General features: G+C 43.0%; 4 protein-coding genes across 6 annotated transcripts; 1 reads left to right on the top strand and 3 right to left on the bottom strand.

Annotated features, from left to right (window-relative positions):
• Positions 1-3,528: 3,528 nt before the first annotated feature.
• TLL2 (tolloid like 2) lies at positions 3,529-89,172 on the bottom strand. 2 transcript variants are annotated; one of them, XM_041461611.1, is made up of 21 exons: positions 88,996-89,172; positions 58,198-58,308; positions 42,406-42,477; positions 39,770-39,940; positions 38,872-38,989; positions 38,265-38,443; positions 37,853-37,958; positions 32,818-32,942; positions 28,911-29,026; positions 26,889-26,991; positions 23,669-23,785; positions 20,087-20,232; positions 18,977-19,172; positions 15,557-15,682; positions 13,636-13,796; positions 12,110-12,290; positions 10,691-10,816; positions 9,751-9,878; positions 8,764-8,977; positions 7,505-7,755; positions 3,529-6,339 (listed from the first exon to the last, which is right to left on the bottom strand). In XM_041461611.1, the coding sequence occupies exons 1-21, from the start codon at positions 89,144-89,146 to the stop codon at positions 6,205-6,207; spliced, it is 3,033 nt and encodes a 1,010-aa protein (XP_041317545.1). In that variant the 5' UTR covers positions 89,147-89,172; the 3' UTR covers positions 3,529-6,204. The 2 variants fall into 2 exon arrangements, with proteins under 2 accessions (XP_041317545.1, XP_041317546.1); XM_041461612.1 differs by lacking the exons at positions 3,529-6,339; positions 7,505-7,755; positions 9,751-9,878 and having other exon boundaries at positions 8,849-8,977.
• Positions 89,173-96,416: 7,244 nt separating this feature from the next.
• TM9SF3 (transmembrane 9 superfamily member 3) lies at positions 96,417-142,557 on the bottom strand. The gene is made up of 15 exons (XM_041460927.1): positions 142,420-142,557; positions 134,280-134,475; positions 127,823-127,945; positions 123,113-123,273; positions 120,873-120,950; positions 119,811-119,942; positions 119,111-119,277; positions 116,724-116,818; positions 114,713-114,843; positions 106,071-106,210; positions 104,464-104,532; positions 104,226-104,372; positions 103,985-104,068; positions 103,798-103,874; positions 96,417-99,349 (listed from the first exon to the last, which is right to left on the bottom strand). Exons 1-15 carry the CDS (start codon positions 142,495-142,497, stop codon positions 99,282-99,284), a joined length of 1,746 nt encoding a protein of 581 aa, XP_041316861.1. The 5' UTR covers positions 142,498-142,557; the 3' UTR covers positions 96,417-99,281.
• Positions 142,558-146,075: 3,518 nt separating this feature from the next.
• PIK3AP1 (phosphoinositide-3-kinase adaptor protein 1) lies at positions 146,076-180,442 on the bottom strand. The gene is made up of 17 exons (XM_041460925.1): positions 180,311-180,442; positions 174,235-174,651; positions 164,624-164,772; positions 163,607-163,751; positions 161,944-162,086; positions 160,687-160,819; positions 159,809-160,005; positions 157,402-157,591; positions 154,509-154,604; positions 153,771-153,950; positions 152,940-153,002; positions 152,063-152,268; positions 150,390-150,462; positions 149,897-150,052; positions 148,070-148,140; positions 147,775-147,884; positions 146,076-146,691 (listed from the first exon to the last, which is right to left on the bottom strand). Exons 1-17 carry the CDS (start codon positions 180,321-180,323, stop codon positions 146,637-146,639), a joined length of 2,397 nt encoding a protein of 798 aa, XP_041316859.1. The 5' UTR covers positions 180,324-180,442; the 3' UTR covers positions 146,076-146,636.
• A 3,904-nt stretch (positions 180,443-184,346) lies between these two features.
• NOLC1 (nucleolar and coiled-body phosphoprotein 1) lies at positions 184,347-195,346 on the top strand. Of its 2 annotated transcripts, XM_041461401.1 has the most exons (14): positions 184,347-184,485; positions 184,601-184,656; positions 184,728-184,849; positions 185,923-186,038; positions 186,825-186,966; positions 187,491-187,600; positions 188,295-188,445; positions 188,976-189,116; positions 189,509-189,598; positions 190,828-190,974; positions 191,188-191,748; positions 192,442-192,554; positions 192,938-193,018; positions 193,265-195,346. In XM_041461401.1, the coding sequence occupies exons 1-14, from the start codon at positions 184,375-184,377 to the stop codon at positions 193,421-193,423; spliced, it is 2,100 nt and encodes a 699-aa protein (XP_041317335.1). In that variant the 5' UTR covers positions 184,347-184,374; the 3' UTR covers positions 193,424-195,346. The 2 variants fall into 2 exon arrangements, with proteins under 2 accessions (XP_041317335.1, XP_041317336.1); XM_041461402.1 differs by lacking the exon at positions 192,442-192,554 and having other exon boundaries at positions 193,265-193,405.
• Positions 195,347-201,937: the final 6,591 nt, after the last annotated feature.

The following is a 201,937-nucleotide window of genomic DNA, read 5'->3' as shown; positions in this document are numbered from 1 at the left end:
ATTTGCTGCTTTCACTTCCAGGAAAACGAATTTGCCCAGGAGAGGGCCTGGCACGAATGGAGATATTCTTACTCATAGCCACCATCTTGCAGAACTTTACTTTGAAGTCTGTTGTCAACCCCCAGGAGCTCAGCATAACCCCGACTCTGAGTGGGACAAGCAATGTACCTCCTGACTTCCAGCTCTGTGCTTTCCCCCGCTGAAAAGCACTGAACCACTCTCCACTGGCCTGAAAATGGCCATTGCTTTACATGTTCTTTACTAAAATCAACAGCAGGAGCATTGGCCCACCTTTCCCAGGCCTTCAGGAAGGCAGTCCAAACACAGGAACAAAGTAGAGACCTTTGAAGCCTCCAGAACTCCACCAAACCGCAGGAGGCCCTGGGTGACATTGCAGCCTCTGGCACTGCTGCTCTGTCCCCGGATCATTGAGGACAGTGGCTGCATCAAACAGCCACTCTTGGTTTTCTCACCAACACAGCTCCCGTGGCAGCACCTGCAGCACGTGTCCCACCAAGACCTGGCTTTGCAGATGGACACTGCTGCACGTGTGTACAGTCATGTAAATATCCAATCCAATAAACACAAATCTGTTTATGACGATTTGAGCTGTTCTTTAATTTGGGTCAGGGCAGTGCCCACATCTGCTGCTGCACTGCAGAGTAGGTCTGCAGAGCCTGTGGCCAGCAGCCTGTGGGAAGGGCTGTCTCTCCTGGGCAAGGATCCTGCCTTTGTCATCCACTGTGCTCACTGCTGCTGCCTGCAAGGAGCTCCAGAGCAGCCACAGCACACCACCATTCGGGAAGGCTCATAGTGCTGGAGGAGAATGGTATCCTGCAGCCTGTCTGCCAAATGAAATGAATACATTCATGCTTTTTGCAGCCTGTTGCAAGGAGATCACTTACCTGAGCATTGGAGGCTGCAGCCAACTCTCTGTTGGCTATTTTCTACCATCAGTATCACTGATGGGATTTAGATGCTCTTAATTAAAATAAATGGAATCAGGAAAAGGGCAGAGTCTCTTATTTCCACCTCCAGCTACAATGTGGTGCCCTTCTTTCAGTAAAAGGCCTGATGGTTTTCATAAAAATATTCCACACCTGATTACTTTCTTCTGGGCTTCTTTGTTCCTGTGGTCTTTGGTTGTGTCTGGATGTTCAGTTTGTTCTGTTTGTCTTGATCTTCATTTGCATTGATACTTGTTACCTGCATCATGATCATATAAAAGTCCTAGTGGCAAAACATAATTTCTGTGATTGGTTGTCATGTGGTACTCAGAATCCATATGAGTACTGGAGAGAAAACAGTGTGCAAGAATTCCCACTGTGGCAGCAGCCCTCTGGTCACATTCCCACCTCCCTTTGGAAATATTTAGCATTTCTTTGATGGAAATATCACATTTGCCCACAGCTCAGGTCCATCCCTCTTTCTTCCTCCATTTGTTCCCATGAAGACTGCAGCTCTAATGCCTGTGTACTCTAAAACTATGGCAAACCATTGCTGACTGCTCATCTGGGATGGCATGAAATGGACAGGCGTGCATCAGAAACAGCAGCCATGTATGAGACCCAGGCACAATGGAGAGGAGATTGCCTTGAGGTTTCCCTTAGTCTAAGGCTGCCCTTGGAGCCAGTCCTGCAACCCAGCAGCATGGGTGCTTTGTTGAGAACAAGTTAAAAATGGCTTACATCTGGAGGTCTTGGAGGGGATGATTCATATTCCTGTCCTTCCTGCCCACTGGCATGCTGATTCATCTCAGGCTATGAACAAAACTGTGACAAACAACATCTTTCAACAATTCACAAACAACTGCATGAGAAGCACGGGGCAGTGAGAAAATGTTTCCTCAGTAAAGAGCACCAGAGCAGAGGACACACTCAGGGGATAAATAACCACACAGGGGATAACATTGGGCATAATATTCAACATCTCCTAAGCTGGATGCAATAATGCTGTGTCATTTGGAACAATGACAGCATCCTCTTGACACCTACCCATGAGAATGACCTTGCAGAGGTCCGTGCAATATCTAGGGCACCAACCTCCTCTTTGCTCCAACTGCCCTAAGACCCAACAACACCTCCAGGACAGAAATGCTAAAATCCAAGCAGGTATTTGAAACCATCTCTTGCACTGTAAGGAAAGGCAGAGCTTATGAAGGAGTTGAGTTTGGTTGATCTGGTTGGGGCAGAGAAAGGGAGGGTTAAACACCCCCATGGAGCTTTTCAACTAATCAATAGTTGGTGCAGTGCCTCACCTCTCCTGCTTTCTGACATCCCCCTGATACTCCCATCCAAAGACCCAACTCTCACTCACCATTTCATGCTTCTCCATGAAAAATCCCTGCATGCACTATCAGCAGACTGCCCAATGTCAGGGTTAGTGCTCCTTTTAGGATAAGATTCTCTTCCTGCTAATACATGCAGGGCCTGCAAAGCAGAAGAGATGATGGCATTTCTCTTGGGCTGACTCAGACAAACTGGCTGGGGCCCAGAACATCCAGGCTCTGGCACACACCTGGGAAGCTGGCCTTCAGGGCACTGGAGCTTCCATACCTTCTCTATCAGCTGCATGGCAAATAAGGCAGCTTCTGGCTCTAAGGCTGCACTTCAAACGAGGCACAGAGGGGAATCCTGCTTTTGCTTTCTAAGGCTACCACCTCATCTGCCAGAGCATTTGCTGGAAATGCCAGGACAAAGTGGAAGATTTCTACTGGCTTGATGCTGAGACCAAGGAGCCTGCCTGGTCTGAGGCATCATTCTTTGTCTGAAGTAAGTTGTGCCACTGGGTCACACTGTGCCATGGTACTCGGCTGCAGCAGGCTACATGGGGATGCTTATTCCTTTCTTCATCTCCGCTGCTGCGTTGCCTTTGGGAACAGCTGGGAGAAAATTCAGATACCATGAAGGTTTGGGTAGCTGTGACACACACCACAGAGCTGTTCTGGGTAGTGGAACACTCATCAATTAGGAGTGTGCTGGGGAAAGAACTCAGGCATGGTCCTTAGCAAGCAGGGTAGACATAAAGCACTGGACAGAAAGAGGAAGAAAAGCATTTGAGTTGCTGCCATAGCAGCATTTTGCTGCCAAGGATTGTGGACTAAAACTTTGCAGTAAGGAACATCTGCCTCAGCCTGCTGTCCTTCGCACAGGAGTTTCAAGTCTCTGGGTGTTTGGCACCTGCTGCTGAAGGCCATAGGCTGTCATGTAGCAAATGAGCTGGTCCTTTGAGAAACACTTGTAGACTAATTCCCAGACCCCTGACCTTTACCACTGCAGACTGGCTAGAGTCGGGGGATTTCACACTCGTTGGCATGGAACAATCTGCCCATTGGCTTGCCACCTTCTTTATCTGCCCCACTTTCTAAATGCTCCCTTGATTGCAAAAGCCATTGCCAACCTAAAGGCCCACAGGAAAGTTCCTTCCCGGTATTAGCAGTAGACCCAAACAACAGCTGGCAGAACAAGGTATATAGTAAGAAATTTCCTCCTCTTCAAGAAGTGGAAAATTCAAGCATACAACAGAATGTACAGCTGAATCCATGGTCTTTAATGAATGCCAAGATTTGTTCTGGACACAGATACATTTGTGATTGTCCCCACACCCCCGCCTTCTCCCCCTCTAAAAAGTATTTTAGTCAGTGAAATGTAAAACCACACAATGACTGGAATACATATTCACACATCAGAGGGTTTGATATTATTTTTCTTAAGAAAGTTTCACTCATTTAGAATTATTGACTGTAAAGTCCAGTCAGTACAGCAGAAATATTCTACATAGATCATTTGTTAGAATGCACAGTACAATATTTGTGAACACACTGTCACAAAAGACACCTGGATGAACACGAACAAGTGTCATAGATCTGTCAAACCACATTGCAAGCATCTGCATCAAACCAACCTGGGGTGTATGGGAAATTACCAGAACATGGAAAAAAGATTTTAAAGTACATGGGAACCTGCTACATTCACTTTTCTTTAGAGTCACTGCTACCACTAAAAGGTCAGGAAACTTGAACTGCTGTTTGTCACCTGAAACTTTGCTTCTGTTTCACAGGGGTTGATGTCACACTTTAATTTCCAGACCTGAGTTACTGTAATTTTGCTTGAACTGGAGCAAAGAAGAGAAGGATAAACGCACACCCCATCTAGTAGAGCTCACTTCCCCCGACTGCATGGTCAGATCAGAGGTCTTGCCGGTAAAAAGGCCACAAAATTTTAAAAAATAAACAAAGCAGAGCTAAAATAAAGCAAACGAAAAACCCCAAACAAAAATAGAGATAACATGATTTTATACAGCTTGCAATAAAGCTATAGTCAACGGTACAGTATTTTTCACATTACACTTTTTAAGGCTTTGACTACTGGTGCTCTACATGCACATTTTATATACATATAATCCTCTCTGTGTATGCATAAATTACTTTACTTTTCTTGATCTAAGCAAGAAAATATTTTCATGCATTTGCTTCTCCTAGTATTCACAATACTTGGCCCATATTCTAGTCAAGGATTTCTGGAGAGGGCTGGGTCTATTTATTATCCATCTGAAATACCCTTATCTCCAGGAATGTTGTTTGTGCCAGACAGTGGCACTGGCCCCACACTTCTCCACAGTCATACACAAGAGAGGAGGTTCCACTCCAAAGCCTGACAGCACAATGGTTATGTAAACATAGTAATCCTTGGATTATAAATACTTTATTAAAGCTAACATACCTCAGCTTTTAGCTCATAATTGCCCATGAGTGCCTTAATGCAACATTCAAAATGAAGTATTTTTTTCCTCCCATGTCAACTGCTCAGTTACAGTGCTTCCCCCAAAACACACTCTTCCTTTTTTGTTTTTGAAAGAAGCACCAAGCTACCTGTTAATTCTTCAAGCCTGTGGCTGTGTAGTTCTCACAGGCAAACAAGAACATGTCTGAGCCTCATAGCTCTAAGTGCTCTAAGTCAAAGTTACCATCTCACTTGCACCCTTGCCGTGAAGTTAAGAGACTGGGCCATGCACCAGTGACAAGTGGGGAGGAAGCAGAAATCAGAACTCCTCCATTCCTAGCCCCATGCCCGCAGCTTGCAAGTTTGACACATTCCCAGAGATCACCAAAGCTGACCTGTAGCGTGGTCTGTGTCCCTCTGCCTCAAAGGACACCCTGACTTCCCCTGCCCCAGCGATTCCTTCAGCAAGATGTTCTGGCCAGCTGAAGTTGCAGAGCACTCCCAGGTTGTGGTAGGGAGCCCTGGGGAGAGCAGCTCTGCTGTGAAAAGGAAGGGCTCACAGGGAAGTGGTAGTATGGAAAGGAATCAGTGTAAAGAAGGCTGAGAAAGCAGGCATGGGTGGAGTGAGAAGGAGAGATTCCTTATTTAAGACAGGGCCTGGACTGCTGCCACAGCCCTCTGAGCTGCCTCGCACGGTGGTGTAACCAGAGCATGTTGTCAATACTCCTGTTACTAAGCTTTGCCACCATCACACAGCTTTGCCTTGCATCCCACCACAACATTTCCGTGTCAGCCACCACTCTTACCTTGGGCACTGCAATGAAGTACTTCCATTCAACATATACCATGAGAATTACCACACACCAAATACTGGGTCGTCCTCATTCCCTGGAATCCAAGTAGCTAGAAGAGACTGTCCCTTTCCCCTGCCTTGCTCTCCACTCAACAAGAAGCAAGACAATAATAGAGAGGACAGAAAGAGTGATGCAGGCACAGCCATCTGGTTGTTCTCTTATTGCACAGAGTAGTTGGGACAGGTAGGGGAGAGTATGTGGCTCACAAAGTCCTTTGAAAAAATCCTACTGGATGTCTGTCCAAAACACTTGCTCCAGAAAATACGTTCAGATAGCTCATGTGGATGCTTGGGAAATGTCACCTAGAAACAAGATATGCAAGAGACGAAGGCTATTCTCAATTCAAGTTCAGTCTTCATTCAGCCCCATGGCAAGTTGTGCAAAATACAATGTTTATGCCCTGGCAGGTGTGATTAAAAGACAATTTTTTGATCCTGGGTAAGTTAACAAGAAAGGGTCATGCTAATAATTGCAGAGGCAAACGTTTGAGACTGGATTTAGTTTTAGTTACAGAAAATAATGTACACTGCTTTTGGCCAAGTGCACAGAAGCTTTTAAAAAAAAAAGACAAAGATCACAGTTAAATGTCTCAATCTTCAGATGGGGAATATCTGTGAGGAGCAGTCAAACTATTTTCTCATGTGCAATACATCCTGAAATTTGGTACTTATGTATTGGGCATGAAATCCTTTCTTGTTGATGGTGTCATCTGTATGGAATCGAATCATAATGGAATCCCCTGCAGAGTAAATTTCTTCCAGAGGCTGCAAAAAAGGAAAGAAGACAGTACACAGAGGTCATATATGGAGACTAAATAACTGTCTGCACCATGACACTAGAGTTTAAGCCCACAGTGAAGACAGACTGGCCAGTAAACATGAAGACTTGAATGCTCAGCATCTCCTGCCCTGATCTGCTTTCCTAAGCACATTCCTTTGCTCTTTATGTTGGAAGACTGAGGTCAGTCCACTCTACAACCCCAGCCCTTCCAGCCGCTTTCTTCACAGGCCTCGCTGAATATTCTCATTCCAGTCTTCAGGTTTATTCTAATTTGTCATTGTCTTTTCAGGAGAAAACTGGAACCTGTTTGGTAGCTGAGGCTCTCCCAGAGTTCAAATAACTCAGGTACTTATCTTACATGACAGTTCTGGTTATGTCCCACACTGTTGTGACCTGCTGCAATCCCCTCGTGCTTCCCTTTCCCAGCCATTCTTCATTCATCAGTGTGCAGGTAGGTAGATTACTACCCAGCTGCCCTGAGCTTCTTCACACCAAGCTGCTCTGCCTTTGTTTGCCTTGGTTTCCAGACCATTTCCTCAGTTTGTGAGGACTTCTTCCACACACCTGATCCCTGATTGTCTCTCTTTAAATTCAATAAGAAACATCTCCATTTAATTGCTGAAGGCCTAGAGAAATCAAACACAGACCCTCTGATTTCAAAAACCACATGCCATTACTCATGTTAGAATCACTCCTGGTAACGGGGATGCAGGTGACAGTTTAGGAGACAGCATGCCATCCATCCTAAAGGCAGCAAGCATCACACAGCTCTAAGGCCCTCCACCACTCACCCTTGCCATAGCATGGCCACAATAACTTGGCTTGAGCCATGAAACAGCACAGGATGAAACTGCCCTTTGGAAGCCATTTCCCACATTTACACAACACTGACAGCAGGGCTGGGGCACAGCAGCATGGCAGTCTCATGCTGCTGTACATGGCCCTGGGTTGAAACAGTCAGTCAGCAAGAATTTTCCAGCCAACACTGTGTAACAGAAAATGGCTGTGATCTCCTGAGGAAGGGAAAGAAGCAAAACCCACAAAGCATTCTCAGTACCAGTTGACAGCTGCCCCTCTCCAAACACGGTATGAGGATACTTCCTTGCCCCCCTGAGCGATCCCCCTGAAATCACCGCTGTCATGGCTTACCCCCGAGCCACAGAAGCGTCCCAGACGGGGTGCAGTGCTGTCGTAACCATCGTAAATCTCCATGTAGTCGTACCCACAGTCAGCCTCCTCCTCTATCTCGAATATCTGGAATATTAGCTCCACCCCATAACCATCTTCAGCTACAATCACCCATTCACAGTTGGCTTGACCTGGGTAGTTGTTGTCCCCAAACTGAGCATGGGAATACAGATCCTTAGCTTGTACTTCAGCCTTTAAAAGCCCACCACACTCTGAAGGGAGAAAAGGACACAAAACAGTCTCTCAAAGTTTTACTCACAACAAAGACTCATCCCACTTTTGGGTCAGACATGAGCAGAGAAGACCTCCAGTTTGAAGTGCAATAGGAAAGTAATTAAACACTGCACCAAACTACAATAAAACTCTGAATTCTACAGTCACCCAGGAATTCAAAGGCCCACAGAGCTTAGAGGAACTTGGGTTTTTTGGTATAGAACACATATGGAAAGAGGTGATCAGTTTAGGCTGGCAGCATAGGGTTCTTGACACATACACTGGGAAATTTTATTGTATTAGAAAGCAACCGCTTTGCTCTTTGCATTTGTCCTGTAGATAAAATCCTGACCCCAAGTATTTTTTCAGCAGGAAGCAGAAGCACATCAGAAAACTGGTGACCAAAACAATCCTTTCCTGCCCACACAATGCACAAAAGTAGCCCTGTGTTTGTGCAGAACTTGCATGCTTTAGCAGAGTTTTCCTGCAGCCAATGAGGAAGATGCTTCTTCACCAGTGTCAGGTGCACGGCTACTTTGAGCATGTTCCATCTATTTACAGTGACAGGGATTTCAAACAAATGAATGTTGGCACAACATACCCACCTCTGGGCTGCACAGATAGGAGGATCAAGTTGTGCCTGTCCACAGCACAGCTCTGCTTCTACCACAATCAGTCTAATGTGGGCGTGTTCTGAGGGTGGGCCAATACACAGGCTAAATTGCATCACCTCCTTTTCCAATGGTTGATGTGGAACAAAAAGGATTGTTGCTCAACCAAATACCTCCAATTCAACATAAGAGCCTGAACAGGAATGTGCAATACCAAGAGAATTCGAAGATGTTATGGGAGCTGCTATTTATGGTATGGCACTGGCAGCGGTCTGGGAACTGAATGTACACCACTTAAAATTTAGGAGAAAGGTGTGTCTGTTTATATCTAGTAAAAATTTAGTGAGACTTACTGAGATCTTTTGGCACTGGGGTATTGGCAGGCAACCAGCTTACCTGTGCTGTGCTTTGCCTGGAAACCTCTCCTTTGCACAGAAGCATCAGAGTAAAACCTGAGGAACATCTTGTTGGTAGAAGACACTACAGGGTCTGGTTTCTTGCTGCCACAGAAGCGGCCAAGGATAGGTGACTTGCTGTTGGGCCCATCATACATTTCCAAGTGGTCATAGGCACATTCTTGGTGCTGCTCAATCTCAAACTCATTGAAGGTCTAGAGCAAGAATATGGAGAATTAAGACAGTTGTAAATCTGACTATGCAATTTAGCATATGGTGAAATGCCAAGTGAGAAACAGATCAAATGGTACATCTGTCCCACTCTCCCCACACACTAAAACAGAATAATGTGCTTTCAGATAAGAGTCATCTCAAGGTAGCAAAGACCAGAACTCCATATCAGTGTGCTGTGTTGCCTCAGCCTTGCTGCCTCACATGGGTGCATGACAACAGTTATCAACTGCAAGCCTTATAACACTTATTTTTCTGGCTGGAAATTCTGCCCACCACACCAGAAGGGCAGTTCTGTAATATCACTTCCACTGAGCACAGGGATTTTTTCCCCCAATACATGGGCCATTTGCACAGCTTTGGGCATGTCCTGCCATTTGTAAAATGGGCCTGACACCTCTCCCTCAGAGGGGCTGGCTCAGCCACCACTTAATGCAGAAATGGCCCCAAGGGAGTGGTTCACAAGGAGGGGTAGGGGTGGGAGGGCATTTATGCCATCTGCTTACAGAGCACAATACTCTACAGCTGTCATCTGCTGGAGTCTCCTCCAAGCTGCCTCTCCTCTGTCTTGTATTCCTCTGAGACCTTCTGCCCTTTTGCAAGCCAGGGCAGCCTCCCAGAAAACTCTTCTCCAAGAGCCCCAAAGAGGATCCAAGGGCATCAGCCTCCCACTCACACAGTGGTAGTGGGAAGCCACTTCAGCTCCTCACAGCCCAGCCTGCTTCTTGCCTCACACGCCCGCTCTCTGGCTACTCACTACTTTCACTCGGTGGCCAGGTGTGGCAGAGATGTCCCAGGTGCACTCTTTCCGGCTGGGATACTTGTCAGGCCAGTTGGGACTGCTCATCATTCCCTCTGCACCATTCAGCTTGTGCTCACAACCAGCTTGGGAGAGAGAAATCGCATTGGGGCAAGTCTCACATGGCAACCCTGTAGTGTCCTACATGGTCCTCTCTGCCCACTGAGACCCTCTGCAGGGCAGAGATATGGAAGGCTTCAGTCACCAAACAAGACCTTTTAGTATTACTCCATAGTTCTGGTGGGTTTGTCCTATATTTATTTTGAGCTAACCTGGCAGATGGTGAAATGGACCATCTCACTCCCCTGGGCCTCATTAACCTAACCTATGTCCTCACACCCTAATCTATTCTCCTGCTCATTCACCTCATCTGCCCTGTTCTAGGGCCATGATGTCAACTCCTCCACAGTGTTAACTCTGGTGCTATCTCAGCCTTGCATTGTTTTGCCAATTTGGAGAGCTTTATCAGCTCATGCAGAGGTCAGACAAAGACCAGAGACTATATACAGGAAAGCCATGGGAGCACATAGCAGGGATAGGGGAGCAGGAAGAAAGGTAGTTTTGGCACCAGCAAGTGGTTAGATTTCTTTTCTGACTCAAACACAATAATTAAATGAAGCAGCAGTGACAAGTCTAATGATGATGTCCCACAACTGCTCCTTTTGCAAGTCAAATTTCTCATCCCCACCCTGTGCATCCCCTGTGGGCATATAGAGAGCAAGACTGGGGAATGGGAATGGTCCTATTTCTAGCCAGTTTTGCAGCTAGCTGGGGCTTTTTCACTGCCCTTGCCTGGTATGCTGTACAAACTTCCTTTCAGCTCAGGGCAGGAAGCGCCCTGAACCAAACAGTGTTTGAAGTACCTTGGCATTCCCGAGGGCAGGGGTGGGGACTTTACCTTCTTTACAGTCGTGGCTGTTTTCATGCAGCACAAAGCCATTTCTGCAGTGGCACATATAGCTCCCAAAGGTGTTGATACATTCATGCTGGCAACCACCATTGTCTTTGGAGCATTCATCCTTGTCTGGGCAGGATCAAACCAACAAATACTGAGTTAACAGTGACACAGGCTGCCACAGTCAGCAGCTGAGAGCCCCATACCCAGGCTGGCAGATAGCAATGCAAACCTCCAACTCTACTGCTGGATTAGTCCAGTAAGCATTTTAGCTCAGATCCTATTCTCTTCAACTGCCTCACATTCTATAAAATGTATCACAAATGTGTTCTATTTTATAATGTAAGTTTATTAGTTAAAGACTCCTGTCTAAACAAGACCTAGAGCAGCATCTCATTCTTTAAGAATAGAGTCCAGGAAAATCATCACACAAATTCACTAGCCGAGGTAAAAATCTACTTTATATTTTCAAGTTCTTATGTGCTCTAATGAGCCTCCATTTCTAAATAGCTCTGTCTGAGAACAAACAGCCAGGTGATTAAGAAGATCTAAGGTATGAGCTGCTCCCTGAAGCTGAAATATATCCCAGTGGATCTTGACTCCTGTGTGTTCAGGACTATGCATTCCTCAATCTCACCTTCTGAGCATAGGATCTGCTCATGGTTTCCAGTTCACTTTAATTTATGAGAAGTTTATATCTACTTTTTCTTGGGATAATGACCTCCCTAGATCTCATTAAATTCATCTGTTTCCTCACTCCCAAACATATTTCTAGGTGAATCATACCCACCTCATCCTTCCTCCTTTTTTATTTAATAAGTCAAACCCTTAGTCCTTATTCTACTCTGCACCTGTCCTAATTCAAGGCCGTTTTGCCTGATCATTCTCCTCAAAAGCATTAATACTCCTAGGCCTCTGCTGAAGAGACACAACGAAATTGAATTTCTGCTTCCAAATGCCAGACAGTTAACCTCCAGAACTGCCTGCCAGCAAGGTACATCACTGGCAAAGGATTGAGAACAGGATGAAAAACTTCCACTAGTACACGCTGCTTTGATGGGAATGATTACTATATAGAACACTACTGGAAATTTTCTACATCTTCTAGTTTCAGAGGAAAAAGCTTTCCTCTAATCTTCTAGAGACAGTAATAACTTCTAGGGTTAGGTTACACATTGCTTCCTGCTGTAGAAGGACTGGAGGTATTGATGGAACTCATGCATCTTGCTGACACCACACTATGAAACTGGACCACACACTGCACTGAGAACCCAAGATGAACGTAACACAGAACAGAGCAACCATGCTTTTAGATTTAATGAACCAGGTCAGGCTCTGGCAGGATGTTGAAGAAAGTTCACCAAAACCAAGAGGTTCAGTCAGAGGAGACAGGTAAGCAAGTGAAAGAACACAGTCACATACCAGAGAAGTAGTGGACTTTAAAGCCTTTCTTGGAGACCGTGTTGTCTGATTTGAACTCCAGCCTCATGTTGTTGCCATATGACGTGATTACCTCAGGCTTCTCTGAGCCGCAAAATTTGCCATGTAGCTTGGAATCAGAAGCCAGCTCACTACGAACCTCAACATAGTCATATTTACAGACCTGCCAAGAGAGGAAGACATTTCTCAGCTCTTGGTCTTGGAACAGAGCATTTCAGAGAAAGGGGACAGAGAAGGAACAGAAACAGCCTCAAATACACTACTCACTTGCCCAAAATCTTGTCTGTTAGTTTTCTCACCCCTTCGCTTCCTGCCCTGATCTTAAAGGATGGGTGTGTTTTTCAGAATAGCAAAGGTTCACTGAATTTAGCAAAAGTAATCATTTCCACCTTATCCAAGAACCTGACAGTGCTGAATGAACTTTAGCAGCCTCCTGAATTATGGAAGTGCCACTGCTCCCATTTACAGTGGGAAACTCAGACCTGAATGCTTTATTCAAACTCTACTGTGCATGGCAAAGAACAGACGCTTTTACTGTTACTTCCTTTACCATTGAAGAACTCTACTTCATTGTTCATTTCCAACTATTTTCCTGCAAAAGCAGCACTGGGGAGGTGGGAGGTAGGACACCTATTAGGGATGGAAAATACCTACAATTATGCAAAACTAATAGAGAAAAGAAGCCCATTGTGCTGGTTTTGGCTGGGGTAGATTAAATTTTCTTCACAGTGACTGGTACTAGGCTGTGTTTTGGGTTTGTGCTGAGAAAAGGCGTGATAATATCAAGACTTTTTGTTACTGCTAAGCAGGAGTTGCACAGAGCCAAGACCTTTTTTTGTTTCTTGTACTGCTCTACCAGTGAGGAGGTTCGGGGTGCTCAGGGAGCTAGGAGGGGACATGGCCAGGACAGCCAATCCTCACTGAAAAAATGGATATTCCATACCACAGGACATCATACCAGTATATAAAGTGGGCATGAGTAGAGGGAAGAAGGAGGAAGGGGAGACATTTGGAGTGACATTGTCTGTCTTCCCAAGTAACTACTATGTGTGATAGAGCCCGGCTCTCCTGGAGATGGCTGAACACCTGCCTGCCCATGGGAAACAGTGAACTAATTCCTCATTTTTCTTTGCTTGCATGCGTGGCTTTTGCTTTATCTATTAAACTGTCTTTATCTCAACCCATGGGTTTTTCTCACTTTTACCTTTCTGATTGTCTCCCCCATTCCACTGGGGGAAAGTGAGTGAGCAGGTGTGTAGCTGCCAGACTGGGTTAAACCATTGCACCCACTTATAACAGAACAGCTTTAATCCTTCCACTCCACAGAGAAAGCAAATGCAGACTTCAAGGAACAGTCACTGTTATTGGTGTAATTACACTGAGGGTGGGAAAACAACCAGGAGCTCCACCAGTAAGACAGAGCCTCTTCTTCCTTGTACCCCAAGGATTTATCCAGCTCTGATTTAGCCAGTAGTCCCACCTCAGAGATGCAGGGACTGGTTACGTACATCATTGCCTTCCAGCTCAAACACTTCGAACTGCAGAGAGATCCGGTACTGGGCTGGAGCTACCACCTGCCAGACGCAGTTTTTGTTAGTAGGATATTCCTTGGGCCATCCAGGGCTAGTAATGGTCCCATTGAGCTTGGTGATGAAGCCCCCACAGGCAGCTGGAGAGGCAATAAATGAACACAAGTTTTACTTGGGTCTGTTAGACACACAGATTGGGCTACAGTGTTAACTAGCAAATGAACCAGATCCTGGTAGGTGGCACATTTCAAATTCCAGCCTCCAGAACTGGCTTAAAATGCTGGGAAGTGTGAAGAAGACAGAAATTTCACCTGCAGTAAATCACGAGTCAAACACACCCAATGAGGCTACGGCCCTGAAAGCCACCATGTAAGATAATTTCCTTTTTAATCTCTGTCCTTGGGCTTACTGTGAATTAATTGACTTGACATGCACAACACAGTTGTAAAGCCCAGCTTGGTAAATTCACCTACACTCAGTGCCACAAACCTTACTATTTTAAGTTTATCAGTAATGGAATAATTACAAGATAATGGAATCATAAGGAAGACTTTCTTGTCAACTCTTCAGTGGTTTATTATATTTGGACTGCATGTTTTCTAGGGAAAGTTGAAGGCAAAGTCAAGACTTAGCTGTATTATCCCATATCCTTTAAAAATTTAAGACATCTCAGCTTCATCCTCTTGTGGGCGGGCAGGGCTATTACCTGAAATGAGTAAACCTCAACTTGCTGCAAAATTCTATTTGCAACAAAGCATTTTCTTTTATTTTTTTTCTTGCTGTTTCTTGAGAATAATGAGATCTAGCCACATCTTCAACACCCACAGGGATAAAAGCTTTCTGTGTCTTGTTCCCAGCATCATTTTGCATTAAGAGGACTAACCCTAACACAAGGGAGCAGCTTCAATATAAATAGAGTAGAAAGCAAGTGGTTTTGGAGAAAAAAAAGCAATTTACTCTGATGTATATTGCTACGGTTTCAAAGACTATCCTTTCCGTTTTGCCCACAAATGAAGTTTAAAATAGGAGGTTAAGAGTGAAGTTCAGAAAAAACCCTGCCAAATTATAACAACTTAGCAACTGGCTTGCTAAAATTGCAATAAATTATGAAAAAAAAAAAAACCAAAAAAAACCACAAAACTTTCAAAAGCCTTTTGCATACACCTGACTGCCCTCACCAAGTCGACAGCACTCTTACCCAAACAGTTTGACAAAAGCAGAAGTCAGGGCAAACCGGGTGATGTTGAGAGCACCACTGATAGCATGTGGAGCTCCCTAAATGTCCCTACAGACAGAGTTTTGAGACAAGAACAATGGATGGATTCTCAGCACACCAACAGCTGTATTGTTGGTAGAAGCAACACTTGTTGCATAAGATTAACTCTCTAGAAAGCTAACACAAACACCTTCTATTATAGACATGGAGTTTTTTTCCTTCATAAAAAAGGAAGGGAGGAAAATTCTCTTCAGTGCGAAAAAGCCTGTTTTGCATGCAGACAAAACACTGATATTTTATTATATGAAGTAAATTCCTTTATGAGAAACAAATCGAGTGTTAGATTTAAATATTTTTGGGCCACTCAATGGTTAGGTTGTAATGCCTACTTCCCTTATGTTGCGCTGTGGGAGATCTGGTCTGAACAGCAATCTCTGGCCATGAAGGACAACTGGCTTTAGGGATGATTAGCAGTATAAAGCTGAGAATTTTCAGGGTTTTTTGAATCAAAACTTGTTTTTCAATGGAAGATGTTAACAAAAACAAAAATATCAGTTGGGGGAAAATAAAGTGAAACTAAGAGGATGGAGGGGTAAGGAAAATCACTTCCAAGACTTGTTAAATTCCATTTATAGCTGTAGTACCTCTCCTAGAGTCAGATGGCTCAATCTATGGGTTACTTACCTTCACAGCTCTTTTTATCAGCTGTCAACTCATAGCCAGGCTCACAGGTGCATTTGTAACTGCCCAGTGTGTTCTCACAGTGCTGCTCACACCCACCATTGTCCGGCAGAGAACATTCATCCATCTCTGTCAGGAACAAAACAGAGCAAGTCGCACTTTCCTGACCACCCAAACACCCTGATATCCCTCATGCAGCCCTTCTGGACAGAAGGAACAGAGCCCTGACTGCTGAGCCAAGTGGAGCAGGCACTGCAGCAAAGCCCACAAGTGCTGAAACACTCCTAACACCAGACCATAAAGCACTACCATTACTGCTACTAGCCAACAGTGCTTTTTCTAGACACAGGCAGGAAAACAGTGTCTCCTGTAAAAAGACATCATTGTCTTTTGTTCTCATGTGCCATTTTTTTGCTGTGTTTGTTTTAAATTCCTCACACCCTTGAGTAACTTGAGCTACCAGGAACCAACCCATTATGGCAAACACAGTAATGGAGCTGAGGGAGGTGATACCCTGTGGAACAGGGTGCTGCAAAGGAGCTGGCAGGACACGCAAGTAGTTCTGCCTTTTCACAGGCACATGAACTCTTGCTGTCCTGGACTTTCAAGTCAGGTTCTTCAATCACGTCTCAACAACCTGAATTGATATTGTAATACAAAGTTAGCCACTGGCTTCTCACCCTGACCCCTGATTCCACATGCATCACTTAATAGATGGTTTTATTAACATGGCTGTGGTGGGTTAGCCTCAGCTAGCAGTCAAACTCCCACCTTGCAGTTGGTTCATTCCCTGGCCTGCAACTCCCGTGGAATGAGGAAGAAAACAGGAAGAATAAGAGCAAGAAAGTTTTGGGTTGAGACAGACAAAATATCCACCAATTACTGTTCTGTTCAAACAGACAATTTTGGGGAATTTAGCTTAATTTACTGCCAATTAAAATAAATATTTGAGTGCTGGTTTAGGCATGAGGAAACCAAAACTGAAAACGAATACATTAAAACACTTACAGAAAACATCTTTCTCCTTCCCTTTTCCTGGCTCAACTTCACTCCAAGCCCCTCTTCCCCTTCCTTGTGCCCCTACCAGTTACACTCAGCCCCTTCAGCAAAGCCACAGGAGTGCAAAGGCAGAAGGGGATGGGGAGCCACAGGCAGTACCTGACCCTGCTGCTTCTTCACATTCTTCTCCCCTGCTCCAGGTAGATGAACTAACATTTCAACCATATAAAAACAGGCTTCATTGATACAAATAATTTGTTGCCAAAATGAAGATAATTAACAAGAAAAATCCTGGAGGTATCCCATGAGCTATACCTGACTGGGTGGACATGAGGTAATTGCTCTCCAGATCTTCCTGGCAATGCACCTTGGGTGTGACCAATGGCTTACCCTCTAAGCTGGTTGCAGGTTTATTTTCTCTGAAAACCTAGACATTACCACTGCACGGTCTCACAAAGCATAGCATTCAATTCCATCCTTAACTCTAATTTTTTAGGCAAAGTTATTTTCTTTCAGTGTTGTAAGACATTTAAATGAAGCTCTATTCCTTTCGTAATTCATTAAGGCAAAGCTTTGCTCAATTGCTCAATCAGCTATGAGAAACATTCTGAAGAGTGCCTGCAGAGCTATCTAATTTGCTCATGGAGTGTCTGGTAGTCACAGTCCTACTGGATATGGAGGTAGAGACTGCAGACTTCAGATTCCAGCTTGAAACTCCACATGTAGCCTGCACCTGTGTCTGCACAGCTTTTGCACACAGACATCAGCTCTGCCCAAAATGCAAGCTGGCTAGAAATTGTGCAGCTATAACTACTGTGATGCTTGGTTCAAGCAAAACCACTTTCCTCCTCAGCTGAATTTCCTGTCATGGACTTAAAAATGCTCTAACCATCCACAAGCTACATGGTTTCTGATTCAAATATGAGAAATCCAAGCAGACACTGAAAGATCTAGTCTGCCAGCAAAAACTCCACAGAAAATACCCGTGTCTCCAATTGCACTAGTGTACAAGTTTACACACTTTTACATAAAAAGAAACAAATTTATTTTTGACTATCTGTATCAAAGAGAAAGCACTTCAGGTTCAGGTGTAGGTGTATAACCTTCTTCCCCTACAAACTTGTAGGTGAAACTCAGATTTTAGAGAATGACTTGCTGTGTCTCCATGTAATGCTAATCTTGAAAGACCTCTCTGCCACAGTCAGCCTACACTGTTCACTCCTGAAAAGGCCAAAATATCTTCAGGAAGAAGTATTCTCTGTGCCTTTATGGAATCTGAGAAACATAAACAAGGAAATATAGGTACTGTGAGACCTGTCCAGGGACTGAGATCAAATATGACAGTATTTGCCAGGGATCCTGCAATCACCCTTTGTCACAGTCCATTAAGACCTCTCAAATTTACAGGTGAATATAATCTGTGAATTAAACTTTATTTACCTTTTTTTTTCCACTTAAGTGCATGGTTTAAGCATTATGGATTATAAATTATGGCATTTTATGTCTTGAATGGTGAATAAGTGAATTCATAGGATAGACTAGTCTGAGCCAAGTGCATTGAGCCCTGACACATTTGTTTTAAGTCTTAAGTTCATGAAATAAAGTTTAATTCACAGAGTAAATTCTCCTGAAAATTTGAGAAACCTAAACGGACCATGACACTCTTAATACAAGACAAAAGTTAAGGTAGAAATAAATAAAGGGCTTATGCAATCCAAATATTGGCATTGCAACTATTATTTCTGTCCAAGTGCCAGTGAACCTAAGATAAACATGACTGTCTGACCCCCAGCAGCTCCACAGCTATTTTCCCAAGCAGTTAGATATTTGGTTCCTGCCTCTATCAAGTCACCAGGTTGCTGGTAAAGGACCATTTTTAGGGTCTAGCTCTTAAAAAAAAAAAAAAGAAAAAAAAGTTAAAATCTTAGTCTTACATCTTCCTGAAGAAAATCTCAATTTAGGAACACATTTGTCTCCTAAAGGTCTCAGTATTCTTTTACTGGTACTGTACTTGCATTTATATTTATCCTCTCTCCAGGGGTTTCTTTTGGAGTAGAACTTAAGCAGAGAGCTGTTTTTAACAGTCCTTGTGCAGTATTAGTACTTCTTTGAAAATGTCAGTGTCCTCTGGTATGGCTAAATGGAGGTGACATTCCATCCAGCTGTGCAACATTTGTGCTGACACCAGCCCAGCAGAATCAGGAGGAGGTGTTTCTGCCTAAGCATCAAACCCCTCTACAGTCTCAAAGCAATTTGTACATAAATTCTATATTTGCAAACAAATTGTTCAAAAAAATCCTAAGTACAAGTAGACAGAATGATAATGTGTGAATTGATAGATAGAATGAATTGGTTGGTGGGTGGCAGTATCTTAAGGGATGAATTGTCCCCATCTTTGACCGTGAGAGGTATTAGATCACACACCTTTAAAGAAATTTGCTGCAAAGCCTGCTTTATTGATGGTTGCATCAGATGCAAACTTCATCCACACTTTGTTTGAGCTGGATTTGATATCTTCTGGTTTCTCATAGCCACAGAAGTGGCCGATGAGCGGGCTCTGTTCAGTGAGGCCATCTCGGATCTCCAGGTAGTCGTAAGAGCACGCATCGTGCCATTCAATCTGCAACAGGAAAAGTGGGTGTCTGTACCTCACAGTAAGAGTTCTTCCAGCCAGGCCAGTGACACAGACTTGCCACAGACCAGCTCCCCATACAACTGGCTACAACTAAGTACTTGCTGTGGCTGCCACTGAGCTCTCCTGCAGCTCAAACTGCATTAGAGCCTAGACACATGTCAGTGCTGCCACCGCTTCACGGCTGCCCTGCAGTGAAACCCAGTCCCTGACCATCTACAAACCGCTTCTGCAAAAGAAGCTGTAAGAAATAGAGCAGAACAACTGCAAACAAAAAGGTTCAAGGCATAGCCACGGTGAGGTAGTGGTGTCGGCCTTTATAGGACAAGCATGGTGAGTGTACACAAACCACAGGAGCCTGTGGGATAGATGAGATTTATGCACCAGCCAAGGCCCTGCCCACTCCTGTCTGTGACTTAACATCAGCAATCAGAGACCGATCACTGGCATGTAGCTAAGAGTGTAAGACATCCTATAACCAGCAAAAGAAAACTTTTTGTGTCCTCTTCAAAGTCTGTCTGCCATCTGGGAACATCATGTTTCTTTGGGGAGTCACATCCTCCAATCTGACAAGACTCAGTTGACACCAACAAGAGTTTTTTTTGATTGTGACCATTTACTTCCATTTGTCCAGAGTGAAAATTTAAGGAGTCCCTACCTAACATCATCAACACTTTTGAGTCCCTTCTAATTCCTTCTGTCTAGAGTAACAGTTTTTGAAAACTCAGCATATTTTAAACTTCAAAAATCAAAATCTCTGAGCAAACATCTGGTAAGGTAAATGGTACTCTGAAGTAGTGAAACAATTTATTATTACTTATTAATATTATTTTCTTCTTAATTTTAAAGGGTCTGTAGAGGCAAAGTAATATCTGTAATATAATATCAATGATATTTCTCACCTCAAAGGCTTGGAATGTGATTCCTATGTGAAAACCCTCAGAAACTGTGATCTTCCAGATACACTCTTTGGAAGGTCTGTAGTCATCTGGGTAATTGGGAGATTGGATCTGGCCAGCATCTTTGTGTATTTCTCCACCACAAATAGCTGTGGAGAAATAAAAAAGAAACAGCAAACCCACGAGACTGCAAGTTTCTCTCTAGGTAAAGCCCGCTCCATATGCACCTTTCTCATCAAAACTGTTTCAGTATGGTTTGCTATACAAAGGTAACACACAAGTCATATATGTTTTTAACATTTTGTCTTATAACTGTGTCTTCTATCTTGCTGTCCTAATGTCCCCAGAAGGTGAGCTAACTGGGATAGAGGTTTTTATACATTTGTGTTATTCATACTCCTGCTCACCTTCATATCTGCTTGAAACCTGCTACCAGCACTAAGAACCAAGAAAAGCTGGGGGTGAGGGTGTGGGAGAGGGGAGAAGTTGCAAATCTAATCCAGCCACACGATGGCAATATTAACAAGCACAACCTGAGCTGCTCACCACCAGACCATCAGGCTGACTGCTGTGCATGAAAAATTAAGTTTTAGTGCCAAATATAAGAGTAAGTTTAAATACCAAAATAGAAAATTTAATGGAAATCTAGTTTAACACAAAACTAATGAATATCTTGAAGACAACAGCAGCTCAGCAAAATTGTCTGCAAGACTAAGTAAGAAATGAAAGTAAGATCACAGGCTAAAACCTGTGTTACCCACAATGCATGGCACACATCTACAAAACACGTGAATGTTTTGGCTGTGCCTGAAGTCAAGGAAACAAAAAGAACCCACAGAAAGTACAAGAGAGATGCTACTGCAATGACACCTGCCAGATATCAACCATCCTCACCCTTGGCTTCTCCCCACAAGGCACTGCATTAGCAGTTCAGATATGGGTCTCCATGTAGTGTCCTGCAGATTGCTTGCAGTGGGTAACACCGTCTCGGTCTGGCATTGTAAGCTGCTAGTGTAACCAAGTTAAAAGCACTGCTTCATTACTGCAGCTGACCTCTTTCTTACAGAATCAGCGCTAAAGCACCACCAAAAAGTTGCACCCAAAAATTCAGCTACAGAGCACAATTTAGATTGCAATCTGAGTTCATATATTCAGAGCTACAAGTGGTGCTTGAGAAAACCTCTGTTTTTTAAAGGGTCCTTCAGTCTCCCCCACCCAACCAAAAGAGGTTTTCAAGAGCAGAGGACTTTTCTAAGAGCCATAAAAATCTCAGCCAACAAATAATAGTTTCTCTATCCACTGCAGAAGTTCACACTGACATACAGCTGAGTGTCAACTATACTTAGAAGAGCCTTACTGCAAAATGGAAAGAACATCTAGGGATAGAGCCTGAGAAGATGATAATGATGGCACATTCGGGGCTGTCAGCAGTGCTGTAGGGCAAAACCACCAACATCTTCCCATCTTAAATCTCATGAAAGAAAGTGAACAGAATGACTGAACTAAGGGGACACTTTCAGTACATGAACTGTCATTTAGGATCAAGTAGTTCTACCATCATGTGGCTGCATGCTTCTGCCTCTTTCCTCCCATCTTCTGAAAACTTTAGGGTCAAGACTTGGAGAAATCCAAACCCAAAAATCAGTCCTCACCCACAGTTTCCAGAAACGTTCAGATGCATGAACATTCATATGCACTGTCACTCAAGCAGAAGACAGAGAAGCAGTGCTAAATTTGAGGGAGGAGTTCAAAAGAAAAAGAGGAACTAATGGCATCAGAGAAAGATTTTTGGACAAAAATTGATAGAAAATTAAACACTTATATGCAATCCATCCTGGAAATAAAAACTACCTTTATTGCCTAAGAACAGAAGTCACAAAACACCTGAGCAAGCCACTTTCCAAAGGGCAAAAAAAACCAGACATTATCAGAACTTGCTTAAGAGGGAAATAGGGTTTAAAGAAGATTTTTGGAAAATCTCCTATTTCAGCAAATAAATTATGGAGAGACATGTCAATAATCTCTCCACCTGCTGTTCTGATAAGAGGAGGTTGAGATATCCAATGATTAAGCACTCCCTTCATCATCCAGAGATAAGAATGAAACTGTGCAATGAGCCATCACTGTGTCTGTAGTACAAGCTGGTTTACACCACTCATATTCTGTGCTTGCTCTCAGGCAAAGCCATGGATTTGACAGTCTTACAATGGGAAATTTCTTGCAGGAAATGGTTATATAAAACGCCACTCTTGAAGAGCCAGGAAAATACGAACTTGGAATTTGTTTGACCACTAGATGTACATTCTACCTTCAGTTGTGCTATTTAAAAATCAAGTGAAGCAAGCTCATATTTCCTGAATCTTTAGGGATCACTTATTAATCAACAGGAAATATGAGAAATTGTCAAGGGAAAACAAAGTCACTTTGCAAAGTGACTTTGGAATGCAGCCAATGTAAATTTTTTTTTCTTCCAATACCATTTAGCAATATGAATATAAACACTAATTTGATCACTTCTAATTCCAACAAACTACCATAAAAGGGGTGTTACAAACCACATGGTCCAGGCAATAGCTGCTTTTTAGGAGAGATGTTTAAAAAAACTTAACATCAGGCAAGCTACTTCTGTCTCTGGGGCAACAATTCCTGCAGAAAGCAGACATCTCTCCTGTGAAACAGATTTGTTAGCCCCAAACTGCTGTGAAATCCTCATATGCTTTATTTGCACTTCCTCAACATTCCCATGTTTGCTTCACTTCCCTCTGTTAGCATCATTATTCATGAGTTTATGGGACACTTGGGCACTGGGCTTCCAGCATTATGCTTGTCCCTGTGGCTGAAGAAAGAAGATGATGCAATGTCGGTATCAATACAGTCAACCTCAATACTGTTGACAACACTGGTATTTCTAAGAAAAATGCCTGCTGCCCAGAAAACAATGAGGGCTTTAAATACATTTCAGAATCATTACCGCAAAAAAACCCCAAGCATATATGGAAAAGGGAAGTTACTGATTTTTAATGACTGTGGTAGTATTGTTCCTCCTCTGAAGTGGTTTCATCATCTCAGTGCTATGCAAGTTTCTAAAATACCTGAGCTGTAGAAGATCTGACATGCTAATTTTCAATTTTCTGAAAGTAAAAAATACAAAGGAGAAACAAAAGACTAATCTTTGAATTTGAGAAAAAAACCTCAACCAAACAAACAAAACCCAAGACAATCTGTATTAAGTGATATAAAATGTATCATCCCAAACAGAACTTTGCCTGTTAAAATACTGAAAGAAACTCTTGCTCCACGCACTTCTGCTTGTAGGGGCTGGTTAGACCAAACAGAACCTGGCCTAAGTATGGAAGCCATTGCTATGTGTTCCCATCTTGCTGTGCCCCCCAAAATGTGATAATACAGTTGGAAAATCCATGCCTTGTCTACTGAAACAAGCCACAAAATCTGCCAATTCCCATAAAAACAAGGGCACAGCTGTATCTAACCACACAGTGCAGCAGAACTTCTGCTGATCCCATAAACCCCTGCATCCTGCTCCATCTGCTCCATACAATGCAGACTTCTGGCTAAGGGTTGTACCTTCATAGACCACAAAGAAGCCTTTGCCCAGGATGTTACTGCTGCTCCGGAACTCGATCCACAGCCTGCTGTCCGTGGAGATTACTGGTTCAGGAATCTTGTCACCACAAAATCTACCTAGAAGGCAGGAAAGCAACAATAAAGATCTCTACAATCTCCTGAGGGACAGCACAGCATAACAGGCACCTGTGACTCTGGGAAGCAAGAGTCTTTGGTAAAGGAGTGTGCTTGTGTGAACACCCTTTCATTCCCATCAGTTGTGCTTTTGAAAAAGTTCCTGTGTCCCCTCTTCATTAATTCATATTCTTTTCCATTATTAAGTGAATTAAAGTTCTCTTCAGCTGGGAGCAGAATCCAGTTACAGATGAGGCCTCTATTGCCCTGGTAAATTCAAAAGGGCTCTTGTCTTGATCACGTAATTGAGCAAATGTGCTACCATGGTGGGGAAGAATCCCCCTGTCCTTCTAGAGATGTGGCATTAGGGAATGTCCTTTCCACCTGCTAAGCCTTGAAAACTCCTTCAGCACTTTGCACTCAGGAGCAAATATACCAAGTCAAATCAAGGCAGGACATGGCCTGCTATGAGAAAAAAAATCATTTATCTCATTTTCTGTTCAGCAAATCCCAGTTAAGCTTCTACAGTCATTTAATTTCTTTTAAGATAAAGAGACCAGGAGCCATTTTGCTCCATGATGCCCTAGCTTTGAGCTCTCTGGTATGTACCAGCACTGGTAAACTCCCAAATTTTGCCAGTAGGAATGAATCCTGAAACAGAACAGCTGCAGATAGCGTCTGCAGCCTGGACAACCTCAACAACCCCAATTTAGTGCTCCTCTATTAAGGCCAGAAGCTCCTCACAGAACCAGAGCAAGCACCAAGTATGCACTGATAGGCAGGCACCTGCACCTGGGTCAGGAGCTTGCACAGAGCAAACATGGTTTTTCACTTCAGCTGACACCAGTAGGGGTTGTACACTGAATCCAACATGGTCTTGGCACCCTGTCCAACCAAATCCCAGTTGGAATCTAACAGAGGCAAAGAGCAGTTCTTCAGCTTGAATTCATTCAGTTCAGCAGTGATAGGGATCCTGGCCTTCCAATGCCAGGTAAAGGCATCTTTGAACGACTTCCACAGGGTAAAAACCTGGTTAATGCCTTGCCTTCAAGACAGCATTGTATTTCCCATTAACTGGCTGGGAATGGCAGTTTCACTACCAGCTTTTTTTTCTTGTAGTGTCATCCATCCAAACATTATCTTGGACCCAGCTTCACTCAGCTACTATTGTGCCTCTAACCTGCCCAGTGCTGTTGGGACAGTGTGACAGCCCTCCAACATATCAATAGCATCCCCCATCTCCACTCCCAAAGGGGATGCTAAAAACAGCATCAGCACTGCAAAGCTTCTTCCTCTAGGGTCACTAAGCAACTTCCTCCTGGATTTAGGCTTGGAGTTTAACAAGGGTGTCAAGACAAGGAAACACAGATGAGAAATGAGAATGAGCAAGCTCCTCAGAGTGTGATAAAGGGCCCATTCATAAAAAGTTATACACCATTTAAAGGCTGGGTTTTCACACACTTCCCTGGGAAAATATGCAGCACACATGTATTTTTTCTCTCCACAAGAAGCCCGTGCTTTCACAATTCACACTAATCCCCCTCCTCACCCCCTGCTGAATTGCCGTCTGTCTGCCTCTCTGACCTAATTTCATGGGCTCAGCCCCATGCGGGAGCCATGGCCACTCATGCAGCGTCTCCTTCCAGATGGAAACACTCCCAAGTCCACCTGCACTAGGGGGACGGGGAGGTGCTTGGCTTCTGAAGTACCTTTAAATTACTCAGCAGAAAAAAAATAAAATAACGAGGAGCTAAGTTGCAGCTGCTGGAGCAATGTTACCTGACACATATGCAGCAGAGAAGAGCAGTATGTGCTGCCAACCCCAAAATAGGCAGTAAAGAGTAAAACCAGCTGCCAACTGCCCTGAAAGGGAGGCCCACTGAAACCTGGGAAGCAGCATGGCTTCAGCCTCAGCACCTCACCTGGTACCAGGGCTAGGATGTCCAGTGGGGCCAAGGAGAGCGCCCAAAGCTCTCTAAACCCTCCGACCCAGTGCTCGCTAGCCCAGTTCTGTTCCGCTAGCATGGGGTGCAGCCCCTCTAACACAGCTGGGGATGATGCCCAACCTGATTGCTTCTTTCCTTTTAGGCAGAAGGGGCTGTTGCAGCGCCACATTCTACATGTTTGGGACACGGAGCTTAGGGGATGAGGTCAGGATCAGAGGCAGTGGCAAAGCAGATGGGACTCTTGAACCCTTCAAGGTGACAGAAGACTTGCAGTTGTGATAGCAGGAGGCAGAGAAAAAGGGAGGATACAGAGGAGCTGTACTTCCTAGAGATCTGTGGGAGCAGAAGCAGAGTGGAGTCCTTGCACAACTTGACATGGCATGTGTTACTATAGGACACGAAAAAATATGACTCGAACATGCTGCTGTTCTCAAGGTAAAAAGGGTAAGTTTATTTTCTGACTCTAACATTTATAGCTTTCCAAAGGTGACAGTGGATTGGAGGGTGAAAGTGTCACCTCTCCAATTACACTGGATAAACTAAAGGTCCATCAAATTTCTCCTCTTTTATAAAATACTGCAAAACAATAAGTTATTTACAAAAAGTGCGTGAGAAAGTTTGTTACAAGAATATAAACATCAGAAGGTTTAGAAAATCTTAAAAAATCAGGGCGACAGGCATGGTCAAGCAAGTTCCCTGCTAGGACTACAGAGGCTCAAAGTACAGAGTACAGTGTATTTGTAAACACAAACTCATGAGAAATAATGGCAGGAGCTTGGGTCAGGAGCTGTGCAGCTGCTTCATTCTGACTGCCTGACAGCTCTTCCCTGGACTTAGGAAAGAGCAATAACAAAACTCCAGAGACTACATTTTTAGTCCCAGCCAGGGCCCTGGCTCACTTCCCTCTCTGCCTCATTTCTCAAGCTGGAAAAGGAAGGAATAAAGCCTTTGTGACCACAGGGCTTGGAGCAGAGATCACTGGGAATGAACACAGCACACCGACATCGCTGGATGGAGACACTAAAGGATGGCCAGTGCACTGGCAGAACCCAGGACCCTTCCAAGTAAAGGAAAGTTTGTTTCTGTTTGTTTTCCCCACCCACTCTCCAAAGCATCAAGAAGAATACAAAAAATGCAATTAAAATGAAATAGCTACTCACCCAACAATGGAGCCTTCCTCCAGTAGCCATCACGCACCTCCACATAATCGTACCAGCAAAGGCGACTTTTAAATAAGTCCATTGATGTGAAATTCAACATAATCTGAAAAGAGAAAGTGCACATTTCTCCTTGGGGAGAGAGTTACCTTAAAGAGAAGACTCTACAGATTGATTCATGTTTCATTTTCACTACCGTGCAGCCTAAGTGAGCATGCAAGGCAAAGACAGTTGGGCCCTTTGCAGGATTTGTACACCACCTTTTCTCAAAAAAGAAAGGCTTCTCAAGGTGTTTTAATGAAATCATAACAGCATATGACAGCAGAGACCCCTTTACTATCTATTCTGTAATTCAAATTCAATACTTCTCAGTTACTAAAATGTAACTTTAAAAAAAGCCCAGTTCAGATTTCTAAAATTAAACCCTTTGGTTTTGAGTAATGTGAAAATCATAGAGAAAGACATTGTCACAAACCACACATATTTGGAGTCTATACCTGAATATAAATGATACTTGTAAGAAATAACTAATTTTGCTAATTAGGTTCCACATTCTGACCACCAGACTCACACCATTACTGTGATGCAATTGCATTCAGTGGCTTTAACAAACAGAACTTGGCATTAAAAAGTTATTTTCGTCTCCTTCTTCTCTAAGATGGATCACTGGCCTTGGTCTGGAAGGTCACCTACAGAGGTCAGCATTGGCATGTACTTGTATTTTTTTTCTGGCAAGATTTAACCCATGTAATTAATTTACATCCAGAATCTGAACATAGTCACAGAAATGTCTTTACGTTAAAATGGATGCTCTCCCCCAAAGTACTGGCTGGGTGTGCAGAGCGCAGTCTGTAATGATGTCACTCACTTTTTTTACATTTTTGCAGTATTCTGACTTTGACAGGAAAAGGAGATTCATCTGTTTCTATGCAGATGAATGCTATAAGCCCAATATCTGTTCTGAACTAACACCTCAGTGCAACAATTAGCACCAACCACTGCATTGAATTAAACAGGTAAATTGAAGCATCTAATCTGAAATAAATTCTTTATTTCCTTTTTAAACATTAGCCGTTCAGCATTAATTAGATGCTGGGTCCTTCCTGACACAACTCTGAAGAGGCTGAGAAGCAAAGGGAGAGCTTATAGTGAGACTGACACCACGAAACTCTCAGCGCTACAGTTGTCAAACCTGGACGGCTCTTGGCCCTCTTGCCCCAGCGATGCTCTCCCTGCAGCTGCTGGCAGGAGCTCAGCATGGCATGGGACTGGGCTTGCAGGTGACAGAAACAGGTCCCGGAGCCAGGCAGCTGCTGCAAAACAAACGAGCTCTGCGCTTCTTTGTCCAAGTGTGAGTCTTAAGCGTGTCTTGAGGGTGATCCTCAGCAAAGTCACTCTGCCAAGGAGTGGGCTGCTCATTCTTGCAGCCTGGTATGGCGTGACAGGCCTGAAGGGCTGGTGTTGCTGGATTAAGGAAAGATTTCATTTCTACAGGAAGATCAATAAAACAAAAGGAGCTGGGAGGAAAGTGGACAGGGTGGGTGATTGATGTGCAGCGGGGCTTGGCGTTTCAAGGCGGGAAGTGGGAGTTCCCTGACAGGGACATTATGCCTGCATGACAAGGGCACGCCACAGATGTCACTCACGGCTCCTCAGCTCCCTTCAGGAGCCCAGACTGCAGCACATTTTATCCAACTCATCTGACTGGCTTTGGAATGTGTGCTTGCCAAAGCTAACAGGTGGCAGGAAATGTCCACACAGGGTTTAGTGTCAAACTGAGAGGGAGGATCAGAGATCAACACACAGCCCAGGTATGTAAGGGGCTCCAGCATCACCACTTCTCTCCTCAAAATCATGCATTCCTGACTCCATCTCTCTCCTGAGTGGTGCTCAGGAGCCTTTCCAGGATCCACTCCTGCACGCCAGGCATGCAGAGATCTTCTGGCAGGTTCTAACACTGTCATCACAGGCAAAACCTCACATGAGGGAAGTGCAGAATATACCTTGTGCTGCTGTGGCACCTACCTTCTCCCCTGGGGTCACCGAGATCCTCCAGACACAGTGGGAATAGGAGGGGTAGCCATTTGGAAAGCCAGGGGCTGAGAAATTACCTGTTGAATCTTGCAAGGTCTCTCCACAAGCTGGAGGAGAGGGGAAAAAATCCTGTCAAAAAGGAGTGACTCTGGAAGACATCAGGGTCTACCAAACTGACTGCTCATGGCTGCTGCGTGCAGGCTGGTGGCTGGTACTCCAACAGTGCTCATTCGTGGTACTGGCCAAAGGTCACTGACCTGAAGCCTTGCTAAAGGGGTGATGCGAAATTTGTCAGAATTTCTGGGATAGAAGATGATCAGTGCAAAGATATAGATGAAACAGCTACTAAAGAAGAATCCTTCTTCCTTCATCATCCTTACACATGCCAGCACTTTCACGTTTCAACTGAGGAATATCTCATTCATTAATCAAATGCAAAGTATTAACCCCACCCCACCTCACAACCCCACACTGCTGCCAGCAAATCTGTTTTCACTTCATTACAAGTTGCACAATGAAGTTCTCCTTAGTTACCATTGTAAATTGTCTTTTTTGGGCTTAAAACATCCTAACAAAAGCAGGGCAAGTCCCATCACCCTCAGCACGTTCTCAGCCACTACACTGCACAGGACAAAATATGAGCACAGCAGTCCATTGCTCTTCAACTTCCTGTTTTGTGGCCTGCTGCAGTTGATGAAATGTAGATCCCAGAGCGACTTTTGGGAAGCAAAGGATATGCACATGCATATGATCCTTTAGGGAACTGCAGCTTCCAGCATCTGGAAAAGCTGTGACTACTGTAGTTGTGCTCTTTGAGACAGGATGGCTGAGCTGGAACAAGGAGACCATCCACATCTGCAGAGCACCTGACTGGCTGGTGGGAGCACCACAAATATCAAGGCTCCTGTTTTCTTGGCAGTGCCCACTAGACACATCCAAATGCCAATTGCAAGGAGCAGGGACCTGGCTTGCCTGCTCCCCAGTTGTTTTTCCAATTTCATAACCAACTGATATTACAAAGCTCCACTGGACCTGCAACTCTGTTTCCTCAGAGACGGCAAGGCAGCCCCCAAAAATCCCTGACTGAGCAGCAGTGCTTTGAAAGACCTGACTGAGGCCTTCCCTTTCTCATGGAAATGCCAGGGGTTGTTCCTCTGCTTGATGCTATCACAGGGTAATTGTGCAGTCACGATTACATTTAGATGGGAGGGTTGGCAGTTGAGGTGAAAAGAGACTGGTTCCACTGAAAAAGTGTAATATGTTCAAGCAGGGGAGAAGGAGTCACCTAATCCAGAATTTCTTAATTTCCCTAAGGAAGTTTGATCCACAGGGTGACAGATCAGACTAGATGAAGAAATGTAGGGACACAGAAAGGAGCTTTTTAATATATATATTTTTAATAAATAGGGAATCCCAATCCACAACTCATCAGGATAAATAAATATTCTTTTTTTCTGCTCAAAAATCTATTTAAACAAACATGAAATGATAAAGGGAGCTCAAAATCACAGGAAACATGCACAATATGAACATAGTGATAGGAGATTATTGCCCTCGGATGAACCACAGTAAAGGTTTCCAAGAGGCCAGAGTTAATTCTCCAAGAGGGCAATTACACAGCAGCTGGCAAGACTCTGTAATTATGGAACAGGTACTAGTGTGTCTACTTGCAAAGACTACGTTGCTGAAATGTGAAAGCAGACCTAACTCTGTGAGCCCTGCAGAGGAAACTGCCCAGGCACTGTGACAGGCTGGCCTTGCAGCACGGAGCAAAGGGCAGGGCAGGGCAAGCACGACAGTGAGCAATGCATCTTTGTGGGGAGAGCTCAGCCTCTTGCAGAGCACCCTAAAAAGCAATATGACTGTACTCCACTTAGTAGCAAAGAACCCAAGAGGTCCAATAAAGCAACTTTTTGGTACTTCTGGGATCCAAGAAACTGAGAAGGTAGAAAGGAACAGAGGTGAAAAGCAAAGCAGTAAGGTGAATGTTTCAGAACTCATCTGTAAATGAAGCAGTTGGGTGACAGGCACTTACAGCTCATCAGCTGGTTACTGGTACACTGTATGTTTTTGAAAATGCCCAGAGAACTGGAGGAAATTATATAAGGCAGGGCCATTCTCAATTTACTGTTTAGCCATTCCTGCACAATTAGCACAGCTATACAAGCCTTTTTCCTTTAGCACAGCATAAGACAGCAGGCTGAGCTGTTTCAAAGCTTTTGTAGTCGCTGTAGTCATCAAATCCTCAACTGTGCAGCCATAGCAAATCTAGCATTAACTACTATGTAGCAGACTGCATCTTGCCTTCCAGAAATTCCTTCAGCAAATTTCATTTGATTTCACCTGGCTTGGCACTAACTTTAACCCAGCAGGTATAAGCTTTGAGGAATTAAGAGCAATTTAAACCAGCAGGGTTTTAGCATGGACAGGCTAAGCAAGCCCTGACTGCAGCAGGCACAGGAGCTCCAGTCTAATGAGTGGAGAGCCCTGTTTGTTACAACAGACACAGCAGTTGTTCTGGCTGATTCCACTGCATGCTTGTAACTCATCCTCCACCATACTAGCTCTTTTTTTTTTTGGAGATATTATTAGGTACTCTCAGATGGAGACTCTTTGTGAAAGAGAAGCCATCTGCCACTCAACTTCTGAATTATGTTGCTGCATTTTACCCTAAAATTCTTAGCTTGACTGCTGAACAAAGTGTCTTCATCCTAAAGTCTCATTCTGACCCTGCTTGAACACACAGATGAAGTCCTTTGGTTTTGAACTCCTTTGCTTTGTATTTTGCAGAGGAAGAAAACTTTTCAAGCTACAGATTCAAACAGCAGAAGAAGATGCTAATGCCATTAAATATATTGCACCTCTTCTCCTAAGACGCAACTTGTGTGCAAATTTTGATGCAAAGAAAAAAATACCAAAGCAGAACAACAGATATTTGGAAAAAAATGTTTAATAGGCTTAAATCTCTAATTATTTTGCTGCCTAATATGTTCTGAACTGCAATAACCTCTGGTAAAGCTTTGTGAAAAAAAAAAATTAGAAAAAGTTCTACTTCGCAAATGGAAAACTTGAGACTCAGAAGAGTCCTCATTTTAAAGAAAGTTGCTTTGTAGCTTTTAGTTAGTACCTCAGGCCAAAGTGGCTTTTCAGCTTGCCTTAAGAAATCTAAATCTGTAATTGATTCTTTCAGCAATGGGAATGAAAAGCCTGGTTGGATTAAGTCTGACTCCAACAAAAAACATAAAGTGCAAAACAAATGAACCCCTAAACTAATCCATGAGATAATTTTGCAAGAACAACATTTTATTCAACAAAAATCAATCAAGAGATGATGAGTGTAAAAAGAAAAACATAATGATGAGGTAAAAAGAAAAACAAAAAAAAGGTTAATTAGAACTAACAGACCTAAAAGTTATACCACCCATTATAAGGTAAAAGCAGTCATCTTCAAATGTAAACCCTGAAGCCCTCAGAATTCATTCTAGTCCCTTATGGACTCGTACTTTCTGACCTGCAGCTGGATACAGAAAAACAGTGGATTTGCACACCAGCTATTCACTGCTTTTTCCAGGGCCTCTTCAGTCTACCAGACATCTTTCCACCATTTTGCTAACTCCTAGTCCCCAGTCTGCCCGTAGCCATCTGTACATCTGTTTAATTTTCTACAAATAGAGCCTACACTGGACTAATCTGAAGCCCTAAACCCAACAAAAACACTGGCAAAGTACTAACAGGAGACACATCTTAGGCACGTTCACTTCTCCCCCACGGCTCCAGCCTAAAGCATTTGATAGTCTGTGTTTCCCTTTCCTCAAAGGGTGGTGCTCTTGAACTCCAATGCCTTCCACATAAACCATGTGTCTATAAAGCAGGACCCACCTCCCCAAGCCATATTTACCTGGGCATTTGTACAGCTTCCTTGCCTGAGCGATGTCGCCCTGGCTCAGGCGAATGCGCTGACCAATAGTTGGCCGGACCCCGTTGTCATCGCGACGGGGAAGGATGGTGTCGAGGAAAACTCCTCTAAAGGGAAGAGCAGAGACACACAGAGCAGTGAAGCAGGGAAAGTGACACAATGAACAGAAAGTAGAGCTGGCAGGCCTCCCACACCCCATCCCCCTGACCATATATCCCATGCTAACAAGCAGTAGTGGTTCAGCTTCTAATAACTGCTAACTATCTCAAGACAGCCTTCTCACTATAGCAGACAGCTTCCAAATGTACAAGCAAGTCTGCCAAGCCAAATTCCTCTTGGATATCTCAAAATTGCTGCTGCCTCTGTTTGAGGTAGCACATTCCTTGCCATAAATCAGAAAAAGCAATGAAATATTCCTGCAGACAGTTCATGGCACATCTGGCTCAGCAGGAGCACAGATCTGGCATTTAAGCCAAAGGAGCAGAGGAAGGGGAGTTTTCCCACTAGCAGATGGGGCTGGGCTAGCAGTGGTTGCCACAGACAAGAGGAAAAGATCATGTGCTCTACTTTGTTCTGTATGAATTTCCAAATAACTCCACTTGTCTCTGCCTCTCTTTACTTGCTACTATTTTTTCCATGTGCTTCACACTCAGGAGCTCTTTACTGCACTTCTGATCTCAGTCCAGTGAAGGATTTAAGCTCAGGCCTCACTTCTATCAAAATGCAGTCCATATAGCCAAGCAAGAGCTTGCACACAAAAAGAGACCCCAAGGGAGCATTAGGACTGTAGGGAAGGAGGGAGGGAATCAGAAACCTGAACTCCAGGTTGGCAAAATCCAGTATCTTGCAGCCAGGCTGTCCACTCCACAGGAACCTTTCATTGCAGCCCTGAATGCCAGACAGGCTTGGGGATGCCAAGGCTAACACCAAGCTTAGCCTTCAGCATCAGCTCAGTGAGGCAGACTGCTCTTTCTGAAGGACAGGATATAACTGTCCAGAGAGCCCAATGGGAAATCAGGGCAAAAGCAATAATTTTAGTGCTGCCTAGTCCAGAGGTGGAGAGGGAAGGGGAAAATTGTTTTGTAAATATTCAAAATGAAGAAAGAAATAGAGAGAAAGGAATTTAATCTGTTTTGAAAACTGGAATCAGCTGTTGCATGGGAGATGTTGGCATTTTTTCAGCAGTAGAAAAATTCCTGATCAGCACCAAAACCAATACTTACAAGATCTAAGATGAGTCCCTCAAATTTCAATTTATAAATTTAATTTGTTATTCCAAATGCCAACTGCATACCTTGGACTGAATTTAAGTTTATGTATTGAAAATAAATCGTCCAATTCCAGAAACACCACAAGCATAGAAACAGGTCAGTTTTCACACAGTAATTTTTCAAGCCTCCTCAGGAGTTCATAGAAGAACTCAGCATTTGGCAGGGACATACTTCTATGGCCTCTGAGATGCTTTCTGCAGATCTCCAGGCTCAACCAGGGAAGAATGACAGAGTTTAATAGAAAAAACACCACTTGCACATGCAAACTTTTTATTCTTTTTCCCATTCCAGCCCTCACAACTGTGCACTCACAGCCCTCAGCTTTCTGCACGTAGTGTATACCTCAGGCACTGCTCACACAATGCAAACAACCCATAACTTCAAACTACCCTTGCTACCTGCCAAACACATTTTCTTCTAGAAGGCTGCACTCTATGCTGAAGCAGTAAGATTTTTGGTTTTGCTTTTTCCTCCAGTTGAATTTTTTCTCCTTCCACATGCATTGCTGAATGTGACTCCCAACTACAGAGCAGTAGGTACAGTTTCTCTTATTTTGCCATCAAAGGAACAAAGAACAGGAGAGAATCTGTCTGGCCCAAACCACAAAAATCCCAGAAGTCCCATGCTGAAACCTCATTTGCTTAGAAACACTTGGAGTGTAAAGTTGCACATTTGGTGAGTGTCTCTAAAAGTGCAAATACCTTGACTCAAAAGTTAATAAACAATAAACAGACATCATTAAATAAAGCAGCTGAGGAAGTCTAACACTGGAACCATGCTTGAATAAAATACCTAAACTCTCCTCCCAGAAGTAGGAGCAGAACCCATGAATCCTGGATGGCCCATTCTCTTGCTGTCCAGGCACAGGCAGAACATGCATTAGCTGCCCAATGCAGTTGTAAGCCAAGCACAACACCCCACCATTCCTACCAGCTAAGAACAGAGTCTGACAACTCACACAAGTCACTAGCATCTGCAGGGCACCCTCAACATGCGAAGTGCCAGGCCAGTGCTATGAAATTATCAACTGATCTCAACAGATGCTAAACATTCATGTCCCAGGAGATAGGGTAACAAATACAGGTGCCTAAGCAACACTCAAGGAAGCAGATATTCAAGGCAGGTTAAGGACTCAGCCACAGGCAGCCACCTTGTATCTCCATGCGCAGAAGAGAGACAACATGACTCTTCATGCAGTAAAACCTGTGGAGGATCTATGTATGTCTTGTGCAGGATGAGGACAGTGCATTGCAAATACTCGATGTGCCTCCTGGGCATGGGGGCAGTGCTACCTACACCCTAATTTGAACAAGAACTTTGCAGAGGTCATGTTTTGTAACTCCAGACTGTGCTGTCACATCTACTAGCAAGTCACTTACTGAATTAAGGTAACCAGCTACTTGCTTAGGGCTTTGTGAGGGTTTAAACTTTCTTCTTTCTAAGTTGCCATTTATCGGTCTTGACAGCCGTAATAGAAATTGTTCCATGATACTGCAACGTTCAGTTTAGACTGCTGCCACGTTGTAAGGAATGCAGCAGGAAATAAAAGCCTGCAGCCACACTGCAAAACAGGCAAATTTCTGACATAGATGAGAACAGAAATTCCAATGGTAAAAACTTGTTCCGGATGTCATTACAGTCTCTTGTGCCATACTCCTATTTCTATTAGCCACAGACAAAAATGAGAGGCATATTTTGCTATGAAATGGAAAGGGGTGACTACACCAATCCTCAAAAGTATCACTGGGAACAATTTCCACTAGGACTCATCAAATCTCAGAAAAGCTATACCTTTCTGTCCTAGGTAAAAAGTTTAGAATAGAAAGGGCCCAGGATTTACTGCAGCATTTGACCATGGCAAGCACCATATGATTTACTAGCATCAATATTGAAGTTAAAAACAGGGTTGTACTAAGTGCCAGGTAAGAATTGCTACAAGAGAGTAAGTCACAGACATGACTGTGTCCTTCCCCTGCTCGCTCACACATCCCATCTCCACTGGTCAGGTGCTGACACCACCTTATGTTGATTTTCTGGTGTATGCTAATGTATTAACACACCCAATGCAGCCCTTCCCTGAGAGGAAGCAGGAACTCTCTCCCTTTCCTACCCACTGAGCTTAATGAAACTTGATGGAACTTATCTTCCTGGACTCTGTGCTTTTGTCAGTTTGGGTTGCAACTGGCCAGCACTGGCACACCTCAGTGAGGTGGGAAGGTTAGGTGCGTACACCCACCAGTCTCTCTGGCTGGTCAATGCACTGCTCCCCCAGGGGAGCAGATGTCAAGACAGGTCTTGGCAAAGTGGCTAAGTGCCTATTCCAGCACTGCTTATTTGTGGTGAGAGCACAATCAGCCTACAGAGGCGCTTAGGGCTCAGTTCAATTACTGCACAAAGACTGCAACTGGGGTAAGGGTGGGTCACAGAGACAAAGAGCTTAAAGAAAACAGACTTAAAAATCCTATCAAGCACCAATTTAAATCTAGCAGGACTCTTGCCATTTTTACCCATTTTGGCCCAGCAGTGCTCTGAAGGACCCTAGTTTTCAAGAGACACAGACTCAAAGGCATCCACAATATAAATGGCGGTAATAACTTAATCCTGCTTTTGTGCAAGACAATTCTAACCATTTAGAGGTTAGCAAATGCTGGGAGCATCCAGCAGATGCTTCAGGGGAAGAAAAATTGTTTGCTTTGGATATCTGATGCAAAGAAATCTCCCAAGTCTACAAAACACCCTTGCCCAGACACCATCTCCTCCTGCCACAAGCAGCAGGATTTCAGCATGTTTGACAATTTTCCACTGCTTGGTGTGAAGCTGTCAAAAGAAAAGCACAAAACAACAGCTTGGCCCTTCAATACAACAGGGGAGTAAGAAAATGTAAAAAGTCACATAGACATCTTTAATTTTTGCAACAAAAGTTTTCCCAGAGTGTGAATACTTCCACTGTATCTTCCAACCCCTTTACTCAGTCTGTAGTAACAGAAAGCTCTTGGGAAAGAGCAATAGTAGGATTTATGGAAGAAAGCTTCAAATAATGCAGCAAAATGAATCTGGTCATCCAGTAACTCCCATTCCAAATACAGGACACAACTATGTTTATATCACCTCTCTATCCAGCAGAGCAGTCTGATCAGAAAATGGGCTCCATCTGGAGGTATGAGATGGGAGTCAAGGACAAACAGCCTGTGCAGAAACTGGCACTTAGCTGGGGCAGGACTGATAACTCCTCCATGAAAAAACCCAAAACACAGAACCACATAACTGCAGAGGCCATGATCGAAAGCTCATGCATAAATGGGTAAAAAAACCACCCAAGCAATTAAAGATCATGATCTAGAGTTCAACCCTCCCTCAGCACAACCACTAGAGACTGATGGCTGCATTGTGACTCCAAAGCATAAGGTGGACAACCAAGAGATTCAAAGCTTGTTTTAGTATTACCCGACGTGCACATGGGCAGACATGCACACAGATACACATGTGCTGCCTGGGAAGGTTGCAAAGAATGTCAGCAAGGCTTTGGAAACTCTCTGAGATTGCCAGTATTACTACTGAGTAAATATAGTGGAAAGGGGAAAACAGGAGTACACCATACTACATCCCCCACCTTGGTTTTTCAAATATTTTTTGAGCCTTGCAATGCAGCAATAGATCAGAGGTCGCCTTCTGGGCTCTATATATCCCACAGAGTCAACCACAACTACCAAAAATGGTCCTAAGGACATGCAGCCTTAAATTATCACCTGGAGAAGGTGTTCCTAGCATAATGCATGATGCTGTCAAAGTCATAGGTCTCTCCAAGTGAGTTCACTTCCCCAGCTTCCATCTTTAAAAAGTTGTACTCCTGACCTGTGATGACAAACAAAAAGAAAAAGAAACAAACCACTCTTAGAGAATTTAAAAAAAAAAAAAAAAGAAGACTTTCACCTGTGGGAGCCTAGAATTAAATAGGTATGCTCCTCTGTTTCAATAATTCCAGCTGGACATCCAAAATTTCTATTCATATAGCTATTTTGACCCTTATTCTAGACAAGGACAGCAATATTTCTTCTTCTCCATCCCAACCCTCAGACCACCAGCATTTTCCACAAGTGTAGTAAGAAAGGTTTCTACCCAGCCAAAAGCCAGGTGGAATAATCTGAAGTGTGATTTTACCTTGCTGTATGTTCTCTCTGATGATAGTGACATGCTGGTCCCTGTCAGGCCGTGTGTGCTCATGCCAGAAACCCACCACATGACCCAGCTCATGAGCCACAATACCAAACTTGTCACAGTTCTTTCCAATGGATATTGCCTGAGGGCCCCCTCCTCGGCGACCCACGTAGGAGCAACACCTGGAAAAGAAAACCCCCAAACCCATGCAGCACATCAGGGACTTGAGGAACTCAAAAACATAAGAAGAGAACACGGCATCTGGCAGGGTTCAGGACAGGCCAGCAGCTGCATATCTACTTACTGTATATACTATGTCTACTTACATGTAAGTACAAAGTTAACATAAAGAAAAAAGTGTGTATCTATAAACATGCACACGTACACTTAAGTGTTATCCCAGGAAAACAAAATCCAGAAAGGCTTAGCACCTTCTGAGCAAATACTAAACTATCCTAGCAATCCTCACTGAAAGTGACCAGCTGCATCTCTGTGGCAGATTCTCCAAGTTAGCCATTGGTCTGTTCTGGGCTAGACTTACAAAGCCATGTAGTGTCACTGAAAGTGCTGTTTGCAATGGAGAGCTGCAGGGAATGTGTGCATCGCTTACCCACATGTCCTGTACGTGAACACAATGAAGCTCTCTTCATCAGTTCTCTCCACGAAGGTCACACAAGTGTGCTTCTCCCAGTGCCTCATTGCCTGCTTAAAGATAGCTCTTTGGGTTCCTGGAAAAGAAAGCAAGAGGAGCAAACAGTGAAGGCCTGGCTTTCAGGAAAACCTCTAAGGGATTTCATCTGGATATGGGAATAGTCAACCTTTCAAACAGCCAATCTTATGCCTGTAGACACCTCTTAGACTCTGGGGCCCACTTCCAGCTATAGCATCACCTTCCTGTATCATCTTTTCTCTCCTTGTGCCTGATTAATTTACTGCTCTAATTAAACAGGTAGAAAACTTTACAGATTAAGTACATCAGTATTTGTGAATATAAAATATGTCACCTTTCCAGGTACAGGCAATTCTGGCAGAGCTGCCAGGTGTTCTGATCTGAACACCAGCTACTAAGTGATGTGCCAAATTTGCTCTCATGACATGAAGTAATGACCACGCCCATCTTTCAAGACCCAGGAATCTCATGCTCCTCAAAACTAAGGCAAAGCTATTGTCAGGAACCCAGAGCACTTCTGCTCCTGCTCTTCCAACAGGAGAGAGAATTCTCTTCTGGAAAAACAGGGGGCAAGCACAGCTCACAGGTACTGGCCTCTAAAGAAAAGTGACTCAGTCACTCAAGCATTTCTTGGACTCCAAGAGAAGAATCTCAGTGCACACCTCAGCTTCAGGCTTCCACAGTGCACAACTCCTTGTGCAATGACATGCCCACCTTATCTCAGGAGACAGATTCCCAAGGAACCGAGTCATCAGAGGGAGAACTCTGCTCCAGAGATTTCCTGCACAGTTTGAGACACAAACCCTGGCAAACAGAAGGCAGTGTTTTCCCTACTGACCAGTGAAATTTCCTCCGATCACATAGGGGATGACCCCCCCTGGCCAGATCCTCTCAGCCCTGGACGTGGTTGCCCTGCGCGCTCTGGGAGAGGAGCGTGTATCCATCCCAGACTCATCTTTGGATTCCTTCCTCTTCAGGCTCCTTGCAAGCGTTGTGTTCTGCCTGCCGTCTGCAAGACAGAGTGGCAACACTGTTTAAATCCTCTTTAGTTCCACCTGCAGCCCTCAGGCAATACCCTGGAGCTTCAGAAAAAGATAAAAAGAAAAAGCAAGGTGTTAAAGCAAACCAGAAGTCATAGCCAGATTTGCCACTGATTTTTTTGGGACTTTGAGATTGCTAATCTATAGAAAACTGTCCCTTCATATGCACCATGCCAAAGCTGTTCTCCTATTAGGATGTAAAAGCACATCCTTCCCTGTCTATAGCCACTTCCTCTCTGCAACAGCAGCTTCACAGATGGGGACACATCTTATGGGGAACAGAAGGTGGGAATCAAGCCTAGATGTCTCTGTATATTCTCAACTTGCCCTACCTATCTACTCATCTGCAGAGAATGGTTTGTTCTATTAGGAATAGCTTCACAGCAACAACTACTTATTTGAGTTGGCCTTGGGAGAAGGTGACAGACTCTCAACTCTGAAATCTGTACTCAAGGCTGAAAAGTATTACTTTGGTTTCACATACCAGGTCTTGGGTGGTTTGGAAATCTATAAAGATTGGACAGCCTCTGTTGGAGGAGGGATGCTCAGGATGGGAAAAACAGAGAAGTGCAGATCTCCATCCATGCTGAATCTCTTCATTTTAATGAAAAGGAGCAAAAATACAAAAGGGAAAGCAGAACACATCTAATTTCTTTTTACAAAGGGTAGAGGAGCCCTAGCTGTGTGGTGTTCAGCACTGGCCTTGAAATCTGCAAGAGGATTCATACAAGCTTCTAGGCAGACCCTGTCCCTTGCCCTGCATTTGTGCTGCTGCAGCTCTGCTCAGATACTGGTTATGCCTAATGAGTTGCACTTTTAATGTGCTGGCACTTTTACTCACAAAATCCTTTACTCAAAGCTTCCTGGTTGTTCATCTCCTAACTGAGGTGCCATGGGCAACTCAAACCCTCAAAGCAGCCACAGTGCAGCTGAGCTTTACAAACATCTGTGTGCAGACACCACTTATTAGACAAGCTCCCTGTGTTGCACAGCCAACTCATCAGCTGGACTAGAGCAAGGGTACAGGGGTTGCTATGCCTTCAGAGAGTGCTGGCCTAAAGGGTCACACCAAGGTGAACATCCTTGTCGCTCTAAGGAGCAGTGCTACTGATGGTGGCTCACCAGCAGACTGCTGTGAAGCCCAAGAGGATGGCAATTTGTATGTAAATCAGCAAGACTGGCCACAGCTTTGCTTTCCAAGTCAGAGACATGGGCTGCTGGGTTATTAAAAAGCACAGGTCCTGCTAAGACCTTCCTCTAGTGACCAGGGGGGCTGCTGAGAGCCTTTTCCCCATTCATCCCTCCAGCTGAAGCACCAGTAAGCAAACCACTACTGTCAAGGCTGAGGGGATCAATACAATGGGAAGGAAATCCAGGCAGTGTAAGGGAATGAAAAGAATGAACTTTAAACCCTCCCTCCTGCTTCACCAGGTCAAGCCCTTCCTGCTGAAGACCTTGCTATGAGCTGCAGGACAAAAACAGGAATTTGCCTTTTGTTCCTCTTACTCCTAAAGCACTTTCCTGCCATTTCAGAAGCTGCCCCATCCCCAAGCCAGCTGCGGGATCCTGGAAGGCAGATGCTCTGAGGTTGGGGGCTCTCCCAAAAAAGGAAGAACCACCCTCCTGCATACACCTGGTACTACTGGTACCAGGCACCAGCATGGGCACTGGCATTAAAAGCGCCACAGCGAGAAGTGAGAAGGTCTCAAAATAAAAATAGTCTTGTCTTCTATTCACAAACTGCTCCTGGGCCTGCCCAAAATCTCTGTGGATTTGCACATGGAGAGCTCCTGATAGCAAACCCAAGTGAGGAGGTGTCTGCCCTGGGCTCTCCTGTGCCTGGCGCAGCAGCAGCTCTGCACAGGGGACTCTGGGTCCACACTTCTGTGCCACAAAGCTTCCATTCCTTGCCAGCAACACACACTCTTCGGCAAGTTCTCCTCACCAGTCCTGCAACATCTCTTGACTGCTCCTTAGTAGGTCATTTTCTGCCTTTAACAACTGATTTTTTTAAAATTCTCCTCCCTGAAGAGGCCTGACACATTCTTCTAGCAGGGGCTGCTTGTGGGTGATGGTGAGCTGTTGTTTTTATATCACTTTGGTTATTTTTTCCCCTTTCTTTCACTTATTAAACTGTCTTTATCTCAACCAATGGGTTTTCTCACTCTCGCTTTTCCTGCTTTTTCACCTCTCCTGCTGGAGGAGGGGAATAGTGACTGGGTGCTTGGCTTCTGGCTGAGGGCAATCCACCACGTTATACAAGGCAAACCCACCCCTTCAGAGAGTTCACCAACAACAAAGAATGCCTGGGCAGGGCTGATCTCCCAGGCATGGAGGCACACACGTGTACAAAACAGTACAAAAATATGTTTTTACAGAGGGTAAAAAAAGTAAATAAAAGATACCCAAAGGTCTGGGTGGGGTACCACATTACCCTTTTTAACTGCTTTGTCACTGTGGTTGGTTGAAGTGGCATTTTCACCTGACACCTCTTCTCCCAGGCCTCCTGCAAAGGAAAAAAGAGCAGAGACTCATCTCTGGTGAGCTGGCTGGCAGAGCTGTGATGTGGAAAGGACAGCAGCTATCAGTAATGCCAGTTGGGGGTCTGCTGGCCACAGAAACTGTCTGCTTTCCCTGTTCAGGGAGCAGGGACTAAACCCTTGATAAAGCTAGGCACTTTTCCTGGATTTGTTCCTAGCCTACAGTGACACCTTGCAACTGATTACCATACCATGCCTAAGTTTCTCCATATGCTGAATAAGCAGAAAGTCCCTTCTAGGGAAGGCTAATTTCATGGAGATTTAATGAGAGCAGGAGCTGAATAAGCTGATCTCTGTAGAAATACTGCAAGAGCAAGTTTCTGTAGTCTTGGTGGCAAGATAAAGCATGAAGAGCGTGGTAAACCACCACACGCAGAAAAGAATACACTGTTGGTCATACAGCACTGCTGGATGCAGTGTGGACACTTCCAAGAGGGATGTCTCACTTTCAAGACAGCTGGACATCTTCCAGTCACTGAAGCAGTCTTGCTTTGCCAGCTGGAAAACTTTCCTTTGCTCTGGAGCTGGCTTCTAGCAAATCCTTCTCCAGCCCATCCAACAGGTCAAGGACAGGGGAAAAGGGACATCTCCGGTAACTTGGAGAAGGACTGAGAGGATGGTAACAAATCTCCAACATTATACTACTATAACTGATATGAGTATCAGGAAAACTGTGATGAAAGATAGTTACAAAACAATTCAGAAGAAAATAAAATACCCAGACTTTCAGCTGGCTATAGGTTAGAGTTTCCTGGTCCAAGAGACACAGTAAATCAGGGGTTTGTCTCCCAAAGGAAGTGCCATAGTTTAACAGAGCTTGGCTGGACAAAAGCCATTAGATGTGTGAACAGGAACAAGCCTGATTCAACAAGATGGATTGCTCTGAACTCTATCACTCTTTTCCAGCTTCAGTGTCCCATCCTAAGATTTCCCTTTGTTTTCTTTCATGCCCAGTCCTCGTCACTTCCTTAAGCCCAAGCTCAACAAAAGTTCCTCTTCTCAGTTTTACATGCCCAAGACTTCTCCCACCCCCACCCCTGCAAAGTATGCTATTCTTCACACAATATCTCATTCCATTTAAAGGAAACCCCAACTAGCCATTCATCACCAGAATTATTAAGGCATGCAGTCTTTGCCGAGGCAAAGGATAATTTTGTATTTCTAAATAAATGCAGCTTGCTTCCAGTCACAAACAGATTGCTTCTTAATTGAACTTAGGAGGTGAATTATATGGTGAATTAGGGAAAAAGAACAACTCTGTATTTAGTGAATTGTTCTCCTAAGAGGGAGCTGCATGGGATTGAATTGCAAATGATGGCACCAAACCCTGGAGCCGGGCCCCTCTGCTGTGCCCGAGCTGCTGACCTCTGCCGTGCTGCGGTGCCGTTCGAGCACACGGCTCTTCCAAGCGCGAGCACATTCTTTCCCAGAGATCAGCACAGGCCTTGGTTTCTTATGCAAAGAAGAGGTTTGAATAAACTAGTGTGACTAATGAAATCTACAACATCTTTGCATATTTTGTCTTATAGTAGCCCGTGAAAAGGGAGAGCACTACACAAAGGCCAGATATGGGGGTGCACATATACCAGATATTTTCAAACTCTAATCTCGCTCATACAGACAGGGAGCACTCACAGCCTTGGGTGCTCCCACAAGGGTGCCCCACCTTGTGTCCCACAAGGGTGTTTGGAAACAAACATGACAATTTTAGAAGACTCTTTTCTGATTCACTTGAGTTTTTAGACATTTCCTATCATCATGATGCCTAAAGATATCCCAAAAATTAAGACAGACAGACATTTAGTCCTCTTCTGATTCTTTCCAAGAGAGGGTTAATGTAGGATCCCAGAATAAGGGATATGCCATTAACAATAAAGAAGGAAGCCAAGAAATGCACCTTGTATCTGGAAGCAGCTGCACACAGGTTGCAGATAATGTGTAGGTCCTGCTGTCCCCTCAACACATTCCTGAAGTGGTGCCTCTCTGTTGGACTACTCTGTCACATCCAGAAGCAGAACATATTCCAGTGTTACTGCTCCAGAGCATGAAATGCCTGTGTATGCACTGAAGCCCATTATCACTGGAAACACTGAAGAGAAGGGAGATTTCCAGTTCAACATTGTGCTTTGTGGAAAGCCAATAAAAGCAGGCTTGGTACCCCACAAAGACATGACATTGACTTTAATGGATTTCCAGCAGTTAACAAGCCCCCCAAGATCACTTTCTTCTTCAGTACTTTCCACCCACTGCTGTGCTAGACCAGCACTCATCCTTCTTCAGCCTGACTGAGTTTTGTCTGCTTCTCCCACACTCAGTTGAAGATACAGAATTTGTTAGGTCACGTCTCCACGCAGAGAACTGTACTAGATCTCCTAAACCTTCTTAGCCTCCACATTTTTGGAATTCAATTCTTCCTAATAATTTATCCTACTTAACAGCTGCAACCCCAGCAGAACACTGCTGGAGTCCCTGACTAGGTATCTTGACCTGGCAGAGACACAAAAGAGATTCTCTACCCAGGCTGGGGAATATTTCACCTTCTACCTACAGTGCACTTGTACAACTTGTTTTTCTGTTTCTCACAGACCAGCACTGCCAAGGAAGCTTGGCTAACTGAAGGAAATGTCCAGTAGCTTGAAAGAACCACAAATCTGAGATAAATCCACCATGTCCACAAGCATGGCTGAAGAGCAGGTGTATAAATTGTTTTCAGGAACTAGAAGCAGCCTGAGTAAGGGTCCAGTGAAGCAGAAAGCAGAAGGCTGGGGCACTGCTGTGAAGAAAGCAGTTTCTCTCACTCTCCCAGGAGAGGAAAATGAAAACCCAATTTTGTTAAACGAAGGCCATGTTGTTCAGCTGAAACCAAAATCAAGGACAAGATATTAAGAGAGAGAGAGTGCACAAAGCATGCCACCAAAGCTGTACTGTTTGTAGTTCCCTTGCACCACTAGCACAGGCAAAAGATGTGCAGCCTGAAGGAAGAGCAAGAAGCAAACTCCATTCAGAACCCTTACTTCCAGTAAGAGAGGGTGGGACTTGGAGAAATAGTAATATATCAGACCTGAAAATGTGTCTTCTACAGGATGCAATTTAGGATTGAAGGTATTTATGTACATGTTCTGGTTTGATTTTTTTTGTTTAAACCCAGGTAGTCTGAATCATCAAAGAGGGGACAATCAGATCTCTTGCCACCTAAAGCTTCTGTGCTTCTTCCATTTGTTTATGCACCAAGAAGGAGTTCTTGTCTGAAAAATGAAGAGGAAAGCCAGGCAAAGCAGTGAAGCAGCCTGGTGATGAATCAAAATGCATGTAATTGGCCCAGAAATACCTACCACCTTCCTACTGGGTTCATTTAAGACCTCAAAGCTGCTTGAGGGGCCACTGACTTCAAAACATTTCAGCACTATCGTCTTTCAGCTTGCACTGGAAAATGCTATTCTGAGGCAAGATGAGTTACCCAACTGAAAGCAAAGGAGAAACATCAGTCTATCCTGAGTCAAGCTCCATTTTCAAATGATGCCTATCTATAATGTTAGTCTAAAACCCAACAAGTGACAATAGGAATTGTAGTTGTCTGAAAAATTGCAATCTGAGAACACAGAATATTCTTACACAGGAAATTGGATGGGACGAAGCCTGCAACACCACCCTTTTTTTCCAAATTGTAAAAGTTCCCATTAAAGTCAAAACCACTTTCAGAATAGGTCCAAGCCAGGATAGTTTTTCCTTTCCAGGCCAGTGAAGAATCTCTTCATGTTCATAGAGTTTTCCTTTCCCTTTCCTGGTTGCTGTCTACACAGGGGAAGTGTTCCACAGCTGAACTTTGAAGATAGCTACCACCCATATGCTCATCACCTCTGCTGAGGACAAAGGAGTCCACAGTGAGCACTGAGGACTCTGACAGATTTTCCAATTTTTCTGATTTAGCAGAGAGTAACTTGGCTGTGCACATAATTATTTGCTCTCAGGTGAATCGAACCACAGCAAGAGTTTTTCTAATATATTTTACTGTGGAGAAAAGGCTATTTCAGAGCATCGTGATTAAAAAAAAAAAAACTTTTGAAAAATTATTAACGATTTAACCTCCCCTACCTTATGTGTTAGAACACCCTGCTTTCATAGCCTCACTCAATATACAGGCTATTCACATGCCATGGCTAGGAGACTGCATTTCAAATAGAGACGTGCAGGTGCAGTGAAGCACCAACAAAACCAGGTAGTGCAGTTAACATTAAACACCAGTCATGCTTTAGAGTTTCAGTTCTGGTGAGTTCTGTCATATTATGACCAACAGAGAAGCTCCTGGAAAAACACGATAAGTCAAACAATGTTACGTGCAGTTTTTAACTCCATTAACCAGTGGTCAACAACTGTTTAGAATAGGAAAAAACTATTTCACTGGGTTTTCTAAGCACAGAAAAAGTGATGATTTTATTAAAACAATTTCTGCTGGGAAAATGCATTCAGAATGCAGAACAGATGTTTCCCAGAGCTGGTGGAGAGTCTATAGCAAAAACCTTTCATAAACCCCCATACCCTGGAGATATGAGCAAATGATTTGAGATATATCCTTCAGCATTTCCTGTCAGTGGAATAGCTGAACCTCCCTCAATTTACTTAAAGAAAAATAAATTAAAGAAAGGAAGAATTCTGAGCCCCAAATTCCCTGCAGGAATCTGTTTTTCCTATTCAGAGTAAGCTGACTTGCTGCAATAACTCAGGAGAGTCCCAAGGTCCAGAGGTTTGACAGGCAGATGTGTCATCTCCACATCAGCTGTGAATGCTTGGGCAGGGAAGGGGGACACTGGCCTCACAGGGAAGTTCACGAGAGGAGGAAGGTGAGTACAGCTAAGCAAACCCAGGGCTGCCACAGACATCAGCTGCAAAGCACTTAATGGACCAAAATCTTCTGCTGGCCAGCTGTATTTGGAGTGGTATGGCAGGCAGAGCAGAAGTGCAGGCAGCACCATTCCCAAACACTCTGTATTTTCCCTGGATACTGCCTGCTCTTCTGGAAGTGGCAACATTGCTTTTATACTGTGATGCATCTTGTTTTTAAAGAAGACATTGTAAGAAAGGGGACAATCTGACCCAACCTCTCCACTGAGAGTTAATGCTTAAGGTGATCAACATTCTCCAGATAAAAGGAAGGACTGAAAAGACTGAAGGGGGTCTTTTCTGTAACAGTCACTTCTGTTCCCTAGGGTAAAAAGGCAGATAAATGAGAGATAAAAGAAAGAAAAAAGTTACCTACAACCTGTGTCATCTCGCTGGTTTCTTCCAGTGAGAAAGAACCCTGCAAGTACAGTGCTTTTACTGAGGCAAGCGAAAATCAAATATGAAAGAGGGTACATGAGTATTCCAGCCATGTGAGTGCCTCTGTTGTTTAGCCAGGTCCCCACACCTGGTGTAAGACTTCCCCCCTCCCAGCATACAAACTGAGTAATGCATAGTACCAACCGTTCCCATCCCCGGCACTTGATTTCTTGTCAATATGATGGATAAAGATCTACTCCTAACAGGTGTCTGCTTCACTATTACATTCCTCTCAATTAACAAAAATCACCTTCCCTCTCTGTCTCTCTTTTGGAAGAAAAGAGAAAGGAAAAGGAAGAAGGAAAGTGAACTTGCAGGCAAAAGGGAAACTGTAAGAGCTGGCTTGCGTTCACCCATTGCTGTCCTGGTAGACAATACCAACCTCACAGCCCCCCTTGGCTGATGTTCCTTTCCTTCTGACCTGCAGAGTCTAATTTCTTCAGCCTCATTGAAGCCCAGGCTGGGTTCTATGCACTATTCCCCATGCTGCCCTGCAGCAGCTCCCTGCCCTGCTCCAGGCTGGAGCTTCCAGGGAGAGCCTGCTTCTCCCAGCAACCCAGCCAGGCCACTCTCCCCTTCAGCCTTCCCAATCCTCTTGCTTTCCCCCCACCTTGTTTATACTGGACAAAAATTAACTCAAAACGAAAACACTTACATGGGAAGCTAAGTTATGTTTGAATGGAATTAAAACTCCTTCCATGAAGAATGTTTTGTGCCACTAGAGACCTTTCTTCCTGCCTAGACATTCAGACACTCACAGTGCTGGAGCTTCTTGGAGAGTGTTTGGTACCTCATGCCCTGGGAGCCTGAACCATGTTTAACAGGCAGCTGAGCAGCCTAAGCAGATATAGTTGGGACATTTCATCTGCTTGGTTACCTACCAACTCCACCACAGCTCATTTAAAGAGCACCTGAAACCAGCTGCCAAACCAGGGAAACTGAGGCAGGAGCCAGCACTGCAGCCAGACAAGCGAGACTTAAAACACTTTGGGAGCCCAGGCCCAATGTAGCCACTGTAAGGTAACCTTACACCATGTCCTTCCCCCAGGTCTTCCCTGGCTCCCCGGTGAACCAGGTGCCCAAATCACTTGCTGTCATTAGAGGAGCCGTGGGGAGCTGGGCACTAAGGGCAGAGGCCCTTTCCTCACGGAGCAAGCTGCCCCAGTGGGCGCTGGTGGAGCTGCCCTGTCCTTCCCAGGGACAGCTGCAGTTTGCAGGGGGAGCCAGCTCTCAAACCCACTCTAGCACAAACTGACTCCAGGATTCAGCAACAACTGAAGAAAAGGAGTGGCTAACCCCCTCCCTAACACAGCCTGATGCATCTCACACTCCCCTTTCCTCTCTAGGAAGTGGAACTGCAACATAATCTGAATATTTCCTTTTGCTTCTGATCTTTGCCCTGGAGAAACTTGTTACCCATTCCCTGGGGCTGTCCAAGTCACCATCTGGCCTCAGAAATACAACAGCAAACACAGTCCAGTGTTCCAGCCTAAAACTAATTTGCTTTCTTTTCCCACTTGACAGCTGAATAAATACTTTGTCCTCACCATTTGAAAAGGGGAGCTGCAGCAAAGGGGTTTTGTCCACTGCAGCTACAAGCATCAGCCTTGTCTCCAAATTAAGCCTGAACAAGTGGCTCAAAGTGAATGCATTTATTCCACAAATGTAACCCCTTTCTGCTCAGAATCAACCACGAGCAGTATACAACTTCTGATTTATTTGTAGTTTGCTATTGTCCAACAAGCCGTTTTGGCAATTCATTGCTCCCTGGACCTTCCAGACATTTTTCTGACCAGTGTAAGTGACTTTTATTTTGTGGACACAGATTCCTGCTTGAAAGTAAAGAGCCTGAGGGTCAAGACAACCCAGCCAGTCTTTCAGAGTGACCATCCTGTAATGACTGCTCTTAGAGCTTATTAGACCCTACTCTTTCATGGACTGCTTCTGCCTCCAAACTCATTTGCCTAAAACACTGTCAGAAATGATGAGGCAGCTTATGCAAGTGAGGCAAATACAATTTTTCATTTGAGCAAATATTCAAGAAAATTAGGCATTTGCCCAGTTCTGAAGCACAAATGCATGATTTAGTCAATGCCACAGTTATTGGCTAAGCACTGTTGAATTTTACAATTAGGGTAATGGATTTAACTTTCAATGTAATTTCCATATGGATAAACTGATTTCCTCAAGTACATTTGCCCATGTGTTCCCTTCATCACAGTTAATTAATATAAAACTATTTAATAACATCCACTTAAATACAAAAGACCATTCAGACTCTTCTGGCATCAGTAAAAGCAACAGCCTCCAAATGTGATACACCAGCTGTAGAGGAGAGCAAAAGAAAATTTAATTAAGAGCAATCAAGAGCACGACAGTTGCAAACAGAAATCAGATGTTCTAAATATTCCTACATTGTGATTATCCCAGCTCCTGAAAGGGTTAATTGTGACAACCAGTACCAACTTCTAGGTGCTTTAGATGTGCCCAAGAGACCTTTGAGGATGAGGAAAGTAGTGGGGCTGGGAGCCAAAACCTGGCATAGTTAAGCACAGAGCAGCAGCAATTTGGCATCATCTGTGCGGGAGCCCTGCAGCAGCTCTGCCCAAAGCTGATGGTGGCACCACGCTGAATAGGAAGAAACTACAGAAACAGGCTGTTTGGAACCATGGCATCAACAGATAGTTTCTGCAAATGTTTTCGGGTGCTTAAATAATGTTAATTGCTCATTAACAAAATCCATGCTATTTAATTTCTGAAGTGTGGCATTTGACAAGAGTGATACTGAGTTACTTGCCTTCCTGGATGATTTCTGAAAGAAGCATATGAATTGTGACTCACAAGAGAAGCACAACTAAAGTTTCCACTAAGAATGAGCAAGTGGCAGTGTTTGAAATAGGTGGGAATTTTTGTTACAACGGAGAAACCTTTATTGCTTGGATGGACTCATTTGAGCAATACTGCAGTGCTCATAAAACCACTAAAATAAAACTGTGTAAGGCTGAACACTGACTGCACAGCAGAAATCAAACCACTTATTTTGACAGGTGGAAGGCCACCATCCAGAAAACTTGATTTCAGGGAACACTGCATTCACAAAACAAGCTTTGTGGAGCATGTGACCAGCTGCCACTGGGAACTCACACAAGAGGAAAAAGAACATCTTAGTCCACAGGAAATGTGGAGCAAGGAACAGGGCTGTGTCATTGAGGTTGTGCTCTGCCCATTCAGGTGTACTCAGCACCTGTTGCTTGGGACTGTCTTTACCCTGCCCTGCAGAATCTTTATCAAAAGCAAAGTGGGGAAAAGGAGATAGATTTCATTTCTGTTTGTCACAAGTCTGGAACACCACAGCCAAGTGTGTAAAGGAATACTGCAAGCCCGCTACTCCCACCTGGTTTCAAAGCAATGTGCCATACTGGAAAGACCCTAGTTGAAAGAAAATCAGAGCCTCTATTATCTATTGGTGGGACAGGTGGAGTAAAGGCTCTAGAGCCTCTTGTGGCTTGCTACTCAGGCAGATCTCAAGCAGCACTCCCTGCACAGGAAGGCACTGGACAGTCCCTGAGAACAGGTAGAGGTGGCCAACAATCTGACTTCCCACTCATGACAGTCATGCTGTCCTGACTCAGGGCTTCTTCTCCAGCCTTACAAGGGAGATCTGTCCCCTTTGCACATATACACACTCCATGATTTGGCATCTTGACTTGATGACCTTCTCTCCTCTCCTACCATCACGCACCAGACTGGCAGATTCTAGTCCTGCGACTAGAAAAAGTGCATCCCTAAGATGAGAAAAATCCCTCTCGATAATTTCCAGAAAAGACTTCAAGCTGGTACTCAAACCCATAAAGAAAAGCATTTGGTGTGAAAATATCAAACCTAAAGATAGGCATTTTCTAGTGCAAGAGTGTTAACTACAAAGGGAATTAGAAGGTCCACCAGCTAAGGGTATGGGATTTCTAGACAATTATCTTTATGCTGGAGAAAATCAGGCAAGTCTGAGAAGGTTGCAATAGGACTGTAAGACTCTGGGTCGGGAAAAAAAAGCACAGTATCTGCATTTCTTCAAAGAGAAGATCACTGGCTTATTGCACAGAAGGGTAGATTTGGGACAGGTGATAACTCAGAAAAGCAGAGCAAACAAGAACACTCCTGGCCCTAGAGGACTTACTCAGCTCTTCCAAACTGGAGCTCCTGCTTTGCCTTAGCAAACCACAGAACTGTGGGAAATGCATTTCATGGTTGTCTGCTCTGGTAAAATCCCTGACTGAATCGACTCACAGAGGTAAACATTTGGACTAGTCACAGGAAAATCATCTGGCACAGCTAACCAAACCTCAGCATCAGGCCAGCTCTAGGCACCTACCTTTCCACTCTTGAGGCTCCTCTTCCTGTTAAAAATGTGCCTGGCTTGCAAAGAGACATCCCCAGAGTGCATGTCACGTGTTGTGGAAAACTGAAAGGAGGTATGCAGACAGCTGGACAGAGCCCTCAGACAGGTCTGTTGGAACAAAGATGCTCCTCTGCTCACACAGGAGGAAGCAACCTTCACTAAAGATTTCCCAGGGAAAGAGCAGACCCCTGCAGAGAGTTCACAGATGTGGGTTATGTTACAGCACGTACATAGTTACTTGCATTGCTCCTGGCCAATTATGACCAATACAGCTTAGGTTAAGTTAGCACAACCCATAGACTTGCTATAAGCCTAAATTAATTAAAAGTTGGGCTCCAAGCAGCCCTAAATGCAAGGATTCTGTGGTTCTGTGAAATCCAACAATGCTGAAGTCCACTCCTTCTACCCTGAACTGAGTGACATTACAGTAGAGCACCAAATATGAGTTACAATGGGAAAACCAGCTGAGGTGGCAAGCATGTGTCACATCAGCTGAATTTAAGAGTCTTGCTTTCAAATCCATAAATCAGATCTCCCCTGGAATCTCAGTTAGTCACTGTCTAAATCCCTGGATTTTGCAGTCTTCTAGAAGTATATTTTGCACTAAGTTAAATTTCACTAGAAACACATAAGTAGCATTCAAGAGGACTCTGATGTAATGTGCAGCACTACGACTGGCCACAGCCCCTACACTGAGGAAGCTCTCACAAAGTGAAACAGCAGAAACCCTACTTGTGACTGCCACCAGCACCTCAAGCATTCCACTGGAGAAGTCTTGCTCTCCACCCTGAAGTGAAGTAGCACAACTCTCAGCAGGAGAGCTGCACTCCAGCCACCTGTCCAGCAAGTAAATCCAGCTTACACAGGAATCAATGCCTTTCCTCAAGAATGCAACCAGAGACAGTGACCATGGGCATCTTAAAGCAAGAAAAAGCAAAGCATCCTGTTGCAGATAGCCCCATGTGCAGATGTGGTGAGGCAGCAGAGCAGCTGGCTGTATTTTCACAGCACACTCAAGAACAGCAGAGCTGCTGCCAATGAACCAGGTCCCTGCTCTTAAGACAAGGTCTAATGCAGAACTCCTGTCCGCCTCATTTGTCAGAGAATTACTTGCATGAATTTGCTGTCAGAGCCTCCAGTCACTGGCAGCAGCCTCTGTCTCCCCTGATTTCAGTAGAGAGCCTGGGTTCAAATATATCTCTCTCCCAGCTGCACTGTTACCTGAAGCATTACTCTAGCTAGAAAAGATGCTCTTTGAATTTCTTCTGCCAATCATTTGTGGCAGTGTGAAAGGCTCATCAAGGCCTTCAAGCAATGAGCCTCAAAACCTCCTAGGATGAGAGGTAAAGAAAACTTGTTTTGACTGTTCTTGAAAAGCATTCTTGGTGACAGTGGGATCTGGAGTCAGCTTCTCAGCAGTCAGTCCAGCACAGCATGGCATCAGCGAGGGCAGCCAGACACCCTCGGCTTCTGATCTGCTGCTGCCAAACCCTGAAGAGACAAACTTGCCCTTCTTACTCACAGAGGTGCCTTTCAGGACTAGAAACTGTCTCTATGATACAAAAATCAGGTAAAGGGGTAATGTATCAGAAAAGTCCTCATAATCCCTAAAATGCCCATCAAAACTTAAATCAAGCCAGTTAGTACTAAACAGTATTTAGTATTATATACCTCTAAGAGGCATGGCAAGAAATAAGGTTTTCTTCCCCTGTGGCTAATTCTTCAGCAGATAATCACCTTACACCAGTGGACTCATTTGGGCCCAAAAGAGATGCGACACTGTGCAATTTCCCAGCCTACCTCTGGATTCTCTTTTTTTCCACTGCAGCAGATGAATTCTCAAAGCTTTCAGTCAAATTTCTTGTAAACAAAATTATATCTTAAAAGCAAATATTTTCACTAGAGTTTAAAAAATACGAGAAACTTTTTCAAAAATCTTTCACTGAAGTGATTAGAAGTTGGTGATGCATGGGCTTCCGAGATAACACTCACTGGCAGATTTCCAGGTAACAGATTCATTTTATTATGTTCTGAACCATTACTGTCTCTCTACAGGTCCAAATCCTAAGGGTATTCATTTCAACCACGGCATGAGAAATTATTTTCATAGTAAACAAGACATTTAAACTTGATCCCACAGAAACAGAGATAGGGAGGCAGCTAAGACCTGCATTTTAACAATATGGCTCAATGTTTGTCCCTTCTTCTAGCAGCAAAACATTTTTAAGGAAGAGGAGAAATTCCTTGTTTGACAGATTTTATACAGTACTGCAGATGATGATAGCAGGATGAGCAGGTGATGTGGAGGACATGGTTTGATCTGCAAAATTTCTTAAAATATAAAGCAACAAACAAAAAGATCACAAGCAAGTCTCAGAGTTTAGGACTTAGGTTCAAAGGAGAACATCCAATGAGGGAAAAAACAAATCCTGGTTTAGAAAATTAGAAAAATCTTAAAGAAAGGTCAAATGTTCAATGTTAAACAGCTCTTTTGCCAGATCACTGATTAGAATAAAACTAGGTTTCAGGTAAAACAGAGCTGAGGTGAGACACCTGTAGAAAGGAGCCCAGAAGCCATGTAATGATCACAATCTAAAACTGGGTTGGAGGACAGCACTTTGGAAAAAACCTTCAGGGAAATCATGAAAAGGTCTTGACAAGACATTAACTAGTTGGTAGTTCTTGGTAGAGCACATCTCCTGGCATTCACTCACAATTAATCAGCCCTGCATGCAAACAGCCTCTATGAACTCACACAGCTCAGAGCTTCAACAAGTCAGTGCAGATCAACATGCAGACTTCTAACTACTTGGATTAAACAGGTTCCACTCAGCCACAGACCTTTCCCTCAGCAGGGCCTGAAGAAAACTCCACTTGTACAATGTAATCTAATGTAGGATGTTGCACACAAGATGCTATAGAAAACCTACTGCAGCTTTCAGAAGCTTTACCTGTACTCTTCCTGATAAATTTTTAGGAAGGAAGCTCCTTTGGAGCAAATGAGACTGCTCACATAAATAAGGACTATCAGGTCATACACTGCACTCCAGAAGGCTTTAAGTACCTAACAGAAGAGATGTAATTCCCTGTGTAATGTCAATTCCCAATGTCACCACTAACACAAAAGAATCTGGGTATACCGGACAGAGAAATCCAGACAAAGCCAAAGATGAACATCATTGCTGGAGCACTGAAGAAGGGTACCAAGGAGACAGCCACCCCTAAAATCCACGTGAGCAGTTTTTGAGGGGATTGCCAGAGAGCTCCGAGCCAGCATTCCTCAGAGGGAAGGAACCATGATTCTGCTCTGCGACTTTACCAAGGAGACAATGCTATTTAGTCCACTGCTTTCAGATACTAGGAATAAAACACTAACTGCAATATTTACTGAGAAAATGCTTGGAAACACTGAACTTCAAGGCATTCCCCTCTTAAGCAGGATCACAAATATTTAATTTCTGAAAAACTACCATGGCATTTCTGCAAGTAGGAAATTAATGGAGAAAACATGCCTGAAGCACACTCATGCTGTGAAATTAAGCTGAGGACAGAGATCCATAGCAAAATCCAGAGAGTTCTCTGATTCCCTGCCCCTCTCTCTCAAGGACCCAGAGAAGTACCTAGCTATTTTCTAGACAATGACTGGGTGAGGGTGAAGAAGGGGAAAACTTGAAACATCTGACAGTCCCTGTCTTTACCAGCCAAGGCAAAGCTTTCCCTCAAGCAGCACAATGCTGGATCCAGAGGACCATGTGTCCAATCACTCCTAAGTACCTGGAACCCCAATCCTCCTGCAGAGCCTGACAGCTGCAGATGCTCCACACCAGCTATGAGGGTGCACACCTATAAACAGCCCAGCAGTGCCAAATGGCACAGCTTTCCCTTCTCCTCCCAGCTGAACAGCATTTTCTGGGAACAAGGGAACAACACTGGGCAAGAAGAATGCCTGGCCTAATAACGTGGTCAGAGTGCAGCCCCCAGAAACGAAGAGCCTGGGTGTCTGTATATACCTACTAAGTACTTCCTCCACTGTACTGCTAATCCGATTAACAGCTTTAGGCAACTCTGAAATGTTATCATTCAAGGGGTTCCATTCATACAGGGTCTTAGGCTGCTTCTGTACAGAGGTTGCATTCTTCCCACTGGAAATAAAGCAGGGAGTAGGATTTTCTCCCAGGGAAGAATGGAGTCCAATCCCCCACCATGCTGAAGTAGGCCACCCTCTTACAATTCACATGAGTGTCAAACAAGCTTCACAAGAGAAAAATCAACCCTTCCTGCCCGTGCAAAGAGCTCCTCACAGCGCAGGTGAGCACAGAGATCCCTCTGTGTGTGCTCTGCAGAAAGCATCACAGTCACAGGGGCCGCCCATTTGTCAGCTGCACTCCCAGGGGTACAAATGAAACCTGCTAGAGATGAGGAAAAGGGAAATTGAGTGAGGTGACATCTCCATTCACCCAAGGCAAAGCACTGTATGATGCATCAGTAAAAAGTGCAAAGAAGAGACTGGTCCAAACATACCACACGAGCTATGGCTGTAAGAGACCCGTGCCAGCATTAAATGATACAGATGTGAGTTATAAAACTCAGCTCATTTTCCAGATGGCTCAGGTCTGGCACCAGTGCCAAGTGAAAGAAATGTGCTAGACATGACAACTAAAAAAGTTACAGGAGAAAACTGATACATTCAAACATATCTGATTTCGCTCTCCCAGTAATGTCTTCATCTAACTTCAGGAATCAACAAAGGGATGTGAAAGAGATTAATGCTGCCTGTCCCACCTAGCCCTCATTTTCTGATATATCTTCAGCTCCTAATAACCTACAACCTGAGAATGTGTGGCAGCCAAAAGCATGATGGGCTAAGTCACATGGCAATGCAGGAAAATGGCATTTCCAGGGAGCTACCCATAATCTGAAGAACTGGACAGCCCTTATTTATCCAGAATTTCAATTACATTGACAATTAAATATGCCTGTGTTGGATGTGTCATCTTTCACACTCATCCAAATAGGAAGCTGGATCTCATCCCCAGAACCAGACCTAGATGGTGCCTAGATGCTCAGAAGCCAAAGCTAGGCAGTTACAAGGAAAGAGAATGAGCCACCAGTGCTTTCTAACGATAGATGAGCTGAGTTGCACAGGGGTCAGGTGAACATGCAATTTCAGTGATTTTTGCCTCTACACACCCTCCCACCCCACGTGCTAACCTAGAGGCAGAACAGCAAAGAAAAACAGAAATTTCTTCTGACCTTCTTTGTCTCCAGTCCCTCTGGTACCTCTCAGAGCTCAGACTTCCAGCAATTTCGCTCTTGCACCATAAAGTGAACTAGAGGGAAAAACACTGTGGGGAGCCCTCTGAATCAGATGCAGTGTTTCAGAGACTGTTAGAGCTGAAGTCCAATCAGAGCTCCTGAGTCAAGAAACACCTTTGGTCTGGCATGAGACTGAGCATACATTAGAGTTGCACGGGGGCAAACTGAGCACATACTTTACAGAAAATCAACACAATTGTCAACCTATTTTGATTAGAATATAACTTCTAGGGCAGTCTGGATGCACAACTGCAATGGGTTTTACTAGGTAGAAAGCTGAAAAAGTGTGTTATTCCATTAAGATCATACAGTGAAAGAAAAAGGAGCACAATAAGAGTCAGAACTCCTGACAAACTGAGTGGCACAACTTCAAACACATCTCCTTCCAAACAAGGAAAAAGGTATTTCCTCGTAGAAAGAGACCAGTGCTTTAAATCAGAAAATATCCCTCAGACAAGATAGGATTTAGCTACATCAAATTGTGACTTGATTTTTATTTAACAAAGTTCAGAGCTGGATCCCACCCTCAGTGCCATAGCTAAGCTCTGCACACACCACCCTGGCTGTGGGAACAGCATCACGAGGGAAATGGGAACCCTCCTTCCCTAAGGACAAAACCAGGTGAAGGGAGGCATCCCCAGCCCAGGGCTGCCCTTACCTGAGGTGTGTCTTGCGTTGCCATCTGAGTGCTTTGTTAAGTCAACGCTTCTGTCTATTTGAAACAACTTCAGATCATCTTCATCTAAAGCGATATCTCCCCAAAAGGCAGCTGGAGAGAAACAAAGTGCAAGCAGTTTAGTTTTTATTTTGGAAGGAAGGCACAGTTTCCTGTTGGCTTGCATCACACATAAAAGGCAATGACTCCACAGACCAGAAAAGGGTCAAAGTGGCTGCAGGTCTAGAAGTACCAACAGTGGACATCAGTGGAGGCCAAGTGACAGCACTCACACTAAGTCCCAGCACACATCCACCAAAATGAGATGATTTCCTGGGGTTCCTTGTGCCACTCACTCACACAGGTGTGACTCTCAGCGAGGTGGTGTTCACTCCTCATTAAAGCCTGCATGAAGCAACCACCAGCATTGTCCTATTTCCTGTGAAGGAGCTAGGTAAGTCACAGCTCAGATCTCACCATCCCCAGGTGAACAATGTGTGTAAGACCGGAGAACACCAGTGAAGCACTTGAGCTCAGCAGTGTATATCTAAAAGCTATAGGCTTCAGGACCTCACACACCCAGATGCACTGCACTGGTCCCAGTCCAACCTGAGAGCCAGCCTACCATTTCCACTTAGCTAGAGAAACACCAGTTATTTGTCCCCTTGTGGGTTAGCTCCCTAGATTTAAGTTTGCAGAGTTTTCAATTTTGTAAAGATCTTCAAATTTCAGTCAGAAGGAAGCAAAATAAGGTAAACAAATGGATCAGCTGACATTCACAGCTCAGAGAAACAGAGTAGAAATCATTTGAGTGGAAAAAATTACACCCCTGGAGTATTCTGGCTGAGTTGATGCTGCACAGTACCAATAGGTACCATTTTGAGAATTCGAACAAAATAAACGCAGGCAATGAGACTGTTGACCAAGCCTAGAAGATATTTCAGAGATAAACAGATTACAAACAGATCTCTTAAAACTTATACAAGAAGCCTGTATAGGCTGATGAAAAATTAGAAAAAACAGAGCAAATTAATTATATAGTTGAACAGTCAGACAAGAAACAATGCTAAGGCACTATCTGCAACAATGATCAGATTTGATGAAATTTCTTTTTACTTCTATTGTTAAGTCAACATTTACACTACTTGAGGGGAAAAAACATCCCATTGCTACACTAGGAACATAACTGATTAAAGCATGTCAGGCCTGAGAAACCAATGTGCTTTACCAATCATCTCACTTTTACTGCAAAGACCAAATGGAACTGGACCTTTGCCTGAATATCAGAAACTTGCAACCAGATTTGTGGCAATTGAATTAAGAAAGGCTAACTCGGAGTTTTCTCTGACACAACATGGCTCTGATGTAGGACTTCATTCCTCTATTCTGCATCTCAGCACCTCAGCCAGTGCAATAGTATTTGCCAATGCCACTGGTCTGGGATGTGGGCATGGAAAGAAATCTTTGCTTGCTACTGCCTGCTACAAGCAGCAGAGCCCTGGCATGAGCAGAGGGGGACTCTACTGCTTCTCCCTTTCCCTGGGACAAAGCTGTCTCCCCTGTTTACCTGGCTGTGGCAGCCTCAAGAGACTGGTTCCAGCTTTTTGACTGGGTCTCCTTAAAATTGCTACCAAAACCCAGTTCCAGAAGAGGACATAGCTAATGCAGAGGAATCTGCATCAATATCATCAATAACTAGGGTAGACCCTCCATTTGGTACACAAACACAGAACTTGGGCTCTCCCCAACTTCTGGGCAATCCAAGCCATCACTCAGAACAGAGAAGAACACAAAACACTGGCAGATCCCCCCCAGGTAACAAGTCTACCAGTACAGCCAAAGATCCCAAGCTGATTGGGATGAAGGTGGAAAAGGAAGAAAGCAGTGACACAGGTTCCTGTGACTCCAGTTTGAGGAGAAGACATTTTATCCATCCACAGAAATTACTTGCCCAGAACAATGTGGCAGCCAAGAGGCAGAGATGCAAAGGGCATCCCACTGCCATGATCCAGTCACCTCCCCAGCCACGTTTGGGGTCATTACTGTACTGGCCACCTGCCACCAGCATTCCCTACCCTCTTGTCAAACCTACTGTCCCCAACTCATTGCCACCAGCCTGGGCTCCCAGTGGCTCTTTTCCACAGGTACCACACAGTCTGTCTCTCAAGCTAAGGCAGCCCAGGCCAAAACACAGCTTTCAGGGCAAGCCTGCAGCATGGATTTACACCCATGGAATTGTTATGTTTTCCTTCCCAATGGAAAGCAGCAGTTTACTCCCAGTTCTAGCAAAGGGATCTCTTTCTGTACAAAGTAATACATCATCCTGAAAGATAGCCCACTACAAGAGCAGAATTTCCCTAGCAATTATTTCCAGCTCTCTGTAGTCCCAGCGTGCTCCAGGGGAACAATGATTTATCCCAGTCCCCAGCCAGCTGAACAATTTTCCTTGCTGGAAGTCCCAGCTGAGAATGCTACACTGCAACTTCTCCTGTGCCATCAAAGGCCTCTTCCCAAAGACATGCAAGCCTGAAAGCCTGCCTCCACCAAGAGGGAGCTGTCCCACAGGAAAGCCCAAGTACTTTATTTTAAAGGGTCACAAGTTCAGAGACTGCTGGCAAACGAAGCATCTGAAACCATCCCTTCTGGTTTCTTTTACTAAGTTCTCCATTTTAATTTAATGTGGGAGGGTTTCCAACTAAAAAAAAAAAAAAAAAAAAAAAAAAGAAACAAACAAAAAAATACAAATTTCCAAACAGCAGGCTAACAAGCTTGGAAAGCAGAGTTTCTCTTGGCAGAGCTCTGTACAGCCAGGTGCAAACCCTTAACGCACAGTGCAACAGCATGCCAGCTTTTCTTTGAGAAAATGCATTAATCACTCTGGATAGTAAGAACAGAGCAGCTTTTACTGAGCCTGATAGAGCCAATACGAGAGACTCTGCTCCTCTACTGGACTGGTACCTGCACCAACCACCTGAATGCTGAACCTCACCAGCCCCCAGCATGTGCAACCAGACAGCATTTCTATCCTGGGCAAAGGGGGAGCATGACTGTGTTAAACAAACAAATTCAGCACCAAAACAAAAAAAAACAGCCTGGCAAACTGTCTGCATTCTCAGCACATTTCTCCCACAGGAAAACAGTCCACATGCTGACCACATCTGAATTGTGTGCTGAGCACAGAGGTGCCATGACACCAGGAAAGAATGGCAGGTGGCACTGGGAAGGAGAACACTTCCTTCTGGGCACAGGACAGGCTCAACTGTTTTTCCAGGTGCCTCCCCCACAGCCAGAGCCCAAAACCATCAATGTCTTCACAGTCCTCACTTTCCACAGTAACATTTTGGGGAGTCCCCAGCAATGTGACAGCACAAAGTGTCTTCTTTCCAAAAAGTTCACCACTCTTCTCTGCGACTCACCTCCAACTTGCTTTTTCCCCCCCTAACACCACCCTTCTCCTATTTCCCACTTGCATTTTCTCCTTTCCCTGGTTCTGAGTAGCACAATCTTATTTCAGGGGAGAAAAGTAATTGTCTCTCATGAGAATTCAATTCAGAAGTGATCACAACAGTTTAAAACTTTCATTTTCCATGAAAAGTGTGTTTCACACAGTTTTTTTTAATAAGAATCTTGTACTTTCTGGGTTTTTTTCTCTCCTTCAAAGACACATAAGGAAAAGTATAAGCCACCAAAAGAAGCTTATGGTATTCAGGCAGAAAACAAAATAATATTGCTCCTAAAAATACATCTCAATCCAAAATGCACTTTTGCAATTTGTTAAAACCAGACTTCTCTATAACACTTCAATACAAATTCCTGGGAATGGGTATCCTTCACTTCCCAAGCAGAGGTACCTCATGACTTGTGCCAGTACAAAATATACAAGGAAGAAGTGCCTGCACAATTAACTTGACATCTCCAATTCTGTGAGCATCAAAGGCAGGTGACTGACAGAGCCTGCCTGACACAGACTCAGCTGTGTCACCCAAGTGACGAGCCACACCCTCTGTTTGTGCCTCACAGTACAAAGTAGGATGTGCCCTGAACCCACCCATGAGATCTACTGCCATCTTATTGCAAAGGTTTCGTACCTTCTTGGTGATTTCTCATGGGCAGCTCCTCACAGCACTGACTCCTTCTCAGCACAGCAAACAAACTTCATCCAACTTCTAGACCAGCCAACCTACTCTTTTACAATACCCATCCTCGTTGGATCTGGCTGTGGCCTATTAAGGGCAGGCCTGTTCCTAATTCTTGATATTTAGAACAGCTGTAAATCCTTAGGGGTGAGATTACCTTCACCACTATCTCTATTCTCCTACATTCTATCTATCCACAGAGATCAATCAATCACAGGTGCATTTCTGAGGCACAGTCTCTATCCCCACCCACATCTCTGCTGTCCATCATGCACCTTATGGAAAGGTCCTAGGGCACCAATTAGTCCCTTTTGTTCCAGAGCTGACTGTACCACATCCAAATAATAGAAGAGAAAAACAATGTGCCCCCCAGCTGAGCAACAGGAGCACCTGGCAAGGGGTGCTGGGCAGATGCAGACATGGTAACACATCCCACCCCTGGCAAACAGCAGTGGAACTCCTCATGCACCGGCAAAAACGTGCCAAGTTCGTTTTGGGCATTTGCAGAATGCTTCCCAACCTGACAGGCCTGGCTGGTGGGAGATTTGATTTTCAGGGCTGGCCACGCTCTCGTTGGGGCTAACACTCTGCAGTCTAACAATAAGAAAATAAATCAACAGATCAAAGCACGTTCCCAGCACCTCCATATTTCTTTCCTCGCAGGAAGACAGGTCTGCTGCTGAACCTCCTGCTGGCACAGGAACCAGCAGAACAATGTTCTGAAGTATGCTAAGATTTATACCTTAGAGAAAAAACTCAACACATTCCTCAGGGCAAAGTAACAGCTGTGTCAGAGGGAAAAGCAAAGCCTCAAAATAAGGCAGAAATCAGTGAAAGACGAGAGAAAAAATCCCAGACCAGCAATCTCATCATGAGCATCAAACGCTCAAAACAAAGGAAGATGGGAAACAAGCAGCTAGTTAACAAAAAGCATTAACATTGCCACATTCAGCCATTGTGTTTTCATCCAGATCAATTTGTTTCCCCTCAGTAAGAACGAGCAGAAGTTTCCCACTGGCCAGCCTGGGGGATGAGCTGCCATGGAGGCTCTGGTGGTAACCAGCTCCCCTCAGCAAGGCTCTTTGGAGTCAGAGCTGGTGTCTGGCATCAGTGGGGCTTCCTGGCAATAGGGACTTGGTGATTCTGTCTTCACTGGGAAGTTCCCCTGTCCAGGGAGCACATTTTGTTTCAGAAATTGCTCTCAGTTTGTGTAGGAATGTCTATGAACACGGTCTGCTTCTAAACGGCAACAAATATTTCAAAAACATCAAAATCTCCTGGGAATCAGAGTCCAAATCCCTATTCACATTTCTGCAGAAAGCTAAACTGCCTAAAGTATGTGTAGTGCTCCCAAAGCACCCTCTCTTGGGAAGTGATCTGCAGAAGACCCAATTAGGCCAGAAATCCTGACTCATATTCGGTGGATTTCCTATCCTAGAAGGTAACAATGCAGGAACAAAGAAATTCTTTGGGCTTGAGTTTGTTCAAAACTGCAAACATGCATGTGAGCCTACACAATGCCCAGCTTTACTGTCCCTGGACTGAATACCATGTTATTTTAACTAAGAACCAAGCAATAGAGTTTGCCAGAATCAGGTTAGGAGAAAGGCATTTTCATTTTAAAATTCACAGCTCTCCTGCTGCTGCTTGCTTCCTCACTCAAGGTCTTCATCATTTCCACTTCAGCGTGGCAGTCACACCAATCCAGAAATCTATGCACCCATTCGCTGTAAAATGAGCAGTGCAGGAGGGCACGTGTGAGCGCACAGAGCTGGAACGCCATGCCAGGCAGCTGGAAATCCATGCCACAAGCAGCAAAGCAGCTCCCTCTACGGGCCCTGGAATGGTGGAACATGTGCACCTTCAAAAGAGAGCGCTGCCCGGCATGGGTGCCTGTGCCCAGCACTTCAGAGCCCCTCACAGCTTTAAGGAAGCTGCAATGTGGGGGCAAAACCCAAGCAACCTAACCCCTCATGCTTCCACAGGAAGTAAATTAAGCTGTGGGAGCCTCATAACACTCTGTTTTCTGCTCCAGGTGATGGTGCAAGTTCCATGGCAATGCTGACATGAGATCTGACATGGCTGTGCATCTCTGAATTTTTCTCCCTGAAAGCTGGACACACTCTGCAGAGTGCCTCTTGACCACATTTTTTGGTCTAGGCAGGAAACAGACTTTAGGGAGAAGCTATCATGGACTCACAAATGCATGCAGCTTGAGCTCTGCCCCAACACAGACAGACAAACATCCACAAAGCCACCCCAAGAGCAGGTAAATTCTCTTGGAGACCTCACTCCCTTTCAAGTGAAATCAAACTCAGCAACTGACTTGGTTTTCCTGACCAGGCAACTCTGGCCCCCTCCTGCTACCTGATGGACACAGGTATCCTTCCTGGACTCTGTCCATTCCAACAGCTTTTGTCACACCCTGCTCAAAGTTGTTTTGGTTAAATGAAGGCAGCAGACAGAGACAAGAGACCCAAGAACCAGCTGTCTCCACCCCTGCCAACACCTGCACTCCACAGTGCATACAGAAATGGGAACCAGGAAACAAAACCGTAACCAGAGAAAAGGATTTTGTGGTCTGATCCTAAATGATAAGACCCATAAATAACACAGTGGCACTATTTGACAGAAGAAGTCCTTTCTCCAGGTGCCTATGAAGTGACCCTTGTTAGCTCAACCTTCAAGGCAGCAGTGCTGTCTTGGAAATCCAGCATTGCTTCAGCTGCCCTTTAAGAGCAGGAAATGGCAAGGTTCTGGGTAATGAAATCCAAGAATGCTTTTGTCAATTAATTATGGAGAAAGCTGAACTACACAAGCCCCATCTCACCCCCTTCATCATTTTTGCTGCTCAATATAACTTTAATTAATCTTTCCTTTGGCAATTTGAAGGAAGGGTGAGCACGCAGCGAACACCCACTGAGTATTAAATTGATTTTCTGTTTTATAGTCTTCTTTCCCTCCCTATTGGCCAAGCTGTGATTTGTGCCCCTTCCCTTGGAGGCATTTTTTCCATGCTAATATAATCCAAAGCCCCAAGCAACAATAGCATCCAGAAAAGTAACACTTTGCACAGCCCATTGCTTCAGCACAGCCTCTGCCAGCACAGAGAAGATTCTCTCTTGCCCCCTTTTCCCCCACACCACAAAAATTCAAAGCAACCACCTCATTTCCATATCTTCATCATTTTTGCCTAAAAAACTGACAATGTTTTTGTCCTAAGTAACTAACACATCAGGTCCCTGTAGTTTCCTGCCTGCCATTTGCAGCAGAGCATCTCAATTGCCAAAGCACTAATGGAAAGTTCTGCTGGCAAACACGACCTCCTAGCTGAGGTACCAGACTGCTTTGGTACTGCAGCTCTCTGGACCTAAAACCAGAAGGCAGGAAAAAAGCTCAGCTGAGGTCCCTAACAACTTGACCTGCTCTCAGCAAGAGATAGCATCCCACCTCAGGCTTGTGGGGCTGAAATCAGGATCTTCAGCAGCAGGCACACCCCAGTACAAGGAAAACCAAGTGCAGCCCAGCTGGAATAAACTCTTTTCATGAGACACTCTCCTTTGCCTTGTAGTGACCCCAGGCCCCGACTGTCACCAGTCAACCATTTAAGGATGAGAGTAGTTAGGGAGCACCTTCTTACCCCAGCACACCTCAAGGACAGGCATGGAGACTGGCTGCCAGCTGTTTTTGTCTCAGGAATTCAGGCTCTTTTTCATCACTACTGGTTTTGGTACCATGAGTTAGGAGACCTTGACCTAAAATATTGCATGTCCCATAGCAGCTGTCCCACAAGACTTTCTGAGCCTTATGGCCACCAGTTCTAGTCTGCTGGGAGGAGACATCCAGGTCAGACCTTTTCCTCAGATAATTCCCACACCATGGGACTTGCCCTGGATTTATTCTTCAAAATTCAGATCAGAAACATAACCTTAGAGACGACAGAAGACAAATTTAAGACTAAAACTCTTCTAATTTCATTTAGAATGGTTCAGTGGCTAAGCACTGTCCCCACCACCCCCACCCCGAGCACATTTCATTTAAAATTACATCATTTGGGGGGGGATGTTTTTCCTTCAGGTGGCCAGACACACACAGGTGTCAAAACCTCACTGTTCTCACCCCAAGCACTGCAACAGGGGAATGGGTGACCCCAAACAGGCAGAAAATTCCCTGTCACCTGCCCACCCATGGAAGAAATTGGCTCATGGCAAAAACGAACAGAAAAGGAGCCATGAACTGAGCTGCATCCTTAAAAAAGGAAGGTGGCCTGATTGGAGCAAACTTTAAGGCAGGCTGACAGTTTAAAACCACATGGTCCTGGATGAAAGGAGGCAGTTCATGATAGATCACATCTATTCAAGGGCCAGACAAGGAAAGCAAACATAGGCTCATTTTACTCATTGTTCTTTATCCACCAACACCAGGAGAGCAGTGTTGCAGCGCCATTGGAAGAGAAAAAAGAAATGGACAGCAGGCAGGAAAGAAATGGGAGCTATTTATGGAGGATAGCTAATTTGAGCTGTTTACAGACTTTCCTTCTGAAAGCTCGGGGATGGGAGGGTGGGCAGGGAGGTGGTTTCAGCCATTAAAAATACAACGTGAGAATCCATTAATTTTCCATAGAAACAATGTCGTCACAGAAGCGAGACAAATCCGATCAGTCATGCAAATGTGCTGATGTTAAATTCTCAGGCCTGGGTGAGGAATTTGGGTTGCCAAAAACACCACAATGAAGAGATCAGAATGAGATTAGAAGCCAGAGTGGCTGCAGCACTGACAGCATGGTGGGTGCATGGGATGTAACCAAAGGCACCCCAGATTACAGCGGGGTTCGTGCCTTAAGCCAGGCAAAAAAGAAAAGAAAAAGTCATCCTTGCATGAGATCTCAGGAACCAGGCAAATGCCACATTGCTACTCTGCAAACCAGAATGGACCACAACTCACTCCAGGGAGTGAAGGTCTCAGCAACCCACGGGACTGGGGCCCTCACAAGCTGCAAAGTCACAGCTTCAGCAAAAAGCAAGAGGTGACAACAGAGGAAATGGGTGAGCACAACACAGCAAAGCACTAGGCAATTCCAGTTTTGGAGAGAACTGTCCCAAGTTGGCATCAGCACGGTCCCAGGCGCATGCTGAGCTGTGATGAAGTCTTAAACATAGCATTTATGTTCTGTTAATAAGGGGGGGGGCAAAAAAAAATATTTCCCTCTGATAAAACAAACAAACAACCAAAGACAAAATGAGACCAGCAGACTTTATCTCCTTTTTTCACTCTTCTCTATAAAAACCAAACTTTCCAAACACTCCCTGGAAGGAGACACTACATGTGAAAAATTACAGTGGCATTCTCGGCAGGAGGAGTGGAAACCACTCACCCTGGCAGGGAGCACAGCCCTTCCTTGCTGTCCAGTCACCATCCTGGACTGGCCTCACCAAAAATATTTAGAGGATAAAAATGACCTTGCAAAATGAAGCATTGCACCCCCTGTAATACATAGAACATTACTAGAGTAACACCTGGGACAAGGATGCTTCCCAGAGAGTCCCACCACCAGCAAAAACAGTCCAAAGAACCATATGAATAGAAACAAATGAGAGGTCAAAACACATCACAAGAGGTGTTCCACCCAGGTTCATCCATCAGTCAAATTATCAGTACTTGTTCTCGCAAACAGCTGCTTGGTTCACCTGTTCATTTTGAAGATGCCTTGGTTTTACATTTGAAACCTTTGGTGCTACAGCCATGGGAATCCCCTCCACACAAGGGCTGTTCATGCTCAGCAGGTGGCTGCTGGGGTCCACCAGCCTAGGAAAGGGCTCAGCCCACCAGTGTGTGAGAAGGGGCACTCACATCACACTGTGCACCTCAGGCAAACTCCCTGTACCACCAGCATGCCCAGAAACACATTTGCCAAGTAATTCACCGTGGTCACTGAAACCTGCCCTCTAGTGCCACGTGATTCAAAGACATGGCTCCCCCAGGAGGGGACAATCCTGCAGGAGACAGTGGTGCCCCAGATGGGTACTGTGCTGGCAGCTCAGTGTAACACAGCCCACAGCACGGGCTGCTGAAATACTCTTGGTTCAGAGAGACACTTGGTTCTAGAACCCCTAAAATGCCACATGTCCCTCTGGTCATTCCCTGTCTGTTTTAAACCCCTACAAGAAACCTGAAAAAAAAAAAAGGTGATTGCCTCATCATTTATACAGAGTAAACAGGATCTCCTGTGTCCCCGTCTGTGGCTGATAAGGCTTACCAGCATCGTGTTCAAATGCCTCTCTGGACTTGCACCTGTGGACACACAGCAGAGATGGAGCCAGCCTGCTCTGGCAGGCACTCTTCCAGTCTGCCTTGCAATGGCAAGCACAAGTCTGGCAGCAGCACACCCCTCTATAAATACTGCACTGTGCAGACATGCCTGTGCAGCACACAAAATCACAGTGCTGCCCTCACAGGAGAGGTCTGCATCCTGCCCTGGCTTTCCTTCAGATGGTTCTTTCTGATGTCCCAAAATGTTCATTGCCCCCTTCCCCTTTTCTGAGTACCCCTGCCATAAATGCTCTGTTCTTGCATTTCGGTGTTACTGTTCCATATCAGCTAAACTCAGTCACCCAAACATCTACAGCACCAATCACTGATTTCTCAGTGACTCCCACCTTGGTCTATCCCATCACAGTTGGCATGCATAAAGTCAAAGTTCTCAATACTCAAGGGTATTTTTATTGTCACAGCCATACACACCGCAGTGAGCACCTAGGGCTGTGTTTGTCCTCCCGCTGTGCAGAGCTCCACAGGGCTTCAGAGGCTGTTGTAGCTCCACTTACAGAAGCATTCGCTTTGGGTGCATTTTGGTACATTTCTCACCATACAAAACTGCTCTCAAGATTCACACCCAAAAGCCACAAGCAGCCAGTTTTCTGTTTTCTTCAGCAAGATCTCATTACGCTCTGTTTACTAAGATTGCTCAGAAAGGTGTAGAACTGTGCACTGATCAGACCCTGGAGTTTTAAAGTTGGTTGTTGACAGACCAGCATACAAGTGGAAGATGCTAGCAAGGAAGTCATGCACCTTGTCTTTTGACACAACTGATCCTGCTCCAGCTACGAGCAGCCACGAAAGCAGTGCAAGGTTAAGTCCTCCATTCACATTATTTATGCAGTAGGTACCCATAAGAAGTTGGTCTTTATTGATACATTCTTTAACATGCTAGTTCTGTTTCACTTCAAGCACTTAAGTACATCTGGGTGAGGACATGTTCTCACTTCCCAAGCGAGCCAGCTGCACCCTTCACTCGCTCAGACACCAACGATAAAAGCCTGCTCAAGAACATGCATCTGTTTCACGCATGGCTCACATGGCTAATTTAAACAGTTTCCATATGTTGCCAAAGAGCTGTGACCAAATGCCACTTGCAAATAAATGAGAAGATTGTCTGGTTTCCACAGAGAAAAGTTTCATCTTGAGCAACAGCTCCTTTGTTCCCAGGTCTGCCTGGGCTTCCCCAGCCCCTTCCACAGTCAGACGTTGCTGACCGGTCCAAACACTGCCTCCTCCTGGGATCGTGCCACTGCAGCAACACACTTTACAGACCAGAGCAGGCAGGCTTTGGAAAAGACCCGTGATGAACACCTCAACATGTGGAAATCACCGAATCATAGAAGGGTTTGGGTTGGAAAGAACCTGTAAAGGTCTAGTTCTAGTCTAGGTCTAGTTCACCTGCAACGAACAGGGACGCTCTGAACTAGATCTGGTTGCTCAGAGCCCCATCCAACCTGACCTTGGATGCTTTCAGGGATGGGGCAGCTGCCACCTCTCTGGGCAATCTGTTCCAGTGCTACATTAACCTCTATCAGGGTACCTTGCTCCTTGTTCCAGAAAAAGTTACTTACTCATAGAACAGCAATGATTTTTGCTCAGTCCTTATCCAGACATTTCCATTGGGCACCAGGCTGTAACTGTTGGAATTGTTCAAAGCATAAATGAAGCTCTGTGGCTGCATATAAGCTATAATTTCATGTTTCCACGTGTTGCTGTGACACCAGGAGCTACTATTTCACTTCTAAAGTACACACAGTGGCTTTCTTCTCTATTCCAGCCTGCCAAGAGGTCACCTGCCATATTACAGCTAGACCACATCCAAACTAATGGTCTGTAGATGTGTAGATGGGAGGACTGTCAGTAAGGCCTTCTCCCAGGGTTACTGCTCTCCAAGAGGCAGATCCAGTCAGGGAAGCATATAAGAAATATCTCTATTTGGAAATGGACAGGAAGCGAATAGAAGGATTTAAAACTTCAAAGGGGAAAGTAAATGGATGCCACTGTTTTCCTTGTCAATAATGGCACGTTGTACTTGCACCCCAGGGAAGTGCAGAGCCTATGCCTGCTGGAACTGGCCTTGCACAGTTAAATCCACATTGTCTCTTCAGACAGAGCTTGCTGGAGCAGGCACCAAACGGGTGCCTCAAAGAGCCATCCAAAGATACATTTCTCAGCCTGTCCTGAAGAAGTGATTATTTTATGGTTACAGAATCCAGGATAGAGCTGGATGTCCCAGACCTCCACCTCAGTGCTCCACTATTAGACAGAGCATCCACCGCTGACCAGCACCAATGTGCTGGAGCTCCCCTCCCTTTCTTGAGGGTGGAGAGCAGCAAGGTCTACTCCTTGCCACTTCACCAGGCAGAAAGGGCAGTCAGACCAAGGGGAATATGAGATCATGCAGCTCCACACTGCCTTGCACTGGGGGCTGTCTCCCATTGCTCAAGGGAAGGGGATCCACACTCACCAAAGCTATCCTACTCCTACATCTAGTGGCCACCTTGCAGCATCTCCTCCCTCTTAGGGGAAGTTGTTGGGGACCACAGACACAGTTAACAGAAAATATCCCTCAAATCTAATATTGGGTGAAGCACATGAAAAATTACTCATGCAATTGATTCACATGGTTTCTGTCATTCAGAAATTCCTGCGCATAAAGGGGAGATGTGGGATTTGCACATAACCGACTCAGACAGCTGCAGATTTCCATAGGCACTAAATGTCTGCAGGCAGAAGCCACTCCTCATGTAATCCCATTAAACAGCTGGAATGAATGAAAATGCTGTGCAATTCAGCATACTAACAGCAGCCACCCCTGCTTCCTCCACCATTAGGGCAGGGTCCTCTCCAGTTCAGCCTCTTCCCATGGGTCCAAATTACAGGAGTTATTTCATGCCCTAAACTTTGCAGGAAGCCTGGAGCACGTGTGAGCCTACAGTAATGGAGGACTGGTGTCACAAAGTGCTCAGAACATATCCAGGCTCCTCATCACCGTCTTCTTAGCTTTTGGGGATGTCACTGCAGAAAATACAAGTCTTCTCATGAACAGAAGTCAGCACACTGGAGACTGGGAATAGAATTAAAATCAACAAACCACCATGTCCAAAGGCAAGACAGTGGAACTCATACAAAATATAACTGCTAGTAGATTGTAGGTCCAGACTGGAATCAAAGGCTCTGGAACCAGGGGGATCTCGGGTGGAAGCTGTTTGCCATTTAGAGGCCTTTCATGGCACTTAGCACTGTATCACTGCAGCAGATGTGAAGAGCCAGCAAAGAAATATAGTGTTCAGCAATTTGAAGGCGGCATCATTAAACCTTCACCTCCCAGAGAAGGCCAGAGCTGAGCTCTGCTCCCTCAGGCATCCAGCAGAAGATGACATTCAACAAGGTTTATGCTTCATGCATATGCAAATATCATCTACCTTTCACACAGGAATTAACTGCTAACTCATCCTGAGTGCTTTCCAAACATATCTGATTGTCAATACATGAAATCTCCTGCAACTTCATGGAAACTGAAGGGTCTCAGGGAAAGTTAACTACAGCCATGACTCTCCAGACAAACAAGCAGGATGAGACAAGCACATGCACGACAGAAATACCATCAACTGTAGATGGTATGCAGCTTGCAGGATTGTTCATTTACTCTCCCAGAGGCAGCTGGGTTTGTCTCTTAACATCCCACCTCCCTTTCCAATCACTTGTTCCTATGGACTTTCTTGTGCTACCACAAGCATTCAGAAGACTGGAAAGTAAAAAACCTTTTGGTTCTGAGTAAAAACCAGACCAGTCTCTCTTTGTGCTCAGTTCCTACAGCTCACTGATACTGGGAGAAGGAGGATGAGAGGGAAGACCACCTTCCTCAACAGCAGCCCAGCTTTAAATTGGAATAAAGTGGCCACGACTGCAGCATCATGACTGGGCATGGCTGGCTCAGAGAGAAGTTGTTGGACCCTTAGGCAGTGGGTGAACTTCTACCTGAGTATGCCCACCCCTCACTTTCCAGCTTTGTCCTGAATACAAAGCATCAGTCAGAGATACTCATCCCACGCCTTCACAAACATTCATAAGCTTACATTGTAAATATTCAACTATATAAACATATAAATCATAAGTGTTTCTGCTGGCCATCCCCCTCTGAAACACCTCAGTGCATTAGCCCAGACTTTGTCAAAGCTCTGCTCCCCACTTTGTGACAGCAAGTACTTGGCACTTTTGCAAGTGATCCATATGCTCCAAACACCCAGTAAAGCACAAGGCTACCAAGGATCTTTGTTGCATCCTTGCTCTGTGTGTACTGCCCTGACTCTGCAAGAGAAGAGAAAGGATGTCTGTCCAAATCAGTGCCCTCTGCCCCACCGCTGGATCTATTCCTGAAGCAGCGCCATGCAATCACAGGATTGGCAACTATCACAACACGTGAGCAGGGTAGGGCTGGAAGTATGAAAGCAAACTTCAGTTTTGACACTTCTCAGGTTTAATAAAATATCATTACATGGATGAGTTATTCCCCTACCAAGCTGTTTGTGCCCTCTGGATAGCAAAGTCTTGTGTCGGGAGTGTGCCTGTCTTTGAAGGGGGAGACTGCAGTTTGACAAAAGCAGGGAGCAAAGGCGAGAGGGACCAGAGCTGCTGTGAGGCAGTTGCCAGAATTTAGCAGTGCCAGTACGGTCTCTGTGCTAGCCTTGCTCTGAGACAACGAAGCCCTTTTTTGGCTCAGGTTCTAAAAACACTTCCCATCCACAGGCAGACTAGTCAGAGAAAATTCCAACCCAAAACCCAGCAAAATAGAATCTAATTCCTGTCCCACAGCTTTAACCCTGAGCATCAGAAGCAGGCAGGGTCACCAGCCCTGCTGGAAAAAAAAAGAAGGCACCAAAATAGAAATTGGCTCATTTACTGCAGGACATTTGTCCTGGGTTAGAAAGAAGAGGTGGTGCTCGGGTGTTTGCTCCAGTGGCTGCTGGTTTTCAATCCCTCCTGCTCCTCCAGAAGATGCCATGGACAGAGGATTAGCTCAGCAGGACAGCCTGAGGAAGCAGTAGCAAACCCCTTTCTCTGCTGCCATAAGCACAAAGGATGAGGACAGAGATTTGCCTCTGGCTCACCCTCTCAGAGGCAGCTCTGGATCAGTGGAAAGCAAAATGCAGGCACTTTCCAGAAGTGCCCCCATCAAAAAACATTTCCATCTATTCAGCAGTTCTAACAACCTAGCAGCAGCAGATCTGCTCCCCCTTCTGTCAGTCATCCCTCTGCAGCCACATCAACACCCATCAAGTGCCAGTGCTCCCTGCATGGCACATACCTTGCACAAGATTAAAAACCACCATGAAGCAGCATGGCCTAACATGGAGCTTTTCAAGCTATGCTTTTCTTATTCCCCTCCAGATTTTGCACAGACCTGCAGTACTGTGGGGAGCAAACCTTTACACATCTAGGAGCAAGAGAGGATGGAACTCCCTCACCATCAGACGCTGAAGAGCTGAAAGCAGGCAAATCCACTGGTAAAAAGCTGTATTACCAGAGTCTAACAGTCTGAGGATGTTGAAAAAAGTAATATTCAAGGTAGCTCAGAAAACATAATTCCGTTTCCAATGTACCATATTCCTCAAACAAAGCAACTAATATGCTGGTTGGGCAGGATAAGCTCACAGTGTTCTTTAACATCAAAAGCGTCCCTGCTGCAGGACAGGGCATGACTGTCACACAGGAACTGGGTGTCATTGGGGACAACTGGGTGTCATTGGATGGGGAACCATTGTTTCCATGGCTGGTGATGGCTTCACACGCCTGGCTTTGTTTCCCTACCAGGTCTGACTACACAGAAAAGATTACAAGTGTGGTACAACAGGAGAGAGAGCAAGGGAAAGGGGGAACACATCAGTGCATTTCTCCAGGCTTGCTGGCAATACACCCTTTTACCCCCCCACACCTGATGATGAAAATCTGTCATGACTCTTGTGAAACCTCATCTGCTCCACTAGTGCTACACAGAGGACAAGCAGCCATTGGGAAAGTTTGGGGCAGAAAACCCAAGGAACTTCACAGATCTGAAGCAATAAATAAACTGCAAAATATTCCGCTGAATGCGCTACACTAAATGCACGTGCTGCTGCCATCAGCAGGGAATACTGAGCAGGAGCTACCAAGGACTTGCACTGCCACTTGATGCTCTCCAGGAGCCAACAGAATGAGGACAAGTTGTGAACTTCCACAAGCTAAGAAGTGCCCCTATCCATTGCTCTTTAAAACTGCTCTTCCTGGGTCACCCCTAGCTCCTCAGTAGCATCCCAACGCAGCTGAGAGCCAGCTATAAGCTTGTATGGTCTGCTGCAGTGTGCTGCAGGGAGGCACTAAACAGCTCCCACAAGGTGTGGAGCACAGCTGCCTGCTCCTGCCCTCAATGTTCCCTCCTTCTCCACAGCCAGTGCAACCTTAGACTTCTTAAAGAAAGGAATTTTCCTTCAACAGCAAAGGATGAGCATTTTCTGCTATTAAAAACAGCTGAGTTCCTCTGAATCTCCCCAAGACAAGAGCCAACACCTGGGAAGCTTTGGTGTAAAAGGAAACAAGGATGGAAACATGTAGGCAACACTAACTAAACCTCTGAGACACCAGATGCTCTGACTGCTTTACAGGTGAGTAAGAAAAGAGCATAGGGATGCTGCAGCTAAGCTCTGGCACTTCTTATTCCAGCAGGCTGTGGATGCTAAAAGCTTACACAGGTTCACAAAGAAAGCAGGTGGAAGACAAAGCTATCCAGTACCATTAAAGGCAATGAGCCATCCCTGGACAGGGGATTGTGGAGTCTGCAGCAGCCAGGGAGACTTTCTGGACATACCACTCTGTCTTACCCTGCTTTTCTACATCTCCTTTGGTGTTTACTGCTGCCCCAATGAAACAACTTACAGAGTTTGTTTTGAGGCTGATCAGTCATTCTTAAGTATTAACAGTACATTTCTAAGGGATCATTTTAGCTTTAACAAAGCTCCAAATATAAAAGAACAGATTAATAAAGGCCTTGAGAAAGTATTTTCCAAGTGCTTATTCATGCCTTTTGGCTCCCAACTAACTTTAAAATTCTGGTCTGAATGGTCTTGGTGGAAAAGGATAATTTTTCTAGAGGGTGTTTAACAAAATAGCAGGATGTAATCATCTCTCTGGGGTGATACTTCTCTTAGAGAGAAGTCACAGTAAAACATGCACTATGTTGGACACTGAATGACAGGGCAAATTCTGTAAGCAAGAAAGAATGCCACAGCCAGCAGCTGGGAAACCACTGAAGATGCAGAGGCACAGACCAGTCTTCATGGTTGGAAAGCCCCAGCTCCCACCACTTGCAGTTTTATTCCAGCCCAGCTCAGAGAGCACTAACAGGCTGAATAATTCCTGCTAGCCCCAGAGCACCACAACTGGTTCCACGAGTGGAAAGGTGTTCAAGGCAAAGTCCTTGCTTTGAGGGTCCAACTTTCAGGCAGCAAGAAAGGGAAAATGCAAGGCTGAAATCAGCTCAGACACATTCAGCTGGGCCCAAGCCTCCAGTAGTGGGATTTATTCAGAGCTTAAAGCATTTCTCTGGGACTCTTTGTCACAGGAGTGTAGGTACAAACAAACGGTAGTTGGGACAAAGGGAGGCAACACACATTTTATTAGTAAAAAGTTAATCGGCTTAAAGTGTGCAACTAAATAAGGAAAGCTTACATTAAAGTGATCCACCAATAAAAGATGCCATGGAAATAAAGTTATAGGAAATACAATATAGTCTCTATGTTCTTTTGTAATCCATCACGATAAATATTCATGATTCTGGGTTAATGGGGTATGCAGCTCTCAGCCACCACAATAGTTTTTTGTTTATTCTCAAGACCATGAACTTTGGAACCATGAACCTGAATTTCAGGACTCTGTATTCATGCATGTTAGCAAAATTCAGGGCAAGGCAGGGTGATGGAGACAAGGCCAGGACCTTGGCTTGTGACAACGTTAACAGAGTTTGCTGCAGTTTTTGACAATGAGTAACAAGAGCCACAGGATGCACAGAGCATCCAGTGTATCTGTCACCCTCCCTGCCTCCACACCAGCAAAAGGAGGAGAGAAGAGGCACAAACCTGTCCCTCACTTCCAGTCCATGGCTCATTCCAGAGTCTCCCCCTTCAGAAGACAACGGCATCCTCAGACCAGTCCTGGAGGAAGCAGAAGCTGCTGGCACGGCACAGCAGCAGCACAGAGCACAGCAAGGCCCCCTCCTCACAGAGCAAGGAAGACCTGCACGCCCCTGAACACAACCCTTTGAGCCTTCCACTGAAAGGACACTTCTGCTTTCTGAAAACAGTCCTGAAGGAAGAGCACACCAAGCTTCAGTCCTGCATTCAGCAGACAGAACACACCATTCCAAAGTGTGTTTTGAAGAGTCCCAAGCCTCCCTCGCCAGGCCCACATCCAGTTGTTCCTTTGATGGTGCCACCCTCTGCAGCATTACCAACCTTCCCTGCTGTGCCATGAGACTTCCAGCCTCTCTACTCCAACTTGAAGATTACAGTGCCCCTTCCAAGGTATGTTAGGAGCCTTTGGAGTTAGTGAAGGACATGTAGAAACTTAAAAGAAAAAAACCCAAAAACCAAAAAGCCAACCACTCAAAGTTCAAAGCCTTGAAAGCAATAAGAGGAAAACAACTTTAAAGGTTTGATCAAAGGCATTTTAAGACATTTTAGTTTGTTGGGTTTTTTCCTCTCAAGTGCTTACAACTAACAGCAAAGACTATGATCCAGTAAGGTCTTCAGCAGATTTCTAGTGTATTCCAATGAAGTATACACCCCCTTTCCCAGGAAAAACTTACAGTTCCCTTTTTCATCTTTCCCTACAATGTAGTGAACCATGAAAGCAAGGCTTCCAACAGCCTGGCACCAGAGTCAGGCCCCTGTTCTTCATGCACCTTTCTTCAGGACAATCTAGATGACAATCCTTGCCACACAGAGCTCTGTTCCTCTATTTGGGCAAAGCTGATCACCGTGATCAGCTGAGCGTGAGCAGCACTAGGACCAACCATGGCTTCAGAATGCCCTGCCTGGTAATAATGCAAAACTCCCTTCGATGTTAAGCTTTTGATGCTTCAATTGCAATAGTTAAGCAAAGGACCAGCACAGACCATTTATACATAAGGAAGAGGAATTTAGCAAGAACCATGGAAGCTGAGAAATTAACACAGAAGACAAAAGTGTACTTTTGGAAAGAAAACTATTTCTCCAACAACTGAAATATCTGCCTTGAATCACAGAAAGGCTCTGCCTAAAAATTAAGTACATCAGAAAACAACAACATCAGCCTTCTCAAAACCAAGATTTCTTGCTGAGACTGCATGTATTTAGCATTGTAATATCTGGAATATTTTATCTTTGCAATACCTGCAATAGCACAGAGATGGCTGTTCAGAGAGAGAAATACACAAATGTGCACAGGAGGAGGGGAACTGGTTGGGAAGCCAACACTTTGCCCATGCCCTGTGTGGAATTTTGCACTGAATGACACCCTTCTGAAACAGGGAACACCCCCAAGCCCTCCCACTCAGATCCAAGGAGAAACCTCTTCCCTGCACACTTGCCACAACCAATCTCTGTAACAACAAGCCTCTGGGACAAGCCCAAACCTGGCAGCTCCTTCCATTCACCACAAAGCACCAGGATCCAGCCACTGCCACGACCCAGGAGGACACAAAGAGCAGGCACACGTGATGGTTTGAGGTCTCCATTTCATGCATGCTTGCAAACCCCATGGCAAATGCATCACACCTCTGCCAAGAGATGAGGGATTGTACAATGGGCAAAGAGAGAAAAAGATGCTTTTCAACATCAAAAAAAAGAGGGCAGCCAGGAAGTTTTACTCCTCATGTCAATAACCTATTACCAACCAGCATTTGCCTTGACAACAAAGCTTTCCAAGAAAAGACAGAGATGTGGGCACTTGAGCAATGGCCTTAGGAGATGCCAGCTCTTTGACCAGGAAACAGAAAAAAAAACCAAACCAGCATATCACGTATCACCTTCCTACTGAAGCATGAAAAAAAGGAGAATATATGGCAAAAGAGGCCAACGAGGGGAAAAACAGAAATCAATAGGATCTAACAGAGCGTGACGGAAAATCACTCCCTCATAAAAAGAGGTTACTTACCAGGTTAATGAATCTTTTCTGTTCTGTACTTAGACACCCAGGAAATGGAAGGGGTCACAGGAGCAGTGTGGGTGGGTATGAAATCCCTAGAACATGCTTCCAAGAACAATCAAAGGTTAGAGATTAAATCCAGACAGCAGTCAAGCGCACAGCACATCAGCAGCTTGGTACAGGCTCCAGCTGCAGCTCTGAGTGTCACCAAGCAAAGCACCCTTCCAAAATCAACAGCACAGCAAAAACCAGAGTCCCCTTCCAGGGCAAAGCCAGCCTGACTGGCCACCCCTGCCCCTCAAATGGTCAGCCCCAAGAGCCAGAGCATCTCTGCCTGCTTGGGTCAGCAGTACCAGCATGGTCAAAATAAAATGGTCTGTGGGTCTCTGTGTGAGTAACTGCAACAGAACCATGGAAAGCACACTCCAGAAATCACACTGTGCAAATCACATAGACAGCTCTTGGTCCCCTGGCCAAAACTTCTCAAAACTCACTTTTATATAAAGTTCTGTTCCTTTCCTTTGTTGGAAATGCACAGGGGGAAAAAAAAAAAAAAAAAACCCAAAAAAAAAAAAAAAACCAAAAAAAACAACAAAAAAGCAAAAACCCAAACAAAAACAACAAAGAAGAATCATCTGGTGATAACAGAAGGCTGAATTAGACCTCTGGAATATCAAACACATCTGAAGCCAGAAGCATTCTGGAGCCCTACTGGCAGGCCCCTCAAATCAAGCACAGAGCCTTGCTGCTTTATCACTCCCCTGCCTGCATCTAGTTTGAGCTACTGACAAGTGACCCAAGGAACAGATCTGCTTAGGCACAGGGTACTCAGTGAGGGAAATGCAGGTGCAAGAGTTCCATCTTTTTCCAATGCCATTGAACTTGGAAACTCTATGCTGGGTTCCCCCACTGCCTGCAAGAATTATTTAGCAATGGATGTTTCTCAGTTTGGGCTGTCTTGACTCCAGTACAGCTCAAACCCCTCTGCCATGCAGCTGTACCAGCTTCTCCTGATGCAGCTGCCTTGTTTACTGCCCACTACCCAATTTCTGCAACAGAGACGTGGACAATGCAGCCAGAAATCCCCTTTGTTACTCGTATTAATGCAGTCTCAGGTTAGATTTGTTGCACAGGATAGCTGTTCAGGTAGGAGCTCCATGTCACATCATCTGCCTTCATGCCCAAGGAGCCACATCACAAGCTACAAAACAGACCTAACACTGGCATTTCTGTGAGTTTTGACTTTGCAAGTCTAGTGAGTTTAAGGATTTTTATATCTGAGGAAATTCAAAGCAAAACCAATGCCTTACTGAACCAATACCTTCATCACACACATCCTGCCAACACACAGCAGTGTGGACAATCCTCCACAGCAGATGTCTGTCCCTGGAGCTGGGACAAGCCCTTGTGGCAGGTACAGCCACTGCTAGCAGGTGAAGGGCACAGTTTGTAATTACAGCTGTCTCTTTCAAAGTCAGCTCTTTGAAATTAACAACCCCCAGCAGATCCCACCCGAAACCCGGCATGCAAAATGCCAAACAAACCAGACAATTTTGCCGAAGTTCTGAGCAAATGAAAGCGCTGCTGATTAGGCAATGCTGCTTGCAGACAATGCTAAGGTCAGCCACACCGATGGAGGAGTGTGAGACTGGCAACACCCACGGTGACAAGAAAAATGGACAAAGGTAATTCTCAGCACCCAGTGCTGTATCCATCAGTCTCTTCTAATAAGGAGGCAGAGGAACCCAGCTGTACTCCCAACAGCAACTCTCAAGAAGATAAAGCACTTAGCAGACTTAAATTTCCATCCTGTAACGTTGTAGCATGGTTTGCTGTGTGAATAGCATTGGGGTTTGTGGATGGAAAAATTAAACAGATGCTTTTTACTCAAGTGCTGACATTTACATGAACACAAAATGACTTGAAAGGACATGAATTTCCATTCAGGTCTACAGTCGAGCTGATTCATGGACCAGCAGCAGCTGTGGGTCTCTGACTATTTGTGCCACTCAAACCAGAGGCTTGAGAAACCATGACTTAACAGTTGCTGAGATTTCTTGGGGGCTTCCTTCTCAACATACAATTAGGGATTTCTCCATTGGAAGCTAGGCTGACACAAACTGGCCAAGAAGGGGCAATCAGTCATTGAGAGTTCTTTAATAAAGGGCTTCCTTGCACATTTTAGCAGTTTCAATTGACAGGGAACCTTCCCGTTCAGGAAGTGCTAGAACGGGAACATCAAAGAATGCTTGGAGATCAGCATTTCTGGAAGCTCAGCTGCAACAAAGGAGAAAAAACCCCGAAAACCAAACAAACCCAGAAGTCCTGGTAGCTGAATCAAAACAACAGCCAGTTTCTGCTTAGTCATCTATCTCTTCTGAGTACTGAAATCACATTTCAGCACTAGTTGAAAGTGGTTTTGTTGCAGCTTAATACCTGCAGTACTTGTGATCCAGAACAACAGAGTCATTCAGCGTCAGAGGTGCCTCCTCTCTGCCAAGCCTGCCCATCTCCAAGTCAGCATGCAGCCTGCCCTGCCAGGTCAGTGTCCCCCAGTGCCACTGTCACCCACCCAGCACAGACAGCTCTGCACTCTGAGTCACAGAAGCCAGCCCTGCACTCCCCTCCTGCTCCTCGAAGGGAGGGGAGCTGGGCAGAGCAGCCCTTTTATTCCAGCAAACAGCCCGCTGCTCGGAGCTGGCTGATCGAGGGCACAGCAGCTGATTCACACAGGGCTGCTCTTGGGGGAGCAAGGACGGAAGAAGCTGCTGACCTCGGGGAGTTCCTGCCAGGATGGCAGAGGAGATGTTGGGCGAAGGCATCGCAGAACACCTGAGGCAGGGAGCAGAGAAGGATCTGAGCAATTCTCCAGGCAGGGTTTGGAGAAGGCTTCAGCAAAAGGGAGACAGAGGAACATCTGAAATTAATCTGTAGGAAACACAGAGGGAAGCAGGCAGAGAGCACAGAGGTCTCTGCAGCGAAGGCCAGAGCAAAAAGAAGGAAATCAAAGTGTCAGGGGAAGCAGGTTAGAATGTATCAGACACGGCACTGGCAATTTCCCAAGGACTAAGGAGTGAGCCTCAGCAGGTTGCAGTGGGTACCCACGGCCACACAGCTCTTCCCCAGACTGGGCTGGGGGCCACTCACCCGGGAAACACCCACAGGCACAGTTTTAGCAGCAAGAAAGAGGTGGGTTACCAGAAAATGCAGCAAATTCTTGTGTTAATCACTGGCAAGGCACACTGCACAGGTTAGAGCAGGAAGAGAATAAAATCTCCAAGCACAACTGCAAAGCTATAATGTAATTACACAAATGCAACGTGCCTCCAACCAAAATCCTCAGCTTTGTGGACTTTTAAATCCTGGAAGACTTAAAGCACAGTTTCTAAATGGCTTTTTCTGGGACTCTGTGACTTACTAATCTTATGCTACAAAACAGCTGAAGAACAAGCATCATTCCTTGACCCCACCTGTGCAGGCTATGGTTGAGGGCAGACACCAGTGAACTGCACCCAGACTAGGAAGCTCAACAAAAGCTCTGGAGAAGCATCCATGACAACTGCAAGCACCTCTTCCCCATCCTACCAGGCTTTTTTAAGGAGGAAAAAAAAAAGTCCTCTGTCCTAAATCTGCCCATCTTCTGTCCCGTCCATTGCTAAATCCCAAGACTTAAGTATAGAACAGAGGGTTACATCTCCTACAGGCCAAGTAGATCCAACACACCCCAAGAACTGTCAAAGATCAGGCATGATTTAGTCAGATCCCAAGAAGACAGGTAAACACTGGAAGGACTTCAGACCCAGATCTCAAGTTGCAGTGATCATAAGGTTTTGCTCTCCAATTCCTCAGGCCATTGACTTCCCTACTGAGGAATCTCAGGTGCAATAAAAGGGGTGGTGGTTGTTATTTCTTTAAGCCAGAGCCATTAGCTTGTGCTTAGCTAGGATTATAATCAAAGTCACCTAAAACCTTCCCTTTGAGGAGGAAACTTCTGCTGCAGCTCTACCTCGTTGCAAAACACCTCCCCAATGGCAAACAGCTGCATCACTGAAGAGTGACTCCGGTAGTTTTCACCCACCTGTTTTCCGTTCTGTAACTGCTGTCATCTCCCCAAAGCAGGTAAATTAAAGACTGAACAGTCTGGTCTCTCACTCTTTCCCAGACCACCCAAAAAGAGTCAATTTCCTCCCTGAGTATTTAACCCTTCCTGCAATGTACCGGGGAAAAAATGCAAAGGGAATGATTGCCAGTGAGAGCTCTCTCCTTCCTCTATAAAAGTTTCCATCAGCTCAGCACTGAAGATTCCACAGACTGGTGATGTCCCAGACTCTTCTCTCAAAGCCCTCCCATAAGCATTGGTGGCAAGGGAAGAAAGCTCCCTTTTCTGGCAGGCCAGGAGACCAGGACTGAGCTCCCAGCACTGCCAGCACCACAGTGGCTGCCCCTGGGCCAGCACATGGCTCTGGTACAACTCAGACCCCACAGCAGAGGACTGGTACCTTCACCACAGCTGCACTGCCACCTCCCACACGAGCCCAGAGGCTGTATGGGAAACCTGTAAGATGGAAATGAGATTTCTTCACAGGAGTCTGTGATTCCCAAGCAAAGGGCAGGTTGGCACACACTCTGCCAGTGCTCCCACCACGGCCAAACTAAACAGGACCACTCGCAAGATTGCAGGAAAGCTCTTGTCAAGAAGTGAGTGGGCTGGATCCCTAGCACAGCCTGCAAAGAGCTTTCCGGTTGCCCTGCTAACATGATGGATCCATGCTTCCAACCGGGAAAACAGCATCAGCATCCTACTCAAAACCCAAACAACATTCAAATGACCCAGGCTTTGCAGATGCTGTCTCCCCTTTCTCATTTGATTACCCCCTCGAGGCTTTCAGCTCCTAAGAGCAAATTCCCCAGCTGCCCACAGAAATGTCTGCACCTGACTTCAGATGTTCGCACCACAGCCCGAATGAAATGTGCAGTCTCTAGGACAAAAGGCACTGTGCCTTTACAGAGGAAGAGCTGTGAGGAACAGAACAACAGTGAAGCACAATTTACAGCCCTCAGGACAGCACTGCGTGTGAGAACTCTGAATACATGGGGCATTAAAAAGTAGTGGATCAAATCAGCAAGTGGAGCAGGAACAAGGATGCACAGCAGTATCCTGTGATGGACAAGCAGCATCCACACTTCAAGGAGCCTTGGCTTGCAGGAAAAAATGATCTATCATTGCCAAAATTCTTCTCTAATAACTTTTCTAGTGATAAAGAAAGGAGATATGGAATTGCTGCTCAGTTGATGCTCCTTCCCACCTCTTGCCCCAGTTCTCCCCATTTTGAGCTCATATCCTGAGAACTCCACAAAGTCCATGGGAACCAATTCACTTCCTAGGTGCTATCTCCCTGCCAGAGCCCTGCTCTGTTTTGCAGCCTCCCCAGGCCAGGCTCTGCCTGCTCAGAGCACTGCAAGCAACAGCCCAGAGCAAAAGCCATGGAGAGATCAAAGTGTCATGGAAAGAAGCTGAGCTTGAATGCAAGGCTCATTTGTACCTACGGGCAACTCCTCCTTGGTCCAGCTCTCCTCAGCCACACAAACCCTCCTGAAGGGCTCCTGAGACACACAGAGGCAGCAGGAGCCCAAGGCCCCTTTGGCCTGTGCCTCAGGAGCACACGGCTGGGCAGGCAGCTCTGCCAATCCCCGAATGCAAACACCTGCACAGAGAAACACTGCCTTTGGCCTGGAAGTCCAGACTCGGTCAGCCTGTAGTCAGCACATGTCACATCAGGATGAACTGCCCAGAGCAGAGAGAAACAGGACTCCAGCACAGAACAGCCTCCCTGGAAGAGGAACTGCTGCACCTCCAGCTCACAAAAGGCAGGAAATACCACATGAGGAGCTGAAGTACCCAGGAATCAAGATGGTGAAACCAAACTGCAGCTTTTTCTCCCCACCTGGCAAGTGGAAAAGAGCCTCATGGCAGGCTTGAGCTGGAAGAAAGGGATCATCAAGCCAGAGGACACATCCAGAGGACAAGTTATTTAGTGCCCAGCTCTCCCTCCTATTTAAACCCACCTCCCCTTGCTGACATAAGTTGGATGATATTGTCCCCAGGGGTCACTTTGAACCTCAGAGATTCTGCTCTTCACCTCAAATTAAAGTTTGTACAAGCTTGCACCCAAATAACTACCAGAACAAATTACAGGCTATTTAATTCCTTTGGCTCCAGTTTGCCTGAGGAGTCTCAGAAGGACATGCTTGTTTTGTTTAGAAGGCATCCACAGTTCCTCCTGCTGCCTGCCTGTCACACAGCCTCACTCAGACCTGCACACCGGCCTGGGTGTCCTTAACTGGATCCTCTGAGCAGCAGATCCATCCAAAGCACATGTGAGGCTTATGACATTGTCCCATCTATTACAGAGCAGTTCTGGGCAGGAACCTTTGTACTATTCCCTTTGAAAAGCTCCAGTGAGCTGCGACAACACTCAGCAAAATCCACCCCACAGAGCCAGCACTGTCACCTTCCCTGGCAACTCAACCTGACAGTGAGCGCTGCCTCAGCTGCCCCTTGATCAGCCACTCAGGAAGCTCCTTGTTTCTTTCTGCCTTACAAAAAGGCAGGAAAGCAGCCCCATTAGGAAAAGAAAATGCTGGATGGGTGGAGTTAAGAGCTTGAGCAGCTGTGGAGTCATGGCCCATCATCTGAGCCCATGTGTTGACACCAGGAGCCCAGTGGCTGCAGTGCTTTAGGAGTTACTGCCCCGTGCTGCCCCTCCTGCCTTGCTGCAGGAGATTATTACATCCTCCACCAATGCAACACAGAGGAGCATGTGCCAGGCTTTCCACTCCCAGTCTAGCAGAACAACCACTGACAGCCTGCACTCAACCTCAGGGCATGAGCTGCAGGGGTGAGGAACTGCCAAGCTTTTACGTTGTAACCTGCCAGATTTAAACTCGTAACAGCTTCTGGGCCATAGCCATCAGCCCACAGGAAATTAGAAAAAATAAAAGATAATAAATAGAAATAAGTAAAGCACTATAGTTTCAGCAGCTTTGGTATTCATGTAAGAAGAGCAGCAGCTTGTCTTCACCACGGGCTAAGAGCCTGCACAATCTGCAGCCACAGGACTGTGCACAGGAGCCTGGGCCTACAGCAGTGATGGAAGCACCACCACAAGTCTCAGAGTGCTCATAGCCTCTGTTTCCCCTTGCAAAACATACCAGACACCTGAGCATTCCCAGCAGGTCTGCAGCCATTGCCCTCTCCAGTCATGCTTCTGCACAGATCCCGACTGTCCCACGAGAGGAGCTCAGGCCTAAGGAAGTTAAGAACACTTGTCACTGCTGCAGTTCATCAGGAACAGAGTGTGATAGACTCCCCACACAGGCACCAGACCACAGCCCAGACAGGCCCTCTTGGAGAGACAACTCTATTAACAGTGTCTTCACCTTGTTTCACTAATAGAAATAGATCACTTATTAATCTCAGCTCAGCTAACCCAGCAGAGAACACCTGCCTAGCTCCACTAGGTGCTGATGGCCTAGGACAGGACTAGGAAGAAGGCAATGCAAGGCAGGGTCTAACACAGATCCTTGTGGTACAAGCCTTGTTTGGTTTGTCTTGGGGCTAACTTTACAATTTGGAACTCTCCAGCACACTGAGAGAGGTACACAGCATGTAAGGAGTGCCCTGCTCTCTAAGTGCTGTGCACTTTAGGCGGACACAGCCACATGAAGAGAAACTGGATCAGAGAGCCTGGAAATACAGCCAGGCAGGACACACTGAAAGAACCAGAGTCTCTTTCTTCTACAAAACACAGGAGTGAAACTTGAGAAGGCTGGTAAGGTGCTCACCAGAGCAGGAGGCTGCGGCACAGCAGAAGGCACTGCGCTGCCCTCCACACGGGCACACGCTGGTGAGGAAGGCAGACTCAGACTGCAGCACCGGAGCCCCAGGTCAGGAGGCAGAGCAGTGCCGGGCTGGGCTGCCTGGCAGCCCCCACCACAGGCAGCTGTGTGCCAGCACCGCCAGAAACACCAGGCTGCTCCTGGCAGGAAAAGGAATCGCCTGTGTCACCTCCACAGGCCTTGTCCACTCCTCCCTTTCTATTGGAAAGAAGACATTGGAAAAGCATAAAAGGCAAACACTGAGAAGTCAGAAAATAAAGATAATTTCTGTGATTGATCCTGCCTGATTTGAATTAACAGGAATAACACACACAAAGTTTTTCATCACCACCACAAGAAGAGGTGCAGATATAAATGGAGGCTGTGCTTGGCAGTCCAAGCTCTTTTCTGTGTGCATGCAGAAGTGAGAGGGAGAGAATTTGGGATATTAGGGAGGAAAAACTAAAAGGTCCTGCAAGGAAGGCAGGCAAATGGAAGGCTGTGAAAATATTTTTCCCCTTTTCTGCCACAGGTTCCCTGTTAGATATAGAGAAGTCAAAGTAAATGTTCTCTGTGTGGTCCTTAAAGGAGCATTCCTCATCCTTCATGTTCTTGATGTGACATCAGCACCCAGCAGTCACAAGGGCAAGTGAGACAGCAGAGATGATGCTATAATTTTGAGGAGAAAGCAAGGATAATACATTTTCACATGGAAAGGCTGGAGCACTGTACCTGTAGCTCTCCAAGTCTAAACAATAGCTGTGTCACTAACAACTAGTTTCACCTGCAAGAGAGATCAATTCATTACCATTTAGAAGCAGACACAAATGCAGTAAAGCATATTTGGGCTGGATCCCATATTCATTACAAAGAATTAACCTCCACACACACCAAACTCTATATCAAATGACAGATGACTTGCTGATCAAGGGAATGTTTTGTGCAAAAAATACTCTCTGGAGAGGACTGAGCTGAATTTTGGAAGGAAACCCACCACACTCAGCCTACATACAAAGCCAGCTAAACTTGCTGTACCAGGCAGAGAAGCTCTGAAAGACATTACATTGACAGAGCTCGTCTATGTGAGCAGATACGGCTGCAAGGAGAGCAAAAGCAGGCAGGAGAGAGCTGATAACAGGAGGAGCTATCACCAAGGGACACTGAGTAACAGCGGGGAGCACATTCAGGGGCAAAGCCCCAACTCAAGAGACCAGGAACACCGCCCACGAATAAACACCTTGCTTTTTTCAACTCCTACATTATTAAGAAAACAAGATTTCCCACAAAATTATCTGTAAATGTAACACGACTAACAATGTATCAGTTGCCAATTTCTCAGCAGAGAAGCAATTTACAAGACTACAACATTCTCCAATAGCTGGAACTAAAACGAGTAACGCTCACATCAAGAGTACCTCCTAGTTTTCCAAAGACAAAATCTGGGTCTATATTCTCTTTAAATTAAGGCAATGCAACATTAGGGACGACAGCAGCTCTTTCAGAACTCAGGCAGATAAAAAGCAACGAGCTCAGTCTCAACGCGCTCAGCAGAGCGCAGTCTGACAAGGGAACGAACAAGTCCAAGAAAGGGACGGAGGGAGCAGCTGGAGGCTTCCTGGAGAGGAGGTGGGAACTCGCACCCGGGCAGCTGCGGAGTACCTGGAGAGCCCCGGGGAGCCCCGCCGCGCTCCCGCCGCTCCGGGGCACGCACCGCAACTTCGGGCCGGACAGAGCTCGGGGCAAGTTCGAACAGCTGCCAAAAGGCTACGAAAATGCACAGAAAAAGCCGAAATGGTTGAGGGCGCGGTGGGGAGAACCCCCCAACCCCAAAATGCAAAGCACGGCCGGGTTTCCCTGGCTTTGCAGAGGGGAATCTCGCGCGGGAGGGAGCGGCACAGGTGCGGGAGCGGCGCGGGAGCGTGGGGCGATTTACAAAAAACCCCGGGACAGCCTCCCACCCGGGACTACAGCCTCGGGCAGCGGGGCGCAGGCTGGAGGCGACCAGCACCCCCCCGCACCGGCCGGCCGGGACAGCGGGGCAGCTCGCCGGGCGCCCGCTGGCTTTGGGAAGGCGGCGGGATGCCGGGGACAGCGGGGCAGCTCGCCGGGCGCCCGCTGGCTTTGGGAAGGCGGCGGGATGCCGGGGACGCTCCCGGCCGGGCCGGGGGCTCCCGCCGCCACCGCCAGGTGAGCCTGGGCACGGTGCGGCCGGGCGGGCCCGGTGTACCGAGGAGCGCCTCGCAGGGACACCTGTCCACCGCCGCCGTGCTTCCAAACTTCTCCCAGAGTTGCAGCCAGCCCGCTTCCCTACCGGCTTTGCAAGGGTCGCGGTACTCCATCGGCTCCTCCGCCGTCTCCGGTTCCCCCAGCGTTAAGGAGGCTGCGGGCGCGGCCGTGCCGGCGGCAGGCAGCAGGAGCAGGGAGAGCAGCAGGCGGCGGAGCGGGGCGGCCCCGCGGCCCATGGCGGCGGCGCGGGCGGAGCGGCGGCGCGGCTNACTCACGGCGCCGCCAGCCAATCACGGCCGCGCCCGCGCCTCGGCCCCGCCCCGCCCGGGCGCAGCCGCCGCCCCCGCCGCGCTCGGAGCGAGAGCCCCGACGGCGATAAGAACGATAACGGCGACAACTGAGATAACAGCGATAACAGAGATAACAGCGATAACAGCACACGGCTAGAGCTAGGGGTTGTCAGCACTGCCAGCAGCCACTCCTAGCGTTATTTAGCGTTATTTTCCCTCAGTCGGTACTTCAGCGCAGCCAAAGAGAATTAGCCCGTCCGCCGCCGCGAGAATCAACTGTTCACACGGCAGCCGTAAAACCCCTGTGTAAGCGGAGTTGTTGGACCGCGGATGGAGAACGATGGCGAAAAAATCACTCCAAAATAAAGAATGGGAGAAATTAAGAAAGATGGGACTAAACATCAAGATGTGCATTTATCCCTCTTACCTGCATTTCACAGTTGTTTTCAGAGGCAACTAGGCTGTTTTACTGGAAATTTGGGCTTTGGGATGATCCATATACAGCAAAGCCTGGGAAATCAGGAAGATGGATCACATGCAAGATGCTCAATTGCATCAAAATCTACACCTTTGTATCTGATCTGGTGGCTGTCTGAGCCTGTACAATATCTTGGACAGCTCTAACAGCAGAGCATGGGGTAGCACACTGGAAAGCATCATACTTTTAGGGCTGCTAGCTTGTGATGGAGGTAGATCACACAGGCACGATGACACTGCTGCTTGCATAGTGACAGGGAAAGGGTAGATGCCCAAAGCCCAGCCATCTCACTAGGTGCTGAATCGTCTTACAAATAATCTCACAAAGGCCAGCCAGCTGGTTCCATATGAATTCAACACTGCCTAGCACAGCCTCTGCTCTGACAAGATGCTTGGCTGAGGCTGGAGCAATATTTACAGGTTGGTCATCTGTGCTTGTGCTGCTCAGCAGACGCAGCATCAGGCAGAGAGGGTACAGCTGCCATCCCCATGAGCAGGGCAGAGCTGACAAGGGTACGAGCTCAGCGGGGTGAATGTGAATACCACTATCTCCTGGTGCCAAAACTGCCCTTTCAGCTGTGTACTTCCCAGCTCCCACTGCAGGATCGTCAAGCAGCATTTCCCAATACAGCATGGGCTCCAAGCCCTCCCTTCACTCAGATAATAATTTACCATCCATAAATTTGTCCCTTCTCTTGCAGCCCACAGCAATGAATGATAACTCAGCACAAAAGGGCACAATGTGATTCAGGCATCTCCTCAGCAGCAATGCAGTCTACTGCAAACTGTTCCTGACTGTTGTCCCTGCCACTCATTTAATATTTAAAATTGTCTTCAAACCTTCACAGAAGCCAAAAAGGCTGCATCAAACTCCGACACGAAGATGATGGTGAACAGCTCTGCTAATCAAACAGTTTCTTACAGCTGGTGCTCAATGAACCAAGGATGATCTAGGTTTCAGGCAAGCTTTCCAGCAGTGAAGCAGGGGAGTCCTAGAGCAGATTGCCATGAAGAACCAGGGAGTTTCCATCATTGTAGGTTTTTAAAGAGTAGACAGCCAGCCATCAAGAATAAACTTAATAAGGTATTTCCTGAGTTTTATACTGCCCATTTACACACCATCTACTTTTACTTTTTCTGTACTAGGTTGCTACTTTCTCTGATTTTGTCAGATGAAAGAGCAATCGAATGGTTATTTTAAAAAGAAAAGCTGATCACCTCTCTTTTAACCACATGGAAACTGCTTGTTAACCTCTTCCAGCATGACAGCTTACACTGGGGAGCCTGGCCCCTTCTGCACGCAGAACCTCCATTATAGACGTGGATGGATGTAGAAGAGGACATCCTACACCTTTGAAGGAGGAAGAGAGCAAATTAAAATATGGATCCTTAATTGTGCAATTAGATTGAGCCTGTGAGGGAGTTCAGAGGAGTCTATCACTATTATGCACACCCCAAAAATAACATTGCCCTACGACGGGGAACTCTGGAAGTCTCTAACATGGGAACTGCTCAAACCTTCCAGAAACAGTTCTCAGTAACAATCATGGCATTTTGCAACTGGCAGCCAAAGCAGTGTACCCAGAGCAAAGACTGCTACCAGGTGTTTAGGAGATCAGCTCATGTCATCCTGACTGGCAGGGCCACATCAGTGCAACTAAGGAACACAGAAAGCCCTGTGAAAGGATCTTTTTCATCTGAGCTGTTAAAAAGTCAGTGGTCTCACAACAGCAGAGCAACTCGTGACACCAGTTAATTATCTGGAAAGAAAACAATCCATATCCATTGCTGTCAAAGGCAGTCTTTTCCTTTGCAGAACCCTCTCCTGCCCAACACACAGAGACAAAATCCACTGTCCTTTCAAGCCTCGCTGAGCAGGAATGCACACAGCTCTTTCTGAATAGCATCCATGAGCAAAGCTATGTATGAGCTACTTAGTGCTAATGGAATATCCCTGCACAGAATATGTCCTGAGGCCAAAACACACGCAAAGTTTGCTAGGTCTTCCACAAGACCTGCTTCTTCCCTCTTGCCAGCACTTGGGGTCCACCAGTTCTTCTAACAAAGTGACTGAGGCACCACTCCCTTGGAGCCTGTCCCACTGCTGATTCCACAGCTGCTGCCAAGGCTGCAAAAAAGCCAAACACACCGAGGTGTTTGCACCACCAGTACGAGGGCAGATAGAGTTCTGGAGAGATGGAGCATGACACTCTGAACCCAGAGCAGTCTCTTTCTTCTTCCCTCTGCATTTCTAGTGCCCCTCACTTCTCCTTAAGCTTCTTTCATTGCTTCTTTTCATGGTAGGAAAGAACTCCTGCTGCAGGTGTAGACCAGGGAGCTGCATCCCTGCCTACAGGCACCATGGAGTCCTCTGCAGAACCATCACCCTCCCTTTGCTTCACCCCTTCTAGCAGAGGCTCATTTACCCCTAGTACCATTACAGGCTTCCTACCCTGACAAAAGCTCTTCACTTCCCCCTCTCCCTTTTCCTCTGACTGGTTTATTTCTAGCAGTCTGTTGCTCTCAACTCCCTCATTACTCATAGAGTTGACCACTCTTGGGACGTCCCTTCTTCCCTGAGCAGTCACAGACAAATCCAGGTGATAAAGTATCAACTCCTGCTCTCTCTTCCTTCTATCACCCATTTGAGTTTCTTATGCAGTGGATTGGGGGTGGGTAATTTTTAATCAAATTTATTGCATTATCACCCAGGAAATACCTGCATAAGGTTAAATTATTTGCTACCTAAAATGAATCTTTCAAGATGCTGACACACACATGCTTAAATGTCCCAGGGGTTCTGAAATCCACTGTACGGAGATCACTGCAGTCACAGGCACATTCACCTGTGCATTAACTCAATGTATAATTAACAACAGCCTTGTCCTAACAGGCAGTGACACTTAGAGAAACTGGAAGTAAGCCACGGTTGGAAAATTCCTTTTCGTTCACCAAAGTAGCAGCAGGAAGGATTTGAAGTCACACCACATTAAAAAGCACCAAACATTTTCCCCATCATTAATGCAATCCTCAAACTATGTGAGAAAAACCAAGATACTTATGGGGTAATTTTGAGTTGTATAGGGACAAGCTGTGGGAGGCAGGGAGAGAAATCTGTCTTATCTGGAAGCATGAATTTTGGCTTGACCACTGTCTCCCAAATTGAGGCATGTCAAACTGATGTTTCATTACTTCACTTAAAATCCATTTTCAGGGTTCACACAGGAGTCAGTTATGCTTGGAAAGCATTGAGCAAAGCTGGTGGTTTTGGTGATCTCTGCTGCAAGGTTAAAAAGAAGGGCATGGGAACATCTTTGGAAAAGCATCTGCTGTTCAAAATTTGAAGAGCTGAATCCATTGGTTTTTCCGAAGTACTTTTTGCCATGGAAAAGTTTGGAGTTTTTTTCCCCTCCTCTTTATGCAGAGGAAAAAATCTGGGGATGTATAAACATATCTCCAATCCTCTGTTACGAGATGAAGATGGGATAGTTGCATTTCCCTGCTCACAGGCAGGCATCCTTTACAGAGGCTGGACCATATGCTACCTGAGTTAAGGCTGTTTGACAAGTGGGTAGAATTTAATTAATCTCTCAGAAAATATGTTACTCCATCAAAAATTCCCTTAGAGAATTTTCCCAGTTACAGCTTCTGCACAGGATTTCTGTACAGAGAATAACTATAGTAACATCTTCATCCAAATCACTGACAGAGAACATGCAGGTATTCATCTTCTTAGGTAAGCAACACTTTAAAATAGGTTCATCTTACAAGTCACTCTTTAGATCACTAAAAACAGGAACAGTAATTTCCTTTTTCATTATTTATTTCACTATACACATAATTAAAAATTACGGTAATTTCAGCTTCAGACAAAGGTGGGTGTTTGATCACTTTCTAGTAGTGAGAAAAACAGAAAAAAATCTTAACAAAAATCACCTTTTATCTTGCCAATTAAAATTACACAAAATTAATCCAAATGCAGAACTTAAGTAAAATACCATTAGGTATTTCTTCAACATTTTATTATACAGGTCTCCAATTCTTGCAGGTAAATGGGTGCCTGACTCTCTAAAACTGTCACATCTTTTTAAAGCAAACAGTAGGTAATGTTCACTATTCACCTGCTAATGTCTGGCCAGGCATTAAGAAAATAAGGCGAATATTTCCACCCCATTCTTGTAGTTACTCCTGCGTATCAGAGCAAGAGAAGCCTCACACTATGTTAATTACATAACCCACTTTTCTCAGCCCAATAAACTGATAAGTGATTTGGAATGAAAAAAACAGCATAAATTGAAATCTAAAGAATTACATGTCTAGCAGCACAGAAAACCACTGCGCCTTGCTTAGTGCTCTGAGTCTGAACTTCCTGATACAAACCTTTGGAAAATGAGAATGAGCAGCCACAAAAGCTTCCTCGAATTCAGCCTCGTATGATGTTCTCAGCCCTGTTTGGAAGCTGCTCAGAAAAAGTTAATACAGCTCTCAAAACATTTCAGAAACCAAATAAAAGCTTGTGACACACAGGGTTCAGAAAAAAAAAATAATTCACTGTGTGGTGTCTAACTGTAGCATGTTTTGCTAGGTCAGGCAGCTTGCTACATGGAACTGCTGGAGACTGGCCTTTCTCAGCCAGATCCAGCATTTCCAGTTTACAGGACTTAGGTCTAAGCTTTGGTGAACTGGAATCTATCTAGGTAACCATTGCATCATATGGGTAAGCACACCTCACAGTATTAGGAGAACCCTAAAAAAAACAGTTCTGTAAAATTAGGTATTTTGTTAATTGTACATCAACTCCCAATCCTACAAGTGCATGTGTTTTCTGGAATGCTGTAGTCATCCAATGCCAGCTGAAGGATAAGCACAAGCTTGTGAAGGAATGTTTTGGAGTGCTCCAAGCCCATGGTCCTGAAGGAGATCTATCTAGAACATAAGGAAAGTTCAAATGGGTTTGGTTTTCATCACAAAACGAGCCTCAGCACAGTTAAGACCTCCAGAGATATTTGACAAATTGTTCTGTATTGTATTATTAAGAGCTGGTGAGAAAATCAATACATACATCAATAAGCCAAAAATGCTGGTACCAGGCAATATCACCCCCTTGTTCATGGCAGATGAGTCCTTGGTTTTTTGCAAAACCATTGTACTGTTGGCAAATACACTGATGAAAATAAAAATGCTCTAACTGGTACAGGGCTGGGGGCAATGACATTGTTAACAGCGTATCTGTTTCAAGGTCTGCCTTTCAAATAGGTAGATCCACCAGATAAAAAAGCCATTTTCTTATCCTTTTCCCAAATGAATTCCTGCCCTTTAAAGTGATTCTCTCCAAGAACTACACAAAGCCTTCCAAATTCATGGGTCCTTCCATCACCTTTACAACTTCCCTGCACAAGACAAACCCCCAAAACTGGAAGAAAAATTTCAGAACCACTGAATGAAAATACTGAAAGTAAGGAAGAACCCCTTTCCTGAACTGAAAACACGCTCCTGGATAAAAGCACACTTCTTGCAGAATGCACACGCAGATGTCTCCTCTGCAAGTTTTGAGAATTTTCTCACTGATGCCATTTAGCAGAATGAAAATGTTCCCTTGAAAGGCTTTGGAAAACAAAGGGCACCAAAACTTTTTTTTTTTTTTTTTTTTTTTTAATGAGATCAAATGTTCCTGAAGAACACAAGCCATAAACACACTGCTCCAACACTTTGAAGTGTGGCTTTATTCCAACGGAAGTCCAACAACAGCAGTGGCTTTTGTGACTTCAGGGCTAACCCTGGTATCAGACACTGACTTTAGACGGCAGCAATGCTAACAGCTATTGCAGGGCTGCTCTGCCATAGTGCATCAGCCTGGAAAAGATCTAAGGAATCCAAAACTGGAATTCTTCATCAATCTACAGTTCCAACAGACTTGAAATGAACCATAAGCTGCAGAGTCAAGAATTCATTCAAGAAAACAGGAGCCCTAAACTCCAGCTCCAACCATTCAGTTTACTTGTCCACCTGGAGAAGAGACTTGTCTTTTCCTGAGCTGATGCTTTCCAGACACATTCCAGTGGAGAAATTCCTGAAGCACTCACAATTACAGAATTTTGCTGTCTTCAGTGAAACTGTGTATATATACTTCCTTGGGCAAATTTGGCTGGATACTGGTGATGTTGAAGTTAGAGCAAAATGTAATTTTCTCATTTGTGTTAGCTCTGCAGAAATGATAGTAATAAGATTGTGCTATCACCTCTACTGTTTTAGTACCAGAAATGTAAAAAGTGTTAGTGTTTTGGGTTTGTTTTTTAACCTGAAACTTGTGAAAGAAATACACCTAGGATATCCTACAAAAAACAATTTTTGTGCCCTTTATACACTTTGGAATGTAATTTTGGAGAGGAATTAATAGACACTGTGGCTTCAAAACATTCAGACATGAAAAAGAGCATAATGTAATGATTATTTACAGTCTCCATTCCCTCCAATCCAGCATTCATATATTTTCATGTATTAATTACAAGCGGCAGTTTCTATGTTGCACTCTGCCTCAACTGAAAATATTTACAATTTTATTTACCTAAAACATTTGGCCAAGGCTGGCTATTGCTTATGCAACTATTTACCCAAATCTCTGGCCCCTGTACCACCAAAAAGTGGGAAGAAAAGCACTGAGCAGCCAACTGAAGAGTTATCAAAAAGCCTGAATTCAAGAACCAGGAACTCTTAAGAAATAACCATGGTAAGAGAAGTATTGTCTGTAAGATCTTTATTTCTTCCATAAAAGAGGAAGGACTACATCATCTAAGCAGAGAGCTTCCAATTTCTATTAAGCAAGATGGTTCAAGCTATACCCACATTTTTGGGGAGGAGGGCAAGGAGGGGGAAGGGGAGCAAACAGCCTTGCCCCAAACAGCAACCATAAAGACAAGCTGTTGAAAACTGGTCACATTTTGCACTCCTTCAGAAACCAAAAGGGAGAAAACAAAGCAAACTCCCAACTTACGTGCTAGGGTGGTTGTATAAAAATCTCAATTATTTAAACAAACACAGTACTTCTCCAGAGGAACCTGCTTGCAGAAACAAAAGCAATGCCTGTGCAATAAGTATCTTTCCAATGTCACTTTGGAAGATATACAATCCTGTCTGGATATGCAAAAGCCAGTAATACCAGAGGACAGAAAAAGCAAGTAGGCAACCCACCATCCTGTGGCATTAAAAAGCGATTAAATTAAATTCACAAACGGTTTAGTGAAGTTTCTGATAGACTAATCACATAGCAGGGCTCTAAACAGAGAACCAGACCCATTATCATAACATTCCCTTTAAAAAAACTTTTATCTTGGCAGAGTACTTAATGTATTTATTATGTGGAGATAATGGCTTCTCACTTCAGATTTAGAAGGAAAAGAGGGCTTTCCACAGCTGTATGCACTAGCAAGCATTCGTACAAAATCCATTCTTTGCTTTAAGTCTCCATGTTTTGGAACAAAGATGAACTAACTGTTGACCTAGTTTATAAGCTCATCTTAAAAGTGGCCTGTACTTCAAAACAAAGCAAAATCTGTTTAGCAGCAGAGTGTTCACCTACAGACACCAATGATTCACTTGAAGCAAAACTTAATTATTTTCTGACAGACTGATTAAAATTGGCCAGGGAAAGCAGAGCTGAAAGCTCAAGTATTTTTCAGAAGCCATATGCAGCAAGGATGCACTGCTTCCTACCACTGCCTACCTGTACAGTTCACCCAAGCTAAATATGGATGTTTCTCATTGTGGCTACTGCATTATCCTTACTTTTTATATAGAAACAGTACAGTGCTAATCAATACAAATATTTGGCTCATTTTTTAAGTTCAGGAAGTTTCCTTATACATGGCAGGTGCTCTATTTCAGACAGCCACACTGATGAAAACATTTCTACATGGCAGATGTCTAAAAAAAATACCCATTAAAAAATCAAGCCCAGTGGCTCTCAAATCTGTCACAAACACATTCAGGATATTTCTTACTAAATACAGTGCATAATTAACAGTCATCTTACAAAGACTTAACCTTTATTTTCCCATTTATTTCAGTCCACACTTACCCCCACTTTTCCCAGTACACTGGCTGGATCACAAAACACTTCGTCACAGCCAAGAAGAATCTTTTTGGGTTGGTCATTCACTTTGGAGTTGTATTGTACAATACAGTTGTAAGCAAATTCTGAATTCAAAGCAGGGGGGTTTGATAGATGAAAACCACACTAATATTGTATACAGAAACTGGTGCTCAGCAGTATTGCCTTTTCAAACATTCTCAATTGCAAACTCATCTATTTTCACAATCAAAACATTTTGTCTGAAAAGTTTATTTTAGTTTTCTGAACACTCTAAAGCAACTGTGCTTTTGATGTTACAAAAGTGTTCAGATAGGATTAACAAAAATTAAAATGTTCTAAATTACAAATTTAATTCCTGTAAGAGCTTGAGAAATAGAACAGAAAAGCATGACATACACACATTGTGAAGAAACCCCAACTTTTCATGCAATGGCAGGCAAGATGTAAAAAGCCACCCAAATTCACACATTTTTACACCGAATCATCAGAAAAAGTACTCTGTAGTAAATCTGTACATCCAAATACATTTGGGATCTACACCTAAGTTACATTATTTAATGTTATATACACTTATTACCCCTTGTATGATGTTTAAAGAAAAATCTTCATTCAACCCAAACCCAAAGAAAAATATGCAAGACTAACTTGGAAAAAAGGAGAATCACTTTAGACATTCAATTAAAACGTTGGTTTTGTTTTAATCTAGACCTCAGAGTGTTTATTAAAAAACAAACAATCCTCTTCATTTAACATTTTGCTTTCTAACTGTACAGTAAATTGCATTGCAGAGAACACATCCCGTCTTCAGACTGTATTTTCTTTGGATGGATTTAAGATGTAGCTGGATATTACTTTAAAGATAAATAAAGGGAAATTGGTCCAACTAGAGCAATAGCTGATATATTACATGCATATGGGAGTTTTATATATGTTTAAATTATTTTTTGAACAAATGAGTGTAGGGTAGTTGATATTGCAAATAAACCAAAAAGCACCTGGAGTTGAAAATACAAAACATACCTCCTATTCTGGCAATGGCAGTAAAAATCAGAAGAGTAATCTTTCTGGAACAGCATTTTTACATAATTTAGAAATGTTGAGTACCAGGAAGACTACTAATCAAGTAGTTTTAGCAGCCAAGTTTCCCTCTTTGTATTGAATGGAACAAATGCTTTAAACAAACTGTTTGTCCTCTTCACTGAAGAGAGCTAGTCTATTCATCTTTAATGAGCTAGGTTTTTTATTTTTTGATGTTGGTTTTTTTGGGGGGAAAGATTAGCCACATACTGTAGTAATGCCTACTGCATATAATCCAAGCATTTGCTGTGAACAGTTGGAGAAAGCAGTCAGTAAGAACCTAGGATCAATGAAATAGATGTTACTTTAAGCCATCCACAAAATGGAGACCCATATAGTGCCCAGTGTTAAAACCCAAATCTCTTCTCGCGCTTTTTGCTGTGCAAATTCATCCCCAGGAAAACAGGAGCTGATCCATAGTTCAATTTTCTTATTTCCTTAGTCAATTTTCACATTAGTGTAGATTTTACGAACAAAGGCACTTGTTCCCATGTAACCAATAGCTCCTGCAGAAGAAACAAAAAACATTGAATATGTTAGAGAGCTGATCATCAGAACAAAGCAGTGGTATAAACCACACACACTTAAACAGAGAAAGTCACATAAAGCACATACTCTGCAGACAGAAACTTCTCTACCTGCAATACTTGTTCTCAAACTCTAATTATCCATGTTCCCCCCGAACAGCTGACAGGAACTTCCCCTGTCTGGCAATCTAAATCCATTAAGCCATCTTACCAAGAAGCCATGCTCACTTGCCCTTGATAAATATAGCAGCCCCCCTACTGCTGCCAATAACCAAGTCCATTTTTTCTGAGCAGAGGGTAAAAAACATACAATCACCCACTCTGCAGGGAAGGTGGATGGGAGGGCAGGTTTTTATTATAAGTTACATGCCTTCTGGATGAGTGTTTTATTGGCAGATGGCTTCTTCCCTCCCACAAAGCACAAATAATAATAGATCCCCATCCCAGGAGTCTTACACTCCAAGGAGGTCTGTACAAAGACATTAACAAGTAGCAGTTAGTAGTTCAAGAAATTGCAACCTGTGGTTTTCAAATTAGTAAGAGTCATGAGCAAAGTATGCATTGTCACAGCAGTAATAAAAGAACAGGTCACTGAGTTTTTGATAGGGGCAACAATTTATGCTAAGCCCAAAATACTGCAGTATTAAGGACATCCAGAAAAATTAAAGAGATGTACTGGACTAAGGCCTCTTTTCAGAAAGAGATTCAGCAACCCTCCTGGTCAAACCCAGAACCTCAGGTTTGCCAGGCTCAGTAAATACTGTGGTCTTACAACATCAGCAGGGAATGTCTTCATCTCTTCCAAGCAAAATGAGAGTAAGTCAATTTGGCTAATCGTCATGTTTGAAGTGAAGTTGAAAATCAGGCAAGAATTAAGAGACAACTGCTGTCTGACTGCCAACACAGTCATATTTTATAGAATGGATAGAGAAGTCAGGGTCTGTAAATCACTACAGAGAACTCCTAACATTAAATGCTTGGATGCTTGGTAAAGAACACTCTTAAGAGAAAAGATATTTTTCCTTCCTTGAAGGAGCGAAGAAAAGCCCAGAACAAAGCATTGCAGTGAACTAGGATGCACCAGAACTGCAGAAGACATGCTAAATAGAGAAGTCTAACCCATGCTAAAATTTTTAAGCCAGACTTTCCAGTAAAAATATAAAGCGGTTGTTTTGCCTTTACATATTAAGTCTGTACAGACCTGCAGCTGGCATTGCTGACTATGGAATTATTCAGATTCTGAAGACTTTAAATCCTGGAGACTGATGGGATAATTTATGAAGTCAGCCATTAAGCTGCCACAAAGTTTTGATTTTTAGACCCTCAAAAACCCAATATTTATACCCAATCAAGAAATCTGCACAAGGCAAAACTAAATAAATAATAATAAATCATTCCAATGTTTTTGGAGCAGCAAGGAGCTTGTGGATTCAGCTTCTGTACAGGACAGCATTCCAAGTTGTATAAATATCATGGCAACCATTCCACTGGCCAGCAAACAAGGGATTTGCATTACTAACAAAGTACAGTTCCATTAAAACAAGTACAGCACTCACAAGATCAAGTTGCTGCCTGCAAGCAAGCTGAGGAAGCAGCAGCAGGAAGGCCTGACTGTTCAAGGAGAGACCAGTGCAGCACTTGGACAGACTCAAGTGCAGGCTGTGAAGAGGTGATGAGAGCTTGGAGTTATAAAGAAGCACGTGCAGATTTTTCTGTAGCTTGTCAAGAAATTATTCTTCTGTCTTATGAAGTAAATGAACAAAATGGCGGCACTGGACTCCTGCTTTAAGACTTTTCCAAGTTTTTCCTGCTAAAGCAAACTGCCAACAGATCCAATGCCCATTTCCACTGCAAAACTGAGATACGTTCCAGAACTTGTTCTTTAAGAGTTCCTCTAGTGATGTGATGCCAGGTATCACAGAGATTTGAGAGAACAAAGCATTAACTGTGTCTCACTTGGGATCTAGAGAATGCATGAGGTGGAAGTGAGGGGGAGGAGTAGAGTAGCAGTCACATGAGACCACAAGCTCTCATAAACAAATCATAACCTATTCTGAATCAGAGAGGTGCCTTAGCCATGAAGGCCATTAATGACCAATACCCAAGGCAGGGGGTTAAGCCTCAAGGCTGCTTCACAGGCATTGAATAAAACATGGGGCAGGGAGGCAGAAATCCTGGGCAATAAGGACCAAAGAACGTCCTCCTGATTCAAACGCAAGGCAGCTGGCTCATCTGAATAAAAAAAAAACACAGTAAAGGGAAATATTTTTTTTTTTTTAATTTATTAAACACCTTACTAGATGATATTTATAACCTGGTTAGGCCTATTTAGGTTCAGCAGAAATAGACTGCAAGCGTATTGCAGCAGAACAATAAGCTTTTAAGAGAAAAATCCAAATACTGAGGAAGAACAAACACAAAGCAAAAAGAGATTAATTCCCATCTATTACTTCAAACCAATTACTACAGCTGTGACTTTATAAGCACCAAATTTTTTTAAAAGCTCTTCAAGTATACTTAAACACTGAAGTGTGGTATTGCAAGAGGCCATTCTATGTTATGTAGACCCTAAGCCTTCCACTAAGTTGGGAAAGGAGTCTTAACCTTTTCTGCCACTAAGAGGGAAACATGAGGAGCTCAAAAGGTTTGGAAATTCTCACGGGCTCCCTACTGTCGGCTCCCAGAACTGAGATGCTCTGCAGAGAGCAGCAAACTTTGTGGATCAAAGCATCCCACTACATGTGGGATTGAGTTCACTAGGCATTGTCAAGGGCATTAAACCCAGAGCTGGATGATCCATTCCTACAGAGAGTTTCCCTGTGGCTGCTTTGGGCCCTGACTAGTTCATCTCACATCCAACTGTGATACCCAACACGCCCACCCATGTGAGCCTCCAAAGAACAGCTCCACACACTTTTCACAGACCTACAGTCAGTAGCACACACACTGCACAATTCTTTAACACAAATGTTTTTGTTAGACCTCAATGGCTGCAAGTTCCCTACACAAATGCTTTTTGACAGGGGATTTTTTTTCTCCACTCCACATGCTGAAAATGGCACTTCTCAGTAAAAAGGAATCTCACGCCTTCTCTTCCAACACATTTAAAAAGACAAAAAGAAATCTCAATAGAGCTGTGGAAATCAAGTTTAGTGTGCTAAAGTATTTTCTGGTTTTGAAAAATTTGGATTTTATGCTAATATCCAATCAAATAGTGCCCTACCATGAGAAGAAATCATTTGACAATCTTCCTTTTTTGTGTTTTAAAACACATTTTAATTACAGATACTGGTGGACAAGCTTGGCTTCTGCATCACAGACATTTTAATCAATACTGGCCTGAGCACTTTTGAAAGAAAACATTAGAGCTGAAAAGTGTAAGCCTATTAAAGAAAAAAAATGGCTGCAAGACTACCAAAACAGCAGGGAAGTCTTGTAATGTGCCAAGAACCTGATGAAGCAAAATTACATTGTATGAGAGAAAAGGGGAACAGGTACTCATCTGTTAAATGATGAATTCCCTTCCCTTTTTATAAAGCATTCTGATATTACCCACCCTCTTGAGATACCAAAAAACATATACTTTACAGAAATAAGGTCCTGTAAGATATCTCGTGTCTCAAATATAACTAAGAAATCTTCCCACTAGCTATAGGACTATTCATTCACTGCTAAGAAGTATTAAATTAAGATCACTCACCAAAAAAACAACATTACAGAAAAATGCAAAAGAATCAAGAAGCACTTGCTGAAGGTCATAAAGGAAATGATAAAAACAAAGTTAACATGTGAACAAGTTTTTGGCTTTAACAGATATCCTCCCTGCCATGAACTTTGTTTTTGTCTATACATCTGTCAAAACAGTATCTCAAAAAGCAATGAAATCCAGCTGCACACAGGAGCACCCCGCACTCTCCTCACCTGTGAATACTGCAATACTTATTTCTCAAATGTTATCCTCAAGCTCTCAGTCCTCTGTTCTGCTCACCCTCATATATACATGCCAAAAGATACACATTATCCTGTCATCACTAGGGTGCCATCATTGATGCTTCAATGGGTGCACCTAGCTCCTTGTCTTGGGTTACAGTAAAAAATCCAAAGCAAAAGGCTAGCATGGTCTCAAATTAATTTGGAATTTATTTTGCAGGATTTCTTGCCAAATACTGAGTCTTTTAAGCTTGCACAGAGGGTGAAATTCCCTGCACAGTGCATAAATTTTCTTCCTATCAGAAGACACAATCCACAAGGATCTCCTATATAAGGTAGGAACCAAGTATAAGCAGAAAACTCTTCAGATTCTTCTTAAAGACTTTTTGAGCAGATCTTGCAGACATACACATTCCACCACCAAAACCACGAACTAAAGTCAGAAATATGAGTCTGAAAAAATTTGTCAGAAAACCTTCAAAATATCTGGAACTTACCACACATTATTCCCAGAGCTGTGCTAAATACTGCCATATAACCAAAGTAAAATGATGTTTGAAACAAGCCATACATCCTGAAAAAGAAAGACAGAAATTTATGCTAGGCATTTCCCCTGTTTTTTATCAACAAAACTGATTTGGCAATACAGTAATCTGATATTCAAGTAAGAAAACTATCACTTACTTTGTCTTGAAAAAGTAGTAGTAAAAGGAGTACATGTAAACATAAATCGCAGTTGATGCCGCAGAAAGAAAGCTTGTCCATTGCCTAAAAGTAAACACACATGTCCATCATACAACTAGCCAAAAGGCTTCCCAAGAAGATGCACAATGCACTTGGAAAAGACCCATCTAGACTGAAGAAACACTACTTTTCTACAAAAGTCTCACAATCTGGTTAACTATGAGATCAGTGCAACACTTACCACCTGTAATCCTCTGCATTTAGCAGGAAATACGTACAAACGATGGTCACACAAACTGTCACAATGCAGAGGATAACCAGAACCAGCATCATAAAGCCATAAACATAGTAGATCTTGTAAGCCCAGAATGAAGTAAAAATAAAGTACCTGAAGAGAGTAAACAAAATATGCAGATGATATTGTAATTTAACTTAAATTGCAATTTTTAATCCAAGTGGGAAACAGCTGAGGTACTCACATTTCAATAAAAATTGATCCAAAAGGGAGGATTCCACCTAGGCAAACAATAACAGCTGGTTCCATGAACCTGGAAGATATTAGGATTAGTTTAGGGACAACTGAAATTTTTCATTTATAAACACATTAAGACCAGATTATTAATATAGCACAAAAGATTGTTTAAAAGGCATGCTCACAAGAACATTTCTGTCTCATACCAGTAGATTAGAAAGATTCCCTAAAAAATGTCACATGTATGAATAAAACAAGAGGTTACTCTTGGGGAATGCTGAAACAAAACGTGAGGCTTGTGCCTATCACCTACAGCCATAAGGTTAGCCTTCTAACCAGCCTTAAGGCCACAGAAAGAATATTTCTTGACAAAAAGGGCCTAAGCAACCAAGATCCATGACATCCACTAGCCCTGCATGAAGGCAGTGAAAACACAGGCTACAGATACAGCAAAAAGTGCAAGCAAAATTTCACAGGATAATGGTTATAGAAATAAGAACCAGTGTTTATTTTTAATGCTACACTGAGTCATGAACATGTAGTTAAAAATGAATACCCAGCTACCTGTAGAAGACACTGTCACTAAAAGGTGACCTCTCTGTAGCGCTTGCAATGGTGCTGAATCCAGCTAGTAACCAGTGATTTCATTTGCAGCTTCTTTTATTATTTATAGGGAGACTTCTCTAAGCTGATGCTGTGTTACTCCATCATTGTCAAGAGAAGTATTTTTAACTGTCATGCTGATCCAGAAAAATCCATCAGATTTCCAAGATACCAGTCACAATATAAATTAAATTCTAACATCTGAGCTGCACAACCCACCACTAACAAGAGACTCAGTGTGCAGCACTTCTTGGACATTACAGGCTTCCATGTTTCAGTGCCCCTCTCACTTCGTCTGTTCCATTCCTCTGAACAGGGAAAGCAAGAAAAGTCTATTAAAAAAATCCTCTGAGGATATTTTAATTTCCGTAGCTTGCTGCTTTCACCTCAGAATTAAATTAATAGGAAAAAGTGCTTGCATTCATAATTTTCCAAAAACCTAAGTATACTTTTTGAGACTAAGCACCACTTTGCATTCACGTCAAAACTTATAAAGCCTTCTTCACAGTTCAAACCATATATCTGTAATATTTTAGGCTCTGTGCCATCAACAAAAGTACAGCATTGGGAACAGCACTGCAAGCTTCTCCCCACCATAACCCTGCAAATATGTCTCAGCTTGTGTTAGGAGACCATTAATCAGAATAGTTCTGCCTCCAAGGCACACTCAATCCTAAACCTGTAAGAGGCATTAACTGAAGTGGAGAGGTTTTAGTGTCAATATATCTATACAAGAACTGAGTTGGCACCACCCCCTTTCCACAGGGACTAAAGAGCATTTCAGGCAAAATGTGAATCAGTGATCCAGGAGTGTAAAATCTGCTACAACTATTAACCGTGGTGTTTTAATTCAAAAGAAAAATCATATTAGGAAAATGTCAGTTGAGTGGTTCTTCTAGGCATAACTCAATTTAAATTAAAAGGAATTATTCCATTAAAGCTGAAGACCAGAAAAGCCATTTTAAATGTATTGAAGTGAATATTTCTAGTTAACATTATGCTTGTCTTTACCATTTCTTCTCTGGTATAGGACGAGGCACTGCATTGACACGACATGGAAAATTAGGCTGTCCTGACAGATTTCGGCCAAGAATAGTCCCAACGAGGTTCAATGGAAGGATGACAAAGAAACAAATACAGCACACTGCCACCTGCAAGCAAAAATTTACAGTTGCAATTAAAAAAACAGGTCTAAGACAACAACAGAAGATAATCAACCAATATTAGTCCTTAGTAGTTATTGCTGTAGAATCATACTCCAACTTATGAAGCATTAGTCACCATATATTTTATCAAATAGAAGCATTTTTTCCCTGAGAAACTTTCTAATAAACATTATTAAGTATATTTTCATCCATCAGTTGAGAGAACAGAACAATTACAGACTGCTTTACTGTTTCCACCTAATCATTATACTCAATACATTGCACAAGAAATAAAAGGAAATCTTCATGGTAATTCATAAAAGAAAGCGTTGTCAGCATTTTTTTACAGGTTCGCAAAGAGAACAAGTGGGAATTTATCTGGGAATTAACACCTACCAGTTAGATAGTTGCACACAAAATTACAACTGTTGGGTGCAGAATTTTTTATCCAATTAAAAAAAAACAAAACCACTAAGCCAACCAATCAACCAACCAACCTAATAACAATCACAAAACTATGTAAGAATGCTACCGATTTTGATTCAATTTTGGGTTCACTGTTTTCCACTATGCACCAACCAGGCAATTAAGAACATCGACTGACAAAGAAACCAGTGACCACTGGTACAAAGATACATAATTTAGAAGCACAACATACCTACTTACATATTGAAATCAAGTTTATCCACTATACAGGAAAGATTAAGCCAATACTCCAGCTCTTTCCAGTGGAACAGCCTCTCTAAAATTCTGCCATGAATCTTTTTATGCCACTATACTTATGTAGCTCCATTTTTTCTATTCCTTAAAGGCAACATAATTTATCTCCCAAAAATAGGAAAATTTCAAGTGTTAAGCAAGACGTTCTCTACTCGTAACACTTTAGCACAAAAAAATAGCATTAGACAGTTAGGTAATTTTGATATTGATAATTAAAGACAGAACAGTTGCCCATAAAGCAATCACCACGGTACTGAATACTGACCCTGTGAACTTTTCTATGCAAACATATGAAAATACTGCCTTTTAATGGCTTTGTTGCCTGAGGCTCTGTGTACACCCTGGTGCCTCCTGAGCAAAGGAGCTACATTTGTCTTCACCCCAGCAGAATGCAAAGTCCATGGCAGCAGATTAATGCACAACAACAGAGAGCAGAACAGATCTAGGAGCACACATTGACTTAAGAACCAGTGACTCTGAGGATAAATAAAAGCTGCTCATGTATATTGTATCTAAAATCTACAGCAAGCAGCTGAAAATAAACAATGACATTAGTTCAATACAAACGTAGCATTAGGTAAAACACACAAATTTAAGGCAGCATTTGACTAAAGTCAATGGGTTATTCTTCTATTACTGGCTAGTTTAGGTCAGATGTGAAGGGAAAACATTGCCTGGGGTTGGATGGAGCAAGCCTTCATGCTTCACAGGAGGGGTACACCAAACTGGTGGGTCAACAAACAGAAGCACTTTCCAGACTGCTCTGTATATCTTTGAGAAGAGGGTATTAAAGAATTACTTCATGAGCCACTAAAATATGAAGCGTCACCGGTAAATAAGGAGACACTGAGTTGTACTTATACTTGAAGTATAAATAATATAATCACAATAAAGCAGTTTTTTACACAATTAATTTAGTATCTCCCATTTATCTTCTTCCATTACTCAAAAAACACAGGCAAGCAAGCACAATGATTTAAGTAGGATACTGAGGTTTCCTAAGAATAAATTTCAGGAGAAGCATTTAACTCCCTCAGCGGATAGAGGTTCTGCCCTTGAAAACTGCTCAGTCTAAACGAAGGAGCAGATGAGAACTTTCAGAGAAAAATGTCAAAAAGTATCAGAAACATCAAAGAACCTCATCTTGAGTGCTACATTTATTAAAATCCTCATCAAAATGTCTCAGTTTGTTTGAGGCACAGCGGGTAGAAGAGATTTTTCAAGAATTAAGGCTTGGATAGTATCCAAAATATTTCTGAGCTGAACATATTGAAACCACTTCCATTTTCAAGAAGAGTGTGCTCTGCATCCTGCAGCAAGGCGCTCCAGATGTGTCGGGTGGTCCATCCTGCTCAGTGGTGCTGCTCTGCCAGGTAGGTTTCACACCTGGCTGAGGCAGAAAGCTCAGATCCAGGCAGTGTGAAAGGGCATCTGTTCTGCTCATGCAGCCACAGCTGTCTTTTATAGTGCAGGTTTTAAGGTGCCTGTAGCTTAATTTTTTGATCTTAAAAATTTCACCTGACTGGGAACAGTGGTAGAAAGAGAATCCACTGCTTTACTGCATAAAGAAACGGTCCAGGAACTGCCTTGGGCTCTAAGCTCACCTGGAACAACACTTAGCATCTTGTATTTGCCATCTTGCAAAATGTGTCTATTTTACAGAATCCACACAGAGAGATTACAACCTTGGACAAGGAACCAAGCAAGGAACATCCAGGCCTAATTACTGATCAGCTGGCAAACTCCTGGATGAAACAAGGCTGTCAGTAGCATTTCATTTTAGTGACACCCTCTGAATGGCACAGCTGAATGGCTTCAAATCAGGTGGGAAAGGAAAGGGCTCAACTTGATCCAGCAGGGCTTGGCTGTTGTGTTATCCAGGAAATTGACTCAGCAGTAGCTTTGAAATCTAAAATGTTCATCTGCATAAAAAACGCTGAGACAGATCAAGGTTCCTTGAATAATGACTTCAGTAAGTATAGTCAAACTATCCCTAGTACACCTGTAATTGGCATCCATCAGAAAATCTGTGGGCTTCATTATCAGATCAGTCAAAGTATGACTGATAATGGTGTAACACCTTACATTCTGCTATCCATTTGGCTGAAAAATTAACTGATTTCAAACAGAACAGCCAGCATCTTCAGTGACACCTAGCAGCAGCATTAGATGAAGTCAACATTTTGTTAAACAGTGAAATGCCACCTGTCTTAATGCTATGCTATGTTCTGAGGACACCTGAAAGTGAAGCACATTTTTTTCCTTTTATCCTGGAGCCATTTCAGGAGTCTAAAAATTATCTGAGCTAAGTCTGGAGTGCAAAGGAGACCCAACTGAGCAAACAAGGATGAACCATAGCACAGACTCAGGAATGCCTCCTACTCCCACCTGGCTCTGATAAGCTGTCCAAAATGAAGAAGATGTGCATGTTCTTTTTACTGAGATAAGACCATTCTAGAAACAGCAACCTACTGGTCTTAGTAAGATGACCAACAAAACCTGTACTGGTTGTACACACCATGTTGAATTCAGCAGCATCTTCTTTCTTGCTTTTCACTCACTGACTCACAGGCAGTCTACCTGCTCAGATTGATGACTGGTAAAACAACTTTCTTCACTCTTGGCAATAATAAGCCTTCCCTGGATGGGAAAGAGGACTGGAGATAGCTGGTGGTTTTCAAGCATGTTCCTCTTAATTACAGGTCTGAGGTAAAACCAGTGTCCCTCGTCTCAAACTAAACAGGTAGTGCCTGTAGCCACAGATGGCAAGGACAATGTTTGCAGGCTGGGCAATATCCAAACCTACAGAGTCTAAATCCTAACTGAAGCAAACACAGGGTACTGGGGTAACAAGTGTCTTAAAGGTGAAGTTACATGATTTCTGCCTAAAAGGTTTCCAAGAGTAAGACTACAATGGGAAAAGCAGTTCAGGCACTTAACGGCCTCCACTTCACCATCACAAACGGAAAGGAGAAATGAAGACAAGACTAACACACATACCTGCTCTACCCTCCTGCCAAAGTCACTGACAACATACTAAAAAATCCAATCCTAGTAACAGTAGTTGTGTTTCAGGCAGAGATAAGAAAGTAACATCTTTCTGAGTGTTTTAAAAGTTATTACTCTAACACCAGCCATGAGAAATTCAGAGAACCATTTTAACTACTACTTCATAAAACACAAATTATGCAAAGAAGCAAATACATTGGATCTTCAAACCTGTTCTTTCATCAAGCAAACAAGCAGAGGTTCTCTATAATCCATGTTACCCAAAACAAATTAGGTGAGTTTTTGTACCAAGCCAGTACATTAAAAAATACTTCTTTAATTTTGACTGTTGCTACTTTGTTGTGCAAAATATATTATTTATACACAGCAGCCGATTTAGTTGCAGGTTTTAGTTGCCATAGAAGAGACTGTCAACCTCACCAAGCCTGCATTCCTTCTAACTCCTTTTTCATTTTGTTTTGATGGGGAAAGAATATTCTACTGCCCTTGACTGAATGTGCAGAATTCAGCTTTCCATATTTGAAAGGAAACATTGTGAAGAGGGATATAATTTATTTCCTAGTGCCACATGTTTCATATTTCCTGACAACTGTAGATTAAACTTCTTTCAAGGGTGATAATTAAAATTTTTATGAGCATATCTAATATTAAACAGCTACTGGCAGGCTATGGTGCCATGTCTGCTTAATGCACAGGGAAGAAAAGCAATAAAAATTAACTGTCAAAGCAGCAGCTTGATCTTCCCTGTTAGCTACCAAAATGCACTCTCAGTCATGAGACTCCCTCCCATATAGAGGTTACTAAATTTCTGTAACACAACAGTTTTCTGCACATTGTTCAAACATTACAAGAAAAATAATAGAACAGAAGGCTTCAAAATAAAGTGTTACTAGTTTTATTACAACTAAGTTGTTAATCTAGACTGTTGCTTTGGGTAATAAATGGAACTGTTGAAAATGTAGGCAGAAGAATTAAGAGGTGTCTATTTTTAGCAAAATGAAGAGGTTTGACCAAGGGTTGCACAGTCACTTCTGCTGAATGCATGTAACAGGATTTTCTCCCTATTTTTAGCCAGGTGTATTTCTTTATCTGCCTCAAGGCATGAAATCGTTGGCACTACCAGGTCCTCTTTTTTTAGTGGCAGTCAATATCAACTCAAAGCTGTCACGGGAAGCTGCAGCCTGGATTAAGCTATCTGTTGGAGGAAACACTTTTCTTTTCAAAACAAGGTAAAAAAGATGCAAACAATAGGGTTTCAATCCCAAGAGAAATACAGTGCCCTTAACCTTATTTAATTAAATCATTAAAAATGCACACTGGAAACCTTAGCCACAAAGGAACCTGCTGTTCAAACAAAACAAAAATGATAAATTTTAAAACAGTTAATAGAAGCTGCATAGATTTTGCAGTCAGAATATTACATTAGTCATAGTAGTCTTAATGGATATCTTTAAATTATGCATCACTCACAGAACAATGTAAGCAGTCACAACTTATGAAATGCCAGAATTAAAAAGGTCCCTTCAAATTCAATCATGGTGTACTCTGTAGAAATTCTGCGTTAGTCAGTATTTCTGCACAGAACTAGCACCATAATCCTCGAACGTATTATGGAGAAGTCACTTCACATACCATTATTTAAAAGTCTTCTTAAATCTTCTGTGCTCCAGTTTTTACATATCATTCACACACACAAATATAAAGATGATGGTTAAATACACCAGAAAGACTGATAAACATTAACAGAAAGTAAGTCAAGATGTATAACAACTTCAGAACTCAAAGTTCACCAGCAAGAGGACATAATAAACAAAATACACCAAAAAATCAAATTTGGATTCCAAAGGCATGAATAACTGAACAGCACCCCTTGCATTCCTATAAAGGTGAAGGGATGAGTAAAAAAAAGCAGATTGTGTATCTTCTTCATATGCTCTGGAAAGCTTTAATGCATTGACTTTTAAAAAGGTCTCATATTTGAATAAAACCTGTCACATTCTTGATACCAATCTGAAGGGAAGGATAGCTGAAAACCACCCCATGGAAGAGATGAAACCTTTGTTCATGCTCATGACTTATTTCACTGCAGAAGGTTTGTCATTCCATAATGACATAAGTATATCTAAAAGCGCTAAGGGCAGAGTCCCAAAAATGAAGACTGATTTCAGAAACAAGCTTTCCGTTTTCCCAGGCCCTGCCACATCTTCAAGGAGATCACCAGGAATGAGTTGTAAAAGGTGAATGAAGTTTTGAAGTTCAAAACAGACTACAATGAGATGCATGAAGGTCCTGAAGAGCCCAATAAATTTGAGGACTGCAAAACAAAGAGTAGAAAAACAGATACCAGGTAGGTGAAAGATACAGCAACTGAGGGTCAGTTTGGATGTCCTGGATTTGATTCTATCAGTTGCCCTTGCCTAAATTCCATAGGCAAATCCCTCTGGAGGGAAGAATTAAGCCACAGAGACTACTTAGATACTTCACTAGGAAGTGGCAATACAAAACTGGCGAAGTACAGAATGACATATTTAAGAATAGTCTCTTAGCAACCTATTTGCTAAGGAACTTTTTTCAGTAACTCAGTTTCCACTTTTTCCAGATTTATGGCAGTCAAGATGAAGGGGCAATACTTGCCAGCAATTTAAAGCAAGGAGGATGGTTTCAAGACATGGCAGAGTAAAGGAAATTATTTCTGTGTTCTAATACATTTAGGTGGCAGAGGTTTTATTTCCCCAGGAAAGCAGCAAATTTGCATTAGACAATTCTGGAAGCCTCTTTACATTCAAAACAGAGGTGGAAAGACACAAAGGGATCTCATCCATAAAGCCAGAGGGTTTCCTGGGGACTTCAAGCTGAAGCATAACATGGTAATTGTAAACAATTTCCATTTCCTTCTACAAACCAGCTTGTTGATTTGAAGTCATTAGAGCGTTGCTCATCCTGATGAAGTTTCCGATTCATAACCTGCTTGCCTGCTAACTCCATTTAAGTCTTATTGCTACAGTCACAATGATTCAAATGCTTTCATAAAACCTTGCAAACATTAAAATCACTGCGTGTAGAGTCCTAACATCCTGGTGAACTGAACCCTGAAGATTTATATATCAGTTTGCTTTCCCATGCACGTGCCCACAGTCTTAAAATACAAATCAGTTGAACAAATTCACAAGACAAACTTCAGCACACATGGAATCACCTTCCCTCAGCATTCCTGGCCTCCAAATGAGAATACAAGTGAGAAATGGGATACCATAACTGCTTGCTTAGCAGTAAAACAGAGTCTCTTTGCACATAGCAAAGATCGATGCTGTAAACTTTTATGACAGTACTGTATATGGCTGCTAGCATAGGAAAGAAAAAACAACACAATATTGCTTTGGGACACACTGACCAACTAATACAAACATACTCAAAGACAGAATTTTAATCTAATTTCTTGAAGAAGAAATTGTGAGAAAAAATTAAGAGAAAAAATTAAGTGAAGGGTTCATAAACATGTTTAGCTTTATATTACATTTAGTGGTTTTATAAAAATTAATTCAACTGGTAAAAAGCTGGTATTTAGGCATGCTTTGAAAATACTGTTAATGAGGAGGTGACTAGAACCAGCAACGTACCCAGAATGACTCCATCAGTAAAAAATGATTGAAAGTCTTTCCCTGAAGAATTGTCTCTCTTCTTGTTACCATTTATAATCTCTATCACATTTATTCACTAACAATGTGCTCTTTAGAAGTATTTTCAGTCATATACAGAACTCCCATCACAAACTCAAATAATACAATATGTAACACAGAAACTTCTGATACTAAGCTTCATTTTATGGTAGATTTAAACTAAGAAGAAATCCACAGCTACTTGAATGTCTCTGAATGATATGAACAACCTAACATATCACAAAAAACTGATATGCAAAGAAGAAATCTAGAAAAAATGTTAAATTCCAAGATTTGCTACAGACATTACTGAAAAGAAAACAAGACTTCCTATATTAAGACAGTCTTTTAAGCTGGCAGTGCTACTGCACAAAATTAGAAAAAGCAATTTTATGGTGCATATTTCAAAACATTTCTGCTTTAGAACACTAACCCTTACAAGCTCAAACAGAAATTCTGCCCAAGTGGCAAGTGCTTATTTCCTACATTTCATTCACAGGAGTATTTGAGATTGCTTGAAAGGGGCCAACATAAACACAATCCTGACAAAGGAAATAGAGAAAGTCATCATGACTAAATGAAAAAGTACTACAACAAGCATAATTTTTCAAGTGATAAATGTACAGACACAAGACCGTAACTGGACAGTAAATCACACTTCACAAAGTGAAAAGAGTGAGTCATTTTTGTAAAGACAGACCTGCTCAGAATGTCTCATCTCATATTGTTGCCTGATCATTTATTTTTATTTTTCTGCTTGAATGCAATGACTTAAAAGTATCTTTCATTTGGAATCCCTTTGTATTTCATTTTATATTACAATCAATTTGCATTGGCCATCCAGAAAGGAAATTCAAATTGCTAACTTTCCACATTGTTAAAACACTAAGCTTAAATACAAAGCTAAGTGTCACTTTAAGCAGATGTAAAACTGTTTTTGGCATCCAGCAGCTGCTGCTGTTGTGATTAAAATTAATTATACTTGAAGCACCTTAAGCCCCCTCTCATGATAAACTTCTGATTAGCTAGCTCTAAACTATGACTCACACATGTATTTTGATTAAAAAAATATAATTCTTCTGTGTGTACAGTGGAGTTTAAATTCTCCAAGAAAATAACTCACCATAGTTGCAAAGGGTATAGCTCTTGAAGCATGGTAATAGATGGCAATGAAGTTGATGAAGAAGGCAGTTCCACACACCATTGCTGGAATAAGGAAGGCTCCAATGAACATCTGCTTTATCCATCGCCTTCCTGTAAGAAGGGACATTTCAATGGGACTGGTAAGACACAGCATTTTTTTTTTAAATTTATTAGCAAGCACTCCAGAATTTACATGTTTGACTACTTCTCCCACAAAAAGGTGAAAGAAGTAAGTAACAACATACTACATCAATACAAGAGCTAAGAACAAACCAAGTTTCATCTGACTCTGGTAACTCACAAGACGCAGAACATCAATCAATTTAGTGGGCCAGGTGAAAAGAAGAAAAGGGATACAGCGTGAGAACATTTCAGCTGAAGAACAGCATATACTGACTAAGCTGGCCAAAGAACCTGGGGTGTGAAACCTGAGGGTGTATGTAGCTGCAGATGAGAAGAGACAGAGATAGCAGAGCTGGCCCTGTGCAGAACCTGCTCCCACTCTGAGAGCACAGGAGAGCTCAGCACTGCTCCCAGGAGAACTCAGCACTGCAGCTGCTTCCAGGCAGCACCTGCTCGGGGCTGGCTTGGTCCAAGCTGGACCAATCCAACCCAGACACACATTCAGGATGCATTAAGCAAATGGCTATCCCTAGTAAAGAGCAAAATGCCACAGCATTTAACATACAGGAAAACTGGACTCTTGACATTTTCAACAACAGAAAAGGTAGAAAGAAAGTGATTTCTAAACTCCAAGCATCAAGGGAATAGAACACCTGCTAGCAGTTATTACTAAGTTTAGAGCTCTCTGAGGAGATCAAAGAAATCCTTTTGGGCAATATCTTAAAAATTTCCCTATCTATATTCCCTGTACTTTCTAGTCTCTTAAATGCTGTCTACATTTATACATCATGATATTAATATGCAGTAAGTAAAAAATATTTTAAAAAGCTTGTCTTTTCAAGACAATCTTATGTATTTTCACCATGTGCCAACATAATCAGCATTTCACGGTTTGATACATGTTTACCTGTAAACAAAAAAAACTTGTCTGGCTCAACTATAGAGCTCAATACATTACAGCAGAGTGACCCCTTTCTAACTAGATCTGGTTTTGTACAAATTGCTAGGTTTATAAGTAAGCCACAGGAAAATAAACTTCTAAACTCCAAACTCAAAGTACAGTTGAGATTGAACACTAACAGGTATATCATGCTAAAAAGATAGAAATTTTCTTTTGTGAACTTACCGGAATTATTTTTTTAAGCACTCTAGAAGATAATAGATATTGATTCTTCTTTTATTGCAGCATAGGGAATGGATGAAGCTAGTGCACTGCAAGAATCTAACTGGTCATAACTGAGAGGCATAGTGGAGAGCATTTGAAGACAGCCTGTTCAAATCTTCTGTCAATTTTATTTGGCTTCTGCTCTCTACTGATGCTCATTTTGATTTGCTAAGTATAAAGCAGAGCATATACTGGAAAGTAGAACAACTTTCTTTAAAAGATGATATAAACAGTTTTCCCCACCTGCAATTAATGGTCTAGCAAATAATCTATACTTGTCCTTTTTGTGTTAGCCAAACATAACCCCCTAGTACATACAGAAGAGGACCATGTAGGAGTCATCTGGAGAAGATGACATGAGCTGTTTAACAAATGTTACACAAAAGGGAAAGCCTATTATACTCTGTGGATGTCATGAGCCAAAAATTACATGCAAGAGTATAACAAGCAATTTGGCAATCACAACTATAGTTTTTTAGCTCTTTTAAATTAACCTAAGACTTCAGTTACCTTTTTAGAAAGTGTAGCAGTACTGAACAGATAATATCTAAGTTAAATATACCCAAAATATTTCCTGTTTATTAAGAATCTAATGGACTCCATCTAACTCCAAGAGGACTCTTTTACATTGGTGCAAAATAGAAAATAATAACTTCTCCATTTAACAATGCAATGAAAATGCTGAAACATGAAAACAATTTACCTCCTTGTCTAGCATAAAGGCTTCCTCCAAAATATCCATTCACTGGTGATGTTGCAGCATAAACAAATATAGCTGTACTAAGCATTGATCCTCTCCTACAAGAAGGGATGTTTTTGGTAAATGACATACAAAACCAAACATGATTAGAGCAAGAAAAAAACCCTGTATTTTTAGCAGAAGCAGTTATTTCATATTTTTATGTAATACAAATATTAAGAGTGCTTAAACTGTAAAATCTGCCTAAGAAAGAGAACTGTTTGTACACAAGGCTTTGGCCAAGTCTAATTCAATGTGGGAAAGAGTTTTGACATACTACACTCTTTCCTTACAGACTCTCACCTCTGATAAATATACTCTGACATTTGGATGTGTGTACTTTGTGCATAAATAACTATTTACATGACATCCATTAAGTGTAAGATTCAATTGCAGATAAAATGTCAAAAGGCCAGTATTAACAAAAATAGACTAAGATTGTGAATAATGTTTCTGCCATCCCCCAGAAATTAACTTTTAAGATCGAAAGTGCTCATCTGGCAGAAAATTAGATTTAGAAACTATAAATACTATAATGAAGTCACAAATCAGCATTAAGTAGTGCAATCAGAAGAGCTTAGTAATTTTTAAATGTCACCCCATTAATTGCTGGACTACTAATTTTGGCATAACTTTTCTGAAATTTTACGAGCAAAGCTAATAATTTTAAATCAAAGAAGCCATTTCCAAATACATTTTAAAAGATCATATCTAAGAATAGGCAGATATAAATATTATTCATAAATAGAATTGTTTCTCCACATCCCTCTGCTATTCTTCGACAGCAAATAGCAGTAGGTTTTCAGCTGACTTAGTGTACTTTCTTCAAATTATTTGCTCTGAGAGATTCTAGTTACTGCCATTGTGGTTTTTGAGGAACCATTCCAGGATGCCTGCTGTACTCAAAGAAGCAATCTTTAGCACTTAAGCTTCCATGACAACACGACCAAAGCAAATATACCTGCTGGTCACATACACTGAAGGACTGTTTTACCAATATTTGTTTTTTAAAAACTTCTCATAACTTAAGACCATTTAGAAACACGTGCAAAACCCCCAAGAGCAGGCACAGTCTCTTGGTGCTGTTTTCCTAAACACAAGCATTGTCTGCACCACATTTGGTCAATTGTTCTACTACACAACCAGAATTAAATTCACTTTGAAAGTGACAGAAAGGCCTATTGCAATAAAAGACTAAGTGCACATATCTTTTCAAAAAATACTGTTCTGATACATTTTACAACTGACATGACTAACCTACAGCCTCCCTACAGGGCACATACACGGTGAAATGGTTTCATTTTTTTCCTCTGAAGGGCTGATATGCTGCACAATTAGAAGTGTGTATGTATGCCTGTCTAGAAACATAACCATAAGACATAAGGAGGGGAATTACACCCTATGAAAAATGAAAATATGCCAAGATTCTGGCATTACAGAGTGGCATTTTAAACACACCGTAAAAGGCCACTAAAGTGAAAAGCAAGAGTTCCCTCTAGCGGCAAATTGGGAGCAACACAACTTGTTAAAATCAGGTGATACTCACGAATGAAAGTTTAGTCACTGCTTAAAACAAATCACTTGTAAAAAACCCAAAAAAAGCCCCAAACACAAGCTAATAATTCCCTCCAATACCAAAAGACAGTCACTACAGAAGCAGATGAAGTCCACCCAGTAACCCAAAAATCTCAATCAAATTAAGAGGTAAAGGAGAAAACAGGTGAACTACAAGTAGTGTGTTAAATTTAAACTTGAGTATTATTTCTTTTTTTTTAATTTATTCTTTCCAGTCAGGACCTATTTCTGGGGATTTTACATCAACACAGGCTGAGCACCATGTGTTCAAAAGAACTTAAAGAATTACATTTTTATTCCTAAGCACACTTGTGATAAGACTGACTTCATACTGACTTGTCAGCAGAAAACAGGACTATTCACAAGAGCAGACTCTTATTTCAGTCTTCACCAGACATAGTGGGGAAATAGGGTCAGAAATATACTAACATCTTGTTACTCTGGATGAAATCAGAAGTGAAATATGTACCTTTGAATACATATAATTCCCATATTATCTACTAGTGATTCTGCAGAACAACAAACTAGTTTCAAAATAAATCACTCAAAAAGCAAGCACTAAAAGAGAAAATCAAAGGAGACCAACTAACGTGATAACAGTAGGACAAAGTTTCATTACAAATTAAAAGAGCACTTCTTAATACTACATCTGATCTACAGATTACTACTAGAGACTCTCAAACACTTTTTTTCAGGCCAGTTAAAACAATAATTTTTGTAATTATTTTGTTCACTCAAACATTTATATATGGAAGACATGGCACAATTATACTTACTCTGTGTATAAATCTTCTATCATTGCAACAATAATGACTATAAGAGACACAGCAAAAATTTGACAGCCAGAACCAATAAGCGATGAAAATATTAGAGGATGACTGGATGGTCTAAACACATCTCCATGGACCTGCTTCCACCCATACTCATCACCCAGATCTCTGTCCTGGGAACAACAACAACAAATTTTAAGTCTAGTCATGACAATTAAAGACAAACACACAAGCTACATAAAAACAAAAGGTCTGATTTAATAAAGCAACTTCAAGTGAAGGCTGTCTTCTCTTCTGAATGCATCAAATCGAAAAGTTTACTTTTCAGATGCTTATGAAGACAACAACAAATTACTATCTGAATGTATGACACAATAAAATCTATCAGAATCCCTCCCTGTCCCAAAAGCCTCTGAGGTGCTTAGGAGTACATCAGACTACTACATCAGACTTCTACTACAAAGTCAGAATGGACCTAGTTTATCCAAAGGTTGCATATGAACATTAACACAGTGACTAGAGAGAGATTTTTGGGTCACAACCTAGAAGCATGTTATAAAGAAAACCAGTAACACTTTCAAGACACACAAAAGGCATTTTCTGTCCAACTGAAGAAAGCCATTCAGAGCTGCTAACACAATGAATGTACGACAAGAAAACAATAAGCCTTAAAAATGAGATTTTTAAACATGGATGCAGGTCTTACCATATCATCCATTTCTTCCTCCTTGCTGTATCTTGCATAATCTTTTCGCAAAGTTCTCATTAATATCATAGACACCAGGCCAACCAGAAAGATCACCATCATAAAAGAATTGAAAATTGAAAACCAGTGAATCTACAAAAAGAAAACACACCCATAAAATTTAGAACTGTAAATGTGTTTCAAATTGTTCCAAGAAGGATAAATTGTTGCCTATAAGGACAGCTTGTCAGCACTAAGTAACAATAAATACTGTAAGTAACATTACATTTTCAGAGAGTGACACTAAAACTGGCCTGTGAAACACCATACAGAAACTTTTTTAACAGCCAGCCTTGCTCAGGACCAGGTTATCACAACTTAGTTAAGCAGCAGCAAAGTTTGAACAACTGGCTGTGCATGCTCCCTTGTTAAGCAGAAGGCGACACAGTGTACTGTTGCCTTCCTAGAGAAGAGGTTTGAGTAGTGAAACCAAAGGAATTATTGCTTTGCACAGGATGAAAATGTGCAGCAGCATTATTTTTGCTCTCAAAAGCATATACTACTTCTGGTTTTCACTGAGCTCTCTACTGCAAAGTCTCTACTTTCAGAAAGTAGCACAGCTGAGTACACTACCCTTAAGGAGATTACAACCACAGATTTAAACACAACTGATAGCGCCACAACTGACAACTGGTTTAGGCTAATGCTTTTTGCTCCGCATTGACTTCAGAAAGAAGTGTGCCCATGGTCAACTGCACTTCTTCAGCTTACACAGTTACACAGTTGTGTCCCTGAAGTTTCATTGTTTCTGGTCACCTGAATGTATTTTCTTGAACTGCCCTGTATTTCCTGCAAGTTTGAAGCCTGCCTGCATATTTATTGAAGCACTCTAAAAAAAAGGAGCCATCCTATTTTAGCAGCAACATGCTACTTAAACAACAGTCAGACCTCCCTGTTTTATTGTTCCAGATCGCCTGGAAAATCTGAAAATTCAAAGATGTAATCCAAAAACTGCATGACATCTAAACTAATGCAACCATTGTAAAGGGATGTATTGTAAGGCTGGCTTAGAACAATACATACTCTGTGCTGAAAGAAAGATGGGTCAAGATACTTGTCAAATCGGTCTTCAAACTTCACATCTGATTTCTTCCATTTCACCTGAAGAGAGAAATATTTATATTTGAAAAGCTTCTTACAGTATGTTTAGCTATACTCACATGCAGAAACCCAGAACACATATTAAAAACCATCCACTTCACATGTTTTCTTCAATACGAATGGGGTTTGGCAAAAAACAATGGAATTATGTTCTTAAAGACTGACATCTAGAGGTCAGGCACAGAATGAACGCCAGCCACTTCGCCTCATGGATCTAATCTTGTCCTTGCTTATGTTTAAGAACAAAGAAGAATTAGTCTTGCACTACCTCAGTTCTCTCTCTCTCTCTCTCTGTGAGATTAATCAATGATACAGATTTGTAGTTGTCATATACAACAAACCTTTTTCATGATTATAGAATCTATATAATGTATATATGTATGTATACACACACACATACACGTAACTACTATGAATCTAGACACTTCAATTGCCAATAAATTACTCTGAAACCAACTGGAAAAGTATGTGTTTATGCACAGACTACCACAGGGTAACAGCATATTACAGCTGTCAGTTCTCCACCAGCTGCAGAGAGGACTGCTTTTGATTTGGAAAATGTAATTGCATTAATGAACTATACAGTGCTAATATGGTAGCATAAAGTATTTTTGTCAATTTTTGCAAGACTGCATTTAAAAATTAAAATTAAAACAATTGTACAAACTAAATACAAGCCTACCTGAATATTTTTTTCAAAAGGATGCCAAAAATTATCAGGATTTTTAGTTATATTGAAACAAATGCAGCCCCCTTGTACATATCTATTTTAAAATTCATGAGAAGGAGCTATGCCTTCCAAAAGCTGTTCTCTCACTGAGTACAGAAGAAAGCATATAAATGTAGATTGAACACCTCAATCACTCACCACTGTCCTGAGACATGTTAAAAACCCCAAGATGCCAGCACTACTCACTTTGAGGTTTGATATTATTGTTCCTCAGTTCAAATTACAACTTGGTTCAAGATTAGTAGCTTTCAAAATTGTTTCAAGCAGATACATTTCTCATTAGAGCATCTGCCACTATGAAGCACAGTTTAGAACAAATCCACCACTGACAATCTGTGAATTAACACCACACACAGGCCAGCTCAGCAATTGCCCAGTGCTGCCAACAGAATTTGATAGAGAAGTCCTGAGCTTTGCATGCTAAAAAGTCTTTCAAGGGAATATCTTATGTTATTTTTATTACTGGCTGCTACTCAATTCTGTCCACCTTAAAATTTAGAGCAAATGGACTTCACAATGATGGTAGAATTTTAAAGAGCAAATTCTGAAATTTCTACTATCAATTTTGCAGCAAAAATAGGGAAATTAATGTAAATCTAATTCTAAAAAGCACATACAAAATCCAGTTATCTGCATTTCAAACTATACTACTTATTCAGCACAAAAGAAATGCAACTGTGGCAAGAATATTCTCTGAAATAAATCTTACGCTGACACCCATTGCTATGGCATGGAAGAAAAGCAATGCATTAAAAAATGGTTTCACTATACAAATGTGTTAAACATAACAAGTGAACCATCACTTGATTTAAGTAACATCAACTAAATAAAGAGGAAAACTGAAAAAACTAACTTGTCTCAACCAGCAAGGGTTGTTTATTCATTACCTTTTATCATAGCAACTCAGTATCATAGCAGAGAGCTTCAGATAAAGAAGCTTAAAACCTTACTAATCATGTTATATAAATAAGAAATTTCTACTGGAATTGCAAAACAAAGTAAATTTTGATATTTACTGCTTGCAAATCATAAAGGCTTACAGTGAGTTCTTATCCTAGCTGAAAATCCAGTTCAAGTCCATGATAAAATGTCAGAAGTCCAAACATGAACACAATGAGTACCTACTCACAGGTCCTCTATACTTCTAGTCTCCATCCTTTCAGGGTACCTTCCTTTCCCACTAAAACACTTTTCTGCACATTACAGAAGCTCCAGTTTGTTTGGAGTACTTCAAAAATCATAATTTTACATTAGTTATTAATAAATGTATCAAGGCTTTTCAGGAACAAAGAATAATTGAAGGATTGAAGATGCATCTCTTCCTCTAACATAGCCCAACATATCAGTACACATTGTAGTATACAAATCCCTATTTTTCAGCTATTTCACCACATAGAATTTCTTATTACAGGTGCATCATCAAATTACTTACTGAATATGACATCTGGATTTTTGTGTTTGGTACCAATTTCACCTTTCCTTCACTAGTCAGATTGACATCTACAATTCTATTTCCATTGAAACCAATTTCAAGTTTTTTGTAAGTCCAAAGGTAATAATCTTCTCCATTTTCATCTGCTTCTCCAACAATCCCTGCACAGGAAACAAGTGCAAGCATCTATTACAGGCATGCTTTTCAGATATTTTGCATTTACTTTTTAAAAATATGCATTACAAAGTTTTGCCAGCTAAAAAAGCAACATAAACAAAGAGGACACAGAAGACCTTATGCTCTTCTTTTCAACTCTAATATCTGGACTCCACTTTGAATCCATGGGTCTCTGCAAGAAGCATTTTGTAATGGCATTAAAAGAAAAAGCATGCAGCTACAAATTCTGCAGAAGACCCAACAACAGTGCCTCTACTTTTATTTGCAATTTTTACCAGATAAATGACTAGCTAAATAGAGATTCATTTTCCCTAATAGAACTTAGCCAAGACCGCTATAATTTCCCATCTTCCTATCTATTCATTCATTTTTCCTCCTCTTAAGAATTTTACTTTTTCTCTGTAACCCTCATTGGTTTACATCCCAACACATGCTTTTTGCTCTCGTTTGCACACAAGTTTCCAATGCTTGCCAAAAATGTTTTATATTTTTTATATGTTTTAATGTTCTATATTAGGAAGAAATTCTTTACTGAGAGAATGGTACAGGTTGCAGGTTGCCCGAGAGAAGTTATGGCTGTACCATGATGAGCTTTATGTTCTCTTCCAACTCAAACCATCCACACCATTCTATGATTAAGTTCTTAATTTTCAGTAAGTTAGTGCAAAATGTCTCATCTACTACAGAAGAATTCCAGACTGTACTATGCTGGGTGAAAACAGAAAAAGTTTAACAGCCAACAAGTTTCCAGGCTGTGCCACCTTTGATGTAAAGATCAAAGATCACATACAAGATGTACAAGATGGAAAGTCACAAAACAAGCATCACTCAGGATGCACAAGGCTGAGGGGAATGGGAGAACAAGCAGGTAAGGATACGGAACAGGCTATCACAAAGCACCAGCTATATGAAGGAAGGGCCTTTGTGCATCACCTGTGTTTTTTAATTTTCAAGTTGGTGTTTTTCTGTCAAGTTTTTTACTCATGCTCATCTGTCAGGATTGCCTTGTATATGCCATCTACACAAAACGTGCCAGTTTGTGCCTCCACCATATAGCCTGGCACCTGCCATGCCATCTGTTCCCATGGTAGTGTCCAGAACCATGAATATAGACCTCTAAACCACTTAAAGGACATTCTGATCAACCACTCACTGAAGGAATAAACTAACACAGTGCTTCACATAGTTAGGGAATGTCCTGAAACAATCAAGCCTATTCTCTCTCTCCACTGTGGGACAGCAACATAAAATGGAGTAATTTTTTCTGAATGCACTTAGAAAGATCTTGTTGCCTTTTTCAGGTTAGAAAATAGTGTAAACCTTCCAGAGCCCTCAAAGAACAGTTTGATGTGATTACCTTCAGTTATGAGCAGTTAAGAAAGATTAATTTATGCCTAGTCTCTACTGAAAATACAGTACTTCTTACAGGGCTTGAGGACTTGTAGGGCGAATTTTAAGAATTAGTGTTTGTGCATATGTTTGGTATCAGTAAGCCTTAGCAAGGTGGAAAATCATAAAGAACATAAAGGATGAACTTAACTAAAGCTTGCCAGGAGACAGGAGGAGTGACATGAATGCATCTGGATGAGCCCAGGGAAGGGAATGGTCTGCTTTAAGAACAGAATTAAAGAGAAGTTGCCTAGAATTCTCAGCAAATATTAGCACCATCTGAATCCTTTTCTTTTACACTCTTCACAGGGAACTTTATTTTGGTAGCACTAAAAAAGGATTCCAGCCATCTACATTTAGGGAACAAATGTTTAGCTGGTTTAATCCAGCTACAAGATGCGAAGCAACAATTAAAAAAACCAGGGTATTGGGTCATACAGTCTATACAATGCATGCTGGCCAGTAAGGTTCTCAAGATAGGGAATCCAAATAAAGTGGATCAACATGATAGCCTTCACACAGTAACAAAAAAAGTCATTCAGCACAAGCTATTTTTAATGCAAGCTGAGAGTAACCAGTTCTGGACACTGTCCTCATGAAACCAAAAAAACCCTTCTCAGTATTCAGAGTATTTCAGAGAGGCCATCATAACTACTTCAGTTCTTACACCCACGTATCTTAAGTAGTCCTAACAGTTTCCTTCATTATAGTTACTGAAATTTAGTAACTATTTAGAAATAGTTACAGCTATGCAACAACAATCAAGCAAAAGATATTTGCTTTCTTCAGTGTCTCTACCTGCCACATTGCATGGTACAAGACAAGTCTACACAACACACACAAAGGCACCAGCAAGCTGGCAGAGGCATGTGTACAGTATCATTCATGCCATATTCATAACAGAAATAGTTGAAATAAAAACTGTTCAGTTAGCAGCAAGTCTCAGTGCTTTATGTTTTAAGCAGCACTCAGAGCCTGAAACATTTCTGTTGCTGAACAGAGACCCAGGCAAACCAAAATTATTGCAGACAAGATATGTTCCCAGTTTTCTTCACTGTACTGGGAACACAAAGGTCCAAAATACGAATTCAGTCTTGCAGATAAACTCTTCTGATTGGTTCAGGTGCATCCATGCCTTTCTTAGCCCCCCACCAAGAACTCATTTGATTTTTTGAATAACAGGATAATATTGACCAATCTGCAGTCCTGCTACTTTTACCTAAACCCCAGGAGACACAGACCAAAACCGTCAGCACCACTTGCTTTCACACCTGATGTCAGATAATATCCTCACATAATATTACCTGTACCTATGATCCTGCAGTCCCCTATTACATAGCACAGCTTGAGATCCTGGTTCCAAACTATCAAAAGCAGCTTCTTAATATCTTGGAAAGAAGATACCTAGATTCCACATGTTTCTATGCCATGCATAGAAGATTTAGTAAGTATGTTTGTTCTCTGGCATTTTAGATGATGAAATGACCAGAAAAAGAAATCCTAAAAAAGAAAGCCTCCAAGACTTGTTAGCCACATAGGATTCCAAGGAAGTCAGCTTAGCATCCATCATCCTTGGGCAATTCAAAGCCTACATACCTACCACTAGTCCAGAAAAATAATTCACTCTCTTTTGCTAAAAGGCCAAAGCCATAAAAAATATTGTAGCAACAACTGTCACTCATGCATGCTTTTAAAAAGCCTACCAGCAATTGCACAAGCAGTACAGTAAAGGTCACATAGAGTAATTCAGGTCTACTCTAAGCCTGGCTGCAGAGCCATTACACACAATAAACAAATCAGCTGAAAAGAACAGAATCAATACTTAAGTACTTCTCTTCAGGCATTATAAAGGTATCTCTTAAAAACAGACACATCAAAACAAAACAAAAAAAAAACAGACCTTCCTGACCACCAGATAAATAATAAATAAATAAAGTGTTAATATTTCTGCCATGTTCATCAGACAGATATTTTCTAAAACCAATTAAAATAAGAAAGAGCTAAAAAAAGCACCCTTTGTCAAAATGAATCAACGATAGATAGCATTATTCATACCAGCTATCAAAGAACTTCTCTTGCATGACTTGAACTGCATTTTGTTTAGTTTGGGCAGGTTTACCTCTTTCATGGAGCACAGGCAACAAAGACCTTATGGCTGTTTTCAATTTCCTTTCAGTTTATATCTACAACAGGGAGATTAGGCCTTGGAGAGTTTGGTTGATTGCTATCAGTGCAAAGTGCAATCTGCAGAGCACTCTTTACTAGGTATGTGATCACACATTATGAGGGAGCAACAAAACACAGACACCTTACGAGACAACAGCAATAATGATACACAGATTTTTATTCAAGACACAAGCACTTCTAAACCCAGATAAATAATACTCAGCAAGAGAAATTCTGAGAACTGTAAAAGAATAAGTAAAATAAACTCCATATAAACACAGACAACAAAGCAACACTGTTAACAGCCACTAAATTACCATAAAATTAAACAAAACAGTTTTTGCATGACGAATAAAGAAAAGTAGCAACATAAAGCTTCAACTCTCAAATAAGCTTGTTATTCATGATCACAATAACATGGACCTTACAAGTAACCTACCTAATTACCACTCACTTGAACAAATCTAAACCTAAGAACTTAGTGTTATTAAATCAGGGCTTTAAAAACAAAACATCTTTTCACTGTTTTTGTATTTTGCTAGTACAGCCATCCTGCTGTTCTTTCAATGCAATAAGCCTTCAACTTATTTCACACAGAATTGTTTAGTTTGGAAAAGACCACTGAGATCACTGAGTGAATCCTATGACCCAACACCATCTTGTCAAGTAGACCACGGCACTGAGTGCCACATCCAGTCTTTCCTTAGACACCTCCAGGGAGTGACTCCAACCCCTCCCTGGGCAGCCCATTCTGTGAAGAAATGCTTCCTCATGTTCAACCTAAGCCTCCCCTAGTGCAGCTTAAGCCTATGTCCTCAACTGCTTTACTACATATTCTTGTGAATTTAACTTGCACGTAAGTTTCATATTCTTGTGAAATTCTTGTAATGAAGCTCAGTCATTAAATGACTCCATGAAACCCACTAGCACAGGACTTGAGTAGGTGTACAACAGTCATTAATGCACAATACCACTCACCCCATATCGGCAAGTCATCAATATACATCTGATACCAATAGTGATTTTTGATTGCATACACAAATGCATCTCTTCTTCCCTTGTCCAAGTCAACTTCACAGTAAGTAGTCTGCATCACATCATCTGCAAAAAATTAAAGCACAGTTGAAGATTCATTAATGAGCTGGCTCAAAGTGAAGGCAAATCAAATGGAGGAATGAACAGAGCTGAAGTCTCCAAGCCCTCTTGGGTATCCTCAAATAGATAACAATAAAGGACATTTTGAAAGGAACCGTTAAAGCAAATACATGATTGTGTTCAGAAATTTACACTTCAGCATGCAGAGGCTCCCCACATACTGGACAAGGAACTTCTTTTGCTGCTTCACTCACACTAAATTAAGGTACAAAGCTGACAGCAGATTCACCTGAACAGATAATGAGATGTATGAACGCTCTAACAAGATGTATGAAATTATTAACAAATACCTACAGCTGCTTACAACATTATCTCTGTTTTAGTATAATCAACTTCACTGACTAGGAATAATGTTTGTAAAAAAACCTAAAAATTTTTAAAGTTCTCAGCAGTTTTGAAGAAACTACCCTAAGGAAGAAACAAAGCAATCAGAGTAAAGACAAAGAAAAAAGGAAGACAAAAATATGAATAATACGAAGAACGCTCAAGAGGCTGCATTTGGAAATAAAATAAATTCACCTCTTTCAGCCAGAAAGTTATTCTTCCCCATCTACAATTCCTCAGTTATACTGTTAGCAGCCATTCTCTTACATCCCAGTTTCCTTCCCTAATGTCTCCTTTTCAAGTGAAGAAAGATGAAAGGCCTCACATTTACAAGACTTCAGACAGCAACAGAGACAAGCTCTCTCACCCACATCATAGTAATTGTATTCAAGCAACAAATAGTCAAACACAGTAAAAGTAAAGAATTCCAGTTTCTCCTCTTTTTGTTATCACTGGAATTGAGGACCTGTTTCAGTAGACAAAATTAATTTCTGCCCTAAGTACAGCTCTAATTTGTATCAAAATTCAGCTTACTTTCTTTGATACACTAACTACAATATAAAGCCTAAAAGGAAAATCAAATCACCTGCACAGAAAAAGCACAAGCAAGCAGAATATTTCTTTACATGAAACATAATTACTCTGATAACAACAGAAGTCAAAATATGCCAGTACATCTGGTCAACAAAACTTCTTTTCTGGAGAGAAAAAAAGAGTAACAAAACCATTCAAGCCAACAAATGTACCAAGAAGACTTTCAGTGCCCATACTGGTATATTTAAGAGAAGGAAGCCATTGAAGTTGGCATCACAGCTGAAACAGACATACAAATTCAAGTTTGCACTTATCCCTCTACTGAGCTGGATCCTGTGCTTTTGGACTATGTTTCCCCTCACCCGCAAAATGCATCACCTTGGCACTTTTTCACTTTAACATATTTTTAAATTGTCTTGACATTAATTAAAAGGGGAAAAAAACCTAACACACAAACCCCAGAATCATTATTTTCTCGATTTGTTGCTAAGTAGGGATTCTTCCCAAAATATCTGGCACTTCACTGTCATACTATGTTCAAATAAAGGATAAGACCTTTCTAATACTACATTTTTTGACTCAAATGATTGTTGCACACATAGATCAATAAGACATGAATTAAAATACAGGTAGAAGAGAAACTGATAGAAGCTGCTGAAAAAAGTATTTCCCAGGGCTGAAGCAAGAAGCCTGTTTTGGAGAAGTATTATGGGGGCCAGGCTGGCCTTAGGTGACTCTCTGGTACCCAGCGGCACAGGAGACTAACACAGGTTGGTTAGACTGTAAACTACTCTAAATTACTCCACGGGCTTTCAGACTGGAATTTGACATTTGTTTGTTTGTTTTACCAACTGAAATGAGCTATTCTGCATATAATGCTTTAGGATATAAACAGAGAGGTTTAAAAACAAAAAGACTTTTAAAATCATGTATAATCAAATATCATTTGAAGTGAAACAACTGCAATGACACAAGGCTGCAGATAGTGCCACAAAAAAAACCTGCCTTCAGTCATTTTTACAGATCTTATTTCCAGCATTCAGAATACCAGAAGACATCACAGAGATAGTATAATCACATCTGGATTAACTGTGTTACAAGTTACTCCAGGGCACACATACAAAACCCCAGCGGTATCATGAGAAACAATCTCAGTCAATTCTTGCAAAACACAGGCATGACATTGCATATGGAACATGATGTCAGCCATACTGCACAGTACAGCTCCTCTCACCTCCCTTTGAAACAAGTGAAGGATGACAAGTGCTCCTTTCTCCAGCCACTGACAGCTGAAGCTGTCATTTAGTTACAGGACAGAATTAGGTGGTCAAGCTTAAATCCACTGTTAAATGATTAAATGAAAGTATCTTAGAACAGCATTTGGTGCCTGGGGAACCTGATGTCTGTTTCATTACAGCTTTACCAGACCTAAGGTTTTGTCTATGTTAGAGAATTCTTATCAAAGTTATGGCTGGATGTGTATCCAAGAGGAGAGTGAAGTTAAAGGCAGGTTTTGTGGTGCCTCTGTACCAGGGATGTCAAAGAAGCAATATCTGCAATGTAACAAAGCTTCAGGAATGTCAGTAGCACATTTAAGAAATTTTTTAAAAGCATGACTCATTAGAAAAGCAAGTGTGCTTGCCAGATTTCAAGTTTCCTATGAACAGTCAGATCAATGGGGTTTTATTCAAACACACGAACCATAAGAAAACCTCATCATATCTAACAACACTAAATGTCATCCTTCTAGAGGTGTTGCAGTAGAAAATTGGGGTGAAGAACATTAGAAATATGGTAATTTAGTAACACTTCTGAAGAAGCACAAAATGCAATTTTGTTAAATCATCCTTCCCCTCTTTAATTTAATCTTCTCTAATGGCACTGTATGGTAATATAAAAAATAAATTCTCAAACTGAAGTCACTATGATACCAATGTTCAATACATTTAATGATTTACTAGGTCTCAGGTGTAACAGATTATGTCACTCAAATACTTGAGAAAAGAACTTGACATATTAATTAAAAAGCATTATTATCTTAGATTTAGCTTGACAAGATAATTAAACCAACCAAAAACGTAGAAGTTATATTACAATATGAGTGTATGTCAATAATTCATTTCTTCCTTCACACAGGTATTTATACAGATTTGAGACCTGTGATGTAAGAACAACATTGTTCATATTGTAACAAAAGGAAAATACAACTATCTTGCATGGTTGCATGTATCCTTTCATATGCCACACTTAATACCACAAGAAACACTACTTAGTGGAGACTTGAATACACTGTAGATTTGCCTCACCAGTCACCACTGTGAGAGTTCAAGTGGAAACCTCCACTCTCAGAAGGGCACATTTCTGCAGAATCATATTTTTTTCAATTCTAGGTCAAAAAATACAGGCAATGCCTACTGATTCAACTGCCAGTTTTACTTACACAGTTTAGTACGTCAGCTAATAACAGCTGAAGCCTAAACAGTTCTTTGAATATGAAGAACAACATGCAGCTTCACGCTTACCTGCTACTGCTGTCCAGTCAAACAATGTTGAGAAGGGAATTATTTTTTATTGCAGAACCTAATTTATTAGAACCATTCTATTTCCCTTTTACTCATTTTAGAGGATAAAAACCTAAAAGTATGACATTCAAACCTAATTTTGTAAATTCTTACATATCTAATTTTCTAAACTCATACAATACTTTAAAGAGAAAGAAATGCCTGCAACTGTTAATCTTGCCATAATGCCAAATGCACATAAAGAAAAGCACAGATGCCTGTTAACTCAGAACTTAGATATGATTCACATATTCATGAAGAAAATCTGTGCAAGTTTATTACTTATTATCTTAATTATTTCAGCTGCAGATTTTAAATACTCAACACTCCTTCAAGCTGTATCTTTTACTTAAGAATACATGAATCTATTGGTACCAACCAAGCATCTATCTGTTAACAAAAAGAAAAAGGAACACAAAAACCAACCAAAAAACCAAACCACCACAAAAATACCAACAGCCCTGTTTCAATTTAATTGCAGCAACTTCTGGAACACTGATGCATAGTTGAAGCCAGTATCAATCACACTGAAATAAGATTTATCCATTACAAAAATATTATTTCTATTTCACTGATATCATCTAATTACAAAAAAAACCCCCAACAAAACACCACTTCTGCACAGAACAAGGTCTACCCCTAAAATGTCACCAAAAAACTGAGCCACCATCACATTTCAACAATCTAACTGGAAAGGAATTCTTTATACAAATGCTAAACTTTAGGGACTGGTCTATGAAATCTAAATTTTACAATACATTAATTGGATACAAACTGTACTGGGTTTATGACAACTTTTAAGCCTCTAAAAAATGAATTTAAGTATTGCAATCCTCCGCTCTATTTCTTTATTTTTAAAACCTGTGTATCAAGGGGATTTGAATTACAGGAATTTTACATAATTTCATATTAAAGACTAATTTAATACTAAATAATTACTATTACAATTAATTTATTCTTATTACTTTGAAATGCAGAAAAATTAGTACTTCAATACTTTTAACAGCAGATTAAGGATAGTAACACAGAGTTGACTCCCATTCAGATTCCATTTCATGGACCACTGCTAGAAATAATAAAACAGCTCCTGATGAAGAAGCTGCTGGAAAACAGTTAACAGCAAAGAGATTATTGTCTTCATCTTTTAGCCAGAGGACGCAGACTGCAAGAGAAAAAACTAGAAGTGCACATATACAGCTTCACCCAGCATCTACACATATCTAGTAATCAACCAGCTGGCATGTAGCACCTGCCTTACTGAAAACACCTGACCTGCAGCCACTGTGGTTGGGAGTTCAATTCTCCGCAGGTTCAACATGGATTATCAATCTCCTTAACTCCAAGGTGTTAATAACAAGAATTAAAATTTTAAAAATTCTGTGCATTGGCCACATCATAGCAGTAAACATCAACTCACAAACCTTCTAGTCTTTTCAATTTGGTGCTGCACCTTGAGAATGCTCTTGTCACAGGAATAAAAGAATCTCTTTGTAAAGTAGGGGTACTTAAAGGCAGTAAAAATTACACCTCAAACTGGCTGTACAAACAAACATTTACCATATTCTGATAACAGGAACTTTATTAATCTTCACCAATATGTTGAATTGCTAGCAGTAGCCTTTACTGTCCTTTCCATTTTGTGTTTCTGAGGACATTCTATGAGGTTTCACAAGAAAATTACTTCTCCCACATTGAGTAAAATTTTCAGCATGCTACAATTGTCACAAACCAGTAGTAGGACTGTTTCCCAGTGTTTGTACAGATACTCTTTCTTTCTTAAAAGATTAACTCCAAACTACTTTAGGGTGGCAATGCAAATCTATGCAGATTTAAAAATTATGAACAATTTAAGGTATTAACCAACTTTGTAAAAATCTTTTATTCAACTTATCCTGCTGCTAGCAAAAAGAAAAAAAAAATCGTTAGGTACTTTATTTTCCAGATGTCCAGTTTTGGATAAACTTTTACAGCTTACAGAAACTAAATCCCACCTGACTGTAAATGCTCAGACAAGAGATACTATGCTTAACTTCTCCATCCAGTTAAGCACTAGTGATGCAATGAAGTGCAGTGTTCTGGAAAAAGAGATACACAGAAATACAAACTGAATTAAATTAATAAATGTTAAAATTCAAGAGGCCAAAAGAATCTGTTATTATTTGCAGTTCTGCAACTACTAGCTACAGATATCTGAAAGGACACACACAGAGAAATTATGCAATAGAAAACTCAGGCCTTGATACCAAGAAATATATTTGCAAAAAAAGTTAAATGTCTTCTCTGGAACAGTATGGCAAGATGGTGAGGACAAGGAACAACAGGAAAAAAACAAACCAACAGCTTCATCCTGTCCAGCCTGACTGGCATAAGATGAGTTAGAGACAGTACTATAAAGGTATTTGACAGTTATTTTAAACTAGACAGTAATCAGATGGATACAACCATCAACTCTGTATTGAGGTGGAACTTGGAGACCAAGTTGAGCCCTTGCTACTCCTTTGCAATTGCAGTGAGTCTGCAAGTATTCATCATCACAGGAAAAAAATTACATCTTCAGAACTGGCGATTCCAGAATATTAATTCCAGTAAATAATCAAACAAGCATACACAGAAAACGTGGTTTTACTTTGTAAAATGATACAAGTTACTTCAGAAACAATATCTGCTGCAAGCATTCTCCTCCAAGGGCACATAGATGGAAACTTCACTGTAAACTCAAAAGCCAGTGGTAGTACCAATCAACGACACAAAATACACTCAGCTGCTAGCAGCAAGAAAATTTTAATTCTTCTTATTAAAATATCAAGTTTGAAGAGTATGTGTATTTTTTTAAGTGACTAAATGCACTTTGAATCACTTACCTTTAAATTTGATGTCAAGACCACTAAACTCCAATTCAACTCCTTGAAGTGCTTCCCCTAGGGTTTCATGGTAATGGCTGATGCTTTTTTTTGATCCCACACAGAAAGGGAGAGAGAAGTATTTGTATGTTTCCTGGCGATTGTGGTAGGGTCCTACAGTATTCATCCATAGAACAACTTCCTCTTTATCTTGGTACTGAAAGACAAAGTTATTGAGTTAGATGAGAAGCCCAGCAGAATAAAAATGTTCAAGAAGCTCTTATTCATATTAACTAGCAGGGCAGGATTGCTCAATCTCAGGCAACAGCCACATTTAAAGACAGCTGAGCATTTCTGTCTTTTGCATGACAGGGACTCTAGTATAAAATTTCAGCCTGCTTTCATAGAAAAAAAAAGCCAAGTTGATCGTACAGTTTCTTACAGCCTATCAGTGAAGTATCATATGAGGGGGATTTAAGAAAGATGCAGAAGATGCAGCAAGCAGAAGTATTTAAAATAAATAAGCTTTTACTAATTTTGTAACAACACAGATCAGTTAAAAGCAAAACTCTGCTTATCTCAGCTGAAATAAAGGGAACACCATATAAATGTCTTGTTAAACAAGATCTTAGCAAAGTAGTCAGGAAATCTACACACACTGACAGATATTTTGTGTTTTCCTAAAATGCAGCTCCCTTTCTTTTTAGAAAAGGTATAAACTGCATTCAAAATTCCCAGAAGAGCACAATGCCTCACAGGAAGCACTAAAATTAAACTGTTGCGTACCTACAGTAGCCAAGAGCCAAAGTCAGACAGAAGAACCGTATTTTGATGCATTTCCAACATTCCCACAGTGAAAAAACAGAACAGCAAGAAGTCTGGTGGCTGCCACAAAATTCTCTCTGGGAACATTCCCTCTTCACTTTCCACAGCTACTGTTAGCCAGGAAAAAATATTCCTTGCCTAGGAGCCAATAATTTTTTTCAAGCCCTTATTACTTCTGAACAACAAAAAAAAGTACTTAAAAGTCATTAATCTATCAGTATTCAAATACTGGACAAATTCAGGAAAATTAAATAATGTGAAATAATAATTTGCATTATATCTGTATGCATCTGGATGAGGTATCAGATTTGCTGATTACTACACAAAGTCTCTCACGCAACACTTCACCTTTAATTTCAACAGACTAAGAGGGACAGGGACAGCAATATAACTTCTAAGGCTGGAAAAAACCCTACTTATATACACATAAAAGCAAATCACTATACAGGTCCTGAATTTTTTTAGGTACAGAAGTATAAAGTACTACTTTAAGACCAAAACACAGACACAGAACACCTTGGAGAAGAAAAGAAAGCAAAATGTTAATTAGACATAACTATTCTATAGTGCACAGCTGAAATACTAAACACAGTTCTGTATCTCCCTTTTTAACAAATGAACAAAGGTTCTTCAACTCCATTTATTCTGAACAACCACAGTCACACCAAGACGTCAGTGCAGAAATGAAATGAAAAAAAAAATTCAGAGGAAGTGTTTAAAAGTTAAACTCAAGGATTTAAACAAACATGCTTCGGAAAATAATTTAGTCCCTTTAAACTAACACAACATCTCAACTAAAGGCTCAACTTTTTTGTTTTCAAAGATGTACAAAGGTCATTCTGGCCTCTTACGTGAGTGATTTCCAACAAGAAACTTAAATATCTTACTAATTTCATTCTGAACTGCAGCAGAGACCAAACACTTATTGGTTTCACAAACCAGCCCCTTTGCAGAGCACACACTTCAGAGCATTTCTGACAGGCAAAGAATGTCAAAGAAGCATCAGATAAAAAGTAAACAACAAGAGAAAACAAGAGAAAGTACATTCCTCCTCTCTGCCAGCAACCAGAAAGGCTATATGAGTGCAGCACAGTTGTCCAAAGAAAGTTGGTAAAGATAACAAAAAGAAAGCAAAACCCCAGTTCCAATCCCCTCAGCTGCAGAAGCAGACAGTGGAGTCTGCACTTCGAATCCACCTCTAGCTCTTGCCAAGAGAGCACGGGACAAGCTGGTCCATATCTCTTCCTAGCCTGTTATTTCTATCATGTCTTCTGTTTCTTCCTCTAACAGCTGCAGAACATACTTCCAGCCCTTTCTCAAAATGGTCTATACTTGTCAAGAGCCCACTTTAGCACTACTCGTACCAAACAGCTTACATGTGAGCTGACCTACGTCTCTGTTTAACCCTCAGTAATAGAATATGACAACATCCTTAGGTCTGTCAGTTCATCTTTGACTGCCTTAATAAAGAAAGCAGCGACCGCTGCTTTTCTCAGCTGTTCGTTTCTGACATGCTTCATACTGAGCTCAGACCTCCACATTTTTGGAACTCGTGACAGACAAGGCAGAAACCAGATTAAGAACATAATATGCAAAATCTTGCTATGTTTTCTGATCTACCAATGTAACTAAATAGTAATTACAACATCTGCAATAACAAATCTGGTCTTTGCTTGTCTCTTATCTGCATGGGGCTTAGTCCTTCTTCAGGGCCTACTACAAGTTTTTCCCACAATGACTCCAAGATGCCATCAACCTACTCTGGAGAGAAAAGGGGCCACATCAAACAGATGCAAAAAATTCAGTCTGCATTTATTACTTCCTCCTTTCTCACAACCACCCCAGAACAGCAAGAGATAAATCTTTTCAGGACTGCTACATAAACAAACACAACACCTCAGCCAGCCCATGCTACACCTCACTCACACAGTCCTTAGGCACAGCTGTCTCCTTTCACCAGGTACTCCTGCTGACCTCCACTAATTAAGAGCATTGTAGTAAGCAAAACAACTTAAGCACCTTCACCTTAAATTTTAGGGTGGTGCCTAGCAGAAACGGAAGGACATTTTCTTGTCTCTCCATTTGTTGGGCTTTGCTCATTGTCAATTATAAGGATGAGCTTTCACATTTAAATACACTTCTCTGACAAGACAGATGTTATCCTTGCATTCTTAGCCTAGTGGTAGGGTAACTTGGTGGCAAGAACACAGTGCTATTAAAGAGTTCAAGTGTGGTGGTTTGAGGTTGGTTTTTCTGTCTGGTTTCTTTTCTGTTCTGTTTCATTAGGGCCTTCATAATATCAAAAAGTCAATAATAAATAACAATGCCAACACAAAGGAAAACTTAATTTAGGCAAGACAAAGCACTAGAGTATTTTGTAGGAGACTATACTGTCACCTCTTTATGAGGGCTGCTAAGTTTTGAGAAGGCTTACATATAACACATCTTTCAGCAAAAAGGTCACACTATGAGAGAACATAAAGTAAGCCAAGATGAACATAGTAAATGACAGGGCCAAGAAGGTCAACAAGTAAGATGCTGTAATCTGTACTCTGGTATATCTCAGCAAACTCTTCTGGTTTTGGTTCATATGAAGGGATAATATACTGCATGTAGCTCAGAGATCCCAATTATATTCACAGACACAAGCATTTAACAAGTTTGTCACAGTGCCACAACTCACATAGTTCAGTACTTCCACATGTGAGAGAAGGCTACAAAACACAATTTTATTTATGTTTCACTTACTGTAATTTATGAAAAAATGTCTGTAAGATTCACATATTTTTCTGCACTAAGCTTAATTATCAGCTCAGTAATTTCTGTGGCTATATGGAATATATAATTATATATTAACAGATGCAGCCTGAAAAGTCTCAGCATAGACACAAGTTACCTACCATATAGTTGCTAAGCTAAGGGAGAAAAACCTTCAGAAACTTTTTTCTGTAATTGCCAACCAGGTGGTGGAGGACCAACCTGCACCTCAAACGCAACTACATATTATCTACAACCCTCATCACAGCTGAGGACATCTGTTCCAAAGCAGCACAATACGGTCACGCTGCCTGTTCGGAGCACTGGGCTGCTGTGCAAGCTAAAATCACATCCAACCCATCTGCAGTTCTTCCTTGCTGCCCGTGTTGATGGGTCCACTCTAGTTCCCTGCAGAACACTAAACTGGCAGGTGCTTGTGTAGTCTGACAAGGCCAGGAGTGCATCTCTTCTATGTAATACAACTAGTGAAAAACTGGGGGTGTGCACCACTCTGAGGCTTTAGATAAAGACAATTTCCATACATCTATACAGTTTAGAAACTATTCAAGTATAGCAATACTGGCACTGCCTTCAGTACAGTGCATGCATCTTTCTTTTCTGTTACCCAACAGGGCACTCATGGTGTGGAAAGCAGCTTTATGTTCTCTTTGCTGAACTGCAGAAATTAGCACGCTAACCCTAAAAATAGACTATTCTACAAAACAATTAAGGCTAGATGAAGTCAGTTACAAAAAGTTGCAGAAAAAGATATGAGACTGTTGCTGATATTCTTCTTTAAACCAGGAAAACACTTTGCAAAAAAATGATGGGAGACAAAAAGAGGATTGCAACTGCCAAATCTCATGTGATGATTCAGCAAAATAAATTCCAATCAAGACAGTTTCTTTCAGAAAATATGCAATTTTACTCCTGTCCTCGCAGTGAAGTCTGGAATGACATGCTCCACAATGCACATTTTTCAGGGGGAAAAAAGAACCAACATTATTTGTTACTGGCAAAGCAAAGATGTAGAAGCAAGACAAGAAATACAGGAGGCAGCAAGCAAGACTCACCTGGCAAGTAATATCCCAGGCTTGCAGTCCTCGGTATCTTACAGATATTCCATCTATGTAGCACTGTGATAATACTCAATGTTTGCAGCTCACATCCGTATTAAATCCACCCTATTAAACTGCGTATTTCAGCCTCATGCTTGCCTTTGGACAAAGCAGGCTATTTCCAGTAACATTTCTTTATTTCTCGCTGAATTTCAGGCCTCATCAAGATGTGTCTAGAACTGTACCAGTGGCACAGGCTGAACTTCTGTACATGCAGTACTTTTACTTTTACACTTCCTAGATGCACGAGATTGCTCAGGCACACCACATCCTGCTTCCATGACATTTATTTCACCTCTTCAAAATGGAAACACAACTTCAAAGAGGAATCAGGCCACCCATCTGCGCACAACTTCACATGCAAATAAGTATTTTACATGAACTGAAATGTTTTCCACAGTGTTTCTCTAACTGACAATTTTCAGATACTATACAAAGTTCCTAATTTTACACACTAATTTTAAATAAGCCTTACATGCTCAGGGTTTTAACATATTTGATCGGTGTATAAGTCAAGCAAAACTGCTTTTCTCAACCATTTTAAATTAGGAATTTTGCTATACAATATAGGCTGGGTTTTGTTTACTTTTCAATGATTTTAATGTATTTCTATTCTTACAGAGCACAGACAACTAAACTGAAGCAACATTAAAATGCTACCTACTCTCTAGACCATTCTCCTGTAACACAAACCACAGGATATTTCAGAATGTTTTATGGTTTGTCTATTACATCATCAATTCCAACAAGTCTAGCAACAGAAGATGTGAAAGCAAAGGCCAGGCAGGAGCCCCCCAGTCCTGTTTCTGCAGGATCAGTACACACTGTGATAAGGCCACCAGCGCCCCATTGATACTATCGCTTCCACAAATAAAAGGACAACTGTCAAAAAATGCTGCAATTTTTATAATACAGGCAACGAGCAAGTATATTACATGCTCTGAAGCATGAAAATAAGTTAAAGAATCACCAGACAAGTTTTCAGTTAGTTCCTGATAAACTGTTCTGTCATGGTCTGAAGTTATGCTGCTGTACTGTCTTTAGACAATGGAGATTTTAAATACTGTGGCAAAAATTTCTCTCCACTTACTATTCATTTTGAATACCCATGTCTTTATCTTATAATTGTATTTACACTGTTCTTCCTCCAAAGAAAGGCAGATGTGATTTTTAAAGTGCAATTGAAATTTAAGATAAAGGATGTAAGTTGTTGATTCAATGACACTATCCATACATAATATCTCCAGAAACAATAGCTGAGACCTAGAGCTCCATGCAGAGTCCTCTCACAATTACCTCTTATAGTGTTTGCTTAGAAGTCCACAACCACAAAATAAAGGACAGGTGTAATAAATATTACAGCACACACTGCATACTATTCCATGTTATAGCAGCATTAAAAGCCTAATGCAGCACTTCTGTATGTCCAACATGCTGAGCAGTGACAACACCCTGTTCAGCTGTGTCAGGATGCACCAGCACACCTTCCCCCAGGGAGCTGCACATCAAGGAAATGGAAGGATAAGGATAAGGATGTGTATTCCTACCAACAGGTTTTGAGTCTTAAAGTCAGTGAAACTTTAGTATGAGATCACCAAATCCTAAATTTCCCTTCCACTTCTCCAAAAGTGAGCAGAGCCTTCTTATATTCAAAGCACTTTGAATATAAGAAAATTTATCTCCCAGCTGAAATTACATTTAAAACTGAAATTCACTAAAATGCAGTATTTAAGGAATATTTCCTTCAGGTTATCTTAACATCAGTACACTACTACAAAACCCTGGTCATGCTTCATTCATGCTATTAATGCTTCCACTCCAAGCTCTCACACAAGATTAAAATATCAAAATACCCAAGCAAGGAGACAGCCTTCCAAAAAAAGGTAACTGTCTTTCTACACCAACTATTCCTAAACTATCACATAACCTATCCAGTTAATAAACTATGTGAACACGAATACTAAACCAAAATAGACTTATAATCCCTCAGAGTTGAGTAGTTTAGATGAAAAAAATGACAAGCCTTCAAAAGGAATTTGTGATTTCCATGGGTAATTGTTTAGGTAATCATTAGGTAGTCATCAAAATAGCTACAAACATCAGAAACCACTTTTGAAGGGAAAGCTCAAACCCAAATAAATTCAGTGACAGGTTTATTTTTTTTTTCCCTAGAAGATTACCAATATTAATTTAATAATGAATAATCCCTCAAGTTAACCAACCCTTAAAATAAACACAGCGCTATGCTGAAAACCATCTCACCTCAGCAGAAGCCTCACTGTAAAGCACAGGTTCAGCAACAAAACTGGCACCTTATCTAGTTCAAAGAATATCTGTTCCTTGAAAGTACTGAATATTAGATTAACTTTTCTGTCATTAACTGCAGAACCAATAAAATGCTTTCCCTTTCAAAAAATGAACACAATCCTAATCAGATTTAAAGTCATCAAAAATAAATGGAATAAGCTTAATTACCTAAAAGCTATCAATACTATTTATCTGTTTTATTAAGAACACTTGGTAAGCTTTACCATGCCTCACCTTGAGAAAACTATGTTAAGAAACTCAGCAAGTGTTCACCAGCCAGGCTGCTCAAGAGGAAGAAAGTCCTGACAGTCAGACAGACCTAGTGTTTAATCACAGCCACGTATTAATACATTCCACTTGCAGCAAACAGAGACGGTTTCTAGGAAAGTCTCGTTTCAAAATCACATCTCAGCTTATCACACACTTACCCACTTTCGCGCAGTGAAAGCCACGGGAAACTACGCTCTGATGTAAAATCAGAAACTGACGAAGCACTGGCATTTTTTTCCCAGAGATTCTTTTTGGGTAATATTGCGAGCACTTCAGAAAAACTATTCTCACGCCAATGCGTGAGCTCTCCGATCAGCAGTATTTCCTACACCCATTTTTCTTGCGGTTCCGTGGCAGTGTCCCCGTTCTGCTCCACTCCGCAGCCCATTCCACGCTATGCCAGCCTCTTCCCGCGGGGAGCTGCCAGCCCCTGTCCCGCAGGGCTGTCACAGCCGCGCTCGGCTCGGACTTGTGCTCTGAAGCCAGAGCAAACATCCTCCCGAGAGGAGGGCAGAGCAAACAGCGCTCTCCAAACAAAGCACGCGTTACCTGCCGGGCCGTTTATCTGCTCCAGGAAAAGGTGGGACACCCCGCCCGGCCGCACAAGGATGTGCAAACCGGATCAGAGAACCGGCGGCCCTGCCCCGAGCGCCCCGGCGTCCCCCTCACGCCGAACTGGATCGCGGGGCCCGACTCCGGCCGGCGCGGCCGGAACAGCCCGAGCGGGCGCGCAGGGAGCCCCGCGGGGCGGCAGCCGCCCGCTCCCCCGGAGGCCGCGGCCCGTGGCTCCCCGTCCCCCCCGCCCACCGAGCCGCGCTCCCCGCAGCCGCGGCACGGGGGCCCGGCCCGAGCGCCGCTCCCGGGGAAGCCGGGCGCCGCCTCACCGTGTGCTCGTGCTCGTCGGCGCGGGCGCGCAGCGGCAGGAGCGGCAGGAGCAGCAGGAGCAGCCCGGGCGCCGCCATCTCGGGCCTCGGCGTCCCCAGCAGGCCCCGCCGCGGCACCGGCCCGCGCCCGCCCACGTCACCCGCCCGGCCGCCGGAACCGCGGGGGCGCTACGGGAGCGCTACGGGAGCCCCGCGGGGCGGGCGGAGCCGGGCGGGAGCGCGGGCACAGAGCGGCCGCGCCCCGCGGGGCCGCGACACAGCGCGGGCAGCGGGAGCGCATGGCAGCGCCGTTCTTACGGGATGGAATTGTAATCGATATTTCGTTTTGGCCGATAAAGTAATCGAAAGGCCTTTGGGAAGGGCGGGACGCAGGGCTGCGTACAAGCAGCCTCCGGAGCACAAGTCTGGGAGCAGCAGCTGAGGGAGCTGCGGTTTTTGAGCCTGGAGAGGAGGAGGCTGAGGGGACCCTTATCGCTCTCTACAACTGCCTGAAAGGAGGCTCCGGCGAGGCGGGGGTCGCTCTGCTCCCGGGGAACCAGTGACAGGACAAGAGGAAAGGGGCCCAGGCTTGGACACCAGGCGGAATTTCTTCACGGAATGGCTGATCAAATACTGGAAGGGGCGCCCAAGGAGATTGTAGAGTCACCTGGCCCTGGAGGTGTTTAAGAAAGACCGGACAGGGTCAAGTTGATAGGGTGATGTCCAGGCCAAAGTTGGACTCAACGTTCTCAGAGCTCTTTTCCAAGCTCCTCAGTTCTGTGATTCTTTGAAATACACAGAATTTCACAGGGGCCTGTTCTCTACACCCCTCAGACAAGCAGCAGCAGCACACGGAGCCGCAGGGGCCCGGGGCAGGCACTGAGGCAGCACAGCCACACCTGGACTTTGTTCAGGGTAAGGGTTCTGTCAGTGCTGGCTAGGACGAAGCCCACAAACCTGCCTCCAAACTTGGACCTACCTCAAACTACAAGTCCGCAGTCACAAAAACCAAACCAAACCAAGCCTTCAATGCAAAAAGCTCATGGTCTTTAACATTGAATTCATCAGACAACTTTAAAATTAAACACAGTAAAAAATTTCAGAAGTTATCATATATTCTTTAAAAAAAAAGGGGGGGGCTATACCATCTTCTCAAATAAAGAGAACCAACAAATAAGCAGACAGACAACAAATTACATGATACGTGTCATCCATGCTTTGTAGAAATGATGCAGAAAACCAATTTCCGTTACCATCATACCTCTGCTAAATGCTTTTCCTCTTGTGGTTTCACACATTCAGTCTACCTTCCCTGAATGTATTTCACAAGATATATTTATCTGAAGCCTTTTCCAGAGATTCAGGAGATAGTGCATGCACTGTTTCAGTACAAGTGAGGTCCCTGTAGAGATACTTGCCAAAACCCATGCTTGCATTACACACACACATACAGACTAAAAAAAAAAGAAAACCTAGACAGTTTTGATAACACCATATGTTTCTTTCTAGTCATTGCATCTCAGTCCAAAATAGAGTAGCTTACCCTTGGGAGACAGAGAGGAGGCTTCAGCTCTTCAGTTTATTCAGTACTTAAGTCTCACAGTCAGCACCAGGGCCAACCAGAGCCATCTGCTGCAGCAGGGTTTGCAAGGCATGCTGTACAAAGCACAAACACTCTCCCCAAGCCTGCCAGCTGGCACCTGAGTTTGGTGGATTGGTTGATGCCCCTACAATTGGCCAGGCCACTTAAGTTTTTACAAGCAATTGTATTATCTGTTCAGTCCTTGGACTCTAATATGCATCAGAAACACTGTTCGTATTTCCCCTTCCACTTTCTCTCCCAAGCATATTCTCAAGTAACCAGCAATCTGCATGCACATTGTTTTCTTCTCTGATCTCCAGTTTCAGTGCATTTATCAACCTGGGTGGAAGCAACACACAACACATGCTCACCAGCACAAAATACAAATGCAGGGGCTGCATGCATTGAAATGTAAGAGGCTGAAAGCAATTAGATGAATCCAACCTATGTGGAACACACACATTGGTAGCTAAGCAGGTGCATCACTGTTAGCCTGTAAGAGGCTTGAAAGATGTGACTGCATCCAATTGTTTACCTGCATCCAACAGTAAAGCCATCTTAGTGCTGTTCCTTTTTTCCTCAGTAGGGTGAGAGTCTTGCAGTGATTGTTGGTTTCTGAGATCCCTCACTAATCCAGCAGCAGTGAGACAGGAATGCCTGAAACTACAGCTGCATCTTCAGTTTCCCTCCCTTAAGGAGTGCAGAAGGGGCCTGAACAGAACGCATTTATAGCATGGCTCAGCTCCCCTTTTGGGAGAGGTCTCACCCAGAGCCCCACCAGTATTTCTTCACTTATCCTTGCTACTTTTTTCCTCATTTCAGCACCGAAACCTCCTTCCCTCCTTCCAATTTGAGCTAATAGAGCTGGAAACCTTGTTTCATTGCAAGAGCACAGGAAGGCAGCTCTCACCTCACCATTCCCCTGGCTACAGTGAACAAGAGCGAACTCACTGAGAGTCTATAGTGGCAGTTACTGGAGACAGCACTGAGGTTTCTTTAAAAAATAAAATAATAAAAAACCAGTCAGAAAGGACACCTCTGTATCTGTTGTGCTGTGTATGCAGCACAACACTTGCATCACTCTGCCATTAAAAGGAGAGAGTTTATGAACTGCATTTGGAGTCACCCAAATCCTATGCATCTATGCATAGATGATATTTAGCATATGCCTATATCCCTGAAAGCAGCGGGGGCTTCATTCACCTTCATTCAGTGCTGGTCAAGTCACGGTTGCTGTCACTTCTGCAGCTTCACACACTGGGCTTGCCACTCTGTAAGAGTAAGGAACTGCAACTCTGTCACCTGCCCTCCTACAGATGAAGAGGAGCTGACATGATCGGACAGAAGCTCTACTTGTCCTACCCATACCTGAGGGATCAGCTAGTACAGATGTATCTGTCTATTTCTCAAGGCATTCCTCCCTCTTTCATCCCTGAAAACCAAGTAGGTAATGATGTTTAATCCCTACCCTGAATGTTATCTTGCAGATTCCCATCTGTGTCACTCATGGACAACCAGAGCCTTAAACTGTCCCCCAAGGGTTGGGATATGCACAGAAGATTTCAATGTCTGGAAGAGAGCCAAACCAGGAAGTCTCAAGTTTGTAAGCCCCCAGGCAGAAAAAAGGCTGGACATAGCTGCTGCAGATTCACACTGGTAGAAAGGGACGGTAGAGCAAGCAGAGTCCAGCCCCCAGGTTGTCCGTTTCCACTGCAGCCAGCTAAAATACAGCTGGTATTTGTGAGGGGCATGCACTGATAATTGGAGACTCACTACTGTTGCAGAGTATGAAGTGAAATGCCTTCATATTGCTGCATAGTGACTACATGTAAGAGACAGAGAACACAGCACTGCCACCAATTCCTTCTCTAATTTGAGAGCTCAGTCATGTGATGTTGTAACACCACACCTGCACCTTGCCTGAAAAAGGTTTAAGTACAGTTGGTTTGTGATACAGAAGGTCCCTTACCAGCTGTCTTGGGAATTTTCATGGTAAATACAGCACACACAACACCTTGCCTGTCCTCTTCAGGAAGCAAACAGGAAAAGGAAAGGCATTTTCAAGGATGCATGCAAAATACATTCTCGAAGACAATTTCTCATCCCCCCATGGTTTAATGATTGCTAAAGGGGGATGCTACACCATCTGAAAGGTCAGTATAATTGTATCCAAAATGTTATGCCAAGCAGTAGTACATTCACCTGCTCCTGCTGTAATGAGCATTTTTCAAACATCTTATTTTCTTTACTTTTTAAGCATGTTTTTCAGTCAAGCCTTGGTAGACTGTATTGAGAGGTTTGGTAACAATGCTTATCAGGATTTAGTTCCTAAAAGGACACATGTGCTTTCTTGATCAAATGGGATCTTCATGTTGGTGCAGGGCTCCCAAGACACACATCAATGTTCTTCCCAATGATGATACCTTTCCTTGAAGCCCCAAAGCACCAAAATTCTTCCAACTAAAAAAAATGTTATAGAACATCAAAAAGTCTCAGTAAAAATCATGGGAAAAATCACCAGAGCTTCGGGGAGGATGAAGGGGATGAAATCATTTGGGTCTCACTTATAAATAATTTAACGCAGCCCAAAAAATTTTCTGTACAAACACATACATAAACAACAAAAAAATCTTGTATTCCACAGATGTTGAGAGATTCAGCGACCTCTTGGAGGCACAGGTGGAGGATAAAAGCCTTCACAGCTTACAGGCCTATAAAAAGATAGAAAAAAAAAAAGATCATGAAAATGTATGTAAAAGTAGTAGGAAATAGACTTCTGGAACAACACATTGCATGCAATAACATAATATGTAAGCATACTGTACAATCAGTAGTCATACAAGAAGAAAAATAGGCTGATTGAGCAACAGAGCAGATGCCAAGTTGCCAGAGCACTGATCCTGTCAAAGCTACTTCTTCTGTTCTTCAGTTGCAGTAATTCTACTATTACTGGAAAGAGATACTGTAATAGTTGGAGTAGAACTTTGAAGTATGGTAGCTTTCTCCTGAAATCAAGATGCAATAGGAAGAGATCAAAAGATTCAAAACCTTTTTTCAAACTAACTGCAGATAAATTTCAGCTATTTCCTTGCCAAAACCAAGCCAACAACACAGACCTTGGTGCACCCACACAGTGGCAATTACTGCTTTAAGAGTTGGAGAATTTTGTTAGTATTTGTACTGAGAGAACTTTTGGGGAATAGACTTCACAGACTTGCACTGGTTGGACTAAAGGAATGCTTACAAATTATTTAAGTTTATGACCCAATCTCCTCAACACCTTTTATAAAACCAGTGCATTTCTTTCTTTGAGGCCAGTAACACATGTAAACATATATGCTTTGGAGAGATCTGAACTTTGTAAAAAAAAAAAAAAAAGTCCAAGAGAATGCCAAAAAGAACTTCCCCCTGCACTACACTTCGTAAGTTCCAAGAGGAGATTTTCAGGAGGGTCAGGTACTAAATGTCTGCCAAGGGCAGGATGTAACTCCACCAGGGTCAGTATTACTATGGTAAGCGTTGTATGCTTCACTAGTGCTGTCCCTCACTGTGCATGAACCACAGCGACAGCACTGCAATAGCCTTTTTACCAACTAGGAAACATATTCCTCCACATACAGAGGAGAAGCAATGACCTTACAATTCCTAACAGTGTGTGCTGACAGATAGCAGTCTGGTAGACTTTGTTCAAAAACACACTCACTTTCTGCCTTTGCTAACTGCCTTGCTTTCTGTCCAAGGCTTCCATGAGGATTCACTGAAAGCACATATTTTGAGCTACGTTTTAGTTTTACCTGCTTGCACCTCGAGGAGGCACTCTGGGAGGCCTTTCTGGGAAAGGAAGCCTCTCTGCTTGGTGAGGAATTGGGCTACGGCTCCTTGCTGTTTCTGGGACTTCGCTGTCCTACAAAACAAAGAGAAGTGTTTATAGAACAGCAGAATCTGGTTCTTGGTATACTCACAAAAGAAAAGGCTAAATTTTGGCATTTCTCTAAATGCAATGCCAGCTCTGAGCTCTTTTTTCTGCGTGTAAACTAAGACATGTACTTAAGGACAGCAGAGCAGTATATAGCAGAGGTGAGAGCTTACCTCACTGTCCCCTTCCATCCCACTGCTGACACTCAAGATACTCCGAGTGCTGGAGCGGTTACTTGCACTGCCTGGAGGAAGCAAGAGAAAAACTGATTAATAAAACTGATTCATAAAACCAGAAAAACTGATCAATCAACTGATTAAATGCTGGGGATTTAACTGCAAATCCCTAACTCAGGACTCTTTCTAACCTCATGCTTAATTCTTGCAAATATAATTAATGCTCTTTTAGATTCATTTATTTTCACTGGTTTTTTTCATATATTTGGGATCCAAATAACAGCATTTGATACAACACAAACCACAGGACCAAGCCATTCAATTATGCTTTCTTTCTAAAAGATTTCTGCCTTATCTTTCTTTATCCAGTCTTCTGGTTAAATACTCACAACCACAATCTATTCTTTATATCTATCATATAATATGAAAAGATCCAATGCCAATGTCATCTTGAAAGTCAGGCAAATATTTCCACAAGGGTTACACACCCAACACTTATGTACATTTAAATTATCAGTACCCATATCTGTAACAATTGCACGAAGATAGAGCACTGTAACATATTCATTCCTGGAGTGACTGCTTAAGAAGTTACTGTTCTAAATAAATAACTTGTTTACTACCCCCTCTTACAACAATCCTCAATTAACACAGGAATGCTTCCTAGTCTATTTCCAAGCTAAAACCAAGTTTGTTCAAACAACCTTCAGCACCCATCTATGCAAACCCATTAAACTGTCATGGACTCGGAGTAGGGATTGTTTTTGCAACCAGTCATGCCAATTCCAAAGGAGACAGCAACTCACAAACATATCCCACACTGCTATGGCTGGTTTCAGTAATAAATAGATAACATTCTATAGGGCTGTGAACTACTGGGACACTAATATTCAGAAACCTGTCCACAGAAATGGTGGCAAGAGAGGTTTTCTCCTAAGATGCAGTCCCTCCCTGATAGCTTTGGTAAGGCTCATCAGCTGGTACAAGCAGCAGCACTTAAGAGTGCTAAATACTGTGCTAGGGTCCATTCTCAGAATCACACGGTGAGAAAGAGCACCAGGCTGCACACAGGGAGCTCCGCAGACCTGTTAACACCTGTCTCACGTGTGCTTGTATGCAAGTTATGGGCTCAGCCAGCTGCCTCTGGCACCTGTTCTGGATGCATGCCAGCTGCATCTTGCCAAGAGTCACAAAGGTGGTAACCTCACAGGAAGTCAGGTTTCCTTTCAAAGGACCCAATTGATCCTAAATGATTTCTGCAAGAATTGCTCAGTCTGCAGTAAGAGCAAGAATGCAGGGATTTAATTTGCACAAATTAAACATAATGAAAAGCAAAGATAATAATGTGCAGTCACTGAAGAGGTCCTACAGTTACCAATCAAAAATGCTGTTCTTTATGTAAAACAATTGAAGAAACAACCTGTAAGACTGGTTTCCAGCCACACAGGCCAGAAGAGCACACAGCCTGCTGGCAGTCACAGCATGGGAGCATCCTTTCCAATAAGGGAGCAGCTGCCATCTACTTTTAAGAACTGAAAACAGGTGGTATGCCTTCCCTGAGAAGGGCTCAAGAGAATCTTTTGCTCAGCTTTTAAGTTCTCCTCCTGCAGAGATGTAGACAAAAGATGCCCAAACCATTTGATGCACACCTGTAATTGCTTTTACAGTTTTGAGAACAGCTGGCCTGAGGCATGCAAGGTTTGGGGTGGCATTGTCAGTGCTGGGATTCAGGAGCAGAAGTCCTGTCCCGTGGGTCGACTCCAGGGTAATGCTTTGGAAGTGTGTTCCATCCTGTAGGGACAGTGACGCTCAGAGGCTGCTTACTTGTTGTGCTGGATGTGCTTTCTGTTTTCCAGTCTCCTCGTTTTATCTCCTTTTTTGGTGGAAAAAGGTTTTTCCTGGGGGTGTATTCATATATTCCACATTCTAGTTTCCCCAAAGTATTATGAGAATGTCGAATGGGTACTGTAATTTCCAAATCTGGAAGGGAAAAATGAAAGGTTCAGAAAGGTCTATGCAATTACAGCCTCCAAGAGACAGTTTTGCACTTAAGGACAGAGTTAAACACAATTGCATAAGGACAATCAAAACTGTACATGAATGAGTCAAGATGCACTCCACAGATGGGGGCATCCTTTTCTTGGCTGTGCAAGCGAGGAGCAAAGCAGCTTCCCTAAGTTTTTGCCAACTGGCACATGGATGTGCATATTAAAATATCACAGAACCACAATACACATGGACACATATCTGCTTAAAGGGCTTGTTAATATGGTTAGTTGCTTCATTATCAGAGAATATCAGAATCAAAGACTGTTACCTGCACTTTTGTCTTTTTTTTGCTTCTCCATTTGCCTCCTGGTTATGCTGTCTCGTAGACGTTTCAGATTTTCCTAAAAACATCACAAGATATTCTTTTCAGGGCTTTGGATAAAGAAAGATGAGATATATAATACTTGTTTTGTCAGCTTTCTGACAAAACAAGTATTATATTTTAGCTAACTATGCTAAAGTTCATATATATGAAGTCATGATATTTTAGCTAACTTGCTTTGCAGTCAAGCTGTAACAAAGCCTGCTGTACCTGGCTGAAGTCCAAACCATGTCAACAGGTTTTAATCTGTTCCTTTCAGAAACCCATGTGTGCCTTTCAGAAGCCAAGTTTTTTTCTGATGTTCATTATGTATGTTAAGGTCAAGTTCACCTTCGGCCAGTTGCACATAAGCAGCAAATTTGGTTTAGAACTCCCTGTATTTTCTGTTTGCACTGTGACACTGGCACAGAAACAAGACCCACAACCAAGCAACTGCACTGTCCTTTCTGTACTAATGAAAAGATTATTCTGACTGCAGGGTCAGAAAAGGCTGCCATGTACCCCACAGTGTAAGGTACAACTCAGAACTCAGGATATCCCCAATGAAGAAATGTAAATGGGAGCAAAGACTCTTCACCATTATGTGGCAGCTTATTACACTTTACATTACAAAAAGGTAGGGAGAAAAAAGAATTTTTTTTTTCAGCAGGGAAATATGTACACATCTGAGAGCAGGAAACCCCTGAAAAGCAGAGGAAGCAACTGCTGTACCATGAAGCAAAATTCAGAGCAGAGACTTTGAAAGCTGCTAATGGCATGGGGCACAGAGCATGCCACTTCATCTCTTGTACATCAATTTACTTCAGTAGCACTGTGTTCTTCTCTGGTAAAGAAGGAACTCCTCTGACTGTTTCTGGGTAGAGAGGACCTTTCCAAGTGAGAATCGGGAGGAGAAGAGCTTTGCCTTTGTTCTGACAACTTCCAAAACAATGTCACCCACTGGAGACTAGACTGCCATGCATGAACAAAAGGCTCCAAAAGAAGCAGGCACTGGTTTTAAAGAGGGAGGGAGTCAAACTCTAACTTGAGAATTAAAATTTTAAACTATAACTGATAGTTCCACCAGTCATTATGTCACTGCTGCCAACTGACTCCCTCTTTCTGTTAAGGCACCCAAACACTCTGCTTTTACTAATGACCATTGCTAGACCTTGCCCAGCTGCAAAGAACAGTCCTGTAGCCATTAACAAACAGTTGAAGAAATCAGACCATCTACCAACTAGGGCTTTACAGCCAATACATCATCTGGGACACAGTCTCCACTTCATCTGAAATGGATGAGAGCCAACAAGTTAAATGTTCATCACAGAAGTCCCCTGCCAGCAGGTAGGTGCTAGGTGACCTCTGGAAAGGTAATTTAGCCAACTGGGTTTGATCCAATTCCTTGTATACAGATCTTCAAAAACTGACAATGTTACTGCAAGACAAACAGATCTGTAAAACTGCTTGCTGCTTACTGGGAACAGCTTCCCCATGGCAGGAGAGAACTCTGCTAGCTGGGGGACTATGTTAGCAGTCTTCCTGCTCCAACCAGGGAAAAAATGTACCCATGCTGAGAAGCTTGTGATATATACCTAGAGAGACAGCTGTATTTCTTAAACAGTAGCATAAGTCTGTACCTGCTGGAACCGGAAAGATTCTGATCTCTTTTTCTGGTTCAGTTGCCACTCCTTAAAGTGAAGTACAGCTTCATCCACAGTGAGGATGCCCATTTTCACTTGCTCCTGTAATGTAATCAGCTGCCGCTGACCTGGGGTTTTCATTCCAGCAAATGGATCATATATACTTGATTGAGACAGGTCCCTTACAGGCCTGACTATTGTCTCTGAAGAGAAAACACCAGCAAAAATATTATTAAACTTGTGGATCTACCTTCCTCACTGAATACCAAGATATCAAGTACCCTTGATCCAGCAGACATTAAAAAAAAAAAAAGAAAAAAAGTGGAAAAAATGTATTACAGACTGAGTGTTTCCTAAGAAGTGTTTTCTTCTTAGGCCATCCTACTATTTGACAGGTCTAAAAGCCCAGCTGAGAGATAGCATCGTACACAAATATATCCCAGGGATAAGCTCTACTTTTAAAAACATAAACTAAGTAAAGAGCACAAAACACATTCCTTAAAGTGCCCTGCTTCCTCAGCAATTCACAGAACAGAGCTTTTACCTTAGCAGTCACAAAGCTAGATTCTATCTAGATAATCTGTGTAGCTTAAGCCCAGAAAGTGAAAACTCATTCTATTGATGCTGGTAATTTCTAACTCATTTGTAACAAAGAAGAGTTCCCAAGACATAAGGCATGCTCCCCTCACACTCTGCACCTATAAAAGTTTCCAGTGTCACAAATGGTCAAAAAGATTGGGTCGTTCATAGAAGACTGTTATTCCCAGAGCTTTGCAAAACAGTCTATTCTGTCATAATTCACACAAATGAAGCTACCATAACAGATCTGCTTTGGGATTACTGAAAGGATTTTCAGGGTGAACTTCTGCCTTACCTTTCTTAATTCTTCCTCTTGGGACATAAAGATTCTCAGGTCTTTGAGCCTTCTGTGCAAAAACTGCAAAAGAAGCATTCTTTAGGTATTGAAATGCATCTCATGAAGACAGAAACATCAAGGATGAATATGGCAAGCATACACAATTCTGCACTGCATTACAGCTTCTGTTACCCTTCTAAGTCCACTGAAGAAAAAGATTTTTATGGGAGAATTCCCTTTCTATTGACCTCAAAGAATCTAGCTCAGCCACCTCTAAGAGAAATCTGGACATGATTTCTCCATAGTCCTGCCACAGTGGGAAGAAGTCACTGAAATTACTCTCCCACATGTCATTGTGGTTCTTGTTAGAATGTTCATGATATATGACCAAGATTTCCAAAGCTGCCTAATGAACTAGGAAGAACAATCTTCTTCAATTTCAATAAAATCCTACCTCAGAGGGAGGTACTAAGGTATAAAATCACGTCCTATACAAATGCAGTTGAAACAATGATAGCATTACAGATCAGCAATGTCTCAATTTATTAGTTTGATTGTGTCCTTATAATATCAGGATATTTTCTACTTAGTTGGATTTGTTTATACTATTTGAGGGTAATTTGTCATGCTACTGCTTCCATGAAGAGCAAGTTTAGGCCAAGATCTTGGGATATAACATCCCCACATTTTCAGAGTAGGCAAAAGATGAAAAAAGAGATATGGAATTGGATCCCAAAAGTAACCAGAGTCAAATAATCCAGGGATCCTGGCATTTATTTGGCAACTGACACCCATGACAATGCCATTCTACAGTTTAGTGGTCTACATTTCCAGTGGTAACCAACTCACTTTTGGAGATGTACAGCTCATTGTCTGGCTGTGGAGAGCTAGATTCTGGTCTTGGAACAGGAACTGGAGGTCTGTTAGCCATTTCTTGTGGAAAAGGGTCTTGTTCCACTGAGTAGTATACATCTTCACCATACTGCTCACGACCTCCTTCCTCAGAATCTGGCACATCCATGCTACCACCTACAACAGAGAGAGTTTGTAAGAATAGCAACCTGGCCACTTCACTGAATACTGGTTCCCTCCAGATGCATTCTTGCCAAGCTTCACTGAACACTGGTTCCCTCCAGATGCATTGTTACCAATTTCACAGCCAAAACCATCCAGTTTTGCAGTGGCCTTAAATGTACCAAAGACCTTCATGAGAGGACTTGATAAAGCCATTAATATCTAGTAGCATGTAACTGTTTGCCACTATGCCTGTACCATCTGTTTTAAATACCATCTGTTTTAAAGAAATAGTGAAAAATCTCCTAACTCTCTTTAAGAATTTGAGGAACAGTTAGTTTAATTAATTTCCATTAATTAACATACTTGAATAGTGAACAAATCAAACAGACCAATGATTTCCAAAAGCTATGTGTGATGGTCTACAAAGTACTATAGAGAATAAGTCCTTTGTCTGAAAAAAGCAAACTGTGTGGGCTATCTTCCATCCTTAAGAGTTCATGAAAAACTCTCAGGTTCTGTCTAATTACTTTAACTGTGCTACTGCCATCCTTCCCTCAAAATAGGTCTCACCTTCTAAAAACTTGCGGAGCATTGAGTCTTTTGTAGTTATAGAAACTTCATCTCCAGCAACTGGAGTGTCTGGTTTGGATTGAAGCATCTCTACATCTGAAAAAAACCAAACCAATCCAGAAAGATGAACCTGTTAATTATATCCTTCAATACATGGAACAATGTAATATGACATAATAAACTGGACCTTTATTTTATGGTGACAATCAAAGAAGCTGGGCAAATGACCAGACATTTTCCTTGAAAAAAAGCTTCTAAGCTGCTATGTTCAGTCCACTCTGCACAAATTTTTTTCAGCTGCCTGATGCTTACACTTGAGGGTGACTAAGAGTGCTGTTGAGAAGTTCTGACAAGGCTTCAAGCAGGCATTGAGTTTTGGCTATTCTTGAGCATGTGTTGGCCAGGTGAAAGTTTTGACCTCTGGACAGTGCCCCAGAGAGGAAACAATGTGGCTTGGAAAAGCAAGACATTAAAGGCAATTTTTCCATTATACACAAGATAGTGTTTATTTATTGGAATAAAGTCAAAACAGTTGGCTGAGTTAATTACTTGGATCTGGAAAGAGTTTACAGGGTCAGATGATAATTCAGTATTGAGAAAGGACTGACAGCAAACAATAAGATACTTTGTTAATTCAGTGTTTTGACATGAAGAATTCTGATTTTAAAGAAAAAGGTGAACCTCATCATAACACTAATACTAATCTTAAAACTAAAATAAAATGTTAGGTAACCATGTTCCTAATGATATTAAAAACAAGAGTGATATAATTGGATTGATGAGGCTTATTGATATAAGTGAGTTTTTGAGGTATATCTATTTCTATGTCATAGATCTACTACTATGTAAACGAGATAGTTTGGGTTACATGTGAGAATATTAAATACTTTTAACTCATTACAATGGCTTCAGTCCTCTGTTACCTTATTCTCAAACAACTTCCTACCAAGAAAAATTGACCCAGTGGTATCTAATCTTCCTTTGATCAGTCTCTGAAAAACTGTGGTGGAAGCACATCTTGATCACAATAAAGGGGCACACTGCCACAGTATGGCTACTCCTAAAATAGCCCAGGTATTATCCTGTACACCACAGCCGTATCAACTCACATACAGGTAATTCCTAGAAAAAGTACTTCAAAAGAAGTTAGTTATGATTCCCTAGAAAGCCATCCTCACAAACCTTCAATTTAGTACAAAAGCTTAAATCCTTTATTTGTGATGGCAGCTCTAAACCAGCCAGCACTCACATTCATTTAGGTGAGGGCTTGCCTGTGTGCTGGTATTCTAAATTATATTGAAACACTTTCATTTTGAGAGATTCAATCTAAGTGCTGAGAACTGTGCCAATTTAAACTTATCTGTTATGATACAGGTATATTTTAAGCACTGTTCAGACAAGCTATTAATATTCTTCAGGCAAGGACTAACAGACCAGGTAAGGAAAACATAATTTAAATAAAAGACTCCTGATTGGAAGACAGCAGAGCTTTGTGTGCAGAAGCAACACACTAGAACCCAGAAGAAGCAGGAAAGAGAGGCTTTTCAGAGTCCAGTTCAAATGTGCTAAATTACAGGGAGCTCAATTTGCAAGAAAATTCCATGCATAGTTTCTGGGAGATCAGGGCATTTCAGGCCTGGAAGATGGGGGGTTTGGCTTAGTAGTGTTGAGCTTGTTTTTTAACCCTCCACAGGCTTTGTCAATCAACTCCATTCAGAGGTGCACTGATTACAGGCAGACCTACCAAGCATCTAGAAACTCTCATTACTGCAAACAAGAACAGCTTTGTTCCTTACAAGTCCAACCTGATTTACTGCTTATCTCTACCTGAAGGCAGAATAACCCCGGTTTTGGTAGCAAAACTGTCCCTGCAGTGGCCAACAACACCTAGCAGAAAAGAGTTTATGACATCAAGGAAAGAACCAACACAGTCTTCTGGGCTTCATAAACAACAAAAATGCGTTTTACAGTATAATTTAATCTAAAAGAGGAGAAAAACAGTCCAGGACCAATATAGCCCATAAGCACAAAAGAAAGCTTTTCCCTTGAGGCAGCACACTTAAAAACTGCAGAAACACTAGACGTCCTTGAGTGCCTTAAGGAGGTACTTAAAATATAAGAATCTAACTTCTTTGCTCATTATGGGATTCATATAATAGATCAGTGGGATTAAGTCAGACCAAACAGCCAGGTGAATAAGAACAGCCAATTTACAATTGCTTAGCAGAGGTACTTAATTTTGTATTTTCAATTGGCCTCACTGAATACTAATGCAATAGTGAAAAATTAAACATATGCATATTTATCAGAATTAGCTCTTTATTTTTAGCAATAAACCAATCAGATTAGAATAATGGTTTTTCATTTATAATCTTTTCGGCACACATTTTTCTAGAGGTTAATTTCTTTTGCTCTCAAGCTGTTGAGCTGGAATCTCCGCTTGTTTTTCAGTTTCCCAGTTGTCAGTAAAATCACATCTGACATAGTGTTCTTTTCTGCCAGTGTCAGAATGCTCCTAGGTACCCAGTCCTTGGGAAGAAAAAGCAGGACATGGTAGAATATTTAGTCTCATTTCTATATGTCAATTTATTTGCTCAGGGTTCAGGGAGTCCTTGAAACACTGAAGAAACAGTTCTTGATCTTGTGCACTATCAATCAAGAAAAGGTATAGAGCAATTTTGTCAGCCAGCCGATGATGGAACTGCAGCATAGTTTCCTTGTGATGAGAGCAGAAAAGCTGTAACTGAGGAACTACTGTGTGTCAGAGATGGGTCTGAGCAATCTGATCTCAACATGTCTCTGCCCAGTGCAGAGGGCTTGCACTAGGTGAGCTTTAGAGATACCTTCTAACCCAAACCTTCCCATGATTCTGTAACTCTATGAATATACATACAAAGATCTTCTGGGGCACCCGGGACAAATCCAGCCATGGATTCATAAAGCTCTTCATCGGAGCCTGGATTCAAGGAACATTTCATTAACAGATCAGTGGACAGATGAGCCATGGACTCATAAACAGACTCATCCTCCTCGCCTTGCATCAGCTCTTCCTTAATGTGACTCTTCAGCATATCTGCAGTTTCCTGGAGATGAAGGAGAGCAAGAAAAAAAAATTCAAGTATCTTTTAAATAAAGAATCTAGAGAATAAAAGCAAGCAAAAGATATCTCACTTTGTCATCAGTGATAGAAAAAACCTCTGAAGACAGCTCATTCCCAAAGATTAAGGCTTCTCAAGTGACTTAAATCCCCACTACAGCTGCCTGGGTCAAACTTTTGAGATCTATGTTGTATTAATAGGTAAAAAAGGTGAAACAAGGGCTGCTGACACGTTCTGAGCAGCCATTACAGCCTCTCACCCCACCTCTTTCATGTCCTACCCAATGTGTGCAAACTCCCAGAACATAAGCACAGCTCATTCTAAAAATACAAATGCCTGTCAAAGGCTATTTTGGGGCACGCATAGCTAACCATAAGGGGGAAAGCTTATCACATGCAGAGCACCTGCAAAACAGCAAAGTTTTAGCTTTGATGTAGATTAAGTTTCAGTTTCTTGGCATTAGCAGCAGCATGTAACACCCAGAGTGGGAGTACACAGACCCTCTTCTGTGACATTAACAGGAAACCTCACAGCAGGCAGCAGTTCATGTAATACAGGCAACTTCTGATTCACAGGAGAGCAGAATCCTTTCTTATGCATTTGCAACATAGAGCAGGGGGGGAAGGCAGAGCTTCACCAAATCGCAACACAAGGAAGCAAAACAAAGCAGCTTCATTCCGTCCTCCTTCCCAAATTCCAGTTATGTCACAAGCACTGTCATCTTAACAGTTGCAATACTACAAGATATTCTTCCATTCACAAATGTAGACTCATGGGCCCTCAGTCCACAGGGTCTGTGTGTCAAAGGTCTCTATACATGCTTCCCTCCAGTCAAAATGTGTCAGGCCAGTAGTTCATGCAATGCTTTACAGAGGTGCAGAGGAACCTTTGCCAGAGAGAAAATTAGGTGAGTAATGGGGTTTAATGGGATTTTCAGACATCCATTCTACTGACAGTAGTCACTACCTTGCAGTAGTCACACTAGCAAATAGATGATTTGTGTGCTTTGTACTGTGCTGCACAGACAGCTTCAGCAGGTCAGTAAGGAGGACCTGCTCTTAACACAGCTCTGTCACTGTGCTGGTGGAGAGAACATGGGAAGAGCACAGTACTGCAATGAGAGGTTGGAAGGACTTCCTGCACATCTCTCACTTACCCTGATGCGAAGATTGTGATCTCACAATTTACAGTTTCTGCAGTCCTCCTGATCTCAGAATATGGATTGGCTTTTATTTAGCTCTAATGTATAATATAAAGAAGCAAGGCTCAAGTCCAAGGACTACCCATGCCTCCCTAAATAGGGCTTAAACACTACAATAATTGGCTGGCAGAACCGTACTAAAGCTGGCAGATCTATCTCCCAGCACTCAGACAATGTTAAGGACAATTAAACACAACTTTTCAACCTAAAGCAAAGGCAAACAGAATTCAGATGTGGTCAATGCGACCTGAGTCAGGGAGTTCCTTGTTATTTTGAAGTATACAGGCCAGAAACAGCTAAAACTGAAACAAAAGCAGAAACTCTATGAGTACCCAAGCACTGCACAGAAACAATTGTTTGGTGCAGCTGGAGTCAGGTCCGTGTCATAATCTGGAAAAGTCAGAGTGCATTTTCTGGGGGTGGGGTTAGCTCAAATAGAAATGAACTGTCAACTGGGATCCCTGACAGAACAAATAGGGAACGGACCAATATATACCAATGCAGGGAGAAACGGGTATCCGGCAGACTACACAGATCAGCTCTGAATGAGCTAGTAAGCAATCCCGCCCACACTACAATTAATAAGAGAGCACCTCAAATTGTACCTTCCCAAACATATTCTGTTCCCATATTACTCCCTAAAGTAAGATGGATGAAGGGGCTCTTTCCCAGGATCAGAACTAGAAGAATGCACTTGGCATTAACCACATATCCTCAGAAACTTCATCAGACGGATGGAGGAATGGAAGCCAGTATGGCAGTCTCTGCTTCCATCTTACTTGCTCTGTGCAAAAGCCCCAGGAATTTCCATGGCTGCAGAGACAAACCTAACCCTACAGCCTGAAAGCTTTCAATGTGGCTGGATGTCTGTGTTCTACACCCTACCACAACAGACTTTATCACCCATCACTCCTGCTCAAGCAACACTAAGTGCCCAGCTCGGTGCCAGAGCCTGCGCCCGGTGTGGGACGAGGCAGAAAGACAGCTCAGCTTCCCCTTACCACATATTCATCAATGAACTGGCGGAGGTCCTTAAAGCCATGCTTTTCTGCAATGGTGTTTGGATAGTGGCCATACTTGTTGGCTACACTGTAGGCCTGCAGTGCTCCAGGGCATGTAAGCAGCAAGGCAGTAAGGTTCTTCAGCCCATATCTTGCAGAGAAGTGAAGCAGTGTTGGCAATTCCTCATCCCTCTGATCTGTGAGAAAAGGAGACCATTAGACCCTAAGTTTTTCTCTAGTAGCAACAAAGCCAGCAGGCAAGAACCAGACACAGCAAACACACAGACCAAAGCAGCTGTGAAATCCCTGGAAGGATATATATGGTTTAGAAATCAAGCCAACTGCACAAATTCTCTCGTGCATCTCCAGGCTGAAGTACTATTACCTTTAGTGGGGAATATGGCACTGTAATAGCTTAAATATATGTAGGATCACAGATTTGCGAGGACTTCTTAGACCAACATTACAAAAAGACAGCATACCAACCCAACTGCTCAGTGTGTATCTTAGAGTTATGGGGTTTGGGGAAAAGGACTAGCTGTGGAGAAAAGGTATGAGGCAAAAGAACAACACAGAAAAGCTGGGAGACATTTGGGGAGCATCATCTTTTCACTCTGGTTTAAAGCTGTCTGTATAGCAGCATCTGCCACAGTGCAAGGAACTGAGAATGATAGATGTAATAAAAAAAGGGTCACCTGACTCAAATGGCAATCCCCTTTCTACAGACATTATCACATGCAAATTTAGCTTCCTGGCTGAGATCCAAGGTTTTTGAGACAGCCTGTGCAGGTACCACCCACTGCAGTATTAAGGTGCTTCAAGGTAAAACAACTGACACAAAGAAAATCTAGAAATAAACCAAGAGTCTTTAAACTTACTTGCTGTCATATCTTCTTCTTCCAGCTGGTTGATTCCAAACAGGTGTAGACCACTGGCAGGAATGTTCTTCTTGAGTGACTCAGTCAATAGTTTGTCCAGGGCTTCTATGCTGTATGGCACAATTTTAAAGGCCTACAGATAAATGGAAAGCACTTTTGTTTGGTAGAGTCTGGAGATTCAGTTACGGTGAGATTTATGAGGTGTTTTTATTATTTAACATAATCAGAAAACAGTAGGTATAAACACAAAAGGTAGAAATGTTCAGGTCAAACAAAACTTGGATAGCTTCCTGGTGCAGAAAGAGTATCATCAAGCTCAACAGATGAGACCCATATACTCCACAAAATAGAGCACAATGAGGAAGTCACTCATGCAACTGGAAGCACAGAAAACTTGCTTCCTACTTTCTTGGCAGGTATACACTTCTGAAAATGTTCCACTGAAATGTCACTCCTGCTTTAAGTATGCACTAGTCCATTTTGAATTGTACACACTCTGGGTTCAGCTTTTGAACTGGTTCTTTACCACTGGGAAGCAAGCAGGCATACTCCCTAAGCAGAGGCATCAACCAGTACCAACTGCTACACAACTGGAACTAAAAAGCAAGGGAAACAGTCTCCCCTGCCCCAGGTATACTGGTGACGTCATCACAAGGCTACTCTGTAGGTTTCCACTATATGGCAGATCAGGAACATGCAGGCAGGCAACAGGAAAACACAGAAAACATCCTTGTGCAAGCTTCACCCCTCTAATAGGGTTCAGGTACCCCAAATGGGCAAAACAGAATAGGAAAACTGAGTGGCTGTTTTGAAAAAGTGTTAAGAATCAACAAATCATTTTATGTTACTCTGCTTCCTCCAGCTAACATGAATCTTTGCTACTATTAACATATTTTTTTAGCAACGCCTAGGTACAAATTCCAAAACATTTTATTTCTTTATAGTACTTTCTGTTATATCAAGTTCTGTCATTCCAACCTTTTGAAGCCATCATGGCCTAAATGTAGGTGTTGATTGACCACATTTTTTTCTTCATTTGATAACCTGACTCACCTTAGCCAGCTATGTGCTCCAGAGACAGAAAAAACACCCATGCTTTCAATAAAAGGGGATATTAGAGTTAGGTGAAAGTCCCTGAATAACTTGCATTTCTTCATTTCAGAAGAGCTACTTCATGACAAGCACTTCTGCTTACGCATGCTTGTGTAGCCTCTGAAAGAGCTGGTTTCCAAAGCAGCTGATTGCTAAAGTCCTTACCTGGCACATGAACTGTACAGGGTTGGCTGCATTAGCCAACAGATTGCTGATCTCCTCCATGTCAGTATGGTAAGTGACACTTGTTTCTCCCACCATCAAGTCCCCTGAATATATCTTCAGGGGCACTGTCCCAGAGGTTAAATCTTTGAAAAGAAAGCACAAAAATAACCATTAGCACAAACAATGGGCATGAGCTTGCATGACATACTGTGAGGACAGGAGGAGTTTCAGTATCCATCTGGTGGTATATCCAAACAGTTTCTGCTATATTGAATTAATGAAGAGTCATGAGAAGAGTCATGATCTTCAAACACTAGGTAGGAAAGTACTTTGGAACTACCTTCTTTGTAGCTATGTCAATGCACATAACCTGCTAGGTCCTCTGCTAACAGTAGACTGAACCACTAATGTTGAAAGTACTCCACCTTGAACTAGAAAGCCACACATCTCTTCACCCCTGACTTCTCTGGAGCTGTTTATAAAGCTACAGCATAAATACAAAGAGCTGGGAAAGAAAGGAAAAGAAATCAAAAAAGTCACTAAAGATTTTGCAATCCCTGTCAGCCTCACTAGCCTCTGAATAAAAGCAATTAAAAAGAATTACAGCTTTGCAACTTAACCCATGCACAGGATAATCTTCTACCTGCACCTTAGAGCTTCTTGATGTTTCACCTAATGTGCATTTATAAGTCTGAACTTTCTCTTTGTAACACAGATATTTTGAATCCCACTAAAATTAGTCTTTCCCTGTTAACAACTTGGGAAATCATGAAACAGTTAATAACACAAAGGAATTAAAAAATATTCCTCTTACTGTTAGAAACCTCAGAGCTTACACTGTACACTCCATCAAAGTGAAGGTCATGTTTATAATTCAAAGTACAAGTTAGTCTCCAGGTCAGTGTTTCTATTGTAAGTCTTGACTTAAGACATTAAGTTAAGCTTTTATATGTTCATGAGGTCACCTTCTTTAAAATCAAACCACTTCACTGACTTTGTGGTAGTTGCTTTAATGACTATTAGTCTGTTCTCAGAGAGAATGGCAGAATGACTCTTCAAGAGGACAGACTAAAGTAGGTTAAATAATGCTGGGAAATAATACCAATCTTAAAGGCTCTGAAATTAGTCCTTTAAAGTTCAGTGAACTTAAAAGTTTAGGCACCTTTCAGTTTTGTAAATGCAAATATTTAGAGTGACAGAACATACCTAAATTAAAAGGCAAGCCAGAATAGTCTCAGCTCTGATCACAGAGATCACTACACATTATCACATGCTGTTATAGTCATGTAATTATTTACTGGCACTTTTCTTCTCTCTTGGTGCCCTGCCAATGCTACTATGGTGGTGGTCATAACACACAGCTAAGTTCAAAGTGCTCTACAAGGTGCAATGTATTCTCAGAAGTCCCAGCAAGGTGTTTCCACCCTGCAGCCTTACTGCTGCTGATGGGAAAACAGAGCCCACAAGCAGCAGTCTCTCTCAGTTCCTCATCAAAAGTATCACAGGTGAGAATGCAAGTTCAAGACTTTCTGGACTCAAGTTTTCCTGCACTGCAATCTTTACCCTTATGTCTCTGGCACTTCTCAGGACAGACAGTTTGAGATAGAAAGGAAGCAGTGGGGAAGGAGAGGGGGAAAAAAAAAAAAATCTCAGTCCATCTTACTTGGAGCCTGCACAGAGATTGTGTACTCATTCTCCATCTCAGCCAGCACACGCACAGAGGATGCATTCTCTGGAGAAAATTCAACTTCAGTTTTCATTTCACAATCTAGTTTACATTTCATGATAATATAAACTGTTGTCTGCACCTAAGACAAAAGGCATTACAACACACCGGTTCAAAACAAAAACACTTACTTGGTTAAATCCATTTTCTAGGGATTTTGTTCTCATTGCAACTGACACATCAATTATCATCTATCATTTTCACAGTTTTGAATCATTTTCGGGAGCATCTTCCAGTCACAGACTAACTGGGCAAGTGGCTTCTGCTGCAGCTTGCACCAGTATAGAAGCTTCTGTAATGCTTCTATCAGTTCTATCAGTTTAATGCTTCTCCCTAGAAGCATTAAACTGATAGAACTCCAGATTTATTAGATTTATAAACTATTTGGGCTAGATTTATAAAATTACTTACTTTCAACTCTATCCATCTCTTACCTTAAGCAGCACAGCCACAGAAAACAAAGAAACTTGGACTCTTTCCATCTGAGAAGATGCTATACTAAAAAGTGCTGGTTTTCAGACAAGAAGCCATGATGCAAGCTTTTCAGGGTCACTTGCAAGGCATGCACCAGAATTGCCATATTAGACTGGATACTGACTGTGGAGTTAATCAGTTCATTACAGTCATCTTACCCCACTTGCCAGCAGAACAGAAGAAGGGAAGAGTGTGAACCTGTCTCACAGCACCCAAGCCAAGCAGCCATGTTAATGAGACAGGCATTAAGTGACATCACAGCCTAGACAGCACTAAGCACTGCACATTACCAAGCTACTCCTGGGCCTAGGGAGCCAAGCCCATGAAACAAGAGACATGGAGGGCAGGGGGCTGAGCAGGAAGGTGACAGAAGAATTCAGGACTAATTTCCAGGCCTGTAAAGCTGAACATTACGAAGCAGCATAATGAGCTGCACCAGCTCACAGTAAGAACATAGCCCAAGGAGTGGACATACAGTACCCCACATTGTATGCGGCTGGGCTGCACCACTGGACAGTCCCCAGTGCTCCTGGATGATCCATGTTCTTCACTCATGGCAAGTCTGTGGGAGTCAACTGGATTCTTCTCGTCTTCTGTTTCTGTATCAGTCACAGAGTCACAGCCTGAGTCTAAAATAAAGTACAGAGAGTCCTGCTGCCTCATTCCCCTTTGCTGAAAATGCTTATCACACACATCCATCCTGAAAACAGCTGTGAAGGTGGTGGGATGGAACTCGCTATTCCTCTCAAAGTAATGCTCAGAAAAGGGGATCTAGTTGAAGAAAGGGAAACTACAGAGTTTCCTCTTTTTTTTCCCCTTAAGAGGATTTGAGGAGGAAATTAAAGGCATGAAAGCAGCAGAGTAGCACTGAATATGCTTACAGAGCAAACAACAGTGGCACTCTGCTGAGCTGGACAGTCTCCTCATGTTAAACAGGAAAGTCACCATGTGACTGTCTAATATAAGAATGATCAGTATCTGAACTCATCTGACTCAAGCAGCACTCTGATATACTGTAAGATGGACAGCAGCCTTTAGTCTTACTTTCCTAAAATAAAACATGAAAACCAGTGTTTGTCATTTCAGTAGTATCTCTAGTTTTCTCAGTGCTGTTTACCCCAACTCCCCAACTTTGATTATTGCATCAAAAAATAAAACATGAAGCAGTAGTGTGAAGGGGCTCTGTTCCTTGGGCAAGAACCGTAAGCGCCAGTATCTATACAAGAGTGAAACTGAAAAGTACCAGAACTTTTGCATTGAAAAGTAACAGCACTTCACCTAAACAGAATCAAGAGCAGAATAAACACATGTAAGCCTACAATATGTGTGTAGAAAACAAATGTTCTCACTCTCATTTCCCAAAACCAGCATGGATATTGATAGAACTGCAAACAAACAGAATTGATACCACTGGCGGAAAAAAATCCAGCCCGAATGAAAACAGATTATCTATCCCTGCCAGGAAATACTTTTCACAGTTAGAGAAAGGAAACCAAAGACAATTATGTAGCTACTTAGAACACTTTCTTAGCTAGTTTCCACTTCTTGATTCAGATGGTTTACACCACTCCCACCCCCCCCACTACCTCCCGGAACACAAGGTGAAAGTCACTGACTCCACTTAGTTTTAAGAAGTCATGATAGTCTTCTGACAATCTCCTGTGGTCAGGATTTCCCAAACTTTGTAAGCCTGTGAAGCAGTCAAGGCTTTAAGACAACATTTTGGAATTTACATGTTATTTACTACTTAGTAAAAAACACATCTGTAAAGAGTAGTACAAATTATTTACCAGATAAAATCTCAGACTTGAACTGTCGTTGTTCTTAAATTAGTAAGAAATATTCTATTTAAAGTGCTCAGTCCTGATGAGAAAGACCTAAGTGATGAACTGTGCTGTCAAAACTGCCGCATCCATACACTGAAGCTGCCAAGAATTCAGATTTCACTCAGAATCCCCCAATCTCCAAGTACATCAATTTTTCACAAATCAAGAGAGCCAAAATAATTATAAGTGGGCCACCATTAGGAGTTCAGGTATTCCTAGTTTCAAACTGAAGACACAAGTCTGTCAAGAACTTTAATGTAGAGGTCTTCATAACAATTATTATTATTATTACCACCAAAGACTTAAACTTAGGATATTTGAAGTGCTTTGTCACACAATTCTTTAAAAGGTATCTTCAATACATTTAAATGGGATTTTAGGAATTATAAGAAATCATCCTTGCTTTCAGGAGACAAGTTTTAAGCCACAAACTTTAGCAAATCATTCAGGTGAATTTTTTTTTCACAAATTTTGGTGCACACACACTTAACTAAGTATGTGAATCTCTCCACATGGCAAATAAGCCTACTCACATGAGTACAAGTAGATTGCCGTGTTAATGTTTGCTGTAGAAAGAAAAGAGCCAAAAATTTGCAGCTCTGAAGCTCAAATAAGGCATGACCACTAACATCAACATTTCTTAAACAAACCTAGAACAGTATATGTAATTTAGCAAAAAGATTTTAATACTGAACCAAGTCTGAAGATTTGGCTAAGCAACTGCTTTGACACGAGGCTGAAGGCTGTACTGAAGGTGGTCTTTGGGATTTTCAGACCAGTACCAAGTATTAGAAAATTAACTGAGGCATTGTATTCCTTAACTCAGTATTTAAATTGGTACTGCTCAAAGTCATCAGCTGCAAGAACCAGACACATTTTGGGAATCCTTCTCTTAGAGAAACATGGACTACTCCCACCTGGGAGTGCCAGGCTGCCCTGTTGCATAGAGGAGAAAAAGCATTGGTCCCACATCTTATCATTGATATGATAGCTATCAATTCAGGTATTTGGCATATGCAGAGCAAGGTGCCATATCTTTTGGGGAGAAGAGGCAACTGTTACTAGATTAGTGTCTCTAATCTGTTGGTTACTTCCAATATGACTAAATCAGAAAGACTAAGCTCACAGCAGATGAGAAAGCCAATGATGACCAAAACACAGTAACACATTGATGTTCCCGCAACATATGCACAATGGACACTTGCCAGCATCCTGATCCTCAGGGCTTCATCCCCAACCCAAGACAGAACCATTAGTGTGGTAATTTTTACCTCACTTGGCCAACACATGGTCCTTTTCAGACAAAATTCAAACCAAAACTATGGATCTCAGCTACAACATACACAGCAAGCAAGGATAAGAGGGAAGGCAAGGAGAGAACAAGCCCCCTGGTCTCTCTACTTTAAAGGTGTTATTGGATACTAGAAACAATTTAGCAAATAAAGAATAACTAGAGCTTTTAAGAAGTTCTGGCATTGCACTTCTGCATTCTTGTAACAGAGTTCACTGCCTGGAGGTCATGTGAACAGAGCTGTTAGGTAATACAGGAAGAAGCACGCAATGTTAATCAGTAATTGGATTAATAGCTGAAGGAACATGAACTCAGTTTCATGTATGAATTATTCATCTGTTTTTTCATTCAGAAAATACTGAAATTGCGAAGTACCAAATTCCCACATCAGCAGTGAGGTGATCCTATGATTTATCTTGAAATTCCAGTCATGTGCTAGTGACTGACTCATGAATGTGAAAGCTCTGGAAGAGGAAACCATCCCATAACATTTGATAATATCCATGCTCTAAAGCATTGTTAGAGCAGGTTTCCCACCCACTAAGATACTTGAGCAATGAGAACCTATTTGCATATACAGATTCAGCAGTTATAACACTGCAATAACAGCCAGCCTAGAGAGGCCATCACTGAGGAGATCAACAGACTTATTAAAGTTAAGTGAATACCTGAATTAAGCTTCTCCATGAGCACGTGCTGTAGGTCAACACTCATGGTTATGAGAGGCTCTCCCTTTCTGCTCCCTTTTAAACAAAGGCTCCCTCAGGCCTCACTTGACAGTCTGTGAAATACTTGTGAGAATAGCAGCAAGGGGAGGAGATGCGGTCCAAGAAACCCAACCACATTTCCCCTTGAAGAATGTGCCCCACTCCAGGATGCATCAGCAGCTGAGCTGCAGAGAGCAGCCTCACACCCTTCTTGTCTGCCCTGCTGGGCTCCCTGCACAGCTGTCCTGCAGACACTCATCCCAGGGAAAAGCCCAGGGAAAACACAGGCATTGATGTGTGCTTCAAGAGCCATTTAGCAGCTTTAGAAACTCCTATGAAGCAGCCAGTCATTTTGCTGCTGCTGTAGAGCACACAGCTCTCCCTATCATTCACTTCCTCCTGGCAAAGCTGGCGGGCTATCAGCATGGAGCTGACAGCTGTGGTTTCTCACAAGTCAGCCCTCACACCATAGGACATGTGAATGCTTGGAAGAAGTCAGCAGTCTGTCTCCAGAGCACTCTGTCGCCCAGATATCAATGCTAATGGCACAACTGGGCAACAGCTTGTCTCTTAAGTTCTGTGTGGGCAGACCAGCCCCTCACTGACATCTGCAAACACCTCCCATTCTGTCCATCAACCAGTCGAGACAATTAGCTTTCACAAGGCCTTGGACTTTAAGCATAGACCTCACAATGCTTAGAGCAAGAGGGAAAGCCCTCAAAGAGAGCTCCTGCTTTTACCTGAAGCTTGCAACTGGCCAGTATCCTTTCCCAAGTGCTAGTGAGGACATTAAGTCTCCCAGAGCAACTACAACTACATTTGCAACAAGCAGACAAAGTACTGACAAGTAGTTAGGGAAAGCAGGGAAAGTTATCTTTCATCGTGCTAACATCAGAGCCCCTGCTTCACCACCGAGATAAACACGCATCAGAAGAACATCTTGTGATAAGCCCTCAGAACTGGGCAACACTGTAGCAACACTTCCCGTTTCAATGGAGTGGAGAGAAGCCTGCAGAAAAACAACAAGTGAGAAGAACAAAATACAGGAAAATTTAGGACTTTGTAAAACTGTCCAGACAGAACAAAAAATGAGACATCTCCCCCTTCTCTCTGCATCCCTCACCCCAAGCAGCTCATCTACAAGCACAGCAACTACAAAAAGATTTTCAATTCTACAAAAAGCATAGTCATGTTTCACATGTCATGCAAAGTTTGAAACTATAATAAACTATTTCTCATCCTGCATCCAGGAAACAAGGTGTATTTGACTATGTCAAGTTTTGCTAAGGTTCTTGCAGGTCTAGCGGTCAATTTGTGACTAGATCAAGTGTATAAACCGAAAGAACTAGCTGGGGTGCACAGGAACAGGAGAGAGATAGGGAAGACATTGAGGAAGAAGCAGGGTTCCAGCCACCCAGACAACAGACATTGTGTACGTGACCAAAATCTCAAGCAAGAGAGGCTGGAATAGTTCACTTCCACTACTTCTGGCAGAAAGAGACAACACATACTGACAAGGCATATGCACACCTCTTACGACTTTCAAGGGTGCCAAGAATCACATTATATTCATCACTGATTCAAGTCTTCCTGAGAAGCCACAGGTAAGAAACATGAACATCCAGCTTGCTAATTCATTATCTCCTCTTGCAGTACCTCCTTGCTTCACTTTAAGTGCAATGTGTAACGCTTGCATGACAGAATTTTCCCATAAAAGCCTAAAAACCTGGAACTCCATCTCAGAGAGTTGGGCACTGTTTGACTGAATGTGTGGTTCTATGAGTGGCTCCAGTACATCTAAGACCACATTACTACTGCAAGGGCAGTCACATCTTGCCTCTCCTTCATATAATTTCTCTTGGAATACCACCCTTGTAGTCGAACACCACACCAAATCATCCAGACAGATGAAAGGTGGAGAATGAGGCAGACACTCTTTTGCAGAACTCTAGCCTATGTCACTGGTCACATTTCCCCATGGGAAACACAAGATACACTGTTATTCTCAAGTCACTTTTGAAAAACACATCAAAAGTTTTCTGAGGTAATAACAAACAGCCATGAAAATCTTACAAAATGCAACCCTGGAAGTAAAACAACTGTTCAAGTACATACAAAGGGTCTGTGAAATAACCTAAATTCTGTTCCATACATCTCTCCAGACCTGCTCTCCAAAGCATCTTTTTCTTGACCACATACTTCTACTGAGATTTTTCAAAAATTACTTCAGCTGCTCCAGACTTAAATATGATCAGTGATGGCCACTGGGCTCTTACTTTAAGCAAGCATTTTAAAGCCTTGCAGTTCTCATTAGCAGATACCTAGAATTAGTCTTCGACCATAGAGTAACCTGTGAGAAGATTGCCAGAACCACAAGCCACAGAGAAATACCATTAGCATTTACAAGGTGCATAAAGACTATAATAGTCTGAAGTTCTTAACCACAACAGTTTCTGTCCTTTACTATTTCTGGGCTATCATTTCATTATCTCTATTTAGAAAGTTAGTACACACCTATGCTAGCACTGCTTGAATTTTATAATGCCATGGAAGAAAACCCATGAGGTATTGGTTTTTATGTAAATAAACTGGGACTTAATGAAACACCTTGATGACAAACAATCAATCCTGCAGCTGGGAAGATTATTTTAACTGCTTGATCCCATATGCTACAGATGGATAAAAACATCCATGCATTTCTCTCAGACAACTCTCAGTATCACATGGGGGCTTACTTAAGGTTTCTCCAATTGCTTTAACCATCTCTCTGAAGTTTCTGACTTTCCAGCATCAGTCATGTATACCCATGCCTGGAGAGGCATGTGACCAGCATGTTCTCTCAACCTGAACTCCTGTGCAAGAGCGTCACAGTTTCCTCTTCTTGACAGGCAGTGAGAACCAGCCAGGCTGCCGAGCTCCCATGTAACAAAGAGGGCTCTCATTTGCACCCAGAGGGCTGACTAATAGCTCACCCGCTCCTCTTCAATGAGCGGGATCAAAGAACCACATCTTATGTTTAAACAAGATAGAACAGAGAAAAATAGTTTTAAGAATCCATTCTATTTTACCCCTTCAAAAGAGGAGGGAGAGAGAACTGCAGGCTACCATCTCACATCTTCAAGGCCAATTCAATAAGCTGGCAGAAGTCAATGTTGGGTGCAATTAGCTGAGAGAGAACTACTTGGAATGTATTCCTCCACAGAGCACTGAGACTGGAGAAGTAAACACATGACAGTTCACGCCAAACTTTAAAATACATTGTGAATTTAGGTGTCTAGCCGTAAATGGCACCTATTAGCAAAAGTAAACAAATAATCAAATAATTACAGAAACATAAAGCTGTAGGAAATCTCGCATGTACTACAACTTCACCTATCTGGGTTGAGAAACAGTTGAGAACATCTGTCCAATATGACCTTAAATTCTAAGTAGCTTATTCCAAGGTTTATCTTATTATTATTATAATATATAATAATAATAATATAATATTATTATATTATTATTATTCAAGGTTTAACTTGAGTCCAGCATGGGACTGTAAAGATGCTTAAGGAACCATAGCATCTTTCACAAGAGGACAGGCTGCAAGAGCTGGAACTCTTCAGCCTGCAGAAAAGACAACTCAGGAGAATCTTATACGGACAAGATAGGAGACAATGAAAAAGAGGGAGCCAGACTTTTCCATAGTGCTCACTGACAGGAAAAGAGGCAATACGCACAAACGAAAATTAATGAAGTTCCATCTGAACACAAGAAAACGTTTTGTTACTCTTGAGGTGGTCAAACATTGGAACAGGTTGCTCAGAGAGCTGTGAAGTCCTGCAGTCTTCACCTGCAGAGACATTAAAACCTCAACTGGAAATAGTCTTGGGCAACCTGCTTTATCTAACCGGGCTTGAGCAGAAAGTTTAGATGATCTCAAGAGGTCGCTTCCAACCTGAATGATATGCTCTCAAGCTTCATCTGTGCAACAGAAGAAAGGCAGGAATTTAATTGAATTCAATTCCTTGACACGAACAGGAGGAAGAGTTATACAGCTTATGTGGTTCTTCTTATGCCATTTCCCTCTCAAAAAAGTTTACTGCCTTGGCCTCTGACATCTCTTAATGAGCCCCTCTGAAGGTAGAGTAACATTTCAGCTCTTCCTGACCTACAAAGATAAAGTTCTCAAGGCCAGATAAATGTTCCCTCATTTCTGAATTTATACTAAACTAATAAAAATTAAAATAGGTTTCAGCATGTGATATCTTGGAGTGTCATAGTCCCATGATGCTCTAAACAAACCACAGCCAACAGCTGTGCTAGAGGCAACAGCACAGCCTGCACAGGGCCAGTGTGCAGCCTCTGGAGAAGAATTTGCCCTGACTGCATCCTGTAGCCCTGCACCACGCCTCACTAGCTCAGGATTCAGCAGTTTGGAAGCTGAAGCTGAGTCATGTAGCATCAGGCCTAGTTCTGACACTGCTGTTAGAAGTACAGGTGAGCACATGTGAAGAGAAGTGGTTCCCAGAGGAAGACACCCAGACCCAAACAATTTCAAATATGGTCATGAACTTTCTCTGCTAAGTGCTGTAAGAATTAAGGGTTGCTTTAATCAGGAAAAATTCAAACCTAACTAAGACCAGAGCAGAGGCTGCATTTCTCTGTGGGAGAGGTCTGCTGTCACAAATATTTTAAGTTACTCTCATGCTGCAACTAAATAATAGAGCAGATTTGTTTTTTACCAATCAAGAAGAAAGTTTTCACAGTTTCACCCAAAAAAGGAACTATGTACACCTGGGGCTGCCTTCAGGGGAAACATGAGAACATTTGCATTTGAGGCCATTCACAGAACTTGTATAGAATCACACAATAGAAGAGGTCACAGAGTAATTTTTTCCCCACACAGAAGTAGGATCTGATACATTAATCCAAATACTTTGGCCATGAAAGCAGCCCATCTTAAACGGGTTCTTCTTTCACAAGAATCACAGTGACAGCAGATGGCTCACCTTTGCAACTGCTCTGATGTGCACAAAACAAAAACTTGACATGGCATGCAGGTGACAGCCACATCAGCTATGACTGCCATAACAGTAAGAGAAGTCCAGAAATTCTGAATACTTAAGTAGCAGACTATCTAGAACATGTTACAGCAGACTCCACAGCAAATGAGTTTAGTTTTAGATCATTTTTTCTCCCAGTCAAGTATTTTCTAGATACGCTGAAGTCAGTTTGAGATCAATGCATGCTTATTAAAGGGAGAAAACAGATTTAATAAACTGATTTTTTGTTATGTAGAAACAGCAATAAAAATCCAAAGCACAAACTCCCTTTCAAAACACCTACATAAAGCCAAAGCACGGTTTGTTTCAGTACACGCTAACTTGTGGCACAGATGGAGAAGGACTTTAGATCCAACTGTGGGAAGTCAGACTCCAGAGCCTTTATGCACACAACACTAAACACAATGCCTAACTTAAGCCATGGAATAGAGATAAATCTTAAGCCAAGATGCAACCACAGGATTCCAGTCTTGCTGAGGCTGACAAAGAACAGTATAACCCTACCTATGGCAATGTCATAAAAATATCCAGACCAGCACGACTGCCCAGAGCTCTCCACCTTCATTTCAACAGAAATGGTGAGAATGGAATTCTACATGCTCTTCTAGAGTTTAGGAAAATAAGGAATCAAAACTCAGTACATTGAGCTTGTGTGGTCTCCAGCTCTTAATACTTCTGTGCTTAAGGCCATCAGTGCAATTCTTTAATTAATCTCTGCCTTTTCATCATAGGTAACAAAGTGATCTGCATGGTATGGTTACATCCTTGATTTTAGGCCCAGTGCTAGAGAATACATATTAGACTTTATTTCGGTTCTGGTATGACAGAAACAAGTCTGAAGAAAAAGATAATTCCTTTCCCTAAAATAAATAAATGACAATTTTCCATTGATTTTGTTCAATAAACTGCAGAGTACAATATTTACAGGCAGAATTTTAAATATAGAAAGTTTTAATCTTCAATTTGCTTCAAAAGTAGCCACCCAAGACAACCTCAAATTCAGAAGTTCTCTCTGAGTTGCTGGTAATTTCTTCTGAATCAGGGACTAACCAACCAGGTATAGAAAAATTTGCTTGCATAACTTTCTTGTTTACAAGGGTTGGACAATTCGCCTTAGTTTGCTCTTTAAGTAAAGCAGATTACCAGCGTAAAAATAAGAATAAACAGCACCATGTATCTCCCTCCTCCAACAAGAAATCACAGCTCCTAGCTATGGTCTTACCTTCTGAAATAGCCTTCTCAACAGCTGCAAGGTAAGCATCAGGCTCATCATCATTTGTGAGTTCTTGCCACTGAGCCCAGTCCTTGAAAAAGGTCAAATAGTCATCACAGTCCGTAACACCACAGAACAGCTTGACTACTTTGCACGGGGGCCATAAAGCTTCCTGAAGGCTCTGCAGGATGTGAGGAACGTAAAAACTCTGCACCAGCCCAGCAGAAAGCAAAAGGACGATACTCCGACTTCTGCTGAACAGGTCCAGCTCCTGGTGGGAGATGGCAGAGTCGTCTTCCAGCTGGTAGCTCAGAATCCGATGCTTTCGAACTTGCCACATAAAGAGGAAGAGGTTCTGGAGGTACTGACACCATTCAGCGGCGTCACTTGCATACACGATCAGCACATCGTATTCTCCAGGGGCTCCTGTACAGGTGCAAGATGATCACAAGAAAAAGGATTAAATTCAAACCATGAACTCACCCACTGCTTTGCAACAAAAAACCCCACAGCACTGCTTCTAATGCCTGTCAGAAACTACAAAGCATTTCAAAAGAACAGCAGTTCTATCCAAAGTGAGGGGTTCACAGCCACAAAGCAATTCTAAGGGTGAACTAACTCCTGCTTGCATCTACTCCACTAAATTTAAGTAGTTTTTTCATTCTTATCAATTAAACAAATTAAATGCTCTTCCCATAAAGTAGTTTCAAGTGAAACAAACTACACAGATTTACAGATCTAAAGCATTCTGATAAGGAAAAAAAAGCCACAAAAACCAGACCTTCAAAACAAACTAGCTTGAAAAGGGGAGTTCACGCTCACATGAAAGTTAAAATCATTTTAAGCAATTATATGGTCTCTGCAACAACTGCAGATCATTACATGCCCAAGCAGACACCAAACAGCACACCTAAAATAACAAATGAGGTCACACCACGCTTACAGGAGGTCACACCACGCTTACAGGAAGTCACTATGGCCCCCATGGTGTTAGATTTTTGCTCTCATTGCAGCAGAAAGCAAACTGCCTGAAAAGTATGCACACAGCTAAGGGCAAACAACACCAGCCCCAGTGTTTGCACCACAGCCACTCTGTTGTTCAGGCTTCAGACATTCCACAAGGCTGTGTTAGAGTCCTTCCTCAAAACTGTCATCGAAAGCTTTCCCAACAATTTCTGGAGTGACAAACACTCTCTTCAGAGGGAAGAACTAATACAATAGTGGTGGCCATAAGACAACCCAAAATATGCTCACCAAAGTTGACTTCTCCCATAATTCTCTAGAGACAGCTTCTACCTACAGACTCACGCATTTCAGTGGTCTGGCACAAAGGCAATTAAAAATGTTAACAGCTTGCTAAGAGTAGATGCAAACTGAACCAGTGTGACACGATGCAGTGCTCTCCCACCTGGCTCAAGGAAGCTTTTAAGTTTACATTTAATTTTTCTATTTACCTGTGAAGAAGTTTACTCAAAATTGAGGTTTACAACTCAGGTCCATGGTAAATTTCAGAGCTGAGCATTTAAAATCTTGTTAACAAATGGTCTTCTAATTCCAGTTTGACTCTTTAGAAGTGTCAACATTTTAAATCCATCTCCATCATGACACAAACAAAGGCAAATTTTTCTAATTAAAGCAGAGAACAATGCCTAAAATTGGCAGCCAAAAAGAGGATCTGCAGAGTGAATTTACCAGAACTGAAGATAACAGTTTTGTAGTCACCTTAGAAAAATTCAAGCAAAATTGCACAGCCTCCAAAGACTTCATTCTATCACCTTCCCCAGAACCTTTGTTATAAAATTAAGACAGAAAGAAGGTCTAGGCTGAGGGACCCTAGCCTTAAACTATACAATTAGCAGTTTTAAACTGTAGTTCAGCAGAAGTGATACGATTGAGAAGAATGGAGATGTGCTCAATGTTCGACCAATTACAGCTGCCTGCATAAATAAGGCAGTCTCTAAGGAAGCAGTGAAAGGATAATACCCTAGCTATGGAGAACGTGGGCAGTGCAGTGCTGACATTTCACTAGGACAGCTGCATGTCTGTGAGTGAATACAGCTCTTGAACCACAGATGGAGGCTTGTAGGAGACAATATTTCCAAAGGAGAGGACCCAGCAAAGTCAAAGTGGAGTCCTCAGCACTCAAAACCTTGGGACCTTTAACCTAAGAGTGAAGAACTGCTGTGAAAAAAGACAGCTTTCACATCAGCGAGCACACCACCATTTCCAGAATATCACTGATGGTGGCTGAACACCACCTGGCAAAGACAACAGAATTACATGAGCAAAAATGAAAACCAAGCAGAATTCAAGTTTTATTCTAGAAAGGGAGATGTACCACAGACTTCTGCTTCCACTGCCCTGGGCTGATTTACATGCAGAACAGTGGGAAAGGACAGCACAACTGTCTGCTGAGAATGGAGCCCACGCATTGCACCACGGCCAGATAAGCACAGCCTCAACAGATGAGGAGACCACACAATGACCCTCTGAGGTGTGCCCAAAGCTCTTAAAGTCCTACCCTGGTGCTCTCTGGCAGCAGCCCCACCTCCAGTCTCTGGAAAAATCAGTAGTGGCCTCCCAGGCACTTTAACGTTCTATAAAATGGAACAACTAATCCTGTCATTCACTTTTAGGAAGCACACAGCTTCCACACTATACTTGTGAGCCAACAGGCCCTTCTTCAGGCTTTCAATGAAAGTAAGCAGCTGTGCTTGGATTCAGGGTGGAAGAGCCATTGACTTTAAACATGCCTCACACTGCAGGGGCACTAACTATCCAAGAATCCCTCCATTCTCTGGTGTGTAGATAAAGGATGCAAACTGGACAGACTCACTGCAAATTTCCTGCCAGAGCAGTGCAACCTTTGCATCCAGCAGGAAGGAACTTCATCTGGTGTTTAGGAAAGGTATTGATTTCCTAGCTAGCACTGCTCTACAAGAACACCATTCCCTCTAACAGAGCTGTACCAGCTCTCCTCAGGCCTTCTTCCCTCAGCTCCTCCAGCCTTTTACACACAAGCAATAAACTGAGGAACAATGCTCCTAAAACAAGAACTGAGAAATAAAATTACTGACTCCACTTGTAGAGCCAAAGTAACACTCCATGTTCATAAGCAAAAATACTGGAAGTAGGTCTTGCAGAGCTAAATAAGCTTAAGTCAGCACTGGGACTGTTTAAAAAAAAACCCCAAAAATCTAGAAATAACTTCAATTGCAACATTTTCCTTTAAAAGAAGAATGACACAGGACTCTCCTTCCTGGATCATGCTATTATTTGTTTAACCAAATAGCTGCCTTTGCAGCACTAACTATTGTCCAGTCCTCAGAGAACAGCGTAAAAAGAATACAGAACATTTCAGGGAGTTTTTTCACAATGCTTCAAACATCAGAAAAACTCACAGAGCACAGTTCAAAACATAATGTATACTCTGCCTATTGTAAGCATATATGGAAATCCTTTGGTGAACACCAGACACTTTATTTCCTTAAACCCTGCCCTTAGATGGACGGTTTGACAATGCTTTTGACAGGCTGGTTTTGGAAAAGTTTTCAACTAAAGGAAGAAATATACGAACACTATATACAACAGCAAGTTGAAGAAAAAGGGTTGGCTGGCACAAGTCTATCTTTCACACTCTCAAGTGTGATCTAGTTTAAATTTTAACAATACCTTGTTACGGGATTCCTAAGCTTAGAGCGTTAAAAATACTTTGGCCTCTGTTTACAAAACGTCAGCACTATTAACAATACTGCAGGGCACGTTCATCTACTTCATAGAAAATCATAAAGGTGCAGTTCTGTTGCAGTTTGCAATAATAAACTATAACCTTTGGAATGCTTTCCAGTTGTAACTGCCTCTCCTGTGTTTAGCTGCACACTTCACTACACAGCAGTAATAACAGACTGATGAGATTACAAACCAGTACCATAGAAATGCCTAAGACCTATAATTGAAGTGTAAGCCACAAATTAAATAGCACAAATGACATGATATAAAGCTTTCCCTAGCTCACAAACCGCACATGGAATGGAAGAGGATGAAACAATTCAGTAAAAATCACATACGCTCATGGCAAGCATATAGAAGTATGCATGACCATGTCATGTCTTCACAGTCTCCCTCTGAGAAGCAAACAAATCAGGCACATCCCCAAATTATGTCTGCAAGTAGTGAGGTGATAATCTTTAGGCTCAGCCCAAACATATGATAGTGGTTTATGGCCATATCATAAGGTTCTGATTACCACTGAAATAGCTAAACAATACCGTGGGAAGCTGGAATATCAGCTCTGGGTAAGACTACATCTTACATTATCAGCTGTTATCTATTGTTTCACTCCCTAAGGCAAAGATTTGACCCATTTTCAATTTACAGATCATAAAGTTTTCCATTGTATTTGTGGGCCTCATAAAGAATATTCAGGGTTTGTAGTAATACACAACTTTTTTGCTTCAGCTTTCGCATAACACTCATAAGTGGGTCATGACTTCTCATTGTCCACAGACCAGGTAAAAAAACTGAGATTAAATCCTTCACTCCAACTCAGAGGATCATATGCAGTGGCAAACAATTTATCTTCATCTGCTAGAAAAAATCCATCTCCAATTCTGACTACATAAGAAAGGCATTATGTAACCTGTTCCAGGGTGTTTTGTGATTCATGTGTATGGAGGATACAGAAGTAATGCTGTCCAAAATCACAGTCCTTGATAGATGGGAATTCACTCTTCATGAAAGATAATTGTCTATGGTGTGAAGGAAACACAACTAAAAGTGCCTTAATAATAAAATTCTTAAAAGAGAGCACTTTCAGGAAGTGATAGAAACAGCTAGTGGGCCATTAAGAGAAGTCCTCTGCACCTTCCACATTTCAGTATGTGAAGTGTGTGTATTTAAGTGATGTATGATGAAATAAATGCATTCTCTGCATGCATGGAATGCACAGTAATAGTGATCACATGAGACTTCTTACCTCAACTGGAATAGAAAATCTTCACTTTAAATAAAGTGCTGCAAACAAGCAAGAGGAAATAGCAGAATCAAAGCAGATAAAATTTCTGCAAACCAAACTTCACAGAGAGGAACAAGAGATTTGCATTATGATACGTTAATCTAAAGTTGTTCTCTTTTTAAGGGTCTCTGTGAAATCACCTTCTGTTTATAAGGAGAAAAGTAGTTTTGCCCACAAGTCTCCTGAGGCCTCCATTTAGCTTATTTTTACCTCACAAGGAGATATGCGTCAATGAAACGCAAATGTTACTTCACACCCTGAGAATGGCACGTTTTTTCCTTTTTTAGATAAAACCCATACACTTCCCTGCAAAGAGAGGAACTTGCAAACTGGGCATTAGCAAGACTTACACAACACCGGCTAAACCCCTCTCCCCTTGAGTTTGCAGCTCTTATTCTAGGTAGTTTTACCTGCACATACTTCAGCTAAAATACTTTCAATTACGGCAAACTAGCTCAGCTTGGGATCCTGTGCCACTATGGCAAGCGGCACCAAGTCATACCTCCAAAAGCAAGTGGTGCTGAAGAATAAAGCCGTATTTAGGAAAAACTGACTTCTCTATAAAACATCACAGGAAAAACATGCAAGTAGTAAAGGCAGACAGGAGAAAATTACAGAATTTTACAGTGCTCTACAGAACACTTTCCCTCAGAGCTCGCAGACCTGCCAAGCCGAAGTGCACTTCAGACGCCGGAAAGCTCTGCCAACAGCTGCCCTGAACTCCAGACAAGTGAAGCAAGGCGAGCTAGAAAGTGCTGCAGCCCGGCTACGAGCAAAAGAGGGACCGTGTCTCGGGAGAGCGCCAGGGGTCCCTGACGGCGGAGCGCGGACCCCCTTCCCCTCTCCCGGCAGCGCAGCGCAGCGCCAGGGGCGCGCAAAACCGCGCAGCGGCACCGCCCCGCGGGGGGAGCGGCCAGGGCTCCGCTACGCTCCGCTTGCCGGCACCTTGGCGCGGGCAGCTGCCGAGAGCCGCGGCCCGCCGGAGCGCAGCGGGGCCGCCGCGCAGCACGAGCGGGCGGAGAAGCCCCGCCGCTTCCCCGCGGCTCCCGGGACGACAGCCGCGGCACCTACCGGGGGCAGCCATGGTCCGGGACTGGCGGGCAAGGGGCCGCTCCCCGTCCCTCACGTCGGCGGCGCAGCAAGGCGGTGCATCCCCCCGCGGCTGTCCCTCGCCCCCGGCACGGCACAGGACACGGCACCGGGCTCCTCCCGGCCCCGCCTCCCGCCCGCGGCGCCCCCTGCAGAGCCGGGCACGGGGCTGCCCCTGCCCGGCCGCGCTTCGCCTTTCCGGGACGCGGCGGGACTCTGCCCCCGGAGGGAAACCGCCTTTTCCAGCTGGCTCAAATCGCACGTCCCCTAGGTGGCCGAGAAAACAGCGCTACAACGAGGAAAAGCTGTTACAATAATACAGTGGTCTCGAGAAACCTGGAGCAACAGTTGAGGAAAAGAACAAGCAATACCTGCTTTATACTCATCCCTAACTTAGGTTTTGTCATGTCTTCTTTGAGCAAGGAAAACTCCTAGGGAGAAGCAAAGTTTCTCCCAACAGAATGAAGTAGCTCGAGGTTCTGTGTTTTCATCGAGAAGATGCTGTCTTTCAAATGGAATTTACCCATTTCTGTAAGACTATGCTCATGTTTGAGTACAGAGACAATAAGCAGCAGGACGCCGTTATTGTTCACAGAGTAGGACTCAACTTACTAATTTTGTCACTGAAGACAAAGCAACAGATCCTGCCTAAATTATTCAGCCTATTCCTTTGCAAACTTTGAAAAAACACTTGTAACCAGTGAGATCTTTCATTGATGCACTTCAGCACAGCAAAAGCAGAGCCCTTACAGTCTGGCTTCCCAGTGAGAGCAATCATTCCCAAGCAGTCAGTGGACATTCTGTACGCAGCTTAATATCATTGCTAATGTTAGAACAGAGGTGGTTACAAGCAGAAAGGATCCAACTATTTTCCACTAATCAACTCTGTCTTAGAAGTTAGTCAAACTCTCTTGTTACCTGCAAATCTTTCTTTACTCAAAACATACTTTAAGCTTACAAACTCTGTGCCTCTGCCTGTCTTCCAAAACCAAGGTGTTTGTTCTCTCAATAGGGAAGCACTAGGACAAAAAGCACTTCCTGATGATAAAGCCTTATGAGTAATTCCAGGTATGCAAAGAAGAAACCATAACTTTCCCCCCTGAATCATCCCAAAAATATACACTAGAATAAAGAACACATGGACACTGGGGAAGTGTGCAAATACAGAACTAACTTGGTATTTAAGTGAAAGCCAAAAGTTAACTAGTTGAAAAGAATCTTTAAGCAAATTATACTATTTTACTATTATGGAGCAGCAAGTATATATTAAGAACTATTTAAACAGATGGATAACCACACTTATGACTTTATGACTGTTCCACATTATTTCCCTTGTTAAGCTGTGTATCTTCTAACTTCCAGTATAAAAACTTAAAAAAAAAAAAAAAAAAAAAAGAGAGAGAGAGAGGAAATAGAGGGAGCATCTCATCCTACCACCTTACCCGAAACTGACTGTAGAAGTCTTTCCTCCCTTCAGTTCACTGCAGCATATGAACACAGCTGCATCTGCAGCATTATTCTCAAGGGTCTGTCTTATCCCTGTCCAAAGAAAAGGAATAGATTGATCTTTCTGGAGCCAATGCTTTTTTTCTAGGCACTTACAAGTAGTAACAAGGAAATGATTGAGTACGTGTTTGAATACTAATGCTATCTCTCTTCACTTTTTCTTGGTTATGGAAAGAGTGGAAAGGCCAGAGACCTCTCATGGAAATGTTCTCCTCTGAGATGAGCTGGGAAATGAGAGGCTGGAGAGCAGTGCTGCAGAAACAGACCCAGGGGTCCTGGTCAATGCCAAGCTGAACATCAGCCAGCAGTGCCCTGGCAGCCAGGAGGGCCAAGCCTGTCCTGAGGGCATCAGGGACAGCATGGCCTGCCAGGCAAGGGAGGGGATTGTCCCAGTCTGCTCTGACTGGGGCCTCCTCACCTCGAGTGCTGGGGGCAGTTTAGTCACTGTAGTATTAAAAAGATCCCATGCATAGCTCTCCCTGCAGCCTTAACAAAAGGGACATGGCAGCCAAGGGCAGGACTGAAAAGACTTCTGAGGAATAGGTGAGGGGAACAAAGGGATTCACAATGGTAAGATAAATCTGTTGAATTTGCTTGTCTTTGAGATCCCAGGATCTCCCACTACTGCCTTGGGGAATACAAGGACAAAACGACTTTCCCTGCCAGGTCATCTGGACAGCTGCAGGCACAACAGGGGAGCACACCTAGACAGCCACACATCTTTGAAGAGAAGCTGTCACAGAGCACAGGGAACAGACCTAACCGGCAAAGGCCAGGCAGGAGAGGGAGATACTTATTAACAAGAGGAGAAGCAAAGTGAGCCAGTGAAGCAAACACAGTAATTTCCCTGGCTCCTCACAGCAGTTAGTTCACACAGCAGGGCTCAAAGTAACCACAGTTTACCAGTAAAAGCTGCTCCTTTCCTTTGCCATGTAGGCAAAAGCACAAAAGTTTGCCGAGTTTGCAGATGAAGCTTGCAGTTGTAGGTTACTGTAGAGGGAAACTACAAAAACTAGGAAATATTAGTTCCTGCAAACAGTTTCCTTTCTGCAACATAGACCCATGTTATTCCATACATAAAAGGGGCAGGGCATCCCAAAAACAAGTAAACATATCTAACCTAGCCTCAGTTGAACACCCCATTTCTGCTACACAGGCTACAGCACCTGTACAAAATTACAATCTTACAGTACAAAATACCACAAGAGCTGTCTTCTACTTCCCCATGAGTGCAAACATGGAGCCTTCCAGAAGCACCAGCAACAGGCATGCTTAGCTGAGAACAGAGCCCACCCAGCTGTGTGTTCATTAGGCACTGAGGCAAGAACACCCACACAGCACAGAACAGCAGTATTTGGAAATAGTTAAGTGCAGAGGGCTAGGTAGGAGAAATGTAAAAAGCAAAACACTGCCTACCTACCACTGTTTTTTTGGCCCTGGCAGCCCTAAATCTAGACTTTAAGCACAGGACTCTCTTCTTCCTTGGCCCATGGCAAGCTTTATAGTACAATCTATTGAAGAAGATAAAAAAAAGTGCCATCCATCAAAAGGGCAGGAATAGAGAGCTACATCCAGCAGAGCAAACCTGCAGTATTACAGCAAAAAAATTTCCCCTAGAAAAGTAACTAAAGGCACAGCAATATACAACAGGTGAATGAAATCTCATCCTCATCAGGGTTGTGAGTACACTAACACAGTATGCTTGTCCTGCTCAGCCTCATCTGGGGCTTCCACATCCACCCTTTTCCATAGGTCCAAAGCTCCATTTAAGGTCAGGTCCGGGTCTTCAGCACTTACTTGAGCTATTCCTGTTTCATACCCTATCTCCCGCCTTGAAGCCCTTCAAGCCTATACTCTAGATAGCCTCGTCTCAAATTCCTTTTCCGTCTCTTACAGGCTGCCGCTTTAGGATCATGGTGTTACTTTTACCAACTCCCTTTTTTCCTGTACGGATTTAGCCAGGAGTATTCAGTAAGTTCCTGTATGGGTTCAGCTGTTTCACAGCCCACCTTTCCTGAGTACCGGGGTCAGCAGCACCGAGCTCTGCCGGCCGGGGCCGTGCCGTGCTGCTGAGGGCTCTGCCAGCGCCCAGCCTGCCCACAGCTCCCAGCTCCTCCTCCTCCCTAGAGCAACCCAGCTCCTGCTCTGCAGCCTTCCCCAGCATTCTCCTTTCGGTGGTTTAAAACGGATTGCAAGTAGGAGTAAGCTGGTGAGGGTTAAACGGACTTAAGTTTAAGTCTTCCCGCTTCCAGAGTCGAGCGGGCACTGCCGGTTTCCCAGCCCCTCTCCTGCCTTTGCAGCACAGGCAGCCGTTCGGCACCGCGCATTGCCTTGACGCGGGCACCGACACTGAGGGCCCCTGCCCATCCCCTCACGCCGGGAGCGCCGCCGGGAGCTCCCCAAACCCGCGCTGCGCGCGCCATTTGGCAGCGGCCGGGGCGGGGCCGCGGCGGCGCACGTACGCACGCATGCACGTACGCACGCATGCACGTACGCAAGCGTTAGCGCGTGCGCGCGCGGCACGTGTCGGCGTGGGCATCATGGCGGAGCGGCGCGCGGTGCCCAGCGACCTGTTCCCCCTCGTGCTCGCGTTCCTGCGCGAGAGCGGCTGCCAGGGCGCCGCGCGCGCCTTCGCCAGGGAGGCGGCGGCGGTGAGCGGGACACGGGACACGGGGGATGGGACAGGGGGGACGGGACACGGGGAACGGGGGGCGGGGGCTCATGCAGCGGCCCAGTGACTCTGGCTGACGCGGCCTCTCGCTTTAGAAGGAGCAGGACCCCAACGCGGCCTCTCTCCTGGACATCTTCACCTACTGGCTGCGGTAAGTCCCCCGGCCGCGCCCCCTCCGCCCGGCCCGCGCCCCGCAGGCCCCGCTCAGCCCTTCTCCCGCAGGTCTCCAGAGGCCAAGAAGAGAACGCTGGTCCCGAACGGCGCCCAGGCCAAGAGGAAGCCGTCCGCCAGCAGCAGTGACAGCTCCAGCGAGGAGGATGAGAAACCCCCGGCCAAGAAGCCTGGTGGGTTTGTGGGCGGCCCTGGTGCGGACGCGGTTGTGTTTGGCGTGGCCTCTCGCGTGCGTTTAGAGCTCAGCTTCAGTCGCTCTTTTAAGGTCTTTCAGCAGCTATCAGGGGTTAGGTTTGTATTGACTGATCTCGGTTTTTTGGCAGGTCTTTTGCTCATGACATGGAAGATAGGTTCATTTTAGTTAAGGGTGATCTCTATCTTGTTGAAAGTTAGGCACAGCAGGTTGTGTCCCATGCAAGATTTTAGCCATTCCAGAGAAGTGCCAGGCATCCGTATTCACCTGCTGCTTGTGTGAGGTTGCTACCCTTTTTTCTTTAGAGCTCGAGTACTAGTACTACCAAAAAATACATCCCTGTGCTGCACTTTGCTATGTGGTGAGCTGTATTTTTCCATTTTATCTGAAACTGTTCTTGTGTCTTTCATTAATCACTGTACACAAGGCTGTGTGTGTTTAGCAGTAGATTTTGCAGGAGGCAAAGAATAAATGAGGAGAGGGAGGACACAGAAAGAAAATATGTCTTCAACTTGAGCCATCCTAAAGCTGAATTTGAACTTAGATCTGATTTTTATTTGATAAGGACAGTTGTAAATATAACATAAGACAGAACTGTTTTTTTGCTCCACATTATTGAAAAGCAATCAATAATCAGGAAGTGGATTTGGTCAAAACACATTTGGGTGTCTGGAACCTTAACAAGATATTGCAGTGGTTGTCTTTGCAGTCACCTGTCTGTACTTGTTCAGCAGGCTTCTTTAAGCTGGGAGGTGTGCAGACCCAGCTAATATTATCTCAGTTTAAGGGGTGCTCTTTCTTTTTGGGATGTCCTTTTTGGTGATAGAAATTGGCACTTAAATTTGCGTGTGACAGAGATAAAGTCTAGAATGGTTTTATCTTTTTGCTTACCCATTTTGGAGCAGTCTGCCACACAGTGCTCAAGAAAGAAAGTCAGTCGTGGTTTAATGACCTTAATATATCCTTTAGCCCTAATACCCACTAGTGCAGGATATAGGTACATGAAAATTGTCAATTAACTTGTCATCAATATTTGCTGTCCCTTATTTGCAGCTAAAGCATCAGCTGTGCCCAAAGGAAAGGCAGCTCCTGCAGCCAAGAAGGCAGAGAGCAGCAGTGAGGATTCCAGTGATGATTCAGACTCGGAGGAGGAGGAGAAGCCAGCAAAGGTTGGCTTTTCTTTCCAGCAGCTTTAATGTGTGTTGGACAGTGATGAATAATAGCAAATTGAACCAACAGAATTGCATGGGGTATTGGGCTCACTAGGCCTGGACTATGAAGTGCCCGTGCTGCTGCAGATACAATGCACAAATACATTTCTGTAGTGCAATTTGGACTGGTCCCAGGAAAAACTAATTTTTTGTCCTGCTCCCAATTTGTTTTATATCCAAGTCTGGATATAAAGTCCTTGCTTATCCTAAGACTGCCAGGGCTTACTTCCTTTGCAAAGAAAGATTCAGTACTATAAGTTTGATCTTTATATATATATGTGTGTGTTTATGTAAAAAGAGAATCTTCTCTTTGCTTTTTCTTGCTGCAGTCTTGGTCTTGAAGCGGAGGCAAGGAAGAATGATGTCAGGGGAGGAAGAGTGATAGCATTGTACCCTATAGGAGACCAGCTAGAGTTGCCCAGTCAATATTTTCAGTCTTCAAGCTAGTGTGATCTGTAGAGGGAAGAGAACAGTGCCAGCCTCAGAGCTGCCCCATGTTAAGGAGGCAAAACTGAAGACTGATGTGTGAAGGAGGTTTCCAATGCATTTCTGGGAGGTTTTCTAGAGCAAAATGTTATCCCAGGATTTTCAGACCCTGACCATTAAGCAGAGTGGTGTTTTCAAATCTAAATGGTAACTTCTGTGAAAGGTAGTTGTTTCGATAGTCTGTGTATGTGTCCATCTTATTAGCCTTGTTTTCTTTTCATGACTGAGGGTTGATCTGTTTTTCCTGCTGTTTTTTAGAAAGGTGCAAAACCTGTGGTGAAGCCAGCTGGAACCAAAATCCAGCCTCAGAAGAAAGCAGAGAGTTCGAGTTCTGACTCAAGCAGCTCGGATGAAGAAGCACCAAAGAAGCAGCCACCAAAACCAGCAACACCTAAATCAGGTACCTGTTATTGTGTATCATGAGTAAAGTGCAAAAGCAAATAAGCAGGGGAGGAGTGCTGGGGGCTGTACCTACATGCAAAGACATATGTATTAACATAGCAGTCTGAAAATCTGCTTTCACTGCCATTCCACTGCCATTCCACGCAGGTCTAGTTTCTTCTGACATAGAGGTGTAGAACTGAATGCAAATAAAATGTCTGGTCCTGAGCACCACATTGTTTGAATAACTTTTTATAGGTTGCTTTTGCCATTGTCTTCCCCTCTAAAAGCAGGGAAGATCTTTATTAAGCCTTTAGTTTTGGAACTTCCCCTGAGCTAGAAGACACAGTTTCCAGAAAACTTTCTCTAAGATTGCAGTAGGATAAGCCAACAGTTTTGCAGTACTACTGCAAAAGCAGTACTACTTAATCTGCTCTGTAGGCTTCTGTGGTTCTTTTTTCTTTGAGATACTCACTGCTCAATGTAATTATCCCTCATCTACATAGCATGTTTTACAATGTCCCTTTTTACTTCTCTCAAAAGGAAATAAAGCTGCCCAGGCAGCCACCAAAGTTGTCAATGGAAAAGCAGCAAGCAGTAGCAGCAGCAGCAGCAGTGAAGATTCTGATGAGGAAAAGGCTGCACCAAAAAAGGTAAATTAGACTATGAAAAACTTCATGAACAATGTAGAAGTCTAGTAACACTGGGTATTATCTTGCAGGCACAGACTACTCAGATTGACATAACTCTTACTCCTGCTTCTCCTTCATATGGTGGGGTTACGTGTTGTAGCATCTCTCCATGTACTGCATTCTTCCCTAATACCTCCTTACTACTTTCTCTGCTCCTTCCTTTACAGGAAAACATCTTGTTGTGTCATAACCATATTGTGTCTCCATTATATAAAGTTGCTTTGGCCTGACTCTTTAATGTTTAGCTGTTTGAGTTTTCCACTAGCAAGTGTTTAAAAATGTTTCCTGCAACACAAAAATAATCATAGTTGTTTTGTTTTCCACTCGCAAGTGTTTAAAAATGTTTCCTGCAACACAAAAATAATCATAGTTGTTTTTAATCATGTGGCAGTTGCTAAATTTCAGTCAGTCCTCTGCCCTTGTGTCCAGAGGAGTTCATCATTAGGGGTTCATGGAGCAGAAAACAATAGCAGAGGAGCTAGAAAGATAATGATTCTCATGTGCTTCTTAAAATTTGCATTTGAGAGTATCTGTTAATCTTTTTTCCTTTGTCTTGAGAATTTGCTCTTAAGTGAGGCATGGAATTAAACAAGATCCAGTTGTCCCCACAAGATTTCTGAAATTTCCTTTTTTAATGTGTATTTCTTTTGATAAGGCTGTTCCCAAGAAATCACCTCTGCCAAAACCTGCAGCCACTCCAGCATGTCCAGGGAAAACCAAACGTGCCAAGAAAAGTTCCAGCAGTGAGGACTCATCTGACAGCTCAGACGATGAAAAGCCACCTGCAAAACAAAAGCCAAAATCTGGTGGGTAAAAACTACTAAATAGGTTTTTTTTTGTGAAGTATCCAGGGCTGTTCAGTTGCAGTCCAGCTGATGGGTTAAATGGCCCTCTGCTCAGTGTGGTATAATGTCTTTAGGCTTCCAGTAGAGAGCTGGTCTGAGCAGAGGGTCAGTCATCCAAGGTCAGTCTGACTCTCTGGCTCTCTCAGAGAATTTGAGAAGGCAATACATGTAAACAATGAAAAATTGACATATCTGATTTTTGTTCTGTAAAAGTTTGCTGACAAGCTCCTGTTCTTCTAAAAGTGCAGAGAAAACTTTTGCAGAGATGGTTGCGTCAGCTGAACCCCAAGAGGAGAGTTAACTCAGTAGAAACAAGGAGGTAGCTGAGGGGTGGGTATAATCTTTCAAACTATAAGCTAGAGTTGGATTGTAGCTACAGAAGGGGAATAAATGGAAGTGACTAGCAAAAGTGCTTTATTCTAACTACAACAAACACCTTGTGCTGCTCACATTATCATGCAGGCATCTGAATACAGTGTTTCTCTTCATAGGTCCATACAGTGCTGTACCACCTCCTCAAGGAACACAGGCAAAGAAGGGCCTTGCTAAAGCTCCTGCAAAAAAGGCTGAGAGCAGTGACTCTTCAGACAGTAGTGATGAGGCAGAGCAGGCGCCCTCAAAGGCAGAAGCAGGTATGTTATGAGAAGGAGAGGCTGCAGGGGAAGTATTACTTTGTGCCAAAAAGGGTTTTTTTGCACGGTCTTGGCTTCCTTGAAAAAGCCATTTCTCTTTACTCTATGTTGCTCTTTGCTCTTCTGGAAGCTTCTAGTTTGAAGGCATTCTAAACAACACTGTACAGCTTGTAGATCTGAACTGTGGTCAGGTTGCATTTGCACATTTCTATTTGAAAAGTCATTGGGATCTAATTTAGTGAGAATAAGCCAAGTTCTTGCATGGCTTCCAATAGGCTGGTTGAGGGGCTGGTGTAGTGAGAATGGAGCTTTTTCACATCTGCTGAAGTCTGGATCTTGAGACAAAGGTTTGGTGTGGATGTGGCCTATTAATTTTAAACTTGCATTTGCAGGCAAAGCAGTAGTAGCTAAAACAATCCCTGCCGCCCAGAAGAAAGCTGTGACTAGTAAGAAGGCTGAATCCAGTTCTGACAGTGACTCAGGTAATTCAAGAAATTAAGTTCTGATTCTTTTGTGTTAATGTTTTTGCTGGCCAAGTTGCTCCATAGTGGTGTATCTAACAGCCTTAGTGTATGAGCTTAAAAGCTTCAGAGTCTCCATGACTAGCAAGATATGAAATTGAAAACAGCAGCCTGCTACTCAAGGTGGAGCGTGACCATGAGACAAGACTGTTGGCCAGTGTAGAAAAGTCTCCAGATTGCTGGTTGGAAAGGGCAGGGAACTGTGAATTAGGTTTCTCACAGAAGTTTAGTGGTTAAACCGTTCTTGAGCATCTGTGTCTTGAGATTTTTGGGGTTTGTTACTCCATTGTGTTTGGAGAAGTTTCTGAAATAAAAATGTAATCACCATATAAAGTTCAAAATAGCCTTAGAAGATGCCTCCCTTCGTCTGATGTGACCCCAGAAATGGGAGCAGTGTACTTTGTCTCTCGTGTCAACCAGGTTTGAGGTTTGGTGTTTCCCATGTAAGTTCCCTATGTGCTACAATTTCCGGACTGGGTAGCAGCTGCCAGTCTGTCTGCAGACAGCTAGCCCTAGCACTAGGTTGTATGACACTCCAGTGAGTTGCAGCTGTTCTGTGTTTTCTGGTTTTGTTACCTAGTTTCTCTCAAAATTGTCAAGTTTTTGGTTGCTGTTGCTAAAAGTATTCAGAAGTACTGGAATAGATCAGGTTTAGTATTCCAGATCCATGTAGCACAAACAAAGGTGTATTTGTACTCGAGAGTCTCCATTTTCAATCTGCTGCTTTCTCATCTGTTAGAGGAATTAGCTAAAATGAGATACTGTGCTGTTGCTGCCTCACTTTATATGCTTTGTTAACTTTATCTCTTAATTTTTGCATGTTTTTTCTGATCCTTACCACATAGATTCTTTTTTCAACGTTTCTTCTCCCCAGGTTTGATGATACTGATACTTTAGATATCTAAAGTTATTTATTCAGTACCTCTTCTCTTACATTATTCTCCAAATATTTACTTCCTTGTGCATGCATTAGTGAACAACTTAAGCTGTTTCCACTTTCTCCCAGCAAAAAAGATGGGTGGAAAAATGAATGCTGTCCCTTGACTGTTCAAGTGTTCATCAGTGCCAGTTAACTTGTGGCTCAGCCTTTCACTTACTTACCCATAAATGATATACATGTTACCACTAAAGTAACTTGCACATGAGGCCTATTAACTTGAAGAACTTTTTTTTTTCGTTTGTTTTTTTAGATTCTAGCTCTGAAGATGATAAAAAGAAGGCAGGGAATAAGCTCCCTGCTAAACAACCTGTGATAAAGAATACTTCCAAACCAGCAAAAGTAGTTGTCAAGCCTGGACAAGCAAAGAAAGACTCCAGTTCTTCCTCAGACAGCTCAGGTATTGGGGTGGGAGAGAAGGAGAATTTCTACATGTGTGTTGTTCTGGTTCAGACCTTTGTGGTCTGGGGGTGCCGTTGGACAGGAATACCCATTGCAACGTTGTTCCAAGCAGATGATGAAGCATACTGTGTGTCAACACTGAATCTGAACGTTAGCCTTGTGTTAAAGGAATGGTACTTAGCCTTGATTGCTCCTTTTATTTCCATTCTAGATTCTGATAGTTCTGACAAGAAGGCAGCTCCTGTGAAGCCCACAACTAAAGCAGCAACCCCTGCAGCAAAGAAGTCACCAGCTGCCACAAAGAAAGCACAAAGTAGCTCTGATTCAGATAGCAGCTCCAGCAGTTCAGAGGATGAGAAGAAGAAGAAAGGCCCTCCAGCTAAACCAGCTGGTAAGGTGGCTAAGCCACTGTCCAAACCTTCGACTCCAGCTCCCAAAGCAGACACATCTGACTCTGATAGCTCAAGCAGTGAAGAAGAAAAGCCAGCAGGGAAACCAGCCACTAAATCTACAGGAGCAGCAAAAGCAACTGTGGGAAAGAAGGCAGCTGCTTCTAGTAGTAGCAGCAGCTCATCAGACAGTTCCAGTGAAGAGGATGGGAAGCCCAAAAAGGCAGTGAAGGGAGTGCAGAACGGTTCTAAAGCCACTGCCTCCAGAGAGAAAGCAAAAGCGTCTGCAGTAGCTGCAAACAACATGAAGTCTAAGCCAGCTGGTGGCAGCAGTAGTAGCAGTGAAAGCAGCTCTGAAGAAGAGACTGGAAAAGTCAATGGAGGTATTACCAGCAGTGTGGGAAGTGGGTCTGTCAGGCAGTGTTACTGAGCTAAGCATGAATGGAAGACTTTCTGAAACAGTACTCATTCTAATCTCTGTGTTTGTGCCATTTGGTGCAGTAGTAAGAGGGAAGGGCTGGTTTTGAATTTGGTGGGATCTTTTTTGTCTGCATTGAATAGTTGCTGACAGTGAAATTTGTGGTAATGTGAAGTACATTTCTGTGTAGTTGTTGCCAGTTGCCATCTGTGCATGCACAAGATTTAGTGACAGCAAAGCAGACTGCTGGAGGACCTTGTCTGTGTGCAGTGGGACACCACAGTTGATGCCCTGGTGCATAATCTCTATCTTTAACCCTCCAGGAAGAAAAACTACTAGTGATGCACTAGTGATGTGTGCAGGTACATATGTTATGAATCCAAAATCTGGCAAATTTTGGCTGATAGAACTCTCAAGTATGCAAAACCATTCATATGGGGCTATCCTATTGCATAAAATTTTATCCATTAGGATAGGATGGGGAGGTCCTCGCTGACTCAGAACTGTTAGTGTCTGGTACAGCAGTCTGTTTTCTGGGTGAAGTAATGCAGGCAGCAGTTCTCACACCTGTGTCAACATTGGGTTTGCTTTCTGGGGAACAGAAGCCTTTACTTTTCTCAACGCTGCCTTTAAAGTTCTGCTGCTGTACATCTAACAGGCACAGTTGGGAAGAAACAGAAGAGGGAAGATGTTCAGGAGCCAGAAACACCACACAGTAAAAAAGCAAAGATCAAAGCCAAAACGCCACACACAGTTCCCAAGGTGAAACGGGTGAGTGAGGGTGGACTGTGGCAACTGCCTGAAGAGGCATCTCTGCCTTCTGAACAAGTAGGCTGGTTTGGGCTTTTTCTGCATGGTTGGGCCCACAGGATTATTTGTATTTTTACTGTATCCTTAAGTACTCTAACCTTGTCTGGAGAGCCCTAGGGAGTGCACATAACCTAATATTCTGGCAAAAGCTTGATACACTTGCACAGGAGCACTCCTGAGCTGTCTGATCTGAAGTGGGGAAGGAATGATGAATCTGAGAAACACTTAAAGATTGAGGTGACGTGAACAGGGTTTTGTATTTGCAGGGCAAGGAAGGAGGTTGTTACTAAAGGAACATTGTGTGTTTGTATGTGATTACTGTATCTCATTTTCTTTTCCAACAGCCGTCCTCTCCCTTCCGCCGCGTAAGGGAAGAAGAGATTGAGGTGGATGCCCGTGTGGCTGATAACTCATTTGAAGCAAAGGTAGGGCTAGGTGGTGCCAGAGTGGTAACAATTTGTCTCTGAGAGTACATGACTGGAGAGCAGCCTCGGTGTGCTTCTGGGGAGGGGTTTTGGTGAGACCTTCTTCCACCAGGAGGCGCCTGGAGAGTGGTATCAGCTCCTGTGTGGATGAGCTGGGCTTTGCTGGGTACGGGGAAGTGCAAAGCATTGCCCTCACTCTCTTGGGTACTGACTTGAATTTCTTTTTCCCCCCTCTGTCCCTCACAGAAAGGAGCAGCTGGCGACTGGGGTGAGAAAGCTAACAACATCCTGAAATACACTAAAGGCAAATCTTTCCGTCATGAGAAAACAAAGAAAAAGCGAGGCAGCTACCGTGGGGGCACTATATCAACCCAAGTCAATTCCGTCAAGTTTGAAAGTGACTGAGAATATTGGAGTTCATAAACCATCTGCTCACCAGAACACCTTGGACGGGCATATGGACATTATGGGTGTCAAGCCTGCCTGGAATGCTAACTCCCCTAGTCCCTTGTGGGGCAGGCAGCTCCAGTGTAGGCATGTGGGAGAATGGTTGGATGTTTCCCCATTTTATTTCTAATTTTTAGTCTCCTAATTTGAAACCATCCTTAAGCTGGTGTTATTGGCACCACTAGGGTGACCGCCAAGACTTATATTTTCTACAGTCTTATTTTGAAAGGCTGGCAGTGATTTTTACTTTTGGTTTCCTGCTCATGTAGTAGAAGAAAGAGAAATCATTGTCCTGTATTTTAACCTCCCATTTCTTTTTCAGCCAGTTTAACTCTCATACGTTTGAAGAGGCAAGTATTGTCACTTGCCTCTGACTAGTTACTGTAAGAACAACAACTGATTTGAGCGCTCTGGCTGTACTCCCCAACCCCACCTGACATTTCAAGTTTACCCTTGTAGTGTGACAGGGTTCCTTTTCTGTTTTGTTTTGTGGTTTCACCTTGCAATAAATACCTGCTTTCCTCTTCCTTGCACTCCTGTGGAGGCCACTAACCAGAATACTTGGAGAAGCAGTCTCTAAATATGGTTTAGTAGTTGAGTAACAGTATCGATTACAGTTACAAGGTGGGCACTATTGTCAGAAAGACCAAGGTCTATAGTGCTGTGGCACTCTTAATAACACTTCCGTTAGTGTAGCTGGGGAGTGAGGTTGTACAGAAACTTGACTGCATGGGGGTTGTGAAGTTTCACTTGATGGGAAGGGATAAGGAGACTAAGGAGATGAAGGCCTCTTAGCAAAAGGCAGAGGTGGATAAGCAATGTTACTGTTTCAGAGGCTCTGGCTGCAGTGTGGCATTACTCCTTATTCTGTCTGAACATAAAATAAGCCAGTTGACATTTACTGCTAGCAGTGTGAGCTGGAGCTTGTTCGCAGTCAAGGTGAATGTATCATTAATGCCTTAAATTTCTGAGTTGGATCACTTGGTCTTTGATCTGTTTTCAATCTGTTAAATCCTTCTTGAGAAGTAAAATGCCAGTTTCCCCCTAGCACAAACCCTGGTGCTGTATGAAGTACCAGCTACAAGTGTATGTTTAATATGGGCAGCCACAAAGAAGTTGAGAAACTTGCAGCCTAAACTGAGATTTCATGAGCAATTGACAGTATAATGGTGTACTGAGGGGTGGGCTTGCATTCACACAGCTGTGTGACTGTTTCCTTACTTAGGTGCAGCTTGCATCTGGTAGAAAATATTCCTCCTCTGTTAGGTGGGTTAACTAGTTTGAGGAGCAGGGGGTTGAGCCCACAACCAGCATGAGTTGAATAGTGGTAGTGCATGTTTGGGAAATGGAGTAGTGGGCTGTGAAATGTGCTTACCCCAAGTGATGAAACTGCCAGCCAGAGAGGTAGTGCAGGGCCTGATTTCCATGTTTCCATTCCCTCCCCAAAGGGTGCCAATGAGAAGAGCCTTGTTACAGGAAGCTGTGTTTGTGTGCAAAGCAGTGTCACCTAATTGAGGGTTGGGATGAGACTTGATGAGCCACCCCCATGTACAAGTAGCAACTTTTTCCAGTGAGCATTTTTCAGGACTTCCCCCCGAGCTTGCACAATCACAGGGGCCTGGATACAAGGCTACAGTGCAAGGGGCCAAGGAGACCATGGTTATTACAAGAAAGTAAAGGTTAGAGGCCAAAGGAAGGTGGGAAGAGTATTTTCTGCATGGGGATTTGAACATCATCTTGTCATTTGCCCTCTTTTCTGTTTATCAGGAACTTACATTTGAAACTGTTTAAAATACTTTTATGATTTGAGGTTTTTAAAAAAGTATAAAATGTGAGAATTTAATGTGTCAAAAAATAAACATTGCTGCCTTTGTAGTCTGAGTGGATCTGGTAGTTAAAGATAGGGATAGTGAGTGGGAAAAGGGAGAGTACCAGTGCTTGGGGGTAACAGCACTGTCTCAACATCTGTCTACAACTACTTCTTGTCATCTTACTTAAATGATTGTGGACATGTAATGGACCTTCAGAAGTAAAAGGTGGCCTGTGCAGCTGGCTGGTGAGTGACTGAGAAATTCGCGTAAGATGCTAGAAGCTTATATCAAAAACTGAGACTGCACAGGTCCCTTCCCATCAGAATATCTCGTCAGGTCTTCTCAGATATTGCTGCCAAATCAGCTGTATGGCAGTTGGCCATATAAGCACCAGCATATAGGAAGAAGAAAGAATAGGCATAACTGAAAAACCCTGTATATATCTGGTTAAAATAACTGATTTGTGTCCCCTTAGATTGCTTCTTCTCTCTGTGCAAGGAAAATAAACTTACTGATAGGTGGGGCCTTGTGGAGATCTTGAATGCCATAACGCTCAATTTTACCCCTTGCACTGTGGTTCTCTGGAAAGGGTGGGGTGATGCACCATGTGCATTGAGCTCTGTGTTGCTCTGTAACCAACACTCTGCCACAGCCTTCCACCTTGAATGTGATGCTGTACGAGAAGTTGTAATGCTATCTGAAGTTCCAGCACAGGATGCAAAGAATCTCATTAGCCTTGCTGGAGATCAGCACCTGACTGAGCAAGTGCAACAAGTGTTGGGGTGGGAAGTGCTTTGTGAGACTCTCAAAATGACATGCTTGACACTCCTGAGAAAAACTGGTCCTTTCACAAGATTTTGCAGCTGCTAGACATATTTAGCCTACATCTCTGCTCTACTGCTGTTGTAGGGGCCGGTTTCCCTGTGCAACAGTGGTGCAGTTACAGCTGTTATTAGTGCTGGAACTGGACCAACAGGGCATCCCCCGTCTGGTGTGTGCTGGAACAGTGTCCCTCACATCCCGACTCCCTTGTGCACCGCCCTTTCCCTATCTGTGTTCCGATTGCCCTCTTCTCAAGGGGGGGGTCATGCCCTGGGGGTGTCCGGGCAGCGGTCACTGGGGCGATGCTCTGACGGCGATGAGATGCACTGGCGGGGCCGGAGGCACAAGCTGCAGCGCTGCCCCGCTGCCCGTCGAGCTGCCGGGGCAGCGGGTGCGGCTCTCTGCGCCCACCGCGTCCCCTTCCCGCCCCGCCTTCGTGCCACAGCCCCGGGGTCGGCTCGGCCCGGGGTGCGGCCCGTGGGCTGGGGCTGCGCCGCCCGGCCCCACCTGCGCCCGCCGGCTTGAAAGGGGAAGGCGGGCGGGTGGCGGCTGCATCCCTCCCTTCCTCCCTCTCTTCCCTCCCACTTCCCGCAGCGCCGCGCCTCTCACTCGGGCCGCGCTCCGCCGGGACTCGCTGCAGGTGGGTGCCGGCACCGCGGCGGAAGGGCGGGCGCGGGCGGCCCGGGAGGAGCTGCGGCCGGTGCTCCTCGGCGCGTCCCCACGGCGAGGCTGCTCGGCTCCGCAGCGGCGGCGCTGCCGGGCTGCCGTGCCCTGCCGGGCTGCCGTGCAAGGAGGGTCCTTGCGCCCTGCGGCGCGGCGGGGTCGGTGGGATGCGCGGGCGAGGCTGCCAGCTGCGCTCCGGGTGAGCGCTGTAGGGCTGAGCTGGGCTGATGGCACCTGAGCGCTGCCCAGCCGGGGGGACGGGGACACGGACTCGGTGTGAATTCTCGTCTGTCAGCCTGGTCCCGGCTCTACCCGGACGCGTGTGTGCAGCCCGGCTTGCTCCAGCGAGGCTGCTGACGGGCGCGAGTTCAGCGTCTGCTTCAACGCGCAGCACCAGAGCCTTGGCCCACGGACACGCGTTCAGAGCGCTTTTGTGTAACTTGCTTCATCTTCCTTTAGAAGATTACATCTCAGGAGTATCTTCCATCTCCTGTTCTGCCTCCTCTTCCTATGCAACCCTCTTCAACCTCTGTTTACGGCAGCTCAGCCAGGTCTCATTCCTCTGGCGTGCTCAGAGCCAAGAAGTTCTTTGGTTTGGTTGTGGGTTCCTTTACGTGAGGGCGTCAATTGTTTCATTGAAGATAAGACTCACCCCTAGCTTCTCTACTCCTGTAACTCTGTCAAATGTGATCAGACTTGTCTGTCAGGACTTTGTCAGTCCCCATAGCTTTCTACACAAGATTTCACAACCTCCTGGGGTGTTTAATAACTTTTCTTTAAATGTGATGCTTCTCTGCAGAAAAAAGCTGAAATGACAAGGCAGTAAATGGGAAGACTTTTCCTCCCCATTCCTCTTGACTGCTTCTCTAAGGTTTGGTGCACCTGTATCTTCCCAGTTTTCTCTGCAGTCTGAATAACTTATTTGAGTGTCATACAAACATAATTTCTTCTTAAGACCAAATAATGCTCTGCCCTGTCATGTGCTCTCACTTTGAGGTCTATGGCTCACATGACTATTTGGAAATGGCCCCAAGCTCTTCTTTCCTTTTCATCCAGGGATTACAAATAATGTTCTGACTTGCTTCCACACTGCAGACCTCAGATCACTCACAAGGGGCACAGTCTCACATTAGCTGCTCTGTCTTGCAACCGTGTTGTAAGCAAGAGAAAAAGGCTGTCCGGAAGAACTTGTTATTGCAGAGCACCCTGGTGTCACAAACCATCTCTGTTCCTTTCAGAAGACAAACAGGAAGCCTGTGGATATTGAATGGGGGAAATCTCACTGCCCAGACAGATTTAATGTATGATGAGGGGCCAGGTGGGGAAGCAGATGTGTGGTGTCTGACACCATCCCCCAGCTCAAGGTGTGTGTAGTTTCAAATACGTGAAGATGTGTGTAGTTTCAATCACTGTGACAAGCTGAGATCCAGATCTTTATTTCTTTTCTCAGTTGTTATGGACCAGTATTTCCTTTAGTATCATGGTTCCCTGGCAGTGATGATCTATCATCTGGCAACATCCTGCTAGCCCACAGATTCCCACCTTGCCTGTAGAACTTCCTCCATAAAACTCTAATGAGACAGGAAGGATGTTGAAGATGGTCCAAAGTACCAAAACTTAGGAACTGTTTGGGGACTACATAAATTTTTGTCCAAAATAGATAAGTCAGAGCACTTCTGGTGTTTTGTGGCAGCAGTAGCACCAATGTGGTGAAAGGTATAAATCATTCTGATGCTGACCTGATCACTGCTGTGATTGTTCCCTTTGGTCCTTTGGGGATCTTGGCTTCCTTCATTCTCTGTGTTTGTAGTGGGCTGCCATGAATATTTAGAAGGAAAAATGCTAGAAATGGATGTTGTTTTGAGCAGACCATCTGTGCCCTATTCAGTCTGTGTGCAAACAACATTAAAAAAAAAACCCTCAGGGATGTAGACTGCCAGGGGATCCTTATCCCTCTCTGAAGGGTTTTTTTCTTTATCTTTGTTTTCTATACTAAAATACTAATGCTAGCATTGCTGTACTCGATATTAGTAAGCTGTAGTGCTAATATAAATGTTTTAGTGTTACTGTAATTTACCAGGTGACTCTGGTTAAGTCAGAGTCTGTGATAAACCAAAACCAGAGCACAGAAGCCCACCAAGACTGGGCTGGATATGATTGACGGTTGAACTTCCCTATTTCAACCTGTGCTTTGTTTGCTTTGTACGGTATTGTATCCTCTAGGTTTTTACTAGGGACTCCCCTGGGCAGCCCCTGCTTGTAGTGTAACATCCTCCTGCAGTGACAAAGTTGCTCTTGGAGCTGCATAGCTGCCTGCTTTCACAGAGTCTTGGCTTCCATAAGTTAGCTGCAGCTAGGCTGGCTGTCACAGTGTGATGGTAGCAGATGATCCTGGCTTTTTGGATCATACCAAACAGAACAGGCAAACTTCAGTATCTTATTCCAGGAAGAGTTTAGAGCATCCAGGTGAAGATTTTTTTTGCTTTTTAATTAATTCTGCTCCTTTGTTAACTCCTGAGAAGTTTTCAGTGAAAACATTTCTTACTGTGGGCAAGAGCTGCACAGAGACTAGGATGCAGGAGGGGAAATAATTCAGTCCCATGTATATGGGCTTCCAGGTCCTGGGCAGGAACTAGGTAATATAAAAAAGTGAGGGAGAGATATAAATGGCAGTCCTTGCATTTGAGCCTGCTCATAGCCCTTTCTTTGTGGGGTTCTTTGCCTAGACTGCTTGCTGTGAGAGGTTTTAGTACTTCAGCCTAATAAAAGGCACCTGAATTAAATTGGAGCCATAGCTTTTCAGTTATTTCACTTAAGTTGATTGGTGTAATTTTCCATCAATATCAAAGCCATACCCTGTTAAACAGGGCAAAATCATGGGACTAGTTTCAGCCCAGTAAGAGGTTTCTCAAGGGCATTTCAGAGGGTTGTGCCCTCTCTACTCCCTTTCTGCTGCCTCACTTTTCAGTGCCAATGCATTGCTGTGGCTTTGAAAGCAATCTCCCTGCAGCTGCAGGTGGACAGTTGTGCAGGGTAGGGGGGATGCTGCTGCTTGCTGCGAGTCTCAATTTCCCAGGTCCTGCTTTTACTGAGGTGCTGCTCTGCCCTGAATGCTGAAGCGCTGGAACTTACCAGCACTTGTGGTGTGGGCTTTTCCAGCAGTTCCCTTGAACCCTTACTCTGGGTGTCAATGTTAACTGTGATGTTAGGGCCATTGCTCTGTGTAGATCAGCCAGCTGGCATGGCTCTGCCAAGCACTTGTCATGAAAACAGGGAAGGGTCTATTCTCTCTTTGCAAGCCTTCCCCTTGCAGTGGCAGGGTTATTTTTGCAGTATTTATGTGATGTAGCCATTAGGACTTCCAGACCTCAGACAAGGTGATGGTTCTGTCTACTCTGCTCTCAGGTTTAGTGTGGGATCTGTCATTTACTTTTTGTCATTTACTGGATTTTGCACCTCTGACAAGGCACAAGCTGTGAATTCACCTTCCCAGAGAATCACATTCCTGTGCCCAGGTGTTTGAAGATTTCTGAAGACCACCTGCCTGCAGCAGCTGAGCTCCCATAGCCAGAGATCTGGGCTGAGCCTGTGCTGCACTGGCCACAGCAGCTGCCCAGGCTGGAGGATCCTGCTGCAGAGCTCATAAAGCAGCTTTTTTGTTCAGTGTTAGTAAGAGGTAAACCAGCAAGGTGAGCAGGTGGATTTTAAGCCTTCCCTAAACTGGGCCATTTACCTTGTGTAGGTCTGAGCCTTCCTTCCCCTTTGCCATCAACCTGAGACTTCAACAATGACTAGCTGCTGAACAAGCCCTTGTGCCCTTTTTGCTGGTAGTTAGCCTTCATTTTATCCCAATAGCACTAAAAATCAAGGGTGTGTTTGTGTATCCAGCACAGCTCTAGGGCTGAAGCTATGACCAGGGTACGTTTCTGGGCATGGACAGAGCAGAGATTATCTCTGGTGGTATTGAGCTGAAGTAGGAAAAAAAGTCTCTTCCTGCAGCCTGGCATCCTCTCACCTCTTAGCAAGATTTACAGCCTCCCTTATTGCTTGGGCAGGGAGAAGAGGTTCCTGAGCCAGCACCTTTAGGGACTGCTCCTGATTTTGGAAGAGGTGAAACCACCAAGAGCAGTTTGCAAGTCTCACTGTGTCAGCATCTGCCCCTGACCTGAGGGCTGAGATTGACAGCTTACTTGTCATTTGGATTTTGGTAGTCTCCAGAGGGTCTTGGCTGAGCTGAGGGTCTCAGCAATATCTGGCATGTAGGTCCATGGCAAAACACAGTCCTTGCTGAAGATGGGTGACAATTTTTTCTTTAAATAACTATACCTTTTACCTGGACTATTTCTTAATCTTTTTTCTTGTTGCCCAATGAGAAAACACCCTACCCCACGTATAAAACCTCTTCTACTCTTCTTGGCATACTTATGTGCGTGTAGGAAGGACCCACTAGGTGCCCCAGGACAAGGCTGTGTCTGCTTCTGTCCTTAACTCCCTGCCATCCCAGAGGTGATCAGGAGTACATGGCTGCCATCCTTCCCTTGCTTCCTGGAAGCAGCATGTGCTCCTGGATCTGCTGTGAATGTCATAGCCAAATGCTTTACCTTCCTGGTGTTGGGCAGGATTAATTCCCTTTGGGCCTCTCAAGTAATCTGAGTACCAGACCAGCTCTGTGGGCTGTAGCTCTGTTGTGACCAACACTTTGTCACAGACCAGCCTGTTTCCTGCTGTTAGGGAGGCAGGATGCTGGGCAGATCCTTACTTTCCTTACAGAGCTTATGCTTTCTTCTCTCCAGCCCATCACCTTTGTCTACATTGTCCTGGAGCTCTTGTTCTGTGGGTCCAACTACCCTCTTGGTATCTGTTAGCTTTTCTCATGTTTCTTATCACTTGTGCAGGTACAGCCACACAGTTGACCCTGGGTGGGAAGGATGGGAGTCCAAGCACTAGCAGGAATTTGTTGGGGAGGGTCCCAACCAGCAGCTGCTCTGTTTCTTTCCCATGTCCTGTCCCCACATGGGACAAGAAAGCACTGGAGGGCAGGTTTCTTCTCCCATGTCTGCACCCTCATGTGCTTAGTTTAGCCAGAGAGAGGCCTGCTGAGGGTAGTCTGAAGATTGTATTTAGGGGAATCTTGCCCATTACTTTCTTTCCCACCTCTTACTTGATCAAGCACTAT

Source organism: Pyrgilauda ruficollis, unplaced genomic scaffold (assembly GCF_017590135.1).
Source record: "Pyrgilauda ruficollis isolate IOZ18807 unplaced genomic scaffold, ASM1759013v1 scaffold15, whole genome shotgun sequence".
NCBI classification, from domain to species: domain Eukaryota; kingdom Metazoa; phylum Chordata; class Aves; order Passeriformes; family Passeridae; genus Pyrgilauda; species Pyrgilauda ruficollis.
This window is presented reverse-complemented; position numbering and strand designations above follow the sequence as displayed.

Coding starts and splice junctions, on each gene's coding strand:
- TM9SF3 (XM_041460927.1), bottom strand. CDS start 142,497: ATGGCGGCGCCCGGGCTGCTCCTGCTGCTCCTGCCGCTCCTGCCGCTG. Junction 127,946..134,279: donor TCTTGACATCAAATTTAAAG/GTAAGTGATTCA, acceptor AATTTTTTGCAG/ATGATGTGATGCAGACTACT. Junction 123,274..127,822: donor TGATGACTTGCCGATATGGG/GTGAGTGGTATT, acceptor TTTCCTGTGCAG/GGATTGTTGGAGAAGCAGAT.
- NOLC1 (XM_041461401.1), top strand. CDS start 184,375: ATGGCGGAGCGGCGCGCGGTGCCCAGCGACCTGTTCCCCCTCGTGCTC. Junction 186,967..187,490: donor ACCAGCAACACCTAAATCAG/GTACCTGTTATT, acceptor TTCTCTCAAAAG/GAAATAAAGCTGCCCAGGCA. Junction 192,555..192,937: donor CAGTTCCCAAGGTGAAACGG/GTGAGTGAGGGT, acceptor CTTTTCCAACAG/CCGTCCTCTCCCTTCCGCCG.
- TLL2 (XM_041461611.1), bottom strand. CDS start 89,146: ATGGGCCGCGGGGCCGCCCCGCTCCGCCGCCTGCTGCTCTCCCTGCTC. Junction 38,990..39,769: donor GATCGGAGGAAATTTCACTG/GTCAGTAGGGAA, acceptor TTTCTTTTCCAG/GAACCCAAAGAGCTATCTTT. Junction 19,173..20,086: donor TCACATTCCAAGCCTTTGAG/GTGAGAAATATC, acceptor TTCCTGTTGCAG/ATTGAATGGCACGATGCGTG.
- PIK3AP1 (XM_041460925.1), bottom strand. Junction 164,773..174,234: donor TGAGAAGGCTATTTCAGAAG/GTAAGACCATAG, acceptor ACTTTATTTTAG/ACTCAGGCTGTGACTCTGTG. Junction 146,692..147,774: donor CCTCCTCGAGGTGCAAGCAG/GTAAAACTAAAA, acceptor ATCTTTTTATAG/GCCTGTAAGCTGTGAAGGCT.